The 288358-nt window shown below is 39.4% G+C and overlaps 1 protein-coding gene across 1 annotated transcript; it reads right to left on the bottom strand.

Moving 5' to 3' along the window:
- Positions 1-58691: 58691 nt before the first annotated feature.
- Efhc2 (EF-hand domain containing 2) lies at positions 58692-212169 on the bottom strand. The gene is made up of 15 exons (XM_048335429.1): positions 212128-212169; positions 198479-198667; positions 158218-158368; positions 147515-147738; positions 143129-143380; positions 140078-140191; positions 139542-139680; positions 132908-133076; positions 124084-124226; positions 120557-120753; positions 115746-115876; positions 85465-85662; positions 83661-83753; positions 70988-71093; positions 58692-58912 (listed from the first exon to the last, which is right to left on the bottom strand). Exons 1-15 carry the CDS (start codon positions 212167-212169, stop codon positions 58814-58816), a joined length of 2247 nt encoding a protein of 748 aa, XP_048191386.1. The 3' UTR covers positions 58692-58813.
- Between the last annotated feature and the right edge of the window lie 76189 nt (positions 212170-288358).

Genomic DNA, 288358 nt, shown 5'->3' with positions numbered 1-288358 from the left:
GTGAACCACCTGGCTTTATTGACTGGGATGAGGTCTCACTAACATTTTACCTGAGCTAGCTTTGAACTACAATACTCCCAATCTCTGCCTCTCAAGTAGCCAGTATTTTAGGTGAAAGCCAGCACACCCAGACATAAAGAAACATGGGTTGTTGTTGTTTTTTAAGTACAATGGGATTGCCAGGTAACAGTGGTTAATGCCTATAATAATAGCCATTCAGGAGGCTGAGATCTGAGGATCACAATTCGAAGCTGGCTAGGCAGAAAAGTTCATGAGATTCTTATCTCCAATTAAAAGTCAGAAGAGGAGCTGTGGTTCAAGTGGTAGATCTCTGGCCTTAAGCAAACAAAACAAACAAACAAACAAAAACCCCTCAGATACAGTGCCTCATCTTGAGTTCAAGGCCTAGGACTAGCATAAAAAACAAGGAGTACAATGAAATGGCCCAAACATCCTTGCTTCTTGACTTGCTAGCTGTACACTGTAAGTAATTATGCATTTCTTTCACCTTAAATAAGGATTTAAAATTTGCTGACCTTTCCTGGGTGATCATTGATGGAAAATAACTTAAGCTGAAAACACTCACCATCCCCCCTAATAGACATATTTTAGAACTGTCCTTGCTGCAGGCCCAGTTGAACACCTCCCCTCCCCTTCTCCCTGAAAAAATACCTCTATTTGCACCATACATAACAGTGAGAAGCCAGAAGTTTTTTTACATGTATCTCCTCATCATTCCTTTTCAACATCATTCTGGAAGTTCTGGCCAGTACAATAAGATAAAAAAGATAAATTAAAATACACAGAAAGTCCAGCACTGGTGGCTCAAGCCTATAATCCTAGCTACTCGGGAGGCTGAGATCTGAGGAGCCCAGTTCAATGCCAGCCCAGGCAGGAAAGTCTGTGAGACTCTCATTTCCAGTTAACCACCAGAAAACCAGAAATGGTGCTGTGCCTCAAGTGGTAGAGTGCTAGCCTTGAGCTGAACTGCAGATGAGAGATTTCTACATACAAAATGCAAAGAAACAGACTGAAAAATCTGCCTGGGAGCCAGGCACAAGTGGCTCATACCTGTAATCCTGGGTGTTCATGAGACTGAGATCTGAGGATTGTGGTTCAAAGCTAGCCCAGACAAGCAAGTCTGTGAGGCTCTTATCTCTTAAATAATCACCAAAAAATTCAGAAGTAGAGCTATGATTCAAGTGGTAGAGAGATGGACCTGAGCAAAATATTTCAGGGACAGCACCAAAGCCCTGAGTGTAAGCCCCAGGACCTGCACACACATACAAAAAGAATCTTCTTGGAACTAAGAAATTATTTTGGTAGGGTTTCAAGATATAAGATTAGCATACAAAAGTGTTCCTTTACATCAGAAGTTAACAATCATACCATTTACATTCACACTCGAATAAATGAAATATTTGGGTTCAATTCTAATAAAATATGTGTAAGCTTTATATAAGGAAAGCTGTTAAACTCAATTGAAAGAAATTAAAGACAGAGTAGGGGCTGGGACTTTGGCTTAGTGGTAGAGTGCTTACCTAGCATGTATGAGGCCCTGGGTTTGATTCCTTTGTACTACATAGAAAAAAGTCATTAAATAAATCGTAATTTAAAATAAACAGAGATTCCAAGTTTATGGATAGGAAGATTCTGTACTGTCATAATGTCAGTTCTTCCCAAGTTGATCTACACATACAACCTAACTCAAATAGAAATTGTTGCACATTATTTTGTGGATAGTCACAAGATATTCTAAATAGTCTAAAAAAGTAGCTGAGTGCATGGCTTAAATAGTAGGGCATCTGCCTCATGAATATGAGGCCCCGCATTCAAACACAAGTAGTGAAAAATAAAAACCATATAGTTTATCTGGAGAAGTGAAAGAATTGAAATAACTAACGCAATACTGAGGAGAAAAACAAAGCTGGATGGCTGATATAATCCAACTTCAAGATATACTATGAAGCTACAGTAATTAAGACAGTGTAATTTAATGAAAAATACATAAATGAGTCAGCTGAACAGAATAAAGACCTGGAAATATACCAACAAAAAGACAGAAATAGACCCATAACTGATATTTTGAAAAGAAAAGACTGAAACGGGGAAAAAAGGTAGTATTTTTTATTAAATGATGCTGCAAAAACTGGAATCCACTTATGAGAAAAACAGATCTAGGCACAGACTCCACCTTCTTTACAAAATTAACTCAAAATGGATGATAGACTTAAATATAAAATGCAAAACTACAAAACTCCTAGAATATTACTGGAGAAAGTTAAAGGATCTTGCATTTGGTGACAACTCTTTTGGTACAACATCAAAAGCAAGATCTCTGAAATAAATCACCAGCAAACTGCACTTGGTTAGTTATAATTAAAAATTGCTGCTCTGAAAAAGGTACTGATAAGAAAATGAGATGACAAGCCACATACTGGGGGAAATTATTTATAAAACACATATCCAGTAAATAATTGTTATCAAAATATACAAAGATCACTTAAAACTCAACAAGAGCTGAGCAGCAATGACTATGGCTATAATTCTGTCTACTCAGATGGTTCATGCCTGTAATCCTAGCTACTCCAGAGGCTAAGAGCTGAAAGTTGTGTTTCAGAGTCATAATATGTGTATTATATTTACACAAATATTCCAGATCCTTTACTTACTGACTTTGTAGCCCTGACAAGTTAGTGTGTTTTTCTCATTCTTAGGTCATCATCTGTGCACTAAGGATAATGAGATGATAGATATGTAAAGTGTCTGGCACAAAGACACCAATTTGCTTCACCCTTTGCCTCTTCTACCCTGGGACACAGTAGATATACTGTGCGAGGCTTAAATAGTACAAATCTTAAAGCAGAAAAATGAGCTTAGAGCCAAATTCTGGTGATTATCAATTTCATGAGTGATATCCTTCAAATCTTGCTGAAACTAGAGAATGAACCCACATCTATGTCTAAGCATATATAAAATATTGAGCATTATTTAAATAGTACATATCACAGTACTTTATACTTACACATACTTAGGGATTTCAATTTCTCTTTTGAAACCTAGATTGCACAGTGCCTTTGTTTACATTTTTATTGCAAAAATCCCCCTTTTAAACAGATACAAAAGTACTATGAGTCCTTGTCACACAATTTTAGCAACTAGAAATCTTTTCTCACTTTGTTCTTCCTTTCTTATACTATTTGTTACAAATCACAGACGTCAGATCATCTTCTCTAAATATTTCAGGATGCATCTCGAAATGATATAGACCCTTTAAAAAAACATAAGCAACAGAGAGTGTAATAGAAGGGCAAGACTGATTGGAATGAAGTGTAAACACATGTGGAGATGTAACAATGAAACTACACCCCCCTCTGTACAGCTGATATAAGCTAATTTTAAAAAATATAAACATAGTACTATATCATACTTTAAAAATTAATCCATCAGGCACCTTGGCTTATGCCTGTAATCCTAGCTACTCAGGAAGCTGAGATCTGAGGATCTCAGGTCAAACCAGCCTGACAGGAAAGTCTGTGAGATTCTTATCTCCAATTAACCACCAAAAGTCCAAAAGTAAAGCTGTGAATCAAGTGGTAGAGCACCAGCCTTGAGTAGAAACAGCTAAGGGACAGCAACTAGACCATGATTTCAAGCCCCAGTACAGATACAAAAACACACAAAAAATAATAATTCCAGCCAAGTGTGGTGGCTCATAGCTGTAATCCCAACATTCAGGAGGACCAGGCAAGAAAATCAGGATTTTAAAGCCAGCTTGGGTCAAAAAGAAGAATAAAAAAAAGAAAAAAGTTAATTTCTTAATATAATCAAATAAAGTTGAGCTTCCCATTTATCTCCTACATCTCTTTTAACTATTTGAACTAGTATGCAAATGTCAATATAAAATGTTTGAATAATTTTTACTTTTTATAGCTCTTTAATTCTGTAGGTACTGACCTGTATTTTTCTTTTTTAATTTGTAAAGACACATGATGTTTATTCTGGGTTTTGCTGATCACAACTCTGTGGTACCATTTAACATGTTCTCTACCATTTTGTTTCTTATAAATTGGTAGCCAAATCTAGACGTTTTCTCAGATGTGAGGTTCTTTTTGCTCAAACTACTTCATACATAGTGGTATGTTCTTCTATCAAGAAAAGCATAGTATCTGGTTCTCTTTGTGATGTTACCAGGTATTGATGATCACTGCCTAGCTCTATTAATTTCTTGTTGTACTCTGACACTCTGGGAAGTGACTTCAGTGACTATTAGATGTCTCTTTCACATGACTTTTCAATCTGCTTGAATGCGTTGGAACAATCTCCAAGTTCAAATTCAAACCAAATTTAGTTTGTTGCATACAAACATTCCCTTGGGCTCTGGAACGAATCAATCATTAAAGACTTAAATGTGCGACATGTTCCACACTCTCTGGACCCACCATTCATTCCTATTATTCACTGAAAGGAAATAGCTTGTTGTGGTAACACAAAGTATCCATTTTTCCCCATTACAGACATTGTAACACAGCCACTGCTGTAGGGAGGGGGTTTTCCTGTTATATAAGTCATTATTTCATGTATTTATTAATGACTTCTGGTAGATTAATTTACCCATGGATTAGTTATCAGTGAACTGAAAACAAGGACATATCGTGACCAAAATGAAAAAGACATTAACAACATGCTAGAGTATTGTGAGCAAGTTTATTGTATAATGGTTTAGTAAGATAGGAATAGGCTAGGCCTCTGTGACATATAAAAATGTGATTGGCTCATCACTTGCAAAGAGATCCACACTGAAAAAGCTACATGTAAATATTGCATAACAAAAAAGCTGAAAAGAAATTGCATCAGAAATTACAAAGCTATACAGGCCTATTTCTGCTTTGGGGAGAAAATACAGGGATCAAATTGGTGTAAGATAAATTGTTAAGTTCTGAGTAGAAAATGGATACAGGAAAGTAACTTCTGTAGTTCTATAAGAACAGCTCAAAAGAATTTCCCATGTAAAAACACTGCATGGACAATGTGCATAATTGCTCTTGACTTTTAGGGGCTTTTTTTGGGGGGGGGGGGATGATAGATTCATTAGTAAACTGGAAAAATCCATGCACTCCAAACCACATTGATTTGGGGAAGGACACAAGCTTATAATTCATTCCAAGAGATGAATTAAGAACAGAATAGTCGGGGCTGGGGATATAGCCTAGTGGCAAGAGTGCCTGCCTCGGATACACGAGGCCCTAGGTTCGATTCCCCAGCACCACATATACAGAAAACGGCCAGAAGCGGCGCTGTGGCTCAAGTGGCAGAGTGCTAGCCTTGAGCGGGAAGAAGCCAGGGACGGTGCTCAGGCCCTGAGTCCAAGGCCCAGGACTGGCCAAAAAAAAAAAAAAAAAGAACATAATAGTCACCAAACAGTGGTCAATTGGTAATTTCAAGCACTTCACAGATTCCATTAATTTTAACAACTTGGTGAAATTGTCATTATTATCTCCATTTTATTGATGAAACAGTCTCAGAAAAGCTAAGTGACTTGCCCAAGGTCCTTTTGCTAATAAAGAGCAGAGCTTGCTTTTAAACCATCAGTCTGTCCATCCAAGCATTTAAATCACACTGCTTATGGTGTTTTGAAAGTAGCCCAAGGGTATTACATTTATAGAATATCTTCATCTACCATGAGCATCATAAGCCACCATAAACCACCATGGAGTTTGCTCAAAGCTCAACAAATAGATAGTGTTCCCAACAGTCATCTTCCACTATCAATGACAAAGCAGTATGACCTTCATCCTTGAACCATACCCTTTGAGATCAGTTTTGGATCTGTTACATTTTAGCTTTTCACTCTGGGGCTCATACTAATAAGCCTCCTTAATGTGTTAAACAACATCGTAGACATGGGAGAAGGCAGGGAAGAAGCTGCCATTGAAGCTAAAGATGACACTATTTAAAATCCCCTAATAAAACTAAGAAAGCCATAAAGCAAGAAGGAAGAGATCAGAAAAGATAACTGCTCAAACTCAATACAACAAAATAAATTTAGTACAATAAAACTGTATGAGACAGTCATGCCCTTATATGCCTACAACACCTGCAGACTTAGCTCCCAAGCACACTAGCTAAGAAGCTCTCTCCTTTCATTGAAGTACAACAGAGGCCATAGAAGTTGCAATATTGTACACAGGGTTTAAAAACATTCTTTTCCCAGTACAATATCCTCTTTAGGATTCTACTATCTAAAGTTTCAGAAAGGCCATATGAGGAACTGCTGAGAGATGAGCGAACAGTCTAACTATAAAAATCTATGAAAGAAAGAAACTGAGACTTATACAATAGACGGAAAGAAAATAGAAATAATTTAATAATGGTTTCTAAGGAAACTAAGTTTAATTTTATTGGAGATGATCAACTATTGTGAACTGGAGAAATCTGCCAAGTATGTTCCTATATTAATCCATTCTAATGGAATAATTAGCTATGTCAGGAAAGCTTTTCTTCTCAACCCAAATTCCAGATTGTTCTTATTCTTGACTCTCCCTGGAATGGTGTGGGAAAGAACTTCTTTTGCATAGCTGACTCTGATATTTTTAAAATTATTAAGCATTGCTATTTCACGTTAAAGTTTCAAAATGTTAAATGGAAACAAACCAGTCGACTATTTTGCAAGAAACTGGTTGGCTATCTTGAGAGAAAAACTCTTATAGGAGTTGAAACTAATAAAATAGAATGTATTTATATTCATAAAAAAGAAGTACCAAGAAAAAAGAAAAATCACAAAGCACCAACACTAAAGTCAAATTGTTCTTTCCAGATGTAGGATTGAAATTTTTTCCTTGTGGCTAAAGTTTCACTTTGAAGCAACCCAGAACCCAAGACTGAAGTACTGGAACAAGAGCTTAGTTTTATAGAATACTTTACAGTTTATAATTTATTTTTCCCTCTTTACCCATTTGTTCTGCCTGTGAACTCAGTGAAGGATATGATATGGGAATTTGGTTCTCTTCTGGTAGAGCAGGCTCTCACTTCTCAGAAAATATTGGTGAAATGACTGGGACATTATTAATGAACAGACATTCAAATGTCCTCTGTATTAAAGTTTTCTAGAGAAACAGAACCAATACTGTGTGTGTGTGTGTGTGTGTGTGTGTGTGTGTGCACATGCATGTAAGAGAGAGCGAGAAAGAGAAAGAGAGAGAGAGTGTATATAAGGAATTGGCTCATACAATCATGGAGGCTAAGAAGTACTCTGCCATTTGTAAACTAGGGACTCAAGAAACTATCATTGCATTTTTGGTCTGCATCCAAAGTCTGAGAACCAGGGGAGCTGATAGTGTAAGCCTCAGCTCAATAGTTCCAGTTCACATAGTCAGGTAGAGTCCATCTTTTGTTCTATTCAAGCCCTTGGTACATTGGATGGTACCCACCTACAGTGGAGCAGGCCATCTGCCTTACTAATTCTACTAATTCAAGGGCGAATTTCATCTACAAACATTCTTACAGACACACTCAGAAACATTTAGCCACATATTTAGACACCCAATGATTCATTCAAATTGACACCAAAATTTTTAATTAATTTTTGCATTCCTTAATCTGACCTCAAGGGAGAAGTTTCCATCTCTAACAGACCCCAGAAGGGGACTCCATCTTCTCTCTATCATAGGACTTTACTTGGGTGGTTATATCAAGATACTCACTGCTTTTTGTAGTCCTGAGAACTGAAAAATTGAATACAGGGCCTTGTACTTGCAAGTCAAGCACTCTACCACTTGAGCCATAGTTTGTTTTTCATCAGGGTCTCATGCTTCTTGCTTGGGGCTCCTCAGGCCATGATCCTCCATCCTAATTACTCTTCTTAGCTATGATTACAGATTGCTTTTTTTTTTGCCAGTCCTGGGCCTTGGACTCAGGGCCTGAGCACTGTCCCTGGCTTCTTTTTGCTCAAGGCTAGCACTCTGCCACTTGAGCCACAGCGCCACTTCTGGCCATTTTCTGTATATGTGGTGCTGGGGAATCGAACCCAGGGCTTCATGTATACGAGGCAAGCGCTCTTGCCACTAGGCTATATCCCCAGCCCCTACAGATTGCTTTTTGAAACAGGTCTTGCTAACATTTTTATCCTATCTGTCTTCAAAACTGCAATCATTCCATCTCAATTTCCCAAGTAACTAGAATTATAGTCATGCACTACTGTGCCCAGCTAGCCCTGGGTTAAATCATCCTTTGAAGATTTCATTCAGCTTGAAACATCACAAAACCATTTAAGAGAAACTCATCACCAAAAGCAAGGACAAAGAAGCCACCACTGAGAACAAAAGAGAACAGTGTGGGATTCATTTAGAAAAAAAATACTTAGTATGATACAACTAGAAAGGAGGATGAGATGATCATTGAGTCTGACTGGCATAGATTCTAATATGAAACTTTCTCCTCTGACAGGGGCAAGATAGCTATCTTTCCAGTCTGATACTTGTAATACTAAAATACCTCACTGGGAATTACTGATACACACAACATGGATGCCTCTCATGTAGTCCTCATGTCAAGTGAACGGAGCCAGACACAAAAGAGTATCAAGCCATATAATTCCATTTATATGCACTTCCAGACCACAATGAATCCAGTCACAATGCATCTAGGGGGTGCTCAGAATAGTAGTGGCCTCTGGGATTGAACGACAAGGGAACTCTCTGTGATGATAAAGATGTATTACACAGATGTACACATATCAAAATTTGTCTAACTGGACCCTTAAGATCTGTGCATGTTACTGGATAATATAGCCCAATATACAGAGTACACTGTATATATTGAGACAATACATTTCAAGACCAGTTTCAAACATATCTCATAAGGAATTGGCATAATATAAGCCAAGTGTGTAGTAGAGAACCTAAACACACAGTAGATGTATTTAAACATTGTAGTTGAGAAAGTTAGCCATCACAGAAGTGATGGCTGAAACATCTTTCTTTAAAATAACCAACTTCAAACCCAGCATGTTGGCTCATCCTTGTGATCTCAACATTTAGGAGCCTGAAGCAGGAAGATTGTGAGTTCCAGACCAACCTAGGCTACACAGTGAAACTCTATATTTTAAAAAATCAAAGCCAGAAAGCAAAACAAAACAACAAATTCACCATCATCACCACCAACAACAAATAAACCCAAAACTTAACAGAAGTAACTGACTTAAGAAATCAACTAAATCTGAGCCATACAGAAATCCAAGAAAGAGGGTTCCAGATGGGAAACATAATAGGGTCGCTCCTTCAGTAGCTTGTTTGTGGGTTCTGAGCCCAGTAGTCCCCCTGCCTGGCTTCACCAGGCAGGCAGGCAAGACTTGTCCAAAGAAGGTAACAGCAAGTGCACCCACAGGTACACAGATATGAGATAGTCCAGGGCAGGACTGGGTCTGGATTCCCACTCTAGATGAAATGGGTCCAGGATGAGGGACCCAGAGATGTACTGAAATGGAGATCAGGAGTGATGGAGTAGAATGAGCACCTGGATTCTGGAACTCAAGTCCTGGGCAGAAGATAGAGGCCAGTTCCTAGGATAAGACAAAAAGAAAATGAAGGTCTTTTTGAATTCACAGCATGATCATCCATTTATCCTTGGGATGAAAGCAATTCTGAATGATCCAGCTGGCTGTTATCACTCAAGTTATCTATAGTTTGTTGAATGAAGCACTAGAGAAACACTTTTTTGATTCCAATAGCAGGGCTTGAACTCAGGTCCTTGGACACTTGCTCAGCTTTTTCACTCACAGCACGCTATCACTTGAGACATGCTTCCAGTCTGGCATTTTGCTGGTTAGCTATAGATAAGAGTCTGCTGGACCTTTTTTCCTGGGGTGGCTTTAAACTGCTATTCTATCTTGGCCTCCTGAGGAGCCAGAATTACAGGTGTAAGCCAATGGCTCTCTTCAGAGTAACACTTCTTAAGGTAAATGGGCACATGAATCCCCTGGGGACCCTGAAGCAGGAGGTATAAAATGAGGCCTCAAATTTTGCTTCTCCAATAAGCTCCTGGGTGGTGTCCAGGTATTTCAGGCTAAGGATGACACTGGGATTAGCAAATGCCTACTAGAAGATATACTTTGAGCAGCAATCACGTGACTGGGATGATTGACAGGATCTCTTCTAATATCTATTTTCTTTGACTTTGAGTTCAGGTGGAAAGATGGAAATAATATCTTCTATGCCTCCTGCAAAACACTAAAGCCATGAAAGTCAATATTCTACAAGACATTCTAAGAACCCTCCTCTTATTTATTCTATATTTAAAACCCTGCCAGAGCTGGTGTTGCAAGGAGATTTATAGCTTTTAATCTTCCCATATAGCGCAAGTGCTAAATACAGTATAATATATGTGACAGGAATTAGTCCAAAATTTATTTAAGACTTTTCCCCCTCAGTTCATATGTCAAAAATTGCCATTTCCAATTATTTATTGGGAGTGTGATGTTTTTCAAGGTGGATGCATTACTCTTGTTATCTGCTTTCAATTAGCTAAGAATTTACTATGCTCAGCCAAATGTCCATTCATCAGCAAATTCCACATTCCTGGCAGTCTGATTAACTTCCCAGGGCTCTTCCTTTAGAGTTAAAATAAATGAGACTGTCTATGTCTTCTGCTTGCTTGCTTATGGAATGAAACAGAGGAGGTTTGGGATGAAAAAGAAGAAAGAGGAGGGATAGAGGATGAGTAAGAGGAGCAGAGAGAGGAGAACAAAGAGTTGGAGGAGGAGGAAGATGAAGAGGATAAAAAGCTTCAAGAGAGAAATTAAAGATGACATTAAGCATCTGTCTATAAATCAAAAGCTCTTTCCTACAACATATTCAACCATACCAAAATCCAGCAGCTAGGAAGTTCAGTGCCTTCAGCAAAGAGGTGAAATATTTGAACTTGGTGCTTTGTCCTTGCTGTAGGTCCTGGTGTAAAGGGAGAAGCATGAACTGAGCCTCTGTAAGCTCATGAAAATTAGGTAAGTTATCCAACCTGATATCATTTTAAACTGTCTTAAATTTTCTCTTCTGGAAAAAACTCATGTTAGTAATAACTAACTTGCAGATTCGTCATGAATGTAAGTGAAACTGAATTTGTGTAATGATGACACCAGTTGAGATAACCCTGCCCTTGAGTTTCAAACAGAATTTTCTCAAACGTCATCTAATGTGAGCAGAGGCTCTCAAATGACTTCTAGTCACTCTGGGGACTTGCAGGGGTGGGATGACAGTAATGGAATGTGAGTGTTCCTCCTTGCTGTGGCTCACCACAAGCTCTCCTTCATCTCAGTTACTTCTGTATTCCTCTGCTATACAACACAGGGCATCTTTGTTCTTCCCTTCCTATTTATGCATATCCTAAAATCAACCCAGTAGCCAGGAATAGTGACACTTGTAGTCTTAACTACTCAGGAGGCTGAGGATCACTTGAGACTGGGAATTTAAGACTAGCTTGTGTAATATAGAGAGGCTCTGTCTCAAAACAACAACAAACAAAAACCCAGACAAAGTTACAAGGAAAAAAAGGAAGTCTGACTTGTAGCAATTCATATACTTATATTGGAATATTCACCACCCCTGTACTAACAAACTTCCATAGCGTTTCTAGAAACTGTAACTCCAACTGTCAAATATGTGAATTAGCTTTCTCTTGGCCTCTCTGCATTTCTCTTATTCTCGTTCGTTTTCTCTTGGGTGCTTTGTCACTTGCGCTGCCTTATTTAAACCCACATAGTTCTTTGTTAGCTCTGATCTCTTTGGAGAATCCACTTTGAACTTGAATCTTGACATCTCAGTGGTCCTTCACTGTGCTCTTCTATGGAAATACAACCTTCAAGGGCCTCTGCTTAGTGGCTCAGACCTTGCTTTAGGGTAGGGCCAATGTCAGTGCAATAGACATGGTATACAAGGCACAAGACTCCATGCATACCTTTCAGGTAACCAAAGAAAGAAGCTCTTACCTTAATATTTGCTGAATGCCAGGCCTGTTGTGGGGTAAGATAAAATAAGGAGGCAGGGTCTAAGCAATATTCCTTGTCCTTACAGCTATCCTGGTGCCTTGCTGGGTGGAGGGGGATTTCCACCCAGCTATGAAAAGCCTAGAGGTGAGAAAGGCCATTCATTGAATTGCAGATGTCATGTTGTGTAGCCTTAGGAGAGCTTTGTATCCTGGCCTTCAGTTTCCCCTAAATGGTTTCATTCATTCACCTCTAAGTACTCTCTGACTAAACCCCTCTATGAAAAGGTTGAGGAATATCCCCCTAATATGGAAAGTTCAAGCTGTCCCCTGAGCTACTTCCTTAAATGGAAAGTTCTCCTTGCACCTGAGTAGTCCCATATAAGTTCTGCTTTTATTAAAGCACCAAGCATGTAGTTTTTGTCTTTAAAAGCTTTGTTCAAGCTCATTCTGGGCTGCAGATCTTTGAGACAGGAGTTCACCTGAAGATGCCAGCTCTCCAATAAGAGTCCCAATTTGACCTCTCACAATGTGACTTCTCTGTTTTCTTCTTGTTGAATTCCCTTACAACAAGGGGAGCTGGAAAGACAGGTGAATTGTACCTTCCATTTGAATTTCTTAAGAACTTGAGTCTCTGAGTTCAAGTCCCACTATTACACCTTGATTTTATTATTTTTCTCCCTTGTGTTTCATTCCTTAGTCATTTTGCTGTATTTTCTTGGGTGATTATTTTTAACTTTACTGGAAGCCATTTTTTTTCCATTGGTCCTGGGGCTTAAACTCCAGGCTTGAGCTGTCCCTGAGATTTTGTGCTCAAGACTAGTACTCTATCACTTGAGCCACAGCTCCACTTCGAGACTAATTGGAAATACAAGTTTCGAGGACTCTCCTGCTCTGTCGGGTTCTGGCTATACCTAAGAGACAGGCCCCTTCTCCCGCCAAGGGGCTGCTATCCCCTCTTACCCCCTTCCAGGTTCTACCAGAAGAGATAGCAAACCAGCCCCAGCTTCGCCTCGGCCACGTGTGATATCATAATGGCGCCAGGCCGAGCCCAAGAGGGCAGTTCTGTGGGCCGTGATCTCCACCCATAGAGGAAGTTCTGTGACATCATCATGATGAGCAGCTTGTCAGCCTATCACTAGTATGCAGTTAATCCCTCCCCTTCCTGCCACCATTACTGTTATACAACCCCCCACACACACCCAGTAAATCCGGTGGGAGTTCCAGAAGCTCACCCCGAGATGCCCGCACTTGCGTCCTGTGTCGTTCTTTAAGAGACCGAGGGGAGGAGGGGCGTCTCGCAACTACGCACCCCCAAGGTTTGCACACTGGGCCGCACTCCAGCTTTTCTGCCTGGTGGGATGGGGTGGGATACGCGCAAGGGTGAAGAGGGGAGCCCGACACTGCCCAGGCTGATTTTGAACTGCAAACCTCAGGTCTCAGCCTCCTGAGTCACTAGAATTACAGACATGAGACAATGGCACCTAGCCCTCACAATCCTTTTCAAGGGTGTTAGAGATTGAACCCAGGGCCTTTTGCGTGCTAAGTATGTGTTCAACATGGGGTTATACCCCTAGCTCTACTGGAATTTTCAAGCACCATATTTTAATTTCAGATATATTTTACTTATCCATTTGGCATTGTATTTTATCATGTAGTGTTCTTAATTTCATAAATCTAATTTCTCATGTATTAGGAAGAATTTTTTGTTGCTGTTAGACTGTTAATATGCTTGTGTCCTGAATGTTCCATTTCCTCTGCATCCCTGCATTCTATGAAATTACTTGTTTGATCTCTGACTTCTTTGGGATAGTTTTCCCCAAGTGTCTGCTGATCTACGTCTCCTCATATTTAGGAGAGAGGCACTGGCTGGAAGTGCTATATTGAAGAGCAGCTCTCCTCAGTGGTGGCCTTGATTATAGAGAAATCTGGCAAAATCCAAGCTGTTTCATTCTAAGAGTGGAGGAGAGATCTGCTAACCAAAGAATAGTCTGGAAATGGAGCTCAGTGATCAAAGCATTGGCTTACCATGTATGAGGGCCTTCCTTAGATCCTCAGCACCAAAAAAAATACCTAACAAAGATAGAAGAAAGAAAAAAATTCAAGACAGGAATCATCTGACATTCTCCCCTAAGACCAAAGGTAGTAAAAGGTAGGGAGAAGGATGGAGGACTGCAAGGATCTCACAATTTAGCATGGAGTCCTTAATTCCTCAGCCTTCCTGGGTTATGGGCTATAGAGTACATGTTTCTCAAACTTTAGCTAGCATACAAATGACCAAGATAACTTATTAAAATATAGTCAGCTGAATCCCATCCCTAAAGTTTTAGTGCATTGGAGGAAATATTTTTCCAACCCCTCACCCCTCAAACCAACTGGCCAATTGAAAGTGGCCAATGGGTATGACATGATACTATATGTATTTTTGTATACCCACCAGCAGCTAAATTAAGTAAATTGAATAAATTATCCATAGAAAATAAAGAGTTATCATACTTTTTCTTTTTTGGTGCCTGTCCTCGGACTTGAACTCAGGGCCTAAGTGTTGTCCTTGAGCTTTCTTTTGCTCAAGGCTAGTGCTCTACCACTTGAGCCACCACTTCACTTCTGGCTTTTTTTGAGGGAGCAATTTATTGGAGATTAGAAAGTCACAGACTTTTCCTGCCCTTGCTGGCTTTGAACCATGATCCTCAGATCTTAGTCTCCTGTGTAGCTATAATTATAGGTGTGAGCCACCAGAGTCTGGTTAGCTATCCTATTTTTAATCTATAAATGTTTGTGGGCCAAATTCATCAAGGGCCTTTGTTGTCTCCTCTTAATCCTGGGCAGGCTGATCAATGGAGTAGGTCAACCTCAAGTCTGGGTCCAAAAAAGCCACATGGCTTGTGCTTAGTTCACTTGCAACATTACTTTGATGAATCTGTTGATAACCTTGTAGAAGTGTACCCTTTTGGAATGTAGCTGACCTACTGTAAAAAGCCCAAGTGACATTGGGCGATCACATGTGCAGGCTTTAGTGCACAAAGCCTTGTGAGGCCAGCTTACGCCTCAGGCTTCATGGAGCCAACTCCATAACCTGTCCAAGTCAGACTCCTGCTTCCTACATGCTTAGATCAGCACTAAGCCAAGATGCAAGCTGATACTATCAGTAAGTGATGATATGGCTTATGTCTCTCTCTCTCTCTCTCTCTCTCTCTCTCTCTCTCTCTCTCTCTCTTTCTCTCTCTCTCTCTCTTTCTCTTTGCCAGTCTTGGGCCTTGAACTCAGGGCTTGAGCACTGTCCCTGGCTTCTTTTTGCTCAAGGCTAGCACTCTGCCACTTGAGCCACAGTACCACTTTTGGCCATTTTCTATATATGTGGTGCTGGGGAATAGAACCCAGGGCTTCATGTATATGAGGCAAGCACTCTTGCCACTAGGCCATATTCCCAGCTCTGGCTTATGTCTCTTTAAGGACTAGGGAGGTCCTTGAGGTCACGGGCATGATGCTTTCTTCATTTTCATATGCCCAGAGCCTAAATCAGTGCCTGACAGATAGTAGAAGCCTGATAAACTCCCAATATGCATTTGTCAATGGACCACTTGAAGTAATGCCTTGCATTTATGGTCTTGATAAGTCTCAAAAGAATAAATCATGTCTGGCACAAGGCTCAGGCTAACCTACTTGAGTTTGAAGGCACAGCTCTGCTTCTTTAATGGCTGTATGATCTTAGAGAAGTTCATTGACTCTGGGCCTTAGTTTTCTCATCTGTAAAATGGCTATGATCACTATAGCTGCTTTTTAGAGTTTTGGGGAGGCTTAGAGACCTGTCTATATAATATGCATAGGACATTGTATCACATTGTTATCATTCATCATTGTGGTTGCTGTTATTCTATTATTATTACAAGGCAATGCATCCAGGAAGCAAAACTGCAAATACCCCCTTCTCATAAAAGCAAACCCCAAAGGATGCTCTTGATCCTGCGCCAGCTGTTTCCTACACTTCACTGTTTTATTTGTTGGCCTCAGAGACTAGGGGACTTATTGAATTTGCCACTCACCACACATCTGCATGGGTCATGAAGTGCTATTGGGGACTTATAAAAATGAAGTTACTCTAACACAGTGAACCTTGGGTGCACACCAATCACCGAGGGAATGTGATTAAAACATAGATCCTAAAACTTTGCTTTAGCCAGTCTGGAGTAGAGCCCAGAAATGTATTCTTTTAATAAGGGTCCCCAGGTCACTCCAATGCAAGGATCCTTGAGAGCTCTATCTCAGCAGATGGTCTAAGTCCTTAAATCAAGAACCACCCAAATTTGATGTCACCAATCACTCAAATAAACCTAGTATCCAAATTTCAAGATGAACAGGATAAGCAGAGTGTCTATTTAAGCAAAATCTTAATTCTAATTCCAAGAATATACTCACTATATTTTTCTTCAAACTCTAGAATATTCCAAAGCTAAGTACTCTGAAATTAAAAGCAATGGGTCCAATAGCTAATTTGTCACATATAATGTGTTACATGTGTAACAAATAACATACTATTGTCAGAAAACAGAATGTCTCCAATGTCCAGAAATGCAAGGAAAAGACTATAAGTAGGTATTCATCGATGCATTTATAAATTTATAAAAAAATACAAATATATTCTAGTGCCCAAGAAGTCTTCAAACATGGAGAAAAGGCTATAATTACTATAAGTTGAGGGAAAACAACGTTAAATGTTTTATTTGAAAATGTAGCTACCATACTGCTTGATAAGAAATTTATCCTGTTTCCTGTGTACAATTCCCTATAGAATGTCATGATATCATGGCTCACTGTGTTACATTACTCAGTTATACTAGGGCCCCACATCCTGATTCCTTCCCTCCTGCCTTTTCTTCCTTCCTTGCTTCCTCCATTTGTTTGTTTATTCTGCCACAATCATTTTCAGAGTAAATTTCAAATGAGAATGGATTTTTTTCATTCAAGATGGTTGTACTTAATTCTTCACACCATGGGACTTGGCCCCAACTCAGTGATGAGGACAATATGCCAAGCAGTTTCTGACATAGCCTTGATATTGCCACAGACAGAAAATAAAAATTTCCATCTTGTTTCTCCTAGTTCCTTTGTGAAATATTTATTCCTTTAGACAGTGAAGAGAGGGGGGAGGAGGAGGGGGAGAGGGAGGAGGAGGAGGAGGAGGAGGAGGAGGAGGAGGAGGAGGAGGAGGAGGAGGAGGAGAAAAGAGTAGGAAGAAGAAGGAAGAAAGGCAGGCAGGCAGGAAGGAAGGAAGGAAGGAAGGAAGGAAGGAAGGAAGGAAGGAAGGAAGGAAGGAAGGAAGGAAGGAAGGAAGGAAAGAAAGGAAGTCAACTCTAGCCTCCAGAAGACAGAAAAGAGGAGAAATTGCTTTGACAATTTTCCTAGGGTGAAAAAGGCTCTGGGTTCAGTCACAGCAGAAAACAATTATAATTCACCATCCAATTCAAGGGAATCTAATGAAACAAAGCCTCAGGCCAATTTGTAAAGGACCTATACCCAAACCAAACATGGTAGCTTACATCTGTATTACCAGCACTTGGGAGACTCAGGTAGGAGGATCGCCAGTCAAGGCTATATAGCAACACTGTCTCAATAAAACAAAGAAAAGCAAAACTAAAACCCCAATACTGGAGGAAAAAAATATGCCTATGCCCATTCTTCATAAGAATTTGTCTACAGCATGCTGCATCAATGTCATTTGGGACTGCTTTGCTTTATTCTTTAGTGGGCAGAGGACTGTCATGTATACTGTAGGACATGTTCTAACAGCCCTGGCCTTGACTCAGTATATGCCAGTAGTACTAATGCCAGTGTGATAATCAAAATATCTCAAAACATCATCAAATGACCTCTGGGGGGCAAAGTCACCTCTGGATAAACACTGGAATCACTGGAATTTTAAGAAATACTGATAACAGGAATTTGCCTCTGTATGTGGCCTGATCTTCAGGATTTTTGAAACATTTCCTATGAGTTGATCTCAGATTTTTCCCACTAATTCTGACTGTGATAGGGACTTCCACTCAGATAATGTCCAAAGCTATATTAACCTGAGTAATTGCCCCAACCTGCAACCTACCTGGCTTAATTGTCTTGGCCCATGTACCAGTACTAGAACTCAAATGAGCCTACTTCTCTCTTTCAGGTCACAACTCACTGTTTCTACAATGATTTGTTAATTATTTGCCATATCTTACCAAGAAAGTTCAGATATCAACTTCAGATCATTAGGAATATAGTTAAAAGTGTAAGTGGTCCTTATGACAGACCCTCAAAATACCCCAAGAAGGAAATGCTGTAGTTTTGTCAAGATTTGTTCCCTAATGTGAAATTCATGTGTTGGAAGGCTGATAAAAGGTGGTGGGATCTTTAAGAGGAAGAGCCTAGTGAAAGTTGTTAGGTTATGAGGTGTGCTCTTGGAAAGGACTAACCTAGTTTTTGTGGCACCTCAGTCTCTTCCATCTGTCTTACCATCTTATCTCCTTATCACATGCACTGCTGCCATTGTGATGCTATCTATTATGCCCTGACCAGGGTGAGCCAATGTCAGTGTCTTGCTCATGAATATCCAAAACTGGAGTACCACATTTTTGGTGGTACTACTATTTGAACTCACAGCCCCACATTTACCCTACCACTGAGCCACATGTCCAATCCATGTTGCTTCCTACCTGGGTGCTTGCCTGGTACTGCAGCCTATTTTAGGTTTCCCATCATAGCTGGGATGACATGTGTATGCCCCCATGCCCAGCTCCTTCTACTGAGAAGCTGCCTCTCATACTTTTCTGCCTTGAACTGTGATATTCCCAAGTAGCTAGGATTGCAACTGTGAGCCACCAATGCCCAGAAAACTTCTTTCATTTATAGGTACTCAGTCTCATCCACTTTGTAATACAGTATAGTATAGTATAGCATAATATAATATAATATAATACAATATAATATAGTAGGCTTTTCATGATAGTTCTTCTTGTGAGAGTAAGGACCATCCATGCATGTAGGGTGTGTGTGTGTGTGTGTGTGTGTGTGTGTGTGTGTGTGTGTGTGTGTGTGTTCAAGAGAAAGCCAAGGAGAAAAGCCTACACTTCTCCACTTTACTTCTGGGATGGAAACATGCTAACATAATGGGCACCCATGTTACCACTTCTTTTTGGTGTACACTTGTATTGGGTTTTAAACTCAGAGCATGGGTGCTGTCCCTGAGCTTTCTTGCTAAAGGCTCATACTCTTATCACTTGAGCCACAGTTCTACTTCTGGCAGTTAATTAGAAATAAGAGTATCACAGACTTTCCTGCCTTGGCTGGCTTCAAACCTCAATTCTCAGATCTCAGCCTCTTGAGTAACTAGGATTACAGGCACGAGCCACCCACACCCAGCACTACCACAATCTACTACTCAGAACTTCTATTCCAACCTACTTTTGGCAGAAATATTTGCTCATATTTATTGCCCAAAGGTAAGTACTAGAATGTTCATAGCAGCATTTCCCAAAGCAGTTAATACTAGTAATTATTCAGATGCTCCCCCACTGCATAGTGGATAAGTATATTGTGCTGCAGTCCCACAAAGGAATATTATATGGCCATGAGAGTAAATACACACAAGATATTAGTGAATCTCACCAATATTATCTCACAGGTTATGTGTCACATATTATAGTTCACATACATTATCACAAGCAAATAGGAACCAGATCCCAAATTGATTTTTCTGTAAGCTCTCAAACAGGCAAAACATATGGGTACTGCTAGAAGTCAGGATAGAGATGAACCTGAAGAACAAGAATGATGACTTGGGAGCATGAGAAGATTTCAGAGATTCTGTCAGTAATGCTTGGTTACTTGATTTAGGTACTGGTTATAGCAGATGTTTAGTTTGGAGAACTTGATTGAACTGCACATTTATAATTAGCATACTTTTCATATACTATACATCAATAAAATTCTTAAAACTTAAAAATGACTGTGTCTTTCTCATCTGCTGCATACTCACTGCCAAGATAGAAATTGAGGGGCTTTGACATGACAATACTGCCAAGACACAGGCAAATCCCAGAAGGCTCAGTTGTCATCATTCCCACCCCACCATGGCTGCTCTCTGCTCAGGCGCACAGATGGAAAGCAATCAGGGCTTGGAGTCCCATGGCTTGTCTGCTGAGACTAGAATAGAGCAACCCCACTCACTACTGACCTTCCAAACTCTAGCAGCAAATTGGGCAGAGAGCTGGGAAGGTTTGGGGCTTTTCATTTAGATTGTCTTACAACAATGGCAGAATCAGGGTGGGATCCACTGGTGTGGCCTTTTGGCCTTTACCACCCTCACATGCCTCGTTCCAAGCTATACATCGTCTCTACTACTGGCTTCCTCTCATCACTGCTCATCACGGTAGTTTTTCCCATTGTATTCCTTCCAGCATCTGGGCATTACTGGGGATAGCACACAAAAGTAAATCAGGGTATTTATTTTACTAGTAGAGTACACCTGCAACCTAAATAGTGTATGTTGAGCAGCTGTTGATGACTATAAATTGAGACCTGGGCGATGAGCTGGAAACCCTAGAGGTTCATCCTTAGCAAGAAGGATCCAAGACTTTCAAACTCAATCAAGCTGGACCCTATTGAAAAAAAAGAAACATCGTTACAGACAGATAATGGCTTGAAATCTCAGCCAGCAATGATTGGGGAAACAGATGTAAGGCAGGATGATTTTTATATGTTTCGATAGCCCCTTCCAGGTGGGAGATGAAATAAGCAAAAGGTCTGATTGGTAACCACATTTGGGCCACTGAGTGATTGAAAAGAGATAGAGGTAATCTTCCCACCTGTGCTTGCCAGAAAAAAAAGGAATGGGGCTATGCTGCTGAAGGCAATTTGTTGTCCCAGTCTTCATGCATTCACATACTAAATTCCCAGTACATAATTCATCTATGGTGCTGCCCATTTGGGACAGTCAGGGTCCCTTCCTCTTTGTACACAGTTGTTTTTCCATTCTGACATTTTATAAACTCTTTTGAGAGAAGATGTATGTGTGAAGAGCTAGGAACAAGGTAATGAAAGGACTTCTGACCTCAAGGACTATACCATCAAATTGTCACGTAAGAAACTACCTCACAACTTACAGTCTCAATACAAGAACAACCAGGGTGCTAGATGTAGTCAGTTTGAGATGTTATAACAAATAGCTCAGTGGCAGAGTACTCACCTAGCATGTGCATTAGCCCTAGGCTCCATGCCTAGCATCACAAAACAAACAAGCCAACAAAATATAATATAGCACAGACTGGGTATCATCAACAAAAGACACTTGTTTGTCAGAGTTCTGAGGCTAAGAAGTCCAAGACCAGGGTGTGGATAGACTTGATTCTTGGTGAGGTCTCTTCCTCTTTTTAGAGGGAACCCTTCTTGAGAGCTCACATGGAATGTCTCTTTTTCTCTTGTAAAGGTACAAATCTCATCATGACGGTCCCCACCCTTAGGACTTCATTTAACCTAATTACCTCCCCTCCCAAAGAGTCCACCCCCAAATATCAGTACACTGAAGGCTTCAATATATGAGTTTGGAGGAGATACAAACATTAAGTGATCAATTCCACAGTGCACCTCAGTGATTTACTCCATTAGTCAGCTTGGGCTGCCATTGTAAATACCACAGGCTGGGTGGCTTAATCACAAAAACTTATTGTCCCCCAGTTTTGGAGGCTACAACTCCAAGATCAAGGTGTCTGCAGTGTTGTTTTCTCTGGAACCTCTCTATTTTAGCTTGTAAATGGAATCCTCTCACTGTATCCTCACATAGTTGCCCTTTGATCTGTGTGTCATCTGTGTTTGAATCTCTTCTTAGTAGGAAACCAGCCATACTGGATTAGGGTTTAATCTCATTTTAAACTTAATTATCTTTGCAAAATGCCTTCCTCCCCAAACTGTCACATTTTGAAGTATTGTGGCTTACAGTCAACATTTTCTTTGAGGGGAAAGGGTCAGACATTCACAATTTGGCCCACAATACTTTTATGGTTTGACTGGGCAAGAAGGGATTCCTGGGAAATGGCACTTTGGGTGGTAAAACAGCAAAAAATCTAGGCAAACCAAGAGACATTGGTCACCCTACAAACAACATTTATTTTGCTCACAAATCTGTAACATGGGAAGGAAGGTTTCAGGAAAGTCAACTTTTAAAAATATTTTATTAACATATATAAACCATACAAAGGGATATTGCCATAGATATATATATATATAATATATTTTGATCAAATTCATCTCCATTATTCCTTTCTCATATTCTCTCTCATACCTTTTAAAAATAATTTTAACAAAATTATTATTAAAAAATAATTTTAACATGTTTCATTATTCAGTTTTCAAGTACTTCAACCACATTCACAATCTCCCTTCACAACCAGCCTCTCTTTTTGCCCTTCTCCCTTCCACTGGTTGGTCTCTGTCTTCTATCTTTACTTTCTATTCATGTGATTCTTTTCTTGTGGAAGTCCTGAGGCTTGAATTCGTTAGCTTTTTCCTCAAGCCTGTGCTCTGTCACTTGAGCCTCAGTTCTACTTCCAGCTTTTTGTTGGTTAATTGGAGATAAGTGTCTCAAGAACTTTCCTGCCAGGGCTGGCTTTGTGAACCTCAAATCTCAGACAACTATGTAGATAGGATTACAGCCGTGAGCTATCAGAACCCAACCATGTGATACCTTTATTAAGAATTTGTGATATTTGTCTATCTCAATCTGGCTTGTCTTGTTTAGTATGATGATCTCTAGTTCCATATTTTTCTGTGCAAGTGACATCACTTTATTTTTCTTTATTCATCACTTTATGGCTAAACAATACTCCATTGTGTATCTATAGCACATTCTCTTTATCTACTCATTGGTTAATGATCACCTAAGCTAGTTCTAAGAGTCAACTTACTCCTTCTGTACTCATTAGTGGGGACCTATCAAGGGCAAAGGACTGGAATCAGACAAAACTCACTCACTCACTTGCTTCCTCACTCACTCATGACTACTGTTTGGTGCTGGGTAGACTCAAACAGCCAGGGCTGGACAGCAGGGATTCCTTAGGCCAGTCTCTGAGCTCTTTGTGTTTTCCATCTGTTCTCTCTAGCATGGTGGCCTCCAGACATCCAGACTTACATGAAGGCTGCAGAATCCCAAGAGAATGAAAGCCTTGAAAAAGCTGGCCACAGAGTACTGCATAACATTCACCTCTTGCATTCTATGTAGACAATACTCTGCCAAGAAGTAAGTTTATGGATCCCTCAAATACTATAAGTTTTAATCATGACTCAAATATACATAAGATAAATTTTATCATCTTAATCATTTTAAGTGTAGAGGTGCTGGACAACAAACCTCCAGCATTCCTCATCTTGCAAAAGTGAAATTCTGTACCTGTGAAATACTAATTCACCCTCTATCCCCTTAAACTCAGCCTTTAGCAACTACTACTCCACTGCTGTCTCTGTGACTGCTGCTACTGCAGGCTCCCATAGTAGAAGTGGAACCAAGTGACTTTATCCTTATCTGATTGGCTTATTTCACTGACCATAATGTTATCCAGTTCCACTCATGCTGCATGTGTCAGATTTTCCTGCCTTTTGAAGGAAGGCTCAGGAATATTCCGTTCTGTACAAATGGACCACATGTGGCATCCATTTTGGAAAAATCTACCACATTAGAGAAGAAAAACAAAACAATTCAATTATAATACAACAAGTGAGCACTGTGACCAGAATACAGGGCATAGGTGGGAGGTAAAGACTTCCTAGAGCAGGTGATTACTTTTAGATAGGTAGCTATCATGAACTCAGCCTTCTGGGCAGGGTGACAAGGAAGCACAAGGGTCCTGTGGGTGAAGGATAATTACTGCTGAGGTACCCTATGCAGCCCACACATGTGCAATTCAGAAGAACAAAGACATATTGTCTCATGGGCTGGACCATTTGTTTTTGAGATATGATTCCACTACTAGACCAGGCTTGCCTCAAACTTGTGGTCTTCCTACCTCAGTCTTCTGATTATTAGGATGTAGATGTGTACCACCAGGCCTGGCCTGGGGTAAATTTATGATCCACAGGAGATAGGAGTTGGTAAGTTGTTCCTCTGCCCTTCACTAAAGACAATTCAAGAATGTATTCCTTCCCTGGCCTCTTTGAAGCCATCTGTTGTTAGTCAGTGTTTTATTACTATGACAAAATACCTGAGAAAATCAACAAAGTCAAAATCATGTACTTCTCCTTATGACTTCAGAGTCTGAGGTGGGACTGAACATCATGGTGGTGGTGGGAGAGTGTGAGGTAGAATCTGCTCATCTCATTGTAGCCAAGAAAGAGAGATACAGAGACAGAGACTAGGGACAAGATCTACCCTCCCCAGTCATATTCCCAGTGACCCACTTCTTCAACCTGGCTCTACCTCCTAGTTTAAATCACCTCCCAGTAATGTCACCAAATTATAAATCCATTAATAGATTAATCCACCAATGACATTAGAGACCTCATAGTCCATTCACTTCCCTAAACCCCATCAGCTAGGAACCAAGCCTTTAAGACATAGCCTGTGGTGAACATTTTACATCCAAATCATAGTACAACATCCATTGGCTTGATATCCTTGCTTGTTTCACTTCCTTTATCCCTCACTCCAACTTCCTGAGATGGCACATTCTCAGGAGTAGTGAGTTTTACCTCAACTCTAGTGCCATCTGGGGCTTAAAGAAGACCTGTGCAGATTTCTCCTTACAGAAGGTCACTTAACTTCTGCAGGGCAATTGATGATACAGAGACAAGTGAGGCAGTTAGGGGAAACACATGAAAAGGCTCTTGCAGTTGCCCAAGCAAGAGAGGATGATGCCTGAGATTGGAGGGGGCAGTGGAAAGACTCTTAAGACTTGGAAGGACAGCTAATTGATTGGATGTGGTGCAAGAGTGAAATCAAGGCCTACTCTGAGGTTGATGGGGATATAGTGGTACCTTTCCTTAAGAGGGAGAACTCTGGAATAAGAGAAGATTTTGTGTATTTCATATGTTCCTATGTTTTTGAAGCAACTACTATGTGTGAGTGAAGGGGTCCAGAACTGGTTAGCTGCATAAAGATTATTTTGAGTTTAAAGACATTTGAGAATTACCAGCTGCACAAAGTAGCTTTTTCCTCTATCTTTCTAAAAGCAGACCCTCCCCCAAGAATTCAACTGTCATAAATCTCCTCCCCTAGAGTTTTCCAACCAGCAAAGAGTGAATCATCACCAAAGAGAAGTCAGTCCAAGTCAGGATAAGAAATAGTCTAAAATAGACATTATCATAAAACTCTCACGTCTCGCGTTTATCCTCCTGAGGGATAATTTATTTTCCTAAAAATCATTTGTTCTCTCAGAAGTGTTCCTTTCTTCCTTATGCCCTATTAAGATGGATTATAAGTCTCCAATTTTAACACCTCTATTGTGAGAGTGGTTTGTGAACTATTAGGATGAATGTATATAATTACATCTGTTTACTTTTCTCATTAGTCTTTCTTAGTTTTTGGTCAGTTTCATTGGTAGGCTCCAACAATTGAATAAAAGGAGGACAGAAAAGACTTTTCCTCAATACTAGTCACTTTGTTAGGTCCTTTAGGAACTGAGTTGTGAGTCCCTAGCGCTCTCAAATGGAGCTCAGCAAAGGTAGTAGAGCTGTGCTCAGGAGAGCCTGACAATACCTCAAAGAGGCATTAAATGTTGCTTCTGGGGGAACAGAGTCAGAAAGGGAGTCTTAGAAAAGACCTCTGTCCTGCCATTCAAGTCAGAGCTCCACTGGAGCTACACTGCTGTGGCTTTAGCCTCTCCCTTCTGCCCCAGGTTCTGAAATTCTTAAAACAATGGACTCCTAACTTTCACAGGAGAGCCTGAGCCCAGGGCCTGATGAAGTTAAATTCTTCTCAGTAACTGATTGAATTGAATGCCTTTGAAAGGTGTAAAAAGAGAAAAGACACCCTCCATCTAATGCAGAGAAGGAAAACTACCCCTATAGATGGGTGGAAGAAAGCACAGAAGAAGCATGAAAGACAATTGAGGAACTTCAAAAATCCAGCAGTCTTTAGCTCTTTTGTCATAGTATCTGAGCTAAATGTTATGCCCAAGCTAGTGATACAGATGGTTGTTCCTATACAGTCAGTGGCACAGAATCACCAAACCAAGATGGCCAGTTGGTTTTATACCACACAGGAAATGGCAGCCACCCACAGGCTAGGCTGATATAGTCTGCTAGGGCAGGCTAAGGCTGGCTCTGAACCAATGGCTGCAGGGGGAAGGTGAAATTTCCATGTTGCTTTCTCTTTCTCTAATTCCCTTTTGCACATGTGGGATTTATTCTTTACAGGGTCTTTTCATTATTGTTGTTGTTGTTGTTTAAATGTTACATTGAAATAAACTGCAATGACCAAAATGTTTCATTGAACAATCCGTAATAAAGATAAAAGCCACCTGTACTGGGAGAGACACAACAGCCAACTCTAAATTGCTGTGCTTTTGCAACTTCCTGAATGGAATTCTCAAGCGCTCTCCCCACAATTTTGAAAGCTCATCTGTACAGGGTTGATTAGAAACTGTCCCAAGATGGGGGTCACCATATTTCACTCAAACAAGAAAAACTAAAGGGAAGTAAAACTTCCTGGAAAGACAAAGAACATGAAATAGATTCAACTCAAAAATGTACCCAACGGATTTGAATAACATGGAATTTTTTTATAGAACCTAACATATATGTATACATACATATATATATATATATATGCAGAGAGAGAGAGAAAGAGAGAGATAGACATAACCATATAACTTGCCATTTAGTCCATTATGGAATCTCAGTCAATTATTATGACCCCTTCAAAAGAACAGCAATGTGAATGGCAGCAGGACTTTTATGGTCATCTCCACAGTTAGATTGACCTCATAAAATATTGTGAGTTCTATACATGTATGTATGCATAGGCCAGATTCTCAACTTACGTAATTCTATGGGAATTCACATTTATATTGGTTGAGAATTTGGCTTAAGTTTCTATTGTAGAAATTCCCATCAACTAGCATGAGATGAGGCTCCATATAGCCCCACCACGCTTCATGGGCTGAGAATCTGGCCCACAGAACACTAAACAGTATCAGTGCAAATATCTGCTTGGAGCTGGCCTCTGGAGTTCTAGGAATCAGTGTGACCCACGATGGCAAGCTCCTGGCTGGCTGTCAGTCTAGGAGAGATCCAATCCCTTTGTACCTCAATCTCCCTGTCTGAGAAGTAGGAGAACTTTTAACTGCCTTTCTCCTCTCTCCTGAGTAATCTCTGCTTTTTGGGATAGGTGCAGTTTGTGACCAGGATGTCCAGAATGCAGGCACTAAGAGCTGGTGTCAGGCATTGGTCACCAGGAAGAATGGATTTATTTGCTAGGTTAGCAAGTGCCAACACTACTCATTGAATTTGTGCCAAAACATGCATTTAAAAAAATGTTGTTCTGTTCCATTCATTATTTATAGAACATCACCTAAGGGCAGTGCATGCTACAAGCCAAAACTCTCATCCTGTATTTTAGCAGAAACCCCATTTCAGGGAAGGGGAGACAGGAGGAGGAGGGAGACAATAAAATGAAACTTCTGGGGGGAAAAAAGTGAAAAGAACTTGTCTGGTGTGTTTTGACTGGACGAGCAATGCCCACAGGGCGACTTGATAATAATCTCCAAATGCAAAGGGTTTGAGTAGCAGCCCTTCTATCTTGCCACTCAGGACAGAAGAAGGCAAAGAGCTAATGCAGCAGAAAAGACATAGGCTTGTTCTAAGGCAAACTTCTTTTTTTAAAAATCCTTAGCCATACTGGGGTTTGAGCTTGCTAAACAGGTGTTCTACCACTTGAGTCATACTCCTACCCTTTTTTTCATTGTTTCACAAGAAGAGTCTCAATTTCTTTTTCATTGGGCTGGCCTCAGATCTTGTAGGTGGGATCACAAGCATGTGCCACCATGCCCGGCTTCTTTGCTGAGATAAGGTCTCACTAACATTTTGCCTGGAATACTCCCTATCTCTCCCTCTCAATTAGCTGGGATAACAGGCATGAGCCACCATGCCCAGCAACGACGGAATCTCTTTTTGTATGTGTGCTTGTCCTAGGGCTTGAACTTAGGGCCTGTGCACTGTCCCTGAGCTTTGCTTTGTTCAAAGCTAGTGCCCTACCATTTCAGCCACGGTTCTACTTCTGGATTTTTTGATAATTAATTGGAGATAAAGATCTCACAGATTTCCAGCCTGGGCTGATTCTTAGATCTCAGCCACTTGAGTAGCTAGGATTACAGGTGTGAGCCACTGGCATCTGGCTGAGGGGATCTTGTTGAACAGGAAATATGATCCAGAAAAATTGAGAACAAGGGAAGACCTTTAGGTGAAGCAAAGATCTTGTGTCCCTAGATGGGGCAATGAATGGTAAGAAGTCTATCCTGTGTTTCCTCAAGGCTGAGACAACAGATATCCCAAGAGGATCTGGGTGAAAAAGGTACAGTGCTCTGAGCAGAAAGATATACTATGACCTTAGTAGCATGAATCACTATGTGGAAGCTCTCTGTGGGTCTGTGTAAACATCTGTAAAATGGGAACAGTCACTCATTCAGCACTGCCACTGTGCCAGACTTTGTGAAGCTGGTGAGATGGGACATGGAAGTGAACACATTAGGCTAAAGATTTTGAAGATTCTAATGGGAGAGGTGGGCTTCTTGCAATAATAAAGACTGAATCAGTGATGTGTGTAGCATGTCAGATGGTGTGAATTTCAGGGTGATAAATCAAGCAGGGATAGGGCAGTTTTTACATGTCCACAAGGGCAGCTTCTGAGGAAAGATCAGAAGGCATCAGAGATCTGAGCTAAGAAGCTGGGGTTAAATATATTCCCAAAGGGTATTCGTCACCCTGACACATAGAATCTATGAATGTAACTTAAGAATATTTTTCACTCTGGATATTTTACTTGAGCCCTAAATCCAATGGCAAGTCATATAAGAGAAAGGAGGAGACAGAAACAGAGGAGAAGGTCATGTGAAGATGGAGGAAGAGATTAGGATGTAGCCATAAGCCCAGGAATGCCTGGGGCCACCAAAAGCTGGAAGAGGCAAGAAAGGACTCTTTCCTAGAGCCTTCAGAGGAAGCATGGCCTTGCGACACCTAGATTTTAGACTTCTGGCTCCCAGAACTTTGAGAAAATTAATTTCTCTTGTTTGAATCTACCAAACTTGTTGTCATTTATTTTGATGATCCTAGAAGACTCATACAGAGAATTATCTAAGAGAAGAACAGTTGCACAGAATGGCAGGTACAGAGGCTCTGAGATAAGCTTCTTACCTGCTGCCTGGGGAAGGGAAAGGAGGTTTATATGTTTGGGATGGATAGAGGCATGGACTTTCTGCAGCTGAAGCAATCTTGGCAGGAGTTAACTCTCTCAGATAGCACTTATCAGAGACAGGCAGCTGAGTCCTTCCAGGAAGAGGCGGCTGTGGGGGAGGGGCTGCATCTCCTGTCTAATGCAAGCCTTGAGCCTAAATGAGAAAGGTACTAAATATAGTTGATGGCTTGGACCAGGTTGATAAGAATACCAGTAGTGACATCCTGATTATGATTCAGAGATAAAGGTGACTGGCTTCTGACAAAACAGATGTGGACTAGAAGATAAAGAAGGGCATTAAGGGTGAATTCAGGCACTATAAGCAACCAGAAAAATGAGATAGGGAAGGTTGGGCATTGGATGAGATTGGCAGGAAGCACAAACACTTGGTTGCAGGTGGCTGGTTAGGTGTAAATTGTGTAATCCACGGGCAGGTATCTTAATGCATGGAGCAATATCAAATCTGGAGTTGTACATCTGAAATAATTTATTTTAAAATGTATCATTAAACTTGCAGCAAAATTCTCTCTTTTTGTCATCCAGTTTCATGACTTTTGAGAAAGGCACAAAGTCTTGTAACCACCACTGAAATTAAGAATCACAGTTTTTCAATGATTTAAACTTGTACCTCCCCTTGGAAATCAAACCATGTCCCTGCCCCCAGCCCCAGCCCTTGGTAACCACTAACCAACCCTCTGTCCTTACAACTTGCCCCTTTCCAAAATGCTTTAAAAAGAAAACTATCCAGTCAGTAGCATTTCAAAGTGGACATTTTTCACTCAGCAAAATGCACTTGGGATTCAATCATGCTGTTGTGTTGAACAATGCTTCGTTCCTTTTTGCTGGGTTAACATTTTAACATTCCTGGCTGTGGAGGACCATGTTCTGTTCAGCCACCCACACCCACTGAGGGACATCTGGATCTCCAGTTGCTAGCAATTATGATCAAGTTGGTATAAATATTCACATGCAAGTGTCCATGTGAAGAGAAGTATTCTGTTTCCTTGGGTCTATAAGTACGAGTGAATGAATTTTATGATAAATATGTGTTAAATTTTAGAAGACACTACCAGGATGTTTTCCAAACTAACTCTCTGCTCCATTTCATATTTGCAGCAGCAAAATCAGATTTCATATGTATTTACATATATATATTCATTTACTGACCATTCAAATAAACATGTAGGTGTATCTCCTTGTGTTTTTAATCTGATTTCTCCTAATAACTACTGATATTGAATGTTTTTTTAGGTACTTATTTTCCACCCAAATAATCTGTTTGGGGTGAAGCATTCATTCAAACCCTTGTACATTTTTAACTAGGTTATGTGCTTTTATATGGCTAACAATGGAAAATTCTTCATACACTCTGTGTAAATCTTTTTTCAGATATGTGATTTGTAAATATATTTGCCAAGCCTGCAGCTTGTCTTATTCTTTTAAAAAGTTTTGGCAAAGCAAAAGCTTTAAATTTTGATGAGGCCCTGTTTTTCTTTTTTTTTTTTTTTTATCTTTTATAGACTGTTTTTGGTGTTGTAGCCAAGAACTCATCGTTTAATTCTAGATCATGAAGATTGCCTTCTTTATTTTATTTTTGAAAGTTTTAGAGATTTAGGTTTTATATTTAGGTCAATGAGCCAAACGTGTATTTATGCATATACATATGTGTGTGTGTGGGGGGGGTTATGGGTGTTGACTTTGTCCATTTAGCCAATTTTAACAAAACATTATAAACCAGGTGGGTTTTGGACAGGAGAAATGTATTTCTCACAGTCCTGGAAACTGCTGAGGTTTTGTTTCTCAAAGGTAGCACTTTCTCACTATGTCATCATACAAAGAAAAGGACAAGATAGCTCTCTAGGGCCTCTTTTATAGGGGCACTAATCCCTATCCAAACTGTGAACCAACTTGGATCCTAGCTATTCTCTGAAACCTTGTCTGGGAGTTCAAAATCCCTTCTAGGTTCCCCTGGCTCACATTGTATGTGTTATATGGACCGACAGAAGGCATTTATGGAAGATCACTCAGATCCCAACCAGAGGATGCTTGCCTCGGAATTCTAGATCTGATATTTAATTTTGTTTTTCTAGTCAGGATCAAGATAACTACCTCCACTAGGGTCTCAATCAAAGGACAAGGAAAATCTAGGGAAAATTTTCTTCTAACTCCCATATGCTGGCTGGAGGAGGGAAACAACAGCCAGCCACATCATGACAGGTACCAACTAGACTAGCACTCTTATAAAACAAAAGGCTGGCTATGCAGGGGGAAATTATAAAGCTTCTGGGCTGATGTGTGTGTGTGTGTGTGTGTGGTGTGCGCACATGTGCACTGGTTCTGGAGCTTGACATCAGGGCCTGGGTATATTTAGTAGTCAATTAGAAGTCAGAGTCTCAGAGACTTTCTTTTCTGGGATGAATATGAACCACAATCCTCGTATCTCAGCCGATTGAGGAACAAGGATTACAGGCATAACCCAGAAGCCACAGAAACCCAGCATTTTTTAAAGAGATGGCCCTGTAGCCAGGCACAAAAAAGCTAAGCAGCAGTCCAAGTCCTTGAGTTCAAGCCCAACAACTGTGTATGGCACGTGTGTGTTAATACACACACACACAAACTACATCATCTTCATTGTTGTGAGGAATAAATGAGAAGACACTTGAAAACCCCTCTGGGTTCAACAATTGATTCAATTATGACCTGCCATAGGCACAAAGAGACTTTTTTTCTCTTCTTTCCTACTAACCACCTTAGCCTTGTTTTTGGTTATACCAGATCTGTCTTACCAATAAGCTTCTGGGGGGTAAGGGTTGTAAGAAGTTAAATTTTCCTTCTGATGGTTTGATTCAATCAGCTGAAATAAACTGGCAACATGCAGATTCACAGGAGCCAAAGTATGCAAACTTATTTGATCACCATTTTATATGACATGGGAGCTTTCAGGTTAAAGACTGAAAGATTCTGGCCAATTGTATATTTTTTGAATGTGTACCAGTTTGGGAGATTGAACTCAGGGCCTGCTGTCCTTGAGCTTTTGTGCTCAAAGCTAACTCTGCCACTTGAGCCACAGTGCCACTTCCGACTTCTTGGTGGTTAATTGGAGATAAGAATCCCACGGACTTTCTCACCTGAGCTGGCTTCAAACTAAGATTACAGGTGTGAGCTACCAGCACTGGGTGTAACTGTCCATTTTTATGCTTAGGTTTGGTGAAGCACAGAGAGATGTATAGCAAAGTAATTGAGCAAAAAGCTCTGAGATAATGGCACAAACTGATGAGAGACCCAGGAAGGGTCTTCTAGGCCTCCCAGAGTAGCATTCATTCCTCTTGGGCTAGGCAGATTTTATGATCTACAACCAAGTAAGGTAAGTCTGAAGATTTTGTTTGTGGACAAATCTTACACAGAAAGTTAGGGGAAAGTTAGAGTCATGTTTCTAGGTCTTATATCTAGCTTTGGAGAAAAGTGGTTCTAGTTTCTATGACCCAGCCTGTAGAAGGGAATTCTAGTTTCTATAGATTCCCTTTGTGGAAAAAAGGGGGGGCAGGAGATAGGAGGGATGTAAAAAGACCAAGGAACCTCTGCTTCTGAGATTGTCATTTTGGGATATCATTTTTTTGAGTCCCAATGGTGTTATGCTTCAGTGTTCTACATTCTTTTATATATATATATATATATATATATATATTTTTGGCCAGTCCTGGGCCTTGGACTCAGGGCCTGAGCACTGTCCCTGGCTTCTTCCCGCTCAAGGCTAGCACTCTGCCACTTGAGCCACAGCGCCGCTTCTGGCCGTTTTCTGTATATGTGGTGCTGGGGAATCGAACCTAGGGCCTCGTGTATCCGAGGCAGGCACTCTTGCCACTAGGCTATATCCCCAGCCCTACATTCTTTTATATTGCATATGTGAGTGGAATCAAGTTTTTGGTTGCCATCAGAAATAACTTCTAAACTAGAGTATGAATTATGACCTGTCATAGGTACACAGTTGTAGCATCTGATTTTCAGGTAACAAGTTAGCAGGAATGCCTAGATCATCACACTAGTTCACAGAGAATTTCAGAAGGTATTTCTTTTTAGAGAGACATGTCAAAGGAAAGATCCTATCTTTTCTGGATGATGACAGTTACAAACTATGAACTCCGAGACAGCAAGAGAGTGGAAGACATAAAGAAAGTAAATAATAGACTTAACTCATTTCAACAAAGAAAGAAGTCAGTTTGGAAAGAATGCCAGAATGTGATCACTACTCATCATGAGGTGACAGAAAGAATACTGGGCAACAGTCACAGGAACTGGTTTCAGTTTTGTTCCTCACCACTTAGATGGTGCTGTATCATGGATATGGTTTAATTATATTCCCTAAATGTTTATGTTAGAATCCTGTCCCTAGGGTGGCAACACTGGAGTAAGAGTTGAAGTTCAAGAGGTGGAGCTTTAGCTGTGTACCCATGGCTCATACCTGTAATTCTAGCTACTCAGGAGGCTGAGATCTAAGGATGGAAGTTCAAAGCCATCCCAAGCACTTATCTCCAATTAATCACAAAAATGCTAAGAGTGGAAATACTGCTCAAGTGTTAGAGTGCTAGCCTTAGTCAAAAAAAGCTCAGAGACAGCACCCAGGCTCTGAGAACAAGCCTCATGACCAGCACACCAAAAAAGGAGGGGGGACTTAGTGGGAAGTTCTTGTCATTGGAGATGTGAGATAGTTCTTTTGCAACTTCTTGGTAGTTCTCACTAGATGGCTGTTGTAAGAAAGGCAAACTTGGTTGCATATTCTTCTCTCTGCTTCCTGGCTCAATATGGGACCAACTGCTTCAGCATGCTCTCCACTATTGCTATCCACCATATTGTAATGCAGCCAAGGGGTGGCCTTTACCACAGAGCCACTTGGACTTTTGTAACAGTCTAGATGTCAACTTCATTGGATTAAGAAATAGGAGATTAGTAAAGCACATTCTGGTTATGTTTGTGATGACCTTTTCAAAGGCAATGACATCCTGAGGACACTGACGTAATGAATGGATTAATCACTGGATGTAATCATAATATGACAGCATTGGTGGAAGGAATTATTTCCTAGATGAGCCCTAGATGGAGAAAGTAGGTCCTTAGGGATGCATCCCAGCAGGAGGCTACCTATCCTACTTCCTTCTGGCTATTTTTTTCTCTGTATCCTGGCTGCCAGGAAGTAAACATCTCTCTTCTACCATACACTCCCACATTCTCACTAGCCCAACAAAATGTATAGGACTAAATGATCATAGACTTGTTTCTGAAAATTTGTGAGCAAAGTAAATCTGTTCTCTTTTTGCTTATCTCTCATATATTTTCTTTCAGGCCCAGGAATTAAATCCAGGGCCTGAAACCTCTAAACTAGTGTTCTCCCACTTGCGTCATGTCCCTAGTCCCTTTTGTTCTTATTTCTTACTTGAGGTAGAGTTTTATTAACTTTACCCCAACTGGTTTTGTCCTCCAGATCTTCCTGTTTTCACCTCCTGAGTAGCTGGGATTACATATATAAGCTACCACATCAAGCCTCTCTTGGATATTTTTAGCCATAGAGACTAAAAGGCTAATCCAGCCATTGAAACTCCAGAATCTCTTTTTCTTCATAATCATGAATTTCATTATAGTGATGAACACAGGTAGTTTTAAGTGAGTCAATAAACTACCACCTCCTCCCTCCTTCCCTCTCACTATATACATGTCTTGGACTCTTCTGAGACAAGAGGCATAAGCTTGAGTGGGTGATCTTTCAGCTCCCTGTAAACTCAAGAATCAATTCATTCAACACAAATCTATCAAGGTTTCCTATATGTGTGATACATGAAAGGCTGATAGACATACAAAAGAAAACAGTGACATTTGGTAGTCATTGTTCTAAGCATAGGCCATGAGCATATTAAATTATTTATATTGTATCTTCTCAATTAATATAAGGAAATCACCAACCAGTTAAGGATGCCACCATTGTTCCTACCACAGCTGATTTCCTGCATGATAAAATGCAAAAACACAGCAGTCCATTTAAAGGAACAGGCTCCTTTATACTTGTTCTTCCTCTAACTATACTCCATGTTGAATTGTCCCCCAAAGGCACAAAACCTATGTTTGTCTGGAGTTGCAAATGGGTGACTTCCCAACTTTCTTATAACCTAATCTCATTTTCAAACGCACACAATTGTTCTGATAAAAGGGAAATTTCTTCAGGGAGACTTTGACCTTTTTTAAGGAAAAAATTAATTTATGGTAAATCAATTTTATGCTTTGTTTCTGGTCTGCATCAGCCTCTGCCTATGGACTGTACTGCATTTATATACACTGGGCCATTACTGTGATTTATTGTGAATGGATTCCCTGGCCTACTGTTCTCTTCCTGAAATAAAGGGAGAAAAAGCAAACTAAACTTCCATTCAGTGGATGGTATTCCAAATAGTTGTTCTCTCCTTGTCACATAGTGATTAGGAAGCCCTGATGATCACTCCATCATAATACTGTTCTCTAAGGATATCTCTACTTCCAATCACTTATTATGTATCTTTAGCTGTGTTGTGTGTGGGGAGAGATGGAGGTGGTATGTTCAGGAGCCTGCTGTAAATCAGAATCTCTGATGCTGGATGCACACTCATCCTTCTGCAAGAATTTATGGGGGGGTGGTTTTCATTGTTCACACAAGGAAAGGCTACATTTCTTTTTCCCGGGATAAAGGAAGAATTGGACACTTCCACCTCTTGAACCAAAGGGCACTGAAATTCACTTTGATGGATGAGGAGGAGGAAGGGGGCTCCAGCAGCTCACCCAGGTATGACTTGCTCTAAAGGAGGTATTTCTGTAGAAAAAGAGCAGAGGTCTTCAGTTCACAGAGTCAGAGCCTTGGTGATCTAAATTCAGAAGGTCATTGGAAGTCTAAGACATGGACTTCTGCTTTTCAAAGTTTCAGAGTTGCTACATTTCAGGGTGGGAGTCACCACTTAGCAGTACAAAGTGCCTACCTCGCAAGCCAGAGACTGAGTTCAAGTCCCAATATCTCCAGAAAAAAAATGCATCTATACATGGCTGTATTTCTAGCCAGAAATCTACTGGGCACAGGGTTTGGTTTTTATCTCCAGCTTCCACAATAAATTACTGTACTAAACTTCTTCAAGTCTCTTCATGAAAAGGAAATAATCCCTCTGATACATCACTTCATCTAATCCCTGCTTTTCTTAAAGCTTCCTAGATTTAAATTTGTTACGCTGGGAAAGATATTGAGATTAGCTTTTATTTCTGAAAGAGATGGTGGCTAACCAGCCTGAAAATACATTAGTTTTTCTCTTCATTAGCACATAATCTCAACTGTGTACTTAGATTTTCTAGGAGAAAAGAAAAGTCAGGTGTACGCATAGGACATTCATGCAAACTGGCTTAAAATCTATCATAGGTCCTTGATTTACATCTATCTGTCATCTGTCTTAATCATCTATCTTGAAACACCTCTAAGTAGAGAATTATAGTACACACTTGCAGAGAAAAGGAAAATAATATGCAACTGGGTTTAATAGAAATTAATATGCCTCTTTGGGGATTAGTTTTGTGACAAGTTGTATCATTTGTAGAGCTGGTTGGGGGTCTACACACCATAGTCATTCATTTTCTCAGGTGCTGTATATTCCCCATGAGAAAGTCTTCATCCACCATTAGCCCCATCCCTTATGACCTATATTAATTTATAACAGAAGGGAATTGCAAAAATGCACTGTTTCACAGAATCAAGGCAAGCTGTAGCAACCCTTTTTAAAGTCATAATAAATTAAGCCACAAAGAATGCCTGTGTTTATCTTGCATCATTTTTATAGTTATTGCTGCTATTTTTCTTATGCTGGCTTAATTAAGATATGTCTCTGGGGAATTACTTCTGGTGGAAAAAGAGTGGAATTCTTTTAAATGGTTTTGTTTTATTTCTGTGGATAGAGAGTAGGTGCTATGGGTCGACCAGATGGTAGAAAAAGATAAAAACTCTGATGTGGGAGTTTCTTCTGGGTTCTAAGTGATTTAAATGTTACAGCCTTCCTTCCTATACTCAGGCCTCAGATCTGGCGAAAGAGGTCACAAAAACCAACCTCAGAGGCCCTTTCCCTTATGCTTTGACTCCTCTTAGGTGGATAGCAAAGCAGTCAAAACAATCCCTGCCAGATCTCCCCTGTCAATCTCAAAACTCACCAAAGCCACTAAAATCCACGTAACTTTTTAATAACTGAACTGGGTGGGCTGTATTTTATCCACATTGATCATTCCATAGCTGGTTGACATGACAACAGGAAACATTGGTGCAAAAACCAAGGACTCAGTGGAGAGAAATCGACAGGACCAGAGGCCCTCTACTATGGGAGCTTTAAAGGGATCTGATTGGCCCTGTGGATTTTTTCCCTCCAGCTCAGAGCCACCATTGGTCTCATTAGGCTTTCTAGTGACATGATGTTTTGTGATTACTCATAAAAAGCATTGTATTTAATCTATAAAGCAACCGTGATTGAATTGAAATGTTCCTTTGGTGTAACTAACTACAGCCTATTCTTCAAGCTAAGCTGTTTATTTCCTTGTTTGTGAAAAATAACCATATACCTAATAAATTCTTGTGTCTATACATCTTTATTTTCATATTCAATTCTTAAGACACAGCTCAAACAATAACTCAATGTGGTGGGCCAATATGAAAACATAATGCCTCCCTTTTGTGACAGTACTAGGGCTTGATCTCAGGGCCTGGATGCTGTCTTTTAGCTTTTGTGCTCATGTTTGGGGCTCTACCACTTCAGCCATAGTTCTTCTTGGCTTTGGTGGTTAATTGGAGACAAAAGTCTCACAGGCATTCTCTGCCTTGGCTGGCTTACAAGTGAGATCTTCAGATCTCAGCCTCCTGAGTAGCTAGAATTATGTGTGTGAGCCATGGACACCTGACCACAATGCTCTTTTAAGATTCTGTGACCACAAAATGTTCACCTGCTTTAGTTCCTCTTGAGAAAAGACCTACTTTTATCCTCTCTGGTAAATGATAAATAATACAGCAATTATTCCAGCCAGGATCTCCTTCAAGAGGCCACATTCTACTAAGCAGAATGCTGGCCACCATCACTTATGGAAATTCACTAGATATGGGAACATCTTTGTCAGTCAGAAGTATCTCTTCTCTGCTTCAGTAGGTTTGCGTACTTCCTGGCTAAGGAAGAATTTTTCCCTTCTCTGTCAGGCTTCTTTCAGCTATAGCCTAGTTTCTGGCTCAGAAACCAACTCGCACAATGGCTTCTTTTGACCTAGAGAATATTGTCATTTCCTCTGAAAGCCTCATAGGCCTTGTTGCAGAAGCTGGTGTTCCACAGAGGAGAGGCTATTGTAAATCACCTATTTCCCTAACCACCTTAGCCATGGGGACTTCTGGAAGACTATGAGTTCCCACAGACCCACAGGCTGGTACTGAGAAACTGGGATGGCACTGGATAAGGTTGCAAGACATCGTTGTGGGGCTCTGACCCTTAAGACTTAAACTAGAGACTTGTCAAGTCTGTAAACCAAATGAAACCAAAAGATTGTCAAACTAATATAAACTCACTTAAAATTTTAGGCCACTTCAACCACAGACTTCCCTCTACTTTCCCAAACTCTATTCCTCCTATATACATATACACAATTGTTCACTTCCCTCTGGAAATAACTTCTGTTCAAAAACTTTTACTGCTGGGTATTGTGGGTCATGCCTTTAATCCCAGCTACTCAGGAGGATAAGAACTGAGTATGAAGATTCAAAGGTAGTCCAGGCAGGAAAATCAATGAGACTCATATGTTCAGTTAACCAGCAAAAATCCAGAAGTAAAGCTGTAGCTCAAGTGGTAGAGTGGTAGCCTTGAGCAAAAAAGCTAAGAGACAACATCCAGGACTGGCACAAAACAAAGAAAGAAGCAAAAAGCAAACAAGCTTTTATTGCCTACTTCACATACAGAGAGTCCATTATCAGATTTATAATATTTTTCAGGCTTCACACATATAACACAAGGATCTTGGCTTTGGAATTGAAAATTATTGCTGTTTATTGAAAAGAAGATACCATATCTAGCCAACACGCCAATTATTTTAGAAGATTTTTGTCCTTAGTTCTGAGAAAGGAACAAGGCTCTCAAGAGCCATATGATCAGTATTTGTTGGAGCTCATATGAACAGAGTCACCTCAGTAGGCAAGGTCTTCCTTATACTACTGCTCCTTGTACCTGTCCCTCTCATCACCATAATACTGTGTGTGTATGTGTGGGGTGTGTGTGTGTGTGTGTGTGTGTGTGTGTGTGTGTGTGTCCTGAGGGTCTGGGCACTGTCCCTGAGTCTTTTTGAGCAAGATTAGTATTCTACTACTTGAGCCTCAGCTCCAGTATAATCAAGAAGTTAAGAATGTTCTCTCTCTCAAATTTCTTATGCTAATAGAGGGTTATATGAGTGCAGATTTATGGGTCACTCAAAGTGTGTTCCATGCAGAAATTGTGTGTGATATTAGTTGAGGGGAGAGGGTGAACAAGAAAGAAAAATAGATAACCAAGGCTTTTTTGTGTGTGTGTATGTACCTATCCTGGGGCTTGAACTCTGGGCCTGGGTACTGCCCTTGAGCATTTATGCTCAAGGATAGCACTCTGCCACTTGAGTCACAACTCCACTTCTGGGTCTCTTTATCTGATGATTAGTTGGAGGTAAGAGTCTCACTGATGTTCCTGTCTGGGCTGGCTTTGAACTGTGATCCTCAGATCTCAGACTCCTGAATAGCCTGGATTACAGGTTTGAGCCACTGGAACGCAGAGCCAAAATTTCCCATTTAATATTAAAGGGTAACTATATATATGTATATACACATGTATATATATATACATATATGTGTACATACATAAGTATATGTACACATACATATACACATATATGTATACATAAGCACATATATGTATATATATATATATGTATACACACACGGCTTTCACTTGTAATCTCAGCTACTTGGGAGGCACAAATAGGAGGATTGTGGTCCAAGACTGACCCTGCGCAAAAGCACAGGACTCTATCTGAAAAAAAGCAAAAAAATCAAAAGCAAAAGGACTGGATTATCACTCAAGTGAGAGAGTGTTTTCCTAGCAAGCAGGAAGCCCAGAGTTTAATCCCCAGTAACACCAAAGAAAAAATAAAATGTCCTCCCTGAAAATATAATTTTTTTCTAAGGAATTTCTGAGCAAAACAATCTTAGGCTCCTAAAATGTTAGTAACTGGTTTATATCCATTTCTTCAAAAAATGCCTTATTCTCTTAAACCATAGTTGAACTGATGTATGCGTGAACTTTACAAGGCATAAGAAAACGTAGTTTACTTGACATGATTTGGGGAGAGAAAAACTGAAATATATTAAACAACCCTCAACCACATTATTTAGAAAGAAGAAAATAAGAGACACTAATTGCCCATGATAGCTATTTATACAATGTACCACTGGAGTGAAGGGATGCTGGCTGCTCTTGAAATAGGCAGTTTAAATTTGATCCAGAAGGCAGCCAGTGGAGCCAGTAAAGACATAATCTGGGAGGTGACATACTTTCTCCGTTAAAGCTCAGCTATTGAGGATAAAGAAATAGCCAGAATAGGCCCCCAAGTCTAGTTTAGAAACCTCAAGCAAAACTCAGAATGGGAAACATTTTTTTCTCCAACCTAGCCCATTCTCTCATTTGAGAGGCTTCCTTCAGAAGCCTGCCAATCTGAGGTTGGTCCTTAAATATCCCACATTCAAGAGGACAAAGAATCCTGCTCCCAAACCATCTGTTCTTTCCTCTACAGAAACCAACACATACCTATCTATCTATTCTGTGTCTTAACCATCAAATGTTTGCTGTGCATCAAGCACCAATGGCTTGCACCTTTATTTTTTTGCCAGTCCTGGGGCTTGAACTCAGGGCCTGCGCACTGTCCCTGGCTTCTTTTTGCTCAAAGTTAGCACTCTACCACTTGAGCCACAGTGCCACTTCTGTGGTGCTGAGGAATCAAACCTAGGGCTTAAATGTATACAAGGCAAGCACTCTACCACTAGGTCATATTCCCAGCCAGCTTGCACCTTTAATCCTAGCTACTCAGGAGGCTAAGTTCTGAGGGTTGTGGTTCAGTGCTATCCTGGGCAGGAAAGTCCATGAGACCCTTAATCTCCAATTAACCCCCAGAAAACTGGAAGTGGCACTGTGTTCAAAGTGGTAGAGCACTCTTGTGAGCAGAAAAGTTCAGGGACAGGGCTGGGAATGTGGCTTAGTGATAGAGTGCTTGCCTAGCATGCATGAAGCCCTGGGTTCAATTCCTCAGTACAATATAAACATAAAAATCCAAAAGTGGTGATGTGGCTCAAGTGGTAGAGTTACCCTTGAGCAAAAGAAGCTCAAGGATAGTGTCTAGGCCCTGAGTTCAAACCCCAGGACTGGCAGAAAAAAAGTTCAGGGACAAGCACCCAGGCCCTGGGTTTAAGCCCCATAAAAAATTTGCTATGTGATTAATTAGCTACTGGCTATGATGTAAAACAAATTTGTACCAGGCACTGGTGCCTCATGTCTGTAATCTTTGCTATTCAGGAGGCTGAGATCTGAGAACCACAATTCGAAGCCAGCCTGGAAAAAAAAGTCTATGAGACTCATCTCCAATTAACCATAAAAAAGCCAGAAGTAGAGCTGTGGCTCAAGTGATAGAGCACTAGCCTTGAGCCAAAAAAGCTAAGGAACAGTGCCTAGGCCCTGAATTCAAGCCCCATCACAAGAAAAAGGAGAAATTAATGTAATTATGTATGTTTTACATTTCCCTAGTGAAATGAGAGTTGCAGTCTTCATATCTCAAAACATTCTTTTAGGCAGTGTACCTGGAATGGCGCTGGTTTCTCTCTGTGTCTTTCAGTATGTTTATTTGACACAGTGCTAGGCCATATGAATTGTCATCAGAGGAAAAGATGGCCCAACACAGCCACTCCTGCACAGAAGATGCTGTCTGCTTTGTGTCATTAGTATAGAAAGTTCACTCCATGTACTCAACAAAAGGCCCTGTGCCCACTCCCAAGTGACCTTCATAGCAAAACTATTCTCTCTGCATTCCCAAACATATAGCAGTGAATACTGCTAAGTAGACCACTTTTGGGAATGGAAGGACAGGAATTGAAGTTAAACCATGAAGCAATGGCAATGTTCCAGTATGAGACCTCACAAAACCTTCAATACTAGCTATTAATATTCCCATTTCACCAAGAAGAAAAATCCTGCAAAAGAAAAATGTTCTTGCCACTTAAAAGTGGTAGAATCAAACTGGCTCTAAGACCTATGTGATTTCTTCCAAACTCACTGGTTCTCCAAATGAGATTCCCTGACCATTATCATCATGTGGGAACTCTCTAGAAAAGTACATCCTTGGAATTCACAGGACAGGCATCGGACCAAAAAGCTCAGAAAATTTCCAGGTCCTAGAGGTTCATGTCTGCAATCCCTGTTACTCAGGAAGCTGAGATATGAGAATCATGGTTCAAAGCCATCCTAGACAGACAAAGCCAAGACATTCTTGTATCCAACTAACCAGCCAAAAGCCAGAAGTGGAGGCATGGTTCAAGCAATAAAGCATCAGCTGTGACCACAAGAGTGTGAGACCCGAAATCTCTGTTCCTCCACACAAACCAACACATACCAACCTCCCAGTCCTAGTACTGGCACACACACACACACACACACACACCACCACCACCACCACCACCACCACCAACAACAACAACAACAACAACAACACCTCAGAAAAATCTCATAAACATGGAAAGCCCTACTTTAACAAGCCCTCGCACTAATGCCAACATTCCTTCAGTTTTAAGAACTTCTATTCCTGACCACATTGCCCCTCACACCCAACCACAACCATATCCAGGGGTAACTTGGTTACAGCTGTGCCCCTACCCTGAACATTAAATCCTTACAAGCTCAGACAGATGCCCTGCCCCCAGATGTGCTTATCCTCCAAACCTCCATAGTAATCAGTCTATACAATCATTTTACCAATTATCACTATGTCTTATGACAACTCGTCCACTGGGCTCAAAGCTCATAGATCTTTGTATTGATTTAATTTTTCATATTTGTCTCCCATCAACAGTGTCTGTCAACAATGCTCTGCAGAGAACAAGTAACTCTATAACTATCAGTTTCCATAGTGAATTACTAGATCCAAAATAAGTTTAATAATTGTTTTTTATACTACAGGAACAGTGGCACATTTTTCAATGTGGAGAGTACCTATTAATTGGTATGCTGAAAAATGAGAATGTGCCAGCTGTGCCCCATTAGCTCATGCCTGTAATTGTAGCTACTAAGGAAGCTGAGCTCTGAGTTCAAAGCCAGCCTGAACAGGAGAGTCTGTGAGATTCTTACCTCCAATTAACCACCAAAAAATTGAAAGTGGAGCTATGGCTCAAGTGGTAGAGCACTAGCCTTGAACAACAACAAAAAGCTCAGGGACAGTGTCTAGGCCCTGAGTTCAAGCCCCAGGTCTGGTACAAATAAGAAGGAATGGGTCTGCCTTGGGATCAGGGCTTCCAAAATTCTAATACCATCTAAGGATCTTGTTAAATGCAAATTTTAATCAGGAACTCTGGTCTGGAGCCTGAGAGTCTAAATTCCTCCACATTCTCAAGTTGTGGCAATGTGGCTAGTCACAGACTATACTTTGAGTACCATAGCTGAAGTGACTAAGGTCGTGGAGGAGCTGAAAAACTGAGTAACAGTTAAGGAAGAAACATTAAAGTGGAGACCCGTGATGTTTCTGGATATTTGGAGGTGAGGAATACATTTACAGTTTAGTGGTCTAAGCTGTGATCTTAAGCTGAGTACCTTGAGAAGCTTGGATTTAGCTAAGGAATAACATCTAAATAATCACAATTGTCTCTAGAGTAAATATTAAAATAACTGTGTATCACTTCCTGTCCTGATTTCCCCGACTTTGGAAGTATTGTTGTAAATGAGGGTCCACCAGACAGAGGTGCAGAGAGAGGATCAGATTGGATGAGATGGTCCTAGGTCCAATGAGGCTGAAGGGTGGAGCTGGGGGTGAGGCTCAGTACTTAGAATGTGCAAGGCCCTGCGGTTTTACCTCCAACACCATAAAAAAGGGGAAAAAAATCTATTCCTTGCAAACACTTGTAAATATATCCTCCTCTCATTTTATAAAAAGCTCTTTTCTATACTTTATTAAAAGTAGATACTCTATTGTGTGTAATGATGTTTATGTTTTGTAACTGTTCTAGAATCAACTTGAATGTTCTTACAAAATTCTATTGTTTCTGATTTTAATCTTGTGATTTTTTTCCATTAGTTTTTGATAGCTTTTAGTTTTTATATAATTTATTGATTACAAATGTGTTACACTCTATAAATCTAAGGCTATAACCTTATCTCAAAACATAACTTTATTCACATCCCATAAATTTTGTAGTTTAACTTCTTGTTTTTCTGAGACAAGAGCTCACTGTTACACAGTCTGCATTTGAACTCCAAGCCTCATGGGATATGGCAGTCTTTTTCTCCCAAGGTCCAGGACTGCAGGCATGTGCTACAGAGCATGATTATTGTTTTGACTCACAACATTATGAAGTAGACTTGATACGGAGTAAATAGTACTAATCTATTTTCTGTCAGTATAAATAAATTTAAATTCCTTGAAAATTGATGTAAATAGCATAATATAGGATGTTATGCTTTTATTTCTAGTTTTTTTTGTCACTCAATAGTGTACTCCTTTTGGATGTATTGCAATTTATTTCATCCTTTACCTGTAGATGGAGATTTAAGTTATTCCGACTTTTAGCTTTTATAAACAAAGTTGCTATGATATGAGCATACAGACCTTTGTAAGGAAATGTGCTTTCATTTGTCTTTGGTAAATAAAGACCCTAGAATATAATGGCTATGAGGATGTATGTTGAAGTTTGGAAAAAACTACCAAATGATTTCCCAAGGTGGTTGGACGAGTTTGAATTCCCATGAGTAGCATACCAGTTGCTCCACATCCTAGCCAACATTGTTATGATTAAATTCTAGAAGTTCCATTAGGCATCTTGTTATGGTTTTTTAAATTTTTTAAATTTTTTATTTTTTTGGCCAGTCCTGGAGCTTGAACTCAGAGCCTGAGCACTGACCCTGGCTTCTTTTTGCTCAAGGCTAGCACTCTGCCACTTGAGCCACAGTGCCACTTCTGGCCGTTTTCTCTATATGTGGTGCTGAGGAATCGAACCTAGGGCTTCATGTATGCGAGGCAAGCACTCTTGCCATCAGGCCATATTCCCAGCCCTATTTTTCTTTTATTTATTAAATTTTTACCGGGGGGGGGGTGAACTCAGGATCCCAGATGTTTTTGGGCTTCAGGTATTTTTCAGATAGGGTCTCGAGTTTTTGACTGAAGCTGACCTTGCACCTCATTTTTTTTCTGATTGCTACCTCCCAAGTAGCTGAGATTATAGGCATGAGTCACTAGTCTCAGCCTTCTTATAGTTTTACTTTTTGTCTCCCTACACTGTTTGAGTTGAACTTATTTGCAATTTGTATACTGTACAGTACAATGCAGAACAGAAATAAGAGTATATCACCAAGATTTCCTTAATCTTACAAGAAAAGCATTTAGCGTTAGTTTGGTTTTTCTTTTCTGTACTTATAGAAGTTCCCTTCAACTTTTCCAAACTTTCATAAATCAAGAGAGTTGAGTATTACCAAGATCATTTATAAATCTACTTAAATGAGCATATAAGTTTTCTAATCTGCTGTGACAATGATTTTTAAATGCAAAACCTGCTTTGTACCTCTGAGCTAAATGCATCATGATCCTAATGATCATTTGTTAAAGATTACTGGACTTATTTTTCTAAAGTTTCATTAAGAAATTTTGAATCTGTGTTCATATGAGATTTTTTTTCTGTTGTCATAATCAGTCTTTTATTTTTTACATTAAAGCACTTCCATTTTTTTCTTGTTAGAAAGTTATTATTTATTTATTTTTATTTATTGTCAAAGTGATATACAAAGAGGTTACAGTTTCATACATTAGGCCTTGGGTACATTTCTTGTACTGTTTGTTACCTCCTCCCTCATTCCCCCTTCTCCCTCCCCCTTTCCCTCTCCCCTCATGTGCTGTTCAGTTGGTTTACACCAAATGTTTTTGCAAGTATTGCTTTTGGAGTCATTTGTCTTTTTATCCTTTGTCTCTCGATTTTTATATTCCCTTTCACTTCCCTAGTTCTAATACCAGTATATACAGTATCCAGTGTACTCAGATAAGATACAGTGATAGTGCAGGTACAACCACAGGAAGGGGATACAAGAGGATCATCAACCAAAGAAGCTACAGTTTCGCATGGCATGTTGAAAGTAATTACAACAGTGATGCAACACTCGTTTCCATAACATCGAGTTCATTTCACTTAGCATCATCTTATGTGTTCATAAGGGAATAGCTATTGGGCTCATGTGATCCTCTGCTGTGACTTGCCTAAACCTGTGATGGACAAATGGGACTGCATCAAACTTCAGAGCTTCTACAGGGCAAAGGACATAGCTTTCAAGATAAACAGAAAGCCCACAAATTGGGAAAAGATCTTTACTGGCCATACAATGGACAAAGGCCTCATATCTAAAATATATACAGAACTAAAAAAGTTAAATTCCTCCAAAACAAAACCGCAAAGAACCAACAACCCCATCAACAAGTGGGCTAAAGACTTAAAAAGAGACTTCTCTGACGAGGAAATGAGAATGGCCAAGAGACATATGAAAGAGTGCTCTACATCACCGGCCATAAAAGAAATGCAAATCAAAACAACATTGAGATTCCATCTCACCCCAGTAAGAATGTCATATATCAAGAAAACTAACAATAACAATTGTTGGAGGGGCTGTGGCCAAAAGGGAACCCTACTTCATTGTTGGTGGGAATGTAAACTTGTTCAGCTACTCTTGAAAACGGAATGGAGATTCCTCAGAAGGCTAAACATAGAGCTCCCCTATGACCCAGCAGCCCCACTTTTGGGTATCTACCCAAAAGACCACAAACAAGAACACATTAAGCCAACAGCACAACAATGTTCATCGCAGCACAATTTGTCATAGCTAGAATCTGGAACCAACCCAGATGCCCCTCAGTAGACGAATGGATCAGGAAAATGTGGTACATATACACAGTGGAATTTTATGCCTTTATCAGAAAGAATGACATTGCCCCATTTGTAAGGAAATGGAAGGACTTGGACAAAACTATAATAAGTGAAGTGAGCCAGACCCAAAGAATCATGTGAGATATTAATTCATGGTTTCTTTTCCTCTCTCTATCTCTTTCTGGTTTTTATATCAGAGGAGTGTTCATTTCATAGAATGAACTGGGGAGTGTTCCTTTCTTCTCAATTTTCTGGAAAAAAATTATATAGAACTAGTAATATTTCTTTGTTAAATTTTTGGTACAATCCCCAGTGAAGTTATTTGGCATTTGACTGAAGGACTAACTTTGTAGTCCATGTGAGTTATAGAATCAGCTTGTCAAGTTCCTCAAAGTTGCTTTGTATTGTAATTCTGATCGCATCAAATCTGTAGATCAATTTGAAGAGAATTTCTTTTGATAAATGCATTCATTTTTTCTAAATCTGTTAAAAGTATTTTTCCTTTCAATTTTTTTGAAATGCAACATTCTATTTTGATGTAATAGATTTATATGCAACTATGGGAAATATAACAAAGAAATCACTTGGGCTTGGCATGGTAGCTAACATCTGCAATCCTAATGACTCAAGAAGAATAAATAGTTGGAGGCCAGCCTTGGCAAAATGTTAATAAACTGGGGTGGGTTGGTATATTTATGTACAGGTAGCAGGATAATGGTTTAAGATCAGCCATAGGTAAAAGTGGGAAACCCTATCTGAAAAATAATTCAAGCAAAATGGGCTAAGAGTATGGCTCAAGTGACATTTTGCCTAGCAAGCACATGGTCCTCAGATCAAACCTCCATATCACTGTCATAAAACAAAACAAAATACTTGAATCCTCCAGTGAGTACCACCAATGACACTAACTTGAAAATGTGTAATATATATCATAACCAGGGCACTGACATTGATAATTATGACATAGGAATCCTCACATTGCCCTTTTGTAGCCACAACCATTTCCTCTTCTCTCTCCTCATTTGCCTCAGTATCCCCTGGCAACTATTGATCTCTTCATGCTATAATTTTCTGATTTCAGGACTATTATATAAATGGAAAACGTAGTACATAACCTGTAGAGTTGGCTTTTTTCCACACTGCTTAACTTCTCACACAACTTAATTCTCTATAGACACATCCAAGTTCTCATATTGTATCAATAATTCACTCCCTTTCATTGCTGAGTAATATTCCACAGCATGGAGGTGCCGCAGTTTAACCATTAACCTATTGAAGGACAGCTGGATTGATTGGACTACAATGAATAAAGCTGCTAAAAACATTTTCATACCCTGGAATGAAATTGGTAGCATGAAAATATCCTTTGGCCTACCTATTTTCATAAGAAACAATTTATCTTTGCAAAAAGTCATCTCTTCTTCAAAAGTCACCTTCCTTTCTCCTTTGTAGTAAGTAATGTATTCTCTCAAAAATGTTTCCCCTCTTTTCCTCCTCTCTCTCAATGATATTGGAGTTTGAACTCAGGATTTCATAGTTGTATCACTTGAGCTACTTCCTCAGCCTGATTTGCTTTTGTAATTTTTCAGATTGGGTCTTGCTTTTTTGCCTAGGGCCAACCTTGAATTTTTATCTGTCTACCAGTACTCCTCCCACCGTGCCCGGTGCTTATCTCCTAAAAAGATGGTGTGTAAGCACCAAATTCTAATTGCCTCCTGAGTCACATTTCAGTGTGAACTCTCAAGTAGATATGCATAACTGTATTGGTTTTTTTCTCTTGCTAATTGGTTTCAGTTTACTTTGCAGGCCCCAAATAATAGGTAGTAAAGCTTTCCTCCTCAACGATAATGACTATTCAACAAAGATAAACTGGAGATTATACAAAAAAATTTGATTGATTCAAAAATAGTGGAAAAAAGAAAGCATAAAAAGTGGACAAAAATAAAAATGGCAAGATTGTAGATTTAAACTGAATCATATATTAATCGCATTAAATCGAAATTGTCTAAATATTGCAATTAAAAGGCAACAGTTGTCAAATCAGGTAAAAAAGCAAAACCAAACTAAAAGAGGAGAAAAGTATTAGATAGATAGATAGATAGATAGATAGATAGATAGATAGATAGATAGCAGATTTGAACACCTTGACTGAACTGATTTATATAACATTCCACTAAAGTCTAGAATCCACATTCTTTTCAAGTGCACATGGTACACTTACCATGTTAGGCCATATTTGTTGTGCTATCAAATTAGTTTAAAAGGTTTTAGAAATCCACAGGGACCAGAGGGAGTTAAATTAGAAGTCATCAAGAAGATATTTGAGAAGTCTCCAAACATTTGAAAGTAAATAACGTATTTCTAGATAACCTCTGGATCAAAGGAGAAATCAACAGGAAAATAGAAAGCAGCATAATAAACAGCTTAATGAAAATGAAATCACAATGTATAAAATATGTGTAGGATGCCAATAAAGCACTATTTAGGGGGATTTTATAAAGGCCAAAGTTGACATTTTAAAAAAGGCCTCAGAAGTGGAGCTATACTCAAAGTGGAAGAGCACCAGCCTTCAGAAAAAGAGCTCAGGGACAGCACCTAGGACCTGAGTTCAAGCCCCACAACTGATCCCCCCACAAAAGCTTCCCAAAACAGTCCTCAAATCAATTATTTCAGTTTTCAACCTTAAGAAACTATAAAAATAGAAATAAAAATGATCAGAGAAGAAATCAGTAAAGTAAAAAACAGAAAAGTAATATAGAATTTTAATAAAATAATGAGCTATTTCCTTGAGATCAGTGAAACTGATTAATATCTAGCCAGAATGACCAAGGAAGAGAATAGAGAAGTTACTAACATCAGCAAAGAGATAGCATTAGAGATTCTTCAGCTACTTAAAGAGTAAGAGTTAAATGTTAGTGAGCAATTGAAATCAATCAATCAATGTAAAATGGATAAATTCCTTCAAAGACACAAACTACAAAATCATTTCAGATCAAATAGCCTGAAAAGCCCCATATCCACTAAGGAAATTGAGTCATTACTTTAAAGTATCTTCCCACAAAGCAAACTGCAGCTCCAAATGGCTTTGATGGTTATCTCTATCAAATATTTAAGGAAAGAGCACCAGTTCTACATAAACTCTTCCATACATTTCCCAACTCATTCTATAAGGCAATATTGACAAGAAATCCACATGACACAACCCCACAGGGGACACATCTTTTTAAATTTAATGAATTGAATCCAGCAATATATAAGGAGGATAATACATCATGATTTAGTAGCCTTTATTTTAGTAATGCACACTTTGGGTTTGACATTCAAAATCAGTCATTTTTAGTGTAAAAGACCTCAGTAAACATTTTGCCAAAGAATATACATATGTACAAATGAACAACAAAAACCCAAATATACTGATGTCCAACATCATTTACTTGTTAGAAATACAAACCCAAACCATAATGAGTTCCTACTTCATAGTCATTAGCATTGTTATAATTTAAAGAAAAAGAAAAGAATTACAAATGCTGGCAAGGATATGAGACTCTAGAACCTTCATACATTGCTAAGGAGAATGTGAAATGGTTTGGTCACTGTGAAAAATGTTTTGGCAATTTCTCACAAGGTGATACATAGAATAATCACAGAGCATAGAAATTCTACTCCTAGAAATATACTGAAATAGGACCGAGAACTAATATTCAAACTAATTCATGTAGTACATGTTCACAGCAACACCATTCACAATTGGATAGTGATGGAAACAACCTCAATGGGTGAAAACAATCCAAATGCCCAAATGTCCACAAATAAATTATGGTATAAATAAATAGATTATGGTTCATCCAAATGAAAGATTATTTGGTCACCAAAAAAGGAATGAAATGCCAATGAATAGTACTGTAAGGTCTGCCCTGGGAGGGCTCCAGGCAGATGTCGTCCACCTGGTTAAGTCTCCACCCAATTACCTGGGTAACTAGCAGACCTGGAGGCAGTTACTTCCCCCTTACCCTGAGGTCACATCCTAATCCACCTAGCCACATCCCACTGCCCCTGCCCTAGATAAGGCAGGACCAGATGGGGGTCACCCCTTCACCTCAGCTACAGGCCAGCAGTTCAGTAATAAATTTTCTCTCCTGCCTGAATACTTCGTGGCGTTCTCTTTTATCGGCTACCTAGTTTAAAAACCTAACAAATACGACATGGAGAAACATCAAAATCATTGCTGGCAGAATGCTTGCATAGCAGGCAGTGAATATCATCCGCAGTTTTACAATAAAACCAAACTCAAACAATGTTAAATGAAGCAGCCAGATTAAAAAGTCACATATTACATAATCCATTTACATAAAATATTTACAATACGTACATTCATAGAGACAAATCAAATTAATTTGCTGGGCTGAGATCGAGGAATGAGTTATTGATAGGAATTAGTATGAAAGGCAGAAATCAGGGGACTGTGGACTATACAACTTTCAGATGGCAGGACAAGCTACTAAACCAAAACATGTCTGACAAAATGGGAGCAGAGAGCTACAAAAAGAAGACATGTGTTAAGTAAGGATGAACAATGAGGAAATAAGTACAGGGCATTTGGCACCATGACCTTATAGGGAACAGAAAGAACACCCACCAAATCAGAAAGCTGTCTTCAAGGACTCCAGTTCTCCTGATTTAACCCAAGTGCTGACTTCCCGGGGCATGTCTACACCACGTCTCTGCCACATTTCCTAATAACCTTTCCTAAAACCTTTCCTGTGATTGCATCTTGTATGTATTCTTCTCTTGTCAGACATAGGGACGGAGGTCAACTTGCTTACAATAAATTTCTGGTAACCTATTTGATGTGTTGGCCAGGAATTTAAGGATTATTTCTTTTTCTAACTTTATATCACTCTGTTTCATAGGTATGGAGTTTCCTTTCTGGGATGATGAAAATATTGTGGAATTACAGTTAGGGATTGTAGAATACCAATGAATTGTATGAATGATTATATTAATGCTAATGAATTGTACTAAAAATCATACTACTGCCAATGAATTTTACAATTTAAATGGATGATTTCATGTGGTATGAATTTTATCTTAACAAAACACTTTTTCAATCAATAACATATTACATTAACTTATGATCATTTGAATAGACGCAAAATTCATTAAGTAAAGTGAGAAAAAGGTCCAGTTTTGTTTTGAGACAAAATCTCACTAAGTAGCTCAGACTGTTTCAGCCTTCCAAGTGCTGAGATTATAGGCATATGCACACCTGGTTTCAGAGAGAATTCTTGACTTTCCCCCTTGTTTGCCTATTTATCTTTAGTGCATCCCAGAACAGTGACCAGCAATACCATCTACTCAGCTGCCCAAATGTTCCCAAAATAATTATTTCATCTCTCTCATCTCCACCATCCCAAATGTGTTATGAATGTCTCTACTTCTCAGAAGCTTACCAGCATTACCCTAATCCCAACAATCCACCACTTCTCTGGTCTTTTTTTCCCCAGTCCTGAGGCTTGAACTCGGGGCCTGAGCACTGTCTCTGGCTTCTTTTTGTTCAAGGCTAGCACTCTACCACTTGAGCCACAGCACCACTTCCAGCTTTTTCTGTGTATATGGTGCAGAGGAATCGAACCCAGGGCTTCATGCATGCTAGGCAAGCACTCTACTGCTAAGCCACATTCCCAGCCCCTCTCTGGTCTCTTAATCAACCTTCTCATGGCCAACCTTGGCCCCTCAAAGTTCACATACACAAAGCAGCCAGATATTTTGAACTACAGACATGAGCTTTTGAGATTTGAGACTCAAATCTTTTTTTTTCTTGGTAACTGCTCATTTCCCTCAGGATAAAGTTCAAACTGAAGATGAGTTATTCACACCAGGGGGTCCCAGTCTCCTCCCCACTGCCCTGTGCAGTTGTCTCTTGTCACTTTCCTTCCTCCCTCTGCTGGCTCTGGTCATAGTTAAAACCAGGGCTATATTCAGCTCCTGCTCTGTATTCCATGGGTGGTCTCACACCAATAATGAAGAGCAGTGGCAGCATAGCACAGGAGGAAAAAAGCAGGCCAAAGTAATTTCTGTCAAGTTCCTAAGGCAGTCAGATGTTCTTCTATAGGCAAAATAGGAAAAAGGAAACACAAAGATGACTTTGGTGGTCCAGTTTCTAAAGACAAATGCATTGTTATGGTTTTTTTCCAAGCTATGGGATCCTCTGGATTTTAATATTATAATGAGCTCATAACAAGAATTTTCTCTGTTGTTGGCTTTAAAAATGCAAAGCTGCTAGATGGGTGAACATTGAACCATTCACCACTTTGAGTTAAATGTGCGGATTCTGTTCAAACTAGACAATAGGGAAGGGTGGTCCCTCCCCTTCTTTCTCTAACTTGCGTAACATCAAGCCTGGCTGCTTTAACTAATGAGTATTTAGAAGTAAAGGCTCCTACTGATTCCAGCAAGCCATTAATTTTGTGCTTATAGTGCCACTGCTGAGTTTTTCATCAGTCACAATTCTTAGCTTTTAGCAGTTGCTTCTGAGTAAGGATGCTGACCCTTGGGTTTCTCTTTGTGTCACACACCAGACATAATGGCCTCACAAGTCCCCTTGAAGGGATTTTTACTGAATGAAGAACAGATGCAAAGAAGATGGACATTCTGATTGGTCTGTTTGCTATCCCAGATCTGTTTGGGGGAACTTAATTGTGTGTTGAACTCAACCTGGTTGAAGGCTGGTGGAGGTAAGTTGCATGATTCTTTTAATTAATTGCACAGTCAGAACTACCCTTTGTAATAATGATGTTTGCTTCATTATCACTCCAGGTTTATTATTTGCTCAAGAGCCTCATTGATTTTGCCTCAGTGAGCTTTCCACTTTCACACATTAACATTCTCTTGGCAATTGAAAAGCACTGTATCTCAGAAGATGCTCAATAACTTGAAAAGATTCATTTTCAAAAAGGCCTTAACCTGCCTTCATCTTCAAGCCTTTCTGACTTTGCCCAAGCAAAACTAAGAGTATAGTTGCATCGCTGGAGTATCTGCATGTATGATGATTTGGAAGCTACTGGTCTGAAAAGTCATTTACAGACTTGTTTTGAAAGACAGTCAAAATCAAGGGATTGATACTCATAACTAAAAGAATAAACATGCATCTACTGGGGAATAGGACGTTATCTGATGGATTCTGCATTGTTCACCATCACAAATCTATTGTGAGAAGCCCTATTATTTCACAAAGACTCAAACTACTGGACTTATATTTGGTAAAATTATAAGGTTTGAAGAAAGGGGAAGATGAAATAAACCAGAGGAAAATGCTACAAAGCAGCCCCCACTCAAATGAAGATAAATTCAAGTTGGAAAGACAAGAGCTCTGTATTTTTTTTAGCTTTAGATCTCATTTTATCATCTCATCCCATAATACCTTGCTATATTAGAGAAGGAAGGGAAATTTAAATATACTAAACTTGTATCTGCAGAGTGAAGAGAATACAGAAGCTCTACTATCCAAATAACCAAACTCAAAATAGCACAGTATTTTAAAAAATGCCACAAATGGTATAATATGGCATTCATTGGATCAAAGGCAATACATAGAACAATGGAGGCCCAACTATAGTTTCAACTATTCTTGTAAAAGGTACAGTGCTTTGCATTTCCTTCTACTGTAAAAACTTTTAACCATTTTATCAAGTACTAAGTCTATTGGTTGACTTTTTAAGCGTTAGATTGTTGTATGGGAATTCAGTCACAAGGAAACAGAGAAGCCACATTTTGAGAGGCTGAACTGGGAGTCTATTGGAGAGCTGGGATCTGTAGGTGGACTTCTGTCTCAAAGACCTGCAGCACAGAATTGAACAAAGCTTTTAAAGGCAAAAACCACATGCTTGGGGTGGAGGCCCATCCCCAACAGCAGCACACCAGACCATATAGGGAAGTAGCTCAGGTACCAGTAGAACTTTCCATCTAGGGAAGTAGCTCAGGGGTCAGCTTAAACATTCCATATTAGGGGGCACACCTCAACATTTCCATATAGGGAGATACTTAAGACGCTACTCAAAGGTGCGTGAATCAAACCATTTTTGGGAAAATGGAAAGCCAACATTCTCTGTAGCAAAAGCTCTCCTAAGGCTAAACAGCATGACATCAGAAATTCAATGAATGGCCCTTTCACCTCTAGGCTTTTCAGAGCTGGATGAAAAGCCTCCTTCACCCAGCAATGAACCATAATAAGAACAAAGCATATTGCTTAGACCCAGTCTCATTTCAAGATAATACTTTACTTTTTTTGTTACTGGTTGTAGGGCTTGAACTCAGGGCCTGGGTGCTTTTCCTGAGCCTCTTTGTGATTAAGGCTACCACTTCAGCCACAGCACCACTTCTGGTTTTTGAGTGGTTAATTGAAGCTAAGAGTCTCATGGGGACTTTTCTGTCTTGGCTGGCTTCGAACTGCAATCCTCAGACATCCTCCTCCTGAGTAGCTAGGATTACAGGTGTGAGCCACTGGCCCCCAGCTTACATTGCTATTGTTTTTGCCCGTCCTGGGGCTTGAACTCAGTGCCTGTGCTCCGTCTGTGAGCTTCTTTTGCTCAAGGCTAGCACTCTACTACTTGAGTCACAGCGCCACTTCCAGCCTTTTCTGTTTATGTGGTGCTGAGGACTGGAACCCAGGACTTCCTGTATGCTAGGTAAGCATTCTACCAGTAAGCCACATTTAAAACACTGGATAATAGATTAAAAGGGGGAATAAAATGAACATTGTGAATTAGTCATCTTTGACAATAGCCATACTTCAGAATAGTGCCTCAGAAAACCACTTAATGTGAATTTTAGTGGCTTTTCGGGAGTTTTGCATGCAAAAACTTGATTTGGGCTATCAAAGGACTTTATCAATCAATCATTCCCCAGGCTCCAAGGATATTAATAAACAATGAGTTCTTAGGACAAGATATTTGCCTATATTAACCTTCAACTCCCCTTGACATCCACAGGCAGCACTTGTTCTTTCCATCAAAATAAGAATATGTGAGGAGATAAAAATGTTGTGAAACTTCTTTCAAAAGTAGTACCCTGGAACTATGACAAAGGAAGGAAAAGGCAGAAATCTTAGCCTTTCTCCCCACCTCCCATAAAGATTGAGTCATAGGGTTTATTTGTGCTGAAAATCAGAGTTATCTACTTAGCATTTGGGGACCACCTGGGACTAAGGGGAGTGGAGAGACTTTCAGATGGATTGTAAGACAAATCACAGATATTTACATAAGGAGAATAAATGTTTTTCCTAAGATATCGGTTCCCTTCAGTGTCTTCAGACCACCAGCAAAAAGAGGGAGGTACAGAAATTCTATTACATTAATAGTCTTTGTTTTTTTATGGCTTTGGCATTTATTAACTAGTGGGAGCTGTTTATTGGGTCATAAACTTTGCTAATGGGGATATTATCTCTAAATTATAAATCTCCTTCAGTATATGGCTTGGTTATAAAAGAATAATTATTTTGTATGGCTACAATGTTTCATGTTTATCGGCATGATTCCTATAATGGCCATTTCGATGTTAATGGTGGGCTTGAACCCAGACCCAAGGCAACAACATGCATCTACTTAGGAGCATTATCATTGGTTTAGCTTCCTTTGCTCCACTGGCTTCTTAAATGAACCACAGTATAATCCTGCATGAAAGCAAAATTACCTATATATTTAAACTTTTGAGGGAAGACAACTGAGTGGAGTTGAATGGGTGACAAGATGTGTTACCTCGAAGACTTCCAGGCAAGTATCTGCCTTCTAAAAGCTTGCTCTCTGGAAAATGAAAAATCTTAGGGACAAGATGGCTTGGCAATGTCAGCTGCCTTCATAAGAAAGAAAAAGTGGGGGCAGGGGGGACTGGGGGCAAAAATCAAGCAGTCAAAATTCATGTATATTAAATCATGTATATTAGTAAATCATGTATATTAGTATGTTAAAAAGTTGGGTCAAGTCTATTCTAACAATGGTGCATGTGAATTATCCTAGGTTTATAGAGAAGTAATTTGTTGATTAGTTTCAACTTGAAAAACACGAGTCAGTGTTGTCAAGCAAATTGGTACATCAGTTCATCTGTAGATGAAACGCCACTGCAAATGTGGAATGAACAAATAAGGAGACTGGAGGTGGAGGCAAGATATCATCAGCTCCTCTTTCTCTCTTCAGAGAAGTCTCTAAAAGGTGACAGGCACAGTCTCTCCTTGACAGGCTTTCAACTATGTCTGAGAACACAGAGCAGATGGATTTCTGATACCTTGTAGTCTACAGTGAGGCCTGAGACCTGGGGTAGATTGGAGAAGACTTTTCCCATTGAATTCCCACAGGTCTGTAGTCATGGGTTTTAATCAAATGTACATTACATAATTTCTACTGAGAAAAAATAAAAATTAAATCAAAGCTGGAAAGTGCTGGGGGAAAGTTGGAAGTTTCAGAATATTTAGGCCTCTAGAATTGGGCAGTGAGTGTCTGTGAGTACAATGAACCAAAATGAATCCTCAAAATCTTCTGCATTTATATCGCTAAATATTTCAAACATAATACATGTTTGGTCACATATGCATATAGTCGTAAGCTAATAAGCTAACTTTAGACTAAAAAAGAGTATTAAAAATGTAAACACTGCATGTTTTAATTTCTCTTCCAAATGTGTGTGTGTGTGTATGTGTGTGTTGGCAAAGAGAAGGTTCATTTTCTTCCCATAACTTCACTGACTTCAGAAAATAAACACATTCACTCTAGAGAGGTTTAAGGATTATTTTGATGAGGTGGGTTGCTATAAAACTTAATTATGCAAGTAATAAACATGTGTCAAAAAGATTTCAAAAAATGTTTAAAAGAATCACAACTTATTGCTCTGACATAATTTCATTTTATACTGTCATGTATAGCTGTCAAAAGTCATTTTCTTTTCATATTGTAATGAATCAAATTACATTGGATGGGAAATTATGAGATTCCTTAGAATTCATAAATCATACATACAATAAAAATGTTCCACATCACTTTAAATGGCATTTTTAATAGTGCCAGCATACCAACAATATAATATAATGTTCTGAGGGACTACAGTGACAAAAGTAGATTTATTGTGGTTTACAAGTTTTTATTCAATATGCATTTGTTTCTTTTTTGTTTTAAGGAAATGGTATCTTTTAAAATAAACTTGGAAAAGTTAAGAGCAGTGAATCAAAGGGATGTGATAAAAAAAAATGAGGTTCATTCATCTAAGCCATACACGTCCTCCAACATGGCTAAGTATCTAATGTATTTCGCAGGAATAGGTGACGGCATTCCAAGCCAAATATCCTCACATTTCTGGAAGAAAAAAAACAGAGATGGATATAATTAGAGCTACATTTCCAAGTGAAAATGGTTCCATGTTTTAAAATATGCTTTTGACAAACAATTTATTTTCAAAGTAGAGGTTTCTAAGGTCCACTTCAGCATCATAAGGACTTTGGAGAAGATTAGATTCTTGTTTTTTATTTTTTGTTCATTCCTTCTACTACAATTACAAGTCTATACGCTTTTGGCTGTTGCCCCTCCCATGAAGAAGAATCATGATTTTGCTGAATGGCTGTAATCTGTCAGCAAATGCAGTGTGAAGAGAAGCTCTAATATGTGAGAAGAACATAGTCTCAGATACTGCTGAACCTGGAATGACAGAGATGGTGAAGACCAGACCACATTTGCAGGGTGAAGGCAAGCCCAGCTATACTCAGTGAAGCTTGGCTGACCACAGACCCACAGACAAGAAAAATATATGTGTCTGAAATATTCAGACTTGTTAGGCAGTATTATCACAGTAATAGCTCCTCCTATATGCTATTAAGAATTCCCTATCCAAACTGGTAGGTACACAGGTTGCTTTGTTACTGTTTCTTTAATAAACCATTAAACTACCATTGGACTGCGTGTGCTATGCTCTTTGGGATAAGCTAACTTATACAGTTAGGTGCTATAGAACAAAGGCCTTCATCACAGGTGTATTGCACATATTACAGTACCTCCATGATATAATAGAGATGAAAAATCCCTACTGTCTCATGGTGTTAGAGTACAATGCATTATTCATGTATCTGTAGTGAAGCTGTGTAAATAATCTTAGCTCACTGCAGTCACCACATACCTGTACACACAATTATGTACTGTACTTAAAATTGGATAATGATAACAAACCACCATTTACTATGGTTGTATTTACTATTCTATTCATCATTATTTGTGTGTACTCCTATTTATTAAAAAAGATTTATTAGAAAACAGCAAGGTGGGTTATGCTGGCAGCAGCCTCAAATATCTTCTTGTTACCACACCTCTTGATTGTATCATTTTCTCTTATAAAATCTCGTTATTTTGTTTATTGTGACCTCAGAGCAATAGGCTATCTCATATGTAGACACACACATAGACATACCACAGAGCCTGAGTGTGTACATCAAAGTTTGTATGATGCATACTTTATCTGTCACATGACAATGAACTCACCTAAGGATGCATTACTCAGAATAAAACCCTATCATTAAGTGATACATAATAGTACATTAGTGTATACATGTACACATATATACACATATATATGTACACATAACCTTTTGTATATATATTGTGATCAATAAACATTACCAACAGGAGGGAGAGTTCCTGATTATGGTTCTAATGTCAAGGCTAACTGTTTACCTGTTTTCTTGAAAGGAATTTGTTTGTTATTCCTGTTTTTGTGATAAGAAAGTTCGGTTGCATACATGCCAGATAAGTGTTCTACCACAGAACTACACCCCCAACCTATTTAAAGTATTGATTCATATCCAGAGTCATGAGATGTCACAGAAACACAGGAAATGCTCAATAATTCTATGTGATGAAAATCTGGCAGCCACTGATATTTAGTTGGGCTTTATATGATGAGGAATGGTTCAGCAGGGGCCTAAAGCACCTTCATTGAAAGGTTCCAAGCTTCAAGAACAGCATCAGCACAGGCATAGAGACCTTAAGAGCTATTTTCAAGAAAGGACAAGTAGACCAATATGGTCCGCAGCATATGGTACCAAGTCACAAAAGTGGTTAGTTGGAAGAAGAATCTTCTATATTAGTTCATAGTTAAGGCTGTGATGAAAGCAAGCCACTGGTGAGTAACAGCCAGAACAGTAACCTGCTTGATTAGACAACATGGTGGATATATGGAGAATGAAATGAGGTAGGAAAATCAATTTTGTGGTTACTGCACCAGCCACAGAGTAATGACTGTGTCATAACCAGGGTGGCTGGAGCTGGGCTGGAGACTGGGGGTAATTTCTGAAAGACTGTTGCAGAAGAACATAAAATGTCTGGAAACCATAAGGCTTAAAGTAGAAAAGAGAGACAAAGGTACCATTATAGGTTTAGGACAATTAGTGGAATTCCTTGGCTTACAGAGATGACACTAATATATGTTCCTGTCTTCATAAAGTGTTCGATATGTGTGTGTCTTGTCTTCTCATGACCATCTTACAAGGATACTGAGCAATGATTCATACTAATCCACTCTAATCTTATTTTTACTAATTGTATCTGTGAAGACCATATTTTCAAATAAGGTCACATTTTGAGGTCTCAGTAGACATTCTTTGGGGGTAAAAAAAAGGAGTTATGAATTTTTAGTGGATAAATAAGAATCAAAGGGAGATTACTAAGTTCAAATGTGGAGTTTTTGTATTTCAAGTGCCTATGAGACATTAGAGAAAGGATTCTGGTATGCACTTGAAAATGCTCCTGTATAAAGAATAGTGCAAAGTTGGAATCTATATAGTATGACAATTGATAACACTGATGTAGAATCAGAAGAACAAGGCACAAGAACAAGGTTGGCAACAAGGCACAAACTTGTAATGTAAGAGATGATTCATGATTGTGAACTAGCTGCAGATTTCTGTAGGGTTATAAGAATCCTTTAAGTACCTAGTATTTATAATAGCAATAAGACATTTATTGGATTTTTACTATATGATAGCATTTCTTCTACATACCTTACGTTTACTATGTTACTTACTTGTTACAGAAAACTCAAAAGGTAGGTGTTATTATGGTATTTGTTTACAAGAAAGGAAACTGAGGCATCCAAGGACTAAGTGGCTTGTCTAAAATAAAATAGTCAGTGGAGAAGCCTGGCTCGTCACCCCAGCAGGGAGGCCTCAGAGCTATGCTTCTTTGCTGGGCTCCTCTCCAAAACCAAGCAATGCAGTGGGCTTACTCAGAAGCAGCTGGCTCACATCCTACATAGCGACATTTGGTCCTATTGGTTTCAACAAGAAAAGTTAAGTGGAAAACAATGGGGTTCTTGAAGTGATACTTCTCTCTCAAAAATGCCGCCTGCCAAAGGTTGAGCCCAAACCACCAGCTGGCAGTATGAAGAAGGAAATGACCTTTCAGATGGAAGATGGCAAAAATGATCTTTAAAGGGAGAGTTTTATGCAACATGGAACTTAGTGAAATAGCCCTCTTTACATCAACAGGCAGGAAACCAGTGGTCATACATTAAGCAATAGATTTTAGCCAATGAAAGTTGAGATCAATGGTCATTCAACTCCATTATTCAAACATATTCTCAAACATTTCATAGTAAAACCTTAAACAATTTTTGCTCTTAAATGGTATTTTTAAATTTAATCCCATTGTAGAGAAATGGTACAAACATGCACATTCAGAACCACTATTTACTGATAGTGTTTTTAAAAAATAAAAGTTTTAATACAAAAAGGGTAAAAAAAATCATGCAACTCATAATTATGACAGGCTTATTTGAGGAATACATTCTCTTATGAAACAGTGCTAGAGTATCATAGCTCATAGCTTATTAGGCAGCAAAAGTAGTGGGGTTTTTTTTTTAGCATGGAATCATGGCTTAAATGCAACAAGAGAAAAAATGAAACACTTGTACTAGAACAATTACTCAAGAATCTGGATATTAGAATCAAATTTATTAGCAACAAACCAGATTGAGCAAAATGAAATTCCAGTAAATATCCCAGAGACTTAAAATTCAGAGTAATTTAAGATGAAAAGATCATAGTCTTTTCCTTTAATTCCAAATGGCTTTAAACCACAGGGCCCCTGCAAAGCTTTCCTGATTATTCCAGCCCCACTGTGCTCATTATTTAGAATCAATACCCTTTCACTCTAGCAGTTTTCCCTTTGTCACTGTCCTCTGGGCTCCAGGTAGGAGTGGCTTTTAGTGGCTTTCCTGCCTCCAAATTTGATACATATCATGGCATACATGCAATGTTAGGGAACCCAGAATCTATTCCTCCAATTTCAGTGTGATTTTTCTCAGGTACTACTTGGATATAGAATAAGGAATCAAATTTGGAGTCTAAAGGAAGATAGAGAACAGCAGGGGTTTAAGAGGCCCAGGCAATGCTAGTGGGGATCAAGAAAATAGGAAATATTTCCTCCATAATTCTGCCTATAAGGAGACCTATCTAAGGGAATCATCTGTCTGGTCCCTTTATTACATGAAGAGGGCTTTGAAAACACCCATACCACCACCAAATGTTCTGTCTATTAAATCTTCAGACATTCCAAATGCTTGAGAATCTTTATGAAAGTCTGAGCAGTAAGTTCAAACATTGGTCTTCTATACACCCTCTAGTAGCAAATGCAAACAAAACTCCAGATCAGATAGCTTTCTGAGTAGTGCATGTATGTTTTGTTGTTGTTTATTTTTTTCCAATGGGTGGAACCTGGGCCTTGTAGACACTAAAGTGCTCTACCATTAAGTTATCCCTCCCAGCCCATGTATAGACGTTTCAAGTGGGAATTACTCCATGTGCATGCTAATTGTACAACAAAGGGGTCTCGTCTACCATTATTCTTCCCAATCCAAGTGAGGGCAGGCTTGCTTGTGTCTCTGTAAGACAAATCCATGGCAGTGCCATGTTTGAAATTTTAACTATCTGTGTTGTTGTGGGTTCTGCCAGTTCCCCTTCTTATTCTCTCACCCCTTCCAACCTGGCACACACCAGCCTGACTTTAAACTGCCTGCACCTGTGTTCTTTTGCCCTCAACCCTCTTTCATTTCTGAGGCCCTTTTGTTTGCTAGGAATTATTTGTTTTCCTCCACTTCATGGATGACTAATGTAGCTTCCTTGCACTTTCAATGGGATAATTCTAAGTTAGATGTTGTCCTCTGTCCCATGTTAACCCAGCAGCATTAAGCTTCAGTCATACCCATTTGTGACTCGTTGATAACCACCCTTTAATAATGCCCTCTCTCTCTGCCCAATCCTATTTTTCTACTAGTATTTTCCCATGTTCTCCCTCAAACTTTTCCACTCCAATCCTTGTCTCCAAGTTTTCTAGAGGTAAGCAGATGAAGACATGAAGCAGTGTTACATTTATCAATGATAACTATGTGTCTCCGAAAACCACAGTTAGCACACCTTAGAAAAGAAACTGTGGATTGAAGCTAGAGTCTTAAAAATGTCTCCCAGGTAGCTCAAGAGGCAGTGCCCAAATCTAAGAACAAGCTTTAATGTTACCTGGAGTATTAAATAATATGTCCCACATAGCATTTTCTGAAACAAGGAATAACCACAAAATACAGAGTGGGATTCAATGATATAAAGTCATGATTCTAAAATAGTTAAGAGTCCTTGTTTTCAAGGACATATTCCAAGCTGGCTGTCACTAGAGCCACTTAAAGTGCCCAAGAAGTTGGCAATAATTTACTCATTCATCAATGATGAGAAATTGTAGCTGCCTATATGTTTAAAAAACACACACAAAAAAACAACCTCACATAGCCCTGTCTGAAATGGGAAGCAACGATGGCACTGGATGAAAACCCAGTAAACAGCAGCTGTCCAGTAAGAAAAGAGCTGTGTGTGAGCTAATAGGCTCTGGATTTATTTGCTTTGACATTTTTAAAAGAAAATTTAATTGGATTATGTCTTCTTCTAGTTTAAAATTTTTCTACTGTAGTACTGGCCACCAGATTCATGAGGGGAAAAGATCGGGAGCCAATTAAATTCCATGCTTCATTGCAACAAGGTTATTTTTATTCTTCCCAAATGCAAGGCTGATAGTCATGTAAGTGATTTCACCACATTACTTCCATATACTTGCTTAGAAAAGATAGTTCTATGGGAAATAACTATGAATCTGCAGAAAATCCAGCAACATAAACAGAATCAAAATTGTTTTCTTGGACTTTCTTCCTTGTAACAAGTGTGACATGACCTTAGAAATAATCAAATTAGGTATAAAATCATAAAAAGCAATTCAATTTTAGCAAATCAAATTGAAATTCATTTAGAGAAGAGGATTTTATAAATACTTCTTGGGCTAATCAACAGCATTCTGACAGAAGGAAAAGCTCATCTATAAAATCAGCTTCGCTAACAGTCCTACCCCATTTACTTCTTTACTGCAATGGCAGTATTTCACAGTCACTTTGATTTGCCCTGGACAAAGATTCAAGAGTTGTCTGTGTCCCAGTGTAGCTAAGATGACAATGGAGCTAAGATATAACTTTTTTTTTTTTTTTTTTTTTTTTTGCCAGTCCTGGGGCTTGGACTCAGGGCCTGAGCACTGTCCCTGGCTTCTTTTTGCTCAAGGCTAGCACTCTGCCACTTGAGTCACAGCGCCACTTCTGGCCATTTTCTGTATATGTGGTGCTGGGGAATTGAACCCAGGGCTTCAAGTATACGAGGCAAGCACTCTTGCCACTAGGCCATATCCCCAGCCCAAGATATAACTTTTAACAGGAAACTTTTCCTGGGAACTATATTACAGAAAAAGTAAAGTTTTTAAGGACACAGCTATTTCTGGAGTTTTTGTGACAGGCTTGTATACAATTTAAGTAGATGTCACCCAATATTTAAGCTTATAGTAGACTCTAGATATTTTTTCCTAAGTTATTGTTCTGTTAGGTAATCAGTGTGTTTTTGAATTCTTTTTAAACCTAATAAGAGTGAATATTAACCTTCTATTTCAACTGTTACATTCAGCCACAAATATTAGAAATAACTGCTCATTTTAAAAAGTTAGTACTAGCCTCTGACTGTAAGTTTCCAGTCTACAAGTTGCGAATGATATTCTGTCAAGGTTATTTGGACAATAAAATGTCACTAGGTTTTCTGTGCTCTAAATGAAAAAAGGAGATCTTCAACAAGTGGGTGTCCAAAGACATATCTCAAGGTGTATTTGACCTCCCCCAACTTCCCACTGCCAAGACCATATATCATCCTGTGGGGGTAGGGGACAGCACTCCAGAGTCAACTGTAATGCTTCTGCAGTTACAGTGCTCATAAAACAAGCCATGTCTGATTTTACTCAGAAATGTCAAAAGATAAGACAAGAGCCAATCATATAGTGCAAGCTATAAAGTTTATACGAGAACTCATTCGGTCTTATTTTATAAAACATGACTTCCAAGATTAATCAGACAGGCTCTGAAACTGTGGGACCTATTTTGCCAGTTTTACAACTACCATCTGTGAACAAGCACAATGGTGTGGAAGCAGGAGTCTCCAGGCAATGATAGTACTGGGGCAACGTGGTAAGACCACAAGGAGTCACAGAATGGAGAGATGAAATAGACCCAATAGTTCATCATGGGCCAGGGGGCATGACCCCAGGAGTTTCCCTTGCACACACCGCCCCCCCCCCGAAATCCATACCATATACCAATGACAATAGACCACATCCAGCACTCATAAGCGATAGTTGACTTATAGCTTATATCTCCATGCAGGAAAATGCTATCACGAAAAGCAGTCAAACTAAGTAAAGCCAGACCTAGTCTTGCTTGGTTGTTTGGGACCACTTCTATTAGTTAAGGCCACTTGACTATCACACAGAGGGAAGTTACATGTGAGTCTATGGAACTGGTCTTGCTATTCAAGAGCAGAACAAGCTCCAGTATCTATTATCTGGACCTGGCTTTATACTCTGATTGTGCTTGTTCTTTAATCCTGGTAAGAGACTGGTTTGTGAAATTCTCCACTTGTTCCTCAAGATCCTTCACCTTGCTCTCCACCCTGAGGCCAACCCATGTGGATCACTTCTCTAAACTTCCTGACTCTCTGGAAGCCTGCTAACTGACTCCCTTTGACGATTGGATGGTACTTACTTCTTAGATTCCCCTTCACTTTGTTATCTGGATTTGAGGATGTCCTGCTTTATGATGTCTTTCCCTTCCAATCCCATGGCTTATGTACCAGACAAAGCCAACTCAGTCTCTGATTAGCTAAAACCAGTGGTCTTTTTCCTAGCTTTTGTCCCCTCCCTACCCGTTCTATATGCATTGCAAGTTAATCAATCGGGCTAGGCTGAGAAGGTGTCTCAAATTCATACCTAAATTTTCATCCTGTCCATTAACATTGATACACAAAGAATTTAAGCTGAATATAGTACTGAGGCTTACTCAGTTTTCATCAGCCAAGAAGCCCCTTTTAATTTCTCAATATGATCTCAAGTATGAAAAAGAGACCATGCTGAGAAAACTGGGCGGCAAAGTAAAGAAATCCAGTTTCTGAGTAAGAACAGTACTGATAACTTCTAGAGAATTGTCCATGTCATCAGTAAAGCTCCTGCCAGAGACAGATTGTCCAGCTTACCTTCTAGAGGAAGTATCTTCCCAACCCAGGCCTTCACCTGGGCCATACTTCCACACAGCTCAGCCAGACATTATTTATTTTAAAAGACTTCCAGCCCCATTACTTCACACTTAGGACTGTAGCACTTTCACCACTTGAGCGATTTTGCCTTGAGGTACTACATGTGATTTGGGCTTCACCAGCCCCCAACTGATGGTAATTCCTAAAGCTGAAGTTGTTGGGGTGTTTTTGTTGTTGTTTTGTTTTTTTTGCCAGTCCTGGGGCTTGGACTCAGTGCCTGAGCACTGTCCCTGGCTTGCTCAAGGCCAGCACTCTGCCACTTGAGCCACAGTGCCGCTTCTGGTCGTTTTCTATATATGTGGTGATGAGGAATAGAACCCAGGGCTTCATGTATATGAGGCAAGCACTCTTGCCACTAGGCCATATTCCCAGCCGCAAGCTGAAATTTTTTTTATGCCCAACTAGGTCCAGGGCCCTCCACATCTAATTTAACTCCTGCATGGCCTTTTCTGGCATAACCACTCTCTTATCAGTTCCCAGCATGAAAGATCAGACAAGAATGTAAGAAGAGCACAGGAAGAATCTGTACTGCATGATGAGGGTCTCAGCTACCACTAAGAACATTCAGCTGGGACTGGGTGCTCAGCTGTGATGTGCCACCCAGAATCTCCTTGAAAAGAAGCATGGGTTGCTTCACCTATAGAGATGTCTTGGTTACAAAGAGCTACAAGTTATATTACTTCTTAACATAAGCTATGGGAATAAAAAGGTCCCGGCTATTTTATTTTGGCTGAACTGTGAATATTCTATCTTCAATGCTCCTATGAGTTTTCAAAGATGTTTTCAGAATGCTCTCAGCTCAACATTTCTCCCCTCTCTCTCTCCCTCTCTCTCCCCCTCTCTCTACCTCCCTCCCTCCCTCCCTTCTTCCCTCCCCTTTTCTCTCTCTGACTACTCTTTTTTCTTCTCTCACCATCCAATAGAGTTGATTCCAGCATAACCAACAAATAAACGTGCTGTATGTTAGACTTCATCTGATTCTTAGAGAACCCAACCTGGAATATGATCTGATCCAAATGTATCCAGTCATTACGAGATATTAACAGGCTACTGATTTTTACCATACAGATTATACAATACCACATTCAACCTGTTCCTACTAAATAGTCCCTTTGAAAGGTTTGTGGTAGACAGAATCATTCCAAAATGTAAGAACCAAGGAGAGTGTGAGTAAAGTTCTCACCATAGTTGAATAACAACAACTACTGCTTAACTGCCACTGAATAACAAGAGCCTACTGCTTTTCCTGATGTGACATTTGGGTCTATAATGTTTCTATTGTTTTCCATCAAGTAGAAAATCATCCATCTTAGCAGAGTAAAGGATGGCGCAGGGCCTGACCCACTGACTTCCAATGAAGGCAAGGTATCTCCACTTGTTAAACAATAAAAGCACCTAACATTTAAACCCTCAGGGACAGGACTTGCTGTAAGTGCTGTCCTGTTTACTGACTCATTGGGTCCTCATAGTAACCATAATGGAAGAACTATTTTTATCTTCATTTTTAACCTGGAGATATCTGAAAGGTCAAATAATTTGTACAAATCACTTGGTAAGTTAATGTCCTTGGATTGAAAACAAGTCTCTCTGATTCCAGACCTTGTGATCTACATTGCCTTCTCTAAAAAGCACCTAAAGTCTGAGGCTCAGGAAATGTCTCAGGAGACAGAGTTGTAAATTGATGAAATGGGGGAGGGGTACACACAAGGAAAGTAAATCCATGGCTTTCCTGGACAGGGACTCCCCCAGTGTGGGTGTTGATCCTTGTAATCAATGTAATGAGTTTAACGGGTCAGGAAAAACATTCAAAAGAGAGAAAGAATGACAGGCGAGGGAGTAGGAAAGTAAAAGAGAAAGGAAAGAAGAAAAGATTATATTGCACCTGCAGTTAGAATGGTATTCTTATATGAAACACTTGTTCCATTACATATGTACATGCTGGGCTTTCGTAGAAAAAAATGTCTTTATTACTGTGGGTTGTAGTACAAAACGCTGATATTTTATGCAAATTCAATAGTCATCAAAAAATAAAAATCAAAGTAATACAATGTTACATTTTAGGAGGAATGCCTATCAATAGAGAATGGTCAAGTAAATTACTATGTATCCATACTACACCTATTAAATAATGTCTTAAGTCTTTACATATTAAACTACAGGAATTTCCCATGCAAACCACAGTGGAGATACTTTTATGTGATAAATAGTGATATCTCCAACACAGAACTGGGTGAAATGGAAGAGGAAAATACAAAGCAATGAGAAAATATGTTTTATCACACTGTACCCCAAAAATGTGTACAATTAAAATAAAGATTCATATTAAAATCAAATGAATAAATAAATTTACGTATGTCAATGATCTCTTTCCCTGCCACAGCAACACTGTAAGCTCACCCTCCCTTGTGGCCTCATCCACTTCTATCCAAGCAATTCCTCTTGCTTCTGTTTAAGTGTCATGCTGTCCCATATCTGAGACAGCTCTGTTAGCAATGCCTTTTCCATACCATGCCACTTTCCTACCTTGCTAACTTACTACTCCACTGAAATGTCAAGTGTCACCTCCCCAAGAGTACTTCTTATCCCCCAGCCTGATTCAGAAGCAGCTTCTTCCTCATCCCATGGTATCTCAGTATCTCCTATAGCAAGCCACACTCAAAATCATTATGTACTGCTATGTCTTTAGCAGCAGTAGTTCTCTCAATGGTAGCCATGATATCCTTTATCTTTGGACTGCAACACAGGGCAGAAGATCTACTGAGGGTATTTAATTTTGATTTTTCTGAGGAGTACATCTATAAATGAATAAGGTAAGTTGACTGACCTGAAGTCACTATGCTAAATAAGCAGCAGAGCCAGAAATCCAGCCCTACATCTGTTCATCTCCACAAAGGCCACCACTGTCTCCCAACTAGTACTAAGGCTGTTCTCTGTACTCCTGCATGCCTGAGAAACTTTCAGAGGCACCAGACAATCTCTGGCTAGAATGAGTTGGTCAGCAGAGACTAGGAGGAATAAACGCCTCTTTTCTGGGAGTATCAACACATGAAATTTACTTTATCAAGGGACTTTCCCAAGAAAATCAATTTCTGGAGCATGTAAAAATACAAACAAACCACCACCACCCACTCCTTAAAGCCAATTGGGTGAAAGAGATCTTAGAGAATTCCAGACAATTCCACAATGTTGACAACATCATCTAATCACATAAACTTTATTTTCCCTAAGTAAGCATTTTTCTACTGGATTTTTATTTTAAATTTGGCCTTACTATGAAATGTGTGTCCCTATACTCTATTTTGTCACCCATGATAAACCTGTATATGCAGTCAGAGATAGACTGAGGATTCCAGACACAGGCACAATTCAAGATTTGCTGTTGTAGCTTATGATGATGTTACCAGAATCCCTTGATAACAGTGTTTATATCTATTTATAACTGTAACCTATTATCCTAGTTTCCATATAATTGGACGCGACTGAGGTTTAAAAAAATTCAGCTGCCTAAGACAAGTCATGCTCTTACACAGCAGATGTTTGCTCAGCATGGAAAGTGAATTAGCCTTTAACACAAATACCCAGAAATACATACACACACTTCTCTCAAGTATATGGGTATTTTACATTAAAAATAATTTAAAGACATGGAGTGTTAAAAAATACAGGGAACAAAGTCACAACTGTTTTTTTAAGTAGGTATTAAATAAATTAATAAAATAGGTATTTAGCTTACCTCTTTAAGGTACGATGGTGACACATATTCAGGCATTGGATTCATTCTCCAGTTCAGGGCAGAGAAAAATGCTTCATAATTTACTTGTTTTTCACTATCTTCAAACCTGAAATTATACGATTTGACTTAATGTATAGTATTCATGGGCAAATGCCAGCCTATATTTTACCTTAAAAGAATATTGTCATGTATGCTTTAATATCTGACTTATTAGTTTATTATCTACTCCTGATTGCCCAGGATATAAATTATTGGAGAGTGAGGATCTAATTTACCTAATCCACCAGAGTAGGCCCAATCTCAAGATTGGGGCTAGCAAATGGTATGTGTTCAACAAATACTGTAGAACCAAATTTACTAATTTATTAACTAAGTCATCACTGTATTTTCTTAGGAGTATTTAAGGACTGTTAAGTTTAGTGGATGAAATATGTCAGTAAAATAGCATGTCCTTTTATTTCTTTTTTTTTCAAATTTTTATTATCAAACTGATGTACAGAGAGGTTACAGTTTCATACGTTAGGCGTTGGATACATTTCTTGTACTGTTTGTTACCTTGTCCCTCGTACCCCCCTCTCTCCACCCCCTTTCCGTTCCTCCCCCCCCCCACCCCGGAGGTGTTCAGTTCACTTACACCAAACAGTTTTGCAAGTATTGCTTTTGTATTTGTTTCTCTTTTTTTACCCTGTGTCTCTCAAATTTGGTATTCCCTTTGAATTTCCTACTTCCAATACCAGTAAACACGGTTTGTCCTTTTATTTCATAAATTACATACCTTTTAAATCTTTAAGATAAGTCTCAGTTAACTTTAGGAAAAAGAAAGGGATGTTGTAATTTATTACATAGCCATTAAATACGGATTATTTACATACACATCTTTGTTGTCATGGAAATATGCCCTTGATATATTACAGAGTAGAAAGTAGGTTACAAAATAATATGAACAGATAAAAGGTACAGATTTTTAAAAACCTGATAATACCCTTATATAAATAAACCAGCTTTTTCTAGAAAGAGAAATTGTGATTTTGTCTTTTTCTTTAGAGTTTTCTATATCATCTGAATTATTTTAAATTTATAATCAGGAAAAAGACAGCCTTCATTTTGAAAAAAATTTAACAAATTATTATCCTATATCACATATAGTGAAAAAGAATATTTTTGCCTACTATATTTTATTGAAGGACATTTGATTAATCTTTAACCACAATAGAGTTTGGGCTACTAAAATACAATGATTGCAGCACAATTATTACAGTGGTCTAGATAGTGTCTAAGGATTTTTTTAATGTAAAACCTCAATGCTACTTGTTTTAAATTTGATCATATTTATGTATCAGTGGTATTCACTAGGCACTGTGTTGAAAATGAACTACATAACTTATTGGTGGGGATTGGAGAGAAAACTGGGAGAGAGCAAGGGAAGGAGTGGCATTGTCCAAAAAGGGATGCATCCTTAACTTCTGTACATCACCTTTATAACAATCAAAACCACATGAAAAAAGATGACATGCATGAAGTGATGAATGACAAAAAATTTGATCACATTCTACCAATTATTTAAGAAAAATATCTACTGATTATGTAACAACACTTTTTAAAGGAAATGACAAAAGTAGTCAGTAAGATGTTCTTCCAAGCATTTTGCTCTGGGCCTCTGCCTTTAAAATAACATGTCCAGAATCAGTCAGATATTTTTCTAATTTCTTCACCAAAGGATTGAAAAAATAACTCATATTTATAAACCAATAAAAATTAGCAACAACAAATTAAATGCTTCAAGCTGAAGTCACATAGACTCATCAATGTAAACAAAGTGGAATTAAACTGGAACCAGAAGAGGGAAAAAGGAATTCTGTAACTCTTCTGTGTACATTTTCTTTGGCCAAGGATTCTTAGATACAACTCTTAACATGCCACCCCCATCACTGTTTACCCTATGAATTTTGGCCACACTCATCATTTCAACTCCATTGAAGGGAATGCTCTGTTTAAGGAAATGCTTGTAGCCAAAATGTTTGACTATTATTACTTTTATTTGTGTATGTTTTACAAACTAAAACTCAATTAAGGATGCCCTGGGAGAAGCTTCTCTTTAACAGGTTCTTAAAGAAAGCATTTCCTATTTCTCTGAGTAGGAGCTGAGATAACAGAGATTATGTAGTGCCTTTGATTTTTACTCTAAAGAAATCTAAGAGCATACTATCAGAAAATATATAGGACCTTTGATGTTCTAAATGATTATACTCCAAGTTCATATGTTGAAGTCTGATCATGGATGTGATATTATTAGAGTTGGAGCTCTGGAAGAGGTACTTAAGTCACTATGGCCAGATCCCTCATGATTGAGATTCATGCCCCATAGACAGATAGTATGGTACCTGGCTGTAATATGCACACTTGGGAGGCAGGGGTGGGAGGATTGAGAAGTTGAGGTCAGCCTGCACTACACAGAAAAAAAATCCTGTTCAAAAAAACAAAAAATGCCCTTGTTCTAATGGCTCACCTATAATCCTAGCTACTCAGGAGGCTGAGATATGAGGATTATGATTGGAAGCCAGCCTTATTAGATAAATCAGAAATTCTTATTTCCAATTAAACAGCAAAAAGCCAGAATTAGATGAGTGGCTCAAGTGGTAGAGTGATAGCCATGAGCAAAAAAAACTAAGCAAAAGGCCCAGAGTTCAAGCATCAGTCGTAACACATACATACAAATAAATACAAAAATAACTAAAGGAATAAAATGATTAAAAGAGGTCCTAGAGAATCCCTTGCCCATCCTCCCATGTGGGGACATACTAAGAAGGAGTCATGAAAACACCAGGTATTAGACCTCACCAGTTACATTGATCCTAGACTTTTTAGCCTGCAAAACTATAAAACATAGTTTTATGTTTTAAAGCCACCAAATCATAGTATACTGTTGCAGTGGCCTGAAAAGACTAAGGTAGGCTTTATTATATCGTTAAGATTAATTTGGACTGATATATTAAAAGTAGAATAGAGTAGCCAAGGTAGAAGTGGTGGGGGCAGCTAGCAGTTCCTTGCAGTAATATAGACAAAGAATAATCATGGGTTCTATGAAGGTGGTAAGAAATGGTCACTGTTGAATGCATTTTCAATGGAATTCCTGTAAGAATATTGTCTGTAAGGAAGAAGATGACTTGAGTCTTCTAACTGAGCAATTAGGAAGAAGAAGCTGGAAATGAGTGTTATATCACTGTTGTAATTACTTTCAACATGCCATGTGAAACAGTAGCTTTTTTGTTGTTGTTGTTGATGATGGTCCCCTGTATCCCCTTCCTGTGGTTGTCCCCGTGCTATCACTGTATCTCATCTGAGTATCCTGGATACTGTATATACTGGTATTAGAACTAGGGAAGGGAGAGAAAATGTCAAAATTGAGAGATAAAGGATAAAAAGACAAATGACTCTAAAATCAATACTTACAAAACCATTTGGTGTAAACCCACTGAACAACTCATGGGGGAAGAGGGAAGAGGGAAGGGGGAGGGGGAAATGAGGGAGGAGGTAACAAATTGTACAATAAGTGTACCCACTGCCTTACATATGAAACTGTAACCCCTCTGTACATCACTTTGACAATAAATAAGTAATTATTTTTTTAAAAAAGAAGTTGATCTGAGATGAGAAAGACTGTAGGGTTTGTAAATTGTAAGGCAAGTCTCATAATTTAGTTTTAGATTTGTTACATTTTTTTTGCCAGTGCAGGGGCTTGAACTGGGGGCCTGGGCACTGTCCCTGAGCTTCTCTGTGCTCAAGGCTAGTACTCTATCACTTGATCCACAGTGCCACTTCCAGTTTTCTGGTGGTTAATTGGAGATAAGAGCCTCATGGACTTTTGGGCCACAGTTGGCTTTGAACCGTGGTCCTCAGATCTGAGCCTCCTGAGTAGCTAGGATTATAGGTGTTACATTTTAATGAGAAATTGAGGCTATGATTTCAAAGTTCAGGAAAGCGGTCCATATGGAGATAAAGTATGGGACTCATTTGTTGTATAAGTAATGCTTGTAGGCACTAGACTGGGAAGCTGGATGTGATCAACAATGAAATACTTGTCTCTGTTCTTACAGTATAGAATGTACTTATCAAGAAGTTTTCATACAATAAATTCCAGGAAGCACTTATTGAATCCTAGAGTTTAGAAGTTAGTATTTCAGTAGTTTTAGAACCAGTTGAGAACAAGATCCATCTAGGATCGAGTAGACTAGATTAGATTAGATTTCACTCTTCATACATAGTCCACTAACTGGTCCCGGGGACTACTTACTACCACTGCATATTGTAAATCTATGTAGTCCTCTCCATTTTTACTATGCCCTGCTCTCAAACCAGTATCACCTTTCATCTGGATTCTAGCAAAAGCTTTATATCTTGGTCTTGCTTCTTCTATTTACTTTCAAGTTGCAACAGACCACCCTCCACCAAAATCTTCCAGTGGCTTCCTTACTTAGACTATAAGCTAAACTACTTATCACTAGGATTTAAATACTCAACTTAGTCTGGATCCATCCTGCTTACCTCTCTAATCATATGTTCTCACCACAAAACTCTCTCCTTGCCACAATACTTCAGGTCTATTGGGTTTCTGCTTATGTCTACATTGTTCCTAGACATGCAAGGCATTTGAATCTTTGGTCTTCTTATCTATAAAGTTTCAATTCAAAATTTGTTTCCTTGAGAAGTTCTTCCTGAAATTTCTCTATTCTGAGTCCCTCTACCTGAATTAGTATTTTCCCTAGATGAAAGCATTGGAACTCATAGGAACATTTCCAGAAGTCACCGCAAGAAGTCCTATTCAAGACAAAGGACAAAGCATGAACCAATGCAACAGTGATAAAGACAACATGTTGTAAACTACCTGTACAACTTGGGGGGCGGGGATTGGGGAGGAGAGAAGGTGGGAGAAAAATGAAGGAGGAGGTAATAAGTTTGACAAGAAATTTACACCCTACCTTACATATGTAACTGTAATCCCTCTGTACATCACCTTAATGATAACAAAAGAAGTCCTATTCAATTTTGTTGCCACTAACTCTGATACTTGGCATGTTCCACTGTTATCTCCTAAACCCCAAGCTCTCTTCTCATCCAAGTTCATGATACATCACACTCAATATTTTTATTTTCCCATTTAGAAGGTATTTAGGAAGGATTTTCTGAATCAAATCATACTTGAGAAGGGATCAATACCTGTAAATTAAAGTGTACACAGCTTCAAAATATATAGATTCTTTATAGAAGAAATGAAAGATTTCATCTTTCCCAAATCCCAGAGTAAGGCTGAAAGGAAGACTTTGTTAATATCATAAAATACTCCAAGATTTTCTTTTCAGTTCTGTCTTAGAAGACCTCAGTATATGTGGGTAGGTTTCCCCTCTCCACCCAAAGCGGGAGGGGGGGGAGGGAGGGGGAGGAGTAGTGATGATTCCTGGAAGAATTCTTTGGTCTTGAGGAGTGGACAGAGTGGCAGTAAATCAAAATAGATAGACCACAAGTATTTCTTTCCCTTTTCTACTAAATCTCACCTTTCATCTACAAAAGAATATAAACAGAGATGCACAAAATGACAAAGAGATAGCTGAAGAACAGACTTCTGTGAAAGGGGGAGTTTAAAATGTTTTTCAGGATGAAAAGTAGATGGATTTGGTAGAAACAAGGAAAGGAATGACCTGTCAACATGTCCATAAAACTCTTAAGAGACTCAGCAACTGAAGACTGAAAGTACTACCAGAGGCAGGGATAAGGTGATTGAAAACAAGAATACTTAGAAATCCTAGATAAAGTAAGGGCAGCTAGACCTCCAAATACGTTCCTCTAGGGTATGCTTTCTCTCCCAAGAGGAAACAGAGACTTGTTCTCCAAACAAATTCAAATAAAAAAAAAGTTCTAGTCTAGAGGAGATGAAGCATATGGAAGCAGAAGAAGCATTATATCTTGAATTTGAGGGCATTCAATCCTCCCTTTCCCCTTCTAGTGTTTAGTATGTGACTAATGTTTAAACTATTTTCCCTTCTCTCATGTGACCCGCTTTTCCACCCAACCTAGCAGAAAAGACAGGATTCTTCTCTGAATGCTATGAATGGTTCTTGATAAAGCTCTAGATTTCAGCTTCTGGGGATTCCCTAATGAAGATGAAGGCCCAGGAACATACTGCATAGTGAAATTTGATCAACAAGACACTTCCACATCTACCAAAGAATCTAATATTAAGGACAGCAGTCAAGAGAGCAACAAAGAAAAAAAGAAAAGAAATCAGATAAACTTCAGGGAGCAAAGGATAAGAGGCAAGATAAGAAAATATGTTATGCCCCTGAAAAGATAAACAGAAGTCTACAAAGAAGGACCATGAAGTCTAAAAACATACCCTTAGAATTAAAAAATTATACTACTAAAAGAATGCAGCATAAGGGATAGAATATAAAGCAAAGAAAATTTCAATAAATACATGAAAATAAAAAAAATGGTGAGAGTAAATATCTAAATATGCGATATCTAATTTCTTAGTAGTTCTCATAAGATAAAAGTAAAATCAGAAGAAAAGTATTTAATAACTAAAAGAAAGTTTATGAAAAACAAAAACAAAAGGAAGACTCTCCAACACACACACACACACACACACACACACACACACACACACACACACACACACACACACCACGGACTTCTAAAACTCCAGGGATACAGAGAAGACCCTGAGATCATTCAGATAAAATAAACTGTAATGGGAACCAAAGTATGCTAATTTCTCAATCATTACCATAATAGGAAGTTAGTAGGTAGCATTTACAAATGATAAATCAAAAATTAATAGTATGCATAAGCTATTTTAAAGCCTATAAGAAACAACTAGAAAGGTTGAAAGTAGCAGCTGATACAGCCAGAGACTACTGCTTTTGAAATAAACTTTTCAGAATTATTGGATTATCCTTGTCCATGCACATCTATCAATTTGATACAAATAAAAACTTAGTGTTACAAGAAAACAAATGATCCTGAAACACGCCTTTCTAAGTAGTAAACCATTCATTTTGAGAAAAAGAGTAGGAGCTTGTTTAACTGGAATTAGCCACCTTGGTCTTTCTTCCTGCTCCCAAGTTCTAAACATAGTTTTTTCCCTGGACCACTGATGCAATAAGATATTTTATGCCACTGTTTGCGATTACAATATATTCTTTTCAATATATACTATGCTTGAAAATGAGCTTGTGAGAGATGGAAGTAGTAGGACACCAAGGAGATTTTTCAAGTCTAAAATCAAAACCAATTCTTGGAGAAGGTGGCAGAGAAAACAGTTCAGAGATGGGCAAAAGTTTGAATATCAAGGGAATAAGATCAACTATGCAAGTCAGTGCCTACACTTAGTTACCCTGGAAGGTTATTGACCCTGTTACCCATCACTGAGACTTTGTTCTATCTATCACTAAAGATGACATCACTTGCTAAATTCTAGCCATCATTTCAAAATAGTTTAGAAAAGCCTATGTATTAATTAAAAAAAAAATCAACACACCTTCTTATTTCATAGTCACATTGGGCTTTCAATAAAAAATATGATCCAGATCCTCCACCTGAGTTCCCTATTTCATCCCTCCCCAAAGGATATTTGGCTCTAGCTCAAACTCTGATGTATATTCAAAGGACAGAGATTTGCCACTTTGGAAGAAATACTTTTTAGAAGACTTTGAAAGCAATTCCAAAGAACTCCTCTCTATGGCAACATGGTTAAAATCAGTGCACAGCCTTCCAGGGTGACTGCCCTAAAGAGCAACACTAATTCTGGCTTTTAAGTGTTTCAATACTTGTTTTAAAAAAATCAGCCTCTTAACTTTCAAGTCTCAGCTCACAGTGCTAAAAGTGTTTTCCTAAAGCTTCCATAAATTCTCCTTTCCCTTTGATACTCCAGCAATCCACCATTTCCTTCCCTATACAAACTAAAAGACATGTTTGTGGAAGAAAGGGGAGGAAAGGCAATTTCTCCAGTTCTTCTCTAAATAATAATGGCCCCCAAACATGCTTCCCAGGGCTTGCTGGGTGGGAGTTCTTAGAAGTGAATCTAACAGGACATTTGACTGATGTTTTTGCTCCCCCTCCAAGAAATGATGAATAGTTTGAAAACTGCAGAAGCCAGTCATCTCCTTGCCACTGGGAATAATGCTGAGCAGCTTTCTTTCCACCCTCCAAAGAGGTAAAAGGCCTAGTGGCAGCTACATTGTGCTGCCTAGGAAACTACATACCTTCTATTGCAAAAGCCACCTTATTTAGAGGAATAACTGGAAGAGAAAGGTGTGAAGACATGTTTTTGTGTTGGTCATGGGGCTTGAACTCAGGGCTTGGGCAGAGTCCCTGAGCTTTTGTGCCCCAGGCTAAACTACCACTTGAGCCACAGCTCCACTTCTGGCTTTATGGTGGTTAATTGGAAATAAGAGTCTCACAGACTTCCCTGCATAGGCTGTCTGCAAACCTTGAAACAAATCTCAGCCTCCTGGGCTTAAGCCACTGGCACCCAGCTGAAGATACATTTGGGATTCACTTAGTCACATTTGGTTTTAGTTCACTACTAGCAAATCCATCCTGAAAGACCTGGTGAATGTCTTCAAGGTTAAACTCTTGAGAAATGTAGAGCTCTGAGCTATTGCATTGGGTGGATAAGAAAACTTAGAATTGGCAAGGTGGCACTGCACAGGTGGTCAATGAGTAATTGGTTATGTGTCAATTGCCAGACCCCTCAATTTCAATTCAGATTTCAGTAGAGATATATTTGATTCACAATTACCAAGTACAGACTCTACAGAGAGTTACTGCTTTATTGGCCTGTATAGTTTTATAATTTTTAAATTCCTCAACTATTAATCTCCTTATATTTCAAAGTGTAGAAAGCTCTATGCAACAGAGAAGATGAAGGAAAGGAATGATGGGGGACTAAGAGAAAGGGAGAGGGAGAAGAAGAAGAAGGGCAGAAACAGGAGAAGGAAGAGGGACAAGAGAGAGAGAGAGAAAGAGAGATCTTCTGAAAACTTCCGTAGTACGCCAAACATTCTGTAACAAAAGCCACATGGCTCAATGCTTGCCCATCAGCCTCACTGCCAGGTAGGTGGAATCCTATGAGCTCAAACTTTGCCTCTGAGAGGAGGGACAAGAGATGGGGCTGGGTAGAACATAATGAGATGCTTTTAAAGACCTGTTAACTTTTCCCATTTTAACTGATCTTTCTAGAGGAGGCACCAGCTCTCTTGGGAGGCCAGTTCTAAGGCATTCCCTGGAACCCAAAGTCAGCTATAAAACACTAGCTTAGGGCTGAGATGCCTGGGGAAACTGCACTTGTATTTCTAGTTATTTCAGGTTCGACCTCAGAATGCTATAAACAAGAGAAGCCATCTTTATACTCCCCAGTCCTACAAGGATGGAATGATCTTAGAATCTTCTTCCTCTCTTGTACTTGAGAATCACAATTTCTTTCTCATTAGTACTGAGGGACAATTACATTCAAGTGAAGTCTCAGGGTTTGCATAACGACACATGGAACACATAACCAGGTAGCAGAAAAGCTGGCTTTAGAGTCAGGTGTGGTAGATCCCAAGCCCAAAGTTTCCCTTCTACACACATTGTATACCAGCACAGAGCAAGTCTCTGAGGTTGTGAAGGCAAATGAGATATAATTCCTACCCTTGGGAGCTCAGATAGAAAGCAAAGGTTTCGTAGGAAGTTTGGGGCATCAAATGGAAGTAATGCTCTTCCAGTGAGACTTTCCTTATATATCAATACTTACATTTAGGAAATGGGTACACATGTCTACTCTCAATTAAAATGTACCTTTAAAATGCTCAAGAAATGATAAAAATATTCTCAGGCTATCAAGCCTATGTCAATACAGAGTGTTCTTGCTATTTTAATGGATAATAGCTGCCATGACATAGAACACAGAAATGTGATACTCTGTACATTAGTGAAATGAGTTGGGTTGGTAAGTAAGACAACCCCATACCAGCTCTCATGGCACAAACTGTAGGGCTGGAGCAAATAAAGGTAAAAGCAAAATGTGGAAATCCAAATCGCAACTTTGGTTGTGCTAACACCACCTAGCTGAATTACAAGGATGATGAAAGAGAAATAGAAGGGAAATCTTAATACAACATCTTAGTTCTCTGCATCAGTTGCAGAGAACTGGGTAACAATTACTAGGTGAAAGAAAGCACTCACTCTGTTGTTTGTCATCTAATGATCTGAATTCATACAGCAGAGTTATAAAGATGCCCAGAGGCGGTAACCTCATCCTAAAGCAGGTATATCTATCCTGGGCAGTAGTGCATTGAGCAAAATGAAACTCTATCCCTGTTTCCCACGGGAGATTACAGAGTCAGAGGGGCTTGTGGATTAGTGTGCCACGAGGAGGACTATGTAGAAAGAGATTCTCTTCAAGGTTCTATAAAGGCCTGTGGAGTCTGTGGGGAACAATAAGAATGCAGAATACAAATGTAAGCTGAAAGCTGATGGGTCCATTAGGAATTAGGGCAGTCTTTGAAAGGAATCTGCGGAGATGATGCAAAACATCAAGCATGTGACCCAAATCATGGCAGGGCATATTGGAGGGAGAGGAGAATGGGAATGAGACAGTTTCTAATCTGATTAGTCTGAAGTTTCCCCCTGAGTGTGGAGAAGGGTCAGTGCACAATTAGTGGCAAAGTTAGACTGAACATAGTTTGCTCAGTGGCAGGGAGGGATGACCTCCTCAAAGCTAAACTGAGCAGAATGTATTCAGAGACTGAGACAACCCCAACGCAAGTTGCGGAACAGTCCTTTCACATTTAATGTCTAATTGTAAATGCAAAGACAAAACAGTCTGCTGAGAGAATGGGAGGATGATGACTTGGTGGCCTCTGCTCTGGATAAGAAACCCCTAGGTCCTCCAGAAGCTAGGCTCCTACATTACTGAACTTTCCAGGACAACTTGTCCTCAAGCCCATGAAGAGATGATCTAATAAAGATCCATAGCTTCCTGACTAGAAGACAGCTTAATGTGTGAAAAGCATTCAGACCCAATTATTGAAAAACAAGGCTTCCTCCATAAAAAAGTTAACAGGTTTCTTCCATTTCGTTTCTTAGTCAGTCTGTGTGTGGGCTATGGTCCCTGACTTGAATTATCTCCTAGTCCCCAGTCAATACTTATTACCAGGTGCTGTACACGGTACTTTATACATGTTATTTCCATTAGTCCTCAGAACTTCTACGAAGCTAAATGCTGTTATTACCATTCACAGGTAAGGAATCTGAGAACCAGATTCCTTGCAGATTCTTGCACAAAATCACATAGCTAATAAGTGAGTTTAAAGAATATAAGGTAGATAAAATTGCTATGATATGCAACTCACTGGCTCTTTATATGAAGTAAATTAAATAGTGAGGAGAAAGTATGTGCATCTGAATGGATCTAAAGGTCAAAACATGACTCTTCATTACAAGAAAAGGAACAGAAAGAGAAATACGGTGTTATGTGAATCCTTAAAAGATAAACCCTGAGATCATTAGCCAAGGAAACACTTCATGGAGGGTTTCATGGATGTGGTGCCACTTGAAGAGGACCTTGAAGGAAGATATGGCTTTCAGCAAGTAAAAAAGATGGTAGGAAAGAGGCAGAACCATCAATATACCATAATATCCTGGCTGCTTTCAGACAATGATTCAAAATTAATTTACCTTTAATTTAATCTAATTTATTTTCTTTTTTATTTATTTAATTCTGTTGGCAAGGTGATGTATAGAGGGGTTACAGTGGGCTGGGAATATGGCCTAGTGGTAGGGTGCTTGCCTTGCATGCATGAAGCCCTGGGTTTGATTCCTCAGCACCACAGAAAAAGCCAGAAGTAGTGCTGTGGCTCAAATGGTAGAGTGCTTGCCTTGAGCAAAAAGAAGCCAGGAACACCGTTCAGGCCCAGAGTCAAAGCCCCAGAACTTGCAAAAAAAACAGAGCGGTTACAGTTACATACATACAGTAGTGAGTACATTTCTTTTCATACTTGTTACCTCCTCCTTTATTTTTATCCCACCTCCTCTCCCTCCGAATACTTCCCCCACTCCCAGTTGTATAGCTAATTTCCAACATATTGTCTTGTGAATAACACTGTTGGGTTTAATTTACCATTGATTTACTCTTGGTTGTTTTAATTATATTATTGATGATATATCCTTTCAAGTGGTTTTAAAAATTGTTTAAACTGTATTGTAAAGGTGACATACAGAGGAGGTAGTTCCATAAGTCGGATAATGAGTACGTTTTCTTTCAAACAGTGTCACCCCTCCCTCTTTCTCTCTCATTTTTTCCTTATGTCTTATAAAAGGAAAAGTTACCATGCTCTTACATGTTACAAAGCCTATAATGAATTAAAATCTCCTGGGTTATTTTTACCTTAATACATAGGTATGTACAGTTTCTGGAAAAAATTGAAGTGTATAACATTTCATTGGTTGTAAGGATATTCTATAATAAAATTCAGGGTAGATTTTTGAAAGCAGTACTTTCTGATTGCTAAAGACTTGCAGTGAGAAGACCTGAAAGTCTGCCTGCTAGAGCACTATATATAAAACATAAAGCAGAAACAGTCCACACAAAAAAATGTATGCAACAATTCTCATCAAGGTGCATTCTCTTGCTTACCTGGATAGTACCTCTACTAGAAGCTCATCATTCAAAGGTAGCCTGGAAGACTTACATATCCTTTTGACGTCAATGGTAGGTAATACATGTTTTCTGCATTAAAACAAAGTAGCTTTTATACATCTTGTGTTCCATGAGCAACAATTATATGATATGGGGAAGAAAATAGAAATATAATATGTCCTGAAAATGTACTGCTATTGGAATGTACCATAAGGAAAAACAATAGTGTTATATTTCACCAACTTTTTCTATTTTAGGGTCACTAGATTTCTCTCCTTACTAAGGGCTTTCAAATCAAGATCCAGATTCAGATTTTTGTTTGGTGATAGTGCAGGCCGATTTAGGCTGTAGTCATGAGTGTTGCTCTAAGTAATCGATATGCATTCTTGACCACTAGTCAAAAATGGTTCTGATATTTGAAAACATCTTTTAATTTGATAGGCATTCAGAGTATCCAACACAAGTATAATATGACTTGGAGGTGTTTTGGTTTAGGTCTTTTCCTTGGACCCAAGCCCAACTGGCGCCTTAACATTCCCTTCAATTTTGTGAGATGCAAGTCATTTTCTCTAAAGGAGGCCCAACATTCATTTTCCCCAGCCTGTTGGCAGCCCAGAAATGCTTGTCAAATACTCAGCCAATGTTCTTTGAGGCACTATACAAAATTGTAACCCAAAGGAAACAAATTGGCCTCTTTCCTTTGCAATGAGAATGTTGTTTACAATCAAAGCTTATTAGATCTAGATAAGCCCCAGGCTGTCTTTTCAGCCAGCCCTAATGCTCTCCAGAAGTATTTCTTTAGTGGAGGAGGATCACACCTCTCACCCTGGTGGAAGACACAGCCAAGGTTATACAAAGCTCAGGCCACACATTCTTCAGTAGGCAACAAGAAAGTTTGAAGAGTCAAAGAAAAATTCAAATGTCATAACAACTCAACAAAGATGCATTATTAATTAGCAAAAGACAAAAAAAGTAATATACAATTTTATGGTAAACTATGATGTGTTAGAGATGTTTAAGGCATTATCTGGCCACCTGGATACAGATGTAAATTCTGAGGATAAGCAAAGGAACCACAGGGAAGAAAGGTGGCAATAGTGTACTGTAACAAGATTAAAAGCTAGAGTGACATGGATCATGATGCATTGTACTCAGAAACTGACACTTTGAATTCAAACCCTTTTGTACAACTATTTCATGATAATAAAAATTAAAATAAGAAAATATAAACTAGAGTGAGAACTAAAATTTCCAACAACAAATGAAATGAGATGAATTTCCCTACATTCTATTAGGTCACACATACCAAAACCACTGTATCCAGCTGTATGTAGCTAGGATCTAATAAGACTTTATACATACTAACAATGTATTAGAAATAATTATACTGAGCTTCATTACTTTTAAGAAATAATTTCTAAGAATTTCTGTGGATCGTTTGTTTCCAAGGTTCTTATTCTCTATATATCAAAGTCACATTTATAAGTCCTAGGTAGTATTAAAATAATGTGAGATGGCATCTCAGAATTAAAATTCTCTAACATCTTGTTTTACTGCATGTTTCGGTTGAAAGCTTTTTGAAGCAAATTCACAAGCCAGGGAACAACCTATTCTTTTGAAGGTATAGGGCCTCTTCTATTCCTCTCTTATTCCCTAATGAACTGAGGTGTGTTCACTAAATAGTTGAGTATGATAAGACATGGCAATTTACTTTTAGTCCTTTTGGACAAAATATGCATTCCTTTCAATACTCAAGTTCACATAAACTTAAATGATCTATTAAAAATAAAACAAAACTTACTTTTCTCGATCTTCATACAAACAGATAGCTAAGAGCCTCTCAAAATTCTCAAACATACTTTTCTTGAACTTTTCATGAACCTGCGACATTAACGTAGTCAAATCTGTATCATCAGGAGAAGGCAAACGGTAGTGACGAGCAACAGTTATAATCTCCTGGTCTACAAGTGTCCTGGCAGTTATATCTATCAAAATGTCTCTGTAAAGAAAATGAAAAAACCACAATAACATCTAAGAATTAATTTTACTCTTTCTTCTACTAAAAATGTCCAAATCCTATTTTATAGAACTTTTACCAACTGTGTAGAAGATAAATGGCTAATGTTCTTTATCTTAAGAAGCAGCAGGAAGGCACTAATGCCATCTTATAAATAAAATGGTATTCTCCCACTTTGATAATAGCATGTTGCCAGGAACTGTTAAAGTCTTTCAGTGGTCAAAACACCTGTCACTAAGTACATGCCTTTATCCAATATCTATTAGCCTTCCTTACAGAAAATAATAGCTGACATGGGTTTTCACTTTCCCAGGACCCAAAATTTGTAAATCACTAATCTAGAATGGTGTTTTCCAGATAGCAAAACAATCTGACATATTTCTGTGGTCAAAACTAAAAACTGAGCCGGTGCTGGTGGCTCATGCCTATAATCCCAGCTACTCAGGAGAGGCTGAGATCTGAGGAACATGGTTTGAAGCCAGCCAGGGCAGGAAAGTCTATGAAACTCGTATCTCCAATTAACCACCAGAAAACCGGAAGTGGAGCTATCACTCAAAGTGGTAGAGTGCTAGTCTTGAGCAAAAGAGCTTAGGGACAGGGATCAGGCCATGAGTTCAAGCTCTTCTCCACAATACACACATACATACACAAAAATGAAAAACTGATAGAGCCTGGCAATGAGGAATAAAAGAGCAATATAAAAAGGGATACCTCGGACTTTATTCGAATTCTAGTAGACAATTAGCTTTGTGATTATTTTGCAAAGCTAAAAATAAATGGCAACAGCAACATAGTAAGAGGACCCAAAGACTAAAAAATTGGCTGTAATGTTTCTAATGTATTTGCTATAAGAATATTATGATTATACAGCATGCATTAGGCAGAATTACATTGAAAGGATCAAAATACAAAATACTATGGTGTTTAAATGAATAAGCTCCCACCAAATAAATGTACTTAACCAGAAATATTTCTGTCTCAAGACTCAAAATTAAGCAAGGGAAAAAAAGTTTTTACTTGTTCTTGTATTATTGACTAGTCTTTCAAAAAGAATGGCTTTTACTTCTTTTTGTTAATTCATTAACATATTTAACAATTCTAATTTACTCAGGAGAGCATCTAGGAAATTCTGTGATGTTGTCCTTTCCACAGAAATTACATTTTTCCATATCCACTCTTCCTGTTTTTGAATGTTCGGGTTTGGGTTTTGGTTTAAAATTGTTTTCATTGTTGCTGTTTTGTTTTGCGCCAGTACTGAGGCTTGAACTCTAGGCCTTACTCTCACGTGGCTTTTTGCTCAAGACAGGTACTCTACTATTTGAGCCATACATCGACCTCTTTGCTGGTTAATCAGAGATAAGAGTATTGAGGATTTGTCTTAGATTGGCTTCAATCCTCTCTCAGTCCTCAGATCTAAGCCACCGGAGTAGCTAGGATTATAGGTGTGAGCCACCAAAACCCACCTTTGGTTTTAAATTTTTAATGATAAATGAAGACTAACTTGAACCAGGAAAATTGTACAATTTCAGAAAGTCAGGTCAAATAATCTAATCTGTAATATTGGCAAAGGCTCACTCTGTAGACTATGAAATGACACTTCAGTACTTGAGCTTTTCAGGGTCCACCATCTGCACTGCTCAAGCATTCAACAGTGTTCTCAAAAGCAAATGACTGGAAGGGCCAATTGACTGAAATGAATAATATCAGTAAAAATCTCTACCATTTACTGAGGCATAGTTACATGCAAGGTCATGTGCTGCTAGGTACCTTTGACAGGGATCATCTCATCTGACCCAGCAGATAAGTACTGTTGTTATCCTCATTTTACAGATGAGAAAACTGAGGCACAAAACTGTTTAGTAATCCATCTTCTGTTCCAAGGGCCAAAATGTGAACTGTGACCTCAAATCCTCTGCACTTACATATTTCTCTAGCTCCCCTGTTCTGCTAGGATATAAGGTGGAATAACTAGGTGGCATGGGACTTGGGAAAAAATTACCTAAGGGCCATGGAATTGGAGCTGACTATTTTGTGGATCTCTCTTCTCTTTGTTGTCCACACTATGTTAGAATATGTCCCCCACAAGTTCATATGTTGGAAAATTCTTGTTAGTGGTATTTATAGGTGGGATCTTTTGGAAGTAATTAGGATTAGAAGAGGTCATCCAGGCAGGACACCTCCACCCCATGGTGGCTTTAGTGGTTTTGTAAAAGGAGAATGAGAGCCCTAAGCTAGGCAGCTTGCTATTTTTGCTCTGTCCACCATGCTATGATGCAACAAGAAGGCCCTCATTATGTTCTTTGACTTTCCAACCTCCAAAACAGTGAGCCAAAGGTACTTCTATTCTTTGTAAACTACCTATCTCCAGAATTTTGTTACAGCAACAGAAATTGGAACTGAGATTGTTCATTACCTCTGCTTTGAGGACTATCATTAGCCAGCACAAAAAAGGAAAAGTAATTTTTAAAAGCTTGAGTCACCATCTCTGACAGAGCACCGACTGACCACATAGTACATACTGTAAGGAAAGCTGCTAGCTTTCAGTATTTGTCATGGAATAATCAGTTAAAATTATGCATAAAATGGAATAACCTACCAGCATTACTAAGAATGTAGATTTGTATTTATTTGTATAAAAAATATCCATGCTGTGCTGATCCTAGTAAAACTAAAAGAACTGGGTACAGATAGCTCATGCCTGCAATACTAGCTACTCGAGAGGCTGAGATCTAAGGATCGTAGTTCAAAGCAAGCCCTGGGAGGAAAAATCTGCGAAACACTTTTCTCTAGTTAACCAGAAAAAGGCCAGAAAGTAGAGCTGTGGCTCAAGAGGTAGAGCGAAAAACCTGAGTGTAAGGCCTACCACTGGCATCAAACAAAGCAAACAGGAAGGAAGGAAGGAAGGAAGGAAGGAAGGAAGGAAGGAAGGAAGGAAGGAAGGGAGGGAGGGAGGGAGGGAGGGAGGGAGGGAGGGAGGGAGGGAGGGAGGGAGGGAGGGAGGGAGGGAAAGGAGGGAGGGAGGGAGGGAAAGGAGGGAGGGAGGGAGGGAGGGAAGGAAGGAAGGAAGGAAGGAAGGAAGGAAGGAAGGAAGGAAGGAAGGAAGGAAGGAAGGAAGGAAGGAAGGAAACATTAGAAGGATCCATGCCCCTAATTGCAGATTTCTTTCTTTCCTGAAACCTTTTTGTACTTTTTCTGGGGTTTTCTAATAATCAAGTGTCACATTCAGTCACAAAGAACATCATGTGAAAGCTTCTTCCCTTCTTCTCTTCAACCAGTGTGAAGAGAGTAGTAAGTGGCACATTATCAAGGATGAGGATAAAAACGTGTGCATCGGGGCTAGGAATATGGCCTAGTGGTAGAGTGCTTGCCTCGTATACATGAAGCCTTGAGTTCGATTTCTCAGCACCACATATGTAGAAAAAGCCAGAAGTGGCACTGTGGCTCAAGTGGTAGCTAGCCTTGAGTATAAAGAAGCCAGGGACAGTGTTCAGGCCCTGAGTTCAAGCCCCAGGACTGGCAAAAAAAAATGTGGTGTGCATCAATAACTAGGAACTTTCCACACCAGATCCTAACAGTTTATTTACTGAACAGTTTAAAAACTGAAAATATGCTGACATCACTGCAGTGTCTATATTTGCTATGTTTCTATACATTTTAAGGGGGAAAGACAGCTCAATATTACACATCATTACATAGTTTGACATGAGACCTTCAAACAAGCCATGCCATACTGAAAACTGTCACCAGTTGTAGGGGGCACCAGAGGTGCCACAAGACTGCTTACAAGGCAGATCTTTGTACCATGACCTCAAGTGGGACATCTAATCCTCACCTTGCAGGCCTCAAATGGCTGTTGCTATCTTGCCCTGCATTTGCCATGATTTCTTTCCTGAGGACTTACTATTCCCTATCAGACCTTATTTGGCTTCACAAATTGGCAATCTTTTCAACGGGAATATGCTTCATTATTTTATTGTAGTAAAATATACATAGCATGAAATTTACCATTTGTGACACTGGCAGTATTGTGCAAACACTACCTTTATCTAGCTCCAAAACATTTGATCAGTCTAAAGAAATGTCATACCCACTAAGCAGTTCCTTTTCTTTCCTTCCTTCCCCCAGTCCTCTCCATTGCTATCTCTGACAATACGAAAATTCTTGGAATTTCAGATAAATGGAATCATATGTGGTCTTTTGTGACTAGCTTCTCTCTGTTAACACAATGCTTTCAAAGTACAGCTATGCTGTGGCATGAATAAGTACCTTGTTCCTTTTATGTCAGATTAATATTACCTTGTGTGACTGTACCACATATTACTTATCCATTTGTGCAGATACACATTTGGGTTATATTGCCTTTTGACTATTATGAACTGCATTGCTATCATTTGTGTACATGGTTTTTGTTGAATACCTGTTTTCAATTATTTGGGAGTATATATGTGTATGTATACACACACACACACACACACATACTGAAGAGTGAAACTGTGGGGTCATATAGTAATTCTGCTTAACCTACTGAAGAAACACCAATTTTTCTGTATACTCTCCACTTTGCTTAGGAGAATAAAAACAAAGGTCCAATTTTTATCAAGCACAGTCCTTCCTCATGTAAAACTTGAGAGTAAGAAATAAGATCTGCCATTAACATATATCTTCTTGTCTAATCATGTAAGAGGAATAAAATTGAACTTTTAAAGTAGCTATGAATTACACTGATCTACGCTGGAGGTGTGGCTCAAGTGGCAGAGAGTACTAACCTAGCAAGCACAAATTCAAACCCAAAAAAGAAATTATGTATGTAAAAAGGGGTGCTCAGTGGCAGAGCATCTGCCTAGCAAGTGCAAGGCCATGAGTTCAAAGCCAGTACCACCAAAAAGTACTGATCTTTTGCTCACTGACTAATACTAACTAATATTAAAGATCGCAGTGTCATTACTTTTATCTTTGTCCAACATTGCCTCACATTCCTGACACTGATAAATTAATGTAATATTATATTATAAAATTGTTAGTTAATCTTGTAAAGGGTTTCTTTTTCACAAGACTGAAAAAAATGCCCAAGTGTTCGAGGATACTGAGGTAACTGCAGAATTTGGAAACATGAAATGCTAAACAGCTTTACAAAACATAATTCCACTGTAGTCATCCAATCAAGGAAAGGTGAATCAGAACTTCATTTAAAAACTCTGAATTCAGGGTATTCCCTTACATGGTGAAAAAAGTCCAAGCAATGTCTTCCAAATAAAGTTTAAAAGAGTTAGCTCTAGCATAAACAACTCCTGAAGAGCCTAACAGGCCCAAAGGCAAACAAGAAAATCTGGCCAGGCAGCGGTGGCTCACACCTATAATCTTAGTTATTTAGGAGGCTGAGATGTGAGAACTGTGATTTGAAGCCAGCCCAGGCAGACAAATCCTCAAGAATCTTATCTCCAATTTACCATCAAAAAGCTGGAAGTACAGGTATGGATCAAGTGGTAGAGCCCCAGCCCCAAGTAAAAAGTCAGGCAAGAGCAGGAGACCCAAAGTTTAAGCCTCACTATTGGAATAACAGCAACAATGGCAACAAAGTGTGGTTGAGCCTAAATTAAACCAAGCAACAGTTTCAATGACAATCAGATATCACCCTTTCTCATTCCCTTCAATTGAAAAGAAAATGTATTTTATTTCATGTGTCAGAATTACTCACATGCTATATACTGCAAGGTTTCTCTTTCTTATCAGTGGGGTCTTAACTGTGCACCCAAAGCAGGAGCATGGCATACTGGAACATTGGCATTTGCCAGATAGTACATGATGGCAGAGACAACTGGCAAAGTATATGTCAGAGGAGGGGGTGTTGGAAAGATACAATACAAATGTCTGAGCAGATTTTGCTAAGACCTAAATTGACTTCAATGCCATTCACAAAGTTCTTCAACCCTATTAGAGCCACTTGGGCTATATTCACTGCCTATCTTTAGAGAGTTCATTTAGGGACTTATGGTCTAAGTATCTGGAGCTGTGCAATATGATGGCCTTGCCAGAGAAGTTACAGGGGAAGGAGTGAAGATTGCAATGAACTATAAGAAAATCATTGACTATAGTAGAGGTTCCAAATCTTTTTTCGAGGGGGAGGCAGCATGGTTTAATGGGAAACATGTGAACTTTAGAAATGCATAGACCTGGACCAAAATTCCAGTCCCAAGAATTCTCTATGAAAGGCGAATTGTGGTAAATGACTTAACTTCTCTGAGCCTCAATTCTCCATCAATGAAATTAGCCAAGAACATCTGCATCATAGAATTTTGTTTACCATCGGAAGCAATATGAAATTGTTAAAATATTGGTCAGATCATATCATTACCCTGTTCAAAACCCTCTGGAAGTTTGCTATCTCTTTCAAAGTAGAATCTAAAAGCTTCATGATAGCTTACAAGGCCCAACGTGATCTGGCCCTTCTCTTTTACTACCTTTTAGAGCTCATCCTCTGACCCATCTTTCACTCTCTAACAGCCTTACTGCACTTCTTGCTCCCCTCAAACAAGTCAAATCATGTTTCGCCTCAGAGCCTTTATGCCTGTTGTTTCTACTAACTGGATCTCTCTTCTCCCATGAAGTTGCACAGTAGGGACCTTACCTCCAACAGGGCACCTTTTCTGCTTGTAGATCAGCTTCTCCATAAAGCCTTCCCTAACCAGCCTTGTTAAAAATATGACCTCTGCTTCTACAACCCTTACTTCTTTCCTGATTTCTGTTCCTCAGTAACGTTCATCATACTTTAGTAGACAATTCCTTATTTTACATATCATCTTCACCTTCCCCCATCCCCAGAAGAATGTTCCACTTAGGGGTGAGGCTGAGTTGTCCTATTTTGTTCTGCCAAATCTGCATTACCTTAAATACTGTGGTCTCTAGGACAAAGCAATAGGTACTTTGCCAAATAGATGAAAAACTGAGGCTATGAAAAGCATTCAGCATAGTGCCTGGAACTGCAAATGCTCAATAAATGAAAGCAGTTTTTATTATTTTCGTCATTTCACAAGGGAGATCATATCAAGTTGTTTTAAAGTAGAAGAGTGACTTCTCTTAAGTTTATATTGGGGGAATTGGAAATATATTTAATGACTAAGCTCCAGGTGAGCCTTCCTTTATAAATTGGATAGATCTCAAAAGCTCCACAAACACTCCATTTTCAGAAATCAAATTAGATGCCCTTTGATGCTCTTTTACACATAAAAATACATTATCTACATTTTGGTCAATTTTAATTGGAAATGGCACAGAATATCTTAGCTGTAAATTTCTCTCGTTTCTGTCAATTTCTTGATGACAAATCAGCACACTGAATCCTAAAATAAATTCTTTTGGAAATAATCTTATAACAGTATAAATAATTACTGCAGAATTCATCTCCTTTGTAAATTTTTTTTGGTATATTTACTAAAAGAGAAGTACATTGGCACTGAAAGTCATTGACCTTATTTTTTTCCAAACAAATGTAAACGACATTCTTGTTTTCTCTTTATTACTACTTTAATCTTCAATTTGCACAAAATACTATTTTTTTATTTTGACATATAGTGCAAGGTACATAGTGATTTTAATTCATTTGCCTGTTGCAGTATGGCCTGTTGCACTTATTTGACTTTGGGCTATTTGAGTATAACCAAACAAAAAGATTTTCTCATGCAGGTAAGAGCAACTGCTATACATTATTAACAGTCTATTCTTCAGAGTGGTATAATTTTAGACATCCTGTAAGCTATTCATCTACTATTCTTCTTTGATTTGAGGTAATATGCATTTAAATGAGCTCCTCAAGTGCCAATAAGTGTTTTGGTTTCTTAAGTTCATATCAATATTTGGTGGGGGGGGAGCTAAGCAAATATAAGTCTCAATGACAAATTGGCAATGTAAGAGAAAAGGAACACATTTATTTCATTTTAAGGAGAGTTCTTCATTTTATATGACTTTTTTTACTAATACCTATCATGTGCTCAGGGCTGTTTAGAACTTTTTTTGAGACAGGGTCTCACTATGGATCCCAGGCAGGCCTTGAATTTACAACCCTCTTGCTTCTCACTCACAAGTGCTGGGTATGCTATTACACTAGTCTTTGCAGCTTTGTTTTTAACTTTTTTATTTGGTTGCCAGATGTTTTTGAGACTTATGAGACCATACTGAGCTCCAAAACCATCAGGGAATCTTACATGTAGTATAATCCCACATAAACCCACTGGCTCTTACTAGTCACACATAGATCGAATGCAAGATGGAGTATGCACCATTGGGTGCTTATAATCAATTTCAAAACTCAAAACTTTCTCCTGTCAGATTCTTCACTCATTTTAATGACACACTTGAAAATGGAAAACTTATTGTTTGTAATAAAAGTAATTCATTTCCAACTATAAAGAATTTGGATAATATATAAAAACAATATTTTAAAAAGAGAAGATGAGGGCTGGGGATATAGCCTAGTGGCAAGAGTGCCTGCCTCGGATACACGAGGCCCTAGGTTCGATTCCCCAGCACCACATATACAGAAAACGGCCAGAAGCGGCGCTGTGGCTCAAGTGGCAGAGTGCTAGCCTTGAGCGGGAAGAAGCCAGGGACAGTGCTCAGGCCCTGAGTCCAAGGCCCAGGACTGGCCAAAAAAAAAAAAAAAAGAAAAAAAAAAAAAAAAGAGAAGATGAGAGGAGTTGGCTCATTGGTAATAGCACCACCACACCTGGCTTCATTCACCTTTCAGTGAAGTGGTTTGGCTTTGAATTTACAAGTATGCATATGTATGTTCATATATGAAACCAATTTTCATGGTCACTATGCTTCTAATTTTTTTTTTAACTTATTTCCCAAGTTTGACTTCTTTTTTTTTTTTTTTTTTTTTCTCAAATTTTTATTTTCAAACTGACGTACAGAGAGGTTACAGTATCATACGTTGGGCATTGGATACATTTCTTGTACTGTTTGTTGTACTGTTTGGTTCTAATTTTTTAAGACACCCCTCACTTGAGTTCCTCATTTTGTATTATTCATGTTCTGCAGTAATGTGTTTCTTTGAGCAATTTACAAAAGAAACTATATTTTAAGTTTTCTTGGAGATTTGAAAGCATTCCTGATGACCCATGTACAAAAAAACAACCCGTCCCCAGTTTGTTTACCCTCAAAGCACTGAAAATTTGATCCAGTTCCTCCTTGTATTACCTGAGGCCACAGCTCTTTGGTTTACAGGTCACTGGTGCTGCCGCTAGTATATTTTTAAGGTTTGTGTGTGTGTGTGTGTGTGCTTTTCTTTGATGTTTATAATAGTGGTTTCTTTGATATCTCTTTTTTAAATTTTTACCAAGGTGTACTAAGTAATCTCTTTCCATATATTTTGTTTGGAAAAATGAATTCACTCAATTTGCAGATCCTTTTAAGTTTAGAAAAGGATTATGTAAAAGGCTGTGAGTGTAGTTCTGTGGTAGAGCACACACTTCGTATGAGAGTGACTCTGGAGTCAATCCAGGCCACCACTCTTTCCAAAGAATCAGATAAGGAAAAAATGATTTTTTAAAAAATCTCTGACTTTAGTTACATTTGTTCAGTTCCCTCTCTACCTCAATTTCTGCTCTCTTCTTCCTCGTTGTTTCAGCCCCTTTCTTATTTTGTTCTGGGAGTGTTTCTGAAGATAGTTCTCTGGTTTACTACTACTGAGTTTTCTCCATATCTAGTGTCCTATTAGTATCTCCTGTTAACTTTTAACTCAGACAATAATATGTTCTGTGGGTTTTAAAAAAAAACAAGTATTTCCCTATTTTGGTCTGTTTGCTTCTCAAAAATGGTCAGTGCTTGCTGAGACTATAATACATTCTCTTATGGTCATAACATAACTAGTTTCTAAGAATAAACAAACTAAAACCAATTTTTCCATCCAATAAACCATGTTTGGAATCTGCATGAGAATCCAGACTTAATTTTTTCCTGTCTGTGCAACTTTACAAAAAAGGTCAGTAGAGTTGTCTGGGTGTTGGTGTGTGGCTGTAGTTCACAAATCTCACAGGCTCTGTCACAGATGTGATGTATACACATATTTGTGTGTACATGTGCTTATGTGTAAGTGTGGAGACTTGGTAAAGAAGAGAACGATTCAATCACTTCTACCCTCAATATAAGAGCCAAGTCAAAATGAAAAGAAGATACATTTACTTAAGAAAACAGGAGAGAAGATAAGCTTTTCATTTGAAGACCAAGAAGTCACATTTGGGTTGGAGATTTAGGAAGAAAAGCAGGGCTGGGAATATGGCCTAGTGGTAGGGTGCTTGTCTCACATACATGAAGGCATGGGTTCAATTCCTCAGCACCATATATATAGAAAAACCAGAAGTGGTGCTGTGGCTCAAGTGGTAGAGTGCTAGCCTTGAGCAAAAAGAAGCCAGGGACAGTTCTCAACCCTGAGTTCAAGCCCCAGGACTGGCAAAAATAAAAAGCAAAGAAAAGCAGAGCATAAATGAAGAGTAAAGGTGAAAACCCTTGCCAGGCACTAGTGGCTCATGCCTGTAATCTTAGCTACTCAGGAGGCTGTGAGCTAGAAGACAACGGTTCAAAGCCAAGCTGGGCAGAAAAAAAAGGCTGAGAGATTTTATCTCTAATTAATCAGCAAAATGACAAACTGGAGCTGTGGTTGAAGTGGAAGAGTACTAGCCATGGGATAAAATGTTGAGCAAGAACATGAGGCCCAGTGTTATATAGGTAGGTAGGTAGGTAGGTAGGTAGGTAGGTAGGTAGGTAGGTAGATAGATAGATAGATAGATAGATAGATAGATAGATAGATAGATAGATAGATAGATAGAATAAAGTGCCTTATAGACTAAGAATTGACAAAGGAGTTCCAAGAGGACCTCCATGTCCCATGACCCCAGAGGCCTATTGTTCACAATAATTAGCACAACCCTTAGTGGTAGCTCTTTTTTTTTTCTTTTTTTCCCCTTTATTGTCAAAGTGAAGTACAGAAGGGGTACAGTTTCATATGTAAGGCAGTGAGTACATTTCTTGTTCAACTTGTTACCTCCTCCCTCATTTTCCCCCACCTCCCCCTCCCCCTTTTCCTCTCCCCCCATGAGTTGTTCAGTTAGTTTACACCAAATGGTTTTGTAAGTATTGCTTTTAGAATCGTTTGTCTTTTTATCCTCTGTCTCTCGATTTTGGTATTCCCTTTCCCTTCCCTAGTTCCAATACACATGTACACAGTATTTGGAGTACTAAGATCAGTTACAGAGATAGCAGGGGTAAAACCACAGGAAGGGAATACAAGAGGAAAAAAAAGGTACGGTTTCACATGGCATGTTGAAAATAATTACAACAATGATATAACACTTGTTTCCAGAACGTGGAGTTCATTTCATCTTATGTGTTCATAAAGGCATAGCTATTTGGCTATTGTTATCCTCTGCTGTGACTAGCCTAAACATGTACTAATTATTCCCTGTGAGGGAAACCATAGAGTCCTTGTTTCTTTGAGTCTGGCTCACTTCACTTAGTATACGGAAAAAATTATACTAAGTGGTAGCTCTTTTCTAAGACAACTTAGCAGATTCTTGGGCTTGTGCTCTTTGGGAACTTTGGGGCCAAGACACAAATCAGAAAAGAAGAACACTAAGTCCAACAGTGAATAAATGGTTTACATCCTTGCTCAAATATGAAGAAAGAAAATTTCTTAAATTTTCACCATGACCTATTTTTGGATTTGTTTGGAGACTTCTATGAGGAATCCTAAGCTTGGGTGAGAACAGGCCTGGGCTGAGGGCTAAATCACTTATCAGAATTCACAGCTACAACCATCTGACTACATTTTTACAGTGGCTGGAACTTTTTTAAACTGTGCAATGTCAGTAAGAAATTATTTTCAGTCCAGATAATATAATGAAAACTTGTTCCTGGCTCCTTATTTTAAACACACCATGCTTAAAATCCATGTAATGAATCCTAGCGTGTAACCACAGAGCGTCAAATCTAAATATAGCAGTTTTTTAAAGAAATAGAAGAAATCTTGATGCTGATAGTTTCCTCTATAAAGCCTCTGTGGCTCTAAATAAAAAATTAAAGTAAATATGCTCATCTATTAAGTGTTTTTTTACATTTTACTTATAACAAAAATAAAGGAAAACTGAGCATGAGTGAATTAAGATCAAATAATAGCTGATGTCAGACACAACCTAATTTTCCTGCCACCTCAGATGTTAGCCAAATTCCCTGCTGGCTAGAGAGAGGGGAGGATGAGCACCTCTTGCAGGCCTGGTGCATACACCCTCCCAAGCCAAGAATTGTCCCTCTTAGGGTCTACTATGCATGATGCTAATTTGTTCCAACAGTGACTAAGTTACAACCATGACCATTTCATGTTCAACCACCTGCAAGGTCAAATGAAGCCTGCATTGTGGCATCAGGTATCTGGGTCTGGGTAGGGGATGAATTTTGCCAGGAATCATTCCCTCTCACCTGTGATCTATTGTCCTACTTCCCTTAATACTTCATGTTCTTTGGTATCTGCACCCTTTCCTGTGTGACTCTGATATTCCAACTCCTAAAGGAGCACAATTTCTTCCTGCTCCTTCAAAGTGGGGTCAGGCATGGAGCTTATTTTGGCCAACATAAGGATATAGAAGTCAAAGTGTGCTAGTTCTGAGCCTAGGCCTCAAGAGGCCTTCCCTATTTCTCATTCCCTGACTGTACTTTTGCCATTACTCTAAGAATGGCACCGCCAAGTTAGCTTGCTGGTTCCTTGGAGAAGGAAGACAGTGCAGGGGGTCAGCTTGACCTGTCTGTAGCCATTTTGAGTCATAACCACCATGACTACATCTGAGTAACACTGAGTAACTGATGAGAGTCAGTAAAAAATATGCCTGATGTCCTTGATATAAATAAAGCTTGAGATAATGCTGGTAAGTCTGGCTTAGATGAAGTCACTTTTGTCTTGACCTCTATATAATCCCCATTCTTCTAGTCCAAATTATGGAGATCTATCTGTCATTCTGCTACCCAAGATGCATTTCTTTAATAAGATCAACAATAAATTGCATTGTGCAATCCTGTATCTGACCACCTTTCTTGGGTCTCATGGCACCTTGAGACTGGTTCTCACACATTGGGATATTAGTCTGGAACAGAGAAAGTTGTGGAATACATCCACAGACCCCTAACCCAGCTAGCCATTCCATGGGCCTGAGAGATAAGTAAATGCTTATTTGACACAACATTTAGATTTTGAGACCATTTTTACACATTATAATTGGTAAACCAGCTGGGCACTAGTGGCTCATGCCCATAATCCTAGCTACTCAGAAGGCTGAGATCTGAAAATCAAATTTCAAAGCCAGCCCTGGCAGGAAAGTCTATGAGACTCTTATCTCCAATTAGCTACCAAAAAGCCAGAAGTAGAGCTGTGACTCAAGTGGTAGAGTGCTAATCTTCAGCATAAAAGCTCAGAGACAGTTCCCAGATCCTGAAGTCAAACCCTAGGACCAGCACACAGACAGAAATTGGGGAGATGGAGAATTGAATTTTCTCCTCTTCCTCTCATCCTTCACCAGAATTCAGAAAGAGGCACTTCATGGGGTGAAACTGGACCTCAGGAAATTAGGTACCTGAGTTATGGCACATTATATCCTTCATAGATCCACTTTGCACAGCCTTCTGGAGGGAAGTTATCTTTTAAAAAATTGCTGTCAGAAACATCCAGCTGGAACTCATCCTGGGAATCTGGATGAAGCAACTGAGATTTCCGTCCACGTACCAGAGGGTGCTCTCTGTGAGCAATTGAAAGAGACTATATTTCTTGAACTCTGAATTAGAATTTCTTTTCCACAGCAACTGGTTTATTGTTGCTTTAGTACTAGTGTGTATCCTGTACATGATCATGCTCTGTCCTACTTTGTGCTGACTTCTAGGAAGCTCAGAGCCATCCATGCGGTTGACTGTGAGTAAATGCCCATGGCTTTAGAGCCTGTAACATATATACTACTGGGCTGGAGCGTAGATCAGTAACAGAGCACTGCACTTGCTTAGCATAAATAAAGTCCTGGATTCCATTCTAGCACTGCCAAGAACAGAAAAGATTAAAAAAATAGACTGTGTGTCAGCCACCATGTTTTCCTACTTTTAAATTTTCTTTTGCTTTCATTATGTATATGTCTGTTTTAGTGTAGAATTGCACTAATATAAAAATAAATACAACAGTAAAATAATTTATTTCTATTTTGCTTACTTCATAAATTCACTTCTGACATATTAAAATGATGCAATTCTCAACCATAAAACAGATATACAAATATGAAAGCAAGCTGGCCATGGTGGAGCACGCTGGTAATCAACAAATAATAAAAGCAAAAGGAAATATAAAAATAGGAAAAATGGTGGCTGACACATAGTCAATTTTTTAAGCCTTAACAAATATCTCCATACCAGATGACAGCCTTCCAGAAAATACAAGATGATTTCAAGAAGAACACATGTCTCAAGATTGGGAGAGACAGCTGCTAGGCGACCCATGGGTACATTTATGCTTTTTATACCAAGAATATAAAACATGCATGTGGCCAGTGGAAAGGAGAGCTAAATTAAACTGATGTCATGGGTATTTCTTGGTTTGGAGTTTAGCATACGTTAATTCATCTAATGCCCTTAGCAGCCTCTTGAATTATTTGAATTCCACAGAAGAAGCAGTGCACTATGGATGAAGAAGTGGAGAAATGTATCAACCTTACCTAGGTTAAATATAAATCTTCATGTTTAATAAAACTGATAGACTGCCTGGTACAAATCCCATGTGTGCAATTTAATACCTAATTCTGAGTAGCTTCTTTAACTTACTGTTCTTCAGAAATGGGTTCTAATGAAGCTAAATTTACATAATATTATTTTGTAAAATAAGAAGGTAATATGTATGGGCATTTCATAAAACACTTATCACACATAAAGAACATATAACCATTAGCTATTTTTCCAACCATTAGTGAGTGGCACAATGATTTGTCCTTCCAAAAAGAGCAAAATATGTCTAAGAATAACTGATTAACTATCAGGTACTATTAAGTGAGTAAAAACAGAATCCAAACAAAGGATTCCTTCCTTCCTTCCTTCCTTTCTTTCTTTCTTTCTTTCTTTCTTTCTTTCTTTCTTTCTTTCTTTCTTTCTTTCTTTCTTTCTTTCTTTCTTCAATTAACATGCAGGTGGGAATAGAGATAGGTTCCGTGTACCAAGCACAAATGCAAATGCAGTAGTGCAGAGTCAGAGATTACAAAAGTGAGGTGGTCAGGAATATCATACAAATGGAAAGGTGATGTAGACTGTGTAAGTAGTGGCAAACAGGACAAAACTGAACAACAAAGGAGAGACCCTCAGCAAAATGGTGTGGAAGAGAGTGACCAGAAGGAGCAAGCCATAACAAACAGCTTTAAACCACAGGGCAAGCTGGCACTCCTGAAACCAGCTCAATCTCTGTCATTCAACATGGGACCTGCCACAGAATAGGTGCCCAAACTTTATTTTTTAAATGAATGATAAATGTGCATGATTCAAAACCAAAGTGTGTAGGAGACATACTTTCAACAGCCCATGGTTGAGTAACAAAATTTACTTGAATGAAAAACAGTCAAGTAGGACCTGTTCTATGGTGGTCCCAAATGTTCATACCTTCCTGCCCTTAAGTATCCTCTTACTTTTTATCTTCACTTTTACATAATAATTCTCCTTTATAGGAAGTACAAATTAGCAGTTACTGTTCCCATTTTTAAAAACAAAATTTGAAATCTAATTAAAGAAAAATGTATGGGTGGTATTAACTAGATCATTTGTTACTAACAATGTGGCTACATATATGCCTTGTTTTTATTCACAGAACTTCATTTAGAAAACAAACCATTAGCACATTGTATTCTGGATAAAATAGTAGTTTTACTGTTAATGCATTGCCCACTCTCCCAGGAATATAATTATGGAAAAAGAAATAAAATAAACAATATAAATATATGTGTGTATATATAAAACTTGAGAAAAGGACTTGGTCATTTTTCCACTCTTTAAAAACATTTGAAATTATCTGTTTAGGCACAACATTATATGGTTTACTTATTTGAAAGGCCAAGAATTTTTTTCTAACATTCTATAAAACTCAAAGTTGTAAGAATGGATGTGTTAAAAATAGAATGAGTGATTATGATTTTTAAATAGTGGAGTTGATTTTAACTAGGCCTATATGATCACAGCCAAATCCACTTCAGTGTTAGTGTTAATAATTATGTGACATTCCCTAATAGTAATGTGTCTAGTCAGTAATTTCTCCAACTTAATTGTAGTCTTATGGCATTGTAGAGATGCTGTGTGTGGCCAAATGTTAGAGGAGGTGGCAATTAAAACTCTTAATTCCTAGGCTGAGCTTTGAGAGAGAAAGAGAGAGAGAGAGAGAGAGAGAGAGAGAGAGAGAGAGACAGACAGACAGACAGACAGACAGACAGACAGAGAGACAGAGACAGAGACAGAGAGACAGAGAGAGAGAGAGAGAGATTTCCCTAGGTACCAAGGCAGAGGGAGCTGATAGCCAGAGAGGAAGAAGTACAACTAATAGGTAGCAGCTGGAGGGAGGAGGGGCTCCATTTAACAGTATGAGCTTAGATATTAACACTCACTTTGGCACATGAGACAAAGCCTCTGCCATGGAGGCAATTTGGAACTCCTATACATGAAATCTGTGCACAAAGTTAGAATGGTAAAAAGCAGTTCTATCTATCCACTGGCCAATCAAGATGACAATGAAGCTTTTCTCCACAGAGTTTCTAGGTATGCATTTGTAGATATGTATATACATATGTATGTAAGCATATAGAATCGGCTACAAACTCAAAGCCAATAGGTTACCTTAAAAAAGTTTGTAGAACAAATTTATTTCATTTAATTACTAGATAACACTGTGAGACAATAAATTAATATTCAAAATCAGATGAAATCTCAACAGTGTGTGTCAGCCTACAGACCCCAAACCAAAACTACTCTGAATATTCTACTTATGAATGCTACAATTAGTAGGTGAAAGCATGAGAAAGAAAAGTAAAATGTGTCATCTCAAAGTATTGCTTATTAACTAGAGAAAGAAAGATACTAACTTTACAACAGAGAATCCTAGCAGACACTACCTTAACCAAGTGACCAAGTTCCTCACTGGTAATAAGATATACTGACCTCATGAACCCTTTGAAATGACACACTAAGGACACAACATCATTTTGTGTGTTCATGCCAAAAAAATTCATAATCTAAATTGAACCATGAGAAAACGTGAGACAACTCCAAACTGAAGGACATTACAATCAAGATCATAAAAAAAACAAGGCAAGTCTGAGGAACTGTTACAGACTGCAGAAGACTAAGAATAAACAATGACTAAATGATGAGTGGGATCCTGGATAAGATCCTAGAACAGAAAAAGGGCCTTAGTGGAAAAATTAGTGAACTTCAAATAAAATTTCTGGTTTACAATATCATCCCAAAGTTAATTTCCTGTTTTGATAATTATGCTATGGTAAGATGTTAACATTAGGAGAAGTTGGGGAGGGTTCTATGGGAACTCTGTACTATTTTGAAAACTTCTGTAAGTCTACAATTAGTTCAAAATAAAAGACTTTTTAAGTAAAACTTCTCTGATGGGCCAACCTAAGCAACAACAGAACACTACAGTGGAAGAAGAAAGTTCAGTTTCAGAAGAGCTCATAACATACAAAAGGAAACAGACTCTAGGAGTGAGAGTCAGGAGATATAATGGGCATTAGTAGTTTACCTTGAAATGAGGACAACAGAACAAAAATGGTAAAAAGTTATTAAAGAGAGAAAGCATAGAGAAGACATAAGAAAAATATGAAGTGCTATGGAAAAGAAGAGACACATACTTGAGCATATCATATGTATATGTCAACTAAATGGTACTTAAGGAGATGGACTATATATTAATTAAATTGGTGAGCTAGATGAAAATTTTAAAGTGTCCAAGAATCTAAAACAAAATAAATCAAATAAATTTTAAAATTAATGAGATTGTCTATGGGTCCCTTTTTTATTGTATCCCTGGTCTGATCTGGGGATGAATGTAAGGCCGGTATCATACAATGAGTTTGGTAGAAGCTTTAGTGTCATTTCTTCTTTAAAGGTCTTATACAATTCAACCATGTATATATTTAAGGTCCTGGGATTTTCTTTGTTGGGAGATTATTTGTTTCAATTTCATTGATTATTAGAGATTTGTTTAATTGGCTTATTACATCCTCGGCTTAATTTTGGTAGGTTGAAGTTATCTAGGAATGCATCCATTTGTACTTGATTTCAAGCTTATTTGAGTGCAGGTTTGAAAAGTTTTCCTCATAAAAAAGCAGGCCTGGATACCACTTGTATTTGTTGTGATATCTCCTTTCCAGTCCCTTCTTTTATTGATTTAGGTGATTTATCCCTTTGGTTAGAATTACAGGCCAATCAATCTCTTTGATGAACATAATACATAGAACATCTCAATAATATACATGTTAACTGAATTCAACAACTAATAAAAAATCATGCACCATGATCAGGCTGGTTTAATTCCAGGAATATAAGGCAGGTTCAACATACATTCATCAATAAACATAATATAGCATATAAACAATCAAGGAGAAGAATCTTATGATTATCTCAACAGATGAAGAAAGAAATCGTTGACAAAGTCCAACATCATTTTATGATAAAAGCTGTGGAGCAGCTAGGAATAGAAGGATCATATCTCAAACATAATTAAGGCTATATATGACAAAATTATCTCCAACATCATATTAAATTATGAAAAAACTGAAACCATTTCCTCTAAAATAAAAAAAACAGTAAGTATGTGCCCTCACTCCACTTTTATTGATATAGTACTGGAATTCCTAGCTAGAGTAATTAGGTAAGGGAAAGTTACACGAAGACTCCAAATAGGAAAGAAGTCAAACTATCCTTATTTGCTGATAACATGATTTTATGAGTAAGGGAACATAGAGACTCTATCCTAAAAGTACTAAAGCTAATAGCCATCTTTGACAAAATAGCAGGATATAAAATCAACGCACAAATAATCTGTAGTTTTTCTGCATATCAAATGAGCAAATGGGTCAGGCGCTGGTGGGTCATGCCTGCAATACTAGGTACTCAGGAGGCTGAGATCTTAGGATTGTGGTTCAAAACCAACTAGGGCAGCAAAGTCCATGAGACTCTTTTGTCCAATTAACCATCAGAAAACTGAAAGTGGTGCTGTGCCTCAAAGTGGAAGAGTGCTATCATTCAGCAAAAGAGCTCAGGGACAGTGCCCAGGCCTTGAGTTCAAGTCCCAGGACTGACAAAATGAGCAAATGGAAAGGGAAACTATAACTATCACATTCATAATAGCCTCAAAAAATACCCACAAATAAACCTAATCAAAGACGTTAAGGACCACAACAAAACAACAAAACAAAAAACCCTATAAAACTTTGAAGAAAGAATTGAATAAGAATTCAAGAGGTGGACTTTCTCGATTAGCACAATTAATATCATGAAAATGGCCAAAACACCAGTCTACAAATTCAACTCAATACCCATCAAGATCCCAAAGAAATCCTTGCAGAGATTGAGAAAAAAAAAATTGTATATGCCAGTAGTGAGGTTTGATTTCAAGGCCTAGAACTCTCACTTATCTTTTTTGCTTAAGACTGATGCTCTACCACTTGAGCCACACCTCCACTTCTGGCTTTTGGTGACTAATAGGAGGTAAGAGTCTCAGGAACTTTCCTGTTTGGGCTGGCTTCAAACCAGGATCCTCAGATATCAGCCTCCTGAGTACCTAGGATTACAGGTGTAAGCCATCAATGCCTAGCTTTTCATCTTGTTGTTTTTTTTTTTTTAATCAGAATAAAGTCATCCCCTACTGACTACTTGTAACTAGCTTGTTTCATGCGTTTTAATCATATATTGTCATAATAGTCCCCAAATTAATAATCAATTAATAAAAACAAAGGCTATTTGTACTTTTTTCTGTGACTGGCTATTCTCACCTTTCACCAATTTTTATTTCTTGATTTTATAGTTCCCATAGGTCCTTAATATTATCCCTTGGTCTTTATCATAGTTGTAAACATTTTCTCTCAGTCTGACACTGACCTGTATATGGTATCTTTTGTAATAGAGAAATATAAAAATTATCCTCAAGTCAATTCAGTTTGTCTTTTGGAAAGACGTGGTTTGTGGAAACTTTGGGAAAAAATTTTACCCCATCACAAAATAAAAATGTGTAAAACATTTGCTGTCACCAAAACCTCCATTACTAATCCATTCTTTGTCCACTAATTTGAAATGTTCTCCATATCCTCTACTGAAATCCATAAAAATAGCTCTATATGCTCTGTTGATGATCCAGTTTCTTCTTTCACTAGAAAACATTTTCAAATATCTGACTATATATACTCCTACTATTTCGACTTTAATGGTCTTCCCTTCAATCTTTTCTTGATCATTTTCAATCTCTTTCTGTTCCTAACAAAGCTTCATAATCAATGAGTCAATTTCTCACCTCAACCCTGGGAAATAAAGGCAAACTAAACAGAAGCAACAACAAAACCTACTTTAGGGTTCTAATTGAAACTCAAATCCATAGATTAATTTGGATCACTACTTCCACAAAATTGTGAATTCACAGACTTGAAATTATAATCATTTCATTCTTACACATTTTTTGTCCAGCTTATTGCCAGGGATCTCATCGTTTTGGCTACTGTGAATAATAACATTTCATAATTTGACATTGGTGGTACAAAGAAAAGTTGATGTTTTATTTTATTATTAATATTATTTTTGCCAGTCCTGGGCCTTGGACTCAGGGCCTGAGCACTGTCCCTGGCTTCTTTTTGCTCAAGGCTGGCTAGCACTCTGCCACTTGAGCCACAGCACCACTTCTGGCCATTTTTTATATATGTGGTGCTGGGGAATCGAACCCAGGGTTTCATGTATGCGAGGCAAGCACTCTTTCCACTAGGCCATATCCCCAGCCTCAAAGTTGATGTTTTATATATAATTTTCTTATTTTGTTTCTCAAACCCTCTGTACAGGTTCTACGTTTATATTGATTATTTTGAATTTTCTAAGTGCATACTCAAAATTGGTTTCTAATTAAAAAATTGGTCTTCTATTCTATCTGGGGCTATTGACACAATAATTCCTACATGCCTATTTCCATAATAGCTAGGGTAACAAAATAATGGAATTTTATAGCTGGAAAAGGGCCTCCTAATGATCTAATCGCAGCCCTGCTATAAAACAATAAAGAAATGGAGACTAAGAGAACTGAAGAGAATCAGCAATACCTAAGGAGGGCAGGTATACCCACCCTTAGTTGATTACTGTCATGAGTAAATGAAGCACCACTCCTATTTCCTAAGAGGCATTAGATATATACATTTTTGTGTGTTAATACTACAGCTTTTAAAACATTAAGCAAAGCAACAGAAAATAAGCACACCAGATTTCATGTTGTTGTTGTTATGGCATTCTGTCTTTTGGGGGGAGAGGAGCAAATAAGCACAGAAATGGAGGGAGGAGAGTAAGCAGATGCAGTTATGGTACTTAGAAGACAGTGTGGAAAATGAACTATGCAACCTGTGGGCAAGAACAGGAGGGGTAAGCTGAGAGAAAGCAAAGGAAGGGATGACATTGCCCCCAAAAATTTTATTCATTACTTGACTTAAGAAATGGTAACCTCTACATACAACACTATAATAAAAACAAAAAAAACTTACCAGATTTCAATTTTTGAACTTCCATCCAATCTGATACCTTCATTGAAGGTAACTTAAACTCTGGTTTGTTAGCCATGACAAAGGTAGTTAAACGTAAGGGATTTTGTATCTTATTTACCTGCATGGTTATTCAAAGCAGCATTTTCTAAGCACTAAGTTTTTCACTTGTTTTGTTTACAAATAAGAAATTTAGTCCCTAAGATAAACTTACTTTACATCATCTGTTTGGCTCAAGTTGACTTGGATTTGCAAGTACTACAATACTCATAGTATATGAAAAGGGTGTCTTTTATAGATTTGTTTACTTATTTGTTCTTCCACTTTATTAAATTATACTTAAGAATAGATTGCATAGATTCACAGTTTGCAATGTACATTGTGAAATTATTAAATCAAGCTAATAAACAAACCTGTCACCTCACATAGTTACCTTGTGGGGGTAGTAACAACATTTAAGATATTTTCTCTTGGCAATTTTCAAACAAAGAATGCAATTTATCATTAGCTACACTCACCATGCAGTTGTAATAGATTTCCACAGCTTAATCATCTTAATCCAAATAAATGACAAACAGAAGCTTTTAAGTAACCTTTCCATATCTGGGGGGAGGGAATTCTCATATTTTTATACCTACAACTTGAACATGGCAGTCAGTTCAATTTCCCATCCTTTCACCAATAAGGTAAGCCAACAAAAGACTGCCTCAATAAAGAGCAGCAAAAACAATCAGTGCCAGTAGCTCAGATCTTAGGATCACAATTCAAAGCCAGCCCTGGCAGAAAAATCCATGAGATTCTTATCTCCAATTAACCACCAGAAACCGGAATGGTGCTTGGCTCAAGTGATAAAGTGCTAGCCTTGAGCTGAAGAGCTCAGCAACAGCCCCCAGGCCCAGAGTTCAAGCCCCACAACTGACAAAAAAAGGAGAAAAACAGCTCAGTATAGACCAAATGTGATGTCAGAGACATTCAGCTCTCAGAGCTGACAAAGAACATAAGGTAGCCCAAAGTAGGGAAAGTGATGGCGGCAATAAAATCAAGTTCATGGAAGCAAGGAAAGTGTAACAGACTTGTAGATAGTGGTAGTAGTACCAAAGATCATTTCTTAGACAAGTTCTATAGTCATATCCTAGGCATTGATCCCAAAGTTCAGCCTCAAGCTTATTCCATAAACTCTTCCAAAGATATTGTGAGCCACCCAAGATTCTTTTAATAAATTCTTTTTCTGCTTAACTATCTAGAGAGGATTTTGCTTTTAAAACTAAGCACTCACCAATACAAACAATACCAGCAGGCAGTGACACAAGTAAAAAAAATGTCCATCTTTTTTTCATTTCCAGCCCAGCATTCTTTCTCTCACAACACATTATTTATATTTAATGCTTTTTAGAAACTTCATAATGCCATTTTCATACGAGGCGAGCACTTTACCACTAAGCCATATTCCCAGCCCCATAAGGCCATCTCAGCAATATATTGTAAATACTGACAACATATTTGATTCCCTCTAGCAGCTCATGTTTTATTACTTCGGGATTTGTTTGTTTGGCTATGCTTTTTCCTTTGCTCAGAGATTCACAGACTAGTGGCTTTTTTGAAGATGTTAGACAGCTGACAATAAAAATACCAGTAGCAGCTAGGCAGGGTGGTACACACCTGAAATCTTAGCACTCAGGAAACTGAAGCAGGAAGATTAAAAATTCAAGACTAGGGCTGGGGGTATGGCCTAGTGGCAAGAGTGCCTGCCTCATATACATGAGGCCCTGGGTTCGATTCCCCAGCACCACATATACAGAAAATGGCCAGAAGTGGCGCTGTGGCTCAAGTGGCAGAGTGCTAGCCTTGAGCAAAAAGAAGCCAGGGACAGTGCTCAGGCCCTGAGTTCAAGCCCCAGGACTGCCCAAAAAAAAAAAAAAAATCAAGACTAGATAGTAAGGCTATATGGCAAGACTCCAAATCAGTATAACAAAAGTACATAAATAATTATTCTAGATAAATGTACAATGTGCTTCCTTGAAATAAAATAGGGTAAATTCTATTAATATTTCCCTACCTGAGTGAAAATGATGATGTTTACTATTTTCTATCTGAGTATCCTCCCAAGTTTTGTAAGGATTTCACTTGTAATCTCATTTGTTGAAGGATTTTTGAATGACCCCCGCTTATTTTAATATTGAAAACAGCAAGTAGATTACCATAACTATTGTTGCCATCATAAGGTTGAAACTACTGGAATTAAGGTTTTAATTTTCTTGATTATCTACCATGTACTTATCAGTGAGTCACAATACAGACTTCATAAAGTTTACCAAGTTTACTACTAACCAGAACATTTCTTTCAGTTAGTAGATGTGTTCATAGATGAAAAACAATTCAAGTTATTTGAGGCCACCAAGCTGGTAAATGAGAGAGCAGAGAATTGGATATGGGCCTAACAATTCCAAAACCAGTAATATGGTCTATTTATAGCATACTACCTCTTTCAGGAAGAATTTTAGTTTTATAACTGAGAACATTTTCTCAAAGCTCTAAATCTTAGCAGAAATTTAATAGATGTTCACAAGAGAACTACTGACCGGGCAAATAATGGGGATCTGATGAAGTGTAGAGTGTGAGTAAGTATGGTCTACAAGAGCCTTAGGAGACACAGGATGAAGTGACATGGCCTTTGCTCTCTGAGATTTTTCTCCCAAGTAGGAACAAGATCAAGAGATAAGCAAAGAGTGGGACAAAATACATGCACGTTACATGGGGGCACTGTCATTTCATAGGTACATTAAAGATTGAAATGATGTCTAGAAGGAAGGATGGACCATGTCCTCTCGGAGATAAGGTCTTCATTAAGGCTGCTGATGCTTGTGGTTTAGGGTCCCAGGTCCACGCTAGGAATCCTTATCCGGCCTGTGTACCTGACTGCATAAAGTACTAAGCCCTGTCAAGCCCAGGCTCGGACATGCTCTCTGTAGACATCTGTTCTCGCTCTAAGAAAGGCCTTCTTGCAACTCTCTGATCCCAGTCACGAGCTCTCCTAGGTGAATCTGACAGTGAGAAACGGGTTGCAGAGAAAGAGGTCAAGCCTAAGAACAGAACTTATGTCCTCCACAAAGCAAAAGAGAAATGCTCACCACCCAAAAGAAAACTATTCTGTCCTATTTCCTGACCTGTCCATTTCATCATGTCTATTCTGCAGTAAACAACTGTAAGAAGCCCCTACACTGATTCATCATTCATCCTGACACCTGACACAGAGGTAGTTCATTAGTTCTTGCCCTCAAGGTTTTCCAGGAAGGAAGAAAGGGCTGCCAGCTGCTCACATAACATAGGTCTGGGCTCTGAGGCCCCAGGTGTATACCAAGAGGGCCAGATACCCAAGCTAGATAGAATCTCAGAGCCACAGAGATGAAGCATAGAAGTCTATGCTGCAATCCTTTTTTAAACCTTCTCTGCATTCAAAAGCATAAAGAATGAGAATGAATAAAGAAGATAACATTTTAGAAGTAGAAGCCTATAGAGTGTCAGAGCATAAAAAATACCTTCGTGATGAATATAGAGACAAAAGAGTGAAGGGCAGGAAAGCCACTTGGCTGGTGAGGATCAGGCCTAGCTTTCCCTGACTCCAATAAGCCAGAGACATATGGCTCTGAGCAGATTTTAGGAAGGCTGCTCTACCCAAACTGCAGGATAAGAGGGAGGAGGGGAAGGAGAAGGAGGCAGAAGAGGAGGAGGCAGATGAGGAGGAGGCAAAGGAAGAGGAGGAAGAGGAAGAAAGAGACGGAGACAGGAACAAGGATGAAGACCAGGATGAAGATGAAAATGAAGAAGAAAGAGGAAGAGGAAGAGAAGGAAGAGGAGGAGGAAGAGAAGGAAGAGAAGGAGGAGGAGGAGGAGGAGGAGGAGGAGGCGGAGGAGGAAGAGGAGCAGGAGGAGGAGGAAGAGGAGGAGGAGAAGGAGGAGGAGGAGGAGGAGGAGGAGGAGGAAGAGGAGGAGGAGGAGGAGGAGGAGGAGGAGGAGGAGGAGGAGGAGAGACCAGTTATGCAATACTCCAGATTTTGAAGCAACAGGACAGAAAGATAACTGCCTCAAGGATGCTGCAGATGTATAGTAGGTAACTTTTCCTAAGATAAGTAAAGAAGTACATTTGCAAAGGTTGAGTGGGAGAGATAGGAGAGGCAAGGCAGACATCGGACCTGAGTCCTGGAAGCTTGTCTGGTGACCATTACAAAGATATATAATCTTCAGCTGTGATTTTATGTGAGAAGAAAATGAGGTCAATTTAAGGAAAGTTATTTAGGGATATATAAGGAACATCCAAAAGAGAGATGGTCCTGGGACATTCACATATCCAGGTCTATAGTTTAAGAAAAAGGTCTGAGATTGACAAACTAATATGGTAATATCAACCTAGTCATAGCCAAAAAGCAATGGAGGATGAAGTGTAGTCACTTAATATTTATTAACTCTCTATTATTTGCTAGGAACTGTGATAAGTGTTGACTAAAGTAGAAAACAAGAGAAAGACTCACAGAGGTTATCTTCTAGAGAAGGGAGCTGGAATATATACATGTACACACATATACATAAAGAAAAGAAGAAAACACTCCCCCCCGTACCACTGCTCTCTGGCTATAGAAAAACATCAGCTAGCAAAAGCACTGAGTAAAGGATTAAATTAAGGGGTGATCTGAAAATGACTACCTACATATCTCCTTTGTCTTTATCCAGTTAAGTATGTGAGAAGCAAGAGTGGACTAAAGACAATATACAGGGTCTTACACTTGAGGGCTAAGCATAGAGCAGGAACCCCAAGCTGAGAAGCTCAATGCCTCACCAGACATGACATCGGCACTAGGACATTTTGACTCCCAGTCAATGTTCCCATTTAGAGACTTTATGGTTCACATGTGATTTGTCCCGAAAGGATTGATGTGTTGGAAACTTGGTCCCTGTATGGTGATATGACAGGTGATGGAACTTTTAAGAGGTGGAGCCTTGTGGGAGGTAATTAGGTCATTGAAGGAAAGCTTAATGTGTGCCTCATGCCGTCCTAGTTATTGTGTGTTCAAAAAACTAAAGACATACTGTAAGGCCCAAGTATAGGACTAGACAAAAAGAAATGATGACACTGAAATATAAGCAACCATATCACTCCAGGATCTGTTGACTGCAGTCAAATGTTTGGATTTTCTTGTAAGGGCAACAGAAAGCCATTGAATGATTTTTTTCAGGTTGGGCATAACCTGAGCTGGGTTTCCTCTTAAAGAATTTCTGGGATGGGGCGCTTTTCTTTCTAAGCATGCAGTATCTTGAGGCCAACCCTCCAACAACACAGTATAGTGGGCCTCTTATCCCACCCACAATTAGGATCAGCAATGTTTCCTCCTTGGAGATCCTTCTCAGCTTAAGTGCCTCCGGAAAGCCCCATGAACTCACTGAAATTTTTCCAATAGGCTTCTTGAGAATATTAGAAAAAAAGTGGATGCTTTTCTAAAAGGGTACAAAATAACAAAACAAAACCAATCCCTCATTTCTGATGTAAATTTGTTTTCTCCTCCAGTGCTTTCCATTAATCCAAGGCCTGAGTAATTATCTTTGCTCTTTGCTCTATCTCCATTTATATTCCAAAACAACATGCACATATGTATATGACTATGAACAATAACAAAGAACTATAAATTCTTATTGATCCCAGAAGGTTGAGAATTCTAAACAATAAAACTATGTCCTCTGACTGGTACTTTTAAAAAAAACATTGTAAAGACACAAAAGAGCTTTGTTAAAACAAGAAATGAACTCTCAGGATATTTGGGGCCTTGTGGTGGGCTTCAGGCCACCAGGTAGTGATGCAACAAGCAACTGTAGACACAAAACTGGAAAGACCTCCCTGCTCCCCTCATCTGGGCTCCCTTAATCATTTCTCAGCCACATCTTGACTACATCAGGCCCAGTTTACTGTATAGCTTACAGCCACTATTCTCAGAAGTCAGAATTCTCAGCCTAAAGAGAAAATCTTCTTTGTCTTCCATCCATGATTTAATTTACATTCTCCTAAACACTCCAAACACTTTGATTTTAGGCTCAGAAGTCTCATAATTATACAAGACCCTGAATTTGAATTTCCTTGCTTGGTTATCTACCTAAGTCAGCCTCTAGACAGTCTCAAAATCAGCTTTACCTTAGAGAAAAACCTTTATTGTTCATGACTTTTTATAATACGTTTTATGACTTATTTACTGCAATTCCTATGTTCTTTATGTGTGTGCAAGTAGCAGGTCTTGAACATAGGGCATAGGCACTGCCATTAGCTTTATCACTCAAGGCTAATGATCTGTCACTTGAGCCACAACTCCACTTCGAGCTCTTTTTCTGGTTTTTAATTGGAAATAAGAATCTCAAAGTGCCATAATGGCAGTCCAACTTCCCCATGAAACCCTCTAAGGCATGGACACCCGATTATGGTTTTTTTTTTTTTGTTTTTTTTTTACCCACTCAAAATCTGACAGCCAGTAGGGAATGACTAGCACATCAGGATCCCGCCCATAATGTCTCAGGGAAGTATCCCTGCCCTTAATTACTGGGTCAGCTAGCTGGTCTAGCTGGGAGTAGGCCCTGGGAGCCCCTCCTACCGATACATGTACCCATTGGAGAGGCTCGCCCAACTGAGTAATGGTGGCTGAGGAAAGCTCTGAGCCGGGAAGGATCCAAAGACAAAGGAGGCATTGGGGCCTATAGTGAGCCAATTGTGCCGTATTCAAGGCCGTTTGCATTTTTTGAAGTGTAAGTTGATGTGATGGACTTATTGTGATAATATCAGTGGGGGCTTTATCCCTTAAAGAATCTAAAGCGGAAGCAAATCTTTTGTAGGTAGGCGAAGCCAAGGCCTTAACCAGTTAATCTCACCTAACAGTTTTGTAGCTCCACCAAAGCCTTAAACCGATTGGGAACCCTATGAGGTTGGCCATGGCCCCTACCAGGGTGTACAGGCGTAAGGCAAAAATAACAGGGCCTCCTTTTGAGTGTCAATCCCTCCCCGAGTCCCCCTACTGGGCTGGCAGGCCCTGCAGGTAGGATTGCCTGAAGAGCTAGAGTGGTAGTCAATGACGGGTAAGAACCTCAGAGGGGGGCAACCTAAGACAGGCACACTCTTGAGTAAGGCAGCCACCTGCTAATAAAACAAAAAGGGGGATATGTAGGACATGCCAGGGCATGTTATATCAGAAAGAGGCAACTAGCTGGCCCCGCCTGTTTCCCAGCCCTGGGGTCACATGTGGCTATTATGCCAGAATCCGGAAAGGTGGTTCTAGCTGGCCCCGCCTCCCAGCCTTGGGACCATGTGTGGCTAAGATGGCGCCTGATGGCGAACCCAGAGGCGGTCCTGTGGGCTGTGATGGAAAATTAGGCCGCCTCTTAGGATTGGTCCCCGGCCTTTCCACCTTTGACAGACAGCTCAGGCCTCCCATCACAGTCCCTAGATAGGTGCACGTACACCCCTCCCCTTCCTGCCAACCTTTGACCTGATTGGCTCCTGTGCCTTATTTAATAGCGGGATCTACCTCAATAAACGAGACCTTGCGCTGAAAAAAAAAAAAAAAGAATCTCAAAGACTTTCCCGCCTGGGTTAGCTTTGAACTACAATCCTTAGATGTCAGCCTTTTAAGTAGCTATGAAATTACTATTTTCTTGTCTCTCACAATACAAAGGTGTGAGCAGATGTATACATAGATGAATACATATCACCTTTTCTCTGATAATCAGTAAGGCTTTTCACTATCATTTCAAACTTTATCTTCCAAGGGGAGATGTCCCTCTTTTGCTGCCAAGATTTTGGAGAGATGCTGCTAGCTCCTCCTGCCTTTTCATCCAGATGCACCATTCCTGTCATGCCCTAGATCCTTCAACATCGTGATTCACAAGACATGACCAATGGCCTTTCTGTGCTTTTGTTTATGTGCCTGCATATAAATTTCTCTTATAAATTAGTGCACAAATTTTACTAGAATATTGAGTAGGAACATGGATCAAGTGGTAGAGTACATGCAAATCAAGCACAAGGACCTGTGTTCAAACCTTAATACTACCAAAAAATTTTTAAATATGCTAGAACACTAATGGCCAAAATTATCACAAAGTAATGAATGTACATAGAAATGCCAATTTCTAATAAAAAAAAACATGTAGTCAACTGATCAGAAAGTACTAGGAAACAGGTGCTTCTTGTGCTCTTTGGATAACTGGATAATCTTGAGTGTAAAACAGACTAATTAGCAGAATACACTTTACCTGAATGTATTATAATCCACCAGCTTGGTGTGCTTAGAGTCCGCAGCTGAAAATACCTGCTTGATGTCTTTTACTTTCATTTCTACTTCTTTCAGCTTTTTTAGGATTAATTCAAGATTGCTAAATGGATACTAGAGGGAGAAAAAAAAAGGAAAAGATATTTTTAAAGCCATCAAAAAAATCCTTCACACAGTGAACCCAAACATGTCTTTCCATAGACACCAACATAACTTGCTTTGTTAGCTGATGAACTCAAGCTTTAGAACAATTGACATTAGCACAGAGGCTAGGTCTGAGAGAAATGAGCTCAAAGAATAGGAGCCCAGATGAGTAAATCATTTCTGCTTCCACTTCAATCTCTTCCCTGTAATCCTTAAACATTGGCCCAGTAACTTGGCAAATTTCAAAATTACATAAATACATGCTCGTTTTCTCTAGATCTTTAGAATGGACCCCCAGTAACTGTTATCCACTAGGCAATGCAGTGATCAGAGGAAAGTTGAGTGTCAAAGGTGCACACAGGCACTGTAAACCCCACAAATTCATTCTCTTTTTGTTCTTTCTTTACTGTCAAAGTGAAGTACAGAGGGGTTACTGTTTCATATGTAAGGCAAGTACATTTCTTATCCAACTTGTTACCTCCTCCCTCATTTTCCCCCCATTTTCTCCCTCCCCTCTAGCCCCCCCTTACGAGTTGTACAGTTTATACCAGTTGGTTTTGTAAGTCCCGCTATTGCAATGGTTTGTCCTTTTATCCTTTGTCTCTCGATTTTGGTATTCCCTTTCCCTTCCCTAATTCCAATACATGTGTACACAGTATCTGGGGTATTAAGATCAGTTACAGTGATAGCAGGGGTAAAACCATGGGAAGGGAATACAAGAGAAAAGAAAAAGGTACGGTTTCACATGGCATGTTGAAAATAACTACAACAATGATATACCACTTGTTTCCATAACTTGGAGTTGATTTTATGTTCATTGGAGTTCATCTTATGTATTCACACGGGCATAGCTATTAAGCTATTGTGATCTTCTGCTATGACTATCCTAAGACCTAAAAAGAGACTTCTCTGAAGAGGAAATGAGAACGGCTAAGAGACTCACAAAGAAGTGCTCTACATCACTGGCCATAAAAGAAATACAAATCAAAACAACACTGAGATCCACCTCACCCCAGTAAGAATGGCCATTATGAGAAAAACTAATAATAACAAATGCTGGAGGGGATGTGGCCAAAAGGGAACCCTACTACATTGTTAGTGGGAGTGTAAACTTGTTCAGCCACTCTGGAAAGAAGTATGGAGGTTCTCAGAAGGCTAAACATAGAGCTCCCCTATGACCCAGCAGCCCCACTTTTGGGCATCTACCCAAAAGATTACAAGCAAGACCATACTAAAGCCACCAGCACAACTATGTTCATCGCAGCATAACTTGTCATTGTTGAAATATGGAACCAACCCAGATGCTCCTCAGTAGATGGGTGGATCAAGAAAATGTGGTACATATATACAATACAATTCTATGCCTCTATCAGAAGAATGGCACTGCCTAATTCATAAGGAAATTGAAGGACTTGGAAAAAATCATACTAAGTGAAGTGAGCCAGACCCAAAGAAACATGGAGTCTATTGTTTCCCTCATAGGGAATAATTAGCACAAATTCTTTCTCTAGGCAACCCATTATTCCTGTCTCCCACGCTGTGATTACTTCTGTGTGTGTGTGTGTGTGTGTGTGTGTGTGTGTGTGTGTGTGTGTGTGTGTACCAATACTAGGGTTTGAACTCGGGACCAGGATGCTGTTCCTTAGCTTTGCTCTCAGGGCCAGGATTCTGTCCCTTAGCTTTTCCCTCAAGGCTAGTATTCTACCACTTGATCCATACCTCTACTTCTTGGTTAATTGGATATAAGAGTACTACAGATTTCTCTGTCCAGGCTGGCTTTGAACTACAATCCTCAGATCTTAGCCTCCTGAGTAGCTAGGATTATAGGCATTAGTCACTCGAGCCCAGCTGGGATTACTTTTTTTAAGTTAATGAGAAAACTTGTTTTAATAAGAATATTTATTATTCAATCCTGTAAAGTATAAGGATGAAAACAATTACAGCTCAGAGATCAAAAGTGAGAAGATAAAATTTTAGAATAAAACATTGACAATAATTTAAAATAAAGCTCCTTTTTTTCCTTCAAAAATGATCAGGTGGTTTGGTACCTACTACAGGCTCCTATTCCTTTTCCCTTTTCCATTTCCTTTCACTATGTTCATGATAAGAACTATTAGGTCTGTTGAAAAGACTTCTCAGGCTGATATTAAAGAATATATTAATCTTTCTTTGCTAGCAATATCCTTAAGAATCATTTTAAGATAATTTAATTTTCACTTGGGATGCTGATATGATACCAGATAATGCTTTTATTATATGAAAGAAGAAAAGTCCTTTCTACTTTGAAACTAAGTTTTGGCTGGGATGGTTTGGTTTTAGTTGCTTTGGTTTTGGTGCAGTGGTAAACTGTTTGTCTGCCATGTATAGGGCCCTGAGTTCCATCCCCAATACTGCAAAACTAAAACCAAATATTCTATGTAGTAGTGTAGTTTTATCTATCTATATATGTGTATAAATATAACTACATATATATGGTATAAACTATATATAACTATATACGCATATAGTTATATATTACCTACATACAGTTTTACTCTATGTAGTAAGCTTAATTCACAATAGACTTACATACTGAATATTCATAACCTAGAGAAACATCCTTGCTTAGCAGCATAGCATATTGCAGAGGATGGGCAGTTTCCCATCATTATCATGGGGCTGAGTAGGAGCTGGGGCTCCCTGCTGCTGGTCAGCATTGTAAGAGAGGATTCAACTGCATAGTGTTTGCCCAAGGAAAGATGAAAACTCAAAAATTCTGCATCATAGTAAAGTTGAAAAAAACAAGTTGAATTTTAACTTAAGGACCATCTGTATATTTTGTATTAAAATACAGTTTCACTATGTTTGGAAATAGAACCTTAACTTATAACAGCTACAACGACTGAGCTTGCCATGGCCACATAGAACTAAGCACTCCACACACATCATCCTCACATCTCATCTTTCCTGAAACTTTGTCTAACAGGCACTAGAGTTACACAGTTCAAATATGAGAATACTGATGCTCTTAAAATATACACGACTAAGGTCTCAACCACTAAGTGTAAAATCCATGTTTTTTTTTTTTTTGGCCAGTCCTGGGGCTTGGACTCAGGGCCTGAGCACTGTCCCTGGCTTCTTTTTCCTCAAGGCTAGCACTCTGCCACTTGAGCCACAGCGCCACTTCTGGCCATTTTCTGTATATGTGGTGCTGGGGAATCGAACCCAGGGCCTCATGTATATGAGGCAGGCACTCTTGCCACTAGGCCATATCCCCAGCCCCAAAATCCATGTTTTAAGCCAAGTCTATGGATCTCTAGAAACTGCCCCAAGAGTGAATTTCTCATCTGAGTTTGGCATTTTCATGTTGTTACAGGTTCATGGTTTTCTGACCTCCTAAAACTCTAACATTACAAATGGAGATATGCTGTAGGAACCCTGTAGTGTATTGCTCAACCTACTATCAAGAGATACCCGAGGAGACCATTGCGAGCAGACAGCCTTCCAGATCCATGCGGGGTTCACCTGCAATATTCCTACCTTTCCAAACTACCCTCTTCTCAGGTTCTCCAATTTGATGACTGAACACAGCAGGGGACTATCACTGGGCCACTTCCATGTGACTCAGGATCTCTCTGATGAGAAGTCTTTCCTCAAGGCTCCCCATCTACCAGGCTGAGACATTCTCAGAACTGTATTACTCAGGTGAAATAATTCTTACTCAATCTTCAGTCAAGTCTCCAAGGGATTAGACTTGTATGGTGCTCTGAAGGTTCTACCTATCCCCTGCATCCTCCTGCACCCTCAAATCTTTCAAAGGCCTTTCTCCCAATGTACCCCTAAGTTCAGGAGATGTTATCTGAACCTATTAAGGAAAACAGCTATAGTAGGGCAATACACGCCTATCATCCTAGATATGGACAATGGAATATAAATAGGAGGATTGCAGCCCAGCCCAGCCCAGGCATAAATGTCAGACTTTACCCAAACAATAACTGAAGTAAAAAGGGGCATGGCTCAAGTGGGCTCAGAAAGGAGGGCTGAGAAGTCACCCTGGAATTCCTGAATTGCAAACAGTGATTACATTACAAAGCAAACCACACACACACACACACACACACACACACACACACACACACACACACTTTTCAAACTCTCCAAGGCCAATTTTTCCTTAAATCTTTATTTAGGCCTCAGGTGGCCACTATTAAGGGAACTCTCAAATCTAGCAACTACTGATTTCCCTTGGGGTTATTGTTTGTTCCAGTCTTAGTCTTCTGTGTTGGCCTGTGCCAATTAACTGGGATGGCACAGTGTGTGCCACCAAATTTCCTTCCTTTCCTATAGTTGTTGCATTGCTTTCTGAAAACATTGTTAGCGTCAGCAAAAAACCCAGGAAATTTGATTCAACCCTGGGCCTGCCTCCTGCCTGTGCCTGGAATCCGTGATGCTGTGCAGCAGAGAGCCAAGCATGTAAACAGAGGAGACAAGAACCTGGCCTCTGAGATGGGACCTGTGGCCAAGTCACAGAAATCCATTATTCATACCCACATGTGTGAATGCACAATGTAAAACCAGTGGCAAGATACCGAAGAAAAGGCCATCAAAAAAGAAAAATATACTCTGCAGAGGGCTGGGAGGCAAGTCAAGAATTACACAAAGTAAATTCACCTTGTCTGTATGGTTCTCCATGTAGTTTAAGGTGTATTCATCAGCATTGAGCAAACGAAATAGGTAGCCATTCACGTTCAATGTAGTTCCAATATATAGCTCCTCGGGCTTGATATATTCTGATGGTTCACTTTTAAAGAGTTCTTGTCCAGGCTTCTTAACACGACTTCTTTTCAAGAACAGCCCACCAGCAATCCCTGTAACAAAAAAAGAGTGCCCATGGGTAGCATTAGTCTTAATAGAAAAATGTAAGCCAGATGTTGGTGGTTCATGTCTATAATTCTAGCTACTTAGGAGGCTGAGATCTGAGGATCCTGGTTCAAAGCCAGCCTAGGCAGCACCTGGAATTGGAGCTGTGGCTTCAGTGGTAGAGCACTAGCCTTGAGCACAAAAAGCTTCTCCGGGCCCTCAGTTCAAGTTCTAGGATTGGCACCAAAAACAAACAAAAAAACATGTAACTAGTCTCTAGTTAAATTATGCTCGCTCAAAACACTATACAACTTATCTGTGAATTCACATTGCATGTACATGTACATACACACACAATGTGGAATTTTGGAAAAATTAAATATAAAAAATGAAAAGGACAAGAAAGTAAAAAAAAAGAAATCCTTAGGGATAAGGAAAGAGAAAGGTTGAGGAGGAGGAAATGAAAGGGTAATAGCGGTGATTAATATAACCAAATAAATGTACTTTGCATCACATGTCTTATATGCATATATGGAAAGGGCATAATGAAACTCATACATTGCATAGTTAGTTTAAAAAAGACTTCATAAGAGAATGTTTTAAGTGTTGAAAGATAGTTATGGGAGTCCCTGTAAGTCTCTTTTTGCTACAGGTAAGATATTTTTGCTTCTTTTAATAATGCCTCATATTGCATGCTTTCCAGATTGGCACCATTTTATTTTGTCCTCTTCTGAGCATTGTTTTTTAACCTCTTTTAAAGCAGCAAGCATAGTTGAGCAAAGGACTCCAGTACATTTTAGTATGGAATTTAAATCTATAGATATATAAATACAGCATGAGACCAGATAAGCTTTTGTGGGAAGCACCAACCCCTTCCTCTGTCCAAATTCAGACACCATAAGTGGTAGGGAAACAAAGACTTTGGAGCCAAATAGAGATGCATTCCATCTAGGCTATCATTTTTCTGCTTGGGTGATTTGTATATGTGTGTGCCAGTCCTGGGGCTTAAACTTGGGGCTTACTTAGGTGCTGTCCCTGAGCTTCTTTTGCTCAAGGCTAGCACTCTACCACTTTATCACAGCACTACTTCTGGCTTTTTCTGAGTAGTTTATTGGAGATAGGAGTCTCATGGACTTTTGTGCGTGGGATGGCTTCAAACCACAATCCTCAGATCCTAGCCTCCTGAGTAGCTAGGATTACAGATATGAGCCACCAGCTTAAGAAGTTTGCTTTTCCTTCTTTTTTTCCCTTTAATTCATAAAGCTAGCAGCTTCTTTATTGGGGTCTCTACCTCAGTTTCCATGGCATTTTATTTTTTTAATTTAATTTAATTTTATTTTTAAATAATAATTATTTATTGTCAGAGTGATGTACAGAGGGTTTACAGTTTCATACGTTAGGCCATGGGTACATTTTTTGTACTATTTGTTACCTCCTTCCTCATTCCCCCCTCCCTCCTCCCCTTCCCTTTTCCCTCTCCCCCCTCCCCGTTTCCTTCTCCCCCCATGAGTTGTTCAGTTCGTTTACACCAAATGGTTTTGCAAGTATTGCTTTTGGAGTTTGTCTTTTTATCCTCTGTGTCTTGATTTTGATATTCCCTTTCACTTCCCTAGTTCTAATACAGTATCCAGGGTACTCAGATGAGATACAGTGATAGTGCAGGGACAACCATAGGAAGGGGATACAAGAGGATCATCAACAAAAGAAGCTATGCTTTTGTTTCTTGTAAAGGATTTTTTTTTGTCCGTCATGGGGCTTAAACTCTGGGCCTGGGCATTGTCCCTGAGCTCTTCTGCTCAAGGCTACTGCTCTACCACTTGAGCCACAGCTCCACTTCCTTGCTTTTTTTTCTTTTAACATCTATGCACTTCCATGAATCTCACTGGTAAAACGGGGACAAAATTTGTAGAGGAGCCATGAAAATGTACTTCTCAGATCACCTACTGCAGGAACATAACTGATGGAAGATTCCATCTGCATATTCTGAAGTCCATCTTTAGGTGTGTCAAGGTCATTCTAATTACCAGCTACTGCCAAAAAATGACTGTGCAAGGTAGAGATAGTAAGACTGTCTCATTCCTATAAAGACAAGGGCTATTCTAACTCGGAACTTTGACATGGCTTTGTGAGAGGAGTCTAGGAATCAGAAAGACTGTAGTGAGATGGTCCCTCAGGCTTCCTTTGGCTCCCTCTGCAATTTCCCTCACCAGCCTTATATCCAAATAAATCACTTGCATTTATGATCTTGTTCCATATTTGCTTCCTAGAGGACTTGGCCTAACCTGCAACTTAAAAGTCTCTTGAAGTCTTTGTAAGGATAAGGATTCTCAATGACGGCTATTATTATAAGCTTGTAGTTGACTACCATCACTGTTCTTCTTTATATATGCTAGAATATTCTTGTCCATGTATTCCTCATTCTATATGCACAGAGCAAGGATCTGGGAGGTTGTTTATTTGTTGTCATTCTGAGCATGACATATTCATCCTTATTCAATGTGCTATAAGAAGATTTTTCTACTACTCAAATAACTGTGGAGCCTAATTTAGTTATCTAAGTTATTCATTACTTTTGGTGTGCTGTTCGCTCATCTGAGATTTTGCAAGTCAGTATTTAGACAGTTGTCTTCCTAGACTTAGCCATGATTGGGGTATTCACACCATGTAGACTGGCTAACAGTAAAACCAGAGCTTTCTATTTTTTTCAAAGAACAGTTAACCAGCCTATCACTGAGTAGTCTCTTCAAATATGTGTCTTTACCACAGCTAAGAGTTGTAAACATGTACAGTTAAAGAACGGAGCCCTGTAATTTCCTAAGTCAGTAGCTACTCACAGCAATAGTGATAGGATCAGCCCAATGCCAAGAGCATGTCATAAGCCTGGAAGCTTGAACCTTGGCAATGCTCCAACAGACAGAAGGGACAGAGAAAGATGGATTCTGAAGATTGAATTTATCTATATGAGATTCCTAATAATAAAGCAAAATTTTCTGAGCTAGGTTATTGAATGTTCTTTCAGTTTTCTGGAATTATCCAGATCATGACTTTGAAGCCCCTGAATTCCATAAGTGCCTCAGAGAAAGAAGGGATAGTGGCAAAGGCTATTTATTCCAGGTTCTCCAGCTTTGAGCCAAATACAATTGTTCCTTGTTCATCATTTTATATGTTTGGGTTTCGACTTAATACATCTTTGTAAAACGAAACCTATTGGCTTGGAATAAAACATCAGAACTATTGTGTATCATCTAGGCTATATGATCAGAGAATATCCCCTTATTTCAAAAGAATGAGGCAGTTAAATATTATGAGGAAAAAACCTTAGGAGAAATGAGACTTACCTGAGTTCCTCTCTATAGGTTCAAATACTGAAATTGTGTCATCACTGAGAAAGTAGGAAATAACAAACAACCTGTCCACATCTGCACAATTGTGTGTGATCAATTTCGCAAAATACCGGAGTATGTTACTTATTTGGCCATAGCTGTAGAAGAGAAACAAGGAATAAAGTATTATACAATCAATCTCCCACACATCATGTTCATATTATTTTTTTAAAGAACCTATTAAAGGTATATCATAGGAACTATAACTTTCTAAAGTGAACAAGTCCAAACATCATTTGAAGTCTTTAATTCTAGATACAGAAGGAGTGTCTCCATATATTAGCTATCTCTTACTCTTTTATAGCCTAGAAATAAAGACAAACATCATAAACATAACACTCACATTGATCAATTATTTTCTAGTCACAAGGCTAACCAACAATCCTGATCATTGTGTCAAACAGGAGAACACCTAGTTCTGTGGCCTGAGTCAGTCCAGGGGGCATGCTCTGCTCAGACCTGGACCCATCTTCCCTGTTTTGCCACCCATATCTTATGCTCCCTACCTTGAAGACCATCTTCCCCCTCCCCTTCTTCCCATCTTCTTCCTCATCTTCCCCTTCCCTCCCATATCCCCAGGAATTCCTTTCAGTGGAAAAATTAGCCTTTCTCTTCCAAATGAGGAACCAAATATTATAGACTTTTAAATATATATTATAGTACTTATTACCTGTATTGTAAATCACCGTTATTGAGTGTGCTGTATCTTATTAAGTTACTAATATAATATTTTACAAGTATTATATTCAATAAATCCTTGCAGAAACATTTGTAGAAATGTTTCTTAAAACAAAGATTGGAAGTCATTCTCAGAATTCTGTGCATGAATATAGGTTGAAGATGGGATCAAATTATAGAAGTAAAAGTTCCCTAGGGGTGACGCTGATCAAGATATATTGTATTCATAAATTGTCTTGTTAAATGACAACTCCCTTGTACAACTACTTAAAGATGATAAAATAAAGAAAAAAATTCTCCCCCCCAAAAGTTCCTAGGCTGGAGTAGTGGTGAACACCTGTAATCGCAGTACTTAATTTGGAAGGCAGAGACAGGAAGATTGGAAGTTCAAGGCCAGCCTGAGATATATAGCAAGACACTGTATAAAGATAAAACAAAGTGACAACAAAGAAACCCTGTTCCCAAAAGTGATTGTTTTTGTCACTGAAATATTCATATTCTCTCAGCGGAAGCATGTCTACAGGTATCAACAAATAGCCCTCAGGGAAGTCTTTCAAAACCAAAATCATTACACAATAAAAACAACTATGTATTTTACCACATATCTACCACAACTCTAAACAGAACGGTTCTCACTCGCAGATTTGCTTAAGGTCATTCTTAGTGCTCATAGTAATGATAAAAACCAAAGTATTTGGTGGCTCACAACTGCAGTCCTAGCTATTAAGGAGGTCAAGCTCTGAGGATCGTGGTTCAAAGCCAAGCCTGGGCAGACAAATCTATGGGACTCCAATTAAGAAGCAAAAAGCTGGAACTGAAGATGTGGCTCAAATGGTAGAACACTAAGCTTGAATGCAAAGGCTAAGGGATAGTGCCTAAGCCCTGAGTTTAAGCCTCAGTATTGGCACATAAAAAAGTACTTTGTCTTTGGACAGGCAAAAGGTACTTTTTCTACCCCTTTCTTGGATTATCTATGAAGCTAGGCTGAGAATTCAGGCACCAAGATTCTCAGCTTGAAGTCTCCAGTGAGATGCAACCTAGGACTCTGTAAAACTAGTTCTGGGGTAGCCTGGGCCAAATAGAATGTCACAGTTCTGGGGGTTTTATCCCCCCTTGGTGCCTCGCCCCCAGGCTGTACAGATAGGCCTCCTACAGTGAGTGGGTCAGATTTACTTTGTCAAACATTGTTCTGGTACATAAATGAACTGATAAGTAATGGATCCAACAACTTCTTCATGTGAAAAAAAAACAATTTTACAGACGGCTGAAGTATTATTGGAACAATGGAATAAGTTCTCCTCTCAGGATGAATTAATACTACTGGATATTTAACTTCTTAAAACTCAAATTTTGACATGTCATGTTTTTGTTCACCTCATTCTAGTGTTCTGGAGATCTCATCAATTGGAAACACAACCTACTCAATAAAATCTTTAGACTAACAGTTCACAAAGCTTATTGTATATAAAAGTCAGCAGGGAAACTTGTTAAATATGCAAAAACCATAGTCTCACCCCCAGAGGTATGATCGCAGTAGTTAACTTGTTTTTCTGGAAAGCTGCATTATGAATAAGTACACCAGGAAATTTTGCTGAGGAGGTCCCCCAGAGCACAATGGAAGAAACACTCCAAGTGTCTTCAAAATATTTCTTTGACTAATAAGCTTCATTATCAAACTTCTCTGAACATACTTTTTATCAAAATCTCCACACTTCCAGCTGATAACCTACCTATACCACCTGCACCAACCATAATATCACACCCCATTTAGCGCCACATAGACTTGTACTGGCTGTCTTTTATGTTGATTCCCACTGCCCCCCAATAAATTCCTAGATAGAGAAGCCATGTCTTACATTTGTTATATACAGCTCCAAATTCTCCCACTTTCTTTACTTTCATGATGGTGATAGAACCAGAAGCCTCCTGCATGCTATTGAGTCACATCCCCATCCCTCCACTTTCTCTTAAACCCAACGGGGTTTATCTACTTAAACTACCCCTGTAGGGACCACAATGCCAATTGCAATGCTTAAGTTCACATCTACATCTAACCTAACAGATTAGCAACCAGCACAATTGCCCACTCTTTACTTGATACTCCTACTTCACTTGGCTCCCAGGATCATGAATTTTGCTCAGTTTGTCCCTGCCTTGCATCATTTGTCCCTTTCTAGTCTCTTCTGCTTCTTCCTCCTCCTTTCCCCAGTCTCTATTATTTTTTTGGCAGTACTGGTGTTTGAACTCAGGGCCTTGTACTCTTGATAGGTAGGCATTGTATCACTTAAGCCATGATTCCAGCCCTTTTGGGACTTATTTTTCAGAGAAGGTATCACATTTTCTCCCAGGGTCAACTTTAGATTAGGTACCTACTACCTATACTTTCCACATAGCTGAGATTACAGAAGTGCCCTCACCATAGCAGCTTATTTATTAAGGTCTTTCTAAATTTTTGCCTGGTTTGCCCCTAAATTGTGAGCCTCCTGATCTTTTCCTCCAAAGCAGTTGCAATTATAGATAGGTACCACTGGGCTGGGGATATGGCCTAGTGGCAAGAGCGCTTGCCTCGTATACTTGAAGCCCTGGGTTCGATTCCCCAGCACCACATATACAGAAAATGGCCAGAAAGTGGTGCTGTGACTCAAGTGGCAGAGTGCTAGCCTTGAGCAAAAAGAAGCCAGGGACAGTGCTCAGGCCCTGAGTCCAAGGCCCAGGACTGGCAAAAAAAAAAAAGATAGGTACCACTATGCCCAGACCCTGGCCAATCTGTTGATTTGTAATGTCCCAAGGTTTATGCATGTTCTTCTCTATATATATTCACTCCCTTGGTGATCTCATCTACTTTCAAGGCTTTAGTATAATTTAACTTTATGAGTTAAAATACTATCTACATGTTGATTCACAAGTTTATGACTGTATCTCAGATTTCTATCTTGAACCACTTGCTTATACATACCTGTTTCCACTTTATATTTAATAGCTATATCAAACTTAACCTGTTCAAAATGTGAGCTTCTGCTCTTGCTCCCAAACCTATTCAATCTAATCTTGTCCATCTCAGTGCTGGCAAGTCCTCTCCTGCAGTTGCTTAGGTTCAAGGCTTGAGAATCATCCTTAACTCCTAACTTCTTTCATATCTCATCTGTCAGAAAATCTTCAAAATATTTTGTTAAGGGCCAGTGGTTCACACTTATAATCCTTAAGAGGCTGAGATCTAAGAATCAAAGTGTGGACCCAGCTTAGGCAAAAAGTCAGAAAATTGGAAGCATAACCCAAGTGGTAAAGCACAAGGTCCTGAGTTCAGACTCTAGTACTGGCACCAAAAGAACCCACAAATATTTCCAGAATCCATTTTTTAATTTCATCACTTCCACTGAACTCACCTAGATTGGAATTTCACCATTATCTTCCCATAGTCTGTACTCAATATGGCACTGAAGGGATTTTTAAAATATATCCCAGCCCAATGAAATCATTTCTCTGCCCCAGTCTCCCACTGATGCCTCCTTAGCAAACTCGACAATCCTTATTATGGTCTACAAGGCCCCATGTGATGCATCCCATTATTTCTCTCCACTTCATCTCCATTAGGTATACTCTACTCTCCATTCACTCAGTTTATGGAAAGGAAAGGCCATACTGACCTTGTAGATGATTTTTGTTCATCCCAAGCATGCTTCTTGCTTAGAATCTTATACTCAATTGTTCCTCCTGCCTAGAACATACTTCCTCTCAAAAAGATCCATCACAACACACTATTTAAAAAAGCAACTAGACATGGGGCTGGGGATATAGCCTAGTGGCAAGAGTGCCTGCCTCGGATACACGAGGTCCTAGGTTCGATTCCTCAGCACCACATATACAGAAAACGGCCAGAAGCGGCGCTGTGGCTCAAGTGGCAGAGTGCTAGCCTTGAGCAGGAAGAAGCCAGGGACAGTGCTCAGGCCCTGAGTCCAAGGCCCAGGACTGGCAAAAAAAAAGCAACTAGACAGTAGAAATTGTCTGTACCATACTCCCATCATCCTTTTCATAGTACCTTAATACCTTCTATTTACAATGGTACTTAATACCATCTATATACAATCTAAAATGCTTGTGCATTATCTTTATCTTTTTACATATCTCTCCCAGGAGAAAGGAAGTTCTATGAATTTATCAGGGCTTTGTGTCTATTTTTTCCACTAATGTAATGCAAATATCAAGGTTGTATGAGAAGTACCCAGGTAAGTGCTTGGTACACGGCAGGTACTCAGGAAATATTTGCTGACTAAGCAAATAAATGGCTTACCCAGAGCTACATGTCTACTAAATTCCTCAAAACAAAAAAAAGCCATAGAGTGTTGTGGTAGGGAAGATATGTGAAGGCTTATTTTTAATAACGAAAAATATTTTAAAGGGAGAAAAGATGGCTGATGGGGATAGCAGATGGACAATATTTGAGATATGAGACAAGTGAGGGATTAGGATTAAATCATGGCTTTATGGATGATATATTGGTCATGAATAGCAAAAGTATGGGAAACAGTCTTCCTCTGTTCAATAAGAAGTGTATTAGCAAACATTTAACATATTTATAAGATTCGCATCACTCATCCATTCCTTTTCTTACTGGAAAATGTGCCAACATTGTTCTAACTCTTAGAAAAACAGTAAGGTTGATGGCAATCCCTAACCTCAAATAGTTCTTGGATGAGGGAACCCACGAATTATGTGAGTGATATATGAGTGGTCTCCAGTTCCTGTGATAAATACAAACTCTATCACAAGAAAGGATTCTACAAGTCAGATCTCTCTGGATTTAAAACCTAGTTCAACTAAAAATCAGCTGGATAAAGTTTGACAAGGTGCAGTGCCTCTCAACACCTCTATTTCCACAATCAAAAATGGATGAGCTACTTGCTGACAGTTTGTGCCTATAATCCTTAGCTACTCAGGAGGCTGAGATCTGAGGATCAAGATTCAAAGACAGCCTGGACAGAAAAATCCTATGGGACTATTATCCCCAATTTACTAGCAAAAGCCAGAAAGAGGTATGGTTTAAGCAAAAAAAGCCAAGCAAGAGTGTAAGGCTCTGAGTTCAAGTCCCAGGACCAGCACACACACACACACACACACACACACACACACACACACACACACACACACACACACACACACACACACACACACACACACACACCCCACACTGGATGAAATGAAATAACATTATCTTCCCAGGCTGTTTTAAGGATTGAACAAGATCAAGTGTTGTTATAAATTAATGAATACATAGTAATCATGAAAGACTTATTAGTAGCAATATTGTTATTAGAGAGATATTCAGTATGACATTGTAGGCACACAGAATGAAGTAAGTCATTCAATCCTATGCTCTAAAAAGATATTCAGCAAGAAAGATACTCTGGTTCTCCTAAGAGACACTTGATAATCTCTCCACCAGGCCATCACAGTGATGTTTACCCAGACAGTAAAGAAGAGTTTCATATCCATCAAAACCTCTCATATGTCTTAATTTGAAATGATTTCTTCCAGTGACTCAAAGTGGCAGCATTAACCTCAGAACAATAGGGTCCAGTAAATTTGTTTCATAGCAATATATAAAATCAATTTGTCATGTACAATGTCATGTCTTGATTCAGTTTCTTTATTTTTATGAAGAAACTATCCTTTATATGCTGTGTGAGATCATCTTCCTTAGGTTCTCACAGTTTTGAAACCTTAGGTCATTTAAACTCCTGCATGAGTCTCCAGCCGAATGTGCCAGTTACTATGGAAACAAGGTCACTGTGTGGGAGGAGCTTGACATGTATTCCTGGCACAAAACAAGCAGTGGACAGAAAGAAATTAAATTAGACACATTTGTGCCTATAACCACCATCTTCCAACTGGAATAGCATGACACACATATAGAATGCTGTCTGTAGTCAGGGTTCTATGGGCAAGTTTATACAATATAGAGAGACTAAGCCAACTATCCACAAAGAACTATTTCCTCCTAGGTTCCAGAAGCAACACCCTGGATAATATTTCATCTTGTTTACTTATAAGAAAACTTTGCTCTCCTTTTACAATAGGGGCATTCTTCCTTCCCATCTACTGAGTGGCTGCTCCTAAAAACAGCAGTTAGTGAAAGTCATCCATCAAAAGTCCTACCATGAAATCTCATTATTAACACTATCATTAGGAGTATAAGTTGGTGTCTCTCTTGCATATCAAAATCAGTGATTTTCAAACCCAGGAGTACCTCAGGATGCCCTGGAGGCCTTGTGAAAACACAAGAGCTCTAGTGGGACTTGCCCCCTCCCCCGAGTTTCTTCTCAGTTGATCTAGAAGAAGACCTCCAAAGTAGCATTTGTACAAATATGAAGACCTTACTTTGAGTAGCACTGAATTTAAGATTTAAATAAAACTTTGAAGCCCTTAGGAAAATAAAAGATTATTTCTTGAGAGACAAAGGAGACTCAAAGATATGGAAACAAGAGGTTCTTCAATGTAGATAATTATAATGTACTATGTGAAATTGTTTTTTTTCTTTTATTTTTCTTTCCTATTGTTTATCCCCTGTTGTCAATGTATTTTATTTTGCTACCCTGGGTATTGTATATATGTTTATCTGAATTAGGGAAGGGAAGGGGAACATCAAAATGGTGAGACAGAGGACAAAGGACTAACCATTGTAACAGCCAGCAATACAAGACAATATGTTGGAAATTAACTGTAGAACTTGGGGGTAGATTGAGGGAAGGGAAAGTGGGAGAAAAATGGAGGGGGTAACAAGTTAGACAAAAGATGTACTCACTACCTTATGTATATAACTGTAACTCCTCTGTACATCACCTTGACAATAAAATTAAAATATTAACAAAAGTTAAAGGACATCATGTCACAGTAAAGACAGACTTTAGAACAATTTGTATAATTCTCAACAAGAGAATTGGACCATTTTTACAGCTAAAGTGCAACTATTGCTAGCTCTTCATTAAAGAAAGTACAACTTCTGCTATCTCTTCTTTAAGTCTTTTTCTCTTTCATACAGGACTGCAAATTGTATACCACATTGTATTCAAGTATCTACAACATTGTCCTACCAACTTTTCCCCTAACTTCTTCCAATAAAGCCTGCTCTCTCTGCAGAAGCAAAAATAGCACTCAGCAGTGCCCACAGATTTTGTGTCATGTGTACTGGAATACTTTGGAAAAATCCATCATTTAGTCACATGAGCAATCTATTGTTATGGAACTTAACCAAAACTCTCAAGTCAAAATAACATTAATTGCCAAAATAACATTTTGAAAAACACTTAGAAAGCATTGAAATACCTAAAGCAGTCCACGGCCAGATCCAGCCAGCCACCTGTGTTTATATGGCTTTGGAGAGAAGAGTAGTTCGTATGTTTTTAAATGGTTGAAAAAATTGAAAGAATAATAATATTATGTGACATGCAAAAGTAAATGAAATTCAAATACCAATGTCCATAAAAAGTTCTAATGGAACACAGTCAAACATGTATATTCTTTCATTGCTTTCATGGCTAACTGGCACATCTGAGTGGTTATGACAGAGATCAAACAGCCTAACAAGCCAAAATTATCTGACCCTCCCAAAATTCATGAAATAGACAGATATGGAAAGAAAGCACATGGGATAATGTAACTACAGATGACACATTAAACACTCAAATGAGAAGCTGGTGATTCCATCATGCTAAGCAACTTCATTTTAAAAGCTGCAAAGCTGGGTGCAAATGGCATACACCTGCAATCCTAGCCACTCAAGAGACTGGATTGTGAGGATCAAGGTTTGAAGCCAGTTCAGGCAGACAACTAACAGACTCTTATCCACAATTAACCAGCAAAGAACCAGAACTAGAAGCATGCACCAAGTGGTATGGCACCAGTTGTGAGCAGAAAAGGTTAAGCAAGAGTTAGAGGCCCTGAGTTCAAGCCATAGTATCAGTACAAAAAAAAAAGCTACAATAATGTATCCCTGGACAGGGAATCAGATGAGCTATGTGACACCTGTTTTAGTATGAGAACTATGTTATAAACTCCAAACAACATATTGGGGGATTACAAGATTACAATATGGTTCCCTTATCACCTGTCTTCTTCCATGAACTTCTTGAAGTTCCTCTGATGAGGCGTGGGCCTGAGGCCTATGCAAGTACGAAGAGAATCCTCTTCAGATCCAAAGCCATTGTAAGGTGGAATTTTCCTTTCTATTTTTGGAGGAGCAGGAGGAGGCTCACATGGAATGGAGGGAAAGTTCTCTAGAACAAAACAAAGGCAAGCAAAACATCAATATTTTTTTTGCCCTGGTTATAGCTGTTTTGAAAGGCTTGTTATGATTTCAAGATGAGCATGGAGATCTTTGTAGACTATTTTAAACTCTTTCAAATAATGTGACAAAATCATATGAGAGTTAAGTTTTGATCATGTTTACCGAAACCACAGAAATAATTTAATAATCACCATTGTTGCAAAAGAAAAAAAAACATTTTTAAATAAGTAAATATTTCTCTTTGGTCATCATATCTCCATTTCTGAATGCTATTTAGTTCTATGATTTTTCCAATGATATGAAAATATAAACTTGAAAACTTATGCCACCAATCCTCTATTTTATCCTGTAATAAATTTAGCCCTCTCTTGTCTTCATTTAATACTCACTAGTAAAATTCCTTTCCAAATAAGACTGACTTCTGACCATTTCCCCTTTAACCTTACTCATTGGCCTGGTACCCCTCCTACACCTTTGCCCAGACTATCCCTTGCCTCCCTCCAATTTGACTCTAGGACAAGGATATGACACTTGACTAGTTCAAACAAACACAAAAATGAAACTTCTTTCTTTTCATCAGCCACTGTTCCAGGTCACCCTGCTACTGCTCAAAAAAATAAAGACTGCAATTGTACTTAAAATAGAGCAAAACAGAACCAAAAATCCTTAAATCACCCACCTACCCATTCTCTCAAAGGGAGCACCAAGTGGTAACTACTGTTGATTACATTTATTTAATTATCACCTGTGAGGAAAAGACATGGAGAGAAACTTGGAAAGATATTTGTAATAGTCTAGAAACCCATTTGTAAGTCTGTGCAATCTCTAAGAAGCAACCATGCTTTCTAGGACTAATAACATACTGACCAGATCTATTCAAGTCACTATTTGTCCCAACAAATGGGAAACAAGATATCCCAACAAATGGCAAAAGATGCCAGGATCCTTCCAGAAATCAAACCACATAACCTACTTTCCACATCTTCTCCAAGCTTGATAGGTATTTCAGTTGTGAACGAAAGGAATTCCACTGTCAAAGTTCTAATAGAAGGAAGAGTACCAACTTTAGTATATAACACAATGAGAGAGAAATGTGCATCAACACATCATCTAAAATAATCTAACTCTAAAAACTGAGGAGGTTTTTTGGATGGAGGGGGCTTCTCAACTGACTGATTCATAGGCTAAACGTTTGAAACCATTTCTAACTCTTAATTTGGAAATATTTTCAGCTTATACCTTTCCTAAGGTTTCTTAAGCAGATGTTATGTGAAATTTCCCCAAGCACAATCTCTAAAAGAATCTTGTTCCAGCCTAACAGAAACTGTTCATAGCAGACATGTTGACAAAGAATGTCATCCAATATTTTGCACTGGCTCAGTGAAAGGGAGCAGCCAGCCTTCCAGTACAGAAAAGACTTGTAAGCCTTCCCTATTGCTATTTTTGTGGTGATTAAAGAGACTTCTTGGTAATAAAGAGAAAAATTTAAACCTTGTAATTAGAATTGCTGTAAATTCTATCATTGCTCACCATTGCGTCAAACACACCACTGGTTAGGCCATTCATTTCAAGGCAGCACCACAACCATAGCAGGACAACTCTATGTGACTATTAGAAAATTGGGAAATGAGCCGATTCCTCCACCAGGAGACATATACATATAACTGTACTTACTAATCTGAGCAGTCTTACCAAAAGAGGACACATACTGCATCACAAAATAATTAAGAAAATATTCCACACTCCTCTCTATTGCAGGTCCTATAACACAATGTTGTTTTCCCAACTACATAATTTTTGCAATAGATTTAAATAACAAAAGAACCAATTTAGGACTTTCTACTGCACCCACAGTGCCATCTAGTGTATAAAAGTGGAGAAATTGTTCCACTCCATCACCTCTGGCTTTTGGCAAACCACATTCATCTTTTGGAAAACCTTAGCTCAAGACCCAACTTTAAATCACATTTTTCTGGGTATTTCAAATATATTCACAAGGCTATGAACTCACACCTGAATGGTAAGCATCCTACATGTTTCAGGTATTCAAAAATATTCATTAGATAAATGAAAAGGTACACATTTTTGTGAAAAGCATCTTCCCAATGTCTTCTGTAACTGGCATTGTGCTAGAGCCTGGTGTATCTTTCAGATGTTCTGATTCCTCTAATTCCAAATGACTTGTGAACATGCATGGAGTGAATGTCTATCTGTGATTGACTAGATGTGAACAAACTGCAGAGAGATTGTGTATCAAAAGGAGTCTAATGTTTCCTTGCAGTGATTTCACCATTTCAGGGGTACTCACTCTAGAGAAAAGTCTTTAAGTACTTCAAGGTTCATCTCTTATGTTCTAGTAACACCATACGTGGGATCCAGGGTTTGAGAGGGCTGAAGCCAAATTATATAATGTGGATAAAGCACTTCAAGACAAAGAATGTCAAGTTACTTCAAAATTAAGCCAGTCCTTTTGTCTGGAGCCCTTGCAAAGAAAGAACCTCGAAGGATAAGGCTTCATTACCTCTAGTTAAATCTTATCTCTGCTTATACTTAACACCTATATAAAATCATTTCAAGGAAACATTTATTAGGGGGGTCATGTAATTAGTGAAATGCACACTGTGAGAGCTATAAAATCCTTATGAACCTTCTAATCCTCAGCCATCTTTATAAGGGTGAAGGGGAGGGGTGAAAGAAATAAAATTTGCCCATCAAGGCCACAAGGTAAGACCACAAGCCAGTTCTTTCCCATTTGCTACAACCTGGGGTGGCCAATTTCCTCAAGTGATCATTAAACCCATATCTTTGATGTCCTGCTGCTGCTCATCACGCTTGGCCAGAAATGACTGCTGAAAATTAAATGTGCTTTAAGACTTTTGGGCAGCTTTAATCTAGCAAATGCTCAAAAGCCATGGGAATGAGTCATCTTGTTACTAGGTTGGTTGTCCCAGACATTAAGAACCAATATGAAGATAAAGAAATAGAAATAAAGACAATAAAGGAAAAGTACTTCCTATGAAAGAACAGTTTACCTACATATTTCTGTCCTTTTATGGGAAAAAATCATGTCTGCTGGAGCCTTGAGCCTTTTTCAACCTTCATACCAGTCTGTGTTTGACCATTTTAACTAATGGAATGACCAGCTACAGCCCAGCAGGTGAGCTGAAGCCAGAAGAATGGCTACACTGTATAATGCTGGTATTGCACTGGACTGTAATATGCAAAACATCTATGGAGCAACCCTCTCCGCAATATCCTGAAACAGTATCATGAAACAATCTCATCTTCCTAAGGGACAGATTGAGTCTCACACAGGGAATCAAACGTCTCTTGCAATTCTAACTAGTCATCTGTGCCTTTCTTGGGACTGTTTCCAACTCCTCTTTGTCATTTTTACCTCCCACAAAATAAAATGGGATTGTCATCAGGTAGGTAAAGGTTCTAAATCACCAAGGCTGAGTATTGCATGAAAACTGTCCTGCTGGCTTCCTGCTACAGAAGTGCCTAGCCGTATTGTTGCTATTTGTCAGCTCCTTCCGGTATGCTGCACAGTGGAGATACTCAGGTACTCTCCTGGCCACAATTACTTCCAAGGGAGGAAATGTGATGTGACCACAATTTACTGACAAGACCACAATTACTGAGAGCACTTTGTTCTGGTGTGGACTTCAAAGATAATAAAAAATCTTAAAGATCTTAAAAAAAATTTTAGGAGCAGATCAATGATAAATAAAATAAAAAACCCCATCAACATCATAATAATACTGTATAAAGTCCTTCAATGGTAACAATATATACTGAATTGTCTCATCATCCTTACACATATTTTTCATCATGTCATAGCCACTAACAAAGAAAGCTAAAGATCACGGATTCAAGTCTTTTTAATGTCAGAAATAACTGTGTCTAACTAGCATGAGGTGTATTAATTTAACCTTACAAGAAAAATCAGTCTGAGTCTGTAGACTCAGAGAATATTGATCCATTCACTGCTACTTCATCACAGATACATTTCTAGGCATTAGTTACATTAAGTACACTCAGAAATGTTTAATATCGTCTGTTAAACAGGATATTTTAACATATGTTATGTAGAAATGTAAAAAGTCAGCCTGACTATGAAAAGCATTGTAAATTTTGATTTGCATAATTTTCTCTCTTAATGCTATTATATTAGCTTTAAAGGTACAAAGCACTCTTTTTCCCAAATATGTAAGCCTATAGTATAAACAAAAGAAGTAGAAAGAAATTAAGGACAAGAACTCAACTGAAGTAGACTAAAGGGCATTTGAAGCTGATACAATTACCCAGGACAGATAGATCTGATGCACAGTGGGGACTCACGTTGCTTCAGAAAATTCTCTATAGAAACTGCTAAGACATGAGCAATGGACCAAGTCTCTTCAATACATTTTCTCAAAAGCAAATTTGACATTCTCAAAATCAAGCTAACAAACATCTAGCAAAGGTTGGACTCCATGGGTAAGAAATTATATGAAGTTTGAGAATCCTTACTACATCCTTTATATGAATCTACACCTGATTATAGTCATCTTTCACCACAGCATTTATTTGAAGGTAATATTCAGGTGCAAGTTACCCATCACCAAATTTTAAATCTGAATGGAAGATGTATTGATTCTAAAGAGACATCTACATTTATCAATGGGCAAATCCTTCTTCCCAATGATCTAAAAGCAAATTAGCAGCTTCTTTAAAACAGCTGCCACCTGCACATTCCTGGCTGCCTCTTATCTACAGTCCCCAAAGCAAATATGTTCAACTGTGTCCACTAAAAAAGGACCAATTTTAGAAATTAAAATAGGCAACCAATTTGGTCTGATAGGGCCCATACATTTTCACTAATCTGGCACACAAATGCAGTGGAACAAATTCTCTTAATGAACCTAACAATGAAACTCAAAGTCTTTTTCATTCTAACCCCTTTGTGTACTTTGTGTGCCTTCTGTCACAATACAAAGATATTAGGAGGCTAGGAATGCTACACAATAGGGACAACCGGAACACATAGGTGGGCCTCCTCTCATTCTGGAGACAAAGCATCTTGTCTTTAAAAAGCTATAGTTGCTCTGGCTTCCATCTTACCCCTCACTGAGTTTGTTCATTGAATAGTCCTGTGTGCAGATGGGAATACAATGCAATCCTCCAGATCGATAGTTTATGCATGCTCCTCAAATGCAACGAACCATGGATTGAAAACATTCAAGAGAAGGGAAGTTGGGGGGATGGAGAAGGATACTTGACAATGATAACTGTGTCTGTACTGAATATGAATAGATTTTTACTTGTTGTTTTTCCCAACAATAGAGACTAACAACCATTTGTATAATATTTATATTGTATTAGGTATCAAAAGTAATCTAAAGATAATTTAGCCAGGAACAGTGGCACATGCCTGTAACCCCAGCTTCTCAGGAAGATAAAGTGAGAGGATTGTATGAGCCCAAGACCTGCCTGCCTGGGAAATTTAGTGAGACAGTGCAAGAGGATTTCTGTAGGTTGTATAGAAATATGCTCTTACATATCAGGGACTTAAGCATTCCTCAGATTTGAGAAGTGGAAGCTGGAACCAATCCTTCATAGATACTGTAGGATACCTTCCTAGGACTAGGCACTCCTACACTAACTCCAAAACAGGTTGGATGCTTAGCACCGAACCACTTCTAGCAGCAGCAAAGTTCATGGAGTGTGGATAAAAGGTCTAGGAACAGAGACAGACCTAGCTGGTAGATCCTCAAGAGAATGACTATGGGAGTTTAACAAATGAGGGTTTGGAATTTTTAGGTTTCATATCACATCCACTGCCTGTTTCTAGACTCTCATAAATACCATTTGATGTACTGTAGGTCCCAGCTCCTTCACACCCCCAGTGTCTAAAACTCTTCTATAAATCTGTATCTCTAGATAGTAGATACTTAATAAATCACTAGTTTCCATTTTGAACTGAGATAATTTGAATGGAATTGATATTTGTGAAGAGAAATGCTGAAACCTTAGATAAGCCTCCCCAGGAAAGGTAGGGAAAAGTGAAGACAAGAATTCCCTAGAGAACCCAAGAAAGTATACCTGGTGTGGTAACCAGGAATTAAATAGAGAGAAAAACATATTTAGATTTCCACATCAATTTTCCAAACAAAGCATACAATATCATCTCGAAGCAGAGCGCTATTGGGGAAAATGGAAATAAAAAAAAAAACTGGCACCAGGCAGACAAGTTCAAATCTTGGTTGACTGTACTGGTCCCATGGCTTTGATTTTTTCACTTCAAATTGAAGATAATGAGCCTACTTACTGAGGACTGTGAGGATACATAAGATCACAAATGGCTCAAAGATATCAAATGGGTAATAAATGGTAGCAGTTCCAAGCTTGACATCTGAAACTTGAAAGTCAATGTTTGTAATATTTTCTACTTGGCAGGCATATCACTTACCAATTCCATATTTAGTCCTATAATAACACTTTGTATAGTTATCACAGTCACAGAGGAGCACTTTCCTTCCCCAAACATTGATGGTGGTTCCTATGGTCAGGTCACTATCTTTGTAAAACTGTTCATCTGGTTTTCCTAGCTAAAAAAAGAACAAAAACAAAAAAACCCCACAGTATTAGCACCAGGAACCTTCCAAAGAACTAGGCACCCCTTTCTCAAAGAAATAGAAGTTTTTTTAAATCCCTTTAATGACATCATTTGTAACTACATTCTAAATCAAATCCAAAAAGCAATCAAAGTTAATATTCTAAAGCATTATTTTAGCACTGGAGTGCTTGCAGATAGCAATGCAATGAATATATTTTCTATAGTCACTCAAGCCTCTTTATTATTGCTAAGTAGCAGTACAATACATGTATTTATGTATTTATTGATCTCATTCACAGCCTCACAAGAACAGAGTATTTAACTCTCCCCACTGTTCAGTTTCCCAGGAAGTCATATTAGAAACCATAGTAAATTGTAAGGTTCCTCACGTGGTATTTATCGAAGAGATAAGCATCTGATCGTTGCTCTTTTGCATCACCATATATATTAAGGATTGCTCGTTGCACTAATTGGCCTGGTTGATAGATTCCATCTGGGCCATACTGAAAAAATAAAAGCAAAACAAAGTTGTGATGGATATCTCTAAGCATATAGATGGTACACTCAAAGGACACCTGTGGAAAGTATGTGTTGTATGGCTCTTCCCTCACCCAGTGCAAGACATACTGTTCACCTTCCCTTTCTGTGCCTCAGCACTCTCTGAAGACAGTCCTATATACCCCATGAATCCTTCAAGGCCTTGATACACTTCATCTTTCCCTAGACCTCACCCATCCAACAGGGAACTATCCACTAATTTCTCCACCAAGCCAGTAAATACCTTGAGAGTTATTCAATTCATTACCTGTCCTCAAACCATATCTCACCAGCACGCACCACAGCATTCAACAACTTTGTGTGGTTCCTCAGTTGTTTTATCTGCAGTTATCTTTTCTATTCACTGAACTTCAAACCTCCCTAAGGAGGACTTGGTCCCTTGCCTTCTTCATTTTCCTCCTCCTAGCACCCTTTCTGATCCGGACTTTTCCTAATGCTGAGCTAAGTATGTTAAGCACCTACAAGCCAACCTTAGAAGTGTGGGGAGGTGGAGAGAGCAATAGAGCAGGGTCAGACTCTAAGAGGAAATACAGCCTAGAACAGACTAGGGCCCAGCTCAGTCCCACATACAGCTAAGGTGGTTCTAAGCAGTTGCACAAGCTATAGAGAATGTCGAAAGTTGCATCTAATAGTGATTCAAAGTAGCAAATACAGATGAGACATAAGAATCTTTCCTGATATATGTGACATAAAATTTATCTAAATGTGTGGAATTTATGAGGCTTGCAACCTAATCAGGGCATATTACATGGAAGAACCGTATACTTGGACCCAAAGTCACTCTTCATCACTGACTATTGACAAGACTAGGACAAAGTACTTATTTTCCTAGAACTTCAGGCTCTTCATCACTCACTGCAACAAGCTTGCTCTTTCTAAATGCTTCATCAGCATTATTCAAAATTATAAACATATATGTAAACATATACATGGTCATATGCATATATACACAAGCATATTATCTAAAGTATGATATATGCATGGGACAATTCCAATGGTATAACTCCTTTGAACAATGAACTTACAGTTTAATAAAGTGAATACCAGGAAACTGGAATATGTATTGTTGGGGGGTGAGGTCAAGGGGATGGGATCCAGATGAATAGAGAGAGGAAGGGTATGTGGATGCGATCACAATATTCACCGTACATATATAATAATGCAGGTAAACTGAAGAAATGGGTGGAGTTGGGAGAGATGTGGAAGAACTGATAAAAGATATGACACTGACACTAGTCAACATTATACTCACAAAGTGATACGTTGAATTGAAAGTATTTTATAAAGCTACTAAAGATAATTTTCTAAAAATACAATGTCAAGGAAACACCTATCCCTTTTGTATCTCTCCTCAGTAAGAACCAAAATTCCATAGCAGAATTTAATCCATTTCTCACTATAGCTTCTGAACAAGCACTCAATTATACTTGCTTACTACCTAGACATTTGTTGAATGAATGATTTAAATGAAGTAACTGATGGTAAGAAACACAGCAAACATCAGATGGATCATTATTTTATACTCACTCCATTTTTCAAAACCATTTCAAAATCAGATTTATCTGGTACATCCTGACCACCTGCTGTGCATATCCCAGAGATCCCTCTGGTCAAACTCTACCTTACCATGCCTCCAAGCCACACATTAGGAATTCTGGTAGTGAGATCAAAGAATCTGGGAATCCAATAGTCAGTGGTTGTTCACATAAGAAGTAAGTGTTACAGGCTAGCTTTTCTTGAACACAAAGAACTAAGTTAAAAATTGCTTTTATCAGCCAGGCGCTAGTAACTTACACCTGTACTCCTAGCTACTCAGGAGGCTGAGAGCTGAGGATTGCAGTTCAAAGCCAGCCCAGGTAGGAAAGTCAGCGAAACTCTTATCTCTAGTTAAACCATCAGAAAATTGGAAGTGGCACTGTGGCTCAAAGTGGTAGAAAACTAGCCTTGAGCAGAAAGAGCTCAGTGTAATGCCCAGGCCCAGAGTTCAAGCCCCACAACCAACAACAAGAATTTAAAGAAAACTTTTATCTAAGTTAAAAAGTTAAATGCAACATAAAACTATAAAATATGCTTTTATATGATTGTTATAGATGTTAGTAAGTCCTTAGGTAGTGTTTTTTAAACTATGCTGTATCATTCAATCCTGACAGTTACTTCAGGAAGAAGGTACAGTTTACTGCATTTTAGAGATAAAAAAATAAACTTTAGAAAGGTTAAGTGACTTGCCACAGCCACACGGCAGATAGACTTTTGTAATCCAAGTCTTCTGTCTGTACCATCCTATTACACCTAAATTATATAGTCCTCAAATGTAAAAATCAAACTGTAAAAATCAATCTGACAGTTTCCTTCTAATAGTGAATAAAATGCAAAATCACCACTAGCCAGTGGCTAATTGATGACTAGTTACTTACAAATATAAAATCTCCTTCTGAGCACATAACTTGTGTGCCTGTTTGTGTGCATGTGTACATACACATGTGGGTATATGAATGTACATATTCATAATCCAAACCAACATCATAGGCTCTCCTCAGTAGGCTGCAGGGGCCATATGCCAGTGTCCCATTCAAAGCCAGAAGAAATTAATTCCTTTACTAAGGAGTCCTTTACTTCTGTAAAACTGATTGTGAACTCAAAACATAGGTACTTTCCCTTACATGGCTTTTTTTCCCTTTATTTGCCTTACATCCAGAATGTTCCAACTCTGACTTTTCAGGTTGTCTGGTTTAATTCCATAGATGTGTATTAAGATGGCACAAAATGGAGGTTTTATAAAAATTTTTCACTAGTATATAGAAACATCATCAGTAGTAACACAATAGTCCAAACAATGGCACAAGTCTCTTGAAACTTGGAAAGTGGTTGAATTCACTGATCACCTTGGGTAGCTTACTCCTCCGGAGGAACAGTGATGAAGCATCCCGGCCTGAGTTATGAGGAAACAATTCTTTGATTTCAATGGTATCATCAGCCAAGAAATAATGCAGGACGAGATCTCTACGGTCTCCAAACAGTGAGACTGAGTCATCCCACAAGCAGAAGAAACGCAAAACCTTCCCATCATACTCAAGGAATTGTCTGAGGTTGTCAACAGCCAGATAGGGTCGCAAGGGCTCCACGGCCTCTAATATCTGAAAATAGAGAAAATGTCAGCAAGAGTTGCTGGTATATCAACTGGCATAAAGATAAAAAAATTATGGCTAGTCTGTGATTATATTTAAAATTTTTCAACTGACATTATGAGATATAAATAATACATGCAGTTTTAGCCTTAAAGATACAGACAAGCAGTAGTAGGAAGAAGCTTTTGTATATTTTACTAAACATTATTTATATATAATAAATTCTGTTTCTATTATATTTTTAAGTGACTTATCTCCAAGTGTCAAGGTTATTGTGTAAGAGTAGGGCCAGGTACCAGTGGCTCATGCCTGTAATCCTAGCTACTTAGAAGGTTGAAAACTGAGGATCATGATTCAAAGCTAGCCCAAGCAGGAAAGTCCATAAGACTCTCATTTTCAATTAACTACCAAAAAGCTAGGAGTGGAGGTGTGGCTCAAGTGGTAGCACGCTAGTCTTGAGCAAAAAAGCACCTAGGGTCAGCACCCAGGCCCTAAGTTAATACCCTAGGATAGGCACAAAAAAAAAGGAAGGAAGGGAGGAAGGGAGGGAGGAAGGGAGGGAGGGAGGGAGGGAGGGAGGGAGGAAGGGAGGGAGGGAGGGAGGGAGGAAAGGAAGGGAAAGAGAGAAAGGAGAGAAAGAAATAAGGAAGGAAAGAGAGAGAGAAAGAGAGAGAGAGAGGAAGAAAGGAAGAAAGGGAAGAGTAGGAAAACTAATCTAAGGTAACAGAAAACAGATCAGATACTGCCTTTGAGTACAGGATTCAACCAGAAAGAGGGACACAGAAATTTTCCGGGATAATGAAAATTCTGGTTTTTTAAAAGGTAGTTCTGGGGATGCAATCTAGGATCTTGAACATGCTAGGCAAATAATGCTCTACCACTGAGCTACATACATCCCAAGCCCAAAATTATTGCATCTTGACTTTCATGTTGTTACTAATAAAGTTTAACACTCGTTGTCCTGTGTATTTACTATTTGTACATTTGACTCCATACTAACTATAAGTTGATGAAAAAATTGTGTGTCTTTTCACTGGAAATGCATAATTGTTCACATTTGTATGGAAACAAAAGAAAAGAAATATAAGCCTGGCATTATTTTGTGCCAAATGTTCTAGCTATCAAGGCTATATAAGCCCAGCAGAATTGAGAGCAGGGCAAACGGAGAACTTCTGGTCTATGAAGAAGCCCACCTTGGCCATCCCAGGAACAAACAGGGAGCAGTATTCATGTTACAGCTCTTCCCACAGTTTCTATGTTCTCAGCCCTGTCTCAAAGCATAACTGTCTTCATTCTATCTGATGTGGCCAAATAGGACTGCTATATAAGGAAGAAATCATTGGCAAGGGAAATATTAACCTAAATTGGGCTGTATAATCCTTTTTGTAATTTTTTTGTTTCTTTTTTTAAATTTAATTTTATTGTCAAGGTGATATACAGGGGCATTAACAGTTACATACATAAGGTAGTAAGTACATTTCTTGTCGAACACTGTTATCCCCTCCCTTGCTTTTCTCCCACTTTCTATCCCCCTCCCTGTAAAATTTTATATCTGTCAAGGTCAACTGAGTCTTACCTGCCCCACCAAGACAAGGGGGAAATAGTGTTTAACTAGAGGCTCTTCAGACTTACCCTTGGTATTTGGGGGAAAAAATTGCAAGGACTCTATACACTCTCTTTCTTTTTTCCTCTTTCTGTCTTTCTTCCTGTCTTTCTGTCCTTCTATATCTCTCTATTTCTTTTTTGACAGTATTGGGACTTGAACTCAGGGCCTAGACCCTGTCCCTTAGCTTTTTTAGCTCAAGGCTGGTTCTCTTCCACTTGAGCCATAAGTCTGCTTTTGTCTTTTCTTGGAGGTTTATTGAAGACAATAGTCTCATGGGCCAGAAGAGGCTTCAAACTGTAATCCTCAGATCTCAGCCACCTGAGCAGCTAGGATGACAGGCATGAGCCCCTAGTACCTAGCAAGGTACTTTCATCAATTAAAAAAAATCTTCTGCATCATCAGACCTCAGAGAAATGAATTATTGATTACATACTGTTGGGATACTTTTCAGTTTAAGTTAAATAGTCTAATTTTAACTTTACATTTCAAAGCAGCAAATATGAAAGAACTAAATGCGCCAAAATCAATATAAAAGCCTCTTATTAAACTCCTAATTTTCCAAAGGTTTCTCTCTTTATTGAAGAGTTTTCTCCCTGAGGGAGTAAATGCCACAATGAACCTCTCAATTTGAAAGAAAATTATTTAAAACATTTCTTGGCTGTTCTTGATACTTATCCTCTATTCCTGGAACAAGCTTCTTTTTCTTCATAAATCTATGAAATTTCAGAGCATTCTCTGCAATTTTATATAATACATCATCATGCACAATCACTAGCCTATAATGCCAACTGCTAGTAAGTGCAGCCATACGCAAGGGATGGTAATTCAAATGGATCTATTTCCTTCGCATTCTCTCTGGGGATTCTGAAGAGTTTATATTTGTCATCCAGGGCATTTGCAAGGAATAAAAATGAACCCAAATCAAAAAAGCTTCTTTATTACTCATATATAGGCATTTACTTTATATAGTCCAGCATCAGTAATATACGTACATATATACATATACATACACATCTCAGGAAGACTATGCTTACCACATTAAAGATTAATTCTGCTGAGGCTAGAAGACAGACATAAATGAATGACTCTACATGCAGCTTTTAATAAGAGATCAAAACAGAATGAGAGGAGAGTTGTATTGTAAAATTTTGTTGTCTTACTGCAAGCAAATGAAATCTAAGTTTAAAATAACAAAACTCAGTTGAAACAAATCTATGGGAACAGAAATAAGAACAGTAGGTGCCTCTGGGTAGTGAGAGGGAGAAGCTAAAAATGCATGTGAGGACTTTCCCGGGGAATGGAAATAATCAACATCTTGATCCAGATTTAGATTATATGGATATATGGTTATATGGATTTGTTAAGATTCATGTAAAAGCACACATAATGTCTATGTATTTTACTGTATGCAATCATATACCAACAAAAAGACAAAAGCCAAGCAGGGTGGCATACTCCTATAATCTTAGCACTCAAGACACTGAGACAAGCCTTGGGGGTCCATAGTGAAAGGCTGTCTCAAAAAGCCAAAACTAGGCTGGGGATATGGCCTAGTGGCAAGAGTGCCTGCCTCGGATATACGAGGCCCTAGGTTCGATTCCCCAGCACCACATATACAGAAAACGGCCAGAAGCAGCGCTGTGGCACAAGTGGCAGAGTGCTATGCTAGCCTTGAGCGGGAAGAAGCCAGGGACAGTGCTCAGGCCCTGAGTCCAAGGCCCAGGACTGGCCAAAAAAAAAAAAAAAAAAAAGCCAAAACTAGACATCCAAAAAGAAGAAGGGAAAAAGGGAACAAATGCCAATACTGAAAGTCAAAATAAGAATCAAGAGATCTGTATTATATTACCAACAAGGAGATTGCATGGGTGCATGTGAAACCTTCCACATGATATTTCTTCTTTGGGAATTCAGATTCTTCTGGAAAATAGAAAATATGGGTCAAAAAATTGCAGGAAGACAAAAACTGCAGTGATAACACTGAGTCTTGTTACATTACTTGGGATCAAACTTGGAAGACAATAATAATATTGGGGAGAGAAAGGATTAAAATCAGAGACAGGATTAATTTAGAGATAGCTAGATAGCTAGATAGATGCATGCATGCATGCATGAATATCTATCTATATATACATACACTCAAGGCTTGGTTCACTAATCAGTATACAGTAGCAAGATTTTCCCAACCAGTTAGGTTAACTAAAACTGGAAAAGGAAAGCCAAGGAAGTGTGAGACAACTAATACACTGTCAATGACTGTAAGACTAATCTTAAGTAGCCAGAAATATTCCTGCTGCTTGAAGGGAGACAACATCAAAAGAACTAGGAATAAGATAGGGAATAGTAAGCAAAGAGAGGAGTAAAGGAGTCATTTCTCTTCTGAAGCAAACACTCAACCTTTCCTCCAACCCAATAGAGAATAGGACAACTTGAATAATTGTGGCATCAGTAATATTGTCACATTTTACCAACTCTTGCACTGAATTCTTGCACTTATTCTTGCACTGAAGATAAGAACTCTGTAAGGATCAACTTCTTACCTCCTTCCGCATCTTCATATAGGGATCATTCGGACATGGTTTTGAGGGATTCACTCTGACTCCTATTTTCCTCAAGAAGTTTTTTGTGAATGTATCACAATCAAAAATCTTAAATGTCCGACCATAGAAGACAACCTCCTCATCAATATTGAAATGATGCACATTATAATATTCATCCTCATTCGGAGGTGGGAGAGCAATCCGATGGCGCCGGATATACATCCCTGTGGTATGAAGTAAAATACAATTATTATTTTATCATGTGGCTAAGAAAGAATATAGTTATAGGGCAGCTCAGCAACAGCCCTGAATGCTTTCCCACAACACAGAAGTGGCCAACAGATTTGTTCTTGGAGAGAGTACACTCAAACTCTGAGTCAGGAGCCAAGATGTTGTGCTTGGCTTAGTTCTTAATATAGCCTGACATGGCATTAGAGCTGCCTAAGTGGTGTTAGAGAAGTATTTTAATAAACTATGAGGACTGGGGCAGTGGTGGGAGATGGAAGTGGGGACATGAGTACAGTGAGAGAAAAAAAAAATGCCACTCTGTCATCATGCACTTTTCCAAGAACAAACAGGCTCACTTTCAGTATCTAGTTGACACACTGAACAAGCTATTAGTATTCATTAAAAAAACCAATGTCCCAGTACATAGGGGCTAGAACTATCATCTTTACTTTCAACAAGCATGAATGACTATAAGCTTTGAAGCTTCATGGAAACTTTTTTTTCTTCTGCCCACCTTAACTTATTCTCTTCTCTTCCTCTGCAACCTCTACATCTCTACCCAGCTACGGCCAACAAATGAGGGTGGCTAGAAGTTTCATAGTATTAGCACTCTGGGTCAAAGGTTTGCAGTTTCATCAGTCTTCTGCTACCAACCCCTATGATGTCCATTCACTTTTGGTTACAGATAATATGCAGTATACATCTTCATAGCAATAACAGCAGCAATATTTTCATTTCTATACCAGTTGCTTAAGCTTCATTTCCCGGAGGAATGAGGTACAACACAATAAGGATAAGAAAACTCTCCCCATACAGTAGACTAAATGACAGGAGAGGAGCTCTGATGTTAGGAAACCTAAATTTACAGAAGCAATAATCAACTTTATTGATTAGACTTGTCTGTAGCTATGCTTGTCCTTTGTTCTTCAGGGAGATTAATTAGCACTAGTGGACAAGACTATTTTTGTCTTTCCAAAGTTGTTTATGGATACACACACGAACACACACACACACACACACACACACACACACACACACAAGTGGAGAGATCTTAGAACAAGGGGCATTGAATACCCATATTTTTGCTTTCAGTGTAAATAAAAATGCAAGATGCCCATGGAGAATTATCTCCCAATACCTGCAAGTGACTTAGGTCTGAGAACCTATTCCAATGTCAAAGCAAAAAAAATCAGAGCACCCAAAAGGGCTAATAATTCAATAACAACTGGGTTATGTAAACTCTGTATGGAGGTATTTTAACATAAAGTTGTCAACCTTTCATCTTTGAACTTTATATCATATTCAGAATGATGCCTTTCTCCAAATTCTAGAAATACTTCAAAATTATTCATGCCATATTCATTAAGGAACATTTAATGAATATCTTTATGTGCCAGAAACTGTGTTGGGCTCTATTCCATTACTCCATTTATCTTTTCAGTTTGTTGAGGGGAAATTAACTAAAATCATTTTCATCTTCATTTCTTTGTAGCAATTTTTAATTACTTGGTACATTAAATTAAAAGAATAAAACTATAAAATTAGAACTGCCCTAGAATATTTTTAAATGCACTATATAAAAGATGACAATTTTACTGCAAAAATTATACTTCAATTAGCCTTTAATTCCTGCCACTGAAAACGGGTTGAAAATTATTTAATCCTTCAACATTAGACATTTGGAACAAATTACAAACTTAAAACACCATAAAAGGATGGGCATTGCAGGTATTTTCAAGAATCAGTGTATACCTTTTTAAAAGACAACTTTTTAAACATGCAAGATTTATTCAACAGGAGCATAGTCAAAAATTCTACCTTTCCTTTGTATTTCATTATAAAAATTCTAAAACTAAGGTATAATTTTTGTTTCATAGATACTTAAAAAGATACTATATTTTTCTATGTATGAAGAACTGGGCCACCCAATGAGCTTTTAAATAATCCTAATCACAATCACTATAATAGCTATAGAGTGGATTTAGATTTTTTTCATTTAATCCTCAATAGTCTCTCCAGACAGGTAGAATCTGATAGGAATATTTAGTTTATAGATGACAAAACCCAATCTCAGAATACTTCCATGTCCCTGCCCATTTGTTAGATAACACCCTAATGAATGGCAGAAAAGGATTTAGAATTCAGAGTTTTAGATTCTAACTAAATACTATTATTTTCCATACTTTTCACTGAACTGTCTCTCACTATACAGCAGCCACAAATTAAGTGAAGGAAAGGAAGTCAAGCCATAGGCAAAATAAGATAGAAACAGCTAGAAGGGTTGACAGTAACCAGGAAGAGGAAAGATATTAATACTCCTACCCTTTCAAAACAGCCTGTCTCTATTCTAAGAGCAAATTTCAAAGCAACCATTTGCCACCTGCAGCAATCCAACCTATTCTTCAGAACCTGCATCTTAGCCCACCACAGGCTTCCTAAACTTGACCTCCACATTTTTCTCACTTTTCTCACTAGAGTTCTCAAAAGAGGCCAAGAAAGTTCTTGTGGTAACAAAAGAGTCTTGACCATCCACAGTTGGGAAATTTAACACAGTTGGAAGATTTAACAATAAAGAAAAAAAATTTTGTTTACAAGAAATCTAACATCACAGGCTGGGAATATGGCCTAGTGGCAAGAGTGCTTGCCTCATATACATGAAGCCCTGGGTTTGGTTCCCCAGCACCACATATATAGAAAAGGCCAGAAGTGGCACTGTGGCTGAAGTGGTATAGTGCTAACCTTGAGCAAAAAGAAGCCAGGGACAGTGCTCAGGCCCTGAGTCCAAGCCCCAGGACTGGCCAAAAAAAGAAAAAAAAAGAAAAAGAAATCTAACATCACAATTCTGTGTTAATCAGAAAACCAATGAGAACCATTTGAAATGTGTACTTGCACATGAGCATGCCCAATCCTATATTTCTGGAATCTCTTAACTGTGTTGTCTAGGGATTACAATTTCTATTTATTGGGATTTGTGCACTTATAGTGTTTCAAAATAAATAACAACAACTGTATCCGCAGGAGTTTCTTCTAGAATGTTAAAGAAATGGGAAGGATGCCTTGTCATTGGCCTACACTTGAAAAGCAGCAAAAGTCATCAAGGTAGATAATGTTACGAAATGGAAAAAAAATCAACAAAAGCAACTTTAAGTTTTCAGATATTTATCTTCTTAAATGTCCTATAAGCCAACTGGGACACATGTCCAGGCATTGTGTACCTGCTTTTCAGCTTATACTTTTCTTTTACACCTTCCTTCCTTTTCAAAGCCTTGCTATCTGACTACACTGTGTAAGCTTTAACTTTATAGCATGTCCCTATTGTTGAGATCAATATAGCCTTATATCCATTTCTGTTCAATGTGCTTTCATGTCATTCAGATGGGAGTTGCCTTAGATTTTTCTTATACCACTAAAATTAAATTTTTACTAAAGTTGTAAGTATGTTTATTTCATCTTACTAAGGCTAAGGTACACCCAAGATTAGAGGCAGGTATTTTTTAGGTAAATGAATATAAAAATGGAATTGCTTCTTGTCACTGTGTCTGCTAAATTTTTATCCTAAAAATACTAAGAGCATTAATGGTGACCAGACATGATAAGAAGACTTTTTCCTTACCTTGTGTTTCTATATTAATCCTCTGCTAAAATAATTATTCCAGTTTCACTGGTACTTTTCAGAAATGTCACTTTTGAGTATGGGTTTCAGAAAAATAACTCTTTTGTGCCAATCCTAGGGCTTGAACTCAGGGCCTAGACAATGTCCCTGGTTTTGGGGGGTTTGTTGTTTGTTTGCTCATGGCTAACATTCTACAACTGGAGCCACAGTTATACTTCCAGCTTTTATGGTAGTTAATTGGAGATAAGAGTCTCATGGAGTTTCTTGCCAAGGCTAGCTTCAACTGAGGTACACAGATCTCAGCTTCCTGAATAGCTAGGATTACAGGCATGAGCCACCAGCATCCTGAAGAAATATCTTTTTTATTTTGGCCAGTCCTGGGGCTTGAGCTTGGGGCCTGAGCACGGTCCCTGGCTTCCTTTTGCTCAAGGCCAGCACTCTGCCACTTGAGCCACAGCACCACTTCTGGCTTTTTCTGTTTATGTGGTGCTGAGGAATCGAACCCAGGGCTTCATGCATGCTAGGCAAGCACTCTACCACTAAGCCACCTTCCCAGCCCAGGAATATCTTTTAATACAGATATTCTGGCATCTGTCTTGAAACAAATAAATATTTAAAATACCATGTCTCTATTCAGATGTTGGTATCTTGTGCCTATAATCCTAGCTTCTCAGGAAGCTAAGATCCAGAAGATTGCAGCTCAAAGCTAGCTCAGGCTGTGAGACTCTATTATCTAAAATAATCAATCAAAAGCAGGTCTGGAGGTGAGGCTGAAGTGGTACAGCACAAGCTAAAGAAGCAAGCTAAGCAAGTTTGAGACCCTGAGTTCAAACTGTAACACTGAAAAAAAATCTCTGATCATAACGAAAAATAAGTCAATAAATGTGCACCTTAAGCATTGAATGAGCACCAATAGATTGGTAGGTATCCTAAAATCCTCTTATATTACCACCTTCTTGAGTTTTTTTTATATACACTTATCTGCTCTCCCAAATACCTCTCAACTCCAACTTGCAAGTAACCCCCAACCCACCACTTTCTGATCTTTTTAATTTCATATTGTTCTTTTCAATTGATCTCCCATCTCTTCCATCAATGATTAGTGTTTTTAACCAAGTTTTTAATTTGGTTGTTATACTAATACCTATGAAAAGCCAGTTCTTGACCTTAGACCTGAAGGAAAAAAACTTCTGAAGAAAGCTAGCTGATGATAGCAGTATGTACCATGCCAGATATTACATACATTCCTCTTTTTTACTCTCTTTTTTTTACTTACTTATTGTCAAAGTTTCATAATATGTATATTTCTTACCATTATTTTTCTTTAGCATAAAATAATTCAGACATGGTAGTATTGTTATTTTTGTTTTTGTCATCAGTACTGGGCTTCAATTTAGAGTCTTAGCACTGTCCCTTAGCTTTTTCACGCAAGGATGGCACTCTATCTCTTGAGCCACAGCTCCACTTCTAGCTTTCTGGAGGTTAATTGGAGATATGAGTCTCATATACTTTCCTGCCCAGGATGGCTTTGAACTGTGATCTTCAGATTTCAGTTGCTAGGATTACAGGCATTTACAGGTGTGAGCCATTGGTGCAGGCCTACACATGGTAATATTGAATTTTTATTCTGTTAGACAATTAAGGAGGAAAACTTGACATTTAGGGTCTGATATAAAATTCTTTAAATACGTTCCAGCAAAAAAGCAACATTCTATAAATATTACATATCTAACCCAAATGAAAATAATGTCATGGAAAGAGATAAAAGCAAGCCTGCAATTGTGATGTTGACTTAATAGCATACAACACACAACTCTGACAATAAGAACTTGTAAATCTTAAAAACATGCTATTCTGGTTAGAAGCTACACGTAATTCAAAACCTATTTTGACACTGTGCAAATGGATACCTCTTATTTCTGGTTTATTCCAAACTCTCACCACTGGGGAAAAAAAAAGTACATGATAGTAGAAGTGACTAAAATGGTGGGGCAAGTTCCCTTCAGTTCACCCAGCTTCACTGATTTCTTGAGTGGTCAGATCTACAAGCAACAAGTGTATCTTGTACCTTAGTTTCTTGGGAAAATAGCAAAGTCCTATGAAGTGACAGAAACACTACCAATGTCTATGGACTAAATTTGACCTCTTGCCTCGTTTGCAGGGCTCATAAGCGCATGGAAGGCAGGCCCTGGCCACTGAAGACAACTGAAAAAGAAATGCTATGTATACCCCATCCACCGAGGTCTGAATCATTGGCTCATTGAGTTCATTTTCTTACTCTTTTCCCCAATCACTTAATTTAGGAAACTATGCACTGTCCAAACAGACTTTCTTCAACAAGAATCATCATACTAAATATTTCAAGAGAAACTGGTTTTTTTCTGAACAAAACTTGATGACAGAGTGTTTTCTCATGTCTGCTTTCAACAGGAATTGCTACAGCCCTCTAAGTTTTTCCACTCTGTTGACAAACTCTGTGTCATTACAAAGTGTGATTACTGTGCATTGTGTTCAGAATCTTTGGGCTGTACCTCCATACGGAGAAATGTCTTCGCCACAGGAAGCCAATCAAAAATTATGAAATTTTCCAAAGAAATTTTAATTTTTTACTCAAGTTCTTTCTTTTCCCTGAGTCTTTATAAATAATATGACTTCCTCCTTATCTAAAAATGGTTTTCAAGTGCAACATTAAGACAATCTTGAACTTGCCTTTGGAAGCTGCCTTTGTGAGATTGAAATCAAGAGGCTGAGAAAATTAAAGTCTTAATAAGAGCCATTAATTACATGATCCTCCTAGAAGTTGTGGTTTGTATTTCTCCCTGGATAACTAAATGAAATAAAGATTCACAGGGCATGGGCGAGGGAGCCACAAAAACACGAGTCTTTACTTTAAAAAGTAACAGAAATAAAAATATGATCCAAGTCATCAATGCAAGCTTAGAATGGCTTGTGAATTTCATCACTTTGGTGTCATGGTGGAGAAAATAACAAGAATAAGCAAAAACTGCTTAGGGAATATCATAGCAAGGAGTTAAATTTAAAACCTATAAGGAAATATATTTTATAGACTGGAGAGTAGCTCAATTGGTAGAGTACATGTCTAGTAAGCATAAAGGCCTGAGTTCAATCACCAGTACCATGAAAAAAAAATTTCTAAAGCAGTCACTCACCTAATCACATACACAAGTAAAACAGATGTTTCCAAAAATGAAAAGATATAAATTTTGCTATTAAACAATTCTTTAAATAATTTCTAATATATTCTTACCAATTTTAAAAAACTTGTCTTATGCTACCATGACTTCTAAGAGCTTGGAACTCATTGTGATATATCACTATGGCTGTATGAGACCTAAATAAATAGCTAATGTGCAAAAACTATTCAACATAGACAGAAATCATAATAACAATAAAAATAGTCAAGTGGGATATATTTGTTAAGCATAGAAGAAAAGGAATGGAAAAATCAAAAGATAGCTAATTTTCAGTAGGTATTAAATATACATGTGACACCTGGGCCTTAAATATTCATGATACACTAAAATACCTAAATATTCATGAGTACTCAATATTCATGAGGCTTAATTCAGCCACTCATTCATCGGCAACACCCACTCTGGCTCCATGTACCCTCTGTTCAAGAAATACAAACAAATTCATTATTATTCAGTAGGGTTACTAGTGAGCTATAGCTGTAGCCAAGCATACACAATCCTGCCTCTTGCCAACTGAGCAAGTTTGTGTTCTTGGTCCTGGGCTCTTTCTCTCTGTCTTCTCCTTGCTTGAGCCCTAATTCTGTTCTCCAAACCACACTATTCACAAACAAGACTGCTGAAGAAGAGAAAGAAGACAATTGCCTACCACAGAATTCAAGCAGAGTCAACCCTGCACTGAACTTGCTAGGAATGAACCTACCCTGTCTCTTTCCCCTTGCTTTTCCACTGTGCTTTTTAGACTGTTTATCCTTTTTATTTTGTTTTGCAGGACTAGGAACAGAACACAAGCCCTTGCATATATTAAGTAAGGCTCTTCCAATGAATTAACTTCTGATGCATTTTGAATTATATTAATCTGTCATGTGATTCAGGCATTTTAATTTGGCCCTTGAACCATCTGTTCTGTGGCCTCTGGGAGAGGTTTTATGCATACTTCTTGGAAGCCACCATTGCTTCAAGTTAATATTCCAGGCAACACCACGGCTGCTGCATAAAGAACAGATTGTGGGAGGAGTGAAAATGGAGACAGGGAGATAACAGTAGACAGCTATGTCTAGTATTCTACTAAATCAAAAGATGAATGTAAGGCCTGTAATCATTGGCAGAGTGTTCTCCTAGCATGTATAAGGTCTTGAGTTTGATCCCAGCACCACAAATACACACCCCAAAAAATCATTATGGTAGAAAGTTAGGAGGATCACAGTCTGAGGCCAGCCCAAAGAGAAGTGTAAGTTTCTATCTAAAAACAAGCTAAAGCAATAGGAAGGGAAACATAGCTCAAGTAGTAGAGTGCTTGCTAAATAAACAGGAGATTTGAATTCAAACCCCAGTACTGCAAATAAATAAATAGCAGTAAAGGGGTCAAAATGACATAGGGCCCTACTTCAAAGTCCAGTCCCTCACACAACCTCCAAACCCATGGGAAGGTCTGTGCCCCCTTGCTGACAATAAACAGTCCTAGGCTATTTACAAAAGACATGGGATTGATTCAGGATATATTTTCTTAAGAAAATGAAAAATAAAAGGTTGCACTCAGCATAAGCAATCAAGGAAAGTAAAAATGAAAGGACCGTTGTCAGAGAAGTCAATTTCTAAGTCTGAGATACTGAAGATATAATACTCCAAAACACAAAGAAAGATGTTACTTCCAAAAATTATGGATCCTTGTGCAACAAAAGACCCCAGAAATGCATTTATATAAACCACCCCCCAAAAAAACCCACTCAACTCCCCTCCTATACCTATACCTATACCAATGAAGAAACAAACATATGACTCCCCACTCCTCCACTCAACACCAACATTCCTGTAAGTCCCTCTATGTCAGCCACTACAACTTTTGGCAGATCCCTACTACAAATTTCTTCCTTTTACTGACATGAATTTTGAGCCCCGGAGGTCATCCTTGAGAATAGAAAAAATAAATAAGACATTTCTTTACTTATCTAAAGGCATTTATCAGACATGCTTGAGTCTTCCCATGACAAACAAATATCATTTTGCATCATTCTATCTTGCACATAACAAATTTTTAGTCCTTTCAACATCGCAGTTGCTGTCCCATGAAAGTATTGAGAACTTGATATCATCCCAAAGGAAGGACCCATAGCAAAAAGAGAAGAAATCAGTCATCATAAGGCCTCTGATATATGAATATCGTAATCCACTGATGGATTCAAAATGTGAAGACTATGGTGACAGAACTGTAGAAGGTGGGACCAGACTGGGTGAAGTCACTAGGGATATGTTCTTGCCCTACTGTAAGCTACTTCCAGTTATCACTCTCCTCTGCTTCCTGTCTGCCATGATGTGTACTACTCTACTCTGTCATACTCATGACAAAAAGGACTGAAACCTCTGCTACTGTGAACCAAAATAAACCTTCCCTGCTTAAAATTGTTTCTATCAGATATTGGGTGACAATAATAATAAAACTAATATAGACTATAGGTTAGTTTTTAGTGACCATAAATGATATTAGTTCCCAGTATGAGGATGAGGAAGGGATGGTTGAAATGAATATTAATAAATTTAAGAAAGAGACATTATCAATCTGGAAATGGCAGTGGAGAACAACTTTCTCTTCTCCAGAAGGAATTAGGAAGCAGTGCAGTCATGGAAAATGGAACAAAGAACTTGGTAACAAAGTCAAGGACAGAGGAAAGTTTACTTATATTAGAGCAGCACCTGAAAGAAAATACACATAGAAAGAACAGGCCAATGCTGAGGTGTGAGGAGTAGAAGGCTGATAAGGCACTGTTATTAACTACTTGTTAACGATGTGTTTATATTTACCACTGCCAAATATCTAACTATTAGCATGATTTCTTTTTAAGCTGAAGAAAAGTCAGGCTATGGTGGCTCACACTTGTAATCCTAGCTACATGGGAAGATGAGAAAAACATTTAAGAAACCCTTTCTCAATAAAGAGCTGGGTACAGTGGTAAGCACCTGTTTTCCTAGCTAGCAGGAAGCCTAACATAGGTGTATTGTGTCCAGGTGTGTACCTGGACAGAAAACAAGAGGCTCTCTCAAAAGTAAAGGGTAAAAAGTCAGGGCTGGAGACATGACTTGGCAATAAGAGTACCTGCTTAGTCAACAGTGAGGATCTGAGCTCACATTTCAGTATTACCAAATTATAATTAATAATAAACATCTGGGCATTGAGGTCTTATGCTTGTAATCCCAGCTATTCAGGAGGCTGATACCTGAGGATCAAAGTTTGAAGTAAGCCTAAGTAGAAAAGTGTGAGGCTCACATTTCCAATTAATCTGAAAATAGCCAAAAGTAGGAATGTGGTTCAAATGGTAGTCCTTTGAGAAAAAAAAACAAATTGGCAAGAGTGCCAAGCACTGTGTCCAAGCCCCAGTACTGGCACAAAAGTAACAACTTCCAGGTACCTGTAATCCTAGTTACTCAGGAGGCTGAAATCTGAGGACTACAGTTCAAAGCCAGCCTGAGCAGGAAAGTCAACATGACTCTTATATCCTGGGACAGTGCTCAGGTCCTGAGTTCAATCTCCGGGACCAGCACAAAACAAACAAATGAAAACCCAATAAAAATAAATAAATATTAGTAATAAATAAATGGCTAAAAATGTCTATAAAAGCACAGGTACAAGTGAAAGAATGATAATAAAAAGATACCTTGAAGCAGTCCACTATTTGGCAACTGTGGCTCGTTTACTTCAATTGTGTCATCTTCAGGATAGAAGTAGATTTTATAGACTCTTATTCTATAGTCTTCTTGTCTTTTATCAGGTACTTCATCTTCCACATAGGCATCAAAAGATAATACCTGTTGGAATAATTAGAAATGATGAAAACATTCAGCAAATTTAAAATCAATAAAGCTGTTACTTGTATATTTTTGGTGGGTGACAAGAAAAAAGTTGAATTTTTTTTCCAAGAAGACAATCTACACATCAGAAATAGAGGATGTAGATACAATCATGGTTATAATACATGGAAATTATTTCATCTTTTTGTGGCATTTTGGTTCAAACAAGGAAACTATATTCAGGAAATAAATTCATCATTTTATACCAGAAAGTTAACTGCTATCTATGGAATTTCACAGTAGGATTCTAAACTCATATATTAAAAACAGAAATATCTTTTCTCACACTGTGAAAACAAGTTTTGTTACAATATTCAATGTATGTCTGTGAAAACCAAACCAGATGACTTGATGGGATGGTGGGGTTTGGATTGCTGATGGGAGAGGATGATGGAAGGGGTGACACTGAACAAATGCAATGAACTCATAAATTGACAGGTTGAATTGAAACTCCTTTGTACAACTGTTTAAGGATAATAAATATATGTTTACAAGATTAAAGCAGAAGAAATTAAAATATAAAAATAGCACAGGTACCAATGGCCAATGGCCCATGACTGTAATCCTAGATATTAAGGAGGCTGAGATCTACAAGATTACAGTTTGAGGCTTCTATAGTTTCCATTACCAAAACAACCAGAAAAAAATCTAGGCCAGAAAGGACATAGCTTGCAAGATAAACAGAAAGCCCACAGATTGGGGGAAGATCTTTACTAGCCATACAATGGACAAAGGCCTCATATATAAAATATATGCAGAATTCAAAAAATTAAATTTCTCCAAAACAAATCCTCAAAGAACCAATGGCCCCCTCAACAAATGGGCCAAAGACCTAAAAAGAGACTTGTCTGAAGAGGAAATGAGAATGGCCAAGAGACACATGAAGAAGTGCTCTATATCACTGGCCATAAAAGAAATACAAATCAAAACAACACTGAGATTCTACCTCACCCCAGTAAGAATGGCCATTATCAAGAAAACTAACCATGGCAAATGCTGAGGGGATATGGCCAAAATGAAACCCTACTACATTGTTTGTGGGAATGTAAACTTATTAAACCACTCTGAAAAGCAGTATGGAGGTTCCTCCGAAAGCTAAATATAGAGCTCCCCTATGACCCAGCAGTCCCACTTTGGGGCATCTACCCAAAATATTACAAGCAAGACCATATTAAAGCCACCAGGACAACAATGTTCATCGCAGCACAATCTGTCATTGCTAAAATATGGAACAAACCCAGATGCCCCTCAGTAGATGAGTGGATCAAGAAAATGTGATACATATATACAATGCAATTCTATGCCTCTGTCAGAAAGAATGGCACTGCCTCATTCATAAGGAAATGGAAGGACTTGGAAAAAATCATACTAAGTGAAGTCAGCCAGACCCAAAGAAACATGGACTCGATTGTTTCCCTCCTAGGGAATAATTAGTACATCTCTAGGATAGTCCTAGCAGAAGATCACAATAGCTCAATAGCTATACCCTTATGAACACATAAGATGATAAGCGAAATGAACTCCATGTTATGGAAATAAGTGGTATATCATTGTTGTAGATAATTCCAACATGCCATGTGAAACTGTACCTTTCTTTTCTCTCGTACTCCTTTCCCATGGTTTTACTCCTGCTATTACTGTAACTGATCTTAGTGCCCTGAATACTGTATATATTGGAACTAGGGAAGGGAAAGGGAATACCAAACTCGAGTGACAAAGGATAAAAATAAAAAAAAACAATGCAACAGTGATACTTACAAAACTAATCGATGTAAACCAACCATACAACTCATGGGGTGGGGTGAACTGAGGAGGGGGGAGATAAAGGAAAAATTAGGGAGGAGGCAACAAGTTGGATAAGAAATGCACTTGCCTTACCTATGAGACTGTAACCTCTCTACTTCACTTTGACAATAAAGAAGGGAAACAAATCTAGGCCGAGATGTGGCTCAAACGGTAGAGCATCAACTGAGTAAGCAAGCCAAGCAAGTAAAACTCCTGAGTTGAGTTCAAAGCCAGGCATTACACACACACACACACACACACACAGACACACACACACACACACACACACACACACACAGAGAGAGAGAGAGAGAGAGAGAGAGAGAGAGAGAGAGAGAGAAACAGAGAGGGGGGGAGAGTGCTACTTTGGTTTTAGTGAAAATCAGAGACAGTAAAAAATTCCAAAGCAGAAAGCTATGTGCCCCTTTTGAAAGACCAGATGAAATAGTTTCTATGAGTGGGTACTATGTGGTATGAGTATGTATCTTTTAATATTAGGAAACATTCTCAACAGGGCAACCTGCCCACATACGGAGGAAGACACTGTAATTGAGAACAATTGTGGGAACAGTATATTTACACTACCATTTCAAGCTTGACCTGGGATACAGACTTCTTGAGAGTGCCTGTACCTATTCCCTTTGCTGCTTACTTTTAATCATTTTTATTACTTAGCTTGCAATTTTTTTTTTGCCAAGCTTGGGGCTTGAACTCAGGGCCTGAGCACTGTCCCTGGCTTCTTTTTGCTCAAGGCTAGTACTCTACCACCTGAGCCACAGCACCACTTCTGGCTTTTTTCTATATATGTGGTGCTGAGGAATTGAAGCCAGGGTTTCATGTATTCAAGGGAAGCACTTTACCACTAGGCCATATTCCCAGCCCCGCAAATGTTAATTTTGCATATTAAATAATTTTAAGATTATCCAATGTGGACAATATACATACCAATTGACTCTGTAGGAGTGGTCAGTTACTCTAATTAAGAAAATACATCCCAGAAGTGCTTAGCAACTTTTTCTCAGAAGCTCATACTTCAAAATGACTAACAAAATGCTTGATCAGCACTAGAAGCTTTGTTATCATAAGTGAAGTTTTAAATGAGTTTTAGTAATTGGCAGATATCAAAATGAATAGATCAGTTGGCCAATGTTGGTTACTGTTCCTTACAGGAACAGGTTCTATGAAGCCAGTGATCCCAGGGATCTATTCCTTTAAAATAACACTTTTGGGTGAAAAGAGAGGGTAGACTGGGGGAAGATATAATATTAGCAAGGTATATTATATGCATGTGTGAAAATAAAGTAATGAAGCTGGGCGCTGCTGGCTCTCACCTGTAATCCTGGCTATTCAGGAGGCTGAGATCTAAGAATTGTGGTTCAAAGCCAGTTAGGGCAAGAAAATTCATGAGACTCTTATCCCCAACTACCAAAAAGCCAGAATTGGAGCTGTGGTTCAAGTGGTAGAGTGCCAGCTTTGAGTGGAAAGGCCGAGGGACAGTATCCAGGCCCTAAGTTCAAGCCCCAATACAAAGAAAAGAAAGAAGGCAAAGAAGAAAGAAGGAAAGAAGGAAGGAAGGAAGGGAGGGAGAGAGGGAGGGAGGGAGGGAGGGAGGAAGGAAGGAAGGAAGGAAGGAAGGAAGGAAGGAAGGAAGGAAGGAAGGAAGGAAGGAAAGAAGGAAGGAAGGAAGGAAGGGAAGGAATTCATTAAAAATTATTGGAGGCCCCAGTGGTTCATGTCTGTAATCCTAGCTATCAGGAGGCTGAAACTGAAGATTGTGGTTCAAAGCCAACCAGAGCAAGAAAGTCCATGAGACTCTTAACTCGTATTAATCACCAAAAAAACAGAAGTGGAGCTATCGCTCAAATGGTGAAAAAACAAAAACAACTCATGGACAACACCAAGGCCCTAACTTCAAGCTCCAAAACTGGAACCTCCCCCCCTCCCCCCCCCAAAAAATTGTTTAAGCCTGGTGCCGGTGGCTCACATCTATAATCCTAGCTATTCAGAAGGTTGAGATCTGAGGAGCATGAGTCAGAACCAGCCTGGGCAGTCAAATCCATAAGACTTTTATGGTGGTTTACCAGTAAAAATCAGGGAGTGAAGGTGCAGTTTAAGTGGCAGAATACCAGATGAGAGCTTAAAAAAAAAGCAAGAGTACAAGGCCCTGAGTTCCACCTCCGGTACTGGCACACGCGCACACACACACACACACACACACACACACACACTTTAAAGGAAGGTGTATACGAAATTAATGAGATGAATATTTTATGTGCATATATGGAAATATCACTGTGAAAATCTTTTTGCACAATTAATACATAATAATTTTAATGCATTTTGACGTCACTCCAAAATGATGCTATGTGTAGCTAGTTTCTCGGGGGAAGGCACTTGTCCAGATCCAAGGTCAGAATGCTGTCACATTTGAACTGAAGGAGTAATTCAGGTAAAATATTGCTGAATGAGTACAAAGGTTTGGTTTTGTTTTCTGCCAGTCCTGGCAGGGCCTGAGCACTGTCCCTGGCTTCTTTTTGCTCAAGGCTATCACTCTGCCACTTGAGCCACAGTGCCACTTCTGGCCTTTTTGTATATACGTGGTGCTGAGGAATCAAACCCAGGGCTTCTTGTATACCAGGCAAGCACTCTTGCCACTAGGCCATATTCCCAGCCCAAGTACAGAGGTTCTGGTTATTTATTCTGCAATGACGAAAATGTTTTGGAACTACAAAGAGACAATGTAAATGTCCTAAGTGTCACTGAATTTCCCTTTTTAAGTGGCTAATAGTTTATTTCATTGTTATGGGAGTTTTACCTTAATTAGAAAAAACATGTTACACACCAAATTCTGTAGGGCATTTTTTTTGCCAGTCCTAGGGCTTGAACTCAGGGCCTAGGCTCTGTCCCTGAGTTTCCTTTGCTCAAGGCTAGCACTCTACCACTTGAGCCACAGCACCACTTCTGGCTTTTTCTCTTTATGTGGTACTGAAGAATTGAACCCAGGGCTTCATACATGCTAGGCAAGCACTCTACCACTAAGCCACATTCCCAGCCCTGTAGGTCATTTTTAAATGATAACTTTATACCAAGCACCAGTGGTTCATGACTGTGATCTTAGCTATTCAGGAGGCTGAGATCTGAGGATTATAGTTCAAAGCCAACCTGAGCAGAAAAGTCTGCAAAACTCCATCCATCACCAACTAACTAGCAAAAAGCTGAAATTGAAGGTGTGAGTCAAGTGGTAAAGTCCCAACCTTGAGTAAAAAATATAAGGGAAAACTTGACCTTGAGTTCACACCTCAAAACTACCACAAAAAGAGATAGAGTTTTATGTGAATTGTATCTCAATAAAACTAGCCCAGGCTGGGCTCTAGTTGCCTACACCTATAACTCTAGCTATGCAGGAGGCAGAGACCTGGAGGATTGCAGTACGTAGCCAGCCTAAGCAGAAAAGTTCACAAGATTCCATATCCAAAACAACAGCCAAGGACAGAGCTGGAGGTATACCTCAAGCAGTAGAGTGTCAGTCATGCAAGCAAGCTGAGCAAGCAAGACAAACAACCTTGTGGTCCTGAGCTCAAACCTAACATTGAAAAAAAATCATGAATTGAGGAAGAATAATATTAGAAAATCTGAAAGCACAGAGATCTGGGCCTTGATTGACATTTCAAAAGAGGGAATATTCAATCTTGGATTTTTTTTCCTTTGTAATCAGACAGGAAACTGAAGAAAATATTCTTAGCTCTTATCCAAGGGATATGTTGAGTTATTGGCATAAATTTGTGAATGAATAAACTGGAATAGGTCAGGTGAAAACAATTATCATAGATATAATCATCATAATATTAACAAATCAAATGATGCATTCAATGAAAAGATGCCCAGCACTGGTGGCTCATACCTGTAGATCCGGCTACATGTAAGGCCAAGATAAAAGATAATTGTTAATGGCTAAGCTGGGAAAAAGGTTAATAAGACCTCTCATACAGACCTTAACCAACATGCTTGGTAAAGTGGCACATACTTATAATTCCAGCTTCTAATAAGGAGGCAGAAGTAGTAAGATGGCAGTCCAAGGCACCCAGGGGAAAGTGCAAAACTTATCTGAAAAAAAAGGAAAACCTAAAACAAAAATGCAGGACGCAGGTCTCTGTGGTAAATAAAACATTTGCAAGGTGCTGAGTTCAAACTCCAGTAGCATTTGGAGAGAGGTAGAGACCAAGAGAGATGTAATAAAAGTAGAAGAAAGGGGATAAGGATATAGTTCAAGAGATAGCCTAAGAAGTATGAGGCTCTCAGTTCAAACTCAAATACTGCAGGAAGAGGAGAGGGAGAGGAAGAAGGAAGGGAAAAAGAGAGAAAGAAAGAGACAGAAAAGGATAAAATGGAAATATATATTTAAAAGACTGAGTATCAGTATGTATAGAAAAGAGAGATTGATAGACTGGATTTTTATGTTCTGTTCCCAGAAGGATACAAGTTGCCAAACTACAACATGAAAAATACAAAATGAATCAGATAATGGTCAGAGTGAAAAGACAAGGGTAAAAAAGAGGAAGAGCAAACTGTAAAATGTGGCAGTAGATGGTAGGGAAAATACACTGAATAGATTTAATTTTACACATGACCTAAATGACAATACAATTTGATGTTATCAGAAAATCCAGAAAAAAAGAACCTAAATTTAAAAATTCTAGAAGTAAAAGAAGTATAGAAAAATATGAGGTCATAGGATTTTCTCTTCATTTCTAAGTCAAGCAGACACTGAATAGTAAGTAAGGTTCTAGAGGATGTATTTAGCTGCAATTTCCATGAGAAGAAATTGTAAATGTCGTTTGGCAGGGTGTATAATCATCAGCTCTCCACAGGCTTCCACAGGTCCTATGGTATTTACAGTATACAAGGCTACCTGCCTCAGCACAAAGCCATTTGGAATTTTGATTCTAGCCTAGAGAACATAAAATATGAAATCAATGAACGTTTAATAATATGACTTCCTCATTATAAATGAGTGTCTTCAAATGTTCTATATTTCTGAATTCAGAGTCTTTTGACACTTAAAAAGACTCAGAAGTGTGTATTTATGGAAGATTAGGTACAACTTAAGATGCATTATGGTCTCCTTGACCTCTCTTTTTCCTTTCTGTAATTATGGAAAAAGCCTTCAACCCACCCACCCCCATTTGAAAGGAAAGAGTTAATCTTCACTACTTGCTTTGTATTACATCTTCCAAATGGCTGGAGGTGGGAATTTAGATTATTAATTTTCATTTAAAATGTTATGAAAATGGCCAGGTGCCAGTGATTCATGCCTATAACCCTAGCTACTCAGGAGGTTGAAATCTGAGGATTGTGGCTAAAAGCCAGCCCAGGCAGAAAAGCCAGTAAGACTCTAATCTCCAGTTAACTATCAAAAACCTAGAAGTGGAGCTGTAGCTCAAGTGGTAGAGTGCTAGACTTGAGCAACAAAAGCTCAAAGACAACACTAAGGCCCTGAATTCAAGAACCCCCCAAAAAGTTATCAGAATGATTAGTATCTGGTGCAGGACTGCCACAATAATTTGCACACAATAATTGTGTGCAAAAGCCTGTTTGCCCAGATGAAGTGACACAATCCTAAGACTAAAGAACAGTTTAATCTCTCAAAATAAATCATATAAATTTTCAAGATGGAGAGACTGGAGCAACCATTGCACGAATCATAAGACAGTGGCTCAGGAGCCCAATATCTAAGTATCAGCCAAGCATGGTGGTGCAGGCCTATATCAGAAGGATGAGGCAGGAAGAAAGTTGGTTTGAGATAGCCCCAGTCACATAGTGAGACTCTATTTAAAAAGAGAGAGAGAGAGAGAGAGAGAGAGAAAATGGTATCAAAACTCACACATCAGCCAGGCATAGTGACTCAGCTTATTCAGGAAACATAAGTAGACAAATTGCATGGGCCAAGATCAGGCTCAGGCAAAAACATAAAAATAACGAAAAAATAAAAGCCAAACACGGCTAGGCATAGCACTCAAGGAGTGTAGCACCTGAAAGCATCTGCCTACCAAGTGTGAGGCCCTGCCCGAGTTTAAACCCAAGGTTTAAAAATAAAAATTAAAAAAAGAAACAAGAAAGGAAAAAAGCTATCTTGGCCTATACCTGTTTGTTTTATTTTGTTTTTGCCAGTCCTGGGCCTTGAACTCAGGGCCTGAGCACTGTCCTATCACTCTGCCACTTGAGCCACAGCGTCACTTCTGGCTTTTTCTATTTATGTGGTGCTGAGGAATCAAAGCCAGGGCTTCATGTATATGAGGCAAGCACTTTACCACTAGGCCATATTCCCAGCCCTGACTATACCTGTAATCCTGGCTACTCAGGATGCTGAGATCAGAAGAATCACAGATAAGGCCCAGTCCAAGAAGAAAAGTCTGCTAGACTCTCTCTAAAAAACCACCAGCAAAGCGCTATGCTGGAAGTCTGGCTCAAGTGGTAGAGTGCCATCCTTTAGAAAGTGTGAGGCCCTTAGTTCAGACCTCAGTAGTATCATATAATGGTGGGGGGGAACCTCTCTCACGCATCAGTTCCTAGGGAAGATAGATGTTAGGAAAGAAAGATGAAACATCAGTAATGTTCATTAAAGTGTGTTTTTTTAAAAGGGGTCTAATGAAGGTGGGCACAGTGGCATGCACTATAGGTGTCACTACTTGGGAGGTAGAGTTAGTATAAGAATTGCTTGAGCCTTAGGAGTTTAAGGCCAGCTTGGACAATAAAGCCAGATAGTATCTTAAAAGAAATGAATGCTTTGAATACATTACAGCTGAGTGGGAAGTATATGCCTAGCTTGGCTCCATACTCAGCATCACAGAAATAAATAAGATGAATATCAGTGACTCACACCTAAAATCCTAGATACTCAGAAGGCTGAGATTCAGAGATTGTTGTTTAAAGAAAGCCTGGGCAGAAAAAGTCCAACTCCAAAACAGCCAGCAAAAAGGAGAGCTGGAGACATTGATCAAGTGGTAAAACACCGTCTAAAGAAGCAAGCCAAGCAAGCATGAGGCCCTGAATTCAAAGCTTTGTACTACAAAAAAAGAATGTTTTATTGGTACTCTCATTAGTATTGTCATAATATTTAATATGAGCTATTCATAGCAAATTTACAAGTGTACAATAAGTGATTGTGGACAACAGATACAACTGTGCAGTAGTTCTTAAGGACCCCAGTTCACACCCTGGTACTTTCATAACAAATAAATAAAGTAATAAGTAAAACATTTAGTCTATATTTTGTAAAATGGGCTCACACTTACATTATGAAGTTCAAAAGAAGTTAGAGCATAATAAGGAAACATGTGTACTCTATTTTCATGTGTGTGACCATACTTGGGCTTGAACTCAGGGCTTTGTACTCTGGCTTGGCTTCTTCAATCAAGAATGAGACAATGCATCCAAATATAACACTTTCTAAGACAAATTACCATTAAATTATATAAGCATACTTTATTGTGTATGTGTGTTGTGTGTGTGTGTGTGTGTGTGTATGTATGTGTGTGGTGTACATTCACATAGTACTGGGGCTTGAATGACTCAGGATTTCACATTCTGGCATGGCTTTTTCTTTGTTCAAAGCTGGTACTCTACCACTTGAGCCATGCCTTCATTTCTGTTTTTTGCTAGGATTATAGTCATGAGCCACTGGTGGCTGGTATGTTCTAGCTGGGTTTGTTTTGTTTTTTAATTTTTGTTGTCAGTCATGGGGCTTGAACTCAGGGGGTGGGCGTTGACCCTGAACTTTGTTGCTCAAGACTAGTGCTCTACCACTTTGAGCCACTGCTCCCCTTCTGGTTTTGTGGTAGTTAATTGGGGATGAGTCTCACGGACTTTCCTGCCTGGGCTGTGTTTGAACCATGATCTTTGGATCTCAGCTTCCTAAGTAGCTAGTATTACAGACATGAGCCTCCAGCGGCTAACTGTTCTAGTCATTTTTTCCAGAGTCTTGTTTTTTTGCCTGTGCCAGCCTGGACCATAATCCTTCCATTGATGCTTCCACATTATAGCTTGTATGACAGATGCTTGCCAGACCCAGCTTTTGGGTTGAAATGGGGTCTTGTAAGCTTTTTGTTGCCTGGAATGGTCTGGAACCACAATCCTCCTGAGTCTCAGTCTCCCTTACACACTCTCAACTTTGGGCCTATACTGGCTTTGAATTCTGATCCTCCAGATTTCTGACTCTAAGTAGCTAAGCTTATAGGCATGACCAACCAGTATCTAGACCAAGTTGACATTGGGGATTTTTAAAGCTCCCAACTTGATTATCGAATGAAAGCCAATGTTGAGAATTACTGCTAGAGAACATTTTCAGTACTGTACTTAAAATTGAAAGACCCTAACTCAAAAACAAACAAGCACTATTTAAGAGCCCCATTAATAGTCATAAGCCACCTATTAAATTTTTTAAGCAACATTTTCTTCACAGGTGCAAGGATAGTTCCAAATTAAGAAACTTGACAAAATGTGTAAAGATGTCATACTATTTCCTACCACATATATTTTAAGATGCAAGATCTTCTTGTTAAGTTCCTTAACAAGATTACAAAATATGTGCTTTAAGACAATAGTCTAACTAAGCATCATTATATTTAATTAATTAAACTAGGAATCTTTATCAGGAACAAAACAATAATGCCATTACCAGCATTGTTGTTTAACTATTTTTAGTTCTGGACCATGTGAAAAATAAGAAATAAAGATACTATCAAGCAAGAAGCAGAAACACAGAGAGATAAATAATGGCAGTGATAGAAATCAAAAATAAAATACTTGGGCTGGGGATATAGCCTAGTGGCAAGAGTGCCTGCCTCGGATACACGAGGCCCTAGGTTCGATTCCCCAGCACCACATATACAGAAAACGGCCAGAAGCAGCGCTGTGGCTCAAGTGGCAGAGTGCTAGCCTTGAGCGGGAAGAAGCCAGGGACAGTGCTCAGGCCCTGAGTCCAAGGCCCACGACTGGACAAAAAAAAAAAAACTTAAACTTTAAAAAAATAATGTGAGGGGAGAAACTAAAACCATTTCCCCTAAACTCAGGAACAAGACAAGGATGCCCACACTCCCTCCTTCTATTCAACATAGTGCTGGAATCCCTAGCCATAGCAATAAGGCAAGAGGAGGACATCAAAGGGATCCACATTGGTAAAGAAGAAATCAGACTATCCCTATTCGCAAATGACATGATCTTATATCTGAAGGACCCAAAAAAACTCAGTCCTCAAACTCCTAGAACTAATAAACCATCTTGGCAAAGTAGCAGGATACAAAATCAACTCACAAAAATCAGCAGCTTTTTTGTACACCAGCAATGTACAAGCAGAAAAGGAATTATGGAAATAATACCATTTGCAATAGCTAAAAAAAGAATAAATTACCTAGGGATTAACCTAACTAAAGATGTGAGTGACCTATTTAATGAGAACTATAAAAATCTAAAAAGGGAAATCAAAGAGGACACCAGGAGATGGAAAGACCTCCCATGCTCATGGGTAGGCAGAATCAATATAGTGAAAATGGCCATAGTGCCCAAAATGTTATACAAATTCAATGCATTCCCCATCAAGATCCCAGCTATAGAAATAGAGAAAACAACCTATAAATTCATATGGAACAACAAAAGGCCTAGAATAGCCAAAGCAATTCTAGGCAAAAGAACCAGTGCAAGAGGAATCACAATACCAGACTTCAAGCTCTATTATAGAGCTGTCATAACAAAAACATCCTGGTACTGGCATAAAAACAGACCTGAAGACCAATGGAATAGGATAGAAGACCCAGAAATAAAGCCGCATTCTTACAGTCAGCTGATATTCGACAAAGTAGCTAAAAGCATACAATGGAAAAACATAGCCTCTTCAACTACTGGTGCTGGGAAAACTGGGCAGCCACGTGTAGAAAACCCAAAGTAGAACCTAGCCTATCACCATGCACCAAGATCAACTCAAAATGGATTAAGGACCTCAACATCAGATCCAAAACTAAAGGACAGAATAGGAGAGAGACACTAGAACTTATAGGCGCAGGAAGGAACTTCCTGAATATAGTCCCAGGGGCACAACAGATAGGGGAGAGTCTCGACAAATGGGACTACTACAAAATAAAAAGTTTCTGCACAACTAAAGACATAGCCACCAAACTAGAAAGGCAGCCAACCATATGGGAAAGGATCTTCACCAGCAAAGCAACAGACAAAGGCCTAATATCCGTCATCTACAGAGAACTCAAAAAACTAACCCCCTCCAAGCCCAATAAACCAATTATTAAATGGGCAAAGGAGCTAAAGAGAGACTTCACAGGAGAAGAGATAACAATGGCAAAGAAACGTATGAGAAAATGTTCAACATCCCTGGCAGTAAAGGAAATGCAAATAACAACCCTGAGATACCACCTCACTCCAGTTAGAATGGCCTATACTCTGAATTCAGGCAACAACAAATGCTGGAGGGGATGCAGGGAAAGAGGAACCCTTCTCCACTGTTGGTGGGAATGCAAATTAATACAACCACTTTGGAGAACAGTATGGAGGTTCCTCAAAATGCTCAGCACAGACATACCCTATGACCCAGCCATACCACTCCTAGGCATCTATCCTGAACAACAGGTCTGAGGTATCATAAAGACATCTGCACATCCATGTTTATCGCTGCACAATTCACAATAGCCAAAATACGGAAACAACCTAGATGCCCCACTACAGATGAATGGATTCAAAAAATGTGGTACCTATACACAATGAAATACTACATAGCAATTAGAAATGATATAATATTGGTATTCACAGGGAAATGGTCAGAACTTAAACAAATAATGTTGAGCAAGACAAGCCTAGAACACAGGGAACAAAGGGGCATGGTCTTCTTGATATAAGACTGTTGGGGAGGGGGGCAGTAGAGACCAGGTCTGCAAAACAACAAACTTCTTTTCAAATGGTATTTCCACATTTGGGTCAGCGACTTTATATTATGTATCTAAAACAAAACAACTACTAAACATAAAAAGGTCTAGAATAGACCTATCAGTGGATCACAATAGCTCTACAGCTATGTACACATGATCATATAAGATGAGGATAAGCAAAAACAACTCCAAGAGAAGGACACAGGAGGATTCTATTGTTGACATTATGTTTAAAGTTCTAGGTGAATTTCCTTTGGTGTACCCTACGTGGTTACTGTATATGATTTTGGTACACTGGGTATTGTATATATGCCTACCTGATCTAGGGAAGGGAAAGAAAAATGAGGGTGTAAGATATCACAAGAAATGTACTCACTGCCTTAATATGTAACTGTACTCTCTTTGCGCAACACCTTGTCAATAAAATTTAATTTAAAAAAACAATGTGAAGGGGCTGGGAATGTGGCTTAGTGGTAGAGTGCTTGTCTAGAATGCATGAAGCCCTGGGTTCGATTCCTCAGGACCACATACACAGAAAAAGCCAGAAGTGGGCACTGTGGCTCAAGAGGTAGAGTGCTAGCCTTGAACAAAAAGAAGCCAGGGAAAGTGCTCAGGCTCTGAGTCCAAGGCCCAGGGCTGACCAAAAAAAAAAAAAAAAAAGAATAAAAAATAATGTGAAGCCAGGTGCCCGTGGCTCCTGCCTGTAATCCTAGCTACTCAGGAGGATGAGTTCTGAGGATCACAGATCAAAGCCAGCCCAGGCAGGAAAGTCTCTGAGACTCTTATCTCCAATAAACTATTCAGTAAAAGCTAAAAGTGTCACTGTGGCTCAAGTGGTAGAGTGTTAGCCTTGAGCTTCAAATAAGTAAAAAACTACAAACTACAGTTTTAATTAAAACTATGACCCAGATAAAAGTCAAAATACTTACTACAAAATGCAGGAGTATTTGACTAAACAGATTGGAAGTATATTCCAGATAAGCAGAGTAAAATAATATATTCAAGTGGTGTTCTATTAGTATTTCAGTTGTTCTTAATTCTAAGTCAATCTGATTTAAAAAACCAACAACTCAGCCTATTAAGTACAGCTGTAAAAAATAAGAATAATGAAGTCTAGCATTTCCAGGTTTTATACCTAAATATAATGCATCAATTATTCAAACAGTGCAACACAAGAGAACCAGAGACCTACTAATAAGTAGAAAAGAATAATTTGGAAACTGTACAAAACTTAAACATATACTCAAAGAAGAATCACATAACAATAAAAGCAAAACAAAAAGTAGTCACTTGGAAAAGCTGGATGAATATCCCCAAATTAAAATATCAGGTAGATTATTAGCTTTAATATATCAAATCAATCCCCTTTGGCCATCAGAGGGGAAAAGATAAGGAAAGCCTCAATTTGAGGGAATGACATGTGGAGGTGTGGGGAAAGGGGGCACGGCAGCAGGGCAGAGGAGGCAGTGGGCAACGGCATGATAGAGGCGCACTGGAAGCGGATGGCGTGGCAGATGCAGATGGCATGGACAGGAGAGAGTGGAAGCAGGGAGGGGGGGAGGGGAAGAGGCGGAAGCAGGGGGCTGGGGGCATCGGATCAGCATGGAAATGGGGGTGTTCATGGCAGCATACAATCCCAGGGTGGCACAGAAAACATTCAAGAAAATCTAAAACTTGGCTATTAATAGAAAAACATAGGAAAAACAACAAAACTGTATTACATTTTAAATTAATTTAAAAAAAAAATTTTAAACATCCTAAAAGAGAAGAAAAGAGCATAAACAAAATTCAACAAAGCATTCAGTCTAATAAAGCATCAAGTAATTGCAAATTAAACTTACAGTAAAGGCAGATTTGGTTGTGTTTCTCCTATAAAAGGACCCTTCATGATGGAACGAATTTTGTTTTGAGATCAAATTCTGGCTCCGTACCCCTAAAAGCTGTGGAAGCCTGGGGCTGAGTGATCTCCCTGTCTCAGCCTCCCAAGCAGAGCAGCTACCAGCACGTTTCCCTGATAGCACTTTTGCCGCCACCTGCACTTTCAATTTTATGTTGCTGAAATTTGGGAGCAACGAACTCCATTCCTGAGCATTTAGCCCAGGAAAGCAAATGAAACTACGGAGGGAGAATAAAAAGAAAAAAGAGCAAAGATGGTGTTTGTAGCTTTTAAAGCACCATTTAAAAAAAAGAAAGAAAGAAAACACTAGAGATGTGAGGAGTTGAAATTCAGAGTTTGGTAAAATTATAGCTGAACTCTTAAGTAATCCCTGAAATATTTCATATACTTGTTGGGAGCGGGGTGGGCTGCCCCCCTCCAACCATCGTGGGCCGGGGGTGAGTGGCATGCAGGCATGGGGGGGCATGTGGGCAGGGGTGCCGTATGGGTAGGGCACGACTACGGTACTGGGGGCATGAAGGTGTGGGGGCATGCGCGGTAGGGAGGGCCTCACAACACAGGGGGACGATGGCAGGGGGCCCTGTGGGTGGGTGGGGGAGGGGTGCGGGCTGGCCTGGGAGGGCATGTGCATGAGCCCCATGGGTCTGGGGAACGTGCAGGTGGGAAAGATCACGGTGTGGGGGAGAGGGGAGCATGGAGAGGGAGGATCCCACGGGACAGGGGGCAGGGGAAGGCAGGATGGAGGGGGGAATCGTGTGGGAGCAGGGTGGGCTCTACAGGACGGGGGTGAGTCACAGGGGAAAGAGAGAGGATGCAAGGGAGCTGGGGGGAGCCATGCACGAATAAGAAAATGCACGGCATAGTAACAGACTTGTGTTAACTATCACTCTTCTGTCCATCAACTTTATAATAAAAAGGAAAAAGGAAATATGCGGCAATAAGAAAAGTATAAGGGGAGAAGAATGCAATGGCAAAGAGGGAAACTTGCAGGCATGAGTGCTCACACAATGGAGGACATAGACATACAAAATGGTCGCTGCAATGGCTGCGGCACATGTGAACACCTGGCCAGGCTGAAGAATGATAAAGACGGAAGTGATGCAAGGGACATCATTGGGGAGGGGCCTAAGAAGGACGTGCCCTGAGGGGCGGGCTCTTCTAGCCTTGTGAGAGGAGTGACGGGGGCTGGGCTAGGTGGTTTGCTCAGTCCAATCCTCTTGCTCTCCCTAAGAACAAATAGCTGGACCCAGAAACAAACTATATGTGATATCTGAGGCACTTGGTGGTCTTTGGCATCTCAGAAATGCCTTGTATCCCAAATGTCAATTTTTCTGTACGTGTGCCCATCCAGGGTCTTGAACTCTGTGCTTAGGCGCTGTCCCTGAGCTTTGTTTTACTTTTCTAATTTTTTCCTCAAGTCTACTGCTTCCTGGGGCTGAGCGATCGTTCTATCTTAGCCTACCAAGCCAAGTAGCTGCCGGCACATTTGCCTCCCAGAGCCCCTTTGACAAAGCCTGCTCCAACATCCGGCTTCCGACTGTCCATTTTGGATGTCCCGGAAGTACTTTGCTATGACCCTGATGACGCAAGGAGCCAAGGCATTGTGGGAAGTACTAGGCATTGTGGGAAGTGAGCTTCCGGAGCCAGACGCCATTTTAGGTGTCGGAGGTCCACGGAGCTTGGTGTGTTTTCCAGAGCTCTTTGGAATCCCACTTGGAAAGATTCTGCTGTCTCCACAACGCTGAAAGAGATGGCTAACAGTTGAAAAGTTCTGAAGGTGTCGGAACTAGTCAACTTCCAATCCCGAAGGATCGACTCTTAGGTGAGTTTCCCCTCTCAAAATGGCGGCAGTAGTAGCCGGTACCTGCTGCCTGAGGCGAGGTGGGCGGTGGGGGGACGGCAGTGGGAGAATCGGGTTGGAAGACTACAGGGGTGTCCTGTAGTGGGGAGTCGGGCACTCGACTTAAATAAAAGCCCACCATTTAGTAAGAGTTACCCCAACCAACATGGCGGCAGCAGCATGAGCCACCTGAGGCGGGAAGTGGGGGAGGGGAGGGCAAATGGAGCCGGGAGGTCAGTTGTGGGGGAGGGAAGTTGGAAAGCCCTTTGAAAGGCTCCGGGGGTGTCCTGTAGTGGGAAGTCGGGCACTCAGGACCTAAAAGCCCACCGTTTAGTAAGAGACCCCGACCAACATGGCGGCGGCGGTACTGAGCCACCTGAGGCGGGAAGTGGGGGAGGGGAGGGCACACGGAGCCAGGAGGTCAGGTGTGGGGGAGGGAAATTGGAAAGCTGTTTGAAAGGCTCCGGGGGGGGGGTGCTCTGTAGTGGGGAGTCGGGCACTCAAGACCTAAAAGCCCACTGTTTAGTAAGATACCCCGACCAACATGGCAGCGGCAGCACTGAGCCACCTGAGGCGGGAAGTGGGGGAGGGGAGGTCTGGGGGAGGGAAGTTAGGAAAGCAGTTTGAAAGGCTCTGGGGGTGTCCTATAGTGGGTAGTTGGGCAGTAAGGACCTAAAAGCCCACCATTTATTAAGAGACCCTGACAAACATGGCAGCGGAGGCACCAAGCCACCTGAGGTGAGGGAGGTCAGGTGTGGGGGAGGGAAGTTAGCAAAGCAGTTTGGAAGGCCCCAGGTATGTCCTGTAGTGATGAGACCGGTTCTAAGTAAGAACCTCTGCCCACAGTTTAATAAGAGACCCTGGCCAACATGGCGTTGGTTGGCACAAAGCCACCTGAAGCAGGGGGTGGGGGAGGGGAATTAGAGAAGCAGTTTGGAATGCCCCAGGGGTGGCCTGTAGTGGGGAGTGGGGCACTAAGAACCTCTGCCCACAGTTTAGTAAGAGATCCTCACCAACATGGCAGCAGGCGGCACAAGCCACCTAAGGTGGGAGGTTGGGGAGAGGAGGGCATGTGGGGAAGGGGTGAACAAGTGGGGAAAGGAGAGTTAGTGAAATGGTTTGGAAGGCTGCAGGGGTGTCCGGTAGTGGAGAAATGGGCACTAAGTACTTAAAAACCCACTATTTAATAAAAGCCCCTCACAAACATGGCAGCAGTCAGCACAAACCACCTGAGGTGGGTGATGGGTGAGGGGAGGGCAGGTGGGGGGAGGGGAGTTAGTGAAATGATTTGGAAGGCCCCGGGCATACCGTGTAGTGGGGAGTCCAGCATAAAAGACCTAAAGGCTCACCGTTAAAAGAGTCCCTCACAAATATGGCAGCAGGCCGCACAAGCTGCCTGAAGGAGGTGAGGGAAGTTAGAGAAGCAGTTTTTAAGCCTGGGGGGTGTCCTGTAGTGGGGAATCAGACACCACAGATCTAAAACCCCACCGTTAAAGAGCTCGTAGGGAAGAATATCAAAATGGAACGATAGAGTAAAAGGCAAACCAGTACAACAGCAATACTTAAAAGACAATTTGTTGTAAACTAACTGCAACCTTTGGGGGATTGGGAAGGTGGAGGAAAAATGAGAGAGGAGTTAACAAGTTTGACAAGAAATGTACTTAGCTTAAGTATGTAACTTTCCCCACTGCACATCATTTTGACAATACAAATAAATTTAAAAGATAAAGCATGGCCAGGTGGCAAAAGCCTCCTGAGGTCGGGGAGGATAGAGCAGGTGGGGAGAGGCTGGGGAAGGGGAGGAGAGAGAAGCGATTTGGAAGGCCACAAGGGTATCCCTAGTTGGGAGTCGGGTACTAAGGGCCTAACTGCTCATTCTTAATTAAGAGCCCCTCACTAACATGGTGGTGGGTGGCACAAGCCATCTGAGATGGGAGGTGGGGGAAGGGAGTTAATGAAGTGGTTTGGAAGGCCCCAGGGGTGTCCTGTAGCAGGGAGTCGGGCACTAAGGACCTCTGTTAAGAGCCCTTCAACATGGTGGCAGGTCCCATAAGCCACTTGTGGTGGGAGGTGGGGAGCGGGTGGGTGGAGGGGAGAGGATATAGTGAAGCAATTTGGAAGGCCTCAGTGGTGTCCTGTAGTGAGGAGTCAGGCACTGAAGTCCTAAAAACCCACTCATAATTAAGAGGTCCTCAAGAACATGGTGGCGGGTAGCACAAGCTGCCTGAAGAGGGATGGGTGGGAAGGGATGGCAGGTGGGGGGAGGGGAGTTAATGAAGCAGTTTGGAAGGCTGCAGGGGTGTTCTGTAGCGGAGAGTCAACCACTAAAGACCTAAAAGCCCACCATTAAGCAAGAGCCCCTGATGAACATGGCAGTAGGTGGCACAAGCCACCTGTGGTGGGGATGGGGAGTTAGTGAAGCCATTTGTAAGGTCACACGGGTGTCCTGTAGTGGGGAGTCAGGCACTAAAGATCTAAAAGCCCACCATTAAGAAAGAGCCCCTCACTAACATGGTGACTAGCTGCCTGAGGCCAGAGGGAGGGGAGTTAGCAAAGTGGTTTGGAAGGACCAGGGGTATTCTGTAGTGGGGATTTTGACACTAAAGACCTAAAAGTCCATCATTAAGAAAGAGCCCCTCACAAACATGATGGCTATAGGGCTGGGAATATGGCCTAGTGGCAAGAGTGCTTGCCTCGTATACATGAGGCCCTGGGTTCGATTCCTCAGCACCACATATACAGAAAATGGCCAGAAGTGGCGCTGTGGCCCAAGTGGCAGAGTGCTAGCCTTGAGCGGGAAGAAGCCAGGGACAGTGCTCAGGCCCTGAGTTGATGGCCCAGGACTGGCCAAAAAAAACAAAAACAAAAATCATGATGGCTATAATCCCTGTCAGTTGCCTGAGGTGGGAGGGGAGTTGCTGAAGCCTTTTGCAAGGCTGCATGGGAGCCCAGTAGTCATGGTTGGGCACTAAGAACCTAAAAACTAAAAGCCCACCCTTAGGTAAGAGCCCCCGGCAAACATAGCAGTGGCTGACTGTGCCAACTGTCTGAGGTGAGAGGAGGTGGTGTCAGGGGAGGGAGCCAGTGAAGCAGTTTGGAAGGCAGCAGGGGTATCCTGTGGTGGGGTGGGGTTAGGAAGGGCACTTGAAAACCCAGGAGGACTTTGTAGACTGCACTCAGAGGTGTTCATTTTCCAGAGTATTCTGCCATCCAAATGCCTCCCCACCCACCCCCCCATCTTCCTGCCAACTTTTTTTAATCCATTCCTCAAAACTTGCCATGAGTAGTAGTTCTATACTACTAAAGAATGAGACTTGGGTGGGTACATGAGAGTCTTTAGTCTGTAGAATACACTGTTCTGTGCTGGTCCATTTTTGTAAAAAGGAAAAGAAAATTCTTCCCTAGAGCCTAAAATTACAGTTCCAAACATGGTTTCCCCGGGCACATGACTGAAGTTGGACCTGGGGGAGAATGAAGGAAGAGATAACATTGACCAAGATTCATTTATCGTACTTATAACCTGACATAAAATTACAACCCCTTTATACAACTACTTAATTTTAAAAAGTTACCTGAGGATAAGGAATTTAAATGCACTTTGTTAATACTAAAACAAAATTAGATGGGGGATCCAAGCAAGTTCCAAAGAACTATGGACATAGTACAAGACCAACAATCTTCCACTAATACTGTACTTTATTCTACATTTGCAGCTGAGATTAAGGGTCAAAATAAGATGGAGGTTCCAAACCAATTCCAGAAAAGTATGGGCACAGTTGAAGACAAGCAGTCTTCCACCAGTACTGTCCCTTACTCTGCAACTGCACCTGAGACTGAGACTCAAAGTAAAGTGGAGGATCCAAACCAATTTGAGAAAAGTATGGGCACAGTTGAAGACCAGAAGTCTTCCACCAATACTGTTCCTTACTCTGCATCTGCACCTGAGATTGAGAGTCATAAGATGGAGGATCCAAACCAATTCAAGAAAAGTATGGGCACAGTTGAAGACCAGCAGTCTTCCACCAATGCTGTCCCTTACTCTGCATCTGCACCTGAGATTGAGAGTCATAAGATGGAGGATCCAAACCAATTCAAGAAAAGTATGGGCACAGTTGAAGACCAGCAGTCTTCCACCGATACTGTCCCTTCCTCTCCATCTGCACCTGAGATTGAGAGTCAAAGTAAGATGGAGGATCTAAACCAATTCGAGAAAAGTATGGGCACAGTTGAAGACCAGCAGTCTTCCACCAATGCTGTCCCTTACTCTGCATCTACACCTGAAATTGAGAGTCAAAATAAAATGGAGGAATCAAACCAGGTTCAGAAGAAACAGGCCGTATTTCAAGACCCTGGGTTTCCTACCACCCAGTACTCTGAACTTGAATCCAAGACTGAGGGGAAAAGTATGATTGAAGTTTCCAACGAGAACCAGAGTACAGGCAAAATTCAAGATCAGGAGACTTCCACTAGTTATGGCCCTTATTCTGAAGAACCACCCAAGTCCCAGAGCTGGGGTGACAGATGTGAAGAGGAAGAGTCTTCCAGCAATGCTGTCACTTACTCTGAAGTTGGAGCTGAGACTGAGAGTCAAAATAAAAGGTTCCAGAAAATGAGCAGCAAATTTCAAGATAATTGGTTCTCTGACCAACACTCTGAATTTGCAGCTACATCTGAGGGTAAGAATAAGATGGAGAAACCACCTAGGTTCCAGAAAACGAAGATCAGATTTCAAGACTATAAGTTTAGTTCTCAGTACTCTGAATTGGCAGCTAAGCCTGAGAGTCCAACTAACCTTGAGGATCCAAACAAATTGCAGAAAACGAGGGGGAGAGTTCAAGACCAAGGTTCTTCTGTGGTTGCTGCCAGTTACTCTGAAGTTGTAGCTAAGTCTGAGCGTCAAAATAAAGAATCAAACAGTTTCCAGAAAGGGAGCAGTAGATTTCAAGATCAAAGGTCTTACATGCTTTACCAGAAGGATGTGGAGGGCACCATGAGAAAGCTAACACCAAAGAGAGAAGGGGCTGCTACTACTACAAAATCAAGCGTGGCAGATGGTCCTAAGTCTGCAGAGAAGTCAGCCTGGAACATCTCTCTTACTTCTCAAAAAAATAAAGAGTTGTTACCAAAGATGGGCAGCTTCAGTGAGAATATAATGGTTGTAAAACCTAGTAAGAAACTCACTGAAGAACAGCCTTCTGACCGAAAGATTTATGAAAAAAGCCTTCCAACCTTAAAATTTCTGGGTGACAACAACTCCCAAAGAGCACAGCCTGAAGAAAAAAATGTAACCAAGCCTGCCTCTTCAAGTGACTGGTCTGATAAGTATAAAATCTCAACAGTCAGAGGCTCTCAGAATGAGCCATTCTCAGTGAATTTCCCAGTAGTTTCACAGCCTTCAACCATCAAGAGTGATCATAGCACACATAAACCTAATGTGTACAATGTTCCTTGGAATGACTACAACACCTCTCGTACTGGCAATACCAGATTTTCTCCAGGTTTCTCAAGCAGCAGCAGCAGCATCACCACCACCAGATTCTCAGCTGGGAGAGGAAGCCAGAGTTCCTGCAATAAGTATTACCATGCAGGAGGCGACTCTCAGGATGTCCGTTCATATTCTGTCTCCAAATATTCAGATGCAGCAAAGCAAACCTACCAAGGGGAACTGGTGAAATATCCTCTTGCATCACATACATCTGGCTACCAGTCAGTGAGCCACTGTCAGCCAAAGGCAGGTTTCATTGATACCCACTGTCACTTGGACATGCTGTATTCCAAGTTGTCCTTCAATGGAAACTTCACAATGTTCAGAAAACTTTATAGAACCTCCTTCCCTGAAGAATTTCACGGTTGCATCACTGATTTCTGTGATCCTCGTTCCCTAAGAGATAGACTGTGGGAAGAGATACTACAAGAAGATATGGTTTGGGGGGCCTTTGGCTGTCACCCTCATTTTGCACGTTACTACAATGACTATCAAGAAAGAAGAGTCTTGTATGCCTTACGGCACCCCAAGGCCGTGGCATTTGGGGAAATGGGTTTGGATTACTCTTACAAATGTACCACACCTGTCCCAGAGCAGTTCCGGGTATTTGAGAGACAACTGCAACTGGCAGTGTCTCTCAAGCTGCCCGTGGTGATCCACTGCCGAGATGCTGATGAAGATCTTCTGAACATCATGAAAAGATGTGTACCTTTTGACTATAAGATCCATAGGCATTGCTTCACTGGAAGTTATCCAGTCATTGAGCCCCTACTGCAGTACTTTCCCAACATGTCTGTAGGCTTCACAGCAGTCCTGACTTACTCTTCTGCTTGGCAGGCCCGAGATGCACTGAAGAAAATTCCACTGGAGAGAATTGTCGTTGAAAGTGATGCTCCCTACTTTCTCCCTCGATGGGTTCCCAGAAGTCTTTGCCCATATTCCCACCCAGGCCTTGCAATGCACACAGTGGAAGAGATCGCCAGAATCAAAAACCAGCCACTTTCCCGCATCTTGACCACTTTGCGTGAGAATACTACTCGCCTCTACAATCTTTAAAGCAGAAAGGACACAGAACTTTTCCAAAATAGGGAGACCAGCACCCTAAAAACTCTCATAGACTTCATTTGAACTGTTCCTGTGTCACATATTAGTTTTGCATTTAGAGCCCATTAGAACTCCCAACAACATGTCTTCAAAATCTTTTCATAAGACTTTTGCTTCTGGCTTGTAGGATGGAGTACAGTAAGAGGAGAGGAGGACTAAAGAGAACTGTCTGCTGTTACTAATGTTTTCCCTTCCAGCCAAAAATGCTAGTTAGTAAAGAGACTTTTATAGCTTGTATTTCTGAATAGTTGGTAATGAAAACATTTTCTTGTTTCTTTCAGTAATGTTGGTTTTTAAAGTAAGCTAGTTGATTCCATACAATGCGCATTATAGGAATTTTATATTAGTTTGTTAAAATCGTAAGTATTAATCTGCTCAATTTGAAACAAGTTTAAAGATAAGATGTTTTATCTCAAAAGGAAATTAATTTAGATAAGTGAAAATTAGTCATGGTATGTCAAGGGGGCTGTAGAGGTATATAAAAGGATGAGAGTTCTAGGAGGGGAAAACCAAACTCAGCTTCTGTTTGTTGTCGGAGGTTATATTGTTGGTGTATTCGTATGTGTATTGGTTAATGTACTCCATTAGGTTAGTAGTTAAGAAGCTTGTCAGCCTTATTCATCACTTAATCCTTGACGCTAGTTAGTACAGTGCCTGGAACAGAGCAGGCAGTGAGCAAAGATTTCTTGATTTCATATATAAAGAACTGACTTCCTTAGCACTTGGAAGATTAATGACAGTATGTCATTGAACTAAGGAGCTTATACATTACTCAGTATGCCTCTCAACCCACAGGGTCATGGAGCTTAGGATTATACAGAAAAAGGTTCCAGGGATGAGGATTTTGGGAAAATACTGAGTAGTACAAAGTTGATAGAGAATAGATTAAGATAAGACAAAGTTGATAGAGATATAAAATAAGTTTTTTAGATTAGATAAGATTAAGACAAAATTGATAGATATAAAAAGGTTAGGTAGATGGAGGAAGGGAAGGGAGACTTTTATTTGCCTTTGGGTAGTACTGGGAATATAAAGTTGGGATCATGCCTTTGCTAGGCAGGTGGGTTGGGGTGGGGGGCTTGATTGCTTTTGAACTTTGAAATTTTTTTTTATGAACTTTGAAATTTTCTGCAGGGGATGGCTTTAAACCTCTAGATCTCAGCCGCTGTGGAGCTAAGTTTACAGGTATGAGCCACCAGCTACCAGATTCTTTTTCTTTTTGTAGCTTCAGGATTTCACATGTCCTTTGGATTTCAGGTGCATCATAAAGTACTTAAAACAGGTGGTTTTTTTTTTCTTGGTTACTTATAGCTTAGTATAAGATACAACTCAAATTCCAGTTCTGCTGGAAATACCAACTTGAGAAATGCCTCACTTACACATATTTGGTTTAAAGTGCCTTACTACTTTTTGTACATCTCTCTCTACTCACTATTCCAGTATCCTCTCTCATTTTTTTTCCTTTTAGTAAAACAATCTTTTATAGTGGGGAAATACTTGCCTCACCTCTCTTCTCTCCATATATTTTTATAGCAAATGTGTATGATATACTCTGCATAGTTTCCAACATGCAGAAGAGCACTTTACCATAATTCAACTATTTCTTTAGGAAGGGGTGTGAGCAGTGTAATCCTGTATTGAGTAGCATAAATAAAAAGTCATGAATAGGTAAAGAATACTTATTCATGTTAACAAGAACACCAACGATAAGAAAAATCCTAGTGATTTGATTGTGTGATATTTGAGGCACTGTGTACATAGTTTGCTACTTAAATAATAGCTATCCTATTAAATAATAGCTATCCTATTGAATCTTAAAGAATTATTAATTATTCAGTATATATCTGTTCATATAGCACTTGGTGTGGTGTGCCTACTTTGTTGTCCTAGGGGTATCAGAACCATGAAGGCAGCTACTGGTCTAGAAACTCAATTTGTAAATAGTGGTACTTAGGCCATTTTTCAGTTACTCAGAGTCACAGGACCATTAACAGGCTTCCTGAGCCCTAGAAGTTCTTTCAGGGCTCAATAATATTTTGCTTCACTTAAATTTTAGAAAGGCAGTGCTGGAAGGTATAGCTCAATGGGAAAGTATGTGACTTAATTAGCATGGAAGACACCCTGGGTTCCATCCCTAGCACTGGCACACACACACACACACACATAAAATAACTATTTTTACCTTTAGAGCTCAAATGGAGCAAACTGACAACTCTGTCTTAAAAGACAGAAACCTTTTGATTTGGCACTTTCTTTTTATAAGTAGATTCAGAATTCATACTTGTTTATTGTAGAACTTTGGCGACTCCTAAAAGTATACAAAAACAGAAAGGATAGTAGCCCATAGTCCTACCACATTTTGAGTGGTTCTCCAATATTTCCATAATTATCGGCCAATTCCAGTAGTATATTCTGTGAATATTACTATATTCAGTTTTGCTGAATAGCACTTCATAAATTATGCAATTTAAACTAGTGATTTTTAAATATATTACTGTATATTTTTGTTTTCCTGAAAAAAGCTAGGATTTTTTTTTGTTTCAAACAATTTCTTAGACTACTAGTGTTTATTAATCTGTTCTTTTTATTGATTTATAAAATTAGATAAATTTTTTTTCTTTGTGTCATGAAATCTGCCTTATTGTGTTTTATCTAATGTCCTAAGCCCTAATTATAACTCTGGTGTGTACCTAGAATAAGTAATTCCTATAAAATGTATTAAACTGTATATGTGAAAGTATGTCCCGATTTTATTGCCTAGAACCTACTGTTGGTGGTATCCTTATATGACTGACTGTAATTAGCTATATTAAGTTGTACGTAGACTTGATTAACTCAGGTTTCTCTAATTACAAAGGATATTCATACCCTACTTAAGATTTATATGACCCCCCTCCCAGATCTTACCATGTGATCTATGAAATGTTAATGTACTGGTGTGTTTTTTTAGAACTTATGTTTCTTATGCAGAGCTAAATGATAGGTCCTAAAGAAAGATAATATACAAATGAAATTGGCATTTTTCCTCATAATTGACAGAGTTTTAACTATTACAAATTTAAACTTTTAAGGATATTGATTCATGCCTGTAATCCTAGCAACTCAGCAGGCTGAGATATGAGAATTGTGGTTCAAAGCCAGCCCGGGCACGAAAATCCATGAGACTCTTATCTCTAATTAAGCACCAAAAAATTTAAAAATCTGGAAGTGGAACTGTGACTCAAGTGCTAACGTTGAGCAAAAAACCTCAGGGACAGAACCTTTGCACTGAGTTCAAGCCCCAGAACCTGCACACACAAACACAGTCAGTCAAAATATTAAGTCTATCACCTGAATAATGAAAATTAATATGTTTTTACTTGTCCCCAGTCAAAATATTAAGTTTGTAATCTGAATAATGAAAATTAACATGCATTTTTGCCTGTCCCTGTCTTGTATTTGGAGTCCGTTTATTATTGTTCAATCTTTTATCTTTGAATAAATTCTTAAAATGTTTACATTGTGTTTTTAAAATTTGTATCATAACCTATTAGGTTTTATTTCTCTGCTTACCATTAATCCTTTTGTTTCATAAATTTCCCATGGTGAACTGTTTTATTTTTCATTCACTATACTATATCTTCAAGTAACTTTCGAAGCAAAGGTATGTGGGTGAGAGCACAATTTATTTAATGGTAAATTATACAACTCAGGTCATTTTTCTCCTGCTTTCACTAATGAATTTTTTCTAGGTACAAATATTTTCCTTTGCTGCACTGTTTTCTAGTTAATAATTGCAGGTTTTCTTTTGGAGGAAGTTAACTTTTTCTGTCAGGAAATTTTATCTTTGTTTCATTCTTGAAATTATAAAATTTTCCCACATGTGACTAATTATTGGTCTACATGGAATCTCCTGCCTACATAGTACTTGCTTTCTATATTGTAGAAATTTGGGTTCTTAATGTATTCTGATTTCATGCCCAATTTGGCTATTTTTTATGTGCCAGTCCTGGGCCTTGAACTCAGGGCCTGGGCACTGCCTAAGCTTTTTTCCCAAGATTAGTGCTCTACCATTTGAGCTACAGCTCTACTTCCAGCTGTTTGATTGTTAATTGGAGATAGAGTCCCACAGACTTTCCTTCCTGGCCTGGCTTCAAACTCATTGTCACATCTCAATTGCTTGGGTAGCTAGGGTTATAGGCATGAGCTACTGCCACTTGGACAATTTGGCTGCTTTTACTCTAACCTCTTAATAGTTCAGGAGTTGTCTCCACATTAGCAGTCTGTATGTCTACCTTCCATTATCTTGCTTCTTATACATTTGCCTTTTTTTCTGCATTTTGAGATTTTTCTGAACTTTCACTTTCCCATCACTCATCTCACTTTTGCTTCATGCTTTTTTTTCACATTTCTTTCTTATTGAGCACACTATCATTCAGCAATATTTTTTATTTACTCTTGCTCTGTTTACTCTTTCCAGCTCTCTCATCACAGGGATTTTCTTTCACTGCTTATTTTATATTAAACACTCCTTGTACTCCATAAAAAAACACAAAGCATACTCATTTCCTGCAGAAATCATGCTTTTGAATTAACTCTTCTTTGCTTCTTGAAACACATATGCTCTCCATGTATGTTTCAGGGTCTCTTCAGAAATTGTACAATAGGTTTCTTTGTTTGTTTCTGAACAAAGACCACTTTACCCAAGGATGATTTTCCCCAAAGTAAAGTGAGTGAGTTCCTCAATCCCTTACCATCCATCCCAGTGTTCTCAGATCCCTCATTTCAACGGAAGACTGACTGGTCAAAAATCATAAGCCTAGTGAAAAGAGATCAGCAGACATGGATGGTCCCAAGCAGAACACACTTTAAAATTTCCCACTTAAACATTTCATAAATTGGCTTGGCCTCTACTCCAGGAACAGAGTGGCCAGTCCCACCTCTCTGTGTCATTGCTTGTTGTGACACAGAAAAAGGGTATACTTTGACCTTGTAACTGAGCCTCTGAGTGACAATCCATCAACAGTTATGAAAGTAAGTTCAGTGAATGTCCCTGCAAGCTAGGCTCCAGTAGCTCACACCATGTAATCCTAGCTATTTTCAGGAGACTGAGATCTGAAGATCACAGTTGAGAGCCAGCTCAAACAAATCTAAGAAACTCCCAATCAACCAGCCAAAAGAGAGAGAGAGAGATGGAAGTGGAGCTGTGGCTCAAATGGTACAGCACTAGCCTTGAGTGAAAAAATTGAGGGACACACACACAAATTCCCTACATGTCTTAACTTCTAGTTCAATTCTTTTTACTTTCTCGGGAAGTGAAACTTCAGATTGGTTTTGGTAAAGTTCTTTGATCTGCACTGCAGAGAGTGGAATTTCTTAAAGGTTTGCCGAATGAGAATGAAACTCTGCCCTGGCCTCCAATACTAGTTTCATATGTTAACATTTCAGTCATTTGAGGTGGAATTCAGGAGGTAGGAGTACATCTACATACCATTGCTCAAGTCACACTCTCAAATTTAATTTGTCCTCACTTCCTATTCTGATAAATTTATGTCCCTATGGATACTGTATTTAAACAGGCACATCTTATTTTAAGAAAAAAACATAAGCTATATAAACCTGACTCATTTATCTTGTTGAAGTGGGCAGTAAATTGAATAAATGATTATTAATATGACAAAATATAGGATAATTTCCAAAGCATGTTATTACAAAAAAAATTTCTGTTTAGAACATATTTAAATTTTATCTTGCTATTTTCATGGTTAAATTTAGGTTTAAGGTGAAATGCACCTGTGTGAGCAACATAAGGATTCATGAAATTATTTTTACTAGTGCTTAAAAATACAATTTTATAAAACATAAAAGAGGTAAGGGAGTAGCTAGAATATTATTGTACCTTTATCACTAATTAGCTGGTACAACCCACTTAAATGTTTTCACAAAAAATTTAGAAAGTCAACGCTGGCTAACCACAAGATACTGCAGCACTATTTAAAGGATTAAGAAGAAAATGTGTGTGTGTGTGTGTGCGCGTGTACACATATATGTATCAGAGCTTTGGAGTTCACTCCAAATGAAATGTATAAAAATACTGAATAATATATAAATCCGTGTAGGATGCAAAGTTGGAAGCTTAAAAATACTGTCAGAATCATATCTAAAATAGACTTTTCACATAGTCGAACAAGACAATTTAAAAAACACCAGGTATGAGTAAGAGAAAAGGAGGTTCAAAACCACTGTTTAGGGTGTGTGTGTGTGTGTGTGTGTGCGCGCGCGCGCGCGCGTGCCAGTACTAGGGCTTGAACTAAGGCCTGGATCACTATCCCTTAGCTTTTTCACTTAGCCACATTTCCACTTCTAGTGTTTTTGTTCACTAATGATAATAGTCTCACAAAGCTTTGAGCTACAATCCTCAGATCTGTTTCCTCAGTGCCTGGCTTTAGATTTTATATTTTAAGCCATGCAGTGGAGAAAGTGCAGGATACATTATAAAGGAAATTGAATTTTAAACGTAAATTTGTTAGTTATAGCCAGGCACTCCTGGCTTCCAACTGTAATCCTAGCTACTCAAGAGGATGAGATCTGAGGATTGCAGTTTGAAGCCAGCCTAGGCAGGAAAGTACATGAGACTCTTTTCCAATTAACTACCAAAAAGCCAGAAGAGGAGCTGTGGCTCAAGTAGTAGAGCACTAGTCTTGAGTAAAAAAGCCCAAGAATAATACCCAGGCCCTGAGTTCAAGCCCCAGGACTGGCATAAAAATAGCCAGTGGTGTACACCTGTAATCCCAGCACTCAAGAGGCTAGAGTAGAAGGATCCTGAGTTCAAGGCCAATCTTGACTATGTAGTGAGACCCTACCTCAAGAAATAAAATTTCTTGAACCTAGATGATCATAGTAATCTATAAGTAAAAATCTATGAATAATAAAATTACAACTTTCATAGTCTAATAACATAGTCTAATAAGTGGTTGTTGCTTCGAATAATGAAAAACAGTAATTTTAAAGGAATTTTCTGCAACAGAAAGGGGATATCACAAAAATCTCTTGTTTAAATAATAGAAGTTTTTTAACTATCCTAATATTTCCATAGAAATGGTACATAGAGGAACAACTGAGAATGCAGTGCATGAATAGCTTAGGGGCTGCTTTGTAGAACACGGTGGGTTCAGTGGCAACATTGCCAAACTTATCATTCTAGAATATGCTAGAACTTATCCCAAGAATCCTAAAGTGCAAGTGATGACTAGGATTGTCCCAGTTTATGCTTCCCTCCTCCTAGGAACACTATCCTTCCTACTCCTTGCAAGGAAATAGCCCTGGGGCAAAGGATGACCATTAATCCTTCAACATTAACTATTATATTTGATATGCCCTGTCCATTTGATGCTTATGTCAACTCACAGCTGGATTATGTTATTGCTACTTGATAGATGAGGGACCTGAGAAGAATAGAGGTTAAAAACAGGGTTAATATAAAATAAGGAATACGTGCCAAATTTTAGTTGTTCTCAACCCCAGTCTAGCTGACTGAAAAGCCTTGTTCTTCCCAAATATATCCAATAGCCTCACTTTAGGGAGGTGTTATGGGAGGGTGATGTTCCCAAAGGACACTCATCCACCATACATGAAGTTAACTTCAGACATTGTTACATTTAGGGAGACACATGCACACTAGGGTCCAACCATAGGGCAAAAGGGAAATGGAAAGACATTGGTTATAATACTGATGATGGTGGTGGTGGTGGTGGTGGTAATACTCTTAAGAAGTAAACTCAACAACTCTAAAGCCTGACAGGAGAACAACGACTAAAAAGATGGATGAAGAAGGGACAAGGAGGTTTAGAGAAATGGGACAACATACAAGGAAATGGAACAATATTGAAAAAAAGGAACAAATATAAGCATTTCTGTGTACTTCTAAATAATGTGGCAGGCATCACCTTGCTAGCTGTCTTCCCATTCCTACTGTTCTAGAATGAACAATCTTGCTCCTTCAATTATTTTTACCTCTGATAAAAAAGATTTATGAAAGTGTCATGCAACCCTGGATAGGCCTCTTTATGAAAAGGACTAATAGTACACTAAATAACATGATGAATTTCCTACTCCAAACAGGTATTTAAATAGAAGAGCATGATCAAAAGTAAATCAGAAGACAATTTTAACCTCTAAGGAAGTTAGAAGAGAGACATACTTGAAAAAGTGTAACATGTTTTAAAACAAATGGATATCAATCAAGAACACTAAACTACTGTATAAATTCTTCCATGATGGATTATATGAATTTGCTGCACTTTCAGTGTGTGTTTGTGGGCGTATGTGTGTACAATATATTAGACAAATATGTATAATGTATATAATATATAATTAACATATATTTCATATATAACACAAATATATAATATAATCAATACATAATATATAATAAATTAGACATTATATATAATCAATGTTGTATCTTAAATCTCAACAGTAAGCAAGGGTCCAGAGATGATATACTGTGAGATTCCATTTGTATGAAACACAAGAATGTGCAAAATTAACCCATGGTGAGAGAAGTCAAAGCTGAGTGCATGCCTTAAGCACAAAGAGACAGCGAGCAGGCCCTGGGTTCAAGCCCTACAACTGACAGAGAGAGAGAGAGAGAGAGAGAGAGAGACGTTTAAAATTCAATTTCCTTTACCCGCCACCAGTATTACTAAAGGGTAACATGAATCAAAGGGCAGAATCTGTTAAAAAAAAAAAAAAGAATACAAATTTTTTTTCAGTGTCTCAAACCTGTTACTGGTTTGTAATCAAATGGAGAAGCTTTCCAAATAATTGTGATTTCCAAAGTTTAGAACAAAATAGGAATGAACCTAAAATTTTTATGTCAACAAATGGAATGGGGACGATTCCAAATTTGTGAACTAAAATGTTACACACAGCAAGAATCTTATGTTCAAAAACAAAAATAATCAGCCAGGTGCTGGTGGCTTACACCTGTAATCTTAGCTACTTAGAAAGCTCAGAATGGGAGGACCACAGTTCAAAGCTAGCGAAGGCAGAAAGGTTAGTGAGACCCGCCCCCCCGCCCGCCCCGCTTCTCCATCCATAACTGGGTGCTGTCATAGCTGGCACACCACTATCATCCCAAACTACATGAGATTGGGAGGAAAGTGGTACCAGTCTACTCAGATGGAAAAGTCTACAACAGTCCATCTCCAGGGAAGAGAATCTATATATGATGGTGCACGTGTGTGATTTCAGTGAGCTCAAAGCATCTAGGTGAGAAGATAGACACCATTCTAAAAATCACGGAAAATAGAGGCATGGCACAGCAAGAGAACATTAACTCAGCAAGCATGAGGGAGGGCCTGAATTCAAATTTCAGTACCACATAAAAGGGGAAAAGAAAGAAAAAGAAAAAAAAAGTGTGTCCAGAGAATGATCATGTAAAGAAGCATCAAGAGAGCAGTTGTCTGCAAGCCAAAGAGCAAGACAACAGGAGAAATGAACCCTCCCAGAACCTTGACCTTGGACTTCTATCTCCAGAAATGCAAGAAAAAAACATTTCTTCTAATTAAGCCACTCAGTTTGTACTACTTAGGGAATTACAACAATTACTACAAACTAACACACTAAGTTTTAATTTACATACAATAAAATTTACCTCCTGCAAGTATACAGTTTGAGGGCCTTTTTTGGAATTGCATAGAGCTATATAATAGCTACAGTATAGTTGAAATCAACCTTCAAAAGCTCTTCCTCTCACTGCCAGCTTCCAGGAATTACTGATCTTCTCTGTTTTGTATATTTGCCTTTTCTAGGCTTTCATATAGATGGAATCATATAATGTGAACAGTCCCACTTCCTTAAGATCATCCCCAAACTAACTCAACAAAAGCCCAAATCTTATTGACTTTTCTAACACTTTTTTTTACACATTCCATGGTTGCTCAAGAGATAATATTTGTATATGCATGGAATATTATTCAACTGTGAAAAAGAATGGAATCATGTCATTTTGCACACAAGTGGATGGAGGTAAGGAGCATCACATTGAATGAGATAGGCCAAGGTCAAAAAGTCAAATGTGTCATTCCTTTGAGGAATCTAGACTTTAAAGGCATACATAGATTATATAATACATATGTATATACACAGAACTTTATTTTTAAAATGGGACTATTTGGGGGAATGAGTGAGAGAGAAAAAGAAAATGGTGGAGGGTGAATAACATTAGAATACATTGTGTCTATGCATGATGATGGCATTAAGAAATCTCATCGAAGCCATTATATAATAGAGGGTAGAGAGATGGAGAAAGTGGAATATAGGAAGTTGTTCTAATTAAATATATATGCACCTGTGAAATACCATGGTGGAAAGCTCTTTGTCCAATTACTGTACACACACACACACACACACACACACACACACACACACACACACGCACACACAACTCAAGCTGAGCACCAGACTTATGCTTGTAATCCTAGCTATTCAGGAGACTGAGATTCACAGACTTATGGTTCAAAGCCAATGCAGGCAGAAAAGTCTGTGAGACTCCATCTTCAAAAAATAACCACCAAAAAGCCAGGATGGAGGCAGGGTTCAAGTTGTAGAGTGCTGGCCAAGCCAGTGCTTGGCTCTGAGTTTAGACCAGTACTGCCTAAAATGGGGGGTAGGGAGAGAGGGGGATACAGGAGTTAGTTATAGAGGGGGCATGTCACAATGAAACCCCCTTGTACGAGTAATGTATGCCATTGAAATCTTTAAAAAAAAAATCAAGGTGACTGGAGACTGATTTTTCTATTGCTCAAATCATATAGATTCATTCAGCACCATATCAGCTTGCTACAGACTCAGTGTCAATGAATGCAAAGTTATTAAAATTCTAATTCTGTGGTCAGTAGTCCTGATTATAATTATTATGTCTACAATAAATGGAAAATGTAATAATGTTTTTAAATGCATGCATACCCCTATAAGATCAACCTTTATCCTGGCAGTTGCTGTAATAGAATCATTTGTGAAATAGCAAACAAATTAGGCTAACTAGTTGCAATTGACAAATGAAACAAAATGAGAGTCTAATTGCAAAGTCCATGTAAATGATGCTTAACATCCAGATAAAAGTCATATAAAAACATTCAGTCATAATGAAATTGCACATTGTGGAATTTCATTTGATGATACTCTGGAATAAGGCTTAGTGGTAAGTAATACCTAGCTTTCATCTGGTTGGCCAAAATTTTATCCCTGCTAACTCTGAATCTAAATTTGAGACTATGGACCCAACAGTGAGCGACTAAGAAAAGAAGTCCTTTATCTGATGGAGGAGACAGATGGCAATCAGCTGGCTCACCTCAGCTGGGGAAGGGCCATGGCTAACGGCGCAGTTGGGTTATTTTCCTGTTGAATTTCATTTTAGGAAAACAGGGCATTAAAATACAAAGTGGGAGCTGCTATAATTACATTTTCTAAAATTTTAAGACCTATCGCATTGTAAGGAGAAGAAGCTGGGGTAGTGTCTACAAAGACACATGTCACGAATACTCAGCTACCAGTGAGTGCTATCACACCAAGTCCTGCTTGACAGCCTGGCTGGCTGGAGGACACGTATTCCTACCTAGATACAACTATGCTCAATAGATGCGGATGAAAGAAAAAAGGAACAACTCAGGCTGCCAGTGACTCATGCCTGCAATTTCAATGACTCAGGAGGCTGAGATCAGGATGAAGATTCTGAGTTAGCCTGGGCAGAAAAATCATGAGACTCTTCATCTCCAGTTACCACTAGAAAGTGGAGCTGTGGTTCAAGTGGTACAGAGGTAGAGCTCGAGCCTTAAGCACCATAGCTCAGGGGCAGCACCCAGGCCCTGATGTTCAAGCCCCAGCATGGGCACAAAGGAGAAAAAAAAAGGAACAATTAATTCCCCAGTAAACTAGTTGTCATCATTTCTAGCAGCTTATTCCCAGTAGCTGGCAATGAATACTCTGCCTTAATTTTTGCCTTCCAATAGCAGTCACTGGGAATCTAGATTGATACATTGCTCTTGTAATAGATACATTTGAAATAAAAGCACCCTTGGATTAACAAAAAAAAACATTCAGTCATGTATGTATTTCTAAATATTATAGCTTTTTATGAAAGCAGCTAATGGTAGGATTATATACAATAGCATCTTTAGCTTCACATAAACTGCTAAACACAAAATTTCAATTAGTCATGAGGCAGTGGGTGTTTGGTGTAATTAGAGCCTCAGGCCAGGAGACCCAGGATCTGGGTCCAGTTCTAAGATGAACAAGCTCAATTTGACCTGAGTCACATTTTAGACACAGACTGCTAGAGGCCAAAGAATCTTAGAGATCAGCTAGCCAAGCCCTATATTATATAGAGTCAAGAATGCTGAGTCTCAGAGAGGTAAAATGCCTAGTAAATGGCAGATGATGACCAGAACCACTGCCTCCAACACACACACTCAGTCTCTGGCTCTGCACTATATCACGTGAATGAATGCTCATTTATACAGTGAGGACCATTCTCTCTGTCTGCTTCTTCCTCATGGAGACGCTAGGCTGATGACTGGAAATGACTGGTGTGAGTGATAGTTTATGGCTTAGACCATGTTTGTGTTCTGACTGTGTTCACACCTGATTACAGAGTGGCCTTGTTTTCCTCTTGATCTATGGATAAATCTCCCAGTGCCTCAAGTTTTAAGCATGTCGCACTATGGTTCTCATAAAGACATTATTGACAATTTTTGTACAGCAACTCATCCCAGTACCAGGTCATTTGGCTTCCAGGTACTCAATGGCAGCAGCACTTTCAGGAAAGGGCTGGCCCCAGAGTGAGGTAGTTTAAGATATCAAAATTAATGAAAAAGATAATCCTGATGAATAAAGTATTAAAATACCAAAATGGTTACATAAGTATACCATTCAGTATTACGGATTTTTCTCTTTTATCTCAGGCTTCAATATGACTCACATAGCATACTTACTGATCCTATCTTTATTTTAAATGTTGGTATTTGGGCTTATTACACCAAAAGGAAGACATGACATCAAAATATTATCTAGTTTATTGCTAAGCCTTAACTCATCCTTTAAGTGACATACCCAAGGCAAATATTAGCATGTCATTTCCAATAACCTTCTTGGCTTGAGAACCTCTGAAATGAGGGCAGGGTGATTTTTCCCATATAACAAGTCCAGATGAAGCTCCATCATGCATATGGCCTCTGGGTCCCTTGTATCTGTACTATACTCAAAGAATAGTACATGGGCTCAAAGAATTAGGTCCTGGGGCTGGGAATATGGCCTAATGGTAAGAGCGCTTGCCTCCTACACATGAAGCTCTCGGTTCGATTCCCCAGCACCACATATATGGAAAACGGCCAGAAGGGGCGCTGTGGCTCAGGTGGCAGAGTGCTAGCCTTGAGCGGGAAGAAGCCAGGGAAGGTGCTCAGGGCCTGAGTCCAAGGCCCAGGACTGGCCAAAAAAAAAAAAAAAAAAAAAAAAAAAAAAGAATTATGTCCTGATTCCAGAGGAGAAATTAAAGGGAGAACAAAAGGTAGGGAAATTTGCACCAGCTGAGCCTGACTCTCTTTGCATTAGAAAACAACTTCTGGGAATGGTGATATAGGCCTGTAATCCCAGCGCACCAGAGGCTGAGGCAAAAGGATTATGAGTTCAATGTTAGTCTGAGATATCAATTAATTTACAAGTCCAGGCTAGACTAGGCTACTTGGTGAGAACTTGTCAGTAAGAAGGAGGAAGGAAGGAAGGAAGGAAGGAAGGAAGGAAGGAAGGAAGGAAGGAAGGAAGGAAGGAAGGAAGGAAGGAAGGAAGGAAGGGATGGGGGAGGAAGGGAGGGGGGAAGAAGGGAGAAGGGGAGAAAGGGAGGAAGGGAGAAAGAAAGAAAAGAGAAAAAGGAAAGTGAAAGAAAGAAAAGGAAAGAGAGATACAAAAGCAGTAACTGTTCAAAGAGCCCCCACACAATAAACGTGAATGCATAAATCATTGGTCAGAAGACAACTGAACAGCCAGTCCTAACTACAAGGGGTCTGGGGAGGTGAGCATTTTAAATGAGTACATATCCAACCAGAATAAAACTGATGTTCTGTCTGCAAAAAAAAAAAGAGTAAATGAAGGATAAGTGGCAAGAAGTACTTACCATAGAAGCCATGCAAACTAAGAAATACTCTTTTTCTGTGATTTCTTGCAAATAGCATTTCCTCTAATGGTCATATGATAGTCTATCCAAGCAGGATATTTTGATGGTCATTTGCAGAATTATGGATTAAAAACTGACTTTTATCCTAAGCTGAGCACCGTAGAAGCTGAGCCTGACATGGATTTAGGTGAATGGTTTTACAAAGAGCACACACACTCTAGGCTAGGTGTCCCTAGCTCATGTCTGTAATCCTCGTAACTCAGGAGGTTGAGAGATGAGGATAACAATTTGAAGCTAGCCCAGGCAGGAAAGTGTGTGAGACTCTTTCTGCAACTACCAAAAAGCTGGAAGTGGAGCTGTAGCTAAAGTGGTAGAATACTAGCCTTGATTGAAGAAAGGTGGGGGACAGTGCCCGGGCCTTGAGTTCAAGCCCCTGGACCAACACACACACACACACACACACACACACACACACACACACACACACACACACACAGCACACTCTAGGAAGACACCAGTAAGGGAGTAATTAAAGTAGGAAAGCCAAGCAACAATGCTCTCTCTGATCAAGTTAAGCCTTGGCCTGATGTATAGGGGATATGCAACCTGAGTTACAGTACAGAGTTGCACCGCCATGCAAGGATGCTAAGCACCTTAACCTTCTGCAAGGAAGCTGAGCCTCTTAGCCTTGATGAGTCAGACAGTCATTGGCTGTATAGGCCTTAAAGGAGAATTGCCACAGTACCTCTGGGAGTTGTAACTTCCATCAAGAAAAGCAAGCCTCCAGGAGGTTTATAAACAATTGAGCAGCTTGACAAGTGATTTCCTCCAGCTGGAAGATGAGAGCACCACCCCTGAATGTGGATGTGGGTGGGCCTTAAGAACATGTACTACAGATAATAATTTTAAGACATTTTCTGAAGAATTGCCTTTATTTTGACTCTGTATTATTTGACAGCATATATGACCCTAGGTACAGTGCTACATAGAATTAAGATCTATTGAAGAAAAGTGGCAATGAGTTGAAAGTGTCTCATTTTAAGAAAACATTAACAGGTGTTGACTTGTTTTGTTGCATCACTAATGGAGGAAGCACTTTATAATTTGTTCTGGGTATTAACTAGGATCTAGTCTGTAGTTCACAATCTTCTAGAGCACATAAATATTTCATAGTCTTGGGGTCTCATTTAAAGCTCAATGAATATTTAATTGAAGTTGACCAACAAAAGAACCAAAAGAATGATGCTGCATTTAGTTTGATCTGAAATGAGCAAGCTCTTCATTTTCTCAAGTAATCCGAAGCTAAAATCATTCCAGCTTCATGAAATATTCTACATAATTTTATAAGTAATTAAAGGACTGCAAAAGAGGCTTGAAAGGCACATATTAAATATTGAGGAAAACATGAAATAAAATGAGTTTTCATCTTTAAATGCAAGAGAATGGTTTAATACATTGCAGACTGCATTACTTATTCAGTAGTAGATTAGTTAAAATATTGTCAATACATTCTCTTTTTGACATGAAATAAAAATAGAATCCTTTCTTTGCCACTTGTAAATTAAATATCCTATAAAATTGAGAATAACAGAAAAGCATGCTTAATTGCCCCATGTCAGTCAGCCCAGAAATTGTTTATGAGCTCTAGGTCTAACACAGAGCCAGATACTGAAAACAAAAGACAATAAATAAAGCTGGGTGCTGGTGACTCATGTCTGTAATCTTACCTACTCAGGAGCCTGAAATCTGAGGATTGTGGTTCGGAGGCAGCTGGGGAAGAAGTCCATGAGGCTCTTTTGTCCAGTTAACCACCAGAACACTGGAAGTGGCACTGTGGCTCAAAGTGGTAGAGCACTAGCCTTGAGTGAAATAATTTAGAGACAGTGCCCAGGCCCTGAGTTCAAGCCTCACAAAAACAACAATAACAACAAAAAGACAAGAACTATTAGCCCACATTGAAAGTAGAGGTAGTTTTCCAGAAAAGAAGACTTCCTGTGGTCTGTTAGAGCTTTATAAGTAGTAGAGTTGGGCTTAAAAAATGAATTTTACAACTTGGGGGGGGTAGTTGGGGGTGTAATAAACAAGGGAGAGGGTAACAATGTTTGACAAGAAATGTACTCATTACCTTACGTATGTAACTCTAACCCCTCTGATATCACCTTGACAATCAAATTAAATTTTTTAAAAACCAAAAGTAAAGAAAGAAAAAAAATGTGTGCTTTAATTGATAATATCCTATCACAGATTATATGGACAGAGTTGAGGACATTTAAATTAGAATCAAATTATTGTTAAGCCATCCATGTTACAGGCTACCAATGAATCACCTAGTAAACTTGGCAGACTATAATTTAAGCTCTTTATCTAGACTTGAGTTATCTTTTTTTAATTACATGGTCTAAAACAATCTGATAACAGGTTTCTTTTAGAGAATGGAACATAGGACTATGAATGTGGGCTATAGAACAGGATTGTCTGATTAACACAGCTTTGCTTTGTAGCTCTGCCTTATGACATAAGTGATCACTTTAAGTAAATGCTATGTAAACAGTTAATCTGTATTTTTTAGGGAAGAATGACAAGCTCTAGAGTCTGTATGTGTTCAGTATGTATACACTTTTACCCACATGTTTTCAACTGTATGATGGTTGAATCCACAGATGTGGAACTTGCAGATACAAAGAGTCAATTGTATACGTTTTTTGTCTAATTTAGAGAAATGAAAAGAAACAGTAAAAAAAAAACAGTAAAGGCAACAATAAGCATACAAACCAAAAAGAAAAGAGAACTAGTCTTAAGATTTATTTTTAAGATGTTTATCTCCTCAAATCTACATGCGAAACTTGGAAACTGTATCTCTCCTAATGTCATGTGACTTACCTGTTTATCAAAAGCTACCCACGATGGTTTATCAATTCCATCTCCTCTAGGATAGACACTGTATCTAGGCTTCAACCTTTGGCCAAGCTTCGGTTCTCCACCTATTCCAGGTTTGTCTTCATTCACTAGCATCCTAACATTATTGCAAAAGCCCCAGTGTTGGGATCTATGAAACTTCTCTTTGCCAACCTGTGAATATAAGAGAAAACAGAAAAATAACCAGTTATATTTTCTCTGATTTTTCTTATCCTTTTCCTATGTATATATAGTGTCCCATATCCATTTTTCCATACCAAAATGAGTATGGAATGACAAAGAATTATGATTAATCTTTATCCAGTAAGCTGTGTCACATTTTAAATTCACTTCATTTTAACTAAGGCAAAAACTTTGAAAAGTGGTAAGAATAAACCTAATGTTCCATTCTATTTAAAACATGTCAAAAAAACAATTACTGCAAGTGAACATTTAGAACATTAGCTTGCTAATTGGTCTTCCCTGCTTATTTGCCAAGAATGTAAACAGAAAAGAAGCAGAAGAAAGAAAGAAACTAATTCCTCTACTTTGGAGCAAAAATGTCATGATTCGCCACAGAAGCTTAAACATTATTTCCACCAAAATGGAAAATAAAATCCTGTCCTCATTAAAATCAACTTAATAGTAAATTTCTCAAAGCTCACATTGTCCTCATTGGAAAACCTTGCCTCTCAGCTTTGTTGTGTGCTGTGGAAATAGAGAAGAGGCACAGATGATGCCACCAAAGGTGACAAGGATGTGGGCCAACACTAATTCTCATGCACTGCTGCCGGAAAAAAGTCAAGCAGGACAATTACTGAGACATTAGAGATGGAGGGGGGAATGGAAAAAGAAGCATGTTGTTGATGACTTGGACTATTTTGGCCTGAGCAACTAGAAGGATGGAATTTTTTGTAGTGTGATGTGAAAGAGTAGGAGAGAGCCTTAGAGATAGGAGCCAGACACAGGAATCAGAATTCTGTTTTGCATATGCTGAGTTTCAGATACCACTCTGACAGGCATGTAGAAATGATGAACAGGTGACTATGTGAGTGTGACGTTCAAGGAAAAGGTCAAGGGTGGATATAAAACTGTGACATCATTGGATGGCTGGTATTTAAGGCTATGGTACTGGATTGGATGATCGTGCAGAAAAGAAGTCCAAGGCACAGCCTTAAAATAGCTCAGCATTAACATTTAGGGAGATGGTGTAGAATTAGCAAAGGAGACTAAAAAGAAGTAGCTAGCGAGACAGGAAGAAAACCCGGATGGTTTAGTGTCATGGAAACTGTAACAAAAAGCATCTGAAGAAGGAGGGCATGATTAACTATGTCAAATGCTAGTGATACATCAAACAAAGATGAGACTTGAGACTTGACCCCTAATTTGGCAACTTGGAGATGGCTATGATCTTGATGAAAAGGGTTTTGGCAGAATCACAGGAACAAAAATATCCTGTGAACCATATGGCTTTTTGGATAGCTTTTGGTAAGGTATTACAAATCAAAACTCTTGAGTTTCTCAGTATTTATAAGTTCCTTAAAATAATCCAAAATGAAAAATGTAAGAAATAAATTTTAAAAATTGTCTAAATATCATCACCCCTTGAAGTCTTCTCTGGCTTTTAGAGGCAGAACATTCTGTCCCTGCCCAAGTCTCCTAATAAAATCATAAAGGTCACCCTATTTTTAATTTATACACTTGCCTATTGACTGCTAGAACTATCACTATGTAGAACACACAATTCAATTCAATAATATTAAAAATAATAATGAAAGATGAAGAGGGACACCAGTGGCTTATGCCTATAATTCTAGCTACTCAGGAGGCTGAGATCTGAGGGTCATGGCTCAAAGCCAGTCCAAGTGAACAAAACCCGCCAGAATTTTCTCTCCAATTAATCTGCAAAAAGTCATGACTAGAGGTATAGCTTAAGTGTCAGAATGCCAGCCATGGGCAAAAAAAGCCAAGTAAGAGCATAGAGGCCCTGAGTTCAAGGTCCAATATTGGCATAAAAATTTAAAAAATAACGACAACAACAGATAAGGCCCTTGAAAGAGCAGCAGTGGTATAGGCAGAAACAAAGCTTCTTACACAGTCTGATATTCATTCAATCATTCAACAAACAAGCCCTCATTTTTCTATCTTTATATTTCCCAGACAGCCACAACTATACTTAGCATATTGCATTATATCTATTTACATGCTTGTATTTGCCACCAGACTTTGTACTTCCTGAGAATAAGAACCATAGGTTCTGGTACACAGTAAGCATCTGTTAAGTAACTAGAATGTAAACTCTGGACTAGTTTTCGACAATCACATTTTGTCACTGATCTTGTCTTGTCTATGTCATCTTTAAAGCCAATGTAAACATTTGGAATTCTGGGAGTAAAGGTGAGAAAAAGCAACATAAAGCACACAGAGCAGGAGATCTAACATTGGAAGCCTGGTGGGGTCACATTCCAGCTTTGTCATATGTGTATCATGTGATCATTAGTGTGTGATCATTGGATAGTCCTTCTGCTTGTCTGGAGGCTCTGGCTTTGCTCTTAAATGAAAAGTGTCGCTTCTGCTTCAAGGACAATGGTTAGGACTAAGAGGGAGAGAATGTTTGGAATTGTATCTGTTAGCATTTCCAAACTTCTCAAAGGTAAGGATTTTGTACTAGCCTTTAGAGAGAACTGAAAGCTCTGCTAAAAACAAACAACAACAACAGCAACAACAAAAAACCCACTATTATTTATTCCAAGTAAGCAACTTCGCTGCCAAGATTTTTCTCTTCCACAAAGAGATTTCTAAAACATTTTATAAAATATACAATGAATATTTGATATGACTTAGACTTAATTTTCTACATTTGATCACACAATTTTATAGGTCTCTTCACTTTTTTTTTTTTTTTTTTTGGCCAGTCCTGGGGCTTGGACTCAGGGCCTGAGCACTGTCCCTGGCTTCTTTTTGCTCAAGGGTAGCACTCTGCCACTTGAGCCACAGCGCCACTTCTGGCCATTTTCTGTATATGTGGTGCTGGGGAATCGAACCCAGGGCCTCATGTATATAAGGCAGGCACTCTTGCCACTAGGCCATATCCCCAGCCCCAGTTCTCTTCACTTTTAGGGCTCTATTTCCCATCATAACATTTGTTTCATGAACATGTATGAATTATCTGATTTTTAATCCTTCATTAAGAGTCACTATTTTTAGCTGGGTGCTAGTAACTGGCTCCTGCCTGTAATCCTATCAATTAAGGAGGCTGAGATCCAGAGGATAGCAATTTGAAGCCAGCCTAGACAGAAAAGTACATGAGATTCTAGTTCCAAAATAACTAGTAAAATGATTATCTGAAGGCATGGTTCAAGTGGTAGAGCACCAGATATGAGGAAGAAAGCCAGGTAAGAGTCTAAGGCCTTGGGTTCAAGCCCAGGTTACAAGCACCAAAAATGTCATTTTAACAACCCTCCTCTTTGTCCCATGAAAGTAGGACCACATTCTGTCTTATTTCTCATTCAGGGCCTGATAGCAGGCAGACAATAATTCATGCAATTAAACATACCTTCCATTTTTAAGATTTATTTTTTGGCAACCAATCACTGTAAACAATAGACCCCATGCATATAGCCTTAGGCTACAGGAATTCAAAAGATTGCACTACTGGATGATAGAAGCCAGAGACAAATTCAGGTGGAATTTGAGTCTCATATGGGTTTTGAACCATGCTCTAAGTTTTTCTGGAAGAGAAAACAAAAATGCTGGGCCATGTTGAAGGACAAAGACCAGAGCCCATTAGATTCAGAGAAATTTCAACAGTAGTAAGTAAAGTTTGAAACGTTAACATGGAAATTAATGCACAGAAACCCTTCCAAAGCAAAATTAGATATTTAAAAATTGTATCTTAGGAAAGATGCTCATTTTTCTGCCACATTTTTTCTGGAATTACTGAGGTTTGGACATCACACTTTGCACTCACTAAGCAGGTGCGCTCTAATACTTGAGCCCCATCCCCAGGCATTTACTTACATAGATTTTTTTAGCTAGTCCCAGGGCTTTAGGGCTTGTTTTATACTCTTGCTTAGTTTTCTTGCGCACGGCTGGCACTCTACCTTACCACTTAAGCTATACCTTCAGCTGAGCTTTCTGCTAGTTATTTTGTAGATGGATTCTCCAAGACTTTCCTGGCCAGGCTAGTTTTGAACTCTAATCCTTAGATCTCAGCCTCCTGCATAGCTATGCCTAGAAATCATTCTTCTTTTTCCCCATTTTTCTTCACAGTACTGAGGTTTGAACTCAGGATCTCGATCTTGATGGGTTTGCTTGACTGGCTGGTGCATGTCTTCAGCCCCTTTCTTGTGTTTCCTGGATCTAATCCTCAGCAACACACACACACACACACACACACACACGAATGCTAAAACCAAGGAGAACATTCAAATTCACAGGTATTGCTTCTGTGGCTGGTACCTTAGAGTTTATTGGTTCCCAAACTTCTTTCCCTGTCTCACCTCCAAAAATAGATGGTTAAAAAAAAAAAGTAACTTTCCAGCACCCCTTATAGAAACAGATACTCAGGTGACTCAATTTTAGCATATGAGATGGAGGGAAAGAACCTCTGGGGAGGTTACTGGGAAATAGTTTGTTTTGCTATATAAGAACCATTTCCTTTCCTTGTCCTTCCCACTTATTTTCATTATGAATAGCTTTGATGACTAAAAATGAAGCAACTATTTCACAACGGTGACAGTACAGCCTAAGAATGAAAAGCCAATATTCTAAAGATGCTTTAATAAAGAGAAAAAGGGCCTTTAACAATATTAATCAACTGAAAGCACTACATCTCCAGAGTTCTGATGTAAGAGAATTAATTTGGCTTAAATCACTGACAGGCATCAGACTTATAGCCAAATGTATCCTAGTAGGTGACAGAGCTAAAAAGTTCCATACAGAATGTAAAGTAACCCAAGTTAAGTGTTTGATATATAAATCCCAGTGTAGACAAAATAATTTTAATTTATAGGCTCCTAATTAACATGGAATTTTATGTAATTTCCAAAATAGGACTGTCAGCTTCAGGAGGCGGATCAGTCTAAAGAAATACAATTTCTAGGATACTTTCCTTGCTACTGGGAACAAAGTGATATTAAACATCTTTAATGTATTTATTGACTATATGTTTTTTTGTTGAAGAAATGTCTAGTTAAACCCTTTCCCCATTTTAATTGGATTATTTTCTGGTTTTATTACTGAGTTCTAAGGCTTTATTATATATTCCTGATCTAAGTCCCTTATCAGACATATGCTCTGCAAATCCTTTCTCCTAAACTATAGTCTGGCTGCTTTCTCTTTTTTTAAAGGAAGTTTTTTATGGTGCCTTTTGAAGCATAACTTAGGCAACTTATTACAGAATGACTTGTAATAGCAAAATACTAGAAATAATAAGTATACATCACAAAAAGGATGAGGTAGCCTGGCACTGGTGGCTCCTGTCTACAATCCTAGCTACTCAGGAGGCTGAGATTTGAGGATTGCAGTCAGCCCAGGTAGGAAAGTCTATGAGACTCTTCTCTCCAAGTATCCACCAGAAAACTGGAAGTGGCTCTGTAGCTCAAACTGGTAGAGTGCTAGCCTTGAGCAAAAGAGCTCAGAGACAGCATCGAGGCCTTGAGTTCAAGCCCACAACAGTAACAACCAAGAGAGGACAGGGTAAATAAACTGTTCTACATCTGCATAATAGAGCAGCCCCATAGCTGTGAAAAGCAATAAGGAAATCACTGTATAGTACTGCAAAGTGACCTCTAAGATGTAACATTAAAATGAGATACTGCCATCTATTTAATAAAGAAAAATGTAATTCCATTTAAGAATTTCTTATTTAAACAAACAAGAATTTGCCAGGCCAGGCACTGGTGGCTCATGCCTCTATTCCTAGCTACGCAGGAGGCTGCGATTTGAAGATTACACTTCAAACATAGCCCAGGCAGGAAAGTTCATGAGACTCATATCTCCAAATAATCACCAAAAGACGGAAGTGGAGGTGTTGCTTAAGAAGTGGAGCTCTAGTCTTGAGAAAAGCTCAGGGACAGTGCCAAGCCCCCGAGTTCAAGCCCTGGGACAGACAGTCAGACAGACAGACAGACAGACACACACACACACACGCACACACACACACACACACACACACACACCACACCACACACACCACACAAAGAATTTATCATTTAAAAATGAGGATGGATAATCCTAAGGTCAATAAATTGAAAAAAAAAGTTATTTATGGAGGTAGGGAACAGGTTAGAGAAGCAGGGATAAATGTTTGATACCCGCCCCTACATTATTTTTAATGATGATCCCAGGGCTTGAACTCAAGGCCTAAGCACTGTCCTTTTAGCTTATTTTGCTCAAAGCTAGAACTCTACTTATCACAGCTCTACTTCCAGTGTCTTGGTAGTTAGAGACTAGAATCTCAAGGACTTACCTGTCTGGGTTGTCTTGGAACTCCAGTCTTTAGATTTCAGCCTCCTGAGTAGCTAGGATTACAGGTGTAAACCACCACACTCGGCTTGACCTCTCCACTTATTTTTGCCAGTCCTGGGGCTTGGACTCAAGGCCTGAGCACTGTCCTGACTTCTTTTTGCTCAAGGCTAGCACTCTACCACTTGAACCACAGCACCACTTCTGGCTTTTATTGTTTATGTGGTGCTGAGGAATCGAACTGACCTCTCTATTTTTAGTTTGTAAATCTGACTTTGAAAAGACACAAATCTTTAACATTGCAATAAAAAATGTAATTAAGACTGAAAAGTAGAGTCTTTCCCTACTTTAACCTTTAGTATAAACTAAAATAAATCCTTGTTAAAAAACATTTTTAAATTAAACATTTTAAAAGAAAAGATTGAAAAGCAAGAACTGGGGACATGGGGCTTGCTTGGCAAGCATAAGGCCCTGAGTTCAAATTCCAGTACTGCTAAAGAAAGAGGAAGAAGGGTTGGGAATATGGCCTAGTGGTAGAGTGCTTGCCTTGCATACATGAAGCCCTGGGTTCGATTCCTCAGCACCACATATATAGAAAAAAAAGCCAGAAGTGACACTGTGGCTCAAGTGATAGAGTGCTGGTCTTGAGCAAAAAGAAGCCAGGGACAGTGCTCAGGCCCTGAGTTCAAGCCCCAGGATTAGCAAAAAAAAGTGCTAAAAGTGGAGTTGTAGCTCATATGGTAGAGTATAAGCCTTGAGCAAAAAAAGAAAAAAGAAAAAAAAAGAAAGAAAGAAAAGAAAAACAAAAAAAGAAAAAAAAAAGAAAGAGGAACAAAATGAAATGAATGAATGAACTGGTGATGGAGTTGGTAACATAATTATACTCATTTAAATGAAATTAAACCCAGTAATATGGGGATAGAGCCCAGCGATAGTGTTGCTTAACATGTGGGAGGCACTAGGCTTGAATGAAAAAATACACATATACATAAAATCCAGTATCTTGATAGTACATTCCTAGTGGAATATGCCTAAAAAGCAAGAATCACAAAGAAATCTACTCCAGAAGCCCAGGTAGAAAAGTCGTTGAGACTCCATCTCCAAATATAGCCAACAAAAAGCATGTCTGGGAGCATGACTCAAGTAGTACAGTGACAGCCAAGCAAGTAAAGGCCTGAGTTCAAATGTTAGTGCAGAGCTCCCCCTGCCCAAATAAAAAGAATAAAATAACCCCTCTGATTGCTAATAATAATGCCATTATTATTAGAATGTCATTGTTAGGGAAGAAATATATGGGAAAATATCTGTTTTTCATAAGATAGAGCAAGTGAAGTATGTTGATGGTCCTTGTGATTCAAGATTTTCAATGCAAATAAGATAAATAAAAGTTTAAGTTCAGCTGGGCACCACTGGCTCATGCCTATAAACCTAGCTAGTCAGGAGGCTGAGATCTAGGGAGCACTGTTCAAAGCCAGCCCAGGCAGGAAAGTCTGTGAGACTCTTACCTCAATTTAATCAGAAAACTGGAAGTGGGGCTGTGGCTCAAAGTGGTAGAGCACTAGGTTTGAGCAAAAGAGCTCAGGGACAGCGCTCAGGCCCTGAGTTTAAGCCCCACAACCAACCAAAAATAATGTAAGTTCAACAAAACCCTATAATCTTTTATTTGCATTGGAAATACCAGTTTGAGCTCAGGCTAGAGTTTATCTTTAAAAACATACACAAACTGGACACTAGTGGTTCATACCTATAATCCAGCTACTAAGAAAGCTGAGATCTGAGGATCTGAAATCTGAGATTCAAAGTCAGACTGGGTAGGAAAGTCAGTGAGACTCAACTCCAGTTAACCACCAAATATATATTTATCGTCACATATGCATATATAGTTATATATAATACAGGTAATTATATAGTTTCTAGGCTTACTTTAAGAGAATGAAAATTCAAACCACAAATGGAGAAATAATTCACAATCTTCATATCCAACAATGGACTTCTATCCAGAATGGATTTTTGAAAACTCAACACTAAGGAAGGAGCCCAATTAAATACATGGACAGACATTTCTGAATAGAGGTGGTACTCAAATGGCTAAAATGATTAATCAACTAAAGGAGCCCAAGATGTTCAATATCATAGCCACTAGAATCATAAACATTAAAATCAAAATAAGATACATAATATATCTATTAAAATGACTCAAAACCAAACATTTGAACAGTGTTAATTGCTCAGAAGAATTCTGAATAACAAGAACTCATTCCTTGGCAGTGGGAAAGCAAAGTGAAAGACAGTAGGCGATTTCTTTGAAAGTTAAGCATCCTTCTGCCATATGGGCAGTTGGGATTTTGTGAAAGTCAAGTATTCTGCCATTGACAGGAAAGAAATGACTATTTGCCTGCAGTTTTCAACTTCTTCTGTGTATAAGCAAAGCTTTCCTAAGGCCACAAATATCATTTCAGTTGAAAATGGAATAGCTGAGTCCTTATCTCAATTCTGATCTGCAACATATTTCCATGGAAAAATATAAGCATGGTTTTACACTGGAGAGATACATATAATTCTTTTCACTTTTTTTCGAAGTAACATTCTTAGATATGGATGTCCATATATTTTAATCTTGTAACTGCCTATGTTGGAGCATGATCATGTCCAGTAATAAAAACTTACTTTTGAAATTTTGTATAGAACTGTCTTAAGGTATGTATTTATTCATATTTGTCAGATGGTTTTAAGAGCCTGACTATTTAGCACTATCAGGATATTTTCTCTTGTAAACAGCTTAACTAGGATGAACATAAAACATTTAATTACATCAACTGAACGCACTTTTTGAAAAAAAATAAATGTCACTTTAGATAAATGCAGAAACAAGAATTGTAACATTTATAAGAAATGAATTATAAAATATATTATGGTATTATGCTGCTTTGGGAGGTTGGTGGGGGTTGTTGGTGGAGTTGTTGGAGTTTTTTGGCTTGTTTGTGCCAGTGTTGGAGCTTGAACTCAGGGTCTCACTTGGCTTCTTCCTACTCACAGCTGGTGCTCCACCCACCACTCGAGATATACCTCTACTTCAGGCTAGTTGATTGAAGTTAAGAGACTCTCAGACTTATTTATCAGTTCTGGCTTTAAACTGTGATCTTCAAATCTCAACCTTCCACAAAGCTAGGATTACAGGTCTGAGCCACCATTCTCAGGCAGTTATTGGTTGTTGTGTTTTTATTCTTAATATGAAAAGGGAAAAGGTGGAGAGGGAAAAGGGAAAACAAAGAGGAAAGAGGAACGAGAACGAGAAGAGGAAGGAGAGAGTGGGGAAGGGAGGAAAAAGAGAAAGGGAGAAAGAAAAGAAAGAGAAAGACAGAAAGAGTGGGGGACAGAGGGAGGAAAGGAAGGAAGGGAGTGAGGAAGGAAGAAAAATAAAGTAAGTTTAACTCTCTGTTTTAGATTTTGTCTGAAAAAAATTCTTGCTACAGCTGGCACTGGTGGCTCACACTTGTAATCCTAGTTACCCAGGAAGCTGAGATCTGAGGATCATGGTTCAAAGCCAGCCCCAACAGGAAAGTTTGTGAGACTATTATCTCCAATTAACTGCAAAAGTTATGTCTCAAGTGGTAGAACACTAGCCCTGAGCACAAAGAAAGCACAGGGACAGCACTCAAGCCCTGAGTTCAAGCACCCAATATGGGCAAGAAAAAAATCTGGTTCTAAAATCCATTATTTTAAATAGGGAAGAAAGCTGCTCTTATTCATACCATACACCCTACTATCATTCCTCACTAGCAACTCTGTAATATAAACCATGAGAGTAGTTTTAGGCTTAATGCCTAAGGGAAAGGAGAAAAAAATGAAGTAGGAAATTTTATAATAAGAAAAACCAACCTGAAATTCCCTCTGAGATAATGAACTTGCTTTAGAGGTCACAGAAAACTTTGTGGGGAAGGAAAAGAGCAGGTGAATATTGACTCAAATTCAAAGATTCACAGACTCACCCCTCTTCGATTAAGGATGGAACTTAGGACCCTGTGCATCCTAGGCAAGTGCTCTACCACTGATCTGTAACATTAGTCCAGTCTAGAAAATTGTCATTCTTTACTCAAAAAAACCCACATAATTATGACTAGAGATGTGACTGAAGCTGCAGAGTGCCTGCTTAACAAGTGTCAAGTCCTGAGTTCAAAAACCCAGAACCACTATATATATACTAGCTGGCTGTGGTGGTGGAAACCTATAAACCTATACTGGAGTAGATGAGGCAGGAGGATCAAGAGTTTGAGGCTAGCCTGGGCTAGACAGCATGACTCTGTCTCAAAACAAACAAAACAAGACATTTACTAGACAATTATGATGATTATAACTACAACTCACAGAGCATAGGTTGTAAATACTATTTTTATTGCAGATGTTCCCTGAGACCTGAAAAACATTTCCCAGAGTCCTCCAGGGTAAAAAGATTGAGATTTGCCATGATTAAAAATGTCTTCACGGGCTGGGGATATGGCCTAGTGGCGAGAGAGCTTGCCTCCTATACATGAGGCCCTGGGTTCGATTCCCCAGCACCACATATACAGAAAACGGCCAGAAGTGGCGCTGTGGCTCAAGTGGCAGAGTGCTAGCCTTGAGCAAAAAGGAAGCCAGGGACAGTGCTCAGGCACTGAGTCCAAGGCCCAGGACTGGCCAAAAAAAAAAAATATATATATATATATATATATATATATATATATATATAAATGTCTTCAGACTAGTTAGAGGCAATAATACAATACTAAGCTCAATAAAATTGCATATTCTTAAAAATTGTTAAGGCTTAATTTCATTATGTGAACTCTCTCCCTCTCTCTCTCTCTCTCTCTCTCTCTCTCTCTCTCTCTCTCTCTCTCTCTCTCTCTCTCTCTCTCTTTCTCTTGTTCTTAGACCAAAAAACAAAACAGGGCTGAGAGGTCTGGTTCAAGTGGTAGAGTATCTGCCTAGCAAATGCTGGCTCTGAGTTCAAATACTAGTAACCACAAAAATGTCTGTGTGTGTGTGTGTGTGTGTGTGTGTGTGTGTGTGTAATCGTATACTGAAACACTCCACAGCAATCAAAATGCATCAACTACCATTACAGACAGCCTTATGGACAAATCTTACAATATCCAACTAAAAAGTCAATTACAAAAGAATAAACACCATGAATTTCCACGGATAAAAGGTTCAAAAGCAAGCCAAATATAATTGTAGTGAAAAAAAGCCAGGAAAATGATTATATCTGGACAATAGAGAAAAAGGAAATAAAAGAAAAGCATCATAGGGCTGGGGATATGGCCTAGTGGCAAGAGTACTTGTCTTGTATACATGAAGCCCTGGGTTCAATTCCCCAGCACCACATATATAGAAAACGGCCAGAAGTGGCGCTGTGGCTCAAGTGGCAGAGTGCTAGCCTTGAGCAAGCCAGGGACAGTGCTCAGGCCCTGAGTCCAAGCCCCAGGACTGGCAAAAAAAAAAAAAAAAAGAAAGAAAAGCATCATAGGTAAGAGCTGCCTCATAAAATACAAGATCCTCTGATTGATTTTCAGATTGACAAGAAAGAATCCTTCAGTATAACTACACTCCATGCAATATTTACGATATATATTTTTACCTACAAAATCTGGCCTCTTCCCACCCTACATTATATCAGGAAGTATCAGTAATCAGAAGTATTGCTGGGTCAGAAGCTACAGATTCTATTTTCGGTTGTTATTAAAATTCCTTTTTTCTTGTTGTGCCAGTACTGGAGCTTGAACTCAGCCTAGGTGCTATCCCTTAGTTTTTTCACTCAAAGCTGGCACTCTACTACTTGAGCCACAGCTCCACTTTTGGCTTTTTGGTGATGAGTTGGAAATAAGAATCTCACAAACTTCGCTGCCGGAGTTGTCTTTGAGCAGCCATCCTCAGGTATCAGCCTGAGTAGCTAGGATTACAGTTAGAAGCCACCAGTACCTGTCTTAAAATTTATTTTTATGCAACATGATTCTTGTGGAATCTTCTCTCATGACCTGCTTCTTGGGATACTTTCTTATTTGTTAGCTGACTTAATCTTACCTAAGAGCAATGTTGTTTATCCTTGGGAAGCCAGCTTGTAACCATTAGCCACAAAATAAATTACAAACTTAACTGTTGGTAGTTGGACCGACACCCATAATATGTGGGTCAGAATCCCATAGCCTGAAGTTACAAATAAAACTGGTACTTTCCAGCCAGCAACTTACTTACTGATATTGTTCAGAATTCATAAAGTCAAATAAGCTGCCTGCTTGCTAAACTTACCACAAGATGACTCAACAGGAGAGCAACAGACATCTAATCTTTGGGAAAAGAATAGATGTGTTAAAAAAAAAAAGAATAGATGTGTTACTTACTTCCGTGTGTTACTTACCTTTTTCTCCTGAAGACCAGATTAGTAAATGCAAATAAAGAATAATAAAGCCTGAGTAACTTGCCTGCTGCTTAAATAAGATATTACTTCATGCCCAAAGTTCTATCATGCTCAGGAGTTTTGTTGTTCACCCCCATCTTGCCCTCCAAGTTTGGATGTCTTTCTCCAGTGTGGGATGACACCATACAGGCTGATGAAATCCTTACCTATGTGACACCTCTCCCACTGTCATTGCATCAGATTTTTTTCCATTTAATAATAAAAAGTCTCTTTCACACAGGGTACTGAGGGTGACAGGCTTGGGCTATGGAGACAAATTGCCTGAAAGAAAATCAGCTGAGCTACTGAAAACTAAGCTCTGTGCTACAGTATCCTCAACTGTAAAATGGGAATTAAATATTGCATCAATTAGATACAGTATCTATTAGAAAGGGTTGTTGTGAGCATCCAATACTGTGTAAGGCAGCTGAAGCACAGAGCCTGGCACACATCAAACACCAATTTTTTTTATTTTTATTTTTATTTTTTTTACTATTACTATCACCGATTACCTCTGAGGGCTCTGCCACCTGTAAGGCCTCTACTCTACTTAGGTATTTAATATAGGGAAAGTACTTGAAGACATAGGGGAAAGAGGATAGAAAGGCCAAATCCCAGAAGAAGCGGTGGCATGGAGCCATGGTAAAAGTTCTGGGAAGCCTACCATCCCTGACCCTGCCTGAACCCCCGGCTGTGGCCAGAACTTCTAACCTCTAATACCCTGGCCACTCACATTGCGATTGAAGTTGTAGCCAGGCAGCAACGGTAGAGTCATGGCTATCTCACAACGTGTGAGGGTCCAGCAGGAAAGGAATGGGCAGACGGCAGCCACTGGGGCCGCGTTGTTTGAACCCTCAGCGTTACCTGGAGACGTGCGGCAACGTCATGGAGGGAGGAGGGGCTGGGGTGGACAGGGGCCTCGTGGGCGGGGCTTGTGGGTGGGGCTCACGGAGGGGCTGCAAGCGAGGCTTGAGAGTGTGGCTTGTGGGAGGGGCTCAAGGCGGGTTTGTGGGCGTGGCCACGCGGGAACTAGTCCTCTGAATCTGAGCACACAAAGAGCCTTAGCAGCACTGTTCCACCCCGCCTCCCCCCCCCCCGCGTCTGCCTTTTGCTTAAACCATGCTTTTTACAAAGCTCAGAGCCTTTCCTGTGCTTTAGCTTTGCCTATTCTTGCCACAGCATTTTTTTGCTATTGGTTTATTCAATTTAGTCCAAACATACAGAAAATAATGACACCTGTGAGCCCACTGAGCTGAAACACAAATTAATGTCCTAGGTTACATTTATGGCAGTTATTTATTTTGTAATTAAAATGCTTGAAATAAATTGAAAACCATAGAAACCCCATCCAAAAGTCAATCCCAGCAGTAACCATCGCCTTCAATCCTTCCTCTGTACATTGTGATATTTGAACTAAGCGTTCAAATGGTAAGGTCCAGAAGTCGGGTCAGGTAACACTAAATGCCACCTCTGTCACTTCATCATGCATGCAGGCATTCAAGATGGCCCAGGCAAAGAATTTCATCAGTCCTCTTCACACCTACAGTTAGGACTCTGCTCTCTTCTATTTCTGTTGAGGCCCCATTATTTGTTGCCAGGTTCTCTGATCACACACACACACACACACACACACACACACACACACACACACACACACACACACAGCCCTACCGATCTTGCTTCCAGAGCCATTGTTTTTTAAATTCATAATGCAACTGCCACTCTTCTACTTCAAGAATACAGCCTTCCCACTGCCAGACATTCAAAGTTGTTAGCCAGGTCTAGAGCCCTTGCCAAGGGCACATATAATAATGATGCTCGCTCCTCTCCATCTTTTCCCACTCCAGCTCTCAGGAACCTCTAGCAATTTCCAAACCAGGCACAGTGGGATTTTGAGAATGATGCTATCTTTTGAAACACCTGTATCTTTCTCCCAGTTAACCCTTTCTTGTCTTCCTGGATTTGGATCAACGAAAAACTTGGAAGATTTTGCTATTTCTGGGAACGAATGTTCCTTTGCCTTCTCTCTGTCTATATTAGGCTCCACTCTGTAATCTTGATGTTCACTTGACTTTCCTTTAAAGGTCTATAAATCCCTCAGGACAGAGATTGTACTTCCTTTTGTATTTATCAACAAAATCCATTATCAAACTCCGGGTTTACTGACCCTATACCCTCAACCTCTATCTCTTGCTGTTTTCACCTAAGATTTAGTTATTGAGATCTCCATGTGAGTACTAATTAAGAAAGTTTCTTTTCCACCATTATTTCAACAATGGGCATTATCAAATTGTGCATTTTCAACAGACATCTGTCTACATGTGAGATGGCATACAATTGTTATTTAAATTTGTCTCTTCCTATTATGAATGCAGTTGTTCATCCTTTCCCAAACTTTACACCTTCTGTGATTCATCTGTTCTATGGCTCCATTCATATTGGTCTATTCATATAGATTTTTCATGCTTCTATATAATCATTAGTACATGTTTTTCTAGATACTATTCTTAGGCATAGCAAGTATCTCCTCATTCTTTAATTCCACTTGTATAATTCTTTACATAAAATATGACATTTTAATCTTCCTATATATCATTCTTTCCAAGGTGGCTTGTTAATTCCAAATCCTATACTACTCAGAAAGAAAGTTATTTTCTTAAATGGCATACAATTTTCAAATAACCTACCCATATTCTTCTATGTAATTTAAATGACCTCTAGATTATGTAAAATATTTAATGCAATGTAAATGCTACACAAACTGTTATATTCTTCTAAAGTTCAATAGCACAATAACTAATTATGGTTGATAATAATTATACATTTCAAGGGGGAGGGGGGAAGGGGGAAATGAGGGAGGAGGTAACAAATGTTATAAGAAATGTACCCACTTCCTTAAGTATGAAACTAACCCCTCTGTATATCACTTTGACAATAAATAATTATTCAGCAAAAAAGCTGATAGAAGTCAGGCATCTGTAATCCTAGCTACTCAGGAGGCTGAGATCTGAGAATCACAGTTCAAAGCCAGTACACCAAGAAGTATGAGATTCTTATCTTCAAAAAACTACCAAAAAGCGTGAAGTGGAGGGATGACTCAAGTGGTAGAACACCAGCCTTGAGCAAAAAAGCTAAGGCACAGCACCCAGACCAAGCTCAAGCCCAGTACTGGCACACACAGAAAAAGGGCTGGTAGAGTATTTGAAATGTTACCAACACAAAGAAATGATAATGATGTGAGATGATAGATCTACCATTGCTCCTGATCTGATCATTATGACTGGATTGCATGATCGCAATGTCTGCAACACCTATATACAATTATTATGTGTCAACCAAAAATAAAAATTTTAAATAATTGTACTGTGATATCTGCATAAGAGGAAAAAAGTCTGTGCCTACCTGAAGTAATTATTTTTTAATATTTTTCTTCTTATTATTTGAGTGTACAAGAACTAGGATTTGAATTCAAGGCCTCATACTTGGCTTTCTGGCATACTTCTAGTGTTCTAACCATGCCTCCAATCTTCTTTTCAAGTAATTTCAATCTAGTAAGATGAATCCATGAGTACGAAAGGCTGTTAGCCTTTAGCTAACAATATGAATATCCTAAATTCATGGAATATCACTCCTCCTCTTTCCTGTGTTGGCTGGCTTTCCTTCAGGGTAGATTATTCTTTAGTGTGTTTTATGAATATTTATGATGATCTCACTTGTGTGACAACTCAATAGGACTGTGATCTGCACCTTCTGATTCATGTGCTGTGTTCTCTCTAACACACCATAGCTTACATGCAATAACCACTGCTGCTTCCACTGTGAGGTTATTTTGCAACACTCTCACAAAAAGAAAGAAGTTCTAAACAGTGATTACCTTAAAGGAGTAAGGAGAGAAAACATTTTAAATTAAGACCACTTAGAACAACTAGAATATAAGAGTGTCACAAACAGTTGTCTCATACCCTTTGTATTCACACCTGCCAATTCCTCTGGGCCTATTGACAATCTCCATTTTGTACTTCTTCAATATATACCATATACAGCCAGCTCTCCCATATACCCATAATCTTAAATTCATTGATTTGATTTTCACTTAACCAATATTTATTGAGACTCTATTCTAATGTACCCAGGACCTTTTCCAAACATTGGATTAAACCAGTGACTAGTATAGAGCAACTTGGTCATATTTATTTTTCCAGTAGTCAATATCAAGACCAAGGTTTTGTGCATGCTAGACAAGTTCTCTAGCAGATAAAAGGACACTTCTAAGTAGCCCAAATCCATGGTTTTATCTCTTGTAAGTTAGAGTCTGTAACTTTCTGCTTTCTTTTTCTTTCAGTTGACACACAAATTCCCATTCTGGTTCCTCTGTCACATCTACCACAAAGCAAATATGAAACGGTGTATGGCTCTTTTCTAAAATTAATTTAAAGTAAACCATTTTGGAGAATTGTGAGATACCCCTTGAAATAATAGAATACACTTCAGGGCATGTCAGGACCAGAGCTGGATAGCTCTGCTATTGATGTTCAAAGAGTCTACATTACACACCCATGGATGAAGAAAGCCCAGGGCAAGCCTACAGAGCTAACACTTCTGAGCAAGTTCTAACTGGCCTAAGAATATGGGAATATTTGTCCCTTAGGAAACTTTCTCTTGAGAAATGAGGTCATCCTATTATCTGGAGCCTTTATACAAGATGCAAGAGCCTTGGGCAGCAGGAGGGAGTGTCTTGAGAGAATTTCTGTGTAAACTTCCTTTTCTCCTCCAGTAAAATCTCACCTGTCAATTCTCTCATACTGATATTCTCATGGAGACCACAATCACATTTGCCTCAGTTTCTGAAAGGCAACACTCCATAACTTGATGCTTAGGTGGATTATATCAACACTGTACAACTTCATCATGAACACTCAAAAAAGAATGAGTAGTATTTCTTCAAAGTCCTCAAAAAATAGAAGTGATTTATTTCTGTTCATATTTCCCTGAAACCAAAATCAGGTAAAGGTATCACCAGAAAAGGAAGCCACAGAGCAGAATCTTTTATCAATCAAGAAATAGAAATCCTCAAAAAGATTACTAACAGAACAAACCCAGCAACATATATGTACAAAGGAATGCTGAGATCAAGAGGATTGCAGTTCAAAGCCTGCTGGGGTAGAGGGTATTGAGAGAGTCTATCTCAATCGGTTAAAAAAAAAGAAACAAGAAAATAGCCAGTCATCCTAGCTCAGAAAGAAGCAGAAATAGTAAAGAAGAGACTGTGGTCTAGGCGGGCCCATGCAAAAAATGTTACCTTCTTTGTGGCTCAAGGCTAGAGCACCTGCTTAACAATCACAAAGACTTTCCTCTACATACTAAAAAGCAGTTGTTATCATTTTGACAAGTCCTTTTTTGATAATAGCTTTTATACCATGTGGCAGTGACATCTCATTTATATTTCCTGATGATTAGTGATATTCAGCTTTTTCATATACTTGTTGGTCATTTCTATATCTTTCTTGAGAAATATCTATTGAGATATTTTGGAGAGATAGGTGGATTTGTATATGTATTGATTTACACAGTATTTTGGCTTGAACTCATCTTTGTTATAATTCTATTTTTATTGCAGAAATCCAGATTCTTATGCAAAATCTTTAGTGTCTGCCAATGTGGTTTATAAATCAAAAAGCACAGAAATAATTCTATGTGAAGTTTGGATTCAGTACACAGTCTCTACATCACAACATCCAATGGAGAATTAATATATTCTGAGGCCATTCATTATAAAAGTGATTTATCGTGAGTACATAGCTAATACTATGTATTTTACCTTTAAAATGATGACCTATTTCAAAAGAAATACAAAAAATAATAACAATCACTCGTGTACCTGCTATGAAGTATTTGCAAATTTTAATATGCTGCCATATTTGCTTTAAAATGAATAAAATGCTATGTGTATTATTAATGTCTTCATTGTGCCTCTTCTTTATCCCAATCTTGATGTCTGTATTCATTTTGCCCAACCAAATTTATAACCAAATTTACACAGATGTATGTATTCAGAAAACAAACAAAAAAGAATGTGTTGCTTTCCTTTGTCTAGACTTTAGTTTCATGTAATTTAAAATAATTGCATTTCTATCTTGAAAAAACAAACAGCTATAAAATTAAAAATTTAAATATCATTTAGAATAACATACAAATAAGTTATATCTAGGAATAAAAATAGTGAAAGATAGGCAAGATATTTAGGGAGAAATGTAAAACTATATTGAAAAGCATTAAGTAAGACCTAACTAAATGTAGACACATATATTCTATTCATGAGTTGGAAAGCTCAAAGTCATGAAGATAGCCATTTTCGTTGGTGTTATGCCTATAACAGTCCTTATGACAACCTCAAAAGGGACATAAAGCAGAAAAGAGAAAAAGCAGCTTGAAAAAAATAACACACAGTACAATATATTTATAAAACTTTCAAAAGCATGAAAAACCAAACAATATGTTGTTTAAATGTACAAACATATATGCAAACTATCAAGAAAATGTAAGTGGAAGTAAATGACAAAAGTTATAGTTTAGGCCAGGCGCTAGTGGCTCATGGCTATAATTCTGAAATCTGAGGATCACAGTTTGAAGCCAGCCCAAACAGGAAAATCCATGAGACTCTTATCTCCAATTAACCACCAAAAAGCCAGAATTGGAACTGTGACTCAAATGGTAAAGCAGCATCCTGGAGTAAAAAAAGCTCAGGGACAGTGCCTAGACCCTGAATTCAAGACTCAGGACTGCCACATACACAAAAAAGTTACAGTTGGGGAAAAGAGAACAGAAATTCAAAGACGAAGTTAATACTCTATTTCTTAAACAGTTGCTATGAATATGAATGTTTCTTATATGAATGTTCTTTATATCTTACAAAGACTTCATGAATATTCTTTTGTATTTCACCAGTATTTATTTAACACAACCAATTTTTAAAAAACAATGGGAGGTCGATGTCATTACAATAAAGTATATCAACCACACATTGTTAAATAATATGAAAAGCTTTATGTGTAGCATTAGATAAAATATATACCAAAACGCCAATAGTGGTTACTAAAAACATTACATAGAATGTGTTCAAATCATTATTAGTGGAAATGTTAATAGTACTTATGTATAATGCTAAATAAAATATACACTAATTTGTGTGTGTTTGTGTGCGTGCGCACACATACATAACACAAACACGCACTGCTACTAGAACTTGGGCCTTACATTCGTTTAGCTTTGTCCACTCAGGGCTGATGCTCTACCACTTGAGCCACACCTCCACTTGGAGCTTTTTGCTGATTTACTGGAGCTAACACTCTCTTGGACACTCTGTCTGGGCTGGCCTTCACTCTTGATTCTCAGATCTCAGTCTTTTGAGTAGCTAAGATTATAGGCATGAACCACAGCCACCAAACTAAAATAAGCGCTAAATAAAGCATGCATGAGATGAAGTTGCCAGGTTCTAGACCAAAAAAATAGGCTTTTTTCTTTTCTCGGTTCTCTAAAGGTTTGGAGAGGAGCTGAAAGATGTACTATTGTGAAATAGGTAATTTGTCTTAGCTCTTCCATTTTCTGGCATACAACTAAAATCTTTGGGATCTCCGAAGAGATAGTATCTTCTGGATGCTAATGTTGACTGGTGCCTGACAGTCCCTATGCAGCTGTAGAATGAGGGTTAGTCACCAGAAGGACCAAGGATAAGAGGACTAGAACTTTCAATCTTACCCTGCAACCTCCATTGGGGAAGAAAGGCGAAGGTTTGAATGAACCACTAATGGCCAATAATGTACTCTATCCTGCCTATGTAAAGGACATTCTTAAAGCCCTCAAAAGGACAGGAGCTTGCACAGGACAGAACACATACAAGTTCCTAGGAGAATACCAAGGGAGGACTTAGGAGCTCTTCCCCCTTTCCCTCTACCCTTCACCTTGTGTCACAATACTTTTTGTAACATCTGTTACAATGAACCCAGCAACATGATATGTGTTTCTATGAGTCTCTGTAGGAAAATAATCAAACCCAAATTGGGAAAAAAAAAAAAAACCTAACTAGTCTCTGGTCAAGCCAGCCTTGCATCTGAATGCCAGCTGGGTAATGTGCCTCAGTTGCAGATCTTTCCTGATCATGTGACTGAACACAATAGGGCTGCCTCTTAGTGAGTATAAAGCTATAAGAAGGGTTGGGTGGGCACCTCAGGGGTAGAGTTTGCCTAGCATGTTTGGGCATCCTTGGTTTGATCCCCTAGGTTTAAGCCCCAACACTGCAGAGAAAGAGAGAGAGAGAGATCCATAAGAACCAAGAGATTAAACTAGAGAGAGGTTTATTAGTTGCAAGTAATGTTCTCTCTGAACAAAGAAAGCAGGGGGGCTTTGGCTGGGAAAACTTATACATATTTATATAAGAATATATAAGTATTCCTGAGCATGCTTTGTTTGAGGTTATGCATCATATACTCGAAAATTGGCAGACTTAATTGCCTGGAGAAGAATTTAGTACCAGAATAAACAAAGTTTAATTTAGGTCACCTAAGGGGAAAAAAATGAGTCAGAATGACTCAGGCATATGGACTGGTTCCTGGTAATTTTTTCTGAAAGGCCTGCCTTATCCAAGATAGATAGACAAACAGACAGATAGATAGATGACAGGTGAGAGAGGGCAAAAGAGAGAAAGAGAGAGCTTTATTAAGAATTATTTAATAGCCAAATGTGATAAATATTTGGAATCCCAGAACTCAAGAGATGGAGGCAGGAGCGTCCCAAGTTCAAGTCCAGACTGGGCTACAATAAGATCAAGGACAGCCTGAACAACTTAGCAAGATCATATATGTGTGTGTGTATGTGTATATATGTATATATTTGCATATATGTGTATATATGCATATATGTATGCATATGTATGTATATATGTGCATATATATTTAAAGGGGCAGAAGCTCCATCTCATCCCACAAGTATACTCACACATGTACACGTGTGCATATGCACACACACACACACACACACACACACACACACACACAGAATCTTATTCCTAAGAATGCACTCCTAGCCTCTTTTATAACTCTTCTGTGATGCCATAAGTCTTGGGCTCTGCATTACTGGCAGCACCAGTAATCCCATTCACCAATAATCCCAGTGCAGTTTGCAACAAGCAACACAAGCCAATCTCTCCCCTGTACAAGAGCTTTGGCTCTGCCTTCCTTGCCTATCTGCCAACCATAACTATTTTATATATATATATATATATATATGTTATCAAACTGAATTACAGAGAGGTTACAGTTTCATACATTAGGCATTGGATACATTTCTTGTACTGTTTGTTACCTTGTCCCTCATTCCTCCCTCCCCCCTCCCCCTTTCCCTTCCCCCCCCATGAGATGTTCAGTTCATTTACACCAAACAGTTTTGCAAGTATTGCTTTTGTAGTTGTCTTTTTTTACCCTGTGTCTCTCGATTTTGGTATTCGCTTCCAATTTCCTAGTTCTAATACCAGTATACCCGGTTTCCAATATACTAAGATAAGGTACAGAGAAAGTGTAGGTACAACCACAGGAAGGTGATACAAGATCATCAATAATATAGGCTACAGTTACATATGGCACGTTGAAAGTAGTTACAACTGTGATATAACAATCGTTTCCATAACATAGAGTTCATTTCACTTAGCATTATCTTATGTGTTCGTAAGGGTATAGCTACTAGGCTCCTGTGATCCTCTGCTGTGACTTGCCTAAACCTGTGCTAATTATTCCCTATAAAGGGAGACCATAGAGTCCATGTTTTTTTGGGTCTGGCTCACTTCACTTAGTATAACTGTTTCCAAGTCCTTCCATTTCCTTACAAATGGGGCAATGTCATTATTTCTGATAGAGGCATAAAATTCCATTGTGTATATGTACTACATTTTCCTGATCCATTCTTCTACTGAGGGGCATCTGGGTTGGTTCCAGATTCTGGCTATGACAAATTGTGCTGCGATGAACACTGTTGTGCTGGTGGCTTTAGTGTGTTCTTGTTTGTGGTCTTTTGGATAGATACCCAAAAGTGGGGCTGCTGGGTCATAGGGGAGTTCTATGTTCAGCCTTCTGAGGAATCTCCATACTGCTTGCCAGAGTGGCTGAACCAGTTTACATTCCCACCAACAATGAAGTAGGGTTCCCTTTTGGCCGCATCCCCTCCAACAGTTGTTATTGTTAGTTTTCTTGATATAGGACATTCTTACTGGGGTGAGATGGAATCTCAATGTTGTTTTGATTTGCATTTATTTTATGGCCAGTCATATGTCTCTTGGCCATTCTCATTTCCTCATCAGAGAATTCTCTCTGTAAGTCTCTAGCCCACTTGATGAGGGGGATATTGGTTCTTTGCTGTTTTGTTTTGGAGGAAGGTAATTTTTTTAGTTCTGCATATATTTTAGATATGAGGCCTTTGTCCATTGAATGGCCAGTAAAGATCTTCTCCCAATCTGTGGGCTTTCGGTTTACCTTGCGAGCTACGTCCTTTGACCTGCAAAAGCTCTGCAGTTTGATGCAGTACCATTTGTCTAACCTTTCTTTGATTTGTAGCCTTTCTGGGTCTTTGTTAAGAAAGTTCCATCCTGTGCCAAGGAGCCCAAGTGTTTCTCCTACTCCTTCGATTAGTGTTTTCATGGTGTTTGTTTTGATATGTAGGCCTTTGATCCATTTGGAATTGATTTTGGTGCAGGGTGATATATAAGGATCTAGTTTTAGTTTGTTGCATGTGTTGAACCAGGTTTGCCAGCACCATTTGTTAAAGAGGCTATCTTTCTTCCAGACTATTGTTTTAGATACTTTATCAAAGATTAAGTAGGCGTAGTTCTGTGGGTTCATTTCTGGATCTTCAAATCTGTTTCATTGGTCTTCAATTCTGTTCCGGTGCCAATACCAAGCTTTTTTTTTTTTTTATTACTATAGCTTTATGATACAGCTTGAAGTTGGGTATTGTAATTCCTCCAGCACTGTTCTTTCAGCTTAGGATTGTTTTTGATATTCTGGGTCTTTTATTGTTCCATATGAATTTCTGGATTGCTTCCTCTATTTCATTAAAAAATGGTGTTGGGATATTAATGGGTATTGCATTGAATTTGTAGATAGCCTTTGGCAATATTACCATTTTGATTATATTAATTCTCCCAATCCAGGAGCATGGGAGGTTTTTCCATTTCCTTAGTTCTGACTTAATTTTATTTTCCATGTTTTTAAAGTTCTCATCGTAGAGGTCTTTCATGTCTTTGGTTAAGGTTATTCCTAGGTACTTTATGTTTTTTGAGGCTATTGCAAAAGGAGTTGTTTCCCTGATTTCAGCCTCGGTCTTTGGGTTGTTAGCATAGAGAAAGGCTGTTGATTTTTGAGGGTTTATTTTATATCCTGCAACTTTACCAAAGTTTTGGATCAGCTCTAGTAGCTTGGGGGTAGAGTCTATGGGGTTCTTTAGGTATAGGATCATGTCATCTGCAAAGAGACAAAGTTTAACTACATCTTTTCCTATTTGGATCTCCTTTATATTTTCTTCTTGCCTAATTGCTCTGGCTAGGAATTCTAGTACTATGTTGAAGAGCAGGGGAAAGAGTAATTTTTAAAGAAAGAAAATGCAAAGAGAGAAATAAATACAAAATACTGGAAGACAGATGCACATAACAGAGAAAAATTATTAAAAAAATAAAAAGGAAAAAAGAAAAAAATCAGGAAAAAAAACCCAAACAACAAAAAAACAAACAAAGAAGAACTTGATAGAACCAACAGGTAAAAATGGAAAACAAAAACAAACCAATGATGTTTCAGAAATGAAAATATTAAAAAAAATGAAAGCTTAAAAAACATTTGAGAAAAAATAAAAATAAATAAAAAGGAGTCTTCCTTATTTGGGTGGGCTTTCTACAGTCTCTGGTTTCCTTGAGATGGTCTGCAGTCTATTCTGCCACTTGGCTGGTTTGACTTGCTTTCAGTTCGCTGGGGGTGGATCTGCTCTGACCTCCTCCCCTGTTGGTGCAATCCTGGGGCTCTGGGGCTTGCACAGCTTGCAGGTAGGCCTTGGGCGTCCCCTGTAGGTGGCAGACGTGAACAGTCTTTGGAATCGTGGCTCCTCCCATCTGCTGTGGGGCCGCTGCCTTTAACGCCTGGCTCTGAATAGGCTGTAGACTCAGCAGGGCGGGGCGCCTCTGTCCTGGTTTACTTGGCTCAGGGTTGCTTGCCTGGGGAAGGTTTCTCCATCCTGGGCAGGACGGCCTTCTGGGCACAGCTGGGTATGGAATTCAGCTCCGTTTTGGGCTCGGAATTGGGCTTCTAAACGGGACCATTCTCTGTCTCGGGAACTGTTTGTTCTCCCGTGTGGCTGTTCTGTGCCGCCGGTATGGTAGCTGCTCGCTGCTTTTGCTTTTAATTGAGGAATTCCAGAGGTCCAGGCAGGCCACCTCTAGCTGAGCCGAGGCCCAGGACAAGCACCCCCTCCCCCCGCCTGGGCAGGGGGCATTCTCCTGGGCGAAGCTGGCTCTCACTGGTCGATCCCTCTTGCCCTTCTCAAAGATGGCTGCTTTGTCCTCGCTTTCCCCAGGCAGGCTTTAGGTCCAATCTGGTCTGACCCTATGCCAGTGTCAGAGATGGCGATTTGCTCTGGTGGTGGGGGAAGGAGCTGCTCTGTGGGCACGAGTGAGAGTGACTTTCATGGGGGTACTCACGCTTTCTCTGGGATTTTGGCCCGTCCGTGCTCAGCCTGCGATCTGTCTGTACGCCACAGTCTGGAGGATTTCTCCCCGGTCTCCACTGAGTTCTTTAGCTGCAGGGAGTGCAGGGCGCTGTGCTGGCGCCGGCCACTGGTGTTGCGGCGGGATGCCGCACAGAGCTCAAATCTGTGTTTTCAGACCAGCAAAGTCAATTTTTCCTTCCTGGCCAGAATCCCTGTACTGTTATAACTTACTTTTGCTATCTTTCTAGGGGTAAAAGTTTCTGTGGGATGGGAAAACTGCGATGTTGGAGGGAGCTCAGCTAGGGCTCTGCTGCTCCTCCGCTGTCTTCCTGGAAGTCTCCACCACCATTTCTTATTCTAGCAGGCTCTCTCCTTCAAGAGACCACCTCTTCCATTTGTATAAACTCCTGGGCATGCTCCCAGCAACAAAACGTCCTGTTCAGTGATACATCTTAGAAAAAAGAGGAGCTCAAAAAGCATTTAAAGAATTAACTGTCCATTTGTGATGTGGGTCTATCTATGTAGATCAAGATGGCCTAGAACATGATGTCCTTCTGCCTCAACCTCTGGAGGGCTGGAATTACAGGTGTGGGCCACTACAAAGGGCTCAATAGATGTTTTGTTAGTTGTTTGTTTGCACATGCTAGGCAAGCACTCCACCATTGAGCTACAATTCTCAGTCTCAGTAGACATTTATTATTAGAATTGAATCTGAAACACAGACAGACATAGACATATACATACACATGCCGATAAAGTGTTACTCGGGGCCTTGTTTGGCTAGTACTCTGCCACTTGAACCATGCCTCCAAACCAGCTTTTTGTTGGTTATTTTGGTAATGAAGTCTCTAGGAAATTTCTGCTCTTTCTGTCCAGACTGGTTTTAAACCAGGATCCTGCAGCTCTCAGACTCTTGAGTACCTAGGATTATAGAAATGAACCACTAGGAGCCAGCTGAGAGTAAAAAAAATTTAAATAACCACGTATTAGTAAAACTAGGTCATGGGTTTGGAATATGGCCTAGTGGCAAGAGTGCTTGCTTGGTACACATGAAGCCCTAGGTTCGATTCCTCAGCACCACATATATAGTAATTGGCCAGAAGTGGCACCATGGCTCAAGTGGCAGAGTGCTAGCCTTGAACAAAAAGGAAGCCAGGGACAGTGCTCAGGCCCTGAGTTCAAGGCCCAGGACTAGCAAAAACAAAACAAAAAACACTAAGTCATGTAAAAGTGAGAAGTGTTCATTTTTGTAAAATAAAACAAAACAAAACAAATGGAATCATCAAAGTACAAAAACAAAATCTGTAATTTTCCCAAGAGTCCTTCCTTATAGAACTAGCCAGTGTCAATTGATCTATGATGTAGACAGTGACAGACTATAACAATCCAGACACCCAGAAATAAGTTTCATAGGAGAAAAGTGGAAGCCAGGTGCCAATGGATCATTCTAGCTTCTTCGGAGGCTGATATCGGAAGACAAGGTTCAAAGCCAGCCCAGGCAGGAAAGTCTGTTAGACTCTTATCTCCAATTAATCACCAAAAGGCCAGAAGTGGAGCTATGGCTCAAGTGGTACCATACTAACCTTGAGCAAAAAACTAAGAGACAGTGCCTAAATCTTGAGTTCAAGTCCCAGAACTGGCACCAAAAGAGCAAGAGATATGGATTAGGCACATTATATATAACAAAACATGATAGTTCATAATAGTTTCACCTGAGAACAGAAGTGAAGCAAATCTGCAGGATTTTCTGACCCATTCACGAACATTTCTTCAATGGTAGTGCGCACTATTAGTGAGCATTTAAAAGCGATTCAAATTCCTAAGCAAATAATGTGCATTTGGTAGAGGACTTAACAACTTCAATTATTGTGTAACTTCGGGATTGGTTAGAGCGCTCCCAAGAGTACAGAAAAGTTTTCACTCAGAAATAAAATGTATTGAGTTAAGCAATGGGGAGTTCAAAAACAATTATTATTAAGAGTCTCAGTGTTTTTTTTTAACTGTGCAGAATTAGTTTTCATTACTTTCATTCTTGGCTCAATAAAAAGGCTTTTAAATTGGATCTTTTTAGAATTTAATAAGCTCCTTTAAAGTGATGCAAAAAATGTCTTAAATCCTGAAATAAGCTTTCCACAGCATTCAGATGTGCCTGTCTGAAAAGGCACAATGAAATTTAGCAGGTACACCGAACTGAGCGACTACAAAGTGGCCACTTTACAGAATAGAGCATCAGAGAGCCACTGCCCTATTTTTCAGGGACATAACATCAGACAGATAACTATCCATTAATTCATTAAATATTTTTCACCATAGATGATGATGTGCAATGCACAGTGATTAGAATATTTATGTCACACCAAGGATAAGTGAACAGTTAAGAGGTCACTTTGGACTGTTACAATCATGGAACTCAAATCACCTCTGTCATTGTTCTTCCCCATTCTGGTGCCTTTATGACTTTGTATTCTTCATGAAGCCTAATATGAAAGCACTCAGATTTAACAATTTCTTTAAGAAAGCTCCTACATCATGTAAAACTCGTATTAAAGAAATGGGTGGGTTGAGCCTAGTATTTCAAGGCTGTAAATCTGGTTACATGCAAGGCTGAGGTAAGAGGATTAAGGTCCAAAACCAATTCCTCTGAAAAAAAAGCCTAAGACCTAAGCCAGGTGCCAGTGACTCAACACCTAGCCACTCAGGAGGCTGAGATCTGAGGATTACAAGTTGAAGCTGGACCAGGCAGAAAAGTCCCCGTGAGGCTTTTATCTCCAATTAACCACTCAAAAACTGGAAGTGGTACTGTGGCTCAAGTGGTAGAGCGCTAGTCTTGAGCAAAAAGAGGCTCAGGGACAGTGCCTCAGGCCCTGAGTTCAAGCCCCACAACCAACCAAGAAAAATGAAAAGGCATGAGACTTTACGTGAAAAATAAACTAAAACAAAAGGGAAGGGAGAGTGTGTGGCTCAAGCGGTAGAGCAAAAACAAGGCCCTGAGTTCAAACCCCAGTATTGTCTCACCAAGAATAAAGGAGGTAATTTGCATTTTTTCTATTAATGTATTTTTATGTTTAATATTCAGACCCAACCAAAGAATCTAAGAAGGTCCAGAAAAGGCTTTTCCTTCCCCACAGTAACAATTTCTGAGTGGTTATTATGACTTTTGCACTAAGATGCCATCTGAGAATTATTAAGTTTGCCTCAACTTTCAGGAGAGTAAACTGCTCTTAATGTAATGTGATCAGTCCATAGGAGATTGAGGTGAGTATCACCTTTCCTAGGAGAGTTTAAAGGGCTGCATTAAGGATGGGATATTTGAACTGAGTATTGAGGAATGATTGAACACTGGCCAGGTAGATAGAGGAAAATGGAAATCTTAGGCATGCATTATTTTGTGCTGGTCCTAGGGCTTGAATTCAAGGCTGGGCACTGTCCCCAAGGTTTTGTTTTGTTTTCTTTTGTTTGTGAAGGCTGGTCCTCTATCACTTGAGCCACACCTCCACTTATGGCTTTTTGATGGTTAATTGGAGATAATAGTCTACTGGACTTTCCTCTCCTGGATGATTTGAATCAGATCCTCAGGTCTCAGCCTCCTAAATAGGTAGAATTAGAGGCGTGAGCTACCAGAACCCTATTTTAGGCAGAGTACTTCCAAAGGGCTACATGGTCCTAGATTTCTTCATCAAATCAACTGTAGTATTTCTATATTTTTAAGTTTAGACAGAACTAGCTGGCTTATTTAGAAATAAATTTCAATTTTGAACTATTGTTTTCTTTTATTGAATTATGCATATAACACTGTCTTTCAAATTATTTGTAATTTTAATGTTGGTGAAGGAGATCGAACCAAAGACCTAGTACATACCAGGCACTTGTTCTACTACTAGAGATTTGTGTGAGTGTGAGTGTGTCTATGTATATATGTATGTGTGTGCCAGAGTTGGGGCTTGAACACAGGGCCTCCTGTTCTTGCTTAGCTTTTTCCACTCACAACTAGGTCTCTGCCTCTTGAGCCACACTTCCACTTCTGGATTTTTGCTGGTTAATTGGAGACATGAGTTTCACAGACTTTTCTGCCTGGGATGGCTTCAAATGGCAATCCTCAGATGTCAGCCTTGAGAAGCTAGGATAATAGACACCTGGACCAGAGATTTGTTTTTCTTAACTCACGGCCTCACACTTGCCTGGCAAGCACTAAGAGTATTAATTAATAATGACTTTCAAGTTAGGTCATAAAACATCCAAATTCAGGATTTCAGAGTCCTGAAGACCAACCCCCGGTGCCTTGATTCACTGGGACAATTCATGGGACCTAACACATAGTTGTTCTCATGGCTACAACTTATTACAACAAAAGGACAGATCAACATGAGGGAAAGATACACGGGTAGAAAATTCTAGAGATAACCAGGCTGAGCTCACAAGAGTCTTCACACAATGCAGTCACACAGGACACATTTAATTTCCACAGCAATAAGCTGTAGAACGTCCTCTACCAGGGAAGTGCATTAGAGACCCCATACTCAATTTTATCTGGCTGCTGCTCCCACTGGTGCCTAGAATACACCCAAATTCCAAGTTATTGTTTTTGATTACAAGATGGTATAATTATCATCCTTGATATTTGTCTTTGGAAACTTGTACAAGTATTTATGCATAACAGTAAAAATGAGAAGAATTTTTATTTTAATTTTTAAATTAATACCAGGTATTCTCTTTGTCGTTATCTCCAGTTGAGAAATACTTCTGTTCCTTAGAAAACTTATTAAAATCACTGGTATCCACTTCCCCCTGTGCCATTCTGATATTCTAAGTCCCGTAAGACTCTGAAGCATAGAGAAGAGGAGAATTGCTCTATGTAGTTCCCCAGGGGAAGTTGTTTCATCCTTTCTTCTCCTGGGGATTGTTGCTTTGGGTACTTTAATTAGGAGATTACTGCTGTGAGCTAGCTCACTTTGCACTGGAGTGCGTCAGGGTGACCACAATCCCTATGAGAGAAAATATTCGTTTAATGTCTACAGACCCTATATTCCTCAAAAAACAGTTCTTTTTACTGTCAGGTCAACTTTGTTTATTAAACATCTCTTAATTTAAAGCAATAACAACAACAGCAGCACCACCACCAAAAACAGGGCTGATTTGTTGAATTGAAACCCCTTTGTACAGTTACTTAAAGATAATAAATAAATAATAGCCTAAGAACAGGGAAAAATATAAAGTGGAAGTATTTTAGTTTTAATAGTTCTAGAGAAAGCTGGTTGCCAGTGGCTCACATCTATAATCTCAGCTACTCAGGAGGCTGAGATCTGAGGATCAAGGTTCAAAGACAGCCCAGGCAGACAAATCCAAGAGTCTCCTGTCTCCAATTAAGTAGCAAAAAGCTGAAAGTAGAGGTGTGTAGCTCAAGTGATAGAGGGTCAGCTTTAAACCCCCCCCCCCCAATAAAAAGAAAGAAAACCACAGGCTTGAGACCCTGGTACAAAAAACAACAAGAAAGCTCCAGTAGATTCAAAGATTGAGCTCTCTTCTTTGGCTACTTTCAAGACTAATTTTGTGTCACTAAAACAGAAATTTTGAGCAAACTAACACAAAACAGCTCATCAATCCATCAGTTTAAGCTCTAATGTAAAGAAGCACTATTTTCAAAAATCATTTTAAAGTTTTACCTTCTCAATAAAATATTCAGTGTGGTTTGGGATATCAAATCCCCTGTGAAGTCTATTTTATAGGTCTCTGAACTACTCATGTGCTCAGGGATAGAAAGACCAGGAAAAAAAACTTGAAACTAGCATTTAGACTGGAGAGCATAATTGCAGGTAAGATTTTAATGATACATACTAATTGCTGGCAGAGCCTTGTAGCATTCTGCATCATGCAGAGTTAATGGCAGGAAATACAGCATCTGGAATAATTAATGTCCTTTCTGTCAAATCTATACCCTCTGTAGTAACTTTTATATATTTTGTTTTTATAATTTATGTTAGGCAGCTTTCCGTCATTGTAACAAATGCCTGGAATAATCAACTTACAAGGACAGGGTTTATGGGATCAGATAGGGCTGGAGTTGAATCTCTAATCATCTCTATCTCAAATGTTTTTATCCTTGACCAAATTTTATCCTATCTCTGAGTCTCAGTTTACTCACTGATAAAGCCTTTCCTTACAGGGTCATTATGAATATTAAACAAGATTTTTTTTTTAAAGATTAAACAAGATTTTTTTTAAAAAAGTAAAAGACCCAGAACATAGGATAAACTAAAAACAAGATGTGATTAGTAATAGAATGTCTCTCAACTTCCACTTTGAGCTGTGCAAAGGAACAGAAAAGTACATTTTCTCCATCAAAATGGCTTCCCAAGAGAACTCTCACATGTTCACACACAGTTCCAATTTCTTCCAAACACCTAAAATGGAAATGTCCCCTCCCCCAAGCTCCCACCCGATTCCTGCAAAACTTATACCATATAGCATTGGGTAAACAGGAATTCAGTTTCTTCAGAGATTAATGTGAGGCTCAAAAGGCACTGAGAATAGACAAAGAGATGGCTCAATCCACGACAGGTTTATTCAGGAGAAAACTTGCATATAGGAGCTTCCAGCCAAAGCTAGACACTCACTCCTGCTTACAGGTGAGAGCATTTTGTAGTGGGTCTGTGGTATTGCTAGTTATGTGGTGGGGACTGATGTGAAAGTAGTTAATAGTGGGACATAAATCACTTCCAAATGGGTCACTACCAGAGGAAGGGAAGTAACAATGGTAAGACATAGATAAGGTGCAAAATGGATCACAGCTGGAGAAAGGGAGGGAGCAAGGTAGGAGTATTGGTTCAAAGCTCTGGGCTAGCACCAGCCATATGGGTTAAAGCCAGTCAAGGAGAGAGTATAAAGCGGGGAGTGTTTGTAAATCAAGGCACTGGTCTGGGGCCTCAAAATAAGGAAGGACATCTAGCTATTTGGACCTAACAATTAACATGCGGCCTAACTCATCACCCTAAACCAAGCAGATGATCCACAGCCATCTGCATCACTTGAATTTTTTCAACATAAGAGCTAGCCATGTGACTCAGTGGTAGAATGCCTACCTAGCAAGTGCAAGGCCCTGAGTTCAAAGCCCAATACCACCCAGGGGGGCAGGGGGTGGGGAGAGAGAGAGACAGAGATTTTCCAACAGAAGCAACCATTTAAAAAACTTATTTATTGTTATTGTAAAGGTGATGTACAGAGGGGTTACTGTTACATAAGTCAGGTAATGAGTACATTTCCCTCTTCTCCCCACTCACAAGTTGTGTAGGTCATTTTCAACATCGTGTCTTTTTAGTATCACTGCTGCATTTGTTCACCCTTTGTTCTTCCATTTCTATGTCCTCCCTTACCCTCCCAAAGACAGATAAATGAAAAGGAAAAGAAAACAAAAACAGCAACAAAGAAAAAAAAGGGTCTTGTTTCTATTTCCTGAAGTTCATTGCCACAACTATTATTTTATATGATCAAAAGCACATAGCTATTGTGCCTCTGTAAGCTACTTGTAGTAGGGGGGCTGAGTCTAAGTAACTTCCTGCAGATATCTTGGCTCCTAGCCAGGAGATTGGGGGCTCTCCATCCAGCTCCAAAGCCTAGAGGTAAGAGCCATCCTTTGAATTTCAGGTGCCTGGCTTAATGGGGAAAGCCAGGAGGGCTCTGCTGCAGAGAAATGCAGGTGTCATAGCCTTAGGAAAATGGTGCAAATAGATAATGTACTGATTCCACCTTAACTCCCTAAATGGCTCCAATAACCAGCCTCTACATAGCCTCTAAGTATATCCTATATGGAAGGTTGAGGCCTAGCTTCCCTAGGTGGAGAAGTTCTGCCTGTACCTGAGCATGTCCATTTTAAGGTCTGGCATCTTGTTTCCACGTTGGGGGAAGGTGAAGCTCCTTCCCCCTCAGGTGATGGGCATACCTGGATCCCTGGAGACAGGGGTGGGCACTTGGCTGATAGGTTGCTGGACCTGTCTGTCCAGTCCCTAGGACTGGAAGCTTTCTGTGACCCTGCCCCCTGCCCTGATCCTATTTAGGGTCAGTTGAGCTCAGGCGCCATTATGCCATGCCACCTGTCTCCATGCTCTTGTCATGTCTCCTGTCTCCTGGCTGTTCTCTGGTCACCATGATGTCCCACTTCAGCTCTCAATTGGAGCTGAATTGGTTTGTTAGAATTGTTTTTATTCTTTCTTTCCTCTCTGGCCTGTTTCCTAATAGTGTTAAGTGTATTTGCAGGCTGCAGGCCTTTGTAAAAATTGGCTGCCTGCAGACTGCTATGGCTCTAATAAAGACTCCAAGATTTGACCTCTCAAAATGTGGCTTCTCTGATAATTTACCTTATTACACACTGCTAAGAATATCCTCCTTTGTCAGTCATTTACATCAGGGGAACAGCAAAGCCTGCTAAATTGAAGTGATAATTTAGGGAAACAGACAGAATACATCCCATCCTCCAGGGACCCCAGTATGCTGTATAATCTGGATCCCAGGGCAATTGGGACCCAGAGTTAGAGGCAGCCACCAAGGGATCTGCTACCTCCATTACTACTTGGCTGTGTTTTAATGGTGACATTACCACTATCCCCCTTGAGGGATGAATAGTAATGATGCTTCAAATTTGCATAGCACTTTTACTCCACTAGGTGTGTCAAGATGTATTATTTTATCTTCTATTCCAATAGTATTTACATGAAGAAATTGTTCCTCTTTTTCCATCAGAATTTTGGTAGACTATACTACTTTTCTCATTATTATGTCTCCTCGTGTATGTGTGTGTGTGTGTGTGTGTGTGTGTGTGTGTGTGTGTATGTTTATCCCATGGCGTTGCACATGTTCTAAGCATATGTTCTAACTCTAAACTAACAATCCAAAATTATCCTCTGGGATTTATTGACCAAATAAATCCTCCTCTATGTTATAAGACCTTTCTGCAGCCATGGTCCAGTCCATTGTCCTCTCACAATTTTACCCATCAAATTCACTTTAGTGTTTTTTTTTTTTTGGCCAGTCCTGGGCCTTGGACTCAGGGCCTGAGCACTGTCCCTGGCTTCTTCCCGCTCAAGGCTAGCACTCTGCCACTTGAGCCACAGCGCAGCTTCTGGCCGTTTTCTGTATATGTGGTGCTGGGGAATCGAACCTAGGGCCTCGTGTATCTGAGGCAGGCACTCTTGCCACTAGGCTATATCCCCAGCCCTCAAATTCACTTTAGAAGCATAGAAACAGGGGTGGCAATTTCAGATACCATAAAGCCTCATCAGTTTTATCTTCCCATATGCCTTACATATTTATTCACCTTTCCTTTCTCCTATTTCTTAGAATTAGTTTGGGGTACCTCCTCTGGTTTCAAGACAAAATTAATTTGATATGCCAAAATAGTGGCAGTACAGGATGCTACTGGCACTTGCCTGTAATCTTAACTACTTGGGAGGCTGAGAGCTGATGCTCATGGTTCAGAGTCAGCCTGAGCAGACCAACCTTAAGACCCTTATTTCTAATCAACTAGCAATAACCAGTGGTGGAGCTATGGCTCACATGGTAGAGCACCAGCCTTAGGCACAAAAGCTAAGCAAGAGGTGCGACCCTGAGATCAAGCCCCAGTACTGGCAATAAATAAACAAACAAAAATTGAAGTAAGGAGGTTGAGTTTAAGTAAGCTCTTGCAGCCATCTTGGTGTCTCTTGCCTCTTGCTGGGTGGAGGGCAGAGGTGAGAGGGACCATTCATTGAATGTAGATGCCTAGCTCAAGGTGAGCTAAAAGGGCTGTGCTTCAGAGAAATGCAGGTATCACAGCCTTAGAAAAGCTTTGCATATAGACAGTGCTCTAATTCTGCCTTGTTTACCTCTCTAAATGGCTTGAATCACCTACCTCTGAGTAGCCTCTAAGTATACCCCTTATAGGGAAGATTGAGGTGTATCCTCCCTAGATGTAAAAGTTCTGCTGGTACCTGAGTAGGTCCATATGAGGTCTGTTTTTGTTAAGGCTTGGTTTCCACCCCTACGTATGTGGTTGTTGTCTTTAAAAGCTTGGTGCAAGCACTATTCAGGGCTGCTGGTCTTTGAGACAGGAGTCTACCATGCAGTTGCTGGCCTTTTAAAAAGACTCCTGATTCAGTCTTGCAAAATGTGGCTTCTCTGTTTTTTTGTTGTACAACAAAATAAAGTGGTATCAGTACCACTACAAAAAATTAATTTTTCAAGTGTCAGGCCTGTAGAATTCCTTTAAGACAAAACAAGAGGACTCAGGGTTTAGCTTAGTGGTAGAAGTATTCTCAAGCTTACTTGAGTCTCTAGGCCTATCTCTAGCACTGAAAAACAGTTACCTTGAACTTTCCTGTCTAGCTTCTCTCCATCACTTATTGAAGGTATATAAATCTTGCAAGATTTCCACAAAATCAAAGATTGTTAATGTGGTCTTAATTATTTCTCTCCTTATGGTCCATCCAGAAATCTTAATAGTCTTGACACTTGAGATGACTTCCCTGTAACTGCTCACACACACACACACACACACACACACACACACACACACACACACACACACACACACACACTGCCTTTCCAATACACCCTATCCAGTTTTTGATCCACGTGACCATCATAGCCAGTCTCCCATCAAGCTGTGTCCTAGATTCAGTTTCTGCTTCAATTAAGGAAGCATGGGAAACAAAGCAGCACTTATTTTTAAATTAGAAAGCCTCTTGGCTTCCCTTGAAGACTGTCTTGACTGTGCTGCCCTGATCAAAGCTGCTTTGAACCACACTTTTGTGCTGCCGTGGTTGGAAGTAAATGTTGCTCATCTAGACCTTAATGGGCAACAGTAGAGCATTGGCAACATGCGAAGTGCTGAAGTTCATGTAGAAGAGACTCATTCGAAGAGTCCTCAAAGACCATGACTAAAACCATGAGTTACATGGTCCTAAAACTTTTCCGTTATTCTAATTTTTATAAGCTCTTCTCATTTCTTTTTCTTTCTTGATTATTGCTTCCTCTTAGCCTTGCCCAATTTTAATGCTTTAAAAAAAACTAATTTTCCCCTTGGTTTATCTTTTTTTTGCCAGTCCTAGGGTTTGGGACTCAGGGCCTGAGTACTGTCCCTTGCTTCTTTTTGCTCAAGGCTAGCACTTGGGTTCTTAAGCCATAGCACCACTGCTGGCTTTTTCTGTATATATGGTGCTGGGGAATCAAACCCAGGGCCTCATGTATGTGAGGCAAGCACTCTACCACTAGGCCATATTCCCAGCCCTTCCCCTTGGTTTGTCTTATTCAAAAGTCCCTTTGGTATCATTTTCTTTACTCCCTCCCTCTATCCTGTTTTTAATCTCTGTCTCTCTCACACACACATTTATTTATGATGTATTTATTTAACTTATTGTTTATGTTACAGGGTTAGAAATGTTACAGGGTTCAAGGGAGGGGATTCCCTGTCCCTCCAAGAGTCCACCACTCAGAGACAGTCTCAAGCAAAAAGGTGGGTTTATTGGGGAAGCAAAAAGTGAACTGACCTGCCAGGGATGCAGCACAGACTTGGGAGCTGTCACCATGACCCCAAGCAGTCCTCAAATTGGGGTTTTTAAAGTTAAAAGTGTAGCACAGATGTAGGAGGTTGATGCAGGGGGTAGAGCAAATAACAAGTTAAGCAAGCCATTTACAGAAGCAGAATTTTGGGGTCAGGTTGACCTAATAATCAAGATGGAGTCAGCTCTATTCCCCCCAACATTTCTTACCATGTTTCCCTAATCAAGATGGAGCCAGCTCTACAACAGTTTATAGTGCTTAGGATCTAATCACAGCCTTGTGCATGCTAAGCAAGTGCTCTACCACTGAACCACAACCTCAGGCTCTGTATATTCTATTTAAAAAGAAAATAAGTAGGCCAGATGTGGAAGGACTTCTGTAATTCTAACACTTTAGAGTTAGGATGTGGAGAAATGAGCATATAAGGCCAGCCTAGGTTACATAGCAAGATCTTGTCTCAAAATAACAAATAAGGAAACAAGGGGATGAGGAGGGGGGGGAAGAAGGAGGAGGAGGAGGAGGAGGAGGAGGAGGAGGAGGAGGAGGAGGAGGAGGGAAGGAGGGAAGGAGGGAAGGAAGGAAGGAAGGAAGGAAGGAAGGAAGGAAGGAAGGAAGGAAGGAAGGAAGGAAGGAAGGAAGGAAGGCAGGCAGGCAAGAGAGGATCAGTGACTCATCTGTAATCCTAAGTACCCAGGAGGCTGAGATCTGGAAGATGGCAATTCAAAGCCACTTTGGGAAGAATAGTCCATAAGACTCCATATCTAGTGTTGGGAAAATGGAGGAGAATGGAAAAGAAATAGGCCAGACTCGATCATCAACAGGCGAGGACTGTTTATTAAGGAACAGAGACCTTCCTGCAGGATTGGAGGTTGTGCAAGGGGGTGACTTTGGGACCAGGCTTATATGGGGTCTGAGCAAGAAGGCAGGTTATTGAAAGCGCCACCAGGTCTAGGAAGTTGGGGCTTTTCCATTTGGCCCACAAAGGGTTGTTTACAGCTGGGCCTAGGTGAGATGTCCTGCCTGCATATAAAAGCAGGCTCATGTATTGAGGTTCCTGCTTGGTGTGTGTATGGGCCTGAGGCAATAGGGTGGGGGTCAATCCTTCATCTAGAATAATCAGCAAAAACCTGGAGGCATGACTGAAGGATTAGAGAGTCAGAAGAGCAAACTAGCCAAATGAGCACGAGACCTGGAGTTCAAATCCTAATACCACCAAAAAAGAAAGAAGAAAGAAAGAAAGAAAGAAAGAAAGAAAGAAAGAAAGAAAGAAAGAAAGAAAGAAAGAAAGAAAGAAAGAAAGAAAGAAAAAAAAGAAAGAAAGAAAGAAAGAAAGAAAGAAAGAAAGAAAGAAAGAAAGAAAGAAAGAAAGAAAGAAAGGAAGGAAGGAAGGAAGGAAGGAAGGAAGGAAGGAAGGAAGGAAGGAAGGAAGGAAGGAAGGAAGGAAGGAAGGAAAGAAGGAAGGGGAATAGAAGCTGACATGTAGCTCAAAAGTAAAGAGAGAAAGAATCACAAACCTTATTATTCTTACCATTTCTTGCCCCTAAGCACTGATTTGCAGGAATAAAAAGTTTAGTATTATTTGAATCATCAAATTTTGAAACAATTCAAACATCAACTGGCAGATATACATATTGTCAGTAGGTCTACATAGTGGTATAAGGCTCTCAATACAAAAGCATAAACTAGAAGGAAAAACTGGGAGATAGCAAGGGAAGCGGTGACTGTTAGGAAAATGGAGAAAGGAAGGAAACAGATCAGACTCGATCTTCCACAGGCGAGGACTATTTATTGAGATAGAGCAGCGAGAGACACAGCCTTGCCACGGGCTTGGAGACTGTGCAACCAAGTGGGGCAGGAGTTGGGTTTTAATGAGGTCCCAGAAAGGAGGCAGAGGCTAATGAAAAAACCATTAGGTCTAGGGAGTTTGGTGGGGGTGGGTCGGGCTTTTTGGTTGGTCCCACAATGGACTGTTTACAGCTACTGTCAGGTTGGATTGCCCTGACTGTGCCAGGAAGTCTATGTGTATCTTTAGTGGCTTTCCTGACATCTGTATGCACCTGAGAAAAGAGGGTGAGGGTCAATCCTTCAGTGACATTGTCTGAAAAGAAATGTACTCATTACGTGACATATGTAACTATAGTCCCTCTGTACATCACTTTTATAACAATGAGATATAAATTACTAATAAACACAATACCATGGATGAATCTCAAAATAATTTTTGAGCAAAAGAAACACCAAACATGCGATGGTCTATACTGGACAGAGTACGGATTAACAGGTAGAGTACCTGTCTAGCAAGTATGAGGCTCTGAGTTCAAGAACCAAAATTGAAGAGGTAACATAAGTAAATGAGTAAGAGAGTATATACTATATAAGTATACTTCCATGAAGTTCAACAATAGTCCAATCAAGTAGGGAACTGGTGGCTCACGCCTATAGTCCTAGCTACTTAGGAGGCTAAGATCTGAGGATTGTAGTTCAAAGCCAACCTAGGCAGGCAAGTCTGAGACTCTTATCTCCAATTAACTAGCAACAAGCCTGAACTGGAGGTGTGGCTCAAGTGGTAGAGTGCCAGTGTGAGTGAAAAAGCTGAACGAGAGCTCAAGGCCTGAGTTCAAGCCTCAGTATTTGATGCACAACACATGCGCACATGCATGCCACACACACACAAAATAATATAGGCCAAATTGTTCTATGGTAACAGAAACTCAATAGTGGTTGTATATTGATATGGGACTGAATGGAAAGAGGCTTAAGGGCTCTTTGAAGGTAATGGAAATAGTCTTTATCTTGATTAGAGTGTCTGTATTTCTCAAAACACATTGTATGGAACCAGGCACCAGTGGCTTTTGTCTATACTCCTAGCTTCTCAGGAGGCTGAGATTTGAGAAGGCTGGTCAAAAGCTAAGAGACAGTGTGCCCAGTCCCTGAGTTCAAACCCCAGTACCAGCACATGCACACACACATACACACACACACACACACACACACATACACACAGATTCATGTGCTTTAGATCTGTGCATTCCAGTCTGTAAGTTATATTTCCACTTCATAAAAAGTATTTAAGGAATTTTTTAAAAGAACATAATTATGATACTCCCATAGCATGGTCATAGTGATAGCATAGTCCATAGCATAGCCATCTAAAATCATTTTTCAATAAACATTGGTTACAAGGCATTGTGATAAACCTCATTAGTATGTACAATTAATACGTGTTCATAAAAATCATTTTTAAAAGATAAAAATGTAATGAACAAAACTTAGAAAAAGATCAGAATGAGATGCTTAAATATGGTAAAAGCAGGACATAAAATTACATATAAGAATAGCCTTGTCTTAAATGGCCAAGAGACACATGAAGAAGTGCTCAACATCACTGACCATAAAGAAATGCAAATCAAAACAACACTGAGATTCCACCTCTCCCCAGAAAGAATGTCCCTTATCAAGAAAACTAATGACAACAGTTGCTGGTGGGGATGTGGCCAAAAGGGAACCCTACTACACTGTTGGTGGGAGTGTAAACTTGTTCAACCACTCTGGAAAGCAGTATGGAGATTCCTCAGAAGGCTAAACATAGAGCTCCCCTATGACCTAGCAGCTCCACTTTTGGGCACCTACCCATAAGATTACAAGCAAGACCATACTAAAGCCATCAACACAACTATGTTCATTCCAGCACAATTTGTCATTGCTAAAATATGGGACCAAACTAGATGGCCCTCAGTAGATGAGTGGATTAAGAAGACATGGTACCCCCTTTGCACATCACCTTGTCAATAAAAGTTAATTAAAAAACAAAACAAAACAAAGGACATTGTACTGGAACTTGAACTCAGTACCTGCCACTTTCGCTCATTGGATAGCACTTTACCAACCAAGCCATGCCTTTACCCCAAGAACATTGTACTTCTAAACTGATACATTGAATTGAAACCTCTTTATACAGCGACTTAAAGATAATTAAAAATTAAATTAAAAAATATAAACACACTAAAGCAAAAAAGAGTTGGGGTATGATTGAAGTGGAAGAGCACCTGCTTAATAAACATTTTTAAAAAAAAGAAAACATGGTACACACAATGGAATTCTATGCCTCTATCAGAAAGAATGACATTGTCCCATTCATAAGGAAATGGAAGGACTTGGAAAAAATCATACTAAGTGAAGTGAGCCAGACCCAAAGAAACATGGACTCTATGGTTTCCCTCCTAGGGATCTCTAGGGTAGTCCTAGGATAGTCCTAGCAGAAGATCACAATAGCTCAATTGCTATGTACATAAAATGATGCAATGCAAAATGAACTCCAAGTTTATGGAAATAAGTGGTTTATCATTGTTTTTGTTATTTTCAATGTACCATGTGAAATTATGCCTTTTTCTTTTGTTTTTCTTCTCCAGGGTTTTACCCCTGATGTCACTGTAACTGATTTTGGTACCCTGAGTATTGTATATATGTTTATCGGAACTAGGGAAGGGAAGAGGAACTTCAAAACAGAGAGACAAAGGGTAAAAGGTGAACCAATGCAGCAGCAATACTTATAAGACAATATGCTGTAAACCAACTGTACAACTCAGGGAGAGGAGGGAATTGGGGAACGGGAAGGGTGGAAGAAAAATGAGGGAGGAAGTAACAAGTTTGCCTTACATATGAAACTGTAACCCCTTTGTGCATCACTTTGACAACAAATTAAAAAAAAAGAATAGCTTCATTTTGCCTAGGAAATATCTATGAAATAACAATAATAAAAAGTCAAGTTAAATGCTGTTGGAACAAGCCTACAACACTAGCTACTCAGGAACTGACATCCAGAGTATCTTGTTGAAAGCCAGTTTCTACAGGAAGTCTTCTGGATTCTATCTCCAAAATAACCAGCAAAAAAAAGCTGGACTGAAGGCATGGTTCAAGTAGTAGAACACCAGTCAAGCAAGCAAGCCCAGACTACAGCAGCAAGGCTCCCAAGCACAAACTTTAATATAAAATAAATAAATAAATTCAAATTCTGGATCAAACAACAAAAGACTGGCTCCATATTTTGTAAGAAAAATCTGCATAACATGTGAATGGGGAAAGATGGAAGAGAGGAAGGAAGAAAGGAAGGAAGGAGAAAGGAAGAAGAAAGAATGAATGAATGAAAGAAAGAAGGAAGGAAAGAAGAAAATACTATTTCTTGTTTTGTTTCTCCATGAGTTAGTTTTGCTTTCCCTAGTGTTTGTCCTGAAGTTGATGGAAAGCAAGCCCTTGAAAAACACCAACAATTCTATTGTCTATTAGAGTTATCCAAAGATGTTATTGAGTTGCACAGAAAGTGAATGCACTCTGGAAGCCTGCTGTGTTTTCTTCCCAATGTCCTTCTAGCTCAGTTGGTTTTTCATTCTGTTTCTGTCCCTTTATCCAAGTAGCCTGAGTTCTATAAATGTGCCTTTCACTGGGATGCCTGTCAAACAACCTGTGATCTATCAGGATACCCAAATTGTGGACATAAGTCCTTCTATCCAAACCATTCATCTAATTACAAAAAAAATGTTGTTTAGTGTGTGAAAGATGAGATCTCTAGGAGATGTAGCTGATCAACACACATTCTTTTTTTTTTTGTCAGTCCCAGGCTTGGACTCAGGGCCTGAGCACTGTCCCTGGCTTCTTTGTGCTCAAGGCTAGCACTCTACCACTTGAGCCACAGCACCACTTCAGGCTTTTTCTGTTTATGTGATGCTGAGGAATTGAACTCAGGGCTTCATGCATGCTAGGCAAGCACTCTACTGCTAAACCACATTCCCAGCCCCAACACACATTTTTTTTCAATAAGCATTGACAAGGGAAGGAGAGACTTTTTTGTTTTATTTTCTTGTTTTTTCAGGTCAAGTTTAGTTGAAGAAAAAGCAAAACCTATAGACAAGGCATAGTAGTTTAAGTTTATACTCCCAGCACTCAGAAGGCTAAGATAGGAGGCTCATGAGTTTGAGGCCAGCCTGGGATGCATGGTGAGATATTATTTCATAAAACAAAACAAAAACAAAAATAAACAATAGAACAGAATAAAACTAAATACAAAAAGAGACAGACAGAGTCTGGGTAGCAGGTTTTATTTTTATTTTTTCAAAATAATTTTTAATAATTAGTTATTGTCAAAGTGATGTACAGAGGGGTTACAGTTTCATAAGTAAGGCAGTGGGTATATTTCTTGTACAATTTGTTACATCCTCCCTCATTTCCCCCTCCCCCTCCCCCTTTTCCTCTCCTCCCATAAGTTCAGTTGGTTTACACCAAATGGTTTTGTAAGTATTGCTTTGGGAGTCATTTGTCTTTTTATCCTTTATCTCTTGATTTTTATGTTCTCTTTCCCTTCCCTAGTTCCAATGCCAGTAATACAGTATCCAGAGTACTCAGATGAGATACAGTAATAGCACAGGGACTTCTCTGAAGAGGAAATGAGAATGGCCAAGAGACACATGAAAAAGTGCTCTATATCACTAGCCATAAAAGAAATGCAAATCACAACAACATTGAGATTCCACCTCACCCCAGTAAGAATGTCCATTATCAGGAAAACTAACAATAACAAATGCTGGAGGTGATGTGGCCAAAAGGGAACCCTACTTCATTGTTGGTGGGAATGTAAACTTGTTCAACCACTCTGGAAAGCAGTATGGAGATTCCTCAGAAGGCTAAACATAGAACTCCCCTATGACCAAGCAGCCCCACTCTTGGGCATCTACCCAAAAGATTACAAACAAGAACACACTAAAGCCACCAGTACAACAATGTTCAACACAGCACAATTTGTCATTGCCAAAATATGGGTAGCAGGTTTTAAAAAGATGGAATAAGCCAGGTGCTGGTAACTCATGTTCATAATCCTAGTTACTCGGGGAGCTGAGATCTGAGGATTACAGTTAGAAGCCAGCCTGGACATGAAAGTCCATGAAACTCTTATCTCCAATTAACTACTAAAAAGCTGGAAGTTGAGCATTTGCTCAAGTGGTAGAGCTAGCCTTGAACCAAAATGTTCAGAAACAGTACCCAGGGGCAGAGTTCAAGCCTCAGGACTGGCACACACACATAATAATAATAATAGTAAGTAAATACATGATAAATAAAAAGATAGGGTAGGGTCTGTTAGTGCTGGGCCGCATACATGATGCTACCTCTGAGCCACATACCTAGCACCCAAATAGGGGTTTAATGCACATCAGTAAAGAGGACAGTGAATTTATTTTTTCTTTAAATTTACTTTATTGTTCTTAGAGAGGCGATGTACAGAGGGATTACAATTACATGAGTCAGGTAATGAGTACATTTCCTTTCTACAGTGTCATCTGTTCCCTCATTCTTTCCCAGTCCTTCCCTCCTATCTCCACCCATGAGTTATATAGTTAGGACAATGAATTTAAAAATAAAATACTTGGAAAGTATTAACTGCCTTGTCCACTTTGGTCTTCAGTTCCCTAATTGTAACTGATCCTAATTTTTGTGGATGTACAAGAATACTTCTCCTTGCTGAATGATTTGCTTCCTTGGAAGAAGGCACAGGATTTGCCTGTAAAATGTCTGAAGCTCTGAAGCTCCAACTACTTTGGGGCACAGTAATGGATTTTTCTTCTTTCTAAGCCAGTTTGAGCTTTATTTCTGTCATCTGCAGCTGGAAATGATCTGACCAAAGCAGGCATTCCTACTTGAAATACACAAACTGATTTTCATGTCACCTGTGCCCACATATTACCTCATTAATTTTGCTGTCTACCTTGGCAACTGAGTATTGTCTAAACACACCACACACTGCTAATTATACTAGGAATGGAGTAAGACAACTCCAATAAGATTTACCAAGAGCTAGGTGCCAGTGGCTCACACCTGTAATCCTAGGTACTAAGGAGGCTGAGATCTGAGGATTGCAGTTTGGAGCCAGTTCAGACAGACAAATCTGTGAGACTCTTAGCTGGAAGTGGAGCTGTGGCTCAAATAGTAAAGTGCCAATCCTGATTGATAAAGCTAAGGAACAGTGCCCACACCCTGAGTTGAAACCCCGGTAGCAGTGGTAGGCGCAAAAATCTGCTAATCTGGTCAGACAGGTATTTATTCATCCAACAAGCAGTTGTTGACAGCCTACTATGCATCCAAGATTAGATAATGTGAAGTCTGCTGCATCCTAATTCTGTCTCTTTAAATTACATTTGAGTACAAAGAAAATAGGGCAATCTGTGATTATGCATATATTCATTACAAACTACTGCACAAATATTTGGCTCATAACCATGAGTTAAATGGTATGACATTTCCATGAGAAAATTAATTACTTGAACATGTGTTGTATAAAATATGTCAAATCATTTATTTGGATGTTGTAGATTGCATATTAGTTTTTCACCAGAGGAAAGACATGAGAAATAAACATGAAATGCACACTCTATACATTGTAAATGTCATGTTATGCCCCAGGGATTTTTGCAAGCCAGCAATTTTTTTTTCTGGATGACGTGAGTGACATCCAAAAGATCACCAGATCACCAGTGCAATGACTTCTTCATGCATTTCACCGTTAGAACTAATGACAAATTGTCTATTCAAAGACTATGCTTCTTACAAATAGCTATGTGTAAAGAATGAGTAGATTAATCATCTCAGATACCAAATTGCCATCTAAAATAGTTTGGAATTCTAACAGCATAAAATTCTAACAGCATAAAATAACAAAGTAAAGAAAGAAAGATGTGTGGTATGGCATGGTTTCAACAATTTTGAAGGAGCAGAATCTATGTAAAGATCGGTGAGTTAGAGAGGGTCATAAATGTCACTTGAGGTCAATCTCTAAGAAGGGATGGTGTAAGAGAACTAAATTTAGAAAAAGAAATGTGTAAGGTTAAATACACCAATAAAATAAAACCAATATTGTTTACTGAGGGCCAAGAAGCATTCAGAAACAGTAGCAACTTCCCCCAAGTGAAGCACGTAGGGTTTGCTCTAATGCTTCAGAGGGCATATGTTTATGTAACCAGGCATGAAGTAGCATCTTCTCCATAGTCATAGAAGTATAGGGCACGAGCAATACCATACCATAAACGAACTGTGTTAGAGCAGATTTTCATTATTTCCTCTTTGGTTTTAGGCCCTCCGGGTTCATCCTATAAAATACCCAAGCTTGTTTAATTAGAATGTCTGTCAAACTTCCCATTTACAAAATAGTATTTGTCCTTCCAGTTACAGAATTTACAAATGGCTTCATTTATTTCTCATTTTCTTAGTTTCAGTACAATCATTCTCTGGGCTGAAATTCTTTACTTAAACATATTTGCACTGAGACTGTACTTTTTCTCTTGGGCACTGAGCTGTATCCCTCTGCTTTGATTCAATCTTCATGTGTGAATTGTGTTACTGAAATTGCATTGGTCAGGATGAGCTTACTGAAAGTAATGTGTAGGTTGAGGGTATTGTGTCTCAAGAGACAATAACCAGCTTTTTGTGTTCTGATTTGGAGTCAGCCCATGATTTGACACTTCAAACTGCATAGGTAGGTATCATGGTATTATTTTTATTGAGACAGAGTCTTATAATGTAGCCAAAACTGGCCTTGAACTCTTGATCCGCCTCAGCCTCCTTAGTGGTAGGATTATAGGTATGCACCACCATTCCAGGTTTAAAAGATCTTTTTTTGAAAGGATATGTATAGGATGGACAGGAAGAATATGTATAGAAATATTCTCTGGACAAACCAGAATTTACCTACTGAATCTGACACACAGTGAGTTAAACATACATACATACATACATATATATACACACATATACAATATATATTATATATTGTAGGCTATATATTAGATGCATTACATAACATATATTTATTATGTATTATATATTATCTATATAAATTCTAAGTTATGTTTATTATATACTAACTATGTGAATTATATTATAGCTTATTATCTCTGCATGAAAAGTTAAAGAAGCCTTTTCTTGATTCTTTAGTTTTTAAATGAACAACTAATAACTAAAAATGATAAATTTCAACTTTAGCAATCATTGTGGCCTAAAAGTTTGGGTGTCTTCCCTTCCCATAAAAAAATTCATATTGTAGTCCTAATCTCTAAGATAATAGTGTTTGGAGGTGGGGGCCTTTGATTGTTAGATAGGTCATGAAGGTGGAGTACCTTCATAAAAAAGGTTCAAGGGGCTTGAGATGTAGCTCATTGGTAGACCATTTGCCTAACATATGCAAGGCTGCAGGCTCAATCCCCACTACTGAAAAAATAAGGTTGTATACAATTCCAATGGTTAGTGAGGCCTACATAGCCCAGCCCTACATTCATTTAAAATAATAACAACAATAAGAGGCCTCAGGAATCTAGGAATCAGGGAATAGACCCTCTCTCAAAAGATACAGAATCTGCTGGCATTTTGAATCTTGAACTTTCCAGCTTGTGGAATTGTTAGAAATAAATTTCTGTTGCTTATAGGCCACTCAGTCTATGGTATTTTTGTTATAGCAATCCGTAAGACTAAGAGTACCATATTATTCAAATATTATGAAACATTTCATATCTCAAGTAATACTTTCACTTTCCAACAAAATATTAGCTATCACAGTTTGTACTTTGTTTCACTGTTTAAAATTTTTTTTAAACAAAAAGTAAATTGTGATGGTAACATGAAAAGATACAATGGAACCATCTCATGCTCTGTTCCTTCTGGTTTGCAATCACTGACTTATCATTGCTCATTTCGAATCTACTATTTAATTTCAGTAATGTTCTGTGCCACAGTAATTAAAGACAAAAGTTGTGTCTAAGTCCAGATGCAGTAGTTCACTTGTAAAATCCCAAGCACTCAGTAGGCAAGGGTAAGAGAAGCAAAAGTTGGAGGTCAGCCTTGGCTAGGCTACATAGCTAGACTTTGCCTCAAAAACAGTTTTTTTTTTGAAACACACACAGACACATGCACACAGACACACACACACACATAGACACACACAGACACACACAGACACACAAACACACACACAGACAGACAGACAGACAGACACACACACACACACACACACACACACACACACACACACATCATGCACTGGTAGCCCAGGCCTGTAATTCTAGCTGCATAGGAGGCTGAGATCTGAGGATCACAGTTCAAAGACAGCCTGGGCAAGAAAGTTCCTGAGACTCTTATCTCCCGTTAGATACCAAAAAGCCAGGCCTCGTGCTTTCCCTCAGCTTTTATTTTTGCTCACAATTGGCACTCTGTCACCACTTGATCCAGGCCTTCACTCTTAAGTCTGGCAGTTACTGATTAATTGCAGATAAGAGTCTCATTTTTTTTTTGCCTAGGCTGGCTTTAAACTGCTATTCTGAGATCTCAGTCTCCTGAGTAACCAAGATGACAGGTGTGAGCCACCAGCACCTAGTTCCCCAGTGCTTTTTTTTAGTTATTTTTCAAGTAGGCACTCAAATTTTTGCCCTAAGCTGGCCTCAGGCTATAATCCTCCTATCTATGGCCTCCTGTGTAGCTGGGACAAAAGGTATCCACCATCATGGTCGGCTTATTTGTTGACATGGCTCTCACAAAATTTATGTTTGGGCTGACCTCCATCTCCCAGGTAGCCAGGATTACAGGTATGAGCCCTATCAGTGACCAGCCCTGACAAAGAATTTTAAAGCAACAACCACAAAAATGTTTCAAGGAAGGAGCAATTATAAACATAGCTAAAGCAAATGAAAAATAAAGTCTAAGAAATAGGAAATGTGTTAGTAAAAAAAAGATGATTAAAACCAAATGGAGGGCTGGGAATATGGCCTAGTGCTTGGTAGAGTGCTTGCCTCACATACATGAAGCCCTAGGTTCAATTCCTCAGCACCACATATATAGAAAAAGCTGGAAGTTGCACTGTGGCTCAAGTGGTAGAGTGCTAGTCTTGAGCAAAAAAGAAGCCAGGGACAGTGCTCAGGCCCTGAGTTGAAGCCCCTATACTGGCAAAAACAACAACAAAAACCAGATGGAGATTATAGAACTGAAAAATATAATAAAAATGTTATAACTCACTGATAATTAATATAAACTTTCTGTACTTAAAAATATGTTGGACCTACGGGCAAGTTGAAATGTATTTTTAGTGTGCAGGTGGGTTTCATTTTTATGAAAGTTTATACATGTTCTGTGATTGATGGGTTGTTTTCATTTTTTCTGTTAATTTTTGGCATTTTGTTACTATATTTTCGTGGCAGGTTCTGGATTATCTTCATGTACTATCTATATTCTATTTTATAAGGAGAACAACACTGGGAGAGCATAAAAAAGTTTATTCACTTTTCTTTGCTAATAATTATTTGGTTTTGTTTTTTAAGTCAACCAAAATAAAACCAACAACTCACTGACTGACCATGAAGAGAACAGAACCTGCTCTAGGTGAGTTTATGTTGTACACCAAATAGCAGTTGTCAGTTTGCACCTACCCTGAAGCTATACTCTATTTTATAAAACAATAGTTTTTTTAAATACAATAGTTTTAACCTAAGTTACTCTGTTTTGAGTATAAATGCCAAGACAGAATGACTCTAAACCTTGTTTATACAAGTAAACATCATTATCTGCGAGCACAACATGAGGTAGAAACTGATCATTTATATGTGCCAGTAAATAACTATACCTGTGAATATATATATAGTTGATTATATATATATATAATTGTATCAGAAACACCAGACATATGAGCTTATTACTCACAGCAAATATAACCCCATTGCGTTGGACTATAAAAGAAGGAGCACCCCAAGACTCATATGTGACAAACATATGAACCTGTCAGTCACTCTTCATTAGCCTGGTCCAGGAAAATGGTCACAGCAAAGGATATTAAATGATATCACTATGAACTATAGGATGCTTGGCAGCATGCCAGGCCTCTATCCACTCTATAACTATAGCAACTCAAACTCTAGTTTCCCATAGTTATCAATCTGTGTAAGTCAAACAAGAAGCCAATGTAATCCAGCACTTAGAAGGCTTAGGCAAGATGGACTTGAGGTCAATACCAGCCTGGGTTTCCTAGCAAGACTCTCAAAACAAAACAGAAGTCAAACAAGGCCTGATGATATAGTTCAGTAGTAGAACCCTTGCCTAGCATGTATGAGGCTATTGTTTGATTCCCCAGCACCATATGCAAAAAATAATTTAAAATCAAACAAAATATAGAATTTAATAATTTAATATAATTTAAAAGTCAAAATATAGAAAATTCAAGAGTAGAAGGAAAGTGTATTATATCTATTCATATCTCTTTATTTGTTATTCCTTACTGATACTTTCAGTTTCCCTTTATCATTTCTGGTGTGTGTTGTGTGTTGTGTGTGTGTGTGTGTGTGTGTGTGTGTGTGTGTGTGTGTGTGTGTGTACACGCCCAGGGCTTGAACTCAGGGCCTGGGCACTGTTCCTGAGCTTTTTCTGCTCAAGGCTAGCAGTCTTCCACTTGAACCACAGCTCCACTTCTGGCTCTTTTTGGTGCCTAATTGGAGTCAAGAGTCTCACAGACATTCCTATCTGGGCTTATGGACTTTGCTGCCTGGGCTGGCTTCAATCCACCATCCTCAGATCCCAGCCTCTTGAATACTAAGATTACAGGCATGAGCCATCAGTACCAGAGCAATCTCAAAGTGTAATTACTCACTAACTCAATAGGATTCTTTCCCATAGGAGAGCATGTGAATGGGGAGTGTAGACAATTTGGGGAAGTTGTAAATGGTTCCTAATGGAATGAATGACCCTAGGGACAGAAACTAGCTTGTTAAAAGGATTCTCTTTAGAATTTGCATGGGCTCAAGGAAAAAATATTGCTTCATAAAAAAGTCCATCTTCTATTCTTCTTTTCTACGTTCTTCCATCTTCCATAGATAGATTGCAAGGCAGGCCAGGCACTAGTAGCTCATGCCTGTAATCCTAATGATTCAGGAGACAAATGCTGAGGATATCAGTTCAAAGCCAGCCCAGGTAGTAAAACATCTACAAGATTCCTTCTCTAATTAAAAGCCCAGCTGTAGGTATGACTCAAGTGGTACAGCGTCAGAAGTGAGCCAGAAAGCCCAAAGCACTCGGGACCCTGAGTTTTAGTAGTCCTGGTACTGATACACACACACACACACACACACACACACACACACACACACACACACACACAATTTCAGGGAAGAAATAGAAGACAATTATCTTCTCATTGGAAAGACTTGCTTTAATGCAAATAGGGAAATCACAAGGTTAGCTACCTTGTACTTGGAGAGAAGCAGGAAGACAAAACTAAGAGGAACCTTCAATCTGAGGTTCTGAGATCTTATAGCATGGTCAAGTTCCACTCATTGGGGAATAATTGTCTGAGCCCCAGAGGCAACAAAAACTGGTTTCCTAAGAGGAAAAGAAAGATGAGGCAAGACGAGAGGAGACAAGAAGAGGAAGGAAGGAGGGAAGGAAAGAAGAAAGGAAGGAAGGGAGGGAGGGAGGGAGGGAGGGAGGAAGGAAGGAAGGAAGGAAGGAAGGAAGGAAGGAAGGAAGGAAGGAAGGAAGGAAGGAAGGGAGGGAGGGAGGGAGGAAGGAGAGAAAAAAATAATAGTAAAGAGGAAAGAAAGGAAGAAAGAGCAAGATAAACACAAAAAAAGATGGAAGGACGATACCATAAAAATGAAAGCATAAATCAATAAAATTGAAAACAGAAAAAACAATAAAGAAAAATCTATAAGCCCAGAACTGGCTCTTTGTAAAAAGTAATGACACTCACAAGTCTCTGTAGCAACACTGATAAAGAATGAAAAAGAGAAAATATAGCTTACTAACATCAGAAATAAAACAGGATCAGACTACAGATTACAGACATTAAAAGAATCACAAGAGATGATTAAGAACAACTCTATACACATAAATTTGATAAATTAGATGAAACAGACCAATTCCTTATGCAGTAAATTTATAGCAACTCACCCAATACAAAAAATCTAATTTGAGTAACTCTCTGTTACAGAAATTAAATTTGTAACTTTAAAACTCCCAAGAAAGGCCCCCATGAAGTCTACCAAACATGAATTTCAGGTGAATTTTGTGAAACATCTAAAAAAGAACCACAGATCTACAAAATCTTTTCCAAAAAATAGAAGAGGGGAGGAGACATTTGCCAGATGGTTTTATTAGGCCGATATTACCAGTGAACAAGCCAAAACCAAAAAGAAAAAATATAAAGCTGATGACTAATAATCTTCATAGTTTATAAACACTAAAGTACCTAACAAAATAATAGTAAATAGAATTACACATATAAAATATCATGAGTATCTAACCATCATAAACAAAGTGGATTTATCCAAAGATGTGTGTTTGGATCTATACTTAAAAATTAATCCATACAAACCATCATATTAACAGGATAAAGAAGAAAAACAATATGATCATATCCATTGATGAACAACAAATATTTGACAAAATTCAACACTAAAGGAGGATGTCATTAAAAATAAATAGTGCAGTAGGAACTTCTACAATCCTTCTCTATCAAAGTAATAAAAAGAAAGAACGCAATACATTGGAAAAAAATCAACTTCTTCCAGACTTTAAAAACAAATTAAAAGTGTACACCGAACCTCCCAGTATTTAATCACAAGAAAAGTGAGCACTAGAGGCTCATACCTACAATCCTAGCTACTTGGGAGGCTAAGACCTGGAAGATTACCGTTCAAGGCCAGCCTGATAGTAAAGTTTTCCAGACTACATCTCAATTAGCCAGCAGAAAGGCTGGAGATGTATTTCAAGTGGTATAATGTCAGCCATGAGCAAGAAATCCAAGCAAGTAGGAGGCCCTGAGTTCAAGCACAAATATGCATGAGAGAGACAGACAGACAGACAGACAGAAAGAAAGAAAGAAAGAATGATTTCAAATAGATTGAGCCCCAGAGCCAGAAATGCCAGAGGAGGGCCTACTGATTTCCACAGAGGGAAAAAGGCCCTCCTTCACCTCTACTTCCCCAGCCAAAATAATATGGTACCCTAAAGTCTTGCCTTCGTTTTCCTGGATCCCAGAGGCCTTGTCACCACACACTAACATATAGCAGCTTTAGCAAACTGTTTGTGGTCTTTGCTGAAGGGCTCCTATGACATGATTTCATTTTGAATGGAAATTAGTTCTTTTCTTCTGTGAGTGCATCTGCTAGATTGAAGTATTACTGGTAGTAGTATATTGTCTTTCTATTAATTATTTGTCCTCATTGAGGAAATAATGATAAAGAAGTGGTTCATTATTTTTTAATGAATGCACTTCAAATAAGACAGAATGGAAAAGAACCAAGAGTCCAAGGGCATTACTTAAAAAATACAGTGAATACTTTTCTCATTCTTAACCAGTATAAATTTATTGGGGGAAAGGTCATTTAAAAGAAAAAGGGAAGGGGAGAAAAGGGAAAGGGAAAGGAAAAATAAGATGAATGTTAATAAGAATAGTGAGCTTTGTGGAATTTTAACGTACTGTGGTCCCATCTGTCATTCCTTAGTTCTGTGGTGGCCTTAGAGATAATATTGTGCCTACCTAGTACAGGAAGAAAAAAATTAAAATCATCCCTATTTTAAGATGACATGATGGATGATGGTCTCTATAGAAAATTCCAAAAAATCTACATAAAATCTCCTGGAACTAATAAGTAATGGGTGGGGGGAGTGTAAAGAATTCCAAGATTCTTCATAGCTAAAATGGCTTCCTGTTGTAGCTGGGATGACAGGTACTCACCACCATGCCCAGTTTGTTTCTACTGATGATGTCTCACAAAAGTTTCTGTTCATGCTAACCTGGGACCATACTCCTCCCATTCTTACTCTCTCATATTATTGGAATAACTGGTGTGAACCAACTGTAGCTTGACATAGTTTGAAGGGATCATAGGTGTGTGTATATCCAGGCTGGCCTCCAAATGTGATCCTCACAATCTCAGTCTCCCAAGTAGCTAAGATTGCAGGTGTAAGTCACCTACATCTGACCAGAAGAAGCAATATTCTGAGAAGAGAAAGAGCAAGAGCAATAGGAATCAAAAAAAATGACAACAATATTTTTTAAGTATGGAGAAACTGAAAAGTAGGATATAGTCTTAAGCTCCAACCCTGGCTACCTGAGGGAGAGTTGGAGCCTAGTGCTATCTTGAGAAAGAACTTGTTATTTGACAATAACTGATACTGGGGGCCTGAAAACAAGGAACAATTACAAGTTAGGAAAACTGAGGACACCCTATCACAGGGTCTGGGTAGAAGATAACTATAAGAGGTAATTGTGGAGATGGGGAGAGTCAAATGCTTACCCACTGAGATGTTTAAGCATTAGAAAGTTCAGGCTGAGAGGGCACAATGGTAAGTGGTTCTGCCCCCTATGGTAAAGGGTAAATCCGTTGTCTGAGAATGACTGTGTGCTCTCAGTGAGTGCTCTCAATGGCCAGTCGATTGCTCTACTCTCCTAGTATGTGTAGGTTGCTTCTGGGTACAATGAACAGCTGTGAGTCCTAGTTCAGTAGACTACTTGATATCTGCATTCTTCCTACTTCAGTATGGTTTACTTGTTGTTAGAGTGTGAAAACACTGAGATCGGGCTCAATTATGTCTCCCCAATCAGGGCTGTTTGCTTCCCCCACTCTCTGATGTAGTCAGAAGACACCCCTCAGCTTGGACATTTGAGAGACAAAGAAATCTGTGGAATGAGTGGGACTCTTCCTGGCACACGGGCTGCAAAGCTCATGGAGGCCACCAGAAGCTTCTGGTTAACAAAGAAAGAAAACTTCTAAAGTGAATGCAGCCCTGACACTAACACCCCACCCTTGATTGGCCCTCAGTCTGCATATAACAACAGGCTTGATAGTGGGAACACAGAGAGACAACACCCTGCCACTCTGACCTGGGAGACTCCAATGTAAGAGAACCCAGAGAAAGCCTCTGCAATTCTTTCTCTTTCTTTTCTTTTCTTTTTTTTTTCTTTTGACCAGTCCTGGGTCTTGAACTCAGGACCTGAGCACTGTCCCTGGCTTCTTTTTGCTCCAGGCTAGCACTCTGCCACTTGAGCCACAGTGCCACCTCTAGCCTTTTCTATATATGTGGTGCTGAGGAATTGAACCCAGGGCTTCATGTATACGAGGTAAGTACTCTACTACTAGGCCATATTCCCAGTCCCTCTTTTCTTTTCTTTTCTTTTTTTTTTTTTAATATATATTTCTTTTATTTTAGAATGCTGTCAATCAAAGCCAGGGCCTTGGACCTGCTGGACATACATTCTGCCATTGAGCTATAGCCTCTCACTCTATTCTATTCTATTTGATTTATTTATCTGTTTATTTTGCCAAGTTATCTGAGCTACACGGTCACTTGACTGGCTTGCTCAACAGCTAGCGCTCTACCATTTGAGCAACCACTTCCAGCCCAATTTTTTTCTGGTTGATTGGAGATGGAATCTTTTAGACTTTTCTGTCTGAAATAGCTTTGAATCTACATTCTCCAGGTCTCAGCCTCCTGAGTAGCTAGGATTAAAATTGTGAGCCATTGGCTATTTTATTAAATTATTTTAAGTTTTTTATTCCTACTCTTATTTTTATCTAACTTAATTTACATAGTTTTTCATTATTTTATGATCAAGCTTTTATGGTTTTATAGCTCTTGCTCATTTTTCTTCCCTCCTCACATTCTTTCCTTTTTCTTTCTTTATCTTTTTCTTTTTTAACCTTTTTTTTTCTTTTTCCCTCTCCCCTGCTCTTATTCTTATTATTGCTTTTGCCTTTATTACTGTTTCACTTCATAGTCAATTCAAGACTTGGGTGAGAAATTCAGCAGAGAGAGAGAGATTCTAAATAAAATTAAATTGAATTAAAAACTTATCAGAAATCTTTGAAATGTGAAGCTAATAAATAAACAGTAAGGCAAATAAAAGGTTACCAAGGATAAGACACATTGTGGAGAAAATATTACATTCAGATAATGATTTTTAAAAATCATGACTACAACATGCAGGACCTCTAGGACATGATTAAGAATCCAAACCTAAAATTTTTGGTATAGAAGAGGCATCTGAGATAGTGACTACAGACATAGAAACCTTATTTAAAAGGAAATTATGCTGGAAAATCCCCTAAATCTAGAGAGTATGGATATCCAAGTACAGAAGGCATTTAGAATCTCAAATGAATGTGACCAAAAAACAAAGCTCTTCCTATCATATTACAGTTAAAACACCAAGAGTGCAAAGCAAAGAAAGAATACTAAAATCCACAAGAGAGAATTGTCAAGTGGCTTACAAAGGCAAACGTATCCAAATAATAACATATCCCTCAGCAGAAACACTAAAGACCAGGAGAACAATGACTGAGATTTTTCGATATCTAAGACCAAATACCTGTCAACCAAGATTACTCTATCCAGCAAAGTTATCGTTTAAAGTTGAAGGAGAAATAAAGCCCTTCCATTATAAACAACTAAAGCAAATCATGATCACTAAGCCAGCCCTGTAGATGCTTAAATAATATTATGCAATGAAAAGGAAGAAAGAAATATATAATCACAAGAGCCCAGGAAAGATTAAGTCCCAATAGAATAGGTAAATAAATAAGAATGAGAAAATAATAAAGCATTATTAATTCAATAAACCAGCAATAATTGAATATAGGAGAAAATATAACATACATTTTAATAGTTGTGCTAAATGTCAGTGATATTCAGTCTCCAATTGAAAGATACAGACTAGTTGAATTAATTGAAAAACAATATCCAAATCTTTGCTATCTGAAACAAACATACCTTACTAGAAAAAATGAGGTGCCAGACTTTGAAGTCAGGCCCCACCACGTGAACCCCATTTTAGAATCGAACCCTGAGCCAATCAGATTTGTACCTGTGTTCTAATCTTGCTTGCACAGCTGATTGTTGTAACCTTGTTCTTTGCCTTTATAAGCCCTGTGTAATCACAGCTCGAGGCTTCCTCCTAACCTCCGCTGTGTCGGTGGGTAGGACGAGGCCCGAGTTGGCAGCTCGTTAAATAAAGCCTTGCCTTGCTTTTGCATTTCGGAGTGTCTGAATCTCGGTGGTCTTCTTGGGGGTGGTCTTGCAACTTGGCACAACATTTGGGGTTTCGTCCGGGATAGCCCCAGAGACCCCGAGATCCCAGACTCCGAAGGTAAGAAAACAGCACTGTTCATTTGTCTTGTCCTGTAATTTGTCTGTCTGTTTTGCTTTTGCTTATACTTGTAGGGCGTGAGTCAGTTTGGTTTTTAGCTGGAAATGACCAGGAGGGCCTCCTAAACGAGACTCAACCCGCCCACCTTGTACTTGGGTCTGCTCCTTCTGCACCCTTGCAGGAGGTTGTGGGCCAACTGGGGATCCACTCCTTCTTGCAGGAGGTTGTGGGCCAACTCGGGTCCATTCCTTCTGCACCCTTGTAGGAGGTTGTGGGCCAGCTTGGGAGATCTCCAACTCGTAGCTTTTCTTAGGCCTGTGTGTTTTCCTCCTTTTGTATTAATTGTTTTGTTTTTGTAGCCTTCTGGAAGAAATTTGGAAGTAAAATTGTCCTAAATAATTATTGCAAAGTGAGAAAAGGAGAATTATGGCTACCAAAATGTTTAATTGCCATTCCAGCTTCTTTGTAGGTTTTTTTGTAACAATTTCCAGCAGGCCCACAGAGAAGCACAGGTGATTCCTACAAGTTTGTCAAGATCTAATACTGACCCTTAATAAGTTCCAGGTAAGAGAGCATGCTTAAAAACTACTTCTGTGTGGACCACCTTGTTGCTTATAATTGGAGTAAAGTGGCCCCTTATAAGACTCATTGATCTGAATCTGCGGTTCGAAGCCAGCCCGGGCAAAGAAAGGTCCCTGTGAGAGGCTTGTCTCTAATCAGCCAGCAGAGTGCTGGGAATGGAGTAGTGTGGAGCTCAAAAGTAGTACGGTGCTAGTCTTGAGCTGGAGAGCTGAGGGACAGCACTCAGGCCCTGAGTCCAAGTCGAAAGTCACTCCTCCTGGGACAAAAGTGATGGAGCATCCAGAGGCAGTAAGCCACTGCTTGGATGGCAGAGATGGTGTCAGATCCTAGAGTCACTACTGTTGGCCTTTCAAAAGTTAAAGCCGGGAAGTCCTAGAAGAATAGTTCATAAGCATGCCTTTCCAATGCCCATGTCTGTCTACTGGGCAGGAATTTGCCAGTCATCTGTGATAGTGGTTAGTAAGGGTAAGTTTGTCAAATGAGAGGATAGATTAAAATCTCACCCCCCGCATTTACTCAAAGCCCTGACTGGCAGTGAGAATTTTAAGCTCATACATCTGTTTAGTAAAGAAAGCTTGTAGACCTGAGATTGTGTCCTTATTGAGATCTGTTAAAGGCCTGCAAAGGTATATTGTTAAAAATTGCAAGATCTGTCAGCTTACCAATGCCCCCAATCAACAGATTACTAAAGGAGCTCGCCTCTGTGGGAATAGGCCAGGCGTGTATTGGGAAGTAGATTTCACAGAAATTACAAATATTTGCTAGTTTTTGTAGACACCTTTTCAGGATGGGTTGAAGTCTATCCAACAAAGCATGAGACTGCGAATGTAGTGGCTAAGAAGATCCTGAAAGAAATCCTACCCAGGAGACTAAACTCCTTAGAACCATGGTGGAAGGGACCCTAGACGGCATCGCCACTTGGGTTCATTGCTTCCACGCCAGGCCAGCTGACCCCTTTGCCCTGGATGACAACTACCGTGATGGAACATGGGAGGTCTCCAAGCACCCAACTCAGCCGCTTTGCCTTCGCCTCAAGACTGAGACTAAGGTTATAGGTTCCTGGCTAGGTAAGGTCTACGCCCCTGAGTCAGCCTGAAGAAGTTACAGAAGATGGATGATCTTCACCCATCAGCCCCCCTTTAAAACCGAGAGACCAGAGTTATTTTCGGATACTACTTTTGGCCCTACTGGCCCATGCCTTACCTCTATATCATCCCCTAGACATGCAAGCCATTGAAATGGACAGAATGGAGCCATGATTGGCTCCCAAGGTACCAAAAAGAAAAAGGGGGAAATGAGGTGCCAGACTTTGAAGTCAGGCCCCACCACGTGAACCCCATTTTAGAATCGAACCCTGAGCCAATCAGATTTGTACCTGTGTTCTAATCTTGCTTGCACAGCTGATTGTTGTAACCTTGTTCTTTGCCTTTATAAGCCCTGTGTAATCACAGCTCGAGGCTTCCTCCTAACCTCCGCTGTGTCGGTGGGTAGGACGAGGCCCGAGTTGGCAGCTCGTTAAATAAAGCCTTGCCTTGCTTTTGCATTTCGGAGTGTCTGAATCTCGGTGGTCTTCTTGGGGGTGGTCTTGCAACTTGGCACAACAAAAAATATACATACAAAAATAAAAAAATGGCTCACATCTGTAATCCTAGTGACTCAGGAGGCTGAGATCTGAGGATCATGGTTCAAAGCCAGCCCAGGCAGAAAAGTCCATGACACTCTTATTATCAATTAATTACCAAAAGGTGGAAGTAGAGCTGTGGCTGCAGTAGTAGAGTGCTAGCCTTGAGCACAAATGTTTAGGGGCAGTGCCAGACCCTGAGTTCAAGCCCCAGGACCAGCATACACAAAGAAAGTAAAAGGATAGAAAACTATATACTAAGCAACTGAATGTCAAAAGCAAGCAGAAGTAGATACATAATATATAACAAAGTAGAGTTCAAGCCAAACTTAGAAGAGGTAATTCAGAAGAGGTAATAAAAGATCACTACGTATTAAGAAAGGGAACAGGCCACCAAAAAGAAAAAAAAATGTTCACCAAATGTTGTTATATCTAATTTCATAAAACAAACACTATCGGACATAAAGGGACAGATATGTGCAGGTTAATTGTGGGAGACTTCAATGTTCCATTCTCATCAATAGATACATCATCCAGCACCCACCCCCCAAAAATACCCAAAACAACAAAGAAGCTTCAGGGTTAAACTGCACAAGGTTCTGAGATGAATTTTTGTTGTTAGTCACAGGGCTTGAGCTCAGGACCTGGGTACTGTCCCTGAGCTTTTTCGCTCAAGGCTAGTGCTCTACCACTTTGAGCCACAGCGCTACTTCCATAAAGCAAGTTTTAACAAAGACAAAAATGCTGAAATAATCTTCCGTATAATCAGATTAGAATTGAATTAAATTAGAAAATAATATCAAGAGAAACAATAGGCACTGTATAAACACAAATAAATTTAAGAATACACTCTTTTCCTTTCTGGCAGTACTGAGGATTGAACTACAGACCTTGGACATGTTATGCAAGCACTTGAGCCACACCTCCAGTCCTTTCACTTCAAGTTTGTTTTACAGATAGGATTTCACATATTTGCCTGGAATGGCTTTGGACAATAGTTTTTCCTACTCCTGTCTATACTGTGCAACAAATGATACCATGAGTTGAGTGTGATGGCACACACCTGCAATCCCAGCTCCCAAGGGACAGCACTTGAAGCTATAGGTATAGGCGACAACTTTCTAAATAGGATTTTAATTGCTCAAGGAATAGCAGAAAGAACTGACAAATGGGATTATGTTGATCTCAAAAGCTTTTGCACAGCCAACTAACAGACTGAAGAGACAGCTTACAGGACAGGAGAAAAATCTTTCCCAGATACTCATCTAAAAGAATTAACATGCAAAGCACGTTAACACACACACACACACACACACATACACACACACACAAACACACATACACACACATGATTGAACACCAAAAGAACAAATAATCAAATCAATAAATGGGTAAAGGCTTTGAATAGATCTGAACTATATCAGTTAAAACTTTGTGTGGGGACGATACTAGGGGATGGAAGCCAGAGCCTCACATACACGCTAGGTAAGTGCAATGCCACTGAGCTACCCCTTCCCCTGACAGGAGTTTTAATTTTATTTTGAGATAAGGTTTTGCCAAGTTGTCCAAACTAGCCTAAAACATGCCTCACCCTCCCAAATAGAAAAAATAATTTTAAAATATAATAAAAAATAAATTTTAAGCTGGTGCTTGTAGCTCACTCCTGTAATCCTAGCTACTCAGGAAGCTGAGATCTGAGGATCAAAGTTCAAAGCCAGCCTGCGCAGGAAAGTCCATGAGACTCTTATCTCCAATTAACCACCAGAAAACTGGAAGTGGTGTGGCGGCTCAAGTGGTAGAGTGCTAGCCTTGAGCTAAAGAGCTTGCTTGGGACAGCACCCAGGCCTCACGACTGACTGATCGATGAGGGAGGACATTATAATTATAGCAAAGATATTTTAGCATGAAATCTATCTCTTCCATGGTTATAGATATCTGAAATTGTTGTAAATATCATCATCTCATGCTTTTGTGGCCAGTAAAATGGAGATACAAGAGTCCACACTTGAAGGACCAGTCTCTATGTTCATGTCTTGTTTAAGGAAAAGAACATCAACAGATGAATGAGCAGGAAACCATTTCTGTCATAGAATAGCAATGTTGGAAGAGACTATTCGCTCTGATGACTCCTAAATTTCCATCCAGCATTTTCAAGAGTCACTCCGAAGTTAAGATGGCATAAAAGTTGCAATGTTTGTCACATTCTCTTGTCAGAGAATTGTCCTGGCGTTATACAGTGGTAGTTTTTGAAGGAAACTGGGTTCATCCCTCTAGGATCATTGAGGTCATTTGTTGTGACAGAAGATCAGAAATGAAATGAGCTGTATTTCAACATAGCTGTATTTCTTTAAGAGGGAAGACAAGAGTGGAAAAGCAGTGAATGAAATCCACCCAGGGCTCAGTTCTTTAGGAAAACCTCAGCTCCGCTTTCAGAAGGCTAACTTAGAGATGTAGTGCAATGCAATGCTTGAATTATAGGCAGAGGAGTTTTCTCAGTTTGCCCAGTGTCAATGGCAGAATGCTTCTGGAGTATTAAGGCAGCTTTGAGTAAACGTGTCCTTTACTACTCCACTCAAGGCTCCCATATGACAATGAGTTACAGTCATGATCCTGTGACCCAGCTCACACCTCAGCTTCCATGGTACTTGATAGGATCAGTTTCTCTCAGACACCAACGCCATGGTCCTTTCAGCAAAAGGAGGTGAGGTTTAGTGAAGCTTCCCTTTAAATGTAGAAACTCTTCACTTAGGGTCCTTGACTTTGATCACAGAATAAGAATTTCTGGACAAGTCATGATGGTAAGAAAACTTGGCAGACTTTAATTCAGTAAGTAAACAAACAGGCAAGCAGACAAATAGAAGGGTAGGGGCACACTCTAGCAGAGAGCACTCACTGTCATAGGGAGATAGAGTGACACAGAGAGACAAACACGCAGACACACACACACAGACCCAAAGAGAGACACACAGAGAAGGAGACACCCAGAGATGCACACAACTCCCTGGGCTGTTGGGATATTTATAGAGTAAAGGCAGGGGGTCTGGCTACAAAGTTAGGCAAAGCTATGGTTTTTTTGTCTTTGCTCTAATCACACCTTCTGTTACTTTCTGAGTTTCCAGGTAAGAATGCCTCCTGCTATACAGCAGATCCTTGTCCTTTAAATAAGGAGGCGCCCTGCTATCTGCCTTTTGGGGAAGCATTTTCTCAGAAAGGCATACATTCTGTCAGACAAGTGTTAATTCTTGGGGTGAGGAATGCATCTCTCAGGAAGGAATGCATCCTGATGTCTCTCTTTGAAGCAAAGATGGCATTTCTATGTTTCTAAATACCATATTTCTGATGCCTTCACCAGGCCTCAGTTTACTTAAGTTATACTGTTTCAGTCCAATGTGGTCTAAGCCATCATTGTTTCTCACTTGAGTTATTGTAAAAGGTACCTAATGGTACCACAGAGAACTTCCTATTAGTGACCCATCTCATATTTTTCTGTATGTGTATCTACTGGTCCTGGATCTTGAACTCAGGGCCTGGGCCCTGTCCTTCAAATCATGATCCTCAGACCTCAGCTAGGATTGTGAGCTACTGTTGCCTGGCTCATCTCATACTTATAATTAACATCTTTACTATGACCCTCAAAGCTTTCTCCATACCCCTTAACCCTCTGGCCTAATCTCTTACTATCTTTCTCCTTGGTCACTTTGCTTCATTCTCAGCATGTGCATAGTACATTCCTAACATGTGCCAAGAATGTTGTCTACCTTGTTTCTTCTTTCATACTTACTGTTCTTTCCAAAGTCAGGGCTCACCCCTCAGTGGTGTGCATGACTCTCCTACTCTTTCTTCCAGTTTGTACACAAATGTCATTTTCCTGGTAAAAATGCTCCCTGATACTCAATTTAACTTGCAACTCCCATACCCAGCACTCCTTCTCTCTGTACCATGCTTGATTTCCCTTCATAGCTCTTTTTACTTCCTAACATACTGGAAAATATTCCTCTTTGCTTTGTTCATTGTCTGAATTCTCTCCCCTGTAATATAAACAGAGTTTACTTTCTTGTTTTTCTTCCCCTGCTATTCTCAGCATGTGGAACAATTTCTGTTTTGTAACAGATACTCCATTAAAAACTTGTTTTATGAATTGAAGAAAGGAAATCTGGGAAGATGAGGTTTGTAGCTGCTGTCATCTGTGGTCCAGTCTTGCAAAAAAACAAAGATAACAGAGAAATCAGCCTTCTTCGTGGTTGGACACTAGCCTCTTCTCTCCCTGTCCTCCCAGAAATCAGCTACACAGGGAACTGCCTTCACAGTTTTCTGTTTGAGCCCATAAATCCCTTTTTTGCCTAAGTCAGTTTGAAGTAAGCTTCTATCATGTGCAACCACAAGTTCTCTAATAAATGAGGATTCTTTACATAGTCATTGCAATATTGTAGAATATTTTGTTTCTTAGCACACAATCGTGGTTCCTAACATCCTTGGAATCTCCAAAGTATAAGTGTTGTCTTGCATGACAATGATTATCGGATGGCTGGCAGCTCCTAGGTATCTATAGAATTGAGGCAAGAGAGAGAGAATTGGGACTTTCAGCCTCACCATGAAGCCTTCAAGATAAAGGTTAAATTAATCACCAAATGCCAGTGATACAATCAATCCTGCCTATGTAATGAAGCCTCCATAAAACACCCAAAGGGATTGGGTGCAGAGAGCTTTTGGGTGGCTTCCAGAAAGAAGGAGAAGACAAGCACATGGCTGCAGAGTGCATCTGCTCACAAGATTCCTCTCCCAAACATTGGCCTATACATTGTTTCCTTCATATCCAAGTTTATAATGTAAGCTATTAAAGTAAACCCTTAGACACATAAGAAAGAGCAAGCTAGTCAAGTAAGCACAAAGCCATAAGTTCAAATCCCAGGATTGCCCAAAACAGAAAAAAGAAAGAAACATGTCTTGAGCTGAGGAGATAGGTCAGTGGTATGGTAGAACATGTGCTTAACATATACAAGTTTCTATGTTTCATCTCCAGAGAAAGAAAGAAAGAAAGAAAGAAAGAAAGGAAGAAAGAAAGAAAGAAAGAAAGAAAGAAAGAAAGAAAGAAAGAAAGAAAGAAAGAAAGAAAGAAAGAAAAAGAGAGAGATGAAAGAAAAAAGAGAAAGAAAGAAAAAACATTTTTGTCTTAATATACTAAGGAACAATGCTAATTTGATTACACTTATTTCAGTGCTAAACCAGATAAAATCTGGCTCAACTAAAGTCATAAAAGTTAGATTAAAAGAAACTTTAAGGTAGGCGTAGTGGCTCTCACCTCTAATCCCAGCATTTGATGTTGAAAGTAAAAGGATCTTGAGTTTGAAGTCAGCCTAGGTTGTGTAGTGAGCTCCTGTTTCAAACAAAACAAACAATACAGTAAGTAAACTCTCCCCCCCAAATAAAGGGAAACTAAACATTGGGGGGAGGGGGGCATGGCAGTTACCCTTATCTGCTCTTTATAGTATATGCATACAATGAAATGTCACACAAAACTCTATAAATATACACAGTTATTATATGTCAACTTTTCTATCACTGTGACAAAAATACCTAAGATGAACAACTTAAAAGGAGGAAAGGGTTATTTTGGCTCACAATTTCAGAGGTTTCAATGCTGAGCCGTGTCACTTGTAGAGAGGTGAACATCCTAGCAGGAGCATAGCATGGAGCAAATCTTCTCACATTATGATAACCAGAATGCAAACAGAAAGAAAGGAGGTGGAGTCCCAATATCAGCTCCAATATCACCCCCAATGACCTAAGTTCTTCCCACTAGGCCCCACCTCCTATTGGCTCTACTGCTTCCCAGTAGTGCCACCAGCAGGGGATCAAACTTTCAGCAAATGAGGTTGGGGGAACACTTAAGTTACAAACCATAACATACATCAATTGAAACTTTTGAATTTAGGGATTGGGATTTAGTTCTATAATAGGACACTTGCCTAGCACATGCTATGTCCTTAGGTTGGATCCTCAATACCATCATAAGTTTTCATTTCTATTTCAACAGTGATTTAAAGAAACCTTAGTTACAGGAACAGCAATAGGTACAATGTGCCTTGGAATTCCTTAGCTGTTCTCCAAGTCTAAATGCCCTGAGCATACCTTTGCAGTTTGGTTTCTCATATGGCACTCACAGAGAGAAACAAGGCCCATCCAGGGGCTTTCAGGAATCTCTTCAACTACAGTTGCTATGGAGAATCCCAAATGAACCACTGAATATTTCCTTCTGTGTGTGATAAATTTATAAATTGTGAGCTACAACATGAAAAGTATTGATTCCAACAACCAACTAGATGATGTTTGTCTCAAGCTGATATTCAGCCCAACAACATTACCTGAGCTCTTTGGGCTAAGTTCTGTGTAATGATAGAAATAAGGAAAATATATTCTAACTCTTACAAAGCCTAGAGGCAGATGAGACAAAGCAATAAATGACTGCTAGAATCAATAAAGACATAAGCTATCATAAAAGGAAGAAGCAAAGGAAGTGTGGGAGGAGCTTGAGTCTGAGCACTACCTATGTACCCAGGCATTTTGTATTTCTCATTTTCATTGTTATTTTTTGTAATTTTTATTGTTATTTAAAGGTGATATAAATAGGGGCCTACAGTTACATAGGTAATGAGTACTTTTTTTGGGGACAATATCACCTTTTTCCTCGTTTTTATTTTTAATGTTTACAACAAAGCTAGCTGCTTCTTAAAAATCCTGGCCACAGGATGACCTGGAACTCTGTGCATAATCCACATTGGCCGAATTTATTATCCTCTTGCCTCAGACTCCTGAGTTGTGGGATCATACATGTGTACCATAAGGCCTGGCTTCAAGATTATACATTGGTAGACGCACAGCACACAGTTTTTCATAAATACGTGAAAAGGGGGCTGGACATATTAGCTGGGCAAAAAACACCAGTGTACCTTTAGGAAAGAGAGCCAGACTGGATAGGAATTGCCCTTTAAATATTTGAGCAAATTTTACAGAAGGGTATTTGTGCTTTCTATATATTATGCATATAATATGTATTATTTATATACAACACACACACACACACACACACACACACACACACACACACACACACACACTACCAGTACTGGGGCTTGTCTCTAGGCCTGAGATTTTACTCAGTTATTTTGCCCATGGTTGATACTCTACCACTTGGGCCACACTTCTAGTCTGGCATTTTACTGGTTAGTTGGGGATAAAGTCTCACTTCAAACCAAAATCCTCAGATCTCAACCTCTGGAGTAGTTGGGATTACACGCATGAGCCACTGGCTCCTAGTTTTTACTTGTTTTTTTTGTTGTTGTTGCTGTTCTTTTCTCACAGCTAATACTACCATTTGAACCATATTTCTAGTCTGGCATTTTGCCGGTTAATTGGGAGATCGAGTCTCATTTCAAACCACAGTCCTCAGTTCTCAGCCTCTTGACAAGTTAGGGTTACAGGTGTAAGCCACCAACATCTGCCTTCATTTATATATTTTTTTAAATGTAGAAAAGGTGAGGAAAAATAAAATGATTTGGTGTCCACCCTGCAGCTTTCTCATAGAATCTGGACTGGGAAAATGTCAAATGAGCAATTTGGAGGAAGGAAGTTAATGTCATAGTTAGAATGACAAATTAATAACAAAGTGTGCCCTAACTCTTATAATTGTTCTGTTATGGCTCTGACATTTAAAACATATTACAATCTTTATGGTAAATGCCTTTATCTGGCTTAGGCACTGATTACAAAATGACTTTGACAGTATCTTGCACTTGAGTTATGTAAAGAGGAACATTTAACCCATGCCTTGTACATAGTAGACACTCCGTGTTTGTTGCACTTAATAAGCAAAAGTTCTAGCAAGTTGATTAATAACTCATTATTTCTGGTTCACATTTGAATGTCAAATCTCCTTAATGAGCAGTAATGTCCTTAAAATGGCTTTCTTTATGCCAGACAGCAGTGGCTCACACTTGTAATGCTAGCTACTCTGGAAGCTCAGATCTCAAGATCATAGTTTGAAGCCAACATAGGCAAACAAATCCATAAGATCCTTCTTTACAGCTAGCCATCAATAATTCCAAAAGTGGAGCTGTGGCTCCCATGATAGAGTGCCAGCCTTGAGCGAAAAAGCTCAGGAACAGTGCCCAGACCCTGAGTTCAAATCCCAGTACCAGAATATACAAAAAAAAATGCATCCTTTGTTTTAAGGATGCTGCCACAAGCCATCTTGAAAAATAAGTCAGACTTTTCTACCTATTTGTTTTAGACCCTAATGCTCCAGCAGGGTAGTTGTGGCTGCAAACTTCCTTATAGACTAAGTGATTTTATTTAAGTAACCTCTTCGAACATCCTACTAGGACTATAATGGCCACTTTTCTTGTTGCTAGTAGCTCAACAACCACGCAAAGGATCAAGAAGAGGTCTGGGGATATAGCTCAGTGAAAGAGCTCTTGCCTAGCCAGGTGCATGTGCGCATGTGTGGAGCCCTGGCTTCCATGATCAGCTTGAAAGTGGAGAGGAGATACACGAAAGAATAATAGAGGGAATGATCATGATGAAAGTGAATGACATATATGCATAACCTACAATTTATAAGTCAGATGCTCTTATACATGTATAGATAATTTTTCATAATGAAACTCCTTTGTACAATTAACATATATTTTAAAAGTACATCTTAAAATGTAGTGACTGAGGGTCTGGTGAAGCAGGAGAGTCAGTCAAGCCTCAGCCCTTCACAGACCACCAACACATTGCATTTGAGAACTTGGATGAGTAAAATACATTGCAAAGAACAAATATTAACTTCATTCTTCCCTCAAGGATAGTAAGCAGTTTATTTTGAAATGTAGTGGGTTTGTTTCTGGTTCTGAGCATGTGGCATAGGGCCTAGTACATGCTAAAAAAGTGCTGCACCACTGAATCATATCTGTCCCGCCCCTAAAGTTTGATGTTTCAAGAAATCATTAAAGTATTTTTTGTTTTGCATACTTGAGTTTGAACTCAGAGTCCCCAGCTTGCTTGCCTGGTGTTCTATTGCCTCCAGCCCTTTTCTGCTCTAGTTACTTTTCTGATAGGCCTTGTGCTTTTCCTGGGGTTGCCCTTTGACTGTGATCCTCTTATTTATGTTTCTCAGGTAGCTAAAATTAAAGGCACACACTACCCTCTTCCACTTATTTGTTGAAACGAAGTCTTGCTAATTTTTTGCCCGGGTTGGCCCCAAATTGGGAACTATGCATCAAGTACCTGGAATTCCAGGCTTACACCCTACCCCACGGTTGCTTTTTACTTGCTACTACTTATGTTTGGGGTGTGATTTTCACATTTGTGGGTAAATTCCAAAATTCAAATTCATTAATTATCCAAGATTGAGCTCACTAGTTGGACTGGCTCATACTAGTCCCACTTATAGGATGCTCACTTACAAGCCAGATCACAATAGGCCTCATTTCCATTCACCTGACCAAATTCCTCCCGCGTGCTTCTAGACATACTCCCTTCTTTGTGGAAAGGCTGAATTAAATGCAAATGATGGGCTCACAAGCATTTGAGAAGAAGGAATTGCATCATCTAAACAAAGGTTGCTGATTTGTGGCTATCAAAGCTAATGAAAATATCTTCCTGAATGATTTTAAATCTGGGTGGGCGCGCCTTGATGAGGCTGAGTGGAGTCTGGTAAGAGCTGCTGTCACAAATGACTTACTGAAGTTAGGCTCATGCCTGTAATCCTAGCACTCAGGAGGAGGCTAAAATCTGAGGATGAAAGTTCAAAGCCATCCTGGGTAGGGAAGTCCATGAGACTCTGATCTCTAATTAACCACATACAAGAAAAGCCAGAAATGGATCTGTGGCTCAAGTGGTAGAGCACTAGCCTTGAGCAAAAGGAGCTCAAGGACATTGCCCAGACCCAGAGTTCAAGCTCTAGGACTGGAAAAACAGCTTCGCTGAGAGTTTACTCTTAGCCAGGCACTGGTAGCTCACGCCTGTAATCCTAGCTTCTCAGGAGGCTAAGATCTGAGGATTATGGTTCAAAGCCAGCCTGGGTAGGAAAGGCCAAGAGACTCTTATTTCTAATTAGCCAGCTAAAATCCAGAAGTGGAGCTGTGGCTCAAGTGGGCAAAAAAACTAAGGAACAGAGTCCAGGCCCTGAATTCAAGCCCCAGTATCCACACAAAAACAATAAAGAAATAAAGAGTTTACCTTTTATTAAGGTATTGGCCTGTGTCTGTAAGGGTGTCCCTGATCACTAACTGATCTTGATTTCCCATTATACTAGTGAAAATAGTCAATCAACAGTGTTAGAAAACTTAAAAATTGGTAAGAGAGAGAAAGACAGAGGCAGAGAGAGAGACAGAGAGAATTTTTTTTTTTTTTGGCCAGTCCTGGGCCTTGAACTCAGGGCCTGAGCACTGTCCCTGGCTTCCTTTTGCTCAAGGCTAGCACTCAGTCACCTGAGCCACAGCGCCCCTTCTGGCTATTTTCCATATATGTGGTTCTGGGGAATCGAACCCAGAGCTTCATGTGTAGGAGGCAAGCACTCTTGCCACTAGGCCATATTCCAAGCCCCAGTCTTGGTTTTCTTAACCACCACTAGGATGAGTCCTATCCTCAACAAATTAAAGAAACTGAGAGAGGACACATCTGTAAACCCAATAGCTGGGAGGCTAAGGCAGGAAGATGCGATTTCAAGACTAGCCTGAGCTACCTAGTAAATTCCAGGGCAGCAGGAACTAAACAGCAAGATCTTATCTCAACAAAAAAGTTCCTCCAATAGAAAAGAAGGAAGATTTAATGCCACATTGTCAAACAACAACAATAGATGTTTATGACATCAACTTTGTGGTTAAAATTCTTAACCACATTTCCCCCACCAGCTCAGTGTCACTTTAGTGGATAAGGGAGCATTGATTATGATAGATTGTTGCTCTCAGTGATTTCATCTAGCTTTCTTCCTATTTCCCGTCTTTTTCAAGATCTAGCTTTCACTGGGCATGCCAGAGCATTTTGCACTCCAGATAAGAGCAGGCCTTGCTAGAGCATAAATACCTCTGGTCAGATTATCACATTGTCTGACTCAAGCTTCCCTTCAGGGAGAAAAAATAAATAAACACAAAATAGAACAGAGGATATTGGAAGAGGCCAAAGGCTCTAAGTTCAGTATCTGCCTTTCTACATTTCTGTTTGCCTATTCTGTGTGTGTGTGTGTGTGTGTGTGTGTGTGTGTGTGTGTGTGTGTGTGTACACGCATGCCAGTACTAGGGATTAAACTCAGGTCCTCACACTCTCACTTAGCTTTCTTGAACCAAAATCCTGCATGTCTCAACCTCCTGGGTAACTAAGATTACAGTCATAAACTATTGGCCCTCAGAATATTTTCTATTCTACATGGTCCTTGTTATCCCAGAAGCACAGTATCCAGGGAGCACCATGATAAGTAAATATCACAAGTAATAATGATGGAGGTCAGAATGCATTATCTTTTTAATAAATGCTGTTGGGGCAACATGACTTGTGCCTGGTGACTGTATTAGTTAGAAAAGCATGAAATTATGAGAATGAAGGAGTCTGGGCCATGATATAGAAAATCAACTTACAGCTGATAGAGGACCTGTATTAGTCCATTTCAGTGGCCAACAGCACAGTATCACAGAGCAAGTGAGTTATCAGATAAAGAGGTTTGTTTTGCCTCCTGATTCTAGAAGTTCAAGATTAAAAGCCAGAATCTGGTGTTATCTACTTGAATGTTGTTATTGGTAGAGTCCCCAAGATGGTACATCCAAAGTCCCAGGCATTGGTCATAAGAGATCAGAGAATGAACACAGAGAGAGAGAGAGAGAGAGAGAGAGAGAGAGAGAGAGAGAGAGAGAGAGAGAGATGCCCTACACCATCAGAAATGACTCTTGGGGCTAGGGGTATGGCCTAGTGCCAAGAGTGCTTGTCTCGTATACATGAGGCCCTGGGTTCAATTCCCCAGCACCACATATACAGAAAATGGCCAGAAGTGGCGCTGTGGCTCACGTGGCAGAGTGCTAGCCTTGAGCAAAAAGAAGCCAGGGACAGTGCTCAGGCCCTGAGTCCAAGGCCCAGGACTGGCCAAAAAAAAAAAAGAAATGGCTCTTGAGCGTTCTACTCTGACAACCTTATCTAATCTTAATAACATCCCAACAGCCCCACCTCTAAGAACTGAAGTCAGATTAAGTTTTCACCCACTTAATACCTTACAATTTGGATTAATTTTTAGTACATGAACCCTTGAGGGACACAGTGAAGCCATATTCAAATGATAGCAGAAATAGTTGTTCACTATTTGGGGGCTAAACCTTGGGGCTGGAAGAAAAGCAACTGTAACTGCAATTTGAAACTTGAGTCCAATGTAGGTTTTGCCATGTACTAGGAATGTAGCTGGTAGCCAAGTTACTGAAGGGTAAAGATAATCACCAATTCTTGAGCTCTGACTGTACCAAGCACTTACCTACACTATCTTTAAGCTTTGTAAGAACCTTGGAAAAGATGTATTATGAAATTCCTCAGTTAATAAATTATATCAAGGGTAAGATACATCATCAATTTAGTAACAGCTTTACAGGGTGAAAAACATAATACATGGGCAATTATGAGACACATCTCAATTTCAAATACTAATATAAGAAATTTTCTTTTAATTATAGAGCTCAAGAACACTATTATCACTTTACCTATGAGAACACTGAGGCTTAAATAGATTATGTGACATATCCACCTAAAGTTACACAGATATTTCTGGAACTGAATCCATACACATTTAATTTCCACTCACTACCTCCAGAGCCACAGGTCCTTTGTACCTCATATATAAATATCTCCCCAAGATCATAATGAGAATCAAATAAATGGTTTTTATAAGCTGTTGGATGCTTAGAGGTAGCTGGTAGTCATTATTGTTTGGATTCTACATGTCCTCCAGAGTCACCAGCCTGTGGTGTTATTGGGAGGTGGCCCAACCTTCAATAGGTGGAGTTTAGTGGGAGGAAGTTAGGTCTTTGGTGGTGAGACTTTGAAGAGACTATTGAGATATCCTATTTCCTCTCCTTTTCTCTGCTCCTGCAGCTTTGTTCCTCCACATGCTCCTATCATAATGCTCTGCCTTGCCACAGGCCCAAAGGCAGCAGAACCAGATAACCATGCACTAAAAGCCCTGAAGCCATGAACGAAGATCAACTTTTCCCCTTTTGACTCAATTTTCTCAGGTAGTTCGTCACAACAGAAGGCTGACTATAACAGTGCTTATGGTTCTTTTTAATACAACAAACATAGCAATGTGCCAAGTAAGGAAGAATTTGAGGGTGATAAATTAGGAATCAAACAGATTTAAAATTAAGGTGACTTCTGCCTTCAGCAAGAACTTATAAAAATTGCTGGAGATGACAATGCAACAGACAAAGGCCTAATATCCATCATCTACAGAGAGCTCAAGAAACGAATCCCTCCCAAACCTAATAAACCAATCGCTAAATGGTCAAGGGAGCCAAAGAGAGACTTCACAGAAGAAATAAAAATGGCAAAGAAATATATGAGGAAATATTCAATATCCCTGGCAGTAAAGGAAATGCAAATAAAAACAACCCTGAGATATCATCTTAACCCAGTAAGAATAGCCCATACTCTGAACTCAGGCAACAATAAATGCTGGAGGGGATGCTGAGAAAGAGGAACCCTCCTGCACTGCTGGTGGGATTGTAAACTAGTACAACCACTCTGGAGAACAGTCTGGACACACCACTCCTATGCATCTACCCTGAGGATCCAAGATATGACAAGAACACCTGCACCTTCATGTGCATTGCTGCACTGTTCACAATAGCCAAGATATGGAAACAACCCATATGCCCCACTACAGATGAATGGATCCAAAAGCTTTAGTACCTGTATACAATGGAATTCTACACAGCTATTAGAAATGATAAAATAATGGCATTCACAGGGAAATGGACAGGACTAGAACAAATCATGTTGGGGGAGACAAGCCTAGAACATAGAGACAAATGGCACATGGTCTCCCTGATAGATGGGTGTTAGAAATAAATGACAAAGAGACATGACAAAGAAAGCAGGGCCTAAGATACCAATTCACAATGAGACCAAAAAAGGTCAGTCTTGGGAGAAAGGCACCAAAAAGTAAAGCCCAAACACTAATTCATATATACATAAATTAATATTCAGACTGAAAAGAACTCCAATGATAAAGTAGCAAAGGACTTCTTCTTAATTAGTCTTACAGTATTTAGAGGACCTTATATTCTTTACCTCACATATGGTGTACATATGTGCCCATCTGGGAGGAAGGCACAGAATGAGTGGAAAATGGGTGAAAGAAATGCAGTAGCGGGGGGCAACAGCTGCAATGGACATTGATGAAAGCAAACTAAGCAAATCAAGGGCAGCAGGGAGGAGGGAAGAAATGAAAGAAAAAGAAGGAACAGATTACACCAAGCAAAAGGGAAGAAATGTACATATCACACAACCTGGAAGGAATTTTTATTGTTAATAATCATAGAGTTCATGAGCATTGTAGACTGGAATGACAATGTCCACCAAGGGGAAGATTTTTTTTTAAATGATGAAAGTGAAGGAGGCTAGGGGGAGGGAAGGAAGGAAGGAGAAAACTGAGCAAGGGGGTAACCAGTATGACAAGAAATGTATATGTATACACTACCTTAAGTATGTAACTGTAACCCCTCTGTACATCATCTTGACAAAACAAGTTTTTTTTAATTGCTGGAGATGAGATCAGTAGTAGAACATGGACAATCCATGTTATAAATTCAGGCATCAGGCATGGGTCCCAGGTAACATGTGAGGGTTGATCAAATAGTCAAGAACTGGCTGGGCACCAGTGGCTCAAGCCTGTATTCCTTGTTACTCAGGAGGCTGAGATCTGAGGATCACAGTTCGAAGGCAGACAGGGCAGGAAAGTCCATGAGACTCTTATCCCCAATTAACCACCAGAAAACCAGAAGTGGAGCAGTGGCTCAAAGTGGTAAAGCACTAGTCTTGAGCACAAAAGTTCAGGGCCAACACCTAGGTCCAGAGTTCAAGCCCTACAACCGATAAAAGAGAGAATTTCCTTTGCTCAGACCTACACAAATTAAAGTGTTTTTTTTCCTACTTTACTTGATAGAGAAGCATTTTATTTATTACAGTGTTTACACCGAACAAAATAAGAAATCAAAACAAAGAGATAGTCTGAGCCAAAGATGGCATAAATTAAGAATTAATGAGATGCTTTTTTCTTTACCCTAACAGCTACCATCCCCGATTTCTTTTATTCTTTATATCTCCATGTTTCATTTTAAAAAGGAAATGCCAAAAGTCTTTCCTTAATACAAAAGTACTGCTGCTTAACTGATCCAACCAACACAATTTGTTGTGATTAGTTTCCTTCTCAGCTCAATTTATCTTTATTATAGAGGTGTGTGTGTGTGTGTGTGTGTGTGTGTGTGTGTGTGTGTGTGTGTGTGTGTGTGTGTGTGTTTCTCCTGGGACTTGAACGCACGGCCTGGCCATTATTCCTGAGCTATTTTGCTCAAGGATAGGATTTTTCCACTTAAGCCACAACTCTCACTTCTGGCATTTTGGGGTGCTTCATTTGAGGTAAGAGTCTCATGGACTTTCTTGCCCAGGCTGGCTTTGAACCATGATCCTGAGATCTCAGCCTCCTGAATAGCTAGGATTACAGGCTTGAACCACCAGTACCCAGTTATTGTAGCTTTGAATGTTATTTTCTTCTCCGTTAAGATAACTCTTCCTGTTTTTAAAAGAAGAAAATAAACTTACCCATTTAAAAAATCCATGAATCGGGGCTGGGGATATAGCCTAGTGGCAAGAGTGCCTGCCTCGGATACACGAGGCCCTAGGTTCGATTCCCCAGCACCACATATACAGAAAACGGCCAGAAGCGGCGCTGTGGCTCAAGTGGCAGAGTGCTAGCCTTGAGCGGGAAGAAGCCAGGGACAGTGCTCAGGCCCTGAGTCCAAGGCCCAGGACTGGCCAAAAAAAAAAAAAAAAAAAAAAAATTAAAAAAAAAAAAAATCCATGAATCATAGACTGCCAATCACATACATCCCTGTCTCAATGTGCTGCTCACACTCTGGCATAACAAAATTTGGACGCCAATACTAGGGTTAGAATTCAGGGCGTTGCTCTTGTTAGGAAGATGCTCTACCATTTGAGCTATGCTTCCAGCCCCAGACATACTGTACCGATGGCTATTAAGCATCTAATAACCATATACAGGCATGGTTATTACCAACTAATAGGTGATAGTATATGTACTAGTTTCTCTGGTTTGTTGGAGCAAATTGCCACAAGTATGGTAGCGTAAAAGAACAGAACATATATTCTCTCACAGTTCTGGCAGCTGGCAATCATGAGCTCTTCAGCTCAAGGCTCTACCACTTGAGCCACCATGCCACTTCCGGTTTTCTGGTAGTTACTTGGAGATAAGAGTCTCACGGACTTTCCTGCCTGTGGTGGCTTTGAACTGCAATCCTCAGATCTCAGCCTCCTGGGTAGGTAGGATTACAGGCATGAACCACCAGCTTCTGGCTTTTCTCGACTCTTTGAGCTTATGGTGGTGGCTGCCTCCATTCCCTAGCTTATAGACACATCACTTTTTTTATATGCTTTTCCTCTACATTTTTCATCTTTGTTTTTCCTCTTACCAGGACACTTGTCATTGAATTTAGGGCCTACCCAAATAATTGTCTTGCGATCCTTCATTTAATTATATAGATAGATAGAGAGATAGATAGATAGAGAGAGAGAAAGAGAGAGAGAGAGAGAGAGAGACTTTTTGTAAATAAGGTCATATTCATAGGTACTCGAGGTTATGACTTGTACAATGTGTGTGTGTGTGTGTGTGTGTGTGTGTGTGTGTGTGTGTGTGTGTTGCTGAGAATCAAAACCAGGGCCTTCTGCAGCCCCAGCCTCTAAACCTGGAAACTTTCTTACCAAGAGACAGAGGATATCACTATGTTGTCCAGGCTGGCCTTAAACTACTGGGCTCAAGTTATCCTCTTGGGCTCCTGAGTAGCTGGGACTATAGGTACATGCTACCATACCTAAATTTCTGCACATAACTTTAACTTTTTTCTTTTAAGTAGTTGTACTAGCTTGGTACTGGTGGCTCATGCCTATAATCCCAGCTACTTAGGAAGCAATCTGAGGACTGCAGTTCAAAGCCAGTCCCAACAGGAAAGTCTGTGAGACTCTTATCTTCAATTAACCATCAGAAAACTGGAAGTGGCACTGTGGCTCAACTGGTAGAGCTTTGAGCTGAAGAGCTCAGGTACAGAGCCCAAGCCCAGAAATTCAAGCCCCAGCCCCACAACAGACAAAAAAAGTAGTTGTGTAAAGGGGTTTCAATTCAACATCAGTTTGTGAGTGTGATGCATCATGGACATTGTCATTCTTTTCATCATTCTCCCCCATCTCTCCCAACCCCTCATCCCCTCAATTTTTGTAGTTCCATTTTCACATATGTGCATTAAATATTGTGACTGCATTTGCCCACCCTTCTTCTCTTTATATATCTAACCCCTCCCCTTGACCTCACCATTCTCCTGATACCACAAGTTCCAACTTCCTGGTATGCATTTTGTTAGACTGCAGTTAGTTATTCAAATGAGTTATAACATTGGAATTCTTGCCACAATCCAACCCATTGCATCATCTTCCTCAATGGAAGTATCACCTCAAATCTAATAATCCCTTCAAGTCGAAAGCTTGCTTGATTTCCCTTACTAAAACAAAACAAAAACAAACAAAAATTTTTTAATTTTTTTTAGTATTTTGTTTTCTGTTTGGTGTTCAGTTGTTTTGAAACAGAGTCTCTATGTAACCTAGACTAGCCTGGCCCTCACAATCCTTTTGTCTCAGCCTCCCTAGTGCTAGGATTACAGGTATGTACCACCATATTCAGTTTTAGCTTTTGTTATGAATATATACCTTATACTATGATACAAAAGGAATTATACATTTAAGCATGTAATCATTTCATGATCCTTAGTTTTGAATATTTGAACATCAATAAGGAGTTTATGAAGTTCCTTTCTATTTACATTGTCTTAAATGCTCCTTGTAATGGTACATGATAGACCTAATAAACATTATCACCTCATATTGGGGATGTGATTCAGTGGGAGAGCACATGCATCCCATTTGTAAAGCCCTGGGTTCATTCTCAGCATCCTATAAACAAAATTAAAATGATCACATCAGAGATAAAGAATCTTGGAACTCAAGGTTTCTTAAATCATCATCACATGAAAAACTGTGATATATCTATGTAAATAGATGCTCAGGTTGAGAACTAACCTTGCTAGAAGTGAGAAAACCTCTCCTTTTTTCCCTCTCAAATTACTTTGTAGAAATCTGAGCCCACCCTCCACCCCCCACCCCTGCCAACCGTGAAGGTAGTGGTTCTTTTGGGAAGTAAGTCATGAGCATGGATCCCTCATGAATGAGGTAAGAGGTTCTCTAAAAGAGGCTCCAGAAACAAGGCAGCAGTAGCCCACGCCTGTAACCCTAGCTACTCAGGAGGCTGAGATCTGAGGATGGTAGTTTGAAGCCAAGTTCAGGCAGGTAAAGTCCTTGAGACACTATCTCCAATTAACCAGCAAAAAGTTGGAAGTGGAGCTGTGGCTCAAGTAGCAGAGTGCTAGTCTTGAGCTATAAAGCTCAAGGGCAACACTCAGACCCTGAGTTTAAGCCCTAGGACAGGCACAAGGGGGAAAAAAGATGCTCCAGAGACTCCCTTTGCCTCTTTTGCCATGTGAGTGCCAGAAAGAAAATAGCCATCTAGAAACTAGGATGCAGCCCTCACTAGCACCAAATCTGATGCCACTTTGGCCAGCAAACCTCCAGAACTATGAGAAAATACATTTCTTTCTTTTTCTTTATTGTCAAAGTGAAGTACAGAGGGGGGGGGTACAGTTTCATATGTAAGGCAGTGAGCACATTTCTTGTTCAACTTGTTACTTCCTCCCTCATTTTTCCCCTGCCTCCCCTCTCCCCTTTTCCTCCCCCCCCCATGAGTTGTAGAGTTGGTTTACATCAAATGATTTTGTAAGTATTGCTTTTAGAATTGTTTGTCTTATTATCCTTTGTCTCTAGATTTTGATATTCCCTTTCCCTTCCCTAGTTCTACTCAGATGAGATACAGTGATAGTGGGGGCACAACCACAGGAAGGGAATATGAGCAAAACAAACAAAAAAGGTATGGTTTCACATGGCATGTTGCAAGTAATTACAATGATATAACACTTGTTCCCATAACACGGAGTTCATTTCACTTAGCATCATCTTATGTGTTCATAAGGGCATAGCTATTGGGCTATTGTGATCTTTGCTGTGACTAGCCTAAACATGTACTAATTATTCCATGAGGGAAACCATAGAGTCCATGGTTCTTTGGGTCTGGCTCACTTCACTTAGTATAATTTTTTCCAAGTCCTTCCATTTCCTTATGAATGGGGTAATGTCATTCTTTCTGATAAAGGGAAAAAATGCATTTCTGTCATTTGCTAACTGCCAGTTCATAGTTTTTCATCATAGCAGACATAGCTAAGACAACTAGCTAGCATTTTTTTGTCTTTAAGACTTCATTAGTTCACTCAGTAAGGTGGTATCTGATCCATATTTAGAAAACATTTGCCTGTGGTTATCTGGGCAAAACATAATTCTGGCCTCTAGTAGTTCATTCTTATATAGTCATCTGCTTAGTCCTGGAACAAGGAAAGTCTGTGACTGGTTTTCATGAATATTTTCTCTCCTTTTGAACTTGTGGAGAATCTGCCCCTGGGAAGCAAAATTTCCAACACAAACAATAGAACCAGGATCCTTAAGGTAAATAGACACGTTGGGTTCCGCAGAAGGGCTTCCTGAAGAGTCCAAAGAGGATCACTTTGCAAAATGCACAAAAAGTGTATTTCTCCCTTACAGAAGGACTGTGAGGGCTGAAAAGCTGGAATGAGGCAGAATATAATGATAGTTGTGTTGCTTTGAACAGAATTGCCCTGAGTGGTATAACCTTTGCACTGCTTTGGAATGTAATATCCTTTCCAAGTGGGCACCAATGGTGTTGACTCAGTTTTGTGTTTGCCTCTAATAATAAAAGGGTGCTGGGAGATTTCCGGTGGCAGGCTGCCAAATCCATTCATCTCCAGATTTGGTAGGTGGATGTGTTTACTTTGAATGATGTAAGTTATTCCCATTTCATCACTTATATTGACTTTAAGGAAGCAAACTGTGCCTAGGTGAAAAGTTAAATTTAGCAGGTGATACATTTGGAGATTGCTTCAGAAGTCTCCCATAGAAAAGAAAACAATGACTTGTCTAACCTCAATCACATCCAGTATGCATGGAACAGAAGTTTCTGGAAACAGAGATGAAATGAATAGCAAATGCTGGGTCCTTTGAGAGGTATGCAAATTATGAAGGTAGAACTTCTCAGTAAATGCCCATGTGCTGTCTTGTCTTCGTTCTCTGCTTCTTCCTCCTCCTCCTCCTCTTCTTCCTCCATTTCCTTCTCTTCCTTTTCCTCTAAACAGCAGCAAGCCATGAGGGTCTATATTCCTTCAGCTTACATTTCAGGGTTACAAGCCTGCAATGCTATACATATGACATCAGCTGTTAGGAGAGCTTGCAATCTAAAGGATATTTGTAAAATGAACAAAAGTATCCAAAGTGGAAGGAAGGCTATTTGCATTGCTTCCCTGGTTGGAAAAGGGCTAGTAACAAGGCTGCCACCTTTATCATAGACTCTGTTTTTGGTGTATATGTGCCAGTACCAGGGTGTGAACTTGGGGCCTTGTACTCCTGTTTGTCTTTATTAATCACAGCTTGTGCTTTACTTTTTTATATTTTTATTTGTATTGTCAAGGTGATTACAGTGGGGTTACAGTTTCATACTTGAGGCAGTAAATACATTTCTTATATAATGTGTTACCTCCTCCCTCATTTTTTCACATCTTCTCTCCTCCCCAATGCTCTCCCCCCATGTTTTACTTCTTGAGCCATACCTCCAGCCTACCTTTTTGCCAATCAAATTAATTGGAGATAGAATCTCCAATTTTCTTTCTGTCTAGACTGGCCTCAAACTGTGATCCTCCAGGCCTCAGCCTCCTGAGTAGTTTCCAAGTAAGACTATCTCTTTTCCTCCCTTTCTATTCCCCAAGGAGATTTTATTTCATTGTTTTGCTGGTCCTGGGGCTTGAGCTCAGGGCTAGGGTGCTGTCCCTGAGCTTTTTTTGGTCAAGGCTAGTGATCTACCACTTGACCCAGAGCAGCAGCACTACTTCTGCTTGTCTTCTCCTTCTCCTTCTCCTTCTCATGAACTTTCCTGCCCTGGCTGGCTTTGAACCACAATCCTAAGATCTAAGCCTCCTGCAGAGCTAAGGTTACAGGCATGAGCCACCAGCACCCAGCTGATTTCTACTTCTTTTTTGACAATACTGACCTCAGATTGCTGCTATAGTGACATGGATTCTAGATAATGCATCCTAAGGACACTAGATGAAGCAAAATATGGATATCACTAAGCAATCTGCAACCGCAGGTCTCATTGTTTTTGTTGCAATAATCAGTGTCATTCACATAGAGTAGAATGCAATGGCAGCCTTTAGACTTATACAAAATGGCTCCTGTATTCTGGTGAATGTTACATATATTGTATGTTCCCTCACCCAATCTTCCTTCCTTGTTGCACAATAGAAACAAACTGGAGTACTCTTCACTCCTCATTTGCATTTGTAAGCTCTCTAAGGGGTAAGTGCTAAGAGCTTCTTTATTCTGAAAAAGAGGATAATTTGTGCAAAAAATATACTTTCAAACTACTGTCTAACATGAAAGGCTCAAAACATCCTCATATTATTATTTTTCCAAAGCAGAGAAAACTCAACACAAACTTTTCTTAAGAAAATATTCTAATTTTCTCTTCTAAAACAACAAATCCCCTTCCTCCACCAAAGTAACACAAACAAGCTTGCTCACAGCCCTACCCAATATATAATGTCCATGAATGGGCCAGCCCAACAGTGAAGAATATGATGGAAAAGATCATTTGAGCCTCCTCCACCCCTTCAAATAATTTTAAGCATGAGGATTGTGGGGGAGGGGGTGGGTGGAATACTATTCTTGGCTCTGTTCTTTTCTCTTTTTTTTTTTTTGGTAGGTCTCAGATCAGAATTGGAACTAGATACCTGAGGCTTTTGCTCATTGGTGAGCACTCTACCAACTGGGCCACATCTCCAACCCTTTGGCTCTATTCTTAAAATACGTATTTTGTAGTAGGCATAGGATTCCTTTGAGAGGCTTAGACAATACAAAGCCAATGTGGGATTATGAAGCAGGGCTCTACTGAAGTAAACCCAGAGGCAATATGCTCACAGTATGGGATTTTTTGGCATTGAGGGTTTGGAAAGATCTACAGTCCTTCTTAATCCTTTCTGCTCCTCCAGCTTTCCCATTTGCTTTGATGTTATCCTCTGTGGAAAGAGGAAAACATCTCACCATATAAAGAATCAGGCTTTCTTCTTAGGTATAGGTTCTTGGTTGCCACGGACCAGCTGGGTCAAGCTGTCTCTGGGGGGAAGATGGTAGGGGATTGCGGAAAAGACACCACACACACACACACACACACACACACACACACACACACACACACACGAGAAAGCTGGAACCAGGTAGACTGTCAGCATCCAAAGGTTTTGGAGACTGGAAGCAGCACAGGCCATAGTTCAGTGCATATTTTTTTATACAAGCAGTTGCACAAAGTAAAGGCAAGTAAAGAGCATGTGCTGGGACAGAATGTCTTGCCAGCTCAGCAATTTACATGAAGGTATAATAGCTTGTAAATGAAGCTCTTTGTTCTAGCTTGAAAGGCTAAAATAACTAACTGTGCCTTCAGACCAAACCACAGTTGCTGCCTCAGGTCTTCAGGCAGATGTGTCAGGTTCTGAACTGTGGCCCAAGGAACTCAGATCTCTGGCTCCCAACACTTGGCTTTCCAAGCACTTGTCAGAAGAGAACATCCACTTATTCACATGTTCTAGCTTTCTTTGATTGGCCACATAGGCCAACCCCTAAATGAACCAGGTAAGTGTGGGTGATTGATGCAGTGGGAGGGACCCAGGGGCTTTGCTCATGTACATGGATTAGAATAGGACAATATGAAAAAGTAGAAAAAATAGAGTTACTGGCCCTTAGAAATCAGGTGCCCTTTCCATGGTGTTCTGCAGTACCGAGCCTACTTCCTGAAACTTTTCATCATGCTTCAAGTAATATCTCTAATAATAACCACAATTCCTCGTCCTGCTTCTTCTTTTCTTCCTCCTCTCCCCCTGCTCTCCCTCTACTTCCTTCTCTCCTCCCCCTTTCTCCTCCCTTCCCATCCTCTCTCTCTTCCCCTTCCTTCCTATACCTCCTCTTCATCCTTTGTCCTCCCCTCTTCTTCCTCCTTCTCCTCCTCCTCCTCCTCTTTGTCCTGATTTATTTATTTATGCATACTGCTGGGGATGGAATCCAGGATCCTGTACAAGGTAGAGAAGTTCTATATAACTGATTTACAGCCCTAACCCACTATTTTTTGTGTATGTGTGTGCCTGTTCCAGGGCTTGAACTCAGTGCCTGGGCACTATCCCTGAGCTTTTATGTTCAAGGCTAGTGCTCTACCACTTGAGTCACAGTTTTACTTCCAATCTTTTGGTGATGAATTGGAGAAAAGAGTCTATGAACTTTCCTTCCCAGGCTGACTTTGAACCATGATCCTCAGATCTCAGCCTCCTGAGAACCAGTAGAACCTGTTCCCCACTAACTTTTTAATACTCTTGACAGAACCCCTGTCACAAGCCAAACACATTGAATTTTCATATTAACTTGTCAAGATAGGTATTATTGTTGCTGTTTTACTAAAAATGAAAGAAATTACTCCAAAGGATTAAGTCACAGGGCTAGAAGACAGCAGAGCTTTGACTAGATTCCAAATTGGCCTAACAACAGAGGTAACAGGTACCAGTACTGGGCAAGTTTGGAGCAGATACAGAATCTCCCTATTGGTCTCTGTCAGAACCAAGTGAAATGTGTAAAGAAGAGTCCCTAAAAATGGCAGGCTTAGGCAAAGTAATGGGCCCGAGGAAGGGCAAACTTGGGCTGGATAACAGGAACATGTTCTGGTAAATGTCACCCAAGCCTTTACCAAAAGCAGGACAATGGGAGAATGCGGAATGTGGTTTTTCTACTCACCTGCTAACTGTGCTTCTGAAACTATGTGCTCACTTGAATGGGGAATAGCAGCTTTGATGTAATGACCATTTGATGTAGTGACTAAAAGGAAAACTGCAAAATTTCTGGAGAGTAATTATACTGATCTGGGAAGCATAGTAAAAATGCTAAAAGTTGAGCTAATTTTCTTTGTCAGCCTAACCACAAAATTCCGCTTCTGTAAATGGCTTGCTTAACCTGTTTTTAACTTGTTTGGCCACCTGCATGTGGTATATGTGGGTTTTGTGCTTAAATATCCTGAGCTGTAGAGACCCAGAACTGTAGTCTAGATTCCAATTCTAAGACTCACCACCCCTCCACCCCACAGCCCCACACAGTGGAATAAATTTTTCTTTTCTGTCTCCTGGTGTGTAGCTATCTCTTATTTGGCTTATAACATTTTCAATCTCATCTAAGTATTTTATACCTTGTCAAGGTATGAAAGAGAGAGGGAGGAGAGAGAGAGAGTAAGAGAAATGCACTAAGCTTTCCTACCTTATAATTCTAAATGAAACCGGATAGACTAGGGGAGAATGAGGTACAGTCAGCTAACAGCAAATATAGGAGATATTCCTTCATATGCTTCCCTTAAGAATAACGGAACAAGCCAGGTGCCCATGGCTCATGCTTGTAATCCTAGCTACTCAGGAGGTTGAGATCTAAGGATTGTGGGTCTGTGAGACTCTCATCTCTAATTAACCACAAGAAAACGAATTAACCACCAGAAAGCTGAAGAGCTCAGAGACAGTGCCCAAGCCCAGAGTTCAAGCCCCATGCCTGACAAAAAAAAAGATTAAGGGAACAAAGTCATTTTAGGGGAAATGAAGTAGGATGGACGAAGGGAAAATGAAGAATGGTCAGCTTACAGCAAATATAGGAGATATTTCTTTAGGTACTTCCCTTAAGGCTGAGGGAACAAAGTCATTATAAGGGAAATGAAACAGGATAGCTTAAGGAAACTGAAGCCTGATGAAGGCAACTCAGAAATATGGCATTTAGAAACATAGAAGTGCCATCTTTGCGTCAAAGAGAGACATCAGGATGCATTCCTTCCTGGGGGATGCATTTCTCATCCCAAGAATTAACACTTGTCTGACAGGATGTATGCCTTTCTCGAAAATGCTTCCTCAAAAGGCAGATAGCAGGGTGTCTCCTTATCTCAAGGATAAGGATCTGTTTTATAGCAGGATGCATTCTTACCTAGAAACTCAGAAAATAACAGCAGGTGCGATTAGAGCAAAGACAAAAAAAACAAAAAAAACAAAAACAACAACAACAAAAAAACATATCGTTGCCTAACTTTGAAGCCAGACCCCCCTCTCTTTACCCTATAAATACTCCAACAGCCCAGGGAGCTGTGTGTGTCTCTGGGTGTCTCTCTGGGTATCTCTGTTGGTGTCTCCGTGTGTGTGTGTGTGTGTATGTGTGTGTGTGTGTGTGTCTGTGTCTGTGTCTGTGTCTATGTCTCTCCCTGTATGCCTCTGCATGTTTGTCTATCTCCCTATGACAGTACCCACACTCTGCTAGATTGTGTCCCTGCCCTTCTGCTTGCCTGCTTGTTTACTTAATAAAACTCTGCCAAGTTTTCTTACCATTGTGACTTGTCCAGAAATTCTTATTCTGTGATCGAAATCAAGGACCCTAAGTGAAGCGTTCCTACATTTAAAGGGAAGCTTCACTAAACCTCACCTCCATCTGGCCACACTAACCACCAGCTCCTTTTCAATACTCCTGATGCCCAGAACACATGGGAAGGCCGTGTGCTAACTGGTCTCATGACTGTTCTGATGGACAGACATATTTTCCTGTTCCTCTGCAAACAAATGACTAAGCAAACAACAACAAAAATATATAGGGGTACATCATAGCAGATGTAACATCATCAAGATGAAATGCAAATGTATTTCCATTATTTTGCTAATATTTGGTATGCAAGTAGCATATTTCCCCTAATGCTTTAACACATTGCTAGAGGAATAGACAGTGGTACAATCTCTTTGTAGGGCAATTGAGCAACATCTACAAAATCTATTAAAATTAAAAGTGCACATCGCATCTGTCTTAGATGTAGCTCCCAAGTCACAGAGGCTGAGCTGGAAACCCTGTACAGATGGTTTGTTGAGGGAAAAGCAAGAGAATGAGGTAGGGCAGTGTTGTATGGAGCAGAGCTGATTCCATCTTGATTAGGAAAACATGGTAGGAAATGTTGGGGGCAGTAGATTAGGTCAACCTGACCCCAAAATTCTGTTTCTGTGAAAGGCTTGCTTAACTTGTTTGTCGCTTGCTCTACCCCCTGTGTCAGCCTCCTACATCTGTGCCACGCTTGCTCATTTGTTGCTTGCTCTACCCCTGTGTCAACCCCTACATTTGTGCTATGCTTTTACCTTTATAAACCCCAATTTGAGGCCTGCTGGGGGTCACCGTGGCAGCTCCCGAGTCTGTGCTGCATCCCTGGCCAGTCAGTTCACTTTTTGCTTCCCCAATAAACCCATCTTTTTTCTTGAGACAGTCTCTGAGTGGTGGACTCTTGGAGAGACCGGAATCCCCTCCCTCGAACACTGTAACATTTCTAACCCCGTAACAGGCAGGATGTGTTTTCATACGCTTCAGCGTGAACCCATAAGGAGCTCTATTTTTTTTTTCCAGTCCTGGGCCTTGGACTCAGGGCCTGAGCACTGTCCCTGGCTTCTCTTTGCTCAAGGCTAGCACTCTGCCACTTGAGCCACAGCACCACTTCTGGCCATTTTCTGTATATGTGGTGCTGGGGAATCGAACCCAGGGCTTCAAGTATATGAGGCAAGTGCTCTTGCCACTAGGCCATATCCCCAGCCCAGGAGCTCTATTTTTTATATGTCTCTTTTTTAAAAATAATATATCAATTATACAATGTGAGAGGTTTCATAACGATATTTCCATGTGTGCGTATAATGTGTTTTGATCGTATTCACTCTATAACGCCTTTTTTATCCACTCTACTCCTATCCCCTTTTATCAGCCTTCTTGCAATTTTCTAAAATGAGTATTACTGTGAGTTCTTCATACATATGTACATATTGATCATATTCTCCCCGTCAATGTCTCTTTTGCCCTCTCTTCTTCCACTAGTTCCCCTCACATAGAGTTCCCCTACATTATATAGTCATGCCCACTAAACATGTTTTGTGTGTGCGTCTGTGTATGTGTGCGTGTGCGCATGTGCCAATCTTGGGGCTTAAATGCAAGGCTTGGGTGCTGTCCCTGAGCTTTTTATTGCTCAAGGCTTAGTTCTTTACCATTTAAGCCATAGCTCCACTTCTAGCTTCTTTTGGTGGTTATTTGGAGATAAGAGTTTCACAGACTTTCCTTTCCTGCCTGTGCTGGCTTCAAACTGCAATCCACAGATCTCAGCCTCCGGAATAGTTAGGATTATGGCCATGAGCCACTAGCATTCAGCTTAAACATTTTTAATTGTACAACATAATTTCCACACATGCATATAATATAAATTGATTTAATTCACCCTTGATCACCATCCCTTGTCTCCACCCCATCCTTCTTCTTCCAGTAACCCTCCATTTAAGTCCATGGTGTTTATTGTTTGAACCAATACTTAGGCTTGAGGTCAAAGTTTCTCCCTTGAATTGTTCCATTCCTGGATGGTGTTCTACCACTTGAGCCATACCTGTAAGTTTTTTTTCAAACTTTTGTTTATTTGCTTGTTTTGGCCATGGGGCTTGAACTGAGGGCCTGGGCACTGTCTTTGGCCTCTTTTCTGATCAAGGTTAGCACTCTACCACTTTGAGCCATAGCAGCACATCTGGTTTTCCGGTGGCTAACTGGAGATAGGAGTTGTTATACTCCGACAGCCGGATAAGAGATAGCTGGACAAGAAGACAGAATAGAAAAATTGATTCCCACCATATGGGAGGCTGAGTCTTAGAGTCAGGATCTACACTGCAGCCCTGAGTCTCTACAGCTCAGTTAAAAACAGGTTAAGCAAGCTGTTTACAGAAGCAGAATTTTGCAGTTAGGCTGACAAACTATTAACTCAACTTTTAGCATTTTTACATGCTTCCCAGATCAATATAATTACACTCCGGAAATATTGCACTTTTCCTTTTAGTCACAATGGTCATTACATCAAAGCTGCTATTCTCCATTCAAGTGAGCACATAGTTACAGAAGCAGAGTTAGCAGGTGAGTAGAAAAACCACATTCCACATTCTCCCATTGTCTGTTTTTTTTGTTGTTGTTGTTGTTTTTGGCCAGTCCTGGGGCTTGGACTCAGGGCCTGAGCACTGTCCCTGGCTTCTTCTTGCTCAAGGCTAGCACTCTGCCACTTGAGCCACAGCGCCACTTCTGGCCATTTTCTGTATATGTGGTGCTGGGGAATCGAACCCAGGGCCTCATGTATACGAGGCAAGCACTCTTGCCACTAGGCCATATCCCCAGCCCCCAAATTGTCTGGTTTTTGATAAAGGCTTGGGTGACATTTACCAGGACATGTTCCTGTTATCCAGCCTAAGTTTGCCCTTCCCCAAGCCCATTACTCTACGTAAGCTTGCTGTTTTTAGGGACTTAAAAAGATGGCTCTCCTACACCTTTCACTTGATTCCTACAGAGTCACATGGAATTTCTTGCCTGGGCTGGCTTTGAACTGCCATTCTCAGATCTCAGCCTCCTGAGTAGCTAGGATTATGGGCGTGAACCACCAGTGCCCAGTGTATTATTTTTTATTGTTATCTTAAAGATAGTGTACATAGAGGTTACAGTGTATATAAGTCAAGTAATGAGTATATTTCTTTTTGCACAATGTCACCCCTTCTCTTGCTTTCTCCCAGTTTTTCCCTCCTGTCTCCACACACAAGTTTGTATGGTTAATTTTCCATACATTGTCTAGTGAGTACAATGGCTGTATTTGTTCACCCTTTGTCCCACCATTTCTATGCCCCTTTTATCCTCCTGAAAACAGATAACTAAACAAACAAGATAAATAGAAAAGAAAACAAAAGAATTAACAAACAAAAAATCCCTTGCTCTGTTTCCTGGAGTTCATTTGGATAAATATTATTTTATATGATCAGATGAACATAGATATTGTGCCTTTATGTTCCTCCCCTAAGAAAATCCTCCTTAAGGTCCTGTATAATTAGTTGCTCATGTCCCAGTGTACTTTGGATTTAGCTTAGTTCTATTTTTCTGCTGGTTAATTGGAAATAAATGTCTCTCCAATTTATCTGCTTGGGCTGGCTTCAAACTAAAATCCTCAGATCTCAGCCTCCTGAGTAGCTAGGATTATAGGAGTGAACCACTGGTGCCTGGCTGTTTTGTATTTGTGGATCAAAATTCTGCCAGTGAGAAAAGACATACCCTATTTGTATTTCTAAGCCTGGCTTATCTTCACTTCACATGATCATCTCTAAACAGAGCATTAAGTTCTGTTCAGATGGCAAAGAACTAAGGAACTCAGGTGCTTTGCATTTAGGTCTCAGTGCTTTTAGACCCTCCCTGGGGAGATAGCTTATAATCTCGGTGTTCTCATGCTCAGAGATTTCAGCTCTATATGGCAGCCAGCACCCACAACTGGCAGACAGCTTCTACATGCTGAGCACTCTGACAGTCACAGGCTAATAGTACTGTTTGTACAGTGATTCTCAGGCAATGGAATGTGGCTCTTGTCAGAAAAGACTTGGCATCTAAAGAAAGTTCTGATCCAAGTGTAGCCCTCACATCTGAGGCCAATGCACAAATAATGACCATTTCCCTTCTACATTGTCCTACTGCCATTGACTTCGGCCTCATCTTGGTGGCATAAACCACAGAAAGAATCAGAGTTGGTGATCACAACTGTTTAATTGTTTCCTGAACACCACTTTAATAATTTGTAAACTTCATCATAATCTTTCAAATGGCACATAATTTAACTTGTCCATGACTCCAGGCTGTTGCAATACACTAAAATGCTGTAGAGTTGAGTAGAAACATATTGGCTACATTAATCCAACTATTTAATTCTTCACATATAGTTCCCAGAAATAAATGTGG

This window comes from Perognathus longimembris, chromosome 28 (genome assembly GCF_023159225.1).
Source record: "Perognathus longimembris pacificus isolate PPM17 chromosome 28, ASM2315922v1, whole genome shotgun sequence".
In the NCBI taxonomy this organism is placed as follows: Eukaryota; Metazoa; Chordata; class Mammalia; order Rodentia; family Heteromyidae; genus Perognathus; species Perognathus longimembris.
Note: the sequence above shows the minus strand (reverse complement) of the source record. Positions and strands in the feature narration are given on the sequence as shown.

Coding starts and splice junctions, on each gene's coding strand:
- Efhc2 (XM_048335429.1), bottom strand. CDS start 212,169: ATGACTCTACCGTTGCTGCCTGGCTACAACTTCAATCGCAAT. Junction 158,369..198,478: donor GGGTAGCTTTTGATAAACAG/GTAAGTCACATG, acceptor TTATTCCAACAG/GTATTATCTTTTGATGCCTA. Junction 139,681..140,077: donor ATCTCTTCGATAAATACCAC/GTGAGGAACCTT, acceptor TTCTTTTTTTAG/CTAGGAAAACCAGATGAACA.